Here is a 204,642-nt window from a genome sequence, read left to right as displayed (position 1 = left end):
CACAAAAAAGAAGAAAACGCAAAAAACTACAAACTTATGCCACAAAAAATAAAACGTATCCAAAACAATAATTAAAATCTACAAAAAGTCCATAAATTCTCCAACTCAAATATTTTTAGGTTATGGATATGGCGAAAAACCAAAAACCAATTGGTTGGCTATGTTATGGTTAATGACATCAACTTCGCAGTTCGTCCTAAAGTTATTGGATACACGGGTTGTGAACTCCAGTAAGTTAGACACAGTGGACTTACCCCTGCAAAAGCCATGTCGCGAAAGGTCCACTGCTATAGATACTGTAAAGGCGAGTTGCTTTGTGACAATGGATTCAAATAGTTTTGGAATATTACAAAGTTTGGTTATTCCTGTATAGTTTGTGACACAAGATCTACTCCCACTTTTATAAAGTGGTATTATAAATGACTCCTTCCACTTCTTAGGGAATATCCCTTGCCTCAAAGAGACATTAAATAAGTTGACGAAGGAATATAATGATTTTGGATTGGAGAGATCCGATGCTTAATCTTCATCATATAATTCTTATAGCATCTTATCTGTAGCCTGTTGTACTTAATGCGCAAGATGGAAAATGCAGCATAGTCACTATTAGAACCAGATAATTTGAAACGCTTGAAGAAGCGTTTTTTTTTTGTTTTTTTTTTTTTTTTTTTGATTATTAAGTTCTCTAGAGCTCCAAACAGTAGCTAAAGGTGCTGAAGAGGTTTTGGAAGAAGGCACACATTTGAGAAATATTGCATGTAAAACGTTGGTGAAATGGATGGAGCCGCTTCAATATCTTCGTCGTACTCAGGCCAAGTTATCTTAGATGCCGAATGTTTTGTAAATTGAACATTTTTTAATAGCCTCGCACGTATGCATGCGGTATAGGCACGTTGTGCAAGTGTAATTTTTGGAAAGATAATTAATTAAATACAGTCGGAAAAATAAACACAAATACGCCACGAAAATGTATAGAAGACATTTTATGCACAACTCACCCAAGAAAAACCAGCGACTACCTCTTAGAAAACATTGAGCAAAAGGCTTCGAGTAACGTGTCTTATCATATTATATTTATGCTCTTTGGTACAATATGTTTGCAATAAGTTTTGAATTCGAAATCGAAAAAAGGCAGCCAACAAAATGTTTGTGTTTGTAGCAGCCATGGTTCAAGTATATGGTTGACTCATCTCTACAGCAACAACACACATTTGTTCAGATTGTCAAAATCTGCGTGTTGATGTTAGGCGAATGGAATAGAGAGAAAATATAAAACTTTGGAATTTTTGTGGTTTGTGGGAAAATAATGCGCTAAATTAAATGGATTTACTAAAAAAAAACTTGAAGAGATGTGAAACTATTTTTTAATAAAAACGACGACAGTAAATAATTGTTAATGTGTTGGTTACATTTTGCTTTAAAGCAGTGGTCGGCGCGCCATAGCTCAATTGAGCCAAACTGGCTTCACACATATTCTTACTCTCCATCGTCAGTCGTTAGCGAGACTTTTTAATGTCCTGCACTGCTCCTTGATAAATCCCATCGATACGTATTTAATTACTTATACCTTGGCGTTATAGTTTAGCCGTAAAAGTGGCGCGAAAATTTTAACTTGCCTATTTATATAATAGGGGGACTCATGAAAGCATATAAACTTATAAGGTGTAAAATTATATCCATTTACACACGCTGTTATATGAACGCACCTAGTAATATTCTTGATAAACTTAATTGTTTATCACCTGTATTAAGGCCGAAAAAATTTTTTTTGATTGTTATACAAATTGAAAAATACCAAGATTAAGTGAAAAATCAAATCTGAAACGTCTTTACTAAGTTATACTTGAAAATGACTTGCTGATGTTGGAGATTTCTGATGAAAATGCCTGCTGTAATGTCTGCAAGGTTGCATTCCTTGAGTTTCCCGCGTTTACACAGTAGGGGGACTCATGATAGCATATAAACTTATAAGGTGTAAAATTATATCCATTTACACACGCTGTTATATGAACGCACCTAGTAATACTCTTGATAAACTTGATTGTTTATCAGCTGTATTATTGCCGAACAACATTTTTTGATTGTTATACAAATTAAAAAATGCCAAGACTAAGTGAAAAATCAAAACTAAAACGCCTGCTGTAATGTCTGCAAGGTTGCATTCCTTTGAGTTTACCGCGTTTACACAATGAAATGTGCGCGTAAATTTATACAAATTGTGTAAATGATTTTTCATACAAAATTTGACAGCTCGTGCGTAAACTAGATAAATTTCTACGTTTACACAATTTATAAGGCATTTATACGGTTACATGAGTCCCCCTAGTGAAAAATGCTCGTAAATTTATACAAATTGTGTAAATGATTTTTCATACAAAATTTGACAGCTCGTTTACGCACTAGATAAATGTATACATTTACACACTTTATAAGGCATTAATAAGGTTACATGAGTCCCCCTAATATGAAAGTATACTAAAGTATGTAAATAAAAGTAAAATATGTACAATTTTCATAATTTGTTTAAAGTTTTTTATTATCGGCAAATCAGGACATCAATTGTATTTTGACAATTCTAAAGCTCATATGGATTAATTGATATGGGTTATATTCATAGCTCCAATTTAGTAGGGGCGACATACTTAGTTGCTGCTTTTTTGGCAGATAGCCCAAAAGAAAGGGTGTGTTCGACAGCTGTTGATACAGCAGTGTTAAGCCCCCATTACTGATACTTAGCATAGACTTGACTTGACTTGGCGTAAACTTGGCAACTTAAGCCCCCATTACTGATACTTAGCATAGACTTGACTTGACTTGGCGTAAACTTGGCAACTTAGCCACGATTATACTCCACTTGGAGCATACAATCTGGCATCATAATCAGGTTTGAAATTTACTTTTAAATAAATGTCAATTTGTATGACAAAATGTCAAAATGACATGGAAACAAACAAATGGCATCTCAAAATGTAAACGTCACTTAGAACTTACATAGAAAATCAAAATTCAACAGACTTCTAAGTCAAGTTAAGTGTTGCTAAAGGCTCCATTCCTGATACTTAGCATAGACTTGACTTGGCTTGCGAACTGTCACTTACAGTTCTGTTAAATGAACATTGCATGTTACTGATTACTCAAAACTTAACTTGACTTAGAAGTCTGTTGAATTTTGATTTTCTATGAAGTTCTAAGTGACGTTTACATTTTGAGATGCCATTTGTTTGTTTCCATTTCATTTTGACATTTTGTCATACAAATTGACATTTATTTAAAAATAAATTTCAACGCTGATTATGATGCCAGATTTTATGCGCCAAGTGGAGTATAATCGTGGCTAAGTTGCCAAGTTTACGCCAAGTCAAGTCAAGTCTATGCTAAGTATCACTAATGGGGGCTTAAGTTTTGAGCAATCAGTAACATGCAATGTTCATTTAACAGAACTGTAAGTGACAGTTCTCAAGCCAAGTCAAGTCTATGCTAAGTATCAGTAATGGGCCCTTTACTTTTTGTGACAAACATCACGTTCTGTGGCTAAGTTTGAACAGCTGTGGCAACGTCACTCGTTCGTTGAATTAAATGTTGCCATCAACTATAGTTATATATATATATATCATGATTCAATCACAAGAGGTTTGCTCGACAGACAAATTTTTTGACGATTGCAGCCATTTTGCTCCCAAATCGAATTGACATCCGTTAACTGTGTTGTTTCTTTGCGATTTTTCGAAAAATTTTAGTAGTAGAAATAGGAAGCAATCAGTTTACAAATACCCGATAAGTACTAAATTGCATAATTCCTTAGAACATTTATTTTAATTGTATGATGAATTTATTAACTATGCCATGATCTATTAGTGTGGCTGAACATGGGTTTTATGAAAAGTACGGACACCAAAGAATCGCGCACTTCCATAAACCTGTGAACAAACGAAACCTAAAACACCTCAAAATTCATCGTTCAACCTCAAAAACTCGACTAGTAAATCGATTCACGTAAAAATGGCATTAGTAAATAATGAAGATGCCATAACGAAATGTACTCATTGAGCACGTTAACTTATTCATTTCGTATGTTCGAAACATTTGTCTCCATTTAAGAATTTGGGGAATCGGTTTATATTTTGAATATTATGTATATTCGGACCTCGTGAGGTAGTATCAAACGAACGTGTTCCGAGTATTCTAAATTAACGGTTTATCCGGAACACTTCCATGAATACTTGACGTAAAGGAGCTTTCCGAAATTTCAGAATAAAAAGGTGAATACTCCTTGTGTTGCAGGACCGCATAAAATCTGAATTCTTCTGTCATAGTCAAGACCGGAATATGAAGTTCTAAGACAATAAGCCATATTCTTTTATTTTTTTTTTGTTAGACCATGTCGGATGCCTTTTCAATATCATCCTATCTCAAAATATTTTTCAAAAACTTCCCATTTCATGATTTGTCACAAAAACGCCCTTTATTAGAATAGATTGAAGAACGCCTCAGAATGCTTTTCATTAACTCCCTCTTATGTCAAAATGCATTGAACTTGTGCTCATATAGGGAGTTTTCGAAACAAATTTTGATATATTGTATTTTTGAATAAAATTCTAAACCGACATAGCTTTTCTTCAATTCACGAAATATTTAGTAGAAAATTAATTTTTTCCTCCAAAACCTATTGGCATTTACAAATTTATTATCACTACTAATATACTACTTTGTAGTAACTACTAAAGGTACTTTTCTACTACAATTTTCGTTAAAGGGGATTTAATTATTACCCGGTTTCCTTACTTCGTAAAAGCAACTCGTCCAGATTTTTCAATTTGGGAGTGTCAAAGCTCTGCCGTCATTGAAGAACAAACCTCTAGTAATTGAATCATGTATATATATAGTTATATATATGTTATAACATATCAAAAGCGACAAAAAAACTTTCAATCCGCTATTGCAGCACATTATCTGCTTATGTATCATGTATCAGCAACATTCCATGAATTAAGTAGCACTTTAGCAATTTTTCTGTAATTATATCACAAAGCTGTAACTGACTAAAACCAAAGATTGATCGAAGAGTAAAGATGTTGCAGGCGCAAACTTCGGTGGAAAGCAGCGGAGCGTAACAAAATTCTGGTAGGTCACTTCCACCACACCACAAACTTTAACACAGTTTTAACATAATCTAAGCATACAAAATGCACTGATTGTAGTTTTTGAGTGTAAAAATGTAAATTCTGAACAGATTAGCTGAATAAAAAGTGTACAAATAATTGTTAAATAACAAATACAGGCTGTGGTAGTTTAACAAATTCTACTGTGGTAAGTGGTGAATGTGACCTACTAGAATTTTGTGAAGCTTGATTCACACTATTTTCGTCCCTGCAACATCTTTACTCTTCTATCAATATTTGCTATAGCCACATACCTAATTTTGACTATAAATATGCCTCATGGAGTTTATATGAGTACTAAGTACATTAGACACTTTGTATGTAAGAACAACTATCACTTTTAGTGTACAATCATACATATGTATCACATACAATTTGAGTATGTATTTAAGTAACTTTGTTTACGTATCTGATTTCGATTATTATTATTTTTCTATATTAATAAGTAAATAAGTTATTTTTTCACATACCATGAACATAATTTTGTAGGGTTTTTAAGTACTAAAACATTATTCATAAGTAAATATAATTAAATCCTTTTTGACAGCTCTCTCTATTTAATATTTAGTTTTTTTAATTTTTTTTTATTATTGATATAGTAATGCATACAAATGTTTGTATGTAGACGTGTTCTAAGTCGCTTGCGACAAGCTTAAACTAATGTAGTTTTTCTCTAATTTTATGGTTTATTTATATTTTTATTTTTTATCAAACTAGCTCAATTTTCATGTTTTGATCCTCCTGTTTTGAACAACGCATGTTTGTTGTATAGTTTTTTATTTGGTCATCTCTCCTAATTTTTATATTTTTTAGTCTATGGTAATGCATCAATACGTTCCAACAACAAAAAGTTTGCTAGTTAAAGCTTTTTAAAAATAGCCAAACACTCTTTGCAGTGGTTTACATTGAATTAACGACTGGTAGAGGCTGTTCTTTAAATTATGAAATCCCTACAAGATTTTTAGAAAAAACAAAGTATGCTTTGAATTAACTGCTTTTGAATTGGCATTTCATGACATTTTTAAAAATGTTTTGGCTCAAGTCAAACCTTCAACAACCATGGCTCAATTATATGGTTGGCTCATCTCATCAGCTGATTTTATTTATTTCATTGCACGGCCGGTGGGATTGTCAAAAGGAGATGGCAAATTCAAAATGAAACCAACACATTGGCAACATTTTCTTACTCATACAAAAACTGCTAAGTTTTATGTTTCCATTCCATACCATTCGCACCAACACGCAGATTTTGACAATCTGAACTAACATATTTTGTTTTTGTACAGATGAGCCTACCATATAGTTGAACCATGTCAACAACGAGGAAAGTGAATACCAACTAAGAGCTACGTAAAAAATGTAACGGTATCATCCTATGAGACTCCCCGAAGAACGTTTATGCCCTTCAATAAAGGTGGCTTAGTGAGGACAAGCCAAGAAGTGGGCGCACTATTAACTCGTATTTAGGAAAAACCGAACCATGCCAAAATAACCAAAACCACATACGTGCAAGTCACACAAATCAAGCAGAGAAATAATGTTAAAAAATTAATTTTTAGATATGTAAACATTACACGTGAGAGAGGTTATTGATATGCAACATTTTTTTGAAAAAAATTCGACAAATTTATAATTTTTTTGGGCATAGTATCAGAAGATGGATGTTATCAAGTTTTATATCTAACTAGCTTTACCTGGCGTACGTTGTAACGCCCGAGATCGAATGAATGTTGCGTTATTTTTTCTATTTTGTTTGTGGATAATTTAGTTTATTGTTCTGTAAATTGAATTGAATTTTGTGCGCATATTTGGTGAGATTTTCGTTTAAAACATTTTATTATTAGTTACATACGTTCCATTGAGACTTGAGCGAGATACGGATAGAAATTTAACATGCAAATGCAACAACAACGTTGTGATCCTGATATTTATCTGGTTCAATTTCTGATCCGTATAGCAGTTCTGTTCCTTTCGTTTTCTGTAGTAGATTTTTTGACAGCTAACCACTTTTGAGTTGGTAGCACTCATGGCTCAACTATATGGTTGGCTCATCTCTACAGCAATAACATACCTTTTTCACATTGCCAAAATTAGCGTGATGGTGTTAGACGAATGGAATGGAAAGAAAACATAAAACTTAGCAGCATTTGTAAGTAGTAAGAAAATGTTGTAAATTCGTTGGTTTCTTTTTAAGTTTGCCATCTCCTTCTGACAATCCCTACTCCAGTGAAATGAAAAAAATAAAATCAGCTGGTGAGATGAGCCAACCATATAGTTGAGCCATTGTAGCACTGAACTAAATACGTGTACATTTGTGTATACATAAAAGATCTCGCCATATTTAAAAGCAAGAACACTGAAAGAGTAAACAACTTGAAGATGATGTAAGGAAAATAAACAGTTTGCTTACGTGCGAAACTAATTAAATGGTAATAATTCTATCAGTATCTTAAAATTTTGTGTACGTTTCTTCTTATTTTCTACAAAACAGATGTTTTATATTAGTGCTGCCAGCTCTCATAAAGTTGATCTAGATCGTTCCAATGAGATTTGAGCCAGAGCCAGAGCTCGATAAACCAATGGAACGGCCCTAATGTATCTTATTGTAATGCATGTGGGTACACAATATTTTTGGTTTTTTCCTTCGGTGCAAAGATAAACATATTTTTTGACGTTCCAACTCTAGAGCAAGCAACATATAGCTGGCCATGGGAAAAGCACGGACTCTCTAAATTGAATCCTGCAACAGTAGGAGATTGTCCTTGCGCTTTGTTGATTGTAATTGCAAAAGCAATGCGTACAGGAAACTGTAAGAGCTTAAAATTTAATGGAAAATCTGTAGCAATCATTGGGATCCGTGATATAAGCACATCTTCACCTTTGTTTTTACCGCTGATGATTGCTGCTTCGATTACATTCGGCATTAATTTCTAAACGAAAAGTCTGGTTCCATTGCAATTTTGGTGGGTCTAAATTCTGAAGAAGCATTTGTAGGGAAGGTGCCACGCCCCTTTTCCACATTTTACTAGAGGTGTTAGGACTTAAGGTCATATAGCTCCTTACCAATTTTCATTGTCGTACCATTACTACATCCAGAGATATGAAGTATGATATATTCCATTCGTATAGGAGGTGCAACGCCCTCTTTTTCCCAATTCCACATTTTCTTGGTTGTGTTAGGGATTGACCTCATATAACTCCTCACTGAATTTCAATGTTCTGGCATGTATACCTTCAGAGTTATGCAGTACCAAAAATTCCATTTGTACGGGAGGTGCCACGCCCCTTTTATATATAGAAATTATGTTAAGCCTAAAACCTTTGTGTTGATCGAGGGAACCTATAGCCGAAATTTGGTGATGAAGTGTGGGAAATACGCGAACACACACACACATAATTTGATTTTTATATATTAATTTGAATTTTTTCTAAAAAAATATTATAACTCAAGAATGGCTAAACCGATTTGGGATTTCAAAATCAACTAACCATCATCTCTCCTTCCTGTATCTTTCCTAAAAATTTCATGGCAATCTTTCTATCCGTTCTCGAGTTATGGAGTGACAATCAAAATGTACACTTCTTTTTATATATGTAGATAAAGAAAGTGAGTCTTTAACTTCAATAACATTAAAACCATTAAACCCTACTAAATAGCCAGGACGTTATGATGTCGCTTTTACTCAGTTTGTTCGGTTTGTTGAGGTATAAAAAGCGCTAACGTAAATATCCTGTTAAATTGCAAATCAGATGAATGAAATGAAACTGCTTCACTCAAAAAGAAGATCGAAAACTGCAATTTTGTTATGTTATTTGTTTTCCCTTGCAAGGCCCTACTTACTTTGGATGCAGTCTCTAAAGCACTACATTCGAAAGCCACCGATTTTTCAAATGCCTTAAAACTAGGGCTGTGAACTGCATCCGGATTTTTCAACTATCCGGATAAACCGGATATTCGAATAACCGGATAGCTAAGGAAAAAATCGGGCTATCCGGGTTCATAAATGGGAAATCCGGATATCAGCTGTTCGGCTATCCGGATACTTAAACGGAAAATCCGGATATCCGTATGTCCGGATACTGGAATATATAAGTTGAATATCTAAATATCAGAATTGAACGAAGCAAACATCGAAAAATTATTCACAAAATATGTTTGTAGATTATTAAATTAACGTCAAAAGTTAAAAAGCTACAATTTTACAAACAAGTGAAAATAAGAACAGTGCCATTTGTTTATATTGTGAAAAAACGCTGTTAATTGATTTAAATGCCCTACGAATTTATTGTTATTAATGTTAAATAAACATATATGCGGATAGTCCCAGCCCTACTTACAACGTTTGAAATTTTGCTTAGAAGGATTGGAAAGGTATCGACATAAATTTGAAAATTTAAAAATGGAAGCGAGTAGTGTTCCAGAAAAATGGTCCATCACCCCTGATCCACTCGCCAGAGGATGTAAATGCATTCAGGTTTCCGCATTGGGCTAGCATGGTCTACAGACCATTCTCTCTTGCCTAAGAGAGTAGGCCTATGGCCATTATGATATGGTCGCATCAAAAGAATTCGCCACGGGCCCAGATGGTATAGTTACGCCACTGGTCTGGGGAGAACATTTCTGGTTCGGGAAAACCATTCAGATAGAAAAGTTTGGCAGAAAGGTTCTGATTTGGAAAGTTATTTGTGAATGCGGACATAAATCACCGGCGTTTTTACGATATGGAACAATCAACACAGAAATTTACGTGAACGTGAACCAATTAAGCGATATTTGGCTCTGTTGAAAGCAATACTTTTAAAAATAGGGAAAACAACAAAACCCGTTACAGGAGTAAAAAGATAGTGGCGAACAGTATTGCTAATAGTGGACAAAACCATTGTACAAAACTTTATGTCTGGTTTCTCTAAAAAAATTTAAATAAATTGATAAAATTTGTTTACCTGCCATTGATATAAATATGTATGTATTTCCATGTTAATAAGAACACAAGCACAAACAACTTACATACCGCAATACAGTGGGCAGTAGAAAAAGACGCTAACAGTTAGTCTGTCTGAAAGAAGAGCTAACCCCTAATACCACTTCGAAGATATTTAGGCGATAAGAATGGATATCATCACAAATACCGAGGAAATTAGATTTCTTTGAAAACATGGACGTATAAACATATGAGGCAATGATGCAGCAGACATTGCAGGCAAGTTGGTTACCAAGTCAGTTACATCTAACAGTACAATTGAAAAAAAAACAGATATACGCCGCCTTGTTCTACATTAAATAATCAAGATATTATAGAAAATTGCCGAAACTACAACCATCCTTACTACAAAGCAATTAACCAAGATGGAAAAAGCAAATGGAAATATATTTCCGCAACGATTTGATCATTAACAATCATACATCAACATCTTCTCTCCGGAGACCCAACGTCTACTTGCACATTCTACCAAGCTACTTTTACTTTGAGATATATCTTATCTGACCACCCGTTTTACCCGCAACTAGGAATCTCTATTTCAAGGAAAATTGGATAAGCTTGATACCCATTTCACACATGGGCTTAATGATATAATAAGTAAAGTTTTCTATATTTTAGCCCATATTGAATCTGGTTTATGTAGGCAAAAATCTAGTCGGTGTTGCTAATATAACAAATGACAATGAAAATAAATTATTTGAAATAATTTACGAAAAAATACCATATTTTGCTAGGAACAAACAACATCTAGGAATAGTTGCGCATATTTTTATTTAGTTTTGCCTTTAAAGTTATATATATTTTTGTACATAGCGTAAAATATTTTTGGGGTTGCTGACGTATGTTCGTTAATTAAGCAAGTGGCCCTGTGTGAAAAGCAAAAATTAATTAGGGGCATTCTCTCCGTCTAGAATCCAAAGAAACGTAGAAAGTTTTCCATTTTACTATCAGAAGTTTTCTACACACCAAAACGAGTTTCATTTGTGAAACATTTTGTACGGTTCTGCTTTTTCTATGTTTACTCAAACTGATGTATATTTCAAGTAAAAATTTTTAAATGAGACTGAAATTTCAATTAAAAAAACAAAAGTTTTATGTCCGCGGCAGTTTTTAAATGCACTATGCATTTTATATTTCCCTTTTGCGCTATATGCAGGATCAGATGGAAAGGATATTAGTTATGAAAGTGGTGCGTTCTCTGAGTGCTGTATATCAAGAAAACATGGAATATTTTCTACTTTTACTTTACTATAATTTAATTTACCACCAATTTATAATTTTATCGGAAACATCAACGACCTTATTTAGTAATTTATTTACTATGGCGCATAGTCATAGTCAAAATACAGTTATTTTCTAATTTCGCTTAATTTGAAATATAGAGCCGCCAAAAAAGCTTACAAATTAATTCATTTAATTATGTGAATATATCATAATAATAGTAATGATAATATTTAAATACTTCCGCTCATTGTTACACCTACCCTATTTTTACAATATTAAACCTTTAAGGCGTGGTTTTTTTAAGTACTACGTATATGTGACCCGGCCTATGAAAAGGTGGCTTATGACTCAAAAAAGAAATTGCGACAAACAGCTGTTAACAGCTGTTTTAGTCATAAGCCACCTTTTCATATTATATTAAAAATATCAACGAAACATAATAAATTTGGCCGAATTTGGAGGATCCTTACTACAAAATTACCCCATTCGCTACCACAAACACAAATGTTTAATGGGCACACACCGCCTTTAGTAATAAAGGTCAAAAATTAATTGAAATATTTAACAAGTTGGTGAGGTACTCAGTATTGAAGAAAATTTACAAATGCTTTATGCTGCCAAAAGATATGAACACACTTAAATTACTATGTGAGATTAAGTTATGTGTTTCTATTGTTTTCTAGATTGCATTTTTTTTAAATTAATTCCATTAAAATTTGCAATAGATCGCATATCTTATAAGTTCTTATATAAATAAATTTATTAAACTATGGATGGCTTAAAACTGTTCAAGCAGGCTTATGAAGATAATAGCTGTGTTTCTTTTGACATGTATATACATATGCACTTAAACTTTATATGGACTGCTAAGTGCATAACTTTATCTACACTTATGAAGTTGTAGCGCAGAAAATTAGTACTGCTTAATTACAGAATGCATTATACTCAGTTGCAACTGAAATGAGTCTCTCCGTTTTGTATCTATTCTTGATTTCTATCATCGATGTGGAAGTAGTGTGTCCACGATTCATCGCAACCGATTCTGCTATAGGTTATACACTATGACCAACCCAGATTCGTGTCTCCGATATTAACCACAACCCGCTTTGTAGCGAGTTATTTAACCACTGCTGCGAGGCTTCAATAATTGCCGCTAGATGGGTCTCCTAAACATTGTCTGATTGATGATAAGCGTTTTTTATACCCCAGATGTATATATATGTAAAAGAAACATGGCTAATTAAATTTTTTTTATTGAAGACGCAAATGTAGGCTGGACACATGGCGACAAAATATTATTCTCTTAGTTGTATGTGTTTAGTGTAGTAGCAATAAAAATATTTAATATTTTACAAGCACATAGAAAATAAAAACAAATTTCATAATGTCGCTCAATAATTTTTAAAATAAACAAAAATTGATAGTATAAACACATATGTATGTATGTGGGAACATGGATATGTACATACATGCATATGTATATATGTTTGTTGACTTAGTATGAAATAGAAAATGCACTATCTTTGTAATAAGTGTGCCTGTGATTGACGATTTGTGTGGGTAAATAACAGGGATGCACCTTAACGTTAAGCTAATCGTTTATCAAAAAATTTCCACCGTTTCCGTTGAAACACTTCGAAATATTATCGATAAAGAAATTATCAAAATAAATTGTATCTCGTTTTTAACCGAAACGAAAAGCTTTCGTTAACGGTAAAAACGTTAACAAAAACGTGATACTTAAAGTTTGAATTGTGCTGGCAATGCTATAGCCATGGTGAAGCCGTAAGGTGCTAACAGCGAGCGAACATACACGCACAAACTCCATGTAATTTGTTTGTGTAATTCGTTGGTGGTAATGTCAAAATACTCTGAGAAATGTTCGTACTGTCAAAATTCATGAGAAAAGTTGCAATTAGCTTGGCTAATGCCTTCACCTTTAATGACTTCGCCATCAATCAGCTTTGCCAGCATAGTTTGAAATTAATAATCAACATAAACGATTTGATTTCGTTTTGATATGGCAGAAAACGAAGCAAAATCACTTCGTTAATTTGACGTTCTTAACGTTAATAAACGAAACGAAATGACTTTGTTTCGTTTATTAACGTTAATTATCGTAACGAAATGATATCGGTTCGTTGGTTAAGCATGCCTGGTAAATAATTTCCAAAACTGGGTATTTAACAAGAGGTTTTTAATTTGCCGAGAGAGACGGGCATGGTGTATATGGTTTAAGTTCTAGCGCAATATTAAAGCATCTTTCACGCTGAAGTAATAACTATCCGTTCTGGCAAATTACCAAAATTTATTTTTGTTTTTTTATATTCTCTGATATATATTAACTGGGCCCGTGACTGAAAACCATTTTCACTCAAGCGATAACTATTTATCTAACGGATATTATTTGTCGCTAGTCAACAAATGTCATTAATCCATGAAATGGTGGACAGAGCTTTTGAGATTTTAATAATGATCGACCACGGATCTTGAAACGTGATACGGGCCCTAATTTTATAAATATGCTGTTTCGCAATTGATACTGAAATAGAAGAGACACATATCTAGTCAATTTAAGAGCATGACAACAACAATAATATAAAAAGATTATTTAACAGCGGCAGAGCTGGGTAGTAATGATTAATTTAGGTAATCAATACCCGTAAATTCCCCATTACATGTACTTGAGGAAAGTAATCAATTCCTTTCCTCCACAGCAAAGGAATTGATTACATTTCAATTCCTCAAAAACAAAAAAAAAAAACGCAAAGGTAATTTCGTTTTTTGACGCTCAAGTACAAAAATTTTTTTGTTTGTAATTGAGACAAAAAATACTTTGTTCAAATGTAATTTCTGCCCAAGTACTTTCGAAAGGTATTGCAAATGTAGTTGAAAATTTTCCAATTACATTACAACGAATGGAAAAAATACTTTCGAATTTCCCATTCCTGAAAGGAATTGCAAAAGTAATTGAAAAATTCTTAGTCTAAAAAATATTTTTGCGATTCAAGCGGTGATTTTTGGAGGCCTTAGTAACTTTTTGGACCATAAGAAAATGTTTTTAAAACAAAAGCACTGCCTTCAATCATTTGGAATTCATTTCTTCTCGCCATATATGTGGAAGGTTATGATAAGCTTGTATCATCGTAGTTTATATTTGCTGTTGAGTGGCCGGCCAATTGCTATGTACGTGGCTAGCAACGTTTCTTCATCTTTTCCCCAAGTGCTACTGACAAGCGACTTGAGTATTTTGTTGCGGATTTGTACTTTAGATACAACTTCGATGGCAAACGTCTTGAAGGTCAGAGTGTGATCGAATGTTACTCCTAAGATATTTTAATGGCTGATAATCGGTAGCGCAACACCATCGACGTGAAGGTCCAATATTCCACGTCGTAAAACAGTGACCGTAGATTTGGCCGGCTAGGTTCAAACAATTTTCAGTTTATCTTTTTATACAAAGGGGAAAGGGGGAATCTTCTATATCTTGGAGTATAGTACCGTGGTTAACTGTGTCAAAAGCTTTTGACAGTGCTGGTAGTGCTATGTATTTTGCGGAAGCCATGCTGATGAGTGGCCAGGCGAAGATTCACACTAAACTGACGGAGCAGGAAGGTTTCCAATGTCTTCGCTACTCGCGAACGGAGTGATACCGGTCGTTATAACTCACCTTCGTTAGCCGGTTGCCCAGGCTTGAAAACGTGCGTCAGGTAGCTTTCTCCCTCAGCGCCAAGATGTTTTAGCATTGGCATGACTACTCCATTTTGACCTATTGATTTAGAAGGTTTGGCTTTTTTCATGGCTTCTTCAACCTCTGTGGGGTATGGTAACGGGTCACACGTCGTGTTTGTGTCTATGTTCCCCTCATCCGGGGAATTAAAAATTTCGGGCATTAAAAATTGCCGGAAAACCCCGCTCACGCATGTCTTCGAGTCACCAGAGTTGTATCGCCAAAGGCGATGGATAAATTACACAGGCCGACAAAATTTAACCAACATCCAGACCCAGATACCGGACTATATATTTTCGAATGTTTGTGATGCGCTGAATCCAAATCTGCCCTCAGAATTGCTCTATCAGCGGTTTTGAAGTCTTGTAGATGTATTCTTTCACCAAAATTAAAGGATGGCATCTTTAAATACAAGTCTTCTTCTTTCAAATTGCGTTAAGTTTGCTCAAATATTTTTTCGCTGAGATATCGCATTTTGAAATTTTGTGGTGTGGTAGGGGTGGTTTCTAGGGGTTAGACAATTTTAGGTTAGGATATCTCGAAAACCAGAGCTGATAGAGAAATTTTGAGGCCAGCTTTCGATTCATAGCACCAAATTCCTTCGAAAATATATAGTCCGGTTTCTGGGTCTGAGATGCTGTCGGCCTGTGTTATCATTGTGTTTTTTTGGGTTAGATAAGGACTTTACAGAATCTTTTAATTAATTTTTAAACATATATCAGGCGCTGAGCCTGGTGATATTGCAGCATAATGGAAATCAATGTATAGATCCCAATGTCCAATCCTGTGTCGGTATATTCGGATTCTGATTCTGCAGAAGTCGCAGTGTATCCTTCGACTTCATCACGCATGGTATACATACTTTATCTTTTGGTACCGTGGGGATTTGCGCTTTATCCACCACCTCGAACTTCGCGTTCGTACCTTGGCTCTGGAGGTTTGGAACCACTTCCTCCAACCACAGCAAGCTCGAGGATGCTATTATCTTCACACCAAGGCCTTGCGTGGTTGTTCCCGTATCATATTAAGCATTAAGTAAATAAGCTCCCTTTCAGCAGTCATCTGTCCCAAAGGGTTCCTACGATCAACCAGCGCCAAAGTCAGTGACTACCTTGCCACATCATTCATCTTCTCGGGAAAAGCCGGAGTCTTAGCCTTTTCTCCCTTTAGCTTATCTCCTACTTCCCTAGTTGACACTTCGCCACTTTTGATGTCCTTCCTTTGACTTGCAGCTTTCGGGGTAGTTGCTATCTCGCTATTGGGGCCACCTGTCCCACAGCTTTAGGCCTACTTATCTTGTCTATGCGGCTGCCCTGCCTCGCGGCTCTGGGACTGGGTCCTTTCAGAGTCTTGAAAGCATACATTTCGCCTTCCGCCGAAAGTTGCCTCTTCATTCTGTCATTCGACCTTTCTTCCTACTTGTACTGGTTGCAGTGCCGAGAGTTTCTCGCAACAAACCTTTTTAACTGCCTTCGACCTACTTCTACCGCTTCTGTTGGCTCGACCACTGCTCCCAGGCGTTGGACAATTCTTAGTGCTGATCGGTAATGCGACAGGGCTCTCTTACTTCCTCTGCCCAGTACCCTTCTCCACTCTTCTACTCCGTTTTCAGTTGTATGCTTTTCCAATACGGAGTTCATTGAATCAGCACTACTCTCGCTCCCCGGGTCCGACGCATCGCTTAATGCGTTTTTGTCGTTTTTGGCTAGGGACTCGGCCCTCCCATTATAACCGTCCTTATTAGAATTAGATAATGAGTCGTTCATCTTCGTCGTATGACCACCTGCCCGACAGGGCGGGCTCGCGGTTCAGTATTATGTACGGGGAAAGAACCGGCCTCCACTGCAGTAATGCCAACAATACTTCCCGAGTGGTCCGGTATCGGGAAGGCTTCGTTCGAATTTATTCCCTGGCTGCAAATCGTCCAATAGGAACGGTCCGAATAGCACCGTGAGTTAGGGGCTTGGCAGTTCTTGGTCACCGACATTCCGCCGCGCTCCTATGAGGCGAAACAGCGTATATGCCAGTCCTAAACCGGCCAGCACCTCACACAAACGACCAGGTGCCTACCTTAGTGAGGGATATTAGAAGCATACTTCCGAACCCTTTTCCCATATAAAGCCAGGTAATTCATGCGAAAAATTTACAATTTCATCAACACAAATTGTTTTTTATTGGAATACATTCTACATCTATGCCGGAATCCTTTTTTCTATATTGCATTTGTGAAATATGTAACAACCAAAGAAAACACATTTTAAATAATTAATGGTGTTTACGTTATGCCAGCTGAATGTATCAAAGAAAATTAAAAAGTATGCTGCTTTCCTATAGCTACCACCCTTTGATAGCGGAGGAAGGAAAGGAAATGCCCTTACTTAGCTGTAAACTTTAAGAGGATAATGATGTTATATTCATTGGTGTTTCCAAATGCTTTCAGTAACCTCTCACAAAAAAATCTAATGAAATAATGAAAAGTGTGACCCGAAAAGTCACCCACATCAACCGGAGTAAGTTCCTCTACACAAACTAACTTGTAGTTTTTCAATTACTTTCGCAATTCCTTTGAGGAATGGAATGGGAAATTCGAAAGTACTTTTTCCATTCCTTGTAATGTAATTGGAAAGTTTTTAATTACATTTGCAATTCCTTTCGAAAGTACTGGGGCAGAAATTACATTTGAGCAAAGTATTTTTTTTCAATTACAAACAAAAAATTGTTTGTACTTGAGCCTCAAAAAACGAAATTACTTTTGGTATTTTTTTTTTTTTTGAGGAATTGAAATGTAATCAATTCTTTTGCTGTTGAGGAAAGGAATTGGTTACTTTTTCCAATTACTGAGGAATGTAATGGGTAATGTAATGGAATTGAATTTACCCAGCTCTGAACAGCGGGTTAGGAAGGCTCGTTAACTACAGAACTAAGTTCGTATATTAGTAACAGCGACGTTAACAAATAAAATGAGAAAAATTTTCAATGGAGAAAATAATTGTTTCCTAATTGAATTCTTATACTGCTCAACGGGTTTCTGATGTGACTGATTTTGATATACTTTTGTTGACTCTTTAAACTCGACTTAAAAAGAGCCCAACAATATACAAATACACTGTAAAAGTACTATGTTGAAAAAACATTGCAATAAACATAACTTTAATGCTAAATAAAAACAAACTCCAGTTAAAACACCCGTTATATGCGATTTCACAGACGCTGGCTTCTGATTATTCAGATTAGCTTGAATTTATGTAGATAAGACGAAGCATCGATAGAAATACTAAATTTTTTGTTGTATTATTTAAAGGAGTTAGCGTAATTGTTGTGCTTTTGTATGACATTCTAAATCTGAAGCGCATCATGAAACAGCAGTTAAAGATACAAACTATTGAAGGTAGCCTGCTCGAGTTTGGCGGTGAGTATCTCAAAAAAGAGCAAATTTTGTGTAAGTAGTTTAAACTAGTTCGCTAAATTTTCAATAAATATCTTATTTCAACGAAATGAATTGCAAAAATGCGCATATAAATCGTCAGATGGATGGACGGCTCTAGTTATAATTAAAATTGTTGTTATGTTTACTTAGTAATAAACAAACTTCCAACATCCGGCAAAGGAAGGACAATATCTATACGTAAGCAGCCTATGAGGTATATTTAAAAACCGCTAAAGATAATTGAAACACAGCTATAAACAAGCCTGTAAGCGAAAAAATCAAATGTTCCTTGTATGCATTTTAAGTTCGCTTTAAATGTCAATATACTCTCAATAACTTAAAAACGTGGATGAATTTTAAAGCATGCTCAGATAGTAATATATTAATCTGAAAAAGTTAATCTACTGGAATACATATGTACATACATAAGCCAAATCGCTGCAATTTCTTAAATCAATAATGGGTTACTTTTTTTTGACATCCCTGCATAGACAATTTTAACGGTGATAAGCAACAATAAAATTTGTCCTGAGTTAAGTGTTTCTTATAAATTTGTTTGCGGCTATGTCTCAATTTTATGTTTTGGTTTTAATCTAATACATCATTGATTAACTAGTTTTGTTCTTGCATTTCAACTTTGTAGAATAGCAAATATTTAAATATCTAAATTAAGTCACAATTTCACAAATAAATATCTAAATTTTGTAGATTTAAGAAAACCCTAAATATTCACATTCAAGCCTTGCGAATAGTTTTGTTGTTGTTTCAAATATTTTTCACATGACTGTAAGAAATTTTTGCACATCACTGTTCAATTTGTTCGAGCTGTTCATTCATTGACGTATGCATTTTACGTTTATGCCAACGGACGCTAGCAAATTGTGCAAATCGTTGACCACAAATGTCGCATTTATATTTTTTCACAGGCAAATGCAATTCGGTGTGTTTCTTCAAATTGGCAAATGTTGTGTAAGATTTACCACACACATCACAAGCATGTTTGCGGATATTTAAATGGCCATTCATGTGATCCGTATAGCGATTACGTTCGTAGAAAGCCTTATCACAGATAGGACAAAGGAAATTGGATTGTTTGAGGTGGCCACGTCGGTGAGTGTCGTAAAAAGACCAAGTTTTGAAGGATTTTCCACAGATATCACATATATAGGGACGTTCACCTGGATGGGAGATATGCAATTTTTGGAAGAGGATTTATTAAATTCAAATGTTTTATTACTATTAAGGCTTGTTTTTTCAGTGGTAGTTTAAACTTCTACAGGATTAAGCTTTGGTCAGCTTTAACTAGAGTTTAAACTCGTACCGAAAAACTGCTACTAACTGCACCCGAATTCCAACATTCGCTAACGCTAAAAGTTTATCGCTAAAATTATCTAACACCACGTTTACACATGCCTTAAGCTACAACAAATCGTCAATAGATAATCTACTAGATTATTTATTAAATTTTGATGAGCTCGAGGCAGTTTAAAAAATTGAGACACAGTTTTTACTAGATTATTTTCTGTAAAATGTTTACGTTTCTCTTTTGTTTTGTGCTTCCAATTAGAGATTACACTCTAGAAGTGGAACTTTTTCTATGAAAACAAATCCGTCTCTCTAAAATTTGTTCATAATTACCAAATATCGAGGGGACAAATGTGTATGGTGAACTTAGTTATATGATTAACGATTAGGAGCGAAGTGTGAAAATAAAGGTAATCTCGTTTAATGTAAACTAGGTCTAAAACAGTAACAAGTGCGCAGAAAAGTATGTAGTACATATCATATGGTCGCAAGGAATAACAGCCTAACTCTTTGCTTAAATAGTACTTTGGCCACATGGTACTAAATATTGCACGCTTTTCTGTGCCCTTGATACTGTTGTAGATATTTTTGGCTATGGAGTTTTAGTGTTAGCGATTGTTGGAATTCCGGGGCTGGTATGTACATGCATAAGCATATTAATATATTCATGTGTATTGGAACGATTTTCCGTCGTCCCTTGAACGAAAATCGAGACTGATGATGGCGCAATGCCGAAACAGGTTTGCCACCAAACCAAATTTGAAAAAGGATGACGAAAAATCGTTCCAATATGCATCAATTATCCAACCTGTAGGAAAATTTACTCAACCAAGCGAATCATATTAGTATACTTAAGATCTGCATAAAAAAATTATAATAAGGGCTACCTGATCATTGAGAAAACTGTATTTAAGACAGTTTTCTCAATAATCATCGTTAAAAACAAAATTGTGAGAATGTTATTGATATAAAAAAAAATATCAAAAAGAAATTTTGCTTCGTTGTTATCAAAAACGAAATCAAAACAATTGTGTTTTACCTACACCCATATTCTGGCGCTTGGTGGCTGAAATTGTGAAAAAAACGTTTTATTTAAATAACACAAGTATCTGTATAAGGTATAAATATGTACTAGTATCGCCTGTGGTCGAAATTCGACCAACTTGTATTTTTTTTTTCAACTCAGTCTCTGCACCAAGTATTGGAAATATAGCAAACTGGTCTAACTTACTTAAATTTTTCATTAAAATTTTGAATTTGATCTAAGACGTTGTACTTTTTGATTGTATTTTCTTAAATTTTCTACAAACTTTTCAAATGTAATTATAACGTTTTGGTACGGAGCTCCTTAAACAAAAATATAAAAATTATGTAAAATCAAATGAAATTGACATAGAATTATGGTGAAATTACTTGAAGTTGAATTGAAAAAATAGGTTTTTACACACCACCCGGAAGGTCCCCGTTGGCGCGCTACCGAAGTTAGTTTTGGGTGCTCGGTTCCCCTGTAGGCCTATATCACCCATATACATATATCGCCCATTTACTTCAATAGTGTCATAATTTTAGTTAAAAGCGAAGAAATGGGCTAAAGGAATTTAGCCTATTTCACGTCACCCGTTAGGTATGCAATTGACACTTTACCGAGTTTAATTTCGTATAAATACATATTGTCACGGATATTAGCATCACTAAATTATCCCATCACTAAGGCGATGCTAAGGCCATGCCAAGCAGTATTTACGTTAATAATTAAATCAAGTATACACATATATAAGGCAGCCCAGAGAGATGTCACACACAGATGCATTTACTTATATGCCTATGTGCGCGCGAGAGACTGTAAACTACAAACATTCACATCAATAATTCAATCTTTATGTATCTACATAAACGAATAAATAATTGCGTCTACACATATGTACGTATACGAGCAGCGGAGCGGCAATGCACAAACACATGCATATATCTTATCTGAGTTGTCACAAGAGAGAGCAATAATTTGTGCACGTAGTTGTGGCTGGCGATTTTGTAGCCGAAACTAGTAAGTTCTGGAAATCGAAGAGCCTAGAAGTATGCAGCGTAAACTATAAAAGCGGGGCAAGCGAGTAAGAAGTAATTCAGTTTGATTTGAGTTGTCAAGCAGTTACGACTAAGACGATATCTAGCGAGCAATAGCAGTATTATTTTGAATAGTGGAGTTTCATTTGAGCTATCAGTTTGGTTATTAAGCAATTCGTTGCACAGTTTGAGTGTTATTGTGAAGTATTTTAATAAAGGCCATTTTTCCATTATTCAATATTGGAGTTATTTATTCAACAGTTTAGTGATTCGAACTTAGCAGAGGATTGCAAATAAGAGGATTTACAAGCAAATTCGTTACAATTGGTGTCAGAAGAGGAATTGTTGAATAAATTCCAGAGGACAACAAGGACATGGCAAAATTCAGTGAATTGAAGATCCAGCAACTGAAGAAGGAGTTGGACAGCCGTGGATTGAATACAACCGGCAATAAACTCGAACTTCAGGCACGACTACGAGAGGCAATGGAATTAGAGGGAATTAACGTGGAAGAGTATGTCTTTCATCTTGATGGCGAGGAGACAACAAAAATTGAAGAGAAAAACGAAACATCGCAGACAGTTACCAGCACAGACTTGAACATGATATTGGCTGCAATATCTGCACAAACATCGACAGTAGCATCAATGTCGTCGCAATTGGCATCCCAACTGGAAGCGCAGGAAACACGCATAACATCGAAGATTGAAGCACAAGAAACGCGTATGTCAGAAATGTCGACACAGATTACATCCAAGGTGGAAACACAGCTCGAAGAACAGAAGACATATATGGCATCCCAACTGGAAGAGCAGAAGACATATATGGCATCCCAACTGGAATCACAGGAGGCACGTATTTCAGAAGTGTCATCTCAATTGGAAGATCAAAAGACATATATGGCATCTCAATTGGAAGCGCAAGAGGCACGTATATCTGAAATGTCGGCAGAAATTTTGGAACAGGTATCATCAAAACTGGAAGCGCAGGATGCAAAAATGGCTCAATTTCAGGCAGAAGTAGATGAATTAAAAGGTCGTATGGAGCAGTTGCAACTTAATCGGCCGGCTGCTTCAGCGAGTAATACGAAGGTAAAAACACCATCATTTGACGGTTCTGTTCCTTTCCAGGTCTTCAAGCTACAGTTTGAGAAGACCGCAGCAGTGAACAACTGGAATGCGGAAGAAAAAGTTGCTGCACTGTTCGTGGCATTGAAGGGGCCAGCAGCGGAAATCCTACAGACGATTCCCGAAGGAGAGCGGAACAATTATGAAGCATTGATGGCTGCTGTAGAACGACGTTATGGAAGCGAGCATAGAAAACAGATATTCCAAATTGAGTTGCAAAACCGCTACCAAAAAGCAAATGAGACATTGCAGGAGTTTGCTTCAGATGTTGAAAGGTTGGCTCATCCCGCAAATGCGGACGCACCCGTGGAATACACCGAGAGGGTAAAAATCCAGAGTTTTATAAATGGCATACGAGACGTGGAAACGAAGCGAGCTACATACGCAAACCCAAAACTGACATTTGCTGAAACGGTATCACATGCATTGACTCAGGAAACGGCCTCACTATTGAGTAAACCACCATACAAAGCTCATCGTGTGGAAGTGGACAGACCAGATTGGGTAGACACAATTTTGGAAGCACTGAAGGGATCACAACAGAAAAATGCCGGAGTTATTAAATGTTTCAAGTGCGGCAACCCAGGTCATATTGCACGACATTGCAGTAGCAATTCCAATAGTTCCAACAATGTGGGTGGCCGTAAACGCAGAGCTGAAGGAGACGAGCAAATCTCCAAATCCACTCAATCGTTAAACTAAAGCGAGTCAGCCGCAAGGGGCGACAGCTGGCTCCCTCAATTGAATGCCCCATAATCTCTATCTCGCAAATTGGAAGAAGGTCAAGCAATCTTACTGTCGGAGGACATGTGGATGGAAAGGAACGTTTACTGACTGTAGATACGGGTGCATCTCATTCCATCATTCGAGCGGATTTAGTCAACAAGAAGATAACACCATTGCATGGAGCAAGATTGCGTACAGCCACTGCAGAAGACAGCACGGTTCTAGGAGAAGTATCATGTGAAGTCGCAATTGGGAACGTCACGGTAGTACACAATTTTATAGTGGCAGAGATTGTTGATGAAATCATAATTGGAGTGGACTTCTTAATCGACCAGGGCATCAAGATCGACATGCAAAGCAAGACGATGCGATATAAGAACATGGATGTACCACTTAATTTCGGCTACGAGAGAGGCTACAGCAGTAAACGAGTGCTGGTGGAAGAGAGTCAGCGAATACCACCAAAATCCGAAGCAGTCATCTGGGCAAAGGTTGATGGAGATTGTGGGACAAACAAATTGTGGGTTGTCGAAGCAGCAAACAAATCAGCACTGAACATACTTGTAGGAAAAACCCTGGCTATGACAAAAATAGATGGACGTGTTCCGGTAAGAGTACTCAATGAGTTCAATTCACCACTCAAACTGACTAAAGGAGCTATTTTGGGAAGATGCCAAGAGGCTGAAGTAGTTATTAACTGTGAACAGCTCCAGGAACACGTTTCAGCTAGTAATACTAATCTTTCAAATGACATCACGGCATGGACGCAGGGGCTAGAGGAAGCATATCAGAGTAAGGCAAAACAACTGCTCCTAAAGTACGCGAACATATTTGACCAGGATGGTTCTAAACCAGGCCGCACCAACGTTGTGAAACATCAAATTGACACTGGAGATGCGAGGCCGATCCGTCAAGCTCCACGTAGTGTTCCACTGGCGAAGCGGCAAGTTGTGAGTCAAATTATACAAGAAATGAGCGACAGCGGCGTCATCGAACCATCAGCTAGTCCCTGGAGCTCACCGGTAGTACTTGTAAAGAAGAAGGATGGAAAAATGAGGTTTTGCGTGGACTACCGGAAGTTGAATGACGTTACGAAAAAGGATAGCTACCCATTGCCAAGAATTGACGACACTCTGGACTCGCTCTCTGGTACGAAATGGTTTTCCACACTGGACTTGAAAAGCGGCTACTGGCAAGTGGAGGTAAAGGAGGAAGACAAAGAGAAAACAGCCTTCAGCGTCGGAGATGGTCTTTGGCAATTTACAGTAATGCCCTTTGGACTATGTAATGCACCAGCTACTTTCGAGAGACTCATGGATCAGGTATTGAAAGGACTACATTGGAAAACATCCTTGGTGTACCTGGACGACATCATCGTATTGGGCAAGAATTTCGATGAACATCTTAAGAACTTGGAGGAAGTTTTCCAAAGAATAGCTGGCGCTGGTCTGAAGTTAAGTCCCAAAAAGTGTGTGCTGTTTAAAAAGGAAGTAAATTATTTGGGTCACAAGGTAACGACAGAGGGCATCTGCACTGCGAACGAAAAGATAGAGGCTGTAAAGGATTGGCCAAGACCACAGAACCTACATGAATTAAGAAGTTTCCTTGGGCTGTGCATATATTACCGCCGATTTGTACAAAATTTTTCCAGCGTAGCCCATAGCCTCCATGAGCTTACAAGAAAAAATAAAGCTTTTGAATGGAAGGAGCAAGAGGTGGCTTTCCAAACATTGAAGGAGCGTTTGTGCACTGCCCCAATGTTAGCATATCCGATTCCAGGAGCAACATTTATTCTAGATACAGATGCGAGTGGATATGCTATAGGAGGCGTTTTATCACAACTGGTCGATGGACAGGAGAAGGTAGTTGCATATTACAGCCGTTCGATTGGAAAACCAGAGAGGAACTACTGCGTTACGCGGAGAGAGCTGTTGGCATTGGTAGAGTGCGTTAAACATTTTCACAAATACCTCTACGGCCAGCGATTCCGTGTCAGGACAGATCACGCAGCTTTAAAATGGCTACTGCAGTTCCGTAATCCGGAAGGACAATTGGCACGGTGCATCGAGCGACTACAAAGCTATGACTTTTCCATTGAGCATCGAAAAGGTAGTACCCATGGAAATGCCGATGCATTGTCACGAAGACCATGTAGTTTGGAATGCAAGCAATGTTCAAAAGCCGAGGCTAAAGAAGACATTATAGATGTCCGGCTAATGACTATAACATGTACAGATGAATGGGACAAGGAACAGCTAAGAAAGTGCCAGCTAGAAGATGCAGATCTGTCACGTGTTATGCAAGGGCTCGAACGAAATGAAAGACCAAACAGAGAAGAGATATCAGCAGAGAGTCCCATTGCGAAGTCATATTGGGCACAGTGGAACAGTTTAGAATTGATATCCGGTTGCCTTCATCGAGTATGGGAGAGTGAGGATGGTAAATACAAGAATAAACTGATAGTTGTTCCCAGAAAGAGGATTCCTGATGTGCTCAGCGAGCTGCATAATGGTCCAAGCGGAGGTCATCTTGGAATCACGAAGACGCTCGAGAAGATTAAACAGAGATTCTATTGGGTTGGTTGCCGTCAGTCGGTCACTGATTGGATTGCGTACTGCGAGGTTTGCAGCAGAGCGAAAGGGCCCAGAACACGAAGTCATGGCCAGATGAAGCAATATAACTCAGGTGCGCCATTTGAAAGAATCGCTATGGATGTCGCCGGTTCATTTCCTACTAGCAACGACGGAAACAAATATGTACTGGTAGTTATGGATTATTTCAGCAAATGGCCAGAGGTATACCCAATCCCAAATCAAGAAGCGGAAACGGTAGCAGAAGTGTTTATAAACAATTGGGTTGCAAGGTATGGTGTACCAATGGAGTTACATTCTGACCAAGGCAGGAATTTCGAATCAGCTGTGTTCCAGAAAATGTGTTAGTCATTGGGCATTCGAAAAACAAGGACAACTGCATTGCATCCTCAATCCGATGGTATGGTAGAACGATTCAATAGAACATTGGAGGAGCACTTAAGGAAAGTAGTGGACAAGTACCATAAAGAATGGGATACCCGCATACCATTATTCTTGATGGCTTACCGATCAGCAGTGCATGAGACAACGGGCCAAACCCCTGCAAAAGTAATTTTTGGCAATGACCTTAGACTGCCAGCTGATTTGAAGTTTGGGATAGATGCCAATGCGGAGAGAAATGTTAGGAAATCCACTAGTGATTTGGAAGAAGAGCTAAGAGAGATACATGATCTGATAAGGCAACGAACAAAGATTATGAGTGACAAGATGAAAGCCAGATATGATAAAGCAATTAATTCAGAAGGTTTTCAGGAAGGAGATTTGGTGCTGTTATACAACCCACAACGTAAAAAAGGTTTGTCCCCGAAATTGCAGTGTAATTGGGAAGGCCCATACAAAGTTGTAAAACGGATCAACGATGTAGTGTACCGCATACAAACCATCGGTAAACCACGAACCAAAATGAAGGTGGTTCATTTGGAAAGGCTAGCAACGTTTCGATCGAGAGATTTGTCTGATCGGGACGATCAGACTTAGGTGGAGGGCAGTGTCACGGATATTAGCATCACTAAATTATCCCATCACTAAGGCGATGCTAAGGCCATGCCAAGCAGTATTTACGTTAATAATTAAATCAAGTATACACATATATAAGGCAGCCCAGAGAGATGTCACACACAGATGCATTTACTTATATGCCTATGTGCGCGCGAGAGACTGTAAACTACAAACATTCACATCAATAATTCAATCTTTATGTATCTACATAAACGAATAAATAATTGCGTCTACACATATGTACGTATACGAGCAGCGGAGCGGCAATGCACAAACACATGCATATATCTTATCTGAGTTGTCACAAGAGAGAGCAATAATTTGTGCACGTAGTTGTGGCTGGCGATTTTGTAGCCGAAACAACTAGTAAGTTCTGGAAATCGAAGAGCCTAGAAGTATGCAGCGTAAACTATAAAAGCGGGGCAAGCGAGTAAGAAGTAATTCAGTTTGATTTGAGTTGTCAAGCAGTTACGACTAAGACGATATCTAGCGAGCAATAGCAGTATTATTTTGAATAGTGGAGTTTCATTTGAGCTATCAGTTTGGTTATTAAGCAATTCGTTGCACAGTTTGAGTGTTATTGTGAAGTATTTTAATAAAGGCCATTTTTCCATTATTCAATATTGGAGTTATTTATTCAACAGTTTAGCGATACGAACCTAGCAAAAGGGCAAATAAGAGGAATTTGCAGCAAATACGTTACAATATGTAGTATGTAAGTGTGACGCAAAACGAAAATTTCGAGTAGAATAGAGGATACCTTCATAAAAAATAAAATAAAAATATAAAAAAATTATGTGATGAGAAAGAAGGCAGAGTTTACTAAAAAAATGTTTAATTAAAGAAAAAAAAAATTACTAAAATTGCGAAAAAATTAAGTGAAGTGAACAAACTGTTCCATATAAAAACGCTATAAGTGCACTTGGGCTTTTTTCCGGGTTTTAATGTGATCATTGTGGAAATTTGAAGATTCGAATATTCGGATATTTAATGTTGGGATTCCCATTGAGAAGTATGTACGTAATTAATTTGTATTAAATTTTTAAACGCTCCATTTCATGAATATATATGACCATATCTACCATAAAATACCGTCTGTGAACGTCTGTGATATACTACTAAGATATAACAAAGCAGAATAAATTAGAAAGAAAAGAAAAGCAAACAAAAATAAAATAATTATTTACTCAAACATATTTACTAAAATGAAATTAATTTCATAACTTTAAGCGTGTAACGTAACGTTACAATAACGTAACTCCCCCTGTATTTCCTTATTCACCTAAACCTGAACCTCCCTGTACTTATTTTGCTATAGCATAGCCAACAACCACTTCTTTTATAGCATATTCAACAACCAACTAAATTGCGAACCAATGAAAATCACAATAATGGTGCGTTGAATTCTCAACCAGTTTGCGTCACCACCCATATAAACACTGAATTTGCATTTTCGCAATTCAGTCCTCGCAGGTGAGCCAGCGGGAGTGGATGTCTTTTTAAAGACATATTTTTCCCTCCTGCTAGCTGGCTGAGTGGAAGGGGCGCCGTCATGGCGCGAGTCACCATTCACTTAGGTAAGGACGACGGGGAGGATGCCTTGTGCTACTTTGCCCCCCGCGCCCTCCTAGGTGTTGAGTGGCCCGACGCCCTCATGGCCATTTAACCCCTCCCCCTCAGTTCTAGCTTAGGCTGGCTGAGTGGAAGGGGCGCTGTCATGGCGCGGGTCACCCTTCACTTAGGTAAGGACGACGGGGAGGATGCCTTGTGCTACTTTGCCCCCCGCGCCCTCCTAGGTATTGAGCGGCCCGATGCCTTCATGACATTTCACCCCTTCCCCTCAGCTCTGGTTTCGGCCGTGAGCCGATGCGTGCGCACAGGGGCTACCGCTGTGCCGTTAAGGTGCACTTCCCCTCCGCCCACGGGTCGACCCACGGTGTATCGGCTGGTACAACCCCGCCCCCCTTACGCACCTTCTACTAGTGTGCAAGTAGGGAGGCGGGGGTGTCCAGCGGTGAAACCAGCACTAACGAGTCCTCGCAGTCTCTTCCTGACTGACCCCGCGACTACCACAGCTGCCGAAGAAGAGCGACTAGAGATCCCGTTGCAGCCGACCGACCAATATCAGCCCGTTGGTACGCCTATCCGACCCCGCCCGGAACACGCAGCCGCTGTCCAGGTAAACCCCGTCGCCGGCCTATTTTCTCTCTCTCTCTCTGCCCTGGTACGCGATCCGTAGCCCACCGCCGCTGCCGTCGCACCGTCACCCCTCTGGTGCCACCGCTGCTACGACGACCGTTGGCCGTTTGCCATCCTACCGCCGTTAAGCCGCTGTATCCGTCCCGCCGCTGCTACGACGACCGTTGGCCGTTCGCCATCCTACCGCCGTTAAGCCGCTGCATCCGTCACGCCGCTGCTACGACGACCGTTGGCTGTTCGCCATCCTACCGCCGTTAAGCCGCTGCATCACCGTCCATCCAGTTCGCTGGTGCCGTCACTTCGTCTATACCGCTACACCCATCCGTCCGCTAATACTGTCCGCCGTCCAGCCACTGCGCTCATACTAATGTACCAATCCGTCCGCTAATACTGTCCGCCGTCCGGCCGCCGCACTGATCCCGCCGCTGCTCCCGGACAACCGTACCATCCCGCCCGCTACTGCACCGCCGCTAAACCACCGTACCGACCCCTCCGCTACTACTACGCCTATTAGCCACCGCCTCCATCTTTGCACGGAAAGCTGCTGTCCGCCTAATATCCCCAGCCGTGTGTGCGTGCGTTCGTAACACATAAATATCGTGTATTTATTCAGTAGGGGTTTGTGGGACCTTTACTCGACTCTGGATTGACTGAGTGTTACCCCAGCCTTAGACAAAACCCACCTCATAAGCGACATAAACAAATTAAGGTTATGGGATCTAAGCATCCGATTAATGGATATATAATCCAACAAAGCCTAATATACAACGTGAAATTTTCCGATTCAGTCAAGTTGCATTTAAATAATAATAAACTAACTTGAAATAAAAGAATATATAATAAAATAAAATCAGAAATAAAATAAATTAGCATGAAAGACAATATAAAAAATTGTATGTTATATTTTTGTAACCGTTTTTTTTTTTTTTTTGTTCAGTATAAGACGTACTTTATCTAAAATGAGGATTAAATCTGCAAATGCAAAAACATTTTCGGGCAAATTTGCCATTAATTGTTATAAATAAATTTAGTTAGTTTCAACAAAAGTTAACTCATTATTTGTGATTTCATGTTTTTTTTTGAAAACAACTAAAGTAAAAAACAAAGAATTTGTTGAATAAAGACCTATGTATTTATGTGTAAGTGAAATTTGCAAAATGGGCCGGTCAAAAATTAATTCTATTTAAGATTTTTTGGTACGCTACAAATTATTTTGGAACAACTTTCTAGGATTTTGGTAGAGGCTATTATAGGTAAGTGGCAACAATGGGAAACTATGTTTTAATCTTTCACTGTCTAGCGCGACCGCTTATGTGGGTTTCTGTCTTAGAGCACTTGCATAATTGGTCCACAGATGGAGCGCTTTTGTGCAAGAAAGTAAATATCGATATTTGGAGAAATTGTTGCATTTACAAAAAACTTTTTCTATTAATTATAAACAAATAGAGTAATATTTGTTAACAAAAATAGGCCCATGCACTGCAGCTGATCCATACGAATCGATTCATATAACTTTTATATGATTTTACGTATGCTAACTATGCGAAACCGCCTGTCAATTGATTGAATGGACATTTTGTTAGCGTATTAATATATAGATAGTAAGTTCAGCAACGTTTTAGCGGCGGCCACCGTGGTGTGATGGTAGCGTGCTCCGCCTATCACACCGTATGCCCTGGGTTCAACTCCCGGGCAAAGCAACATCAAAATTTTTAGAAATAAGGTTTTTCAATTAGAGGAAAATTTTTCTAAGCGGGGTCGCCCCTCGGCAGTGTTTGGCAAGCGCTCCGGGTGTATTTCTGCCATGAAAAGCTGTCAGTGAAAACTCATCTGCCTTGCAGATGCCGTTCGGAGTCGGCATAAAGCATGTAGGTCCCGTCCGGCCAATTTGTAGGGAAAATCAAGAGGAGCACGACGCAAATTGGAAGAGAAGCTCGCCCTTAGATCTCTTCGGAGGTTATCGCGCCTTACATTTATTTTTTTTTAAGTTCAGCAAATCTTCCTGCAATTTAGCATACAGCCGATCCATCTAGTAACGCCTCGATGTACTTTAATGCAATAAAGACCATCCATCATCGCCAGTTTAAATATTTATGTGCATTGTTGAAAGCACCTTTAATGTCTAACTTATCTTCGAAGGCTTTCTCCACGTTTATAACCACCCTTTGCAGAGCCGTGTCTACCGACTTGCCTCTGCATATTGTGTTGTGGATAATAGTTTTTTATCCATGTTGAACTTCTTATAAACATCAAGAATGGAGTACATGATTTACACTCATATCCCGGCCCTGAGTGACTGACAATTTTTATAAAAAATGGCAACTGTTCCTATAATGGTTAATGTTTCAATGAAAGACAAACAATAACAATTCGTCGCTGCGCTAACGAAATACATAACTGTTTTTCTTCAATTTTTTTTTGTATTGCATATTTTATTATCACTATATAGAGCCCACATTTCTGCATATGCCTTTTTTTTATATCTCTTTTGGTTTAGAAGTGATCGAAAACAGCTATGTGCTCACAGTACTAGAAGTACTCTGAAAAACGGTTATCTACTTACTCACTAGCTTATAATTTTTTTTAATCGCTGGCGAAAGTGCTTTGATTTAAATGTAAAAAATAATTACGAACCACCTCGCTTCCCAAGGCAGCCGGTTCTATGAAACGGAGCGACTCGGGGTTTTTCCCGACCAAGGGCTGTTATTTCAGTGTAACCCCATTCGCGCCATACTGCCAGGCCACAAACCCAACTACACCGGGTACCCAAATGCTTTCCCAGGGACGTCCAGTCCCAGGGCCACAACAGCAATTGCGTCCTGGCCTCCCTCAACTCAGACGTAGTCACCTATCACTTATCACTTACCCCCAGAGTGACGACGTCTCCCCCGTTGCACATCAGAATTCTGCAGTTAAACTGTTATGGGTTAACTGGGAAGATCACGGAGACAGTTGATTTCATGAAGCGGCATAACATCCGCATTGCAGCGATCCAAGAGACCAAACACACAGCAAGATCTGCTCTGCAGACCAGCTCTGGACATAACGTCCACAGAAAAGATCGCAAGAGCGGAAATGCAGGCGGTCTCGCGTTTATCACCCACCATACAGTGCAATATAATCTATTTGATCCCGGCATCGGCATTACGCTACCGACTGTCTTACACCATAAAATCTTGGGTGTGACCTTCGATCAGGATCTAAATTTTGGATTGTACCGAAAATTCAGAATAAAATCCTCAAATCTTTTTACATCAGCACTTGGGGTTAAAACAAAGAAACGCTCATTACTACTTAGGAAGCAATTGGCCGCCCGATGGCATGCTGCGCGTCTCCGATATGGTCCCACAGCCTAAAGGTTACTCACTGGAAGAAAATACAGGCCTGCCAAAATACTGCCCTCAGACCGCTACGGGCGGGCTGTCTTCTTATGTCCCCAGAACACAACGTACACAATGAGGCGAGAGTACTCCCCATTAGGGAGAGAAATGAAATGCTAAACAAACCGTTTCTGTTGAATACCCAGAAACCTGGGCATCCTAACAGATATCTGATTGATGAAGCTACACCTCCCAGGGGCTTAAGGGGTAATCGCCATAAGCATTATGAGGAGTAACAGCAAAAATTGCATGCATTTCCCTACCGCCAAAAGAAAATTTGAATCATGTTTGAAATCAGCTATGTGCTATAAAACGGCGCAAATATTTATCACGCCGTAATGGGTTAAAAAACATGATTTTTTCCTTCACACATCAATAACGTACTTTCCATAAAATATATCAAAAATACGACTTTTTCAAAATTTTGCAAGTGGACACCAGAAATAAGTTTTTTTGATCTCCTGAAAAGTTGATGAAAAACACATAACTGTTTTTGTGAGCGCAGCGACGAATTGTCAGTCAACGAGCGCAAGAATATGGGTGTTAGTCTTATGCGCCCGTCAAAAATTATTTCAAGCCGTTTCATTTGTAGCATGACAGGAAATTTACCATCTGGGCCAAGAAACCTTTAGTCCCGATGTGAGCTATGGCTCCTGGATCAGCGCCAATATGAGCTTAGAAGGAAACATCTGTGTGGATCCCGGCAAATATTGAGAGCATTACCAATTACATACATTTCTCCGCAAAGAAGTGCGAGAAATAATATTCGTACCCTCTTAACAAAATCTATCCAATCTAGTTGAACTTTAAATCTTTTGATACAAACAAAAACTCATTTCAACTTACCTGTATGACTTCGCAAATGAATTGCAACCTCTGTAGACGTGGCAAATTTTTTATCACACACAGCACAAGAATACGGAAAATCGCCCTTGTGTCGTCGTATGTGAATCGTGAGATTGCCCGGTATTTGAAAACCTTTACCACAAAGTGTACAAATAAAAGGCTGCATGCCATCATGCCCAGACTTATGAATCTTATACTGATCGGAGGTTTTTATTAAATCTTTACAAACATCACAACGAAATGGACCCAAATTTGTTTCAAGAAATTCCATGAGCTTTGTTTGTACAATTAACGATGGTGTCGGTGGTGATGTCTTGACAACGTCGAACGCTTCTGTCAGACGTTTATTCTTCTCTGATGAAAATTCTTTACGTAACTCATATAAGGTTTTCTGCAGTTCTTCAAGTGTACCATTGATGCCCAGCATAAGATTAACTTCCTCTAACATTTGATTAAGTTCCTCATTGCGATAGGTGGTTGAACGATAATCGGGGTGATCTACATCCCAAAGGGCTGAGTAACTTTTGTAGATTTCAATAAACGTTAGATGATCATCGGTGCTTTTGAAGTTTATAGATTTAGCTTTTAAATACCGAGTGTTTGGTTTACAAGCGATAACACCTTTGCGCTGAAATACATAATGGATAAAACAAAGCGGAAGAGAGCAAGAGAAAAACGAAAATTTATCAGTTTTTTTAAGAAAAAAATTAGGAGCTTAGTTACTTACCTTTTTAAGCCTATCAAGCAATTGATCTTCAAATATCTTATGCAGGAACTCCATTTGTTCGAAACACCATAACTTAGGCGCATACAGTCCTTTCTGTTCGTGAGCGATACTCAATTCACGCCGATAGCGTGTACGTAACTTTTGTATCTCCGTGAAGCATTCATCCGCTGACATGTTTACGCTCTTCTCTAGAAGCAATTCAGCTGAAATATCACGCATCAGATCATTTTTATTACATTGCAAATAATCAGGATGTTGTGGATTCCAGAGAGCCTCTTGTCGCCTAAAAGCATCCAATAGACAAGTAAGTACATCATGGTTATGCAGGGAACGTGTTGTTTCAGCCCAATCTTTTAAAGTATTTTCAGTTACCGATGAACTATCTACGCGATTCTACAACGAGAAGGAATGTTGAGTGCTGAGAGTGAGAGAGGCGCTAAAATTGACGAGGGATGGTAATATTGTGTACTTTCAACTTCTACAATAACAAGTACCTTAGTTTGACGCGTCGCACGCTTATTCTCAATGATATCGCGCAGAAATTCCATTTTATCGAAATATTTAAAACGTGTCTTATATTTTCCTTTACGTTGACGTGCTTTGGTCAATTCGAGTCGATAGCGTGTACGTAAACTTTTAATGATAGCATAGATCTCCGCACCATCCAATGAGTAATTCATATCACGTAATAGTGGTCGCGATAGTTCTTCGAACATCTTACGATTGGCATTGTATTTGTATTGTGGATGATTTGGATTCCAGAGCTTCTCAAAGTTTTTATAAGTCTCTAATAGGTAAAATATGACCTCAGTACTGTGCTCATTTTCATTCAGCAAGGGCTAAAAAAAACAGAGCGCTATTAAAATAATATGAAAATGGTTCCTGTCTATATCCTGGGTACCTTTTCGCCGACTTGCGGCTTTAATATACAAATCGGCAGTGGTATTAAGTCTTTGCGTTGTTCTCGCTTGTCATGTAGGCTTGGGGAATCATTTTCAGGACACTATAAGAATTTGAGATGAGAAACATCACTTTAATAAATCCCGTTAATATTGTTCTTTGGTATATACTTGAGGTACGGACACGGCAGACGTTACCCTACACTGCCACTTCGGCCGCTAAAGCTGAGATGAACAGTAATATGTATGTTATGTTATCGAACAAAGGGGTGTAAGGTTTAACTCTAGCCAACTTTAACTATAGTTTAAACTCGCACTGAAAATTCAGGCCTAAAATAAATTTGAAAAAATAAATACGTGGCGCGATTAACCTCCGAAGTGATTTTAAGCCGAGCTTCTCTTCCAATTTTCGTCGTGCTTCTTTTAATTTTTCCCACGAATGGGCGGGTCTATATGTTTTATGCCGAGAAGCTTATCATAGCAGAAATATGCTCGTAGTGCTTGCGAGGGGCTACCCCACTTAGACACTTTTTTCTAAGGGAAAGAAATTGTATGGTAAGCGGAGCACGCCACCATCACACCGCAAAGAGGATGTCAAAAATACCAAACCAGATAGTACCATTTTTTTTTGGCAAAACTGGTTTACAGGTATGGTGTTTTCAAAATCGCGATCTGATGAATTGTTGGCGTTGAAAGGAAATAGATCTCAGTTTTTCATAGAAATAATATTAATCAACAAGCTTTTACAAACACTACGTAAGTTCTGCCTACTCCAAACGGCAAAGAGATATTTAGAGAGGGATAAAAAGTACAAGCAAAGAGTCAGTGCATGTGCTGCTTGTCAACCACGTCACTTTTGGCGGCCATAATTTCGTTTATTTGGGAGCCACCATTAACACAATGCTACTTTGGAAGGAGTAACCAATTGAAAGGTACAGTACTGTGTGGGCAAATGAAGCTCATGTTCACTAATCGTACCCGTCCTGCTATGCAGTGCAGAAGCATGAACCATGACAACAGATGAGACGGCTCTGCGAGTGTTCGAGAGAAAAGTTCTTCGAAGGATTTATAGACCATGGAAGTGCGGCCACAGTCGGTAGCGTAATGTCATCGACGTCAATATCCAATAGTACTGGAATTCGCTTCGCCGACTTCTTTTACATCAAACTCAATATTAAAGACCTTTCTTTCAAAAGTCAAAAGTATTTGCCCTCCTTTACTCTATTTTCATTTTATATTGCCGGGATCTGGAAAACGTCAGAGAAAACGCAACCAATGTATACATACTTACTTACTATCCAAGTTGTGGGTGTTTGGTTTTACAATAAATTAATTGTGTGAAGGCAATAATTAAATGATGTTATTATAAGTGTTAGCACCCTTATCGTTTGATATTTGGCTTTCATAAAGTGGTTCTAATCTATGAGGTACGTACAAATTAATAAATACCCATCGCAAGGGACCAATAAAAGTTCGAACAGCATTAGAAAAAATATCTAAAATACTGTTGTATGTTCTTGTTTGCTAAAGCAGAGTGTGACTTATATAGCCACAGCCCGATACAATTTTGAGAGCATGTCTATTGCCGGGATACATTACTTTCAGCGGAATGCAAAATTTCGGAAACGGGAAAGGGATATCCTCGTTATATTATTGATCAGTTAACTACACACCATTGTACCAATTATAACGCCAGTTGAAAAAGTTAAAAACACAAGACAATGCGAATAGTTTTAACCTATAAATGGCCTTAAGACCATAGAAAAACAAGTAAGGGTGCCTAAGTTCGGGTGTAGCCGACCAATATATACTCAGTGTAAGCTTAAATTGTACAGTTCATTTCAGATAAATTGCTTTTCTACTTAACACGTGACACAACCCTTTAAAAAAAATGTCTCCCGATTTCCTCTTACAACCAAACCTGGTAAGTGATATAAGATATAGCTTATTATTCTAGTCTACGTTCCTTTGAACTTTTTTTTATATAAAAGTAGGTGTGGTCTTTAACCGATCTCGTCCATTTTTCTACAAATATTTCCTGCTACAAGAAAAATATGTTTACCCAATCTTATCACGATCCGGTAATTTTTCTTCGAGTTATGGATCCCGAAACATAGAAAACTGCTTAGTTATAAACAGGGCGGTGCCACTCCCATTTTCAAGAATTTTAATTTTTTCCTATTTCTTATTGTAATTCCACTTGGAAAAAGAAATATAATTCATATTTCATTGCAAAAATATAGCTTATTTTTTTCGTCCACAACCCCTTTAAGAATCTTTATATATAAAAGTGGGCGTGGTCCTTAACCGATTTCGTTAATTTTTCTTCGAAGCATTCCTTATAGTTAAGACAAGCTCTCTTCTGAATTTTGTTTAACGGTTTTTGATTTATGATTAATAATATTTGTAAAATTGATTTTATCATAAGTGAGCGTGCCACGCCCATTTCAAAAATGTTTTCAAATTTTTATCCAGTCTCAATATTAGTTAGTCCACACAACAAATTTCAACATTCTAAAAATAAATAAATGTAAGGCGCGATAACCTCCGAAGAGATCTGAGGCCGAGCCTCTCTTCCAATTTGCGTTGCTCCTCTTGATTTTCCATACAAATTGGCCGGACGGGACCTACATGATTTTGTGCCGACTCCGAACGGCATTTGCAAGGCAGATGAGTTTTCACTGAGAGCTTTTCATGGCAGAAATACACCCGGAGCGCTTGCCAAACACTGCCCCGCTTAGAAAAATTTTTCTTCTAATTGAAAAACCTTATTTCTAAAATTTTTGATGTTGCCTTGTCCGGGGTTTGAACCCAGGGCATCCGGTGTGGTAGGCGGAGCACGCTACCATCACACCACGGTGGCCGCCAACAACATTCTAGGTGTATTATTTATTAAAAAATCCGGTTTGGTTGTTTTCCAAAATGTTATACATATATATAAAAAGTGGGCGTGGTTATCATCCGATTCCACTCATTTTCAATATCATCTATTCTGGGTCCAGATAAGCTCATATACCGAATTTTGTGAAGATATCTCAATATTTGCTCAAGTTATCGTGTTAACGGGTGGACAGACGAACGGACGGTCGGACATGGCTTAATCAAATTTTTTTCCGATACTGAAGAAGTCTATATCTATCTCGATTCCTTTATACCTGTACAACCAACCGTTATGTTACCAAAGTTAATATACTCTGTGTGCAAAGCACGCTGAGTATAATTACTGGAAATTATTGTGAAAAAACCGTTACAGAATTATATAGAAGACATCTGTTTATTCTCAAAATATCAGTCAGAAAGTCAAAAATTATGTTGTTTAACACACGCGATACTATTAATATACGGATGAACAATAAAAACATTGAGAACGTGCCAAAAATAAAATATGTGGACCTAATAATGATCATATACACTACATTTGTAAAAATTGGTAAGAAAATTGCTTTCTTTAAGAGAATTTGCAATCTTCTAATATATAAAATTCTTCTGTCACGGTGTTAGAGGCTTAACTCCTCCGAAACGGCTCAAAATTTTGTGAGCATGTTGGGTAGGTCTGAGAATCGGCCAACGTCTACCTTTTTTTCGCTACGTGTCTAGGGTCTTGAGATCAAAACGTGGACCCGGGTACCTCTAGAATGTGTTTATACAATATGGATATCAAATGAAAGCTGTTGATGAGTGCTAAAGTACAGGATAATTTTCATACAACTTGGAGGCTGGGGTCTCGAGATATAGCCCAAAACGTGGACCCGGGTACCCCTAGAATGTGTTTGTTTATTCATTATTTTCTTATAATAGTTAACAATTTTCATAAAAATAATAACAATAAGAAAATAGTTAATGGCATTAAATGTTGATTTTAATAACAGTGGAAATGTCATATCCTTCATTTTTTTAATAGATGCTTGTGGGGCGCATACTGATAATACAAGAACATATATGTATATAAAAAAGAACAAACCAAAGAAAAGGGAAATATCTTTAAGTGAGCTTAATATAACTGTTGAATATAAAAAAACTGGAGGTGCAAAGTAAATACTTTCATATAATTAGTTATTACCAGTGATAGGATTTATAGGCGCTAAAACCTGAGAAATAGGCAAATTTAGTTTTAAAAAAAGGCAAAGACAGAACTAAATGTCCTCTCAACATCTACAGATACCAATGGCGCCCAATTCAAAACCTCAACTTCATTTATAGCTATATTTTCTGGTAATTCCACAAACTTTTCACCATTCACAATTGCGGCAACTTTTTTTTATAACTTGCAGGCCTTGATTCGATTGGAATACTATATAAAATTTTTCCAATATAATTTTAGCTACTGGTCCCTTGGCCTGTTTTAAATTGTTTTCTATGTTGTTGAGAATTGCCAATGGATTGCTAATAGGTTCACCTATGTAAATACAAATCAATAAATTAGAAACTTTATATATACGAGTAAACACAGGTATAATAATAACACAATACCTCTTTTCTGGAGCATTATGAAAGTATTTCCCTCGCTTAATAGGAAACCAAAATTTGACTGGATATAAGGCAACTCCTCTCGGATGCCCTTATTTGCAAACAATTTTTTGGCAAAAATAATGCAGGCCGCATCGTCATCAAGACCTTCAACTATTTCTTTGATCTCGTTGAAGTTTTTTGCAAAATAAGATGCTGCCTCAAGCCAAGTTCCCCAGCGCGTTAAAACATATGAAATGTTATGGTCTACGGTTACGGTCCACTTGGGAGCGTGTTCGCGCGAACACACCTAGTGACTGGCGATGGGACGAAAGTTGCGATACAAAAGTATCGAAAACAAGAAAAAAACAGACCGGCGATCACTAGCGAAAAATTGCCATGAGTTTCCGGCATGAAAAAGCAAGAAGAAGTCTGAAAAATTTTGAGAAACCACAACGAGCGAAAATTGCCATGAGTTTCCGGCAAGAAGAAAAAAGGAAGAAGAATTGTGATTTTACTGCAGCTAAATTTGTGGCAGCCCGGCGATAAAAAAAAAGGATCGTGTAACATCTGTTGGCACAACTTCAACAGCAAGGCACCAACTGCTTTATTAGCACTATTGCTACATCAACTGCACATCCCCACGTATATTTAACTAATCGCCAAACACCCTAGCCGGCTGTGCACGTATTCAAGCGAGCATTGTGGAAGAAACAAAAGACTGCAACGAGGAATTGCAGGCCGATTCCTTAGCCCAACTACTAGAAGAACAAACAGGTGGTAGTAAACCTTATCACGGTGGTGTCGTGTTGCCGCAAGCTCAACGTATATAATATCCAGTGAAGTAGGTCGGCGTTTCACAGTCACACTTAGTGAGGAAAGTTCTAGTGATTCCGATTCGTATTCGGACGGCACTAAACTAATTGTTGATGAGAACCATTGGTATCCGAGAATAAACCCCTTTCTCTACGTTTACGAGGCACACTACCACCTTTGGAAAAAGCGTCCGACACCAATTCCGCCTCCAGGGCCAGCAGTACGCTGCCGCGTAATACAATTAACGCCAAAATTACTAAGTCATCCAGATCGTAAAGGTCAGCACGAAGCTTTACCGCCACCAGGTTCATTCGATTACCTCGGACCAGAGCGCAACAACCACCAACAGTACCAACACCAACCTGCAACGACAACGACAACGGCAGAGCCAACACCAATGGCCTGCAACCCGACTTGGGTGAGTTCGTTCCAAAAAAAAAAAAATAAAGAAAATAAAAAATTTTGATTTGAATGAAAAAGCAGAAAAAATGGCGCTTGGAACGCCAAGCTAAAGTTGTATTTAAAATTAGTTTTTAAATTTACATATATAAAATTGGTTTCTCCGTTCATATTTATTTCATTAAATACACTACATACATACTACATGCAAACATACTAGGTTGGAGTGGGAAGAAAAAAAAAAATACACATAAATGATTTCCACTATTTAAGTTTAGCTTGTATTAATTATTTAACCAAAATAATTATTACATGAACACTTATGTTTTGCAACTTGACAAGATATTAAAGAATGCAACAACAGTTTAATATACAAAATTATTTACACATTTTAAAGGTTTGTTCACAAATAAACAGGCAGTTTTGTCTCAGTCAGGTTAAGCAGCAATTACCTGTTAAAACGCTCAAAACTAATTCAAACATACTCCGTTTATTTGAGAATGCATCTTATATACATTATATTGAACAAAACTCTTTAAATATAACTAAAAATGTATTCAGCAATTTACGAGTATAATTCAATTTACATAATATATACCTAAACATTAGCTTTACAAAAAGGGCATACATCTTTTTTTTTATCATTTTAATAATATATTTTGTCGCTTTAAAATGTTTGAAGTTGGCTCTATAAATTTTATTGATAATAAGCCGTCTTTATCACGTGAAACGTTTTAGCGATTCATTTTTGGAGCTCAACCATAAATTTAATGAAAATTTTGTTTGCGACAGCAGCCATTCGTCGATTATGCACGAATTGGCAAAAGGATTTCAATTTAATTTTTTTTCTTATATCATACAAATGCAATATATATATATATATATATATATATATACATATGAATCCCTATTGCGGGCAATATCCTTCGAGCAACAAGACGAAAGTAATACTATTTTCACACAGACGGCTTATTGAATAATAAAGGCAGTTTTCTACATTAAGACGCTTATTGAGCTCAATCTTCCCTACAAAATTCGAATATATAATTATTTCATTAGTAGCTAATCGAATGCCTAATGAAGTCAAAAGCATAATGCAACTCTGTTGGCCGCGTTCCGCTTCTTAGTTTTTGGTGTGTTCAGTGCTTAAAAATGTCATTTGTCAAAGTAAATGTCATTGTCTGCATGGCGGAACGATACAAGGTGGCCGCATCGAACAGCTGATTATAACCTTTTTTATTTGATTTGATACATCAACTACCGGCGCAGTACGATTTTGACATTTGTCCATCGAATTTACAAGTACATGGAATTTTGTTTGTTTGTAGGTATGTCACCATGCTGCCACCTTGTATCGTTCCACCATGATTGTCTGTCATATAGCATTGTCATTTTATTCTCTTGATATTTCATCCTTCATACTAATCGAGCAGTTACTTCTGTGTGAAAGCAAAAAATTTACGATTTCATTAGAAGGTGAAATGAGATCATTAAGTTTCTGTGTGAAAACAGTATAATATACGTGCACGTAATACATATTGCTATCGCAATTTCATCTTTATTGCTTTTGTAAACACTCTTCTTAGTACATATTAGGTATTATTATCATTATACTATGCGCATTAGCATTATACCAATTTGGTATTATGTTACACTCAAAAATAAGTTCTACTATAACAGCATAATAATTTTTGTAAGTGGAAAAAAAAGCAGATAATAAGTGATTATCGTAACAATGTACTTTAAGGGCAACCCCTTATGATAATAACCAAGACAGAACTTTATATATATTTTTTGTTAACAAAATATAAGCAAATTAATTTGAATACCTTTGTTGTTAGAGAGTATAGTTTATATTAGAAATTTAGCTAGTAATCCAATGATTTTTCAAAGAAAAGGTTTAACAACAGTATATTAATAATGAATTTTGAATAAATTTTGTAATTTAAAATGAGAATGCTGCCTATCGCAATCATTTAGAAGGCACGTAGGGTTAGCAGGTAAGGGGCCACCGGAATTTTAGGTGCGTCGGTGGCCATGGATTTTGAGGGTGGGCATAGCACCGGGCGTCGAATGCATCTTATATACATTATATTGAACAAACTCTTTAAATATAACTAAAAATGTATTCAGCAATTTACGAGTATAATTCAATTTACATAATACCTACCTAAACATTAGCTTTACAAAAAGGGCATACATCTTTTTTTTATCATTTTAATAATATATTTTGTCGCTACAAAATGTTTGAAGTTGGCTCTATAAATTTTATTGATAGTAAGCCGTCTTTATCACGTGAAACGATTTAGCGATTCATTTTTTGAGCTCAACCATAAATTTAAAGAAAATTTTTTTTGCGACAGCAGCCATTCGTCGATTATGCACGAATTGGCAAAAGGATTTCAATTTAATTTTTTTTCTTATATCATACAAATGCAATATATATATATATATAAGTTAATGATCATTGTTGGCTTCTTGGCTATATTAAAGAAATAGGCACCTACTGTAACTGTTCTTACTCATTAAATTGTAAATCAGTATGCAATGAATTTTGTATGTTTTGAAAGACTTGAACTGAATTTGAAGTTGAAAAGTTAAGCTCGATCGTGCAAGATCGTTTAATAAAAAATAAGTTTTTATTTTAAAAAATATTTTTTTTTTTTATTTGGCGCCCAACGTGGGGCTGCCATAAATTTAAGCCAATATAAAAGGATCATAGATCCTTGGCGAACTGGCAGCTAAACACCTCAATAAACGATTCCCGTAAGGAAGAGGAATTTTAAAATTACCAACTAAAGATTAATTCTTCAATCAACAATTCCTATAAGGAAAAAGAATTTTTAACTCATCAACTAAAGCTAATCAGCTCAACAAAGGATTCTCATAAGGAGGAGGAATTTTTTTAACATACATACCAACAATTTTCAAATTTTATAATTACATTGAAAATATAAAATTTTTCAACAATCAAAAAAAAAAAACATCAATCTAAACGTTATTTGTCTTCATCTTTCGAATATTAAAAGTTATTAACAACAAGAAACTTCACATTAATTTACATTATCTGGTTTAAACAATTTTATTTATTCAGAAAAAATTTTCTACAACAATCAGCATTAACATTAATAAAGGAGCCAACAATTTTCAATATTCAAAGTTTCCATTGATCAACATTTTACGAATCATATCTTCAGCAATTAAATTACTAACAAAAAGGGTCAAAATCTTAACATTCATCAATCAACGTTTGGCTTTAGTAATCAGAAAATTTTGATATAGAGGGTCAAAAGAATTCAACATCCTAAATATGTTTCATTGATAAAATATTTTGAAAATCGTTAAGAATCATGCTTTCCAAGTACATCCAATTTTATTAGTTAGTAAAAAGCAGCAAACTGTAAGTAATCAAAATTGATTGACTTTTTTTAAGTTTAATATAAAACTGCAAAAGATTGCAAGTGAATTTGTTGCGTAAATTTTTGGAAGTATTTGTCTGTGCTCCATTTTATTAATCTTGTCTCAAGTGGTTTGTTTAAAAGTTGATAAAATGAGTGTCTCGAGAGAACAGGTTTTGGAAATTTTCCAATCAAGTTATGAGAGAAATAGGCAGGAGTTCGCTGCACAATTAGAAGCAAGCGATCAAGCTAGAAGAGAATTAGAAATTCAAGTAAATAGTTTAACGTCTGCTTTAGGTCGTTTAGAACTTTCAAATTTTGAATCTTATTTACCCGTTGCAATAGACCTTTTAATAGACTCTGGAAATTGTAGTATGAATTTAATAAAGTCCTTGCCAGAGTTTAATGGCGATCCTTCCTCTTATCCAGCATGGCGCTCTTCTGCAAATTTTGCTATAAAATACTACAATGAGGGTTCTGAAAAATATTACGTTGCCAAGGATATTCTAAGAAACAAAATTACAGGCTCTGCAAATTCAACCCTTTCTTCCTTTAACACTGTTTTAAATTTTAAAGCAATTATTGCCAGGCTTGATCAGACGTATGCTGATAAACGTCCAATTTATGTATGTGTTAGAAAATGAGTTGAGTATTCTTAGGCAAGGTGATTTACAAATTAAAGATTATTATGATGAAGTTGAGAAGCATTTGACACTCATAATTAATAAGCAAATTATGACATATAGTGGTGATGAAGGTATAGATACGTTAAATGAGCGTGCTAGGGAAAACGCTTTGCGTGTTTACATTTCTGGGCTTAGGCGACCACTTTGTGACATTCTTTTTTCTTCGCGACCAAAGGACCTTCCAACAGCATTAGCTGTTGCACAAGAACTAGAGATAAATCATAAACGTTATGATTTTGCTCATACTTTTGCCATGGGTAATTTGGTTAAACCAAATAGATCTCGGCTAGTGGAAGCTCCATATAAAAATTTTCAAAACAAATCGTCAAATTCAAATGTTATTAGTAAACCCATTCCAATGGAAGTTGATCCTGGATCATCATTTTACCGTCGTCAAACTTCTTTTAGCAGTTCTAGACCCAAACAAACCAATATTAATCATTTTAATAAAAATGAGGCTAACAATACTCAACCACCACAGTTGTCTTATCCACCGGAAGTTATTAAGCGACATAGAGATTCATCTAGCTCACTTCAGAAACCACAACCTAAAAATCAAAGAGTTAATTGTATGCCAGTAGAAAATGATATAGTTTATGAGGAGTCAAGTTGTGACGAATATGAAACTGAAGATCGATTTTATGATAATAAAGAAAAAGGGAAATTTAATGAGGAAATAAATTTTTTAAACTGAAGTCGCTCCTGCCATTTATTACAAAAAAAACGGTGAATGGTCAGGAGCTACGTTTTTTAATAGATACTGGTACATCAAAAAATTATGTAAAAGACCTTCCTTACCTTAAAGGAATTAAATTTTTGGAAAAGCTTTTCAAATTAAAATCAATTAATGGGTGTAATTTAATAAATAAGAAATGTTTAATTAATGTTTTAAACCATACTTCGATATTTTATTTGTTGGAAAGTCTAACCACTTTTGATGGTATTATTGGTTATGATTTTTTAAATGAAATATATTCAAGAGTCGATATAGAAGCTGGATATTTATACTACAGAAGTGGTAAAATAGAGCTTCAGCATCTACATTGTAATCAAGTTAATCTTATTTCTCTTGCGGATGAATCTGTTCCCTTTAATGTTTGTAGTCAATTTCGTGAAATTATAAATAATAATTTAAACGCTTTTGCACATCCAAATCGGGCCCTGCCTTACAATACGAATGTGGAAGCTACAATACGTACTTCTACTGATGAACCTATCTTTAGTCGAAGTTATCCTTACCCAATATCAGCCGCAAAATTTATTAATCAGGAAATAAGTGATCTTTTAAAGGATGGCATTATAAGAAAATCGTGCTCTCTATATAATTCACCAATTCATGTTGTGACAAAAAAAGGTGTGGATGAAGAAGGGAAGCAGAAGCTTAGGATGGTTATTGATTTTCGAAAACTAAATGAGAAAACAATTGCTGTTAGATATCCGATACCTGATATTTCGGTAATTTTATCTAATTTGGGAAAATCACGCTTCTTTACAACACTTGATTTAAAATCCGGCTTTCATCAAATAATTTTGCGAGAAAAGGATAGAGAAAAAAAACGGATTTTAGTGTCAATCCAAGTAATTTTCAGCGTGCTATCGATGATGTTTTGCGGGAGGAGATAGGAAAAACTTGTCACGTTTACATTGACGATATAATAATTTTTTCAAAAGATGAAGATTCCCATATAAAAGATATTGAGAAAATACTTAAAATGTTAGGAAATAGTGGAATGAGAGTCTCTATAGAAAAATCCCGTTTTTTTAAAACAAATGTTGAGTTTTTAGGGTTTTTAGTTTCACAACATGGTATTCAGACCTGTCCAGATAAAGTACGCGATATTATAAATTATAAAGTTCCAGAAACATTACGTGGCTTGCGTTCTTTTCTCGGCTTAGCGGGTTATTATAGGAGATTTGTTAGAGACTATGCTGAAATTGTTAAGCCATTAACGAAATATTTGAGGGGAGAAAATGGACATGTTGATGCAAAAAGATCCAAGAATATTGAATTGAAATTGGATTTTGAAGCTACCTCTGCCTTTGAAAAATTAAAAAAAATAATGGCAACCGAGGACGTTCTTCTACAGTATCCATATTTCAGCAAACCATTTGAGCTGACAACTGATGCATCATCGAACGCTCTGGGAGCGGTTTTGTCACAAAATAATCGACCTATAACAATGATATCTCGAACACTTTCGTCTACGGAACAAAATTATGCAACGAATGAGCGTGAAATGTTAGCGATTGTCTGGGCACTTAGAACGCTTCGTCATTACCTTTATGGTGTTAAAAATATAAAAATTTTTACCGACCATCAGCCTCTCATATTTTCAATATCAGAAAAAAATCCTAACTCAAAAATGAAGAGGTGGCGTGCATTTGTAGAGGAGTTTTTTCCAAATTTTCACTACAAACCAGGGAAAGAAAATAAAGTTGCTGATGCTCTTTCGCGACAGTTCATTCATAATCATAGTACCTCCGATAATACAGCACACAGTGAAGATTCTTTAGGTGATGTTATTAGAAGTGTTAAATCCCCTGTAAACCAATTTAAGAACCAATTGATATTGTCAAGAGGGCCTTCGTTAACAAAGACAACAAAGATTTTTTTTAAAAACTATTTTCGGCATACTATTTGTTATGATACAATTAAAAATTTAGTTCGATGTTTAAAAGATATTGTTAATCCAAGTGTTACTAATGCCATTCACTGTGATTTAGACATTTTAGCAGAAATTCAAAATTATATTATTACCTCCTTTCCAGGAATTAAATTTCGACATACTGAATCAATTGTGATTGATTTGACAAACAGAAATGACCAACTTGAAACTGTTACTACTGAACACAATCGTGCTCACCGTTGTTTGATAGAGAATTTCAAACAAATTTCTAGTGAATATTTTTTTCCAGATATTAAGAAAGATTTAGAGACAATTATAGAAAATTGCAAAATTTGCTTAGAAAATAAATATCAGCGTAAACCGGCTAATTTAGAAATTGGTAAAACACCGGTACCTAATTATCCAGGAGAAATTTTACATCTTGATATTTTCATGACAAATAGGCAGTATTTTCTAACATGTATAGATAAATTTTCAAAGTTTGCCCTTGTTAAACCGATTGCATCCCGATCTATATTGGATGTAAAAAATGCATTGATTGAAATGTTATTGGTATTTGACGGTACAAAGACAATTGTTTAGGACAATGAAAAGTCATTTCCGTCGAATGTAATTAAAAATTTATTGAGAGATAATTTTTCAGTAGATCAATTTTTTATTCCTACTTTGCATAGTGAATCTAACGGTCAAGTTGAGAGATTTCATTCAACACTAATGGAAGTATCGCGATGTGTCAAGGAACAACAAAAATTGACTGATACTATTGATATCATATTGCTTGCGACTAATAAATACAACAATAGTATTCATTCTACAGTAAATGCTAAACCAATTCAAATACTTCATAACGGCTTAGATGAAGAACTGAGTAAGGTTCGAGAACGGTTGTTAAAGGCTCAGGAAATAAACTTAAGAAGGGTTAATTGCAATAGGAAGATGAAAAGCTATGCACCTGGAGATATTGTTTTTGTTAAAAGAAACAAGCGACTTGGGAATAAGTTTGATAAAATTTTTCTTGAGAAGGTTGTTGAAAGGGATCTTGGTACAACAGTGTTAATTGATGAAAAAAAATTCATAAAAGCAATCTTCGGTAAATTTTAGTTGGAAAATGTTGTTAAACTTTTAAATGATCAATTTTGGTTATTGTTTTATTTGCTAACAATGTTGTTTGAGTTAATGATGTTTGAAACTATATGTTTGAATTACTGTTCCTTCATCCATAATTGGCTTAACCGGTTAAGAGGCTTATTTTTTCTTGATGTAAATAACAGAGATATAGCCAAGATATCCGATATTATTTTTTTTAAATGATTTTGAAAGAAGTTTGAAATTTATAGTATCTAAACGAGGACGCTATAGATTTGAAGGGGAGTAGTTAATGATCATTGTTGGCTTCTTGGCTATATTAAAGAAATAGGCACCTACTGTAACTGTTCTTACTCATTAAATTGTAAATCAGTATGCAATGAATTTTGTATGTTTTGAAAGACTTGAACTGAATTTGAAGTTGAAAAGTTAAGCTCGATCGTGCAAGATCGTTTAATAAAAAATAAGTTTTTATTTTAAAAAATATTTTTTTTTTTTATTTTATATATATATATATATACATATGAATACCTATTGCGGGTAATATCCTTCGAACAACAAGACGAAAGTAATATAACAGCATAATAATTTTTGTAAGTGGAAAAAAAAGCAGATAATAAGTGATTATCGTAACAATGTACTTTAAGGGCAACCCCTTATGATAATAACCAAAACAGAACTTTATATATATTTTTTGTTAACAAATATAAGCAAATTAATTTGAATACCTTTGTTGTTAGAGAGTATAGTTTATATTAGAAATTTAGCTAGTAATCCAATGATTTTTCAAAGAAAAGGTTTAACAACAGTATATTAATAATGAATTTTGAATAAATTTTGTAATTTAAAATGAGAATGCTGGCTATCGCAATCATTTAGAAGGCACGTAGGGTTAGCAGGTAAGGGGCCACCGGAATTTTAGGTGCGTCGGTGGCCATGGATTTTGAGGGTGGGCATAGCACCGGGCGTCGCAACACCACCCGCGGCGCCCCTCTATATATTCGGCCCTTTTCCCTTTCTTTTACTTTTCAGCTTTTTTTTGTTCTTTTGAATTTCAGCTTTAGTAACCGGACATGTCCGCTTCGGTAAATTTTTTTGCGTTAGATTTTTTTTTTAAGTTTAAATTTTTTGAATGTTAACGGTCTGTCCGTGACATCCGGTTCGGCCGGATGTTGTTTTAGTTTGAATTTATAAGCGTTTTGAGTCGGTCTCTGTGCTTCTGTCGGGTTTTTTTTTTTAATTTGACAGCAGCTAGTTTGATAGGCATGATATGACCTTTTTTTCTGTTTATGGCACAGGAACAGTAAGGTTGGCAAGGACCCGCCCCAGCCGACAATGACTAGCCACTGTGCACCACCACATTATGCCGACCGCCTTCCTTACTGCTTCCACCAAAGATGCGTAACCATAACAGAAAGCAACATTTTTTTAATCACAATATATGCATATATATTTTAAATACATAATTCATTCGATAACTTACCAGTTCAAACCAAAAAAACTCGCAATAGTAAAAATTATGGCTTTTTGTTCAAATTTTCATCAAACGATTTTCCTTCCACATGAACTACATACTCTGCGTTTGGTTATGTACATACATATTCACAATAAGGGGAATCCCTCAATATTGCAATCAGTGTTGCCGAGGGGACTCAAAAAGGTTTTTAATGATTTGTGAATCTTCGGAGTTTTTTAAAATTTGGGGAATATTTTGAATAAGGGGTCCTAAAAATCACAAAATTATCGTCCGCAACTCTAGGAAACTCTTAGTTTATAAAATATAAGCTTTTTAATTTCCAAATTTTGTAAAATTTCAACTTAAGTCCTGCACATAAAATTGGGGTCGCACATGTCGATAGCGGTATCAAAAGACGCGTATTTGCGTCAAGATTCTGAATCCGAAAGCAAAAACTATATTTTTTATCTCGTTTAAAAGTTATTCGCGGAAAACCCGTCGACACTATTGTCGGTTTTTTCGTTGTTGCAATTAAACAAACGAAAACAAATGAAGGTGGTGAATAGTGTTGCCAGCTCCGCAACAATATCTTTTTATCTTGGTAGAACATTATAAGGTGGTGGCACGTCGACATAAATGCAAACAAACATACACTATCAATGTATTTTGTTTTGTAATTCTCTGAATAATTTGAAATTAATGTATTCAATTGGAATAAGTGCAGAATGCATACATTTGTCAAAAAAAATAAATAAAAATAAAAAATCGGACTTTATAGATATTTTTATGCTGATTCCAACGGTAATTCTGCGTAGAACAGCTTTCTGCATAGGCGGCCTTCAGCCGCGCTTATAAACAATAACCCTGGGCTACGCCATGCCAAGTCCGGGTGTGTGGTATAACCGTGGCTACCGTGATGTCCTTCTGCGTATTACACCCTTCTGCGCAGCACCCCAAATAGTATTAGACTACAAATTATTAAAAGTGTTTTACAAAAACAAAACACATTAGCTGTGTTTTTTTTACTTCTATATACGTTTACGCTTAAACTTTATATTGTAACGAATTTGCTTGCAAATCCTCTTATTTGCAATCCTCTGCTAAGTTCGAATCACTAAACTGTTGAATAAATAACTCCAATATTGAATAATGGAAAAATGGCCTTTATTAAAGTACTTCACAATAACACTTATACTTTGCTACTCGCTGGCTTAATAACCAAACTGACTGATAACTCAAATGAAACTCTACTATTGGCCGCCAGATCGCGTGCTTAATCAAACTGATTGATAGCTCAACTCAAACTGAATTACTTCTTACTCGCCTGCCCCGCTTTTATAGTTTACGCTGCATATTTCTAGGCTCTTCCATTTCCAGAACTTACCAACTATATTCGTGTGTGTATAGTTCTCATATAGTTTCTACTTGTTTACAATTGTCTACTTTTTAGCGCTTCTCAGATGTACATATGTGAGTTTGTAGTTTACAGTCTCCCGCACACACATAAGCGTATAAGTAAATTCATCTGTGTGTGACATCTCATCTCTCGCTGCCTTGTATGTAAATGTTGCTCGTCGGAATGTGTACATATGTGTAGACGCAATTATTGATTCGTTTATGTAGATACATAATGATTGAATTATTGATGTGAATTCACGTCACTGCTTAGCATCGGCCTGGAGATGGCAGCACTCCTTAGTTTTGCTAATATTCGTAACACTGCCCCCCACCTAAGTCTGATCGTCCCGATCAGACAAATCTCCCAATCTAAACGCCGCTAGCAAATGTACCACCCTTCTAATCCGTGGTTTCCCAGTGGTTTGTATGCGGTAGATGGTATCACTGATCTTCTTCACAACTTTGTACGGGCCTTCCCAACTGCACCGTAATTTGGCTGGAACACCTTTCCGCCGGTGAGGGTTGTTTAACAGTACCAAATCTCCCGCCAAGAAACCTTCCGAATCAAAGTTCTTGTCATGCCAGTGTTTCATCTTACTGCTCGTTACCCTGGGCCGTTCCTTCACACTCTGTTGTTTGGTCAATGAACCACTTCGTAGAGCTTGCGCTGGACGGATTTGCTTTGCATAATCGGTATCATTCCGACGTTTCCCAACAAAAGTGCGCGCTGGCTTGAAACCATCCTTGCATTCTTTCTGAAAAATTCTTTCAGTCATTTTAGTGCGTCCATTAGGGTTTGTTGATGCCGGTCTTTTCCTCGCAGGTACTTTTAATTTCGCTTTATTTGGCACATTCGATCCATCAACCTTTGCTCGATCTACTTTCCTTGACTTTCGTGGGCTCTGTCGAATCTCCTCCACCAGCACTCGCTTACTGCTGAACCCTTTTTCCAAACTGAAGTTAAGTGGCACATCTTGGTTCTCATAATGCATCACCCTTCTCTGCATATCGATCTTGATGTCATGGTCAACCAAGAAATCCACTCCCAATATAACTTCATCAACAATCTCCGCCACAACAAATTTGTGTAGAACCATGACCTTCCCAATCAATACTTCACATATCACTTCTCCCTGAACTTGGTTATACTCGCCAGTGACCGTACGCAACTTTGCTCCAGGTAACGGTTTTACTCTCCTGTTGACCAAGTCAGATCGGATCAAGGAATGAGATGCGCCCGTATCTACAGTCAGTATTCGTTCGTTGCCATCCACATTCCCTCTGACGGTAAGACTGCTCGATTTTCTACCAATTTGCGACACAGATATCACATGGCATTCAATAGCCGGATCTAGCTCTCTACCTCTTACTCGCTCTTGCTCATCTCCTCCAGCTTTGCGTTTACGCCCACCCACATTGTTGGAACTATTAAGGCCAAGATCGCAATGACGTGCAATGTGACCGGACTTCCCGCATTTGAAGCATTTGATAACTTTTTCACTCCGCTTTTGCGATCCTTTCAGCGCCTCCAATATTGCGTCTACCCACTCTGGCCTTTCTACTTCCACACGGCGTGCTTTGAAAACTGGCTTACACAGAAGCGACGCTGTTTCTTGAATCAGGGCTTGTGACACCGTTTCTGCGAATGTTGGCTTTGGGTTTGCGTATGTAGCCCGCTTCGTTTCCACATCTCGTATGCCATTTATGAAGCTTTGGATTTTTACCCTTTCAGTGTATTCCACGGGTGCGTCTGCATTCGCTAAATGTGCTAGCCTTTCAATATCCGACGCAAACTCTTGCAATGTTTCACCAGGCCTCTGGAAGCGGTTCAGCAACTCCATTTGGTATATCTGTCTCCTATGCTCAATTCCGTATCGTCTCTCTAGAGCGTCCATCAATGCTTCATAACAGTTCCGTTCGCCCTCTGGAATGGTTTGTAAAATCTCAGCTGCAGGCCCTTTCAACGCCATGAACAATGCAGCAACTTTATCTTCCACATTCCAATTGTTCACTGCTGCGGTCTTCTCAAACTGTAGCTTGAAGACCTGGAAAGGAACAGAACCGTCAAAAGATGGAGTTTTTACCTTTGTATTACTCGCTGAAGCAGCCGGCCGATTAAGTTGCAATTCCTGTATACGACCTCTCAACGCATCCAACTCTGCCTCGAATTTTTCTTCAAACTGCATTATTTTTTCGTCCATGCGCGCTTCGAGTTTTGATGATATACGCGCCTCTTGTGCTTCTAGTTGTACTGTTATGCGTGTCTCTTGTTCTTTCAGTTGGGTTGCCATATATGTCTTTTGTTCTTCCAGCTGTGATGACATATTTGTGGATATTTGTGATGACATTTCTGTTATACGTGCCTCTTGTGCTTCCATCTTGGATGTTAAAAGTGTCTCCTGCGATTCTAGTTGTGATGCCATATATGTCTTCTGTTCTTCCATCTTGGATGTTATACGGTTCTCCTGCGATTCCATATATGTCTGCTGTTCTGCCAGTTGAGATGACACTGTCGATGTTTGAGCAGATATTGCAGCTAAAATCATGGTCAAGTCTGTACTGGTAACCGTCTGCGATGTTTCGTTCTTCTCTTCAATTTTTGTTGTCTCCTCGCCATCAAGATGAAAGACATGCTCTTCCACATCAATTCCTTCTGCTTCCATTGCTTCTCGTAGCCGTGCCTGAAGTTCGATCTTATTGCCGGTTGTATTTAATCCACGGTTCTCCAACTCCTTTTTCAGTTGCTGGATCTTCAATTCACTGAACTTTGCCATGTACAAGTTGAATTCCCAATCTTCGGAATTTATTCAACAATTCCTCTTCTGACACCAATTGTAACGAATTTGCTTGCAAATCCTCTTATTTGCAATCCTCTGCTAAGTTCGAATCACTAAACTGTTGAATAAATAACTCCAATATTGAATAATGGAAAAATTGCCTTTATTAAAGTACTTCACAATAGGGGGACTCATGATAGCATATAAACTTATAAGGTGTAAAATTATATCCATTTACACACGCGGTTATATGAACGCACCTAGTAATACTCTTGATAAACTTGATTGTTTTTCAGCTGTATTATTTCCAAAAAAATTTTTTTGATTGTTATACACATTAAAAAATACCAAGATTAAGTGAAAAATCAAAACTAAAACGCCTTTACTTGCTGATGTTGGATATTTTTGATGAAAATGCCGTCTGTAATGTCTGCAAGGTTGCATTCCTTTGAGTTTACCGCGTTTACACAATGAAATGTGCGCGTAAATTTATACAAATTGTGTAAATGATTTTTCATACAAAATTTGACAGCTCGTGCGTAAACTAGATAAATTTATACGTTTACACACTTTATAAGGCATTTATACGGTTACATGAGTCCCCCTAATAACACTTATACTTTGCTACTCGCTGGCTTAATAACCAAACTGACTGATAACTCAAATGAAACTCTACTATTGGCCGCCAGATCGCGTGCTTAATCAAACTGATTGATAGCTCAACTCAAACTGAATTACTTCTTACTCGCCTGCCCCGCGTTTATAGTTTACGCTGCATACTTCTAGGCTCTTCCATTTCCAGAACTTACCAACTATATTCGTGTGTGTATAGTTCTCATATAGTTTCTACTTGTTTACAATTGTCTACTTTTTAGCGGTTCTCAGATGTACATATGTGAGTTTGTAGTTTACAGTCTCCCGCACACACATAAGCGTATAAGTAAATTCATCTGTGTGTGACATCTCATCTCTCGCTGCCTTGTATGTAAATGTTGCTCGTCGGAATGTGTACATATGTGTAGACGCAATTATTGATTCGTTTATGTAGATACATAATGATTGAATTATTGATGTGAATGCACGTCACTGCTTAGCATCGGCCTGGAGATGGCAGCACTCCTTAGTTTTGCTAATATTCGTAACAATATGGACTGCTAAGCGACAAACTTCAAATACACCTCTGAAATTGCAGCGCATAAAATTTGTCCTACTAAATTTCAATACGCATTATACTCAGATGTAACTGAAATATGTGTCTTTGTTTCACCCTCTACACTAATTCTATGTGTGTCCACAATTCATCGCAACTGAAGCTATATGTTATACCCTATGGCCATCAGAGGGTTGTGTCTCCGCTATTCGGTACACCCTGTGCTATAGCTGTAGTTATTTAACCACTGCCGCTAGATGGGTCTCCTAAGCATTATCTAAGCGAGGATAGGCTTTTTTTCACGCGCAAACGTAAACGTATACGAGTGTGAAAAAAACACTGCTAGTGATAGTAGCCGGGTTTTTTCACACGCGTATATCCGTTTTCGCTTAAACTTTATATGGACTGCTAAGCGGCAAATTTTAAATACACCTCTGAAATTGCTGCGCATAAATTTTGTCCTACTAAATTTCAATACGCATTATACTCAGATGTAACTGAAATATGTGTCTTTGTTTCACCCTCTACACTAATTCTATGTATTCTATGTGTGTCCACAATTCATCGCAACTGATTCAGCTATATGTTATACCCTATGGCCATCAGAGCGTTGTGTCTCCGCTTTTCGGTACACCCTGTTGCTGTAGCTAGTTGTTTAACCACAGCCGCTAGATGGGTCTCCTAAGCATTATCTAATCGAGAATAGGCGTTTTTTTTTTCACGCGCAAACGAAACGTATACGCGTGTAAAAAAAACACGGCTAGTGTATGTTTGTTTGCATTTATGTCCACGTGCCACCACCTTATAATGTTCTACCAATATAAAAAGATATTGTTGCGGACCTGGCAACACTATTCACCACCTTCATTTGTTTTCGTTTGTTTAATTGCAACAACGAAAAAAGCGACAATAGTACCGACGGGTTTTCCGCGAATAACTTTTAAACGAGATAAAAATATACAGCCCAATTCTGCATTTCGACTTGGATTGGAATTTTTTCGATTTGGCAATTTTGGTATTCTGTGTTCCAATCTCTTTCGATCCAACTTCGAATCATTCGATTTTGCGTATTCTGCATTTCGATCGTAGTTCCGTTTTTCTAAGTTGCAAATTAGTTGGCGGAAAAATATTCTATTTTTATTTTTTTATTAATTTATAACAGAATTTTAACAAAAATGTAAGTAAAACTTGTTAAGAAACGTAGAAGGCTTTATGATGATTGCTTTTTATATGTTTCCAGGTCAAAAACAACATGTCGATGTCGAAGTCCTTGGACGTATTTGCCCCGCAAAAGTATCTAACACATACTTAAAAGCATCCTTGTTAAGTCGAAAGTTTTTTTGAACCTAAATAAGAAAATAAGTCATTAAACTTTACCACTTTTGAGTTAAATTTCTTACAATTCGTCACTCATCTCAAATGGATTACACAAATCTCGCAATATTTGCCTTTCCATTCCCGCCTGGCAATTTTCGTATGCGTTGCTTTCCAACTCCATAAATAATTCCGCGGCTATTGATTCCATTATAATAGACAGCTATAAGCCACCGTGGTGTGATGGTAGCGTGCTCCGCCTATCACACCGTATGCCCTGGGTTCAACTCCCGGGCAAACCAACATCAAAATTTTAGAAATAAGATTTTTCAATTAGAAGAAAATTTTTCTAAGCGGGGTCGCCCCTCGGCAGTGTCTGGCAAGCGCTCCGGTTGTATTTCTGCCATGAAAAGCTCTCAGTGAAAACTCATCTGCCTTGCAGATGCCGTTCGGAGTCGGCATAAAACATGTAGGTCCCGTCCGGCCAATTTGTAGGGAAAAATCAAGAGGAGCACGACGCAAATTGGAAGAGAAGCTCGGCCTTAGATCTCTTCGGAGGTTATCGCGCCTTACATTTATTTTTTTTTTTTTATAATTTGTGTCTGTTCGTTGGGTCCAGTTATATGCCAAAGCAAGCTGCCGGCGTAGAGGAAGGTGAAGCGAAAACGTAAACAATCCTTGCGGAAAGAATAAATAAACCTTTATAAAGTATTTTAGGCCAGTGCAATGAAATTAGCATCCTTAAAATTCAGAAAATGTCAACTATATTCGTGCAGGAATCCGTTTTAACAAAACTTGGTGGCCACGGCAGGGAATTGGCCAAAAGAACGACAAAAACACACTTACAATTATGAAAGCAGTTCACTCAAAAAAATATAACACTGCGGAAATATATTCTATTGCTTCTTTTATACAAAATGGCGTGGATAATAAAATATAAACGTTTTTCAGTGTTTTTTACAAATTTTCTTAAATTTATTTTGTTCCAATGTTCACACATTCCGTACAAACAGCTGATTTCGAAAAATCATTTGCTCTTCCTCTTCTCTTTACGATTCCGTCGTAATGCAGAATACCAAACTTCGATTAAAGCGGAGCGTAGAACGGGAACGTAATCGAAATGCAGAATAGGGGTGATAGTTTCTGCTTTCAGATTCTGGATCTTGACGCAAATACGCGTCTTTTGATACCGCTATCGACATGTGCGACCCGATTTTTAAGTGCAGGACTTAAGTTGAAATTTTACTAAATTTGGAAATTAAAAAGCTTATATTTCATAAACTAAGAGTTTCCTAGAGTTGCGGATGATAATTTTGTGATTTTTAGGACCCCCTCTATCCCTACAAATCAACAAAAGTTTGAAAATCGTGGCACCTTATATAAAATCCAACCCTAAAATTTTGCTGATTTATGAACCGCGTAAAAGCGAAATTGTGTAAAACAAGTACCGTGTAAATCGGGGGATAGGTGTATTTACAACTTACAGGTTGAGGAGGTATAGGGAGGTCCGGTTGCTTTTCTTTAAAAAAAAAAACGAATTCTTGAGGGGCTTTTTGAAAATGCTTTTTTATATTAGCGATTAAGGAGTCAACGTTTGCGTATAGGCTTCGAAGTTTTTCGCATATCCTGTGAACTCCGTGAGCAATACATGTAATATGGATTAATCGTGGGTAAAATAATTGAAACCCTACTACGCTTTTTTTCATATACGGTGCGGCATCTGTTACAAATATCAGCACTTTGTCTCGTTGAACTTCTTCTGGCCATAGAAGCTTCAAGGAATTATCAAAAAGCTTAGCAATTTCTGAGGCATTTACTTTTGGAACTACTTCGGAGGTTAGGAGATACCCTCGACCACCTTGATGCAAAGGACCAACAACAACAAGATTGCAGACATATCTGCCCACTTTGTCAGTAGACTCATCTATTGATACAAAAATACTGCTATCTCCAATAATCGACCGAATTTCTTCCAAAACATTTTCGTAAACTTCCTTTAAATAATGTTTTCGCATAGTTGATTGATCAGGAACCTTCTTCTGGGCATATTTTGCCATAAACGATTTGAATTCCGTATGGTTAGCTTTGAATAATGGTATATCGCAGGCTACCATCATTTTGATGATATCTCGGAAAAATTCGTTTGAATCCGGTGTATTTAAAAATGAGGTAACAGGTTGCACCTTCGTAGAAAGTTTCAATGCTACAGCTGTTTTGTGCTATTCCGTTTGTAGGTGTTGTTGAATGTGGTGTTTCTTCTCGTGATTTACTTTAATTCCACAGTAAACACAAATTAATATTTTTCCATCAGTCGTCAGTATATTTCACCCGAATTCTTTATATAACCGTTGATTTTTACGGGATTATAACAAATTGCTTTAGGCATTTTAAATGTTCGTAAAATACACACTCGACTTTGATATACACACACAAATTTGAAATTGCAAACAACAACCGACTTTTCATGTCGGTGTTCACTGCGACAAGGAATTCACAATCAGCTGATAAGATGAATTCTAGAGTTGGGTCGTTTCGTTCTGAACTTGTTCAATTGACCGGGTCTTTCAACTGAACAAGTGAACTAGATCTTCGATTTCGGTTCTATTTGTTCTTTTAGTTCATTTGTTCTTTTAGTTCGTTTTATCTAATGTTATTCTTTCTCTCATCTCGTTCGCGAACATACATACGTAAATTCATACATACATACGCAGAAATTCACAGTGAGCACGAATGTCGATGATTCCACTTACACTAAAGATATATATGTGTGGCCATCTTTGTGTGTGGCACTGCTACACCAATATATGTATGGACTATTTATGAACAACATGTTTTGTAAGAAACTAATTATTACATTTATTAAGCTTGAAAAGTTCATATTTACAATTTGTGTCTGTATTTCAATTTCCTGGATCTTCCGAAATTTGTAACTTTTTTTTAAGTTAATTATAGATATATATATTAACTTATTTATTCGTAACACATTTAAATATACCTACACAAAGCATTGCCGCATACACACACCTATCTATACTTGTTGGCTTTTTTCGCGGGTGCGAGGAGCAGTGATCAAATTTGCTTAAAAAAAAAGAACAGATGAACAAAAAGAACAACTTGTTCGTTCATCAGAAAAAGAACGAAAGATTCGAATCTCTGAAATGAACGAAAAAGCACAACTCTAATGAATTCCAGTGTTGTACAACATAAACTCGTGGTAATGAACAGATAGTGCCGTTTACACGTAGCAGACTTACTTTCAATACTTAAACAATGTAAAACTTCATATATGTAGATATAAATAGGCAAAAAAAGGCAAAATATTACAAAAAGGCAGAAAAAGGCAATATAGTCAAAAAAGGCACGAAAAAGGCAATTTAAAAATCATAGTTTTAATGTAGAAAGAGATAAAACGCGTGATTCTTTAATTTATTTATACATACGACGAAGCAGACAAAATAGGCAAATGCTTTAAAATCCTATCCCTGGTTATTACTATAATTTAAAGACAGGGAGAAATTACATTATAGGTCGCAGCAGAATTTCAATATCCTCATGATTGAAACCAAGAAGCCACTGCTGCACTTCCCTCAGGAACACAGTTTGCCTTCTAATCGTTTGTAACTCTGCAGATAGTTTATTAAATAATTTACATGATATTGTGGTGTAGAAGTTACGAAAAAGAGTGGTCCGAAAGCTAGGCACGGTTATGTGAGAAGACGATTTGCTTCTTAGACCGTAGCGATTGTACATAGGGCTTTGTGTATACCCGCTTCTATTAAAGACAATTTTTAAAACTTTAAAATAATATAAGTGACGTAAGGGTAGGATATTAAGTTTTCTGAAATGATCCATAGAGTGCGTTAGACGACCAGTCTTGCAAATTCTTCGAATAAGATACTTCTGAAGGACTAACAGAGACCTAATCTTAGTGCTGTAGGCACCACCCCAACAACTGACCCCGTATTGCAATTTTGAGTGGATTAATCCATGATACACCAATGTCAGTAATCTATTAGAGCATACTTTTCTTAAAGTATAGAAAGAACGTACGGCTGATAGCATATACAATATGGATATCAAATGAAAGCTGTTGATGAGTGCTATAGTACATACAACTGGGAGGCTAGGGTCTCGAGATATAGCCCAAAACGTGGACCCGGGTACCCCTAGAATGTGTTTATACAATATGGATATCAAATGAAAGCTGTTGATGAGTGCTATAGTACAGGATAATTTTTATGCCCCTGGGTGACTAGGGTCTCGAGATATAGGCCAAAACGTGGACCCGGGTACCCCTAGATATGGATAACAAATGAAAGATGTTGATGAGTGATTTAGTACAGGATAATTTTCATACAACTGGGAGGCTAGGGTCTCGAGATATAGCCCAAAACGTGGACCCGGGTACCCCTAGAATGTGTTTATACAATATGGATAACAAATTATTATTATTATTATATTTATTTATTACGGTCTTTAAGACCTAGTTGATGTTAAGTAAACATTTATTTCATTAAATATTAAGTGTTTTACAATATAAAAATAATTTTACTTTAAACTTATTAATATTTTCACAATCGAACTCTGTTCTTACTCTAGGCAGTCTTATATTATTGCAGTATCTAGTTCCATAACTATGGATCTCGTGATTATATAATATTTTATTGCTCAGGTAACTCGGTAGCATTCCTAATCTTCATGATGTATAAATTTCAAAGTGAAGTAACTTAGTGACTGTTTTATACTAAGCCAGTTTAACCGATTCAGCATTATAGTTTTTGATGTTCTTGGGGGACATTTTAATATAAATCGTATTGCCTTGTTTTGTTGTATTTGTAGTCTTTTAATTTGCATATCACTCGCTATCAGCAGAATTGTAGGACAGTATATAAAGTGCGGCTCAATAATTGAACGATACACCATTATTTTATGACGTTGACTAATATGTTTACATGTTCTGTACATGAATCCTATTTTCTGCGCAATTTTTCTTTCAAGATAATTTATATGTTCTCCAAAATTCAGGTTTTCATCAATTAAAACTCCTAAGTACTTCATTTCATTTACTCTTTGAATTAAGTTGTTTTTTATCTTCAGGATTATATTGTTTAAATCGTTATTACGTATGATGTTCTGGTTTTTGCAAAATACCATGAACTTAGTCTTATCTATATTTAACTTCAATTTTTTAAGGCACAACCAGTTGTATAGAGAGTAAAGATCTTCTTGTGCTTTCTGCATTGCACAGTCGGCATATTTCTCACTGATGGTGAGCAGTGCTTCATCCGCAAATAGACGTATATTGCAATATTTGAAGCATTTTTTTATATCATTAATGTACAATGTAAATAGTATCGGTGCAAGTACTGAACCTTGTGGCAATCCGATATCTACATCCACAACCGATGAGACTGCGTTTCCAATGACCGTCCTTTGCTTTCTGTCACTGAGATAACTTCGGAACCATTCCAAAGTCTTACCTCTGACACCAGTTTTGAACAAAACATTCAACAATTCCCGTCTATCAACTGTTTCAAAGGCCCGTTTCAAGCCTAAGAAGACAGACACCACAACTTTTTTTCTGATATATCTTCTTTCCATTCTGCAATAACCTTGTTAAATGCTGTTTTACAAGAATGGCTCTTCCTGAATCCAGACTGTTCTGGTATAATAACTTTGTGCTTTTCTAGGTATGCCACCAATTGATTATTTACCACCATTTCCATAATTTTCTCATCTTAGGGTAACGTATTGATTGGCCGTAACTCCTCCGGTTTCACTGTATTTTTTACTTTTTCCACAGGTACTATTGTTGAAACTTTCCAGCAGTTTGGAACAATGCCATTATATAGGGACTCATTTATTATGTCTTTGTAAAAGTTACCAATGTACATCATGGAATCCTTGAAGACACCCTCAGATAAAAGCTTTTCTCCGCCATATTTATTTTTAAAAGCTTTTGTGATATTCATTATATCATCTAACTCAATGTCAGTGAAAAGAAATGGTTCTATTGCGATCGAGCGATCAACGTTTAGTTCAGATGCAGTAGGCATTTCTTCGATACTGTCACTAATTTCGACTATGCTCTGTACAAAAAAATTGTTTAGGGCATTAGCTATATGATACTCATTATCGAGGCATTCGCCATGTATTACTATCTTAGTGATATGTTTTTTGTAATCTGTAAGCTCTGCAAGGTCTTTCAGACACTTCCACATCCGCTTCATGTTTCCGTTATTGCTGTGAACTCTGCCTTCCATATACATCTTCTTCTTATACATAATAGTACTTTTGTATATTTTCTTTAATACATTGTATTCATCCCAGTATCCTGTTTCTGTGGCAATATTATATAGCTCAATTTTTCTTTTATGGAGAGCTGTAAGCTCACGGTCATTACACTTATTTCTCAGTTGTATTTTTGTTCTCTTCACATATGTCAGTGCTTGCATTACTTCAGTAAGAATATTGTTCAGGGCTGTAGTTTTATTTTCTACTCCCGCATTACGCATAAAGCTAAAAAAGCATGTTCTTAGCTTATTTAAAAGGTTTTCGGAACTATAGTATTCCCATGAGGTAAAAGTGGAGTAGCTTCTCATTTTGCAAAACTTTGTTGTTGGCACTTTGAAATTAATTGTTTCATGATCCGAAATTCTATATTCATCTATATTTTCCGACCTAACTTGATCATTATTACTAAAGAGCAAGTCAATTTTGGTAGACGAGTTCTCTGTTGTTCTCGTATTGAAATTAATTCTTTGAATCATTGCCCTTTGTGAGAATAAACTTAATAGGTGTTTCGAGTATGTTGACGATACATTCATATTGATGTTAAAATCTCCAATTATGATATTATTGTCTGATTCCTTGAGGTTTTCAGTCAGGATTTCATCTAAAAACGTAATAAAGTCGACGTCACTGCTACTCGGTGAGTGATAAAGTACACCAATTTGCCATTTTAACGCACATTTTTTGATTTTTATAATAATGCACCATATATTCATGTTAATGGCTATATTGCAGACTACACTAAACTCTAAATTTTCATGAACATACATCAAAACACCACCCGTATGTCTACTATGGGAATCGGAACGAATACATTTGTATGTCGAAATGTTTAATTCGGTATCCATTATAAGATCAGTTGTGCATGTTTCTGCGCATAGTACAATGTTTGGTTTTCTTATTTCGACAAGCCTCTCCAGTTCACTTTTGTTTGCTGTTATACTACAAATATTGAGATATATACATTCTAAGCTATGCACCCCACTACTTCGATTTTTGTACTTTTTATGCATTGGTGCTAATAAACAATCTTTTTTTCCTTGCAGATAATTTTTGCTGATATACAGGACATGCTCTATCCATAGTATCATGGTTATCATCAAGCCCAAGATTCAGTTCATTATTTGCCCTCATACAGTTGATACATTTCCTGAGTGGTTCCTTTTCGCATTGCGTATGTTTGTGTTCACCCAGACATTTTGTGCACACTTCTCTTTCTTTACAGTCACTGGCCTTATGATGAAAGCCTTTGCATTTAAAACAACAAAGTACTTGGACTGCATCATACACTCTGCACCGTTCCCATCTTACATTTATCCTTTCTCCAGCTAGTATATTCGTGAAAGCTTCTACGTCCACTTCTAGTACTGCGTTGTAATACACATTCGAGCCCTTTTTCTTTTAATTACTGTTTACAAATGAAAGCTGTTGATGAGTGATTTAGTAGAGGATAATTTTCATACCCCTGGGTGACTAGGGTCTGGAGATATAGGCCAAACGTGGGCCCGTCAACGCCTAGAAAATGTTTTTAGATTGTGGGTATCAAATTGAAGCTGTTGATGAGTGCTTTAGTACAGGATAGTTTTGATACCTATTGGTACTAGGGCCTCGAGATATAGGCCAAAACGTGGATCAGGGAATGGAAGGTATTAAAGAGTATTTTAAAAGGGAGTGGGCCATAGTTCTATAGGTGGACGCCATTTCGGGATATCGCCATAAAGGTGGACCAGAGGTGACTCTAGAATGTGGTTGTGCGATATGGATAGGGAGTGGGCCTTAGTTCTATAGGTCGACGCCTTTTTGAGATATCGCCATAAAGGTGGACCAGGGGTGACTCTATAAAGTGTTTGTATGATAAGGGTATCAAATTAAAGGTATTACTGAGGGTTTTAAAAAGGAGTGGCCCTTAGTTGTATATGTGAAGGCGTTCTCAAGATATCGACCAAAATGTGGATCAGGGTGGCCCAGAACATCATCTGTCAGGTACCGCTAATTTATTTAGCGGACGCGTGTTTTGTATTTTGTTGCGCAACATGCGCACGGGCCCGGCTAGTATTATTAAATTTGTCTCTCTTTTTATCACACAAAAAACAAGGCTTCGACATTTTTATACTCAGTTGAGCAGAGCTCACAGAGTATATTAACTTTGATTGGATAAAGGTTGGTTGTACAGGTATAAAGGAATCGAGATAGATATAGACTTCCATATATCAAAATCATCAGTATCGAAAAAAAATTTGATTGAGCCATGTCCGTCCGTCCGTCCGTTAACACGATAACTTGAGTAAATTTTGAGGTATCTTGATGGAATTTGGTACGTAGGTTCCTGGGCACTCATCTAAGATCGTTATTTAAAATGAACAATATCTGAATATAACCACGCCCACTTTTTCGATATCGAAAATTTCGAAAAACCGCAAAAGTGCGATAATTCATTACCAAAGACGGATAAAGCGATGAAACTTGGTAGGTGAGTTGAACTTATGACGCAGAATAGAAAATTAGTGAAATTTTGGACAATAGCGTGGCACCGCCCACTTTTAAAAGAAGATAATTTAAAAGTTTTGCAAGCTGTAATTTGGCAGTCGTTGAAGATATAATGAAATTTGGCAGGAACATTACTACTATTACTATATGTATGCTCAATGAAAATTAGCAAAATTGGAGAACGACCGCGCCCATTTAAAAAAACAAATTTTTTTTAAAGTCAAATTTTAACAAAAAATTTAATATCTTTACAGTATATAAGTAAATTATGTCAACATTCAACTCCAGTAATGATATGGTGCAACAAAATACAAAAATAAAAGAAAATTTCAAAATGGGCGTGGCTCCGCCCTTTTTCATTCCATTTATCTAGGATACTTTTAATGCCATAAGTCGAACAAAAATTTACTAATCCTTGTGAAATTTGGACGATAACTGTTTTCTGTGAAAAAGGGCGAAATCGGTTGAAGCCACGCCCAGTTTTTATACACAGTCGACCGTCTGTCCTTCCACTCGGCCGTTAACACGATAACTTGAGCAAAAATCGATATATCTTTACTAAACTCAGTTCACGTACTGATCTGAACTCACTTTGTATTGGTATAAAAAATGGCGGAAATCTGACTATGACCACGCCCACTTTTTCGATATCGAAAATTACGAAAAATGAAAAAAATTCCATCATTTTATACCAAATACGAAAAAAGGGATAAAACATGGTAATTGGATTGGTTTATTGACGTAAAATATAACTTTAGAAAAAAACTTTGTAAAATGGGTGTGACACCTACCATATTAAGTAGAAGAAAATGAAAAATTTCTGCAGGGTGAAATCAAAAGCCCTTGGATATTGGCAGGAATATTATTCGTGGTATTACATATATAAATAAATTAGCGGTACCCGACAGATGATGTTCTGGGTCACCCCGGTCCACATTTTGGTCGATATCTCGAAAACGCCTTAACATATACAACTACCACCACTCCCTTTTAAAACCCTTTATTCCTTTAATTTCATACCCATATCGTAAAAACACATTCTAGAGTCACCCCTGGATCACCTATAGAACTAAGGCCCACTCCCTTTTAAAATATTCATCATCACCTTTCTGTTGATACCCATATTGTACAAACGCATTCTAGAGTCAACCCTGGTCCACCTTTATAACGATATCCCGAAAAGGCGTCCACCTATAGAACCAAGGCCCACTCCTTTTTAAAATACTCATTAACACCTTTCGTTTGATACCCACATCGTACAAACAAATTCTAGAGTCACCCCTGTGCCACCTTTATGGAGACGTCTCGAAAAGGCGTCCACCTATAGAACTAAGGCCCACTCCCTTTTAAAATACTCATTAACACCTTTCATTTGATACTCATATCGTACAAAAAAATTCTAGAGTCAGCCCTGGTCCACCTTTATGGTGATATCCCGAAATGGCGTCCACCTATAGAACTATGGCCCACTCCCTCTTTAAATCCATTTGATACACATGTCATACAAACACATTCCAGGGTTACCTTAGGTTCATTTTCCTACATGGTGATTTTCCCTTATTTTATTTCCATAGCTCTCAACTGAGTATGTAATGTTCGGCTACACCCGAACTTAGCCTTCCTTACTTGTTGATATGAAATTTACTTATAACAGCTGAAAATCTTACGACCGCTAGCTAGATTTGTTTTCAATTAATGCATTCGTGGCGCCTACGCCTATTTTGTAACTGTTAATTCTGTGCATGAGAAATTCGTAGTTGTCAGTTGGCATTATTTGCTTTTTTTTGTCGCTTTGTGGTCACTAAGGGCTCCTTCATTGTGAATGATAACTAAGTGTGATATCTTCTGCATAGACGTCAAAATTTCAAAGTGATTGGATCACCTGATTTGTAATTGCCTATCGCTGTCTCATTCTGTATCTCTTTCTATCGCCCACTGAAGATAGGCGCCGCCATATTGAACACCCTGTCAAAACGCTAAAAAGTAGCCATATCGAACATCCTGTCAGGCAGTTGACAGATAAGATATCACACTTAGTCATCATTCACAATGGGCTCCTTTACATACTGTAACGAATTTACTTGCAAATCCTCTTATTTGCCCTTTTGCTAAGTTCGTATTACTAAACTGTTGAATAAATAACTCCAATATTGTATAATGGAAAATGGCCTTTATTAAGTACTTCACATTAACACTTATACTTTGCTACTAACTGGCTTAATAACCAAACTGATTGAAAGCTCAAATGAAACTGAATTCTCGCCTCTACTGTTCTCGCATTATTATACTCTTTGATTTCCTAGTTGCATACTTCTAGGCTTTTCCATTCCAGAACTTACTAGTTGGTTTCTCAGCTACGACTACAGATTTATAATTTGTATAGCTTCTCTTACACCCCATGCGCTTGTATGTGTGAGCGACACTTCCACAATTATAATTGCCTACATTTAGGAGCATCTCAATAAGATGTCTGCATGTGTTTGGGCATCTCTTCTCCGCTGCGTGTACGTACATATGTGTAGACATAATGATTGAATTATTGATGTGCGTACAGTCACTGCTTAGCATCGGCTTAGAGATGGCAGTACGCCTTAGTGTTGCAAATATTCGTAACACTGCCCTCCACCTAAGTCTGATCGTCCCAATCAGACAAATCTCTCGATCTAACCGCTGCTAGCCTCTCCAAATGAACCACTCTCATTTTGGTTCGTGGTTTGCCAATGGTTTGTATGCGGTACACTACATCGTTGATCCGTTTTGCAACTTTGAATGGGCCTTCCCAGTTACACTGCAATTTCGGGGACAAACCTTTTTTTCGTTGTGGGTTGTATAGCAGCACCAAATCTCCTTCCTGAAACCCTTCCGAATTAATTGCTTTATCGTACCTCGCTTTCATCTTGTCACTCATAATCTTTGCTCGTTGCCTTACCAGATCGTGCATCTCTCTCAGCTCTTCTTCCAAGACACCAGTGGATTTCTTGACATTCCTCTCCGCATCGGCATCTATCCCATACTTCAAATCAGCTGGCAGTCGAAGATCATTGCCAAAAATTACCTTGGCGGGAGTTTGGCCCGTTGTGTCATGTACTGCCGATCGGTAGGTCATCAAGAATAATGATATGTGTGTATCCCAGTCCTTATGGTAATTGTCTACTTACTTACTTACTTACTTAATTGGCGCTTAACCGTCTAAACGGTACCTGCCACTATAAAATTGTGTAGTACCGTGACGTTCCCAATTGCTACTTCACATTCTACTTCTCCAATTACCTGGGTGTCCTCTCCCGTGGCTGTACGTAATCTTGCTCCAAGCGATGGTCTTATCTTCTTGTTGACTAAATCTGATCGAATGATGGAATGGGATGCACCCCTATCTACAGTCAGTAAACGTTCCTTTCCATCCACATGTCCTCCGACAGTAAGATTGCCTGACCTTCTTCCAATTTGCGAGATAGAGATTATGGGGCATTCAATTGAGGGAGCCAGCTGTCGCCCCTTGCGGCTGACTCGCTTTAGTTTAACGATTGAGTGGATTTGGAGACTTGCTCGTCTCCTTCAGATCTGCGTTTACGGCCACCCACATTGCTGGAATTGTTAGGATTGGTACTGCAATAACGTGCAATGTGCCCTGGCTTCCCACACTTAAAGCATTTGACGGCACCATCGTTTTTCTGCTGCGTTCCTTTTAATGCTTCCAATATTGTGTCTACCCAGTCTGGCCTTTCCACTTCCACGCGATGAGCTTTGTATGCGGGCTTACTCAAAAGTGACGCTGTTTCCTGAGTCAGTGCGTGGGATACCGTTCAGCAAATGTTAGTTTTGGATTCGCATATGTAGCCCGCTTCGTTTCCACATCTCGTATGCCATTTATGAAGCTCTGAATTTTTACCCTTTCAGTGTATTCAACGGGTGCGTCCGCATTTGCCAAATGAGCCAACCTTTCAACATCCGAAGCAAACTCTTGCAAAGTCTCATTAGCTTTTTGGTAACGGTTTTGCAATTCTATTTGAAATATCTGTTTCCTGTGTTCGCTTCCGTATCGCCGTTCTACAGCAGCCATCAATGCGTCATAACTGTTCCGTTCGTACTCTGGAATAGTCTGTAAGATTTCGGCAGCTGGTCCTTTCAATGCTACGAAGAGTGCGGCAAATTTATCTTCCACATTCCAGTTGTTCACTGCTGCGGTCTTCTCAAACTGTAGCTTAAAGACCTGGAAAGGAACAGAACCGTCAAAGGATGGTGTTTTTACCTTCGTATTGCTTGCTGAAATAACTGGGAGATTTAGTTGCAGCTCCTGTATACAACCTTTTAAAACATCTACCTCAGCCTCGATTTTGTTCTCAAACTGCATAATTTTTTCGTCCATACGGGCTTCTAGTTGTACAGAGATCTGCGATGATACCTGTGCTGAAATTCGTCCCGACATTTCGGATATACGTGCCTCCTGTGCTTCAATCCTGGATGCTATTTGTGACGACATTTCGGATATACGTGCCTCCTGTGTTTCAATCCTGGATGTTATATGTGACGACATTTCGGATATACGTGTCTCCTGTGATTCCATCTGTGATGACATATACGTTTTCTGTTCTTCTAGTTGAGATGACATATACGTTTTCTGTTCTTCTAGTTGAGATGACATTGTCGATATTTGAGCAGATATTGCAGCCAAAATCATGTTCAAGTCTGTGCTCGTAACTGTCTGCGATGTTTCGTTTTTCTCTTCAATTTTTGTTGTTGTCTCGTCCCCATCAGGATAAAAGACATACTCGTCCACATCAATTCCTTCTGCTTCCATTGCCTATCGTAGCCGTGCCTGAAGTTCGAGTTTAACGCCGCTTGTATTCAATCCACGGCTCTCCAACTCGTTCTTCAGTTGCTGGATCTTCAATTCACTGAACTTTGCCATGTCCTTGTTGTCCTCTTGAATTTATTCAACAATTCCTCTTCTGACACCAATTGTAACGAATTTACTTGCAAATCCTCTTATTTGCCCTTTTGCTAAGTTCGTATCACTAAACTGTTGAATAAATGACTCCAATATTGTATAATGGAAAATGGCCTTTATTAAAGTACTTCACAATAACACTTATACTTCCTACTAGCTGGCTTAATAACCAAACTGATTGAAAGCGCAAATGAAACTGAATTCTCGCCTCTACTGTTCTCGCATTTTTATACTCTTTGATTTCCTAGTTGCATACTTCTAGGCTTTTCCATTCCAGAACTTACTAGTTGGTTTCTCAGCTACGACTACAGATGTATAATTTGTATAGCTTCACACCCCATGCGCTTGTATGTGTGAGCGACACTTCCACAATTATAATTGCCTACATTTAAGCGCCAAATACACGACACGAACATTTCCGCGAACACTCCGCAATCTTGTTCGCAGCTTTGGCCATACACCATACGAACTTTTGGCCGAACGTTAGTTCTCTTTCAGACAGCGATGAATATGGACAAGAATTGTGCTGCAGCAATATTGCTCGCTGTGGCAATTAAGCGTAAAAAAAAGAGAGAAGATCGCAAAAAAAGAATTTGGTGCAAAGAATGGTTTAAAAAACGAGCAGTTCTTGGACAAAGTGAGCTTATTAAAGAACTGGAATTCACGTCACAAAATGATTTTAAAAATTACGTTCGTATGAGCAAGGCAACATTTGACCAACTTTTACAAACAATTTTTTAATTTTTCGATTAAAGTCGCATAATCATTATTCTTTTTAATTCTATTACAATAATCTTTACTTTTTACTTTCCACAATGATGGCAAAGATTTATACATTTCAATAAATTAACTCAGAAATTTTTTATTGTCTATTTTACTTTTCCGCGCACGTCTGTTCCGTTCAGAAATTACTACGATTATGAGCTATTTCGCCATACACGCACGAACAGTTCGCGCAAATGTTCGCCAAAAATTATTTAGATTTTTGGCGAACATTTGCGCGAACTGGCAAACACCACCATACACGACAGAAAAGGTCGCAGAAACATGACATAACGGGAATGTTGGCGGAAATGTTCGTGTCGTGTATTTGGCGATTTAGGAGCATATCAATAAGATGTCTGCATGTGTTTGGGCATCTCATCTCCGCTGCGTGTACGTACATATGTGTAGACATAATGATTGAATTATTGATGTGCGCACAGTCACTGCTTAGCATCGGCTTAGAGATGGCAGTACGCCTTAGTGTTGCAAATATTCGTAACAATACGTATATCTGCGCACTCAGCACAAATCGATAATGCTATTTTGCGGAGTTCTTAAAACAATAAAAATTTTATAATACTAATGGAAAACAAAAGCTTACTTTTTCATTTGGAGAACGAAATAGCCTAACGTACAATATTGATAGAAGCAAGACGGCTTGTTGAAATATACACATATTTAAGCCCCTTTTTTACAAAAATTTAACGACAGCGTTGAGATTTTGTCTCCTTCTCTCGTTGTATATCTGTACTGTAATGTTTGACAGGTTGCACAGTTCAGTAGTAGTGATATAGAAGTATTACATATATGATGGCTTCCGACTTATTTTTCTAAGAATAGCCGCTGTAAGGGAATCCATATTTTATAAGGGACTCAAGCTATTTAATATGCTTCCACATGAGGTTCATTTCTTTAAACGGAAATATATTAAATTAATTAAAAGTAATATTCTTTAATTATATAAATTTTTAATAGTAATAAATCAAACTACTACTACTACTATTTGCTGGATGCTAAAGTGAAGAAAAATTACTTTGGAGCTAAGACTAACAAACTATAAATTGTGGGGGTGTACTCGCTCTTTAATTTAGACCCTGATCGTAGGCGAACTGTTTAACTTACGGAAAACCGGAGCCATATATGCAATTTTCGGGCCAAACAACCTTGAATAACAGTTCCAATTTGGTATTAAAAAATATCAACGAATGTACATGGAGCATTCCACGGTTCGTACGAGGCAAATCCTATGCGTTTTTACAGGTTCGACTTTAACTAACAAACTATAACTTTTTCATACAAACCATTTAATGCATTAATATTGCATGGTACATATTTAAATGAAAATAGAACAACTCGTCATAACATCCGTGATCATACTAAATACTTGCTTCATAGCAATTCATTAAAGATACATAGAGATTTGTTTGCTATTGTAAAGGCCAAGCAGCGATATCTATTTTTGAAAAAGTAGGTTTATTATAGGCAGTGTTGTTAAACTAAAGCCAAGAAATTAACAAATTGAACCAGACTTCTATCTGGATTTATCTGGCTCAAATCGTTGTTGTTGCATTAATATGCAAAATTATTTATCTGGCTAAGGATCTTTGCGACGGAATGATTGCTATTGAAAATTGATAATTAGAACAATTCGAAAATCGGCGAAAGTTTCGATTTTCCATGGAATGCTCGCCATCAGTGGTGGCTTAAAAGGGGGAGGAGGAGGGAGGGGTTGAACCCTCCTCCCCGTGGAGATGTTGATAGAAAGTACCAAAGTTAAATTGACGGTGTTACCGGTAAAACTTAAATAAATTAACATATGCAGTTTATTAAGAATATCAGCACTGGCCGATTTTGGCTACTAACCAATTTTCATGTCGTAAAAAAGGTACGAAAAATACTTTAAATTTGCTTCAGCTTGTAAAATGGGCATCTCGAGGTTGACAATTACAAAATTGAAGAAGATGGTGTAGATGTGAGGTATTTTTCGTACTTTTTTACGATATGAAAATTGGTTCGTAGCCAAAATTGGTCAGTAAAATATGGTTGTATATTCAAGCTTTAAACACATACAGCATTAAGAAACAAATTTTTCCTATAACTATTTCCCAACAATCGCCTAGGCTTTTTGAAAAACTTCTAGTACTTCGTTTACAGAAAGTGGTATATCAATATGGATATTCAATGAAGCGAGTCCATTCAAACGTTCTTGACTGATTGTACTCCGCAAGTATGATTTTAACCTTTTGAGGGCAGAAAATGTGCGTTCTGGTGTTGCTGTCGAAACTGGTAGATCGGCTAATATATGCAATATCTTATTTACATGTTCGAAATCATTTGGATTCACCATTTGAAAAAATAAGAAATATGGCATACAAATTTTGTAGGTAATCATCAAAATTGTACCCACCTCAAGTGCATCAAACACGTTTTTAAAATTCTGACCATCGACTCGCCTTCTCCACATTTTGACTTCCATAGCAAACTAAGTTTTGGAACAATTTCCAACACTTTCATAAAATTCATGCAGTTTATTGCATTTTTCAGCGTTGTATTCATTTTTGGGGAACAAAACGCCGAAATTTTCGAAAATTGATTGGTGTTTCATGTAACGGCTCTGGATATGAGTTATGAACGCATCAAGGAATGGAATATAGAATGCGTTTCTATAATAATCTTCGACGCTCTCAGTATCAACGTTGCATATATTTAATGGTGTTTACTGATGCGTGGTTTCTTGTGTAGCGCAACTCTCTCAAGGGGTTGCCAGCGCATTATATAGCTTCTTCAACCCAATTGTGAACCTCACCTACCCGTGGCGAAACCTGTTTCATTAACAGCCGAGGCTCTGGCGACCCCCAACTCCTGATGGATCTAGGGGGGTGGGAGGGCGGTATGGCCTAGAAGGTTTCATGTGGTCATAACAAATGGTTTCCCGAGATGGTCGAGCTGGTACCTTCATTGTGCTTGTTACCGGAACGTAGCGGATCTGCATCCGGCAAAGGACCATCAACATCGATAACACTCCCCAAGGCCTTCGGGGAGTGTCCTTATCGGTTCAACAACAACAGCAACCTTTGGAATTGCACGCTAGAAGTAGCAGCATGAAACTGAGAGGCTTGTGCTGAAGTTTTGTCATTTTTCCCTTCTACTATCTCTTCAAAGGCTTCGAATATTGCTGGCTGAAGTTCGATGTAAGTGGATACCGCTTCATGACATTAGCCCATCTTGTTGGGTAGACGCTTTGCAATTTTTTTCTTCGACTTTCTTTTTATACCCAGCTGTACTTGTACACAGGGTATTATAACTTTGATTGGGTAACGGTTGGTTGTACAGGTATAAAGAAATCGAGATAGATATAGACTTCCATATATCGAAATCATCAGTATCGAAAAAAAATTTGATTGACCCATGTCCGTCCGTCTGTCCGTTAACACAATAACTTGAGTAAATATTGAGATATCTTCACCAAATTTGGTACACGAGCTTATCTGGACCCAGAATAGATTGGTATTGAAAATGAGCGAAATCGGATCATAACCACGCCCACTGTTTATACATATATATAACATTGAAAAGACAAAAAACCTGATTATTTAGTAAATAATACACCTAGAATGTTGAAATTTGGCGTGTGGACTGGTATTGAGACTCTTGATAAAAATTTGAAAACATTCTTTAAAATTGGTGTAGCACCGCCCACTTGTGATAAAATCAATTTTACAAATATTATTAATCATAAATCAAAAATCGTTAAACCTATCGTCACAAAATTCGGCAGAGAGGTTGCCTTTACTATAAGGAATACTTTGAAGAAAAATTAACAAAATCGGTTAAGGACCACGCCCACTTTTATATAAAATATTTTTAAAAGGGTCCTGGACGAATAAAATTAGCTATATCTTTGCCAAAAAGAGCTTTATATCAATGGTATTTCATTTCCCAAGTGGATTTATAACAATAAATAAGAAAAACTTCAAATTTAAAAAAATGGGCGTGGTGCCGCTCTTTTTATGACTAAGCAATTTTCTATGTTTCGGGAGCCATAACTCGAAGAAAAATTAGTTCAGAATAGAACCATATGTATATGTATATCGTATGTAATGTTCGGTTTCACCCGAACTTAGACTTCCTTACCTGTTGTATAATCGAAATTTTTTCTGGAGAACGTTTTGCCTTTTTGGCCATCGGTAAAAATCAAAATAAATGCACCCTGCCTACATTATGTTACAATCAAATATACGACATACATATGTACAAGTCTGTTTATATGAACGCATAGCTTCGGAGCTTTAAAAAATTGTGTAAACAAACCATTTAGAATCGCAATTTTAAAAACGAGACAGCAAATATTACAAAAAGGACATTAATTTAGTTGTAATTAAAAAATATTGCTTGAATGGTTTGGTGGAGGTGACTTAAATGGAAATAAAATCATGTTTGTATGTTTATTTATTTTGATTGATGTTTGCACTTTTAAACTTTTTGCCACAGTATGTAGGTAATTAGCTCCGTTGTCTTAGTCTTATTTAGGCCAATAGTTTAAAGGGATGGGGCTGTATTTGTAGGACAGCAGCTGGAGTTGCACTACGAAGGGTTGGGATAAGTTAGGTTGTCTGCCTTTTCACTTTAGAAGACGCACTTAAACCTCTTGACCAGTTAAAATGTCATTAGTTTGAAAGATCCGGTCCGATCTTCTCCCCCATCGGGTTAGGGGGCTTAGAATATATCCATGGAAGGTATGCCTGTCGTAAGTGGCAATACCAAATTTATTCAAGGAATTGTTATGTAGCGCAACCTTTTCAAGGGGTTGCCAGCACCATATATAGGTTCCCAAACCCAATTGTAAACCTCACCTACCAGTGCGAATCCTGTTTCTTTAACAGTGGAAGCGGTGGCAGGGTGGGTTGGCCTTGAAGCTTTCATGTGGTCATACTAAATCGTTCCCGAGATGTTCCGTAGTACCCTAATAGTGGTTCTAACCGGAACATACCGGATCTGTACCAGCAAAGGACGATCAACATCGATAACACTCCCCAAGGCCTTCGGGGAGTGCCCTTATCGCTACAACAACATGTCCGGTCTTCTAATTTTACTTAGAGGCACATAAAATTGAGGCCTAGATATACATACATATATACACTCAGAGAAAAAATCCTTCTAAAACGAACGAAACAAGTTCAAAATTAAGAACATTCGTTGAAAAAAGTCTGTTAAGTACGTTTTTTCGTAACTCGTGACCGATGGGCTTGTTTTAAGAACGGTTTTTCCAAGACCACCGTTCGTATTTTATGACCAGTTTGGCATTGATGTGTGAACCTTCAGTGCTCATTTCAGGCACTACTTGGGCTTGATGATCTTTCGTTCTCACGCTTTGAGAACGATTTGTGGTTGATTTAACATTTTTCAAGAACGGTTTGTGCTTTATCTTTGTGGGTGGCGAGGGGGGGCAAATTTTTCCAATTAGTACCTATTTATTTATTTTTTTATTAATAATTTTTTGTCATTAATAAAAATATTAATAACAAAAAAATATTATTAAAGTCCAAAAATTAAAAAACGCATAATATGCATTTTTTATGGCTTTCTCTTATTGAGAAATTCTTCTTTTTATTGATGTAATCTGAATATATACTTAAAACATTTCATAACAAGTTTGAAAGTTACCTGTGATATGTGAATAGAACTGAACGAAAAATATGAGTCAAAAAAATATAACATAAAAAAATCGTTTTAAAAACTTCAGAGTTTGACGGTGTACGAACTAGCGCCACACAATCGCAATCGCAACATCATAGCCGCTGGGCCACTACGAATGCTTGGTAGCTTGTGCCAAATATTGTATTTAACATTGTAGGGCACACGAATTGTACCGTTTCTTTTTTCTTGGGCTTAATTTAAGAACATCGTTCTCATTAATAGAACATTTGTTCATATTTTAAGACCAGCCGTTCTCTTTTCAAGAAAATGGTGTCAGTTCAAGAACAAGGTTGTTGTTTTAAGAACAGATCGTTCGTTTTTCAAGAACAAAAAAGTAAGAACATGAAAAATTTGAATTGAGTCCGGTGGTGCTGGATTTTAGAACGGCGTTTTTCTCTGAGTGTATAAAAGAAACATTGAATCCAAGAATAGATGTCGTGTTCTGGAGTGGGCAGAGCCGTGAGATAGAAGGTGTTCAACAATCTTAATTTTATTCTCATCCCTGCAGTTGTGGCACGAATCATTTGTAGGGCTGGCTGATGTCACCGTTCAACAAGAAACCGATCCAAAAAGCAAAACCTCAAGATCATTGCACCTCGCGACATCTATTACGGTGGGAGAGAAATAGCGTCGCCAAGTAATTGATGCAAATCCCCCAAATATAGTGTATGACACATCTGAAGTGTCTATCTGATCTTCTAGACTTAATCGTTTATTGATTATTGATTAGGAAGTACCGATGATCTAATATTAATTTATTATTATTATTATTATTTAAGAAATAGACTCATTTTGTATTTATATATGTATGTAAGTACATATGTATGTGGAGAGCTAAGCTTTTCATTGACTTTTAACATGCATTTTGATCATATCGTCATGTACATACATACATAAAATCAACAAACAAACAACATCTTTTTCTGGGAAGCGAACGTTTTGCCCCAATTTCAATGAAAACTTTTATTCTTATACTCAATTAAAACACTTAACATCACCAACAACAACTTCGCATATTTTATTGGTCGGCAAGTGAATGCACTCGTTGTTAGTTAACTTTAAACGAATTGTTGTTAACTAATCAATTGGCATGTACAAACAATTTTATATTTATCTATGTAATTACATATATAAAATGTGATACAAAGTGAGGTTCTTCAACATGTTACAAAGGGTAGGAAAAGACGCCGTCTTTGCCTCTTAAGTCGCGAAATTCGTTTTACTTCTTTAACGACATTCAGCGTCGCTATATAATAACAATTATTTACCGATATTCGTTTATATAGGTCAGCTGTTGTCCCTAGGTTAGGTTGAACTGGCCGGTCCGCGAGTACCTCACATAGACTGAATGAGTCCGTAGTGTTACCAGAAGTTTGATTAACGACCAAACTGGAAAACCCACACTAAAAAGGCCAATATTACAAAATAAATCCACCCTCTTGGCAAATACTATAAGCTTTCTAGGACCTATGGTACGAGCAACTTCTGGAACTGATAGCTATATCACTCCGAATAGCCGGAGTCTTAGCCTTGCAAGCGCCTGGCACGAGCACAAAATATGCTCGATCGTTTCCTCCTCCAACCGGCACTTCCTACATCTGCTATCATTGACTAGGCAGTGACGCCAGTCACAATACCCGCCATGAGCCTACAGTTCTTTCTTTCTAGCGAGAAGAGTAACTTGGTTGTAAGACCTACACATGATTAACACTTTACAGCACCACGCTTGGGTCCACGCCTTACCCACTTGGTCAATCATGTGCAACTATCGTTTTCTCTTAACCTCGCCCAATTTAATTTGGACGTCTACGAAGCAAGCATCGAGGGATGCGCCTTTTTTAGCTAGCTCATCCGCTTTTTCACTCCCATCTATTCCCATCATATCCTGATTATTTTCAGAGACTGCTTACAATCTAATATGCTTTTAAATGTTGTGCTATGGGATATTATTCCCTTAATTGCTGCTTGGCTGTCAATATAAAAGTTGACGCGTTTGCAGTTTAAGCTATTCCGTCCAGTGTTTCTACTGCTTTGTTTACGGCTACTACTTCCGCCTGAAAAATAAACAGTGATCTGTTAGCTTGTAGGATAAGTTCTTTCCGGATCAGCACAGTACACCGCAGACCTTACTCCTTACATTACTTTGGAACCATCGATGTACACGTGTATCGCGTCGTCTGCAATTGGGCATGCTTGCGCCAACCATCCACCTCTATTGTGGCTCTAAGAGCCCCTTCTACGCGCAGGTACGGAATTAGGTAGACTGTTCGTCCAGTAATTGATGACGCTAGCACAAAAAGGAAATGTCTTACTTACTTACTTATGTGGCGCTTAACCGTTTAGATAATTTTGGCCTTCTAATAAAGCGCGCCAGTTGCTTCTCTTTTTGCCTCCTGGTCCAAATTGAGATTCGAAGATATGCTACATCGTCCTCCACTTGCTCCTTACAATCTTCTAGGATGTATCATTTAAATCCATTTGCCGAATATGGTCTAGCCAATGCAGGCACTGGGTTTTGGATTTGTGAATTCAGTCGGCGTGCAACTGTCTCACCCTGCACGTTTCCATTTGTCGTTATGCACAGTTGCATTTTTGAATGCCCTTTTTTCTGCATTTTACACCCAATAGAGTTGTGCATTTAATTTATTTATTAAACTTGGCGTACATTAGTAATTCGCGTCGGGAATCAGCTAGCTGACATATATGTATATGTAGGTACATACTAGAGGTTTACGCCGTTCGCTTAATCGGCGGCGGCGTCGTAGGCTCTATTATATACCGGCGGCGGCGGCGTGGTCGACGCGCTGACAAAGTGATCGGCATAAACCTCTGAATTGAATGGCTGGACTTCAGAGTATCACATTGTCCACAACTAATGAATATGGAAACATACTGCTGACGTCAATGGTATGTTTGACGATCTGGAACAATATCATTAACTTGCGGATGAGTATCTGGGTGGCTTGTAAAGCGAAAATTAAAAAAAAATAATATTTGGAAAGGTTTTATTTATATGTATTTATGGAAATCGACGTTTTGGCCATTTGAAAGATCCGCGGTTTTTGCCTCAAAATCTCGCGTATCGTTCAGAAAATTTCGGGAGTAGCTCCTTGCGGAGAGGGAGAAATTCTTAAAATGGTCACACTTTTGTAGCGCAGTTTCACTGAAGGAGATGTTCTGGGCTAACTCTAATACCCGTCGTCGGCACGATTTCTTTAAGTCATTGGGGCTACATGCTGGTCACGCACAAAAGCAACTTACAAGTTTAACGATTAGCATCTATGCTGGTTTATTGCTGATCGCGCCAAAGGGCGCCTTCAGTTTTTTCGACTGTTTCTAGGAGCTACAATTCCCGACGTGCGAACAGTAGCAATCCCGACCACCAGTCGCTACCACGCATCCTGGCACAGAAGCCATATGACTGCGACTTCGAACTCATACCAGAGACAATTTTAAGATAGAAATGTTGCAGGGACGAAAAATAGTGTGAAGCAAGCTTCACAAAATTCTAGTAGGTCACATTCACCACTTACCACAGCAAAATTTGTTAAACTACCACTGTCTGTATTTATTACTAGCTTTACCCGGCGTACGTTGTAACCAAAGAGGATAGAAATAATAAGAGACGTCAATTCATACTTTTTGTGAATTTTATTTGTAATGTCCCATTTGAGGGGTAATTTTAAATTGCTTCATGAGGCATTTTAGATTGTTTTAAGGGATCATATTAATTAAACAATTCATCCTCTTTCCAACAATCACAATATATATTAATATAAACTTCTTAAAAATGTGTAGAAGGTAATTTTCTAATACCCGCCAATTACAAAAGAAAATCGAACTGACGTCTTTTATGATTTCTATCATCTTTGTTGTAACGCCCAAGATCGAATGAATGTTGCGTCGGGTACCCTGCTAGTACTATAATAAATCTCTAGAAAATCGTGTCTGTACATCCAAGATTTCTAAAAAAAATGAGTGTACTTGACGTTTGGAATGTCGTAGAATCCATCGGCACCACTTTTTTCTGTTTGTCTGTTTGTCTGTATGATATCGATAATCCCGGAAACTAACAAATGGATTTATATGAGACTTTCACAGATGAATAGCCTGTAATTCAGAAGGGAATCTAGAACTTATTTCATTAAAATCGCGTGAGAAACAAAAAAGATACAGTTCTTTAAGCTATAATTAAGCTACTTTTAAGGATCTTTTTTTTTTAAAAACGAAGGAAAATGCACTTAGTTTCCAAACAAATATCAAAGAATGCCTTTGCAAAGTTTTTTTCAGCTTGATATAAATTAAAAATCAAATTCATGAATAGATACAGTGGCGTACCAAAAAAATTATTTCTCGCTGCCATATTACGATAATCGGTTAAAATGAGGTCACCTAAAACCTCTAAATATGCGTACAATATGGGCATCAAACAATAGAGGAAGATCAAAGGTTTCATTTGAATTTTGTGATATTTCGATAAATTAATCGATAACTGAGTTATCGGTCAAAATGTATTTGCTCCAAAATCTTTAAATTTACCTACAATATGAAATACTTTTAGCTAAGATTTTAAACCTTTTACACGCGTTAATCAGGGACTCAAACCTTTTGATGCAATTCGGTTTATCTATTCGCTGACAGGTGGCGCAAAGTTTTCGTGTGTACTGCGATGCTTTGGTAGGTGTGCGATTGGTTGTCGTACACATACACTAAATAAAATTAAAAAAAAATAAGGGCCACTTTAATATAAATACGCATTCCGAACAACGTCGGGTACCCTGCTAGTACTATAACAAATCTCTAGAAAATCGTGTCTGTACATCAAAGATTTCTAAAAAAAATGAGTGTACTTGACGTTTGGAATGTCGTAGAATCCATCGGCACCACTTTTTTCTGTTTGTCTGTTTTTCGGTTTGTCTGTTTGTCTGTATGATATCGATAATCTCGGAAACTAACAAATGGATTTATATGAGACTTTCACAGATGGATAGCCTGTAATCCAGAAGGGAATCTAGAACTTATTTCATTAAAATCGCGTGAGAAACAAAAAAGATATAGTTGTTTAAGCTATAATTAAGCTACTTTTAAGGATTTTTTTTTGAAAAACGAAGGAAAATGCACTTAGTTTCCAAACAAATATCAAAGAATGCCTTTGCAAAATTTTTTTTTCAATTTCATATAAATTAAAAATCAAATTCATGAATAGATAGAGTGGCGTACCAAAAAAAATTATTTCACGCTGCCATATTACGATAATAGGTTAAAATGAGGTTACCTAAAACCTCTAAATATGCGTACAATATGGGCATTAAACAATAGAGGAAGATCACAGGTTTCATTTGAATTTTGTGATATTTAGATAAGTTAATCGATAACTGAGTTATCGGTCAAAATGTATTTGCTCCAAAATCTATAAATTTACCTACAATCTATCTATCTATCTTCTATCTATATATACTATAATAAATCTCTAGAAAATCGTGTCTGTACATCCAAGATTTCTAAAAAAAAAAGTGTACTTGACGTTTGGAATGTCGTAGAATCCATCGGCACCACTTTTTTTCTGTTTATCTGTTTGTCGGTTTGTCTGTTTGTCTGTATGATATCGATAATCTCGGAAACTAACAAATGGATTTATATGAGACTTTCACAGATGGATAGCCTGTAATCCAGAAGGGAATCTGGAACTTATTTCATTAAAATCGCGTGAGAAACAAAAAAGATATAGTTGTTTAAGCTATAATTAAGCTACTTTTAAGGATTTTTTTTTTTTGAAAAACGAAGGAAAATACACTTGGTTTCCAAACAAATATCAAAGAATGCCTTTGCAAAGTTTTTTTTCAGCTTGATATAAATTAAAAATCAAATTCATGGATACAGTGTCGTACCAAAAAAAATTATTTCTCGCTGCCATATTACGATAATCGGTTAAAATGAGGTCACCTAAAACCTCTAAATATGCGTACAATATGGGCATCAAACAATAGAGGAAGGTCACAGGTTTCATTTGAATTTTATGATATTTTGATAAATTAATCGATAACTGAGTTATCGGTCAAAATGTATTTGCCCCAAAATCTTTAAATTTACCTACAATATGAAATACTTTTAGCTAAGATTTTAAACCTTTTACACGCGTAATCAGGGACTCAAACCTTTTGGTGCAATTCGGTTTATCTATTCGCTGACAGGTGGCGCAAAGGTTTCGTGTGTACTGCGATGCTTTGGTAGGTGTGCGATTGGTTGTCGTACACATACACTAAATAAAATTAAAAAAAAAAATAAGGACCACTTTAATATAAATACGCATCCCGAACAAAGTCGGGTACCCTGCTAGTATGAAATAAATCTGACAATGTGAATTGAAAAATTTATGTATGTTATGTTATTTTTTTTACTGGATTGAGTTTATTTTTTAGGGGGGACCCGTAAACGCGAACTGTCCCAGTGGCCCGGCTCGGTTCTCTGCGGCCCTAGAAACAGCTGTTAAAGATAAACTATGCATTTCTTCAGGTAAATTATGTAAAAAATTGTGTTAAAGTTTTTGGTGTGGTGGAAGTGACCTACTAGAATTTTGTGAAGCTCCGCTGCTTTCCATTGAAGTTCGCGCATGCAACATCTTTATTCTCATTCAATCTTCGCCATACCTTCGTTGACGTCACTTTCCTAGAAGCTCTAGGTGTAGCTCCGCAGACTTTCTGACGGATGCCTTTGTCGCGCTATGCTTCCGAGCTACACCAAAAAACACCATGAAACGTTAGGGTGTAACTATTCGGCCAAGGATGCCGCACTTGAAACCATAAGCGGTCTAAGTGGATATTAGCCGTGTTTTTTAACACGCGCGTATAAGTTTCGTTTGCGCGTGTAAAAAAACGCCTATCCTCGCTTAGATAATGCTTATGAGACCCATCTAGTGGCTGTGGTTAAACAACTAGCTACAGCAAAAGGGTGTACCGAAAAGCGGAGACGCAACGCTCTGATGGTCATAGGGTATAACATATAGCTGAATCAGTTGAATGTGGACACACATAGAATACATAGAATTAGTGTAGAGGGTGAAACAAAGACACATATTTTAGTTACATCTGAGTATAATGCGTATTGAAATTTAGTAGGACAAAATTTATGCGCAGCAATTTCAGAGGTGTATTTATAGTTTGTCGCTTAGCAGTCAATATAAAGTTTAAGCGTAAACGGATATACGCGTGTTAAAAAACACGGCTATTATTGCGTAACTCATGGGTGAAAATCGTATAATCCTTGGCGCATCTACATAATTTAAACTTTACAAGGACCGTCGATAAAAGTTTTAAAATGTAGACCAAAATTTGCAGACGTTTGTGTTCGATACATTTACTTCAGTAGTCTTTGTTTCCGGCCTTATGATATAACAGCTCATTATGGATGACCGCCTTCAGTTTTGAGACTAGTTCGACTATCCCCTACGTTAGGCTAGTAGAACACCCGGTCATTTGTTCGACTGAAAGCTTTGAGTGTTCTTGCGAAGGGCAAAGCCTAACCTGGTTAAAAAAATGTGCCTACGTACTCACATTTGTAACAGGAGCCATCACGTGTTGTCAAATTGGGAGACTTGGGTGTTGAAGGATGAAGTGTGAAAAGCAAAATTAACATCTCAGACGCTATTTAATAGTTCAGCAAATAAAGTGATTTTTCAAACCCTTCTCATGCGTGTTTAAGATATATGCAACTTAAGTATGAGCTGAGAATCATTTCAAAGGAAAATTTAAACCACTGGAGCCTAATAAAGGATTTTGCATCACTGATTTCGCTTTTTCTTTCAGCCAATCGGGATATAAAATTCGGCACCTTTTTCGGGTAACTTGCTTTTTTTTATCAACTTGAGGACAATTTGAAAATATGTTCGACTTGGGACATTTTATTTAAATTCATTGTTCTTTATTAATTTTTGAAAAAATTATGCGAAGTGAGCATTTAAATTTATTATATAACTTTTCTTTAAGTGTTTTGTTTTAATAAATTGGTGAATTCGGTGATGCGAAGTCCGTGTTAAGCTGGCATTGAAAGCGCCTGTTTTCTCAAATAACTTTTGAACGGTTAGAAAGTGTTTAATTTCGCAATTGGATTTTTATAACTGGCAGTGATGCGCATCCCTTGATACCCCTTTCGACCATATCGGACCAATTTTCGAGATGAACAATAAATTGCGGAGACAGTCTTAAAAGAGTAGAAAATACAGTAACGCGCCGCCGCAACGCCGGTATTTTTGACATTCGGCGGCGGCGTGCGATAAACGTCGCAAATCAACGGCGGCGGTGGCGTTTATCGGCGGCGTATATCTCTAGTACATACATCTTAGAGATTCACAAAACCGAATAACTGGTTTGAAACTGAGTTACCCAGAAGACCCCAAGAACAGTTTAAGAAGAATAGAATATAAGTACAATTTTATAATCAGGCTTAACCCCCAAAATAATATCAAAAAATCGCTCTTCACACAAAGGGTTTAACGAAATGGTAGAGCGAGCGCAGAAAGCAACCACTGCGATGTTCTTATGTATGTAAGAGAGCAATTGGCGTATATGGGGTTATAGATAGATAGATATTTTAACGTTTACTGACCACTGGAATTTTGCCAAATACAGGGGTTTGCTGGGAATCGATCTTGAGAGAACCGGTTCTGAAAATAACAGGAGCTACATAACACTATAACATATCTATAAACATATTAATGTTACTAAGTTATAGCAAACAATAACAAGGTGAAAGAAATAAAAAAAGTAAAATGTATTGTAAAAAAATTGAATGTTTGGCAATGGCTATCCTAGGAAAATGAGGGGATCTCAACCAGAGGATTATACAGAATTCCAGGATCACATATGCGATTAGCTGACGCAAAAGCTTGCAAAAATGTTCGAAAAAGATGAGAGGTGCTCCAATTATGGACTTTGACAACTTAAGGGCTAATTAATGGTGACTTATAACCATATAACCATAACCAGATAAAATAGCTCATCGAACCTACCTTATGGAAATCAATGTAATCGATTAATGGTGCCACACCATAACGCTAACGCCCTAACCATAAGCCAACCAATTGGTTTTTGGTTTCTCGCCATATCCATAACCCAAAAATATTTGAGTTGGTGAATTTACTAACTTTTTGTAGATTGTATTCATTGTTTTTGATATGTTATGACTAAGAGACTTTTTTTTTGGAATATGTTTGCAATTTTTTGCGTTTTCTTAATTTTCATAAAATTTTCACGATTTTTAGTTTAGGGCACCATTAATCGATCACATTGGAGATGGTTATGGATATGGGTATGGTTACGACTATGGCGTTAGGGTTAAGGAGGTTTAATTGGCCCTTTACCCCGGTAAGAACAATACTTTTGCTTTTAATAAAATGCCATCAGCCCCTTTTCCGAAGCCTGAAGGTGGAGTTTTTCGATTTTTATACCAAAGAGTATCTATCTGCCGGCCACCGTGGTGTGATGGTAGCGTGCTCCGCTTACCACACCGTATGCCCTGGGTTCAAACCCCGGGCAAAGCAACATCAAAATTTTAGAAATAAGGTTTTCCAATTAGAAGAAAATTTTTCCAAGCGGGGTCGCCCCTCGGCAGTGTCTGGCAAGCGCTCCGGGTGTATTTCTGCCATGAAAAGCTCTCAGTGAAAACTAATCTGCCTTGCAGATGCCGTTCGGAGTCGGCATAAAACATGTAGGTCGCGTCCGGCCAATTTGTAGGGAAAATCAAGAGGAGCACGACGCAAATTGGAAGAGAAGCTCGGCCTTAGATCTCTTCGGAGGTTATCGCGCCTTACATTTAGTTATTTTATCTATATTAATCTTGTCCGCATAACGGTAACTTGTAACTTCATAAACTAATAGAGATTTTCATAAAATTTTCACGATTTTTAGTTTAGGGCACCATTAATCGATCACATTGGAGATGGCTATGGATATGGGTATGGTTACGACTATGGCGTTAGGGTTAAGGAGGTTTAATTGGCCCTTTACCCCGGTAAGAACAATACTTTTGCTTTTAATAAAATGCCATCAGCCCCTTTTCCGAAGCCTGAAGGTGGAGTTTTTCGATTTTTATACCAAAGAGTATCTATCTGCCGGCCACCGTGGTGTGATGGTAGCGTGCTCCGCCTACCACACCGTATGCCCTGGGTTCAAACCCCGGGCAAAGCAACATCAAAATTTTAGAAATAAGGTTTTTCAATTAGAAGAAAATTTTTCCAAGCGGGGTCGCCCCTCGGCAGTGTCTGGCAAGCGCTCCGGGTGTATTTCTGCCATGAAAAGCTCTCAGTGAAAACTCATCTGCCTTGCAGATGCCGTTCGGAGTCGGCATAAAACATGTAGGTCGCGCCCGGCCAATTTGTAGGGAAAATCAAGAGGAGCACGACGCAAATTGGAAGAGAAACTCGGCCTTAGATCTCTTCGGAGGTTATCGCGCCTTACATTTAGTTATTTTATCTATATTAATCTTGTCCGCATAACGGTAACTTGTAACCTCATAAACTAATAGAGATACATAAATGTGCATTTATGTTTATCAAAATGATCAGAATGAAAAACGAAATTCATTTATCCATTCTCGTCCGTCCTTCTGACTGCGAACACGATAACTTGAGTAAATTATGAGATATCTTATTTATGTAATAGTCAGCCCTATTCTTGAATCCATCGTATACTCGCTTTTCGTAAATTCTACGAAAGTACGTTTACTGAATCCATCGTAAGTTCGAAATTCGTAGAAAGCCTTCACTGAACACACTCGAACTGTGAAATCGTAGAGAGTTTCGTACAAATTTTCTACGACGCGTATCAGTTTGCGGGAAAAAGTAAAATCATTAAAAATTCAGAATAAAAAGGGATATTAAACAAATAAAATATAAGTATATTATTAAAAGTTATATGTATACTAATTTAATTACAATCTATTGTTATAAAAGGTCAAAAATTGTCACAACTCGCCAACAATGTTCCTGCTTACTTGACCTATTGCAGCAGCACCCTGTAATGGCGCTAGGCTTCACAAAGTGCCCAACGGAGGAGGTTAACAAATTTTTGGAAAACATTGCAAATAGTATTGCGCCACCAACAAAAGATGCAACTATCTGGAAAAAAGTAATACTTTTGTAATACGTAAGCATATCGGCAACATAGCTTCACAGATTTGGAAGAAGGCTTAAAAGAATTAAATTAAAATTAAATTACTAAAATATTTATTTTAACTTTTAAGGGTCTTATAATAATGACAATTATTGCAAAAACTATAAAACATGATTACACCCTGAAACCTATATTTTTTATAGAACGCCCTTTTTACGCTACGTTTCTCTTCGTTGGTCATATCTAAGTATATCAATTGTGGACATAGCCGCGTTTGGAAAATTAGTAAGGCATCTTTCAAAACTTTGGAAAATGTTGTCTGACACATCGGAAAGTCAAAATTTTTTCCAACTCCGTGCTGATAGCTACCTTCCGCAAAAAAAAAAAAAAGTTTTACCGATGCTAAGCGAATTATAGGACTCATTGAACATGACCCACCGAACGGTGTACTTCCTTCATTTATAACACCGAGCACGTAGGTAAACGCAGCCTTATTTAGGCGGACAGTTTTTATAAAACACAATTTTTTAAAACCTTTATAAGTTCACTAAAACAGGGATCCTTTCACATACATAAAATAAAAAAATAAATGTAAGGCGCGATAACCTCCGAAGAGATCTAAGGCCGAGCTTCTCTTCCAATTTGCGTCGTGCTCCTCTTGATTTTCCCTACAAATTGGCCGGACGGGACCTACATGTTTTATGCCGACTCCGAACGGCATCTGCAAAGCAGATGAGTTTTCACTGAGAGCTTTTCATGGCAGAAATACACCCGGAGTGCTTGCCAAACACTGCCGAGGGGCGACCCCGCTTAGAAAAATTTTCTTCTAATTGAAAAATCTTATACATACATAGCCTCTTCTAATTTCAAGACTCCTCGCAATTTTTAAATCACGCCTTTCTTGCTCATTTTCTTCTAACAAAGCTGCAAATAATATGGAATCCATTTTAAGCACTAAACTTTTTTTTAAATGATATAATGCAATTTTAAACCAAAATTTACATTGAAATTTTTTATTTATAATCGCTCAGCTGACTTCGAATAACCAAAATTTGACATTATATGTTGGCAGCACTTTTTTCGGTTTCACATTAGTTCAGTGATAGCAAATTCTTCGTATTCGTAGCGGAGGGTTGTATTCGTAGATTTTCTACGATGGATTCAAGAATAGGGCTGAGTATGTGAGTTTTTTGGTACTCAAATCCCATCGCCATTTAATATGAGCGAAGTCGAGTGATAACCCCGGCCGCTTTTTATGTATATAAAATTTTGGTAAATGCGATTATTCAGTAAATATTGCAGCTACAATAACCAAAATTCGTAAGTTGGTTGAAAAGCGGCCACTAAATTAAATTAAAAAAAAATTTTAAATGGTGCGTGGCACCGCTCACTTCTGACAGAATAAATTTTTCAAATATTATTGGTCATAAATCAACCTTTAAGTTGGGTTTAAATACGTTGAAGATGTACGTATGAGAAGGATTTGAAAAATCCCTTGGCTTTATATTCAAACCTGTTGCTTATTTTCGAAACTATAAAATAGCGTCTGAAATGTTAATTTCGATCACTTGATGATTACCAAAACCTAAGTTTCCCGGTCTGGCATTTCGTTAAGTAGGCTGCCCTATACCCTATACCCAACTAGTGACATGGAGTGAATCGTCATAATTATTGCCAATCGAAATAAATAAAAATACAAGGCGCAATAACCTCCGAAGAATTGGGGGGACGGGACCTATGTACATGTTTTACGCCGACTCCGAGCGGCATCTGCAAGGCAGATGTATTTTCACTGAAAAGCTTTTCATGGCAGAAAAATCCTTGGACCGTTTGCTAAATCACTGCCAAGGGGCGGCCCCGGTTTTCTTATTGAAAAACCTTGTTGCTAATTTCTTAATGTTGCTTCCTCCGGGAATTTAACCCAGGATTTTCGGTGTGGTAGGCGGAGCATGCAAGTGTGAATATGTACACTCAAAGAAAAATTCGTTCTAAAACGAACGAAACACGTTCACAATTAAGAACATTCGTTGACAAAAGTCTGTTAAGTACGTTTTTTCTTAACTCGTGACCGATGGGATTGTTTTAAGAACGGTGTTTCCAAGCACACCGTTCGTATTTTGTGACCAGTTTGGTATTGATGTGTGAACCTTCTGTGCTCATTTCAAGCACTATTTGGGCTTGATTTAAGATTTTCCGTTCTCACGCTTCGAGAACAATTTGTGGTCGATTTAACACTTTTCGGTCTCAATTCTAGAACCGTTTGGGCTTGACCTTTGGGTAGAGTGGGGAAGACAATTTTTTCAAGTAGTACCCATTCATTTATTTTTTTATTAATAAATAATTTGTTGTCATTAATAAAAAATATTAACAACAAAACAAATTATTAATTAAATTCCAAAAGGTTTGAAAAAACGCATAATATGTATTTTTTCTATATTTCTCTTATTGAGAAATTTTTCTTATTTGATAACGTAATTTGAATATATATTTAAAAAAATTCATAACAAGGTTGAGAATTTCCTGTGCATATGTGAATGGAGCTGAACGAACTATAAGTTCGCGTGAGCATATAATCTTTTCTTAAATAAGTTATTATCACAATTCTTAATATTTTCAGGTAATTCGTTGAAGCATTTTAACCCTTTGTAAAAAATACTATTTTTTCAGACTCCGTTTTGTAATAAGGTAATTTAAAATCATTTCTCTGCCTCGTATTTCTGTCATGAACCTCGTAGTTAAATTTAATACTTGTTTTTAGATAATCAGGCAAATTTTCAGTTTTTATGTTGTATATAAACTTCATACTGCGGAAAAATATTTGCTGTTTTACGCTCATCCAATTCAAACTTTGTAGCATATCTTTAATGGGGTATCAAAAAGTTTACCTAATATAAATCGCATAGCTTTATTCTGCATTTTTTGTAGTTTATCGATTTGCGAATCCTTCAAGATAAAGAAAATAGTAGAACAATATATGAAGTATGGCTCAATTATGGACCTATATACTTTTGCTTTATAATAACTACTCAAGTTTTTACAGGTTCTTTGTATGAAATATACTTTTTTCGCTATTTTACCTGTTATATAATCAACATGGCCATCAAATTTTAGTTTACAATCTATTTGAATGCCGAGATATTTAATCGTCTGCACCTTTTCAATTTTAGTATTATTTATTTTAATAGTTTCAAAATGAGCAATATTCTTCCTTGTTATTACCATATATTTAGTTCTTCCAATATTAATTTCTGTTATAGTCTGTTATCACACAGCCAAATATAGAGAGCATTTAAATCACTTTGCAGTTTTTCTCTTATTTCATGTTCATTCCTACCATTTATGCAAATTAGTGCATCATCCGCAAATAGTTTTATGGTACTGAATTTCAATATAGACTTCTTATCATTAATATAAATGTTAAAAAAAAATTGGAGGTAGCACATAGCCTTGGGGGAAACCAATCTTAACGTCAACTTCGTCCGACAATGCTGAACCAATTATTGTTCTTTGCTTACGATTTGTTAAGAAATTATCAAACCAATCTAATTCAATGGCCCTGATGAATAAAAAAAAAGCAATTGCTTTTTTTGACCTTTTCCTTAAATTTCAATGAATAAAAATCCAAGCAATTGCTTTTTTTATAAGCATTTGCTATTTCTAAAAGCAACTGCTATTTTCATTCAGGATTTGCTTATTTCTATAAGCAATTCCTGAATTCCGAATGAATAAATGAAGCATTCGCTATTTTTAGGTAGCATTTGCTTACGATTTTTCAAGGCTGCTCTACCCCATGCTAAATTTTTTGTAATTTAGTTTTTATTCCATTTTCCTTCGCGCAACATTTAACTATGGCGCAGTTTTTGACTATTCGTAAAAGAAAACACTATAATGTGCGAAGGCAATGTAATAATGAAGACTTTCGGAAGCTATATCGATTCAATCGTGAGAACGTAAAGTGGTTGAGCACCTATTTTTTGGACGAAACTTGCGAAAAACGAGGAGGTGCGTTATCAGCATTTGAAAAGATGAAGATCTTCCTGCGCACAATTTCCGATCCGGGCTATAAAAATAGCGTAGCAGAAGAGGTTGGAGCTCATCAAACTACAGTATCCAAATATTTTAATTTAGTAATGAGTGAAGTTTTAAAGAAGACACATGTGTGAATTAAATTTCCAAAGTCTGGCGGGGAAATGATTGCTGCAAAAAATTGTATCGGAGTGATAGGCTGCACACATGTTCGAGTTCCGAAATCACAAGCTTTTGGTAACGAGTACGTCAACAGAAAGGGCTTTACTAGCATAAACGTGCAGGCAACTTGTATTGAAAAAGAAATATTTACAAGTGTAGATTGTCAGTGGCCAGCCTCCGTACATGACAGCAGGATTTTTAAAAATTTGGACATTTATGATGTTCTTCAAAACTCATCAGAAAACGTGCTACTTCTTGGAGATGATGGTTATGGTATATCTCCCTTTTTGATGACACCTTGGAGGAATTCAATAACTCTTCAACAGCGGCACTACAATAAAGTATTTTGCAGAGAACGAGTTGTAATTGAACGATGTTTTGGACAATTGAATGCAAGGTTTCCGATTTTACAATACAAAGTTCGCAGTAAGATTGAAAAAACCCCTTCAATTATAATTTGTTGCATTGTTTTGCACAATATTGCAAAGTTTTTAAAAGATGAACCCTCTGAACTGCCGCAAGAGCCCCACTACTTCGAACAGGTTCCATCCGAACCTATGAATAACAACGTGATGAGGCAATTGGGCCTGCAAAAGCGAGAACTTTTAACGCAGCAACTTTGTGATGGAATTTGAAATATTTACTAATATTTAATAATTGTTTGGGCTACAAAACAGTATACCAAAAATGTTAAATAAAAATTAATATAAATATATTAAATAAATAATTTAACAAATATAACTAAATAAACTTTTATTCATATTTTCAACATATATATATGTGTTGCTTCAAGTAAAAGCTTAAACTTTGTAGAAAAAGCAGCGGTGCCTAAAATTCTTATTCATATAATAATTAGCAATTGCTTATTAGTTCAAGCAATAGCCTTTTCAGCAATTGCTTTTGCTAATAAGCAATTGCTTATTTTTTATTCATCAGGCCCAATATCTTTAATACCAATGCTTGATAATTTTTCTAATAATATTTTCTGATCAATAGTTTCAAAGGCTCCTTTGAGATCAATAAAAACTGCAATGATCGACTTTTTGTTATTAAGTTCTTCTTTCCATTCAGCTATAACCATGTTTAAAACTATTTCGCAAGAATGATTCTGTCGAAATCCTGACTGTTGTGGTATAAGTATCTTATTATTTTCTAGATATTGAACTAATTGATTTTTAAACACTGGCCAAAGTATTTATTGGTCTCAGCTGTCTGCTTTAATAGTATTTCCAATTATATGGGACTATAGTCGAGGTTTTCCAAATGGTTGGAAATATGCCACTGCTTAAACTTTCATTTATAATTTGACCATAGAAAAAACCTAAATATGGTATTACATCTTTCACAACACCATCTGATAACAATTTTTTCCCACCTCTTTTGGTTTCAAACGAAAGGTATTTCACTCCGCATTACAATAGGGACATTTTTGAGTAGGGTTGCCATTTAGGGTTGCCACCTATTCGAAACAAAAAAAATGCATGGGATATGCCGATATGGGTATAGAACGAAAGGTATTTCACCCCGCATTACTATAAGGACATGTTTGAGTAGGGTTGCCATTTAGGGTTGCCACCTATTCGAAATAAAAAAAATTGCATGATATGCCAATATGGGTATCAAACGAAAGGTGTTTCACTCCGCATTACAATAGGGACATTTTTGAGTAGGGTTGCCATTTTGGGTTGCCACCTATTCCAAATTAAAAAAAATGCATGAGATATGCCGATATGGATATCAAACAAAAGGCATTTCACTCCGCATTACAAAATGGACATTTTTGAGTGGGGTTGCCATTTATGGTTGGCACCTATTCGAAATTAAAAAAAAATTGCATGAGATATGCCAATATGGGTATAAAATGAAAGGTGTTTCACTCCGCATTACAATAGGGACATTTTTGAGTAGGGTTGCCATTTATGGTTGCCACCTATTCGAAACAAAAAAAATGCATGGGATATGCCGATATGGGTATAGAACGAAAGGTATTTCACCCCGCATTACTATACGGACATGTTTGAGTAGGGTTGCCATTTAGGGTTGCCACCTATTCGAAATAAAAAAAATTGCATGAGATATGCCAATATGGGTATCAAACGAAAGGTATTTCACTCCGCATAACAATAGGGACATTTTTGAGTAGGGTTGCCATTTTGGGTTGCCACCTATTCCAAATTTAAAAAAATGCATGAGATAAGCCGATATGGATATCAAACAAAAGGCATTTCACTCCGCATTACAAAATGGACATTTTTGAGTGGGGTTGCCATTTATGGTTGGCACCTATTCGAAATTAAAAAAAAATTGCATGAGATATGCCAATATGGGTATAAAATGAAAGGTGTTTCACTCCGCATTACAATAGGGACATTTTTGAGTAGGGTTGCCATTTAGGGTTGCCACCTATTCGAAATTAAAAAAAATTTGCATGAGATATGCCAATATGGGTATCAAACGAAAGGTATTTCACTCCGCATTACAATAGGGACATTTTTGAGTAGGGTTGCCATTTAGGGTTGGGGTAGTTAGACGAAATAGTACTCTACTTACTCATATTCTATTAAAGCTTTAAAGGAGAACATTAACAATTGTTTTTGTTTTTATCGGCCTATTGATAAATCATTCAAGGTTCGAATCGAGCTCAAAGCCAGAACAATAATTTTTTTCTAATGATAATTATTGTTATTTTTTAATTTTTCTAAATTAGAAAAATTGTATTTTGTTTTTGGAATAATAAGTAGAAAATTGTTCAGACAACCTGCCATAGCTGCGCAGATAGATCCATTTCGAAGGGTGCTAAGCCTTCATCATCAGTACGCTTTAGGCATGCTACGCTAACCATTTAGCTATACAGCGGTGGTTTGTTTGACTGGCAAATTTGCTACTTCTATTCCTTTTTACCAACTATATTTATTCAGTGTTGCGCCATCTGGTGCGAATCACTGATAATGCTGAATTTTTGTTTATTGTCAATTACTTTGTTTGACATTCCCAAGTGCTCATGGTTTATTAACAATTGTTTTTGTTTTTATCGGCCTATTGATAAATCATTCAAGGTTCGAATCGAGCTCAAGGTCAGAACAATAATTTTTTTCTAATGATAATTATTGTTATTTTTTAATTTTTCTAAATTTGAAAAATTGTATTTTGTTTTTGGAATAGTAAGTACAAAATTTTTCAGACAACCTGCCATAGCTGTGCAGATAGATCCATTTCGAAGGGTGCTAAGCCTTCATCATCAGTATGCTTTAGGCATGCTGCGCTAACCATTTAGCTATACAGCGGTGGTTTGTTTGACTGGCAAATTTAGAAAAATTAAAAAATAACAATAATTATCATTAGAAAAAATTATTGTTCTGGCTTTGAGGCTTTGGCTCGAGGAGAACATAAAAGTTAAAAATCTTCATAAAAAAATCTTACACATGATTCGACTTAATTTTTTTAATTTCACACACGTTAATAAAATTTAAATGCAATATGAAGGCACCGGTAAATGTATAAAATTGTGAGACTTTCATAGTGTACTAGCAGACCCGGCACACGTTGTTCTGCCCTAAATTTGGTCTATCTGCATACATTTTAATAAGCTTTTCCGTCTAACTCTGCCCTCGCACTCTACACTTTTTCCTAATCTTTGTATTCACTCCCCCCTCCGTATTTTTCGCTTCATCTTCGTCTCATTCTATCTTTTCTCAGTCTCCTTCTCTCTTTTCTCTCAAGTTTTTCTCATTCTTCTTCATATCTTATTGCCAGTCCCAGAGGGTGGTATGTATTTTGTTCCAGTCCCATTCCGAGTCTCAGTTCCAGTCCCACTCCGAGTCTCAGCCTCAGTCTCAGCCCCAGTCCGTCTCTGGTCTACTTCCCGGAATAAAGCATCGTAAATACTAATATAGGCAAATTTATATACCGAATTTCAGGCAAATCGAATAGGGCGTATGTAAATAGGTATGTGGGTATTATTAATTAATGTCTTTATTTCGGCTTCGCATGCATATTTACCAGTTTTGCCAGGTTGATGCGACTAAATCGAATATCACAATAAATATTACTTTAAAGCTCTCAGCAACAGCTTTCATTTGATATCCATAATACACACACATCCTAGTGTTACCCTGATCAACGTTTTGGCCTATATCTCGAGACCCTAGTCACCAAGAGGTATAAAAACTACTCTGTACTAAAGCATACAGAAACACCTTCAATTTGATACCCATAACGTAAAAACACATTCTAGGTGTATCCGGGTCTACGTTTTGGCCTATATCTCGAAACCAAAGTCACCCAGCGGCATAAAACATACTCTGTACTAAAGCACACATCAACAGCTTCAATTTGATATCCATAATGTAAAAACACATCCTAGTGTTACCCTGATTCACGTTTTGGCCTATATCTCGAGACCCTAGTCCCCAATAGGTATGAAAACTAACCTGTATTAAAACATACAGCAACAGCTTCAATTTGATACCCATAATGTTAAAACACATTCTAGGTGTATCCGGGTCCACGTTTTGGCCTATATGTCGAAACCCTAGTCACCCAGGGGTATGAAAATTATCCTCTACTAAAGCACTCATCAACAGCTATCTCGAGACCCAGTGTGTCTCTTTGCTATAAACCTCACGGAGCCCGAGACCTTTCCAACGAATGCAAAACCGTGGAAATCGGCTGGTGCGTTCTGGAGTTATAGCGTCAGGAAGGAAAACCCGACTTATTTTTATATTATAGAAGATATGTACATATAAAAAAAGTAGAGTTTGATTAATGATGACATGTAGAACAAAGTATGTTATGCGGCATACTCGAAGATTGCCAAGCAAAACTCGGTCTCCCAGGTACTAGATCATTAATAGCGTCCGTAAATCGTCTTGGGCGTGAACAGCAAGGAGCCATAAAGAAATCGCGTCGACGACGGAGGTAGCCCAGAACATTTCCTTTAGTAAAAATACGCTTTGCAGGAGACATACGGACAAAAGTTTGACCACTTTAAGTATTTGTATTTTTTTCGGCAAACCGAGCGACAGTCCCTCCGCAAGGAGCTACTACTTGGATGACGTTTTTTGAACGATCCGCGAGAAATTAAGCCGCTTTATAATAAAATATCAGCCATTGGTCCTGACAATAGCCCCAAATCACTCCAGTATATAGAACCGGTTGCCGCGAGAGGTCCGAAATAGCCAAAACGTCGATTTTCATAAATACATATGAACAAAACCTTTCCTAAATATTACTTTTTTAAATAAGAAAATCAGGTTATTTATAGTAAATCCGACGGCCCGCCGCCGCCGCCGATAAAGTGATCGCCGTAAGCCTCTAATCCACACATATATGTATATACAATTCAAATTATGTATGTTTGTAGATATAGATCGGATTGCGTCCTAAACGGATCGACCGATCTCAACTAAATTTAAAACATCTATTACAAACCTTCCAAGGATGGTCATGGACTAAAAATAGTTTCGATATATAAAAGGAGCGCGGCACCGCTCATACAAATGGAGTCTTTGATACTTCATAACTCTGGAAGTATTCATGCTAAAATATTGAAAATTGGTATGGGGACAATCCCCAACACCACCTGGAAAATGTGGGTGAGGAAGAATTGGGCGTGGATGTAGTAATGGCAGAATAATGGAAAATTGTAAGGAGCTATATGACGTAAAGTCCTAACAGCTCAAGCAAAATACGGAATTGGGGAAAAGGAGGCGTGGCACCTTCCCTACAAATGGGATTTTTCAGAACTATGGCTGCCGCACAAACTTAGGTTATTTTAAAAAACCTAGATATCATCGAAAAATCTTTTAATTTTGGTTCCAAATAATATTACAAAAAATATCTTATATCCTATGGTTTTCAGCAATACCTGAGTTCGCAAATACACAACCTTAAAAGAAATTAAAATTAAAGAAAGTGTATAACAATCATTTGAAGACTTCCCGTATGATACATATATACAATTCATGAAACTCTTCTATCTGATCCTGATGACAAGTACAAATGCTACATTACATTCAAACACATCATCAGTAATCCATAATAATCATTGGCCATAATCTTGAGCTGAGTAAAATTAACTGAACTTTAAAATTTATAAATAGGGTTCAGAAAAGCTTGTAATTTGTTTGCTTATTTCATAGCTCACACATATGCTTATGTCTGTCCTTAAGCAATTAACGCTTCTTGATTCATTGCATTCGAAAATAAAGCGACGATTGTGGGTCGTAGAGATATTACGTCGAATATATATATACATATGTCTATATGACTTCAATATTCAGACCGCATTTATGGCATTCCGTCATGCATGATGGGTTGTTACATGGGTGGGCCAAAACACATGTGTAGATTGTATACATTAGCGTTTTCTTTTCTAAAAATAAATGTCACCCGGTAGGTTCTTCACAGCTCTCTCGCAAGTCTGAGTTTTTATCACAAAATATTTCTCACCAAATATAACATAAATATAGTTTAAAAAAACTAAAAAACACAGCGTAGGACAGAGGTTCGTGTCTCCGCTATTAAGCACAACTCGTTCTGTATCGAGTCATTTAACCACTGCCTTCTTCTATAATTGCCGCTAGATGAGCCTCTTTGCGTGCCTAGCCTAGAGAGTTACAAACATACAAGTGAACCTAATAAAAGCGTGTTAAAAAAATTTATATAGTGACGAATATTAACATCACTACGCTGTTAGTAAATAATCACAACAACAAATACAGTAAGCAAACAAACTTATGTACATGCACACACATAATTAGCAGTTCGAAGTGAAGAGATATCTCACACACATACAAGTAGTCAACAGCCGAAGTTGTTACTCACACATGCACACGCATATAGTTAACTAACCAAGTATGCGATACAACAGTTCAAGAAGGGGAAACGTCTAGACCTTAGGAGAAATATGCGGACGAGGCGACCGAGAGTATAAAAGCAGCGCAAGCTGAGGAATGACGAATCAGTTTTGATTTAAACACGCTTTTGTGAAGTACGTGATATTGAAGTATAATTGTACTACTCCCAAAGTAGACTAAATAAAAACCATATTGCAATACTGAATATTGGAGTTATTTACTCGACAGTTCAGCGATACGAACGTTAGCAGAAGGTGCAAAATAAGCGGAATTTCCCAAAACTCGTTACAATATCATAACCTACGAATTCAGCCATTTTGCAGAGCGCTAGGTGACCTTGTTCAAAAGTTAGAACGAAAAAGTGTTACATTAGGATACAATTTTTTCATGAAAAGAAATCGCAATAAGATACCAATAGTGCTCGAGAGGTGAATTAGTGCACAAGGTTGAAACAAGAAGACTGAAAAAAGCTTGGGCTCTTAGTATTACATTTAACATCAGTAACTGAAAACCATTTCCAGTCAAACGATAACTATGCAACTGTCAAACTCTTTTTAAAAAATATTATAAGCTATGGATCTAACGAGTACTTTTTGTCGTTAGCTTCCATATGTAAGTCATTAATCCGATCCACCATTTCAGAGCTATTGTAATTTAAAAATTGAATTTCGATCACGGATCGTAAAACGTAATACGGGCCCAGATTGGTTATATTAGGAACTTTAATATAGAAATCTACTACCACCGGTGGCTCTGCTTTAACTGCTTAGTGAATTAAATGTTTTTTTATAGAATTATTGATTATTCTGTTATTGATCGAATCACTGGGCTGTCGAATAAATAACTCAAATAGACAGTATAGCAAAATGTTCTTTATTGACAACACTACTTTGTTGGTGATACTTCACAATCAAATTAATCGCGCTTTTCACCTTTAGCGTGTTAAAATCAAACTGAGTGATTGTTCCTCAGGTTGGCTGATTTTATACTCTCAGTTGTCTTGTTCACCTATTTCTCCTGGGGTCTAGACTTTTCACGAACAGCCTTCTCGAACAGTTGCTTGTTTATTTCTCATTTCTTTACTCATATGCACACTGGTCTTCTTGTCATATGCATGTATATGTGTTAGTAATAACTTCTGCGCTTTCAGCTGATGTTTACATGTATATGTAATAACGTCTGAGCTCTTATGCACTCTCAATTTTGTCTTCTATACATACCATGGCGGTACGATACAAGGTGGCAGCATCGGACAGCTGATTATAACTGATTATAACCTTTTTTATTTCATTTGATACATCAACTTCCGGCGCAGTACGATTTTGACATTTGTCCATCGAATTTACAAAAACAAAGTACATGGAATTTTTACTTATGTTTGTAGATATGTCACCACGCTACCACCTTGTATCGTTCCGCCATGATACATACCCAGCGGAGCAAATGCTCGCAAATGATACCCCATATGACCGATTTACGATATTTAACCAGATAAAACTCTCTCAAACGCATATGAAAATGATAACAAAATGGTTCATATGTCGTTCAGTTTGTGGCAGTAAAAGTATTGTTTACGATAGTCGCAAAAAATAATGCTAGCGAGTCTTAAGCAATATTTTCTTCTTGATACTGTGCATCGTTCTTCGCACCCTCTTGATATACGGCAAATATCGCTCTTTGTTCGCGTATGAGCTTGTCTACAAGTTTTTTTGCGATAAAAATAAAATCTCTATCTTCCTTTGAGCTATCCTGTGAGCTCACTTCTGATCATATTGCGAGTCTCGCAATCTATTCGAACTTGGTTCGCTGGGATGCGCTGTTGTGAATTTATTTACTAGCAGCATAATGACTTATCGAAACTGTTAATATTCGCCACAATATATTTGATGTGTCCGAAATATGGGTTCAGTTTACTTTTAACGCCCACCTTACTCTATATTACATTCCGTTGCTACATACATATATAGATTTGTCTTGGTTACACTCACTCAGGCTTTATCCCGTTTTCTTTCGTGCTCAAAACATTGAAAATGAAAGTGACTAATTTTCTTTTCCTCACAATCTGTGCAGACTTTTTTCGAAAAATCAGCATTCGAAGCTGAGATGCAAATCAACTGAAACTACGCTTCAAAACCTGGACACTTACTCTGTAGCGCTGAAAGCTTTCTAATCGCAATTCCTTTCAAATCGCTTACAGAATAAGGCCACTAGTTTCTGGTGTTCCGTCTAAAGCCTTTATAGATATTGAAGGCCTTTTCAACTAAGGACGCATTATATTGAAGTGGGAAAAATCATTTAAAAAGTTATTTTCCTTATAATTTAAGAATACTCATTTTATTTGGCTGTTGGCTCAACTCGCCATTCCTTTATTTAGTTGGAGTTTTAGATTTATTAAGGAGAAACAGTGATTAATTTGGTCAGGCAAAGTCGCCCGTTAGCAATCGACTTTTTTCTAAAAAATTAGTTACAATGCTCAAGTTTTCATTAAGCTAATTGATCTTTATAGTTGTTTTAAATCGAGCATATACATTACCTGGGTCGATTTGTATGGACGAAAGTAAACCGATATCGCGCCATCGATTTTTTGATAGGATTTGGGCTCAGGATAAAAAGTTCCACTACGCATACCCAAAAAAATCATTTTCGAGCCTGCGAAAAAAATGGTGAAAGGGTCAATTTTTCGACCAAAACACTCCATGACTTAAAAAGTTTTACGCCGTCGGCATACATTAAAATTTTAGAATATTTTATAGTTGTGGAAACATCGTTTATAAAGATCAAAAACAGAATAGGACCGAGATGGCTGCCCTGAGACACACCGGAGGGAACATCGATGACATTCGAACAAATGTTTTTAAAATGACTCTTTGAGTTCTAACGCAAAGATAGGAGAAGATCCAGCGAGTTAGGCCAGGTTGAAAACAAAGCAATTCGAGTTTATAAACAAGTAATGAGTGGCGTACTTTGTCGAATGCTTTGCTGAAATCAGTGTATATAACGTCGGTATGATGATTGTTTCTAAACCCATTAAAGACGTGAGTTGTAAATTCAAGCAAATTGGTTGTGATTGATTTGGCTCTACAAAAGCCATGCTGAGAACTATCTATCAATGTAGAAATCGAAAATGTAAGGTGATTAGTAACGATTGCTTCGAAAAGCTTAGGGATAGCGGAGAGCTTTGCTATTCCATGATAGTTTTCAATAGACGACTTGCTTCCTTTTTTATGGAGTGGGTATTAGAAAAGATTCCTTTCAAGCCGTCGGGAAAATGCCATTTTTTAAGAGAGGTTAAACAGATCAGTAAGGGGCTGGTAAATGTATTCCGCACATTTTTTAAGAAAACATGTTGGGATCAAATCGGGACCGTATTTGAAGGATCCTTTTAGGGTCTTTAGATGTAGTAGAACATTTTCAGGCAACAAATGTGGGGCATATTGTGAGTTACTAGAATGGAGCTCATACGGATAATTTGTAGGTGATGAATCAACCACAGCAGAGTAATTAGAGAGAAAGAATTGAGCGAAGAAGTTTGCAATCTCCTGATCGTCGCTGGAAATGCTATTTCTAAACTGCATGGCAGAAGGAAACCCGTTAGTTCTGCGTTTAGAATTTACCAAATCATAAAAAGACTTCGGGTTGCAAATAATGTTTCTTTTAATTTTACATATATAAGCTTTATAACACTTTTTATTAAGTTCAAAATACTTATGACGGAAAATAGCGTACTGTGCATAATCAGAATGTTCGGTTCTCTTATATAATTTGAATAAACGTGATTTCTTATTTTTTAAAGCTTTTAAATCTTTAGTAAACCAGGCTTGCACTGGTTTAATGTACGAGCTGACGCTTTCGATATTTTTTTTTTCGCAGGCTAGAAAATTATTTTGTTGGGTATGCGTAGTGGAACTTTTTTTCCTGAGACCAAATCCTACCGAAAAATCGATGGCGCGATATCGGTTAATAAATCGACCCAGTCTAATATATTGTCACGGATATTAGCATCACTAAATTATCCCATCACTAAGGCGATGCTAAGGCCATGGCAAGCAGTATTTACGTTAATAATTAAATCAAGTATACACATATATAAGGCAGCCCAGAGAGATGTCACACACAGATGCATTTACTTATATGCCTATGTGCGCAAACTACAAACATTCACATCAATAATTCAATCTTTATGTATCTACATAAACGAATAAATAATTGCGTCTACACATATGTACGTATACGAGCAGCGGAGCGGCAATGCACAAACACGTGCATATATCTTATCTGAGTTGTCACAAGAGAGAGCAATAATTTGTGCACGTAGTCGTGGCTGGCGATTTTGTAGCCGAAACAACTAGTAAGTTCTGGAAATCGAAGAGCCTAGAAGTATGCAGCGTAAACTATAAAAGCGGGGCAAGCGAGTAAGAAGTAATTCAGTTTGAGTTGAGCTATCAATCAGTTTGATTAAGCGCGCGATCTGGCGGCCAATAGTAGAGTTTCATTTGAGTTATCAATCAGTTTGGTTATTAAGCCAGCGAGTAGCAAAGTATAAGTGTTATTGTGAAGTACTTAATAAAGGCCATTTTTCCATCATTCAATATTGGAGTTGTTTATTCAACAGTTTAGTGATTCGAACTTAGCAGAGGATTGCAAATAAGAGGATTTGCAGCAACTTCGTTACAATTGGTGTCAGAAGAGGAATTGTTGAATAAATTCCAAAGGACAACAAGGACATGGCAAAGTTCAGTGAATTGAAGATCCAGCAACTAAAGAAGGAGTTGGAGACCCGTGGATTGAATACAAGCGGCGTTAAACTTGAACTTCAGGCACGGCTACGAGAGGCAATGGAAGCAGAAGGAATTGATGTGGAAGAGCATGTCTTTCATCTTGATGGCTAGGAGACAACAAAAATTGAAGAGAAAAACGAAACATCGCAAACGGTTACCAGCACAGACTTGAACGTGATATTGGCTGCAATATCTGCACAAACAACAGTAACATCGAAAATTGAAGCACAAGAAACGCGAATGTCAGAAATGTCGACACAGATTACATCCAAGATGGAAACGCAATTGGAAGAACAGAAGACATATATGGCATCCCAACTGGAATCGCAGGAGACACGCATAACATCAAAGATGGAAGAACAGAAGACATATATGGCATCCCAACTGGAATCGCAGGAGACACGCATAACATCAAAGATGGAAGAAGAAGAAGAGCGCTTATCATTACAGGTGGCACAAATGTCTTCACAGTTAGAAGCACAGGAAGCAAGGGTAACATCAAAGCTGGAAGCGCAGGATGCAAAAATCGCTCAATTTCAGGCAGAAGTCGATGATTTGAAGGGTCGTATGGAGCAGTTACAATTAAATCCTCCAGCAGTTTCAGCGAGTAATCCAAAGGTAAAAACACCATCCTTTGACGGTTCTGTTCCTTTCCAGGTCTTTAAGCTACAGTTTGAGAAGACCGCAGCAGTGAACAACTGGAATGTGGAAGATAAAGTTGCCGCGCTCTTCGTAGCATTGAAAGGACCAGCTGCCGAAATCTTACAGACTATTCCAGAGTACGAACGGAACAGTTATGACGCATTGATGGCTGATGTAGAACGGCGATACGGAAGCGAACACAGGAAACAGATATTTCAAAAAGAATTGCAAAACCGCTACCAAAAAGCTAACGAGACTTTGCAGGAGTTTGCTTCTGACATTGAAAGATTGGCTCATCTTGCAAATGCGGATGCACCCGTGGAATACACGGAAAGAGTGAAGATTCAGAGCTTTATAAATGGCATACGGGACGTCGAAACGAAGCGAGCCACATACGCGAACCCAAAGCAAACATTTTCTGAAACGGTATCCCATGCATTGACTCAGGAAACGGCGTCATTATTGAGTAAACCAGCATACAAAGCTCATCGTGTGGAAGTAGAAAGGCCAGAGTGGGTAGATACAATTTTGGAAGCTCTGAAGGGATCACAACAGAAAAATGCCGGAGTTATGAAATGTTTCAAGTGCGGTAACCCAGGTCACATTGCACGTCATTGCAGTAGCAATTCCAATAGTTCCAACAATGTGGGTGGCGAGCAAATCTCCAAATCCACTCAATCGTTAAACTAAAGCGAGTCAGCAGCAAGGGGCGACAGCTGAATCCCTCAATTGAATGCCCCATAATCTCTATCTCACAAATTGGAAGAAGGTCGAGCAATCTTACTGTCGGAGGACATGTGGATGGAAAGGAACGTTTACTGACTGTAGATACGGGTGCATCTCATTCCATCATTCGAGCGGATTTAGTCAACAAGAAGATAAGACCATTGCATGGAGCAATATTGCGTACAGCCACTGGAGAAGACACCCAGGTAATTGGAGAAGCAGAATGTGAAGTAGCAATTGGGAACATCACGGTACTACACAATTTTATAGTGGCAGGTATTGTTGATGAAATCATAATTGGAGTGGACTTCTTAATCAACCAAGGCATCAAAATCGATATGCAAAGCAAGACGATGCGATATAAGAACATGGATGTGCCACTTAATTTCGGCTACGAGAGAGGCTACAGCAGTAAACGAGTGCTGGTGGAAGAGAGTCAGCGAATACCACCAAAATCCGAAGCAGTCATCTGGGCAAAGGTTGATGGAGATTGTGGGACAAACAAACTGTGGGTTGTCGAAGCAGCAAACAAATCAGCACTGAACATACTTGTAGGAAAAACCCTGGCTATGACAAAACAAGATGGACGTGTTCCAGTAAGAGTACTCAATGAGTTCAATTCACCACTCAAACTGACTAAAGGAGCTATTTTGGGAAGATGCCAAGAGGCTGAAGTAGTTATTAACTGTGAACAGCTCCAGGAACACGTTTCAGCTAGTAATACTAATCTTTCAAATGTCATCACGGCATGGACGCAGGGGCTAGAGGAAGCATATCAGAGTAAGGCAAAACAACTGCTCCTAAAGTACGCGAACATATTTGACCAGGATGGTTCTAAACCAGGCCGCACCAACGTTGTGAAACATCAAATTGACACTGGAGATGCGAGGCCGATCCGTCAAGCTCCACGTAGTGTTCCACTGGCGAAGCGGCAAGTTGTGAGTCAAATTATACAAGAAATGAGCGACAGCGGCGTCATCGAACCATCAGCTAGTCCCTGGAGCTCACCGGTAGTACTTGTAAAGAAGAAGGATGGAAAAATGAGGGTTTGCGTGGACTACCGGAAGTTGAATGACGTTACGAAAAGGGATAGCTACCCATTGCCAAGAATTGACGACACTCTGGACTCGCTTTCTGCTACGAAATGGTTTTCCACACTGGACTTGAAAAGCGGCTACTGGCAAGTGGAGGTAAAGGAGGAAGACAAAGAGAAAACAGCCTTCAGCGTCGGAGATGGTCTTTGGCAATTTACAGTAATGCCCTTTGGACTATGTAATGCACCAGCTACTTTCGAGAGACTCATGGATCAGGTATTGAAAGGACTATATTGGAAAACATGCTTGGTGTACCTGGACGACATCATCGTATTGGGCAAGAATTTCGATGAACATCTTAAGAGCTTGGAGGAAGTTTTCCAAAGAATAGCTGGCGCTGGTCTGAAGTTAAGTCCCAAAAAGTGTGCGCTGTTTAAAAAGGAAGTAAATTATTTGGGTCACAAGGTAACGACAGAGGGCATCTGCACTGCGAACGAAAAGATAGAGGCTGTAAAGGATTGGCCAAGACCCCAGAACCTACATGAATTAAGAAGTTTCCTTGGGCTGTGCACATATTACCGCCGATTTGTACAAAATTTTTCCAGCGTAGCCCATAGCCTCCATGAGCTTACAAGAAAAAATAAAGCTTTTGAATGGAAGAAGGAGCAAGTGGCTTTCCAAACATTGAAGGAGCGTTTGTGCACTGCCCCAATGTTAGCATATCCGATTCCAGGAGCAACATTTATTCTAGATACAGATGCGAGTGGATATGCTATAGGAGGCGTTTTATCACAACTGGTCGATGGACAGGAGAAGGTAGTTGCATATTACAGCCGTTCGATTGGAAAACCAGAGAGGAACTACTGCGTTACGCGGAGAGAGCTGTTGGCATTGGTAGAGTGCGTTAAACATTTTCACAAATACCTCTACGGCCAGCGATTCCGTGTCAGGACAGATCACGCAGCTTTAAAATGGCTACTGCAGTTCCGTAATCCGGAAGGACAATTGGCACGGTGGATCGAGCGACTACAAAGCTATGACTTTTCCATTGAGCATCGAAAAGGTAGTACCCATGGAAATGCCGATGCAATGTCACGAAGACCATGTAGTTTGGAATGCAAGCACTGTTCAAAAGCCGAGGCTAAAGAAGACATTATAGATGTCCGGCTAATGACTATAACATGTACAGATGAATGGGACAAGGAACAGCTAAGAAAGTGCCAGCTAGAAGATGCACATCTGTCACGTGTTATGCAAGGGCTCGAACGAAATGAAAGACCAAACAGAGAAGAGATGTCAGCAGAGAGTCCCATTGCGAAGTCATATTGGGCACAGTGGAACAGTTTGGAATTGATATCCGGTTGCCTTCATCGAGTATGGGAGAGTGAGGATGGTAAATACAAGAATAAACTGATAGTTGTTCCCAGAAAGAGGATTCCTGATGTGCTCAGCGAGCTGCATAATGGTCCAAGCGGAGGTCATCTTGGAATCACGAAGACACTCGAGAAGATTAAACAGAGATTCTATTGGGTTGGTTGCCGTCAGTCGGTCACTGAGTGGATTGCGAACTGCGAGGTTTGCAGCAGAGCGAAAGGGCCCAGAACACGAAGTCATGGCCAGATGAAGCAATATAACTCAGGTGCGCCATTTGAAAGGATCGCTATGGATGTCGCCGGTCCATTTCCTACTAGCAACGGCGGAAACAAATATGTACTGGTAGTTATGGATTATTTCAGCAAATGGCCAGAGGTATACCCAATCCCAAATCAAGAAGCGGAAACGGTAGCAGAAGTGTTTATAAACAATTGGGTTGCAAGGTATGGTGTACCAATGGAGTTACATTCTGACCAAGGCAGGAATTTCGAATCAGCTGTGTTCCAGGAAATGTGTAAGTCATTGGGCATTCGAAAAACACGGACAACTGCATTGCATCCTCAATCCGATGGTATGGTAGAACGATTCAATAGAACATTGGAGGAGCACTTAAGGAAAGTAGTGGACAAGTACCATAAAGAATGGGATACCCGCATACCATTATTCTTGATGGCTTACCGATCAGCAGTGCATGAGACAACGGGCCAAACCCCTGCAAAAGTAATTTTTGCCAATGACCTTAGACTGCCAGCTGATTTGAAGTTTGGGATAGATGTCAATGCGGAGAGAAATGTCAGGAAATCCACTAGTGATTTGGAAGAAGGGCTAAGAGAAATACATGATCTGATAAGGCAACGAACAAAGATTATGAGTGACAAGATGAAAGCCAGATATGATAAAGCAATTAATTCAGAAGGTTTTCAGGAAGGAGATTTGGTGCTGTTATACAACCCACAACGTAAAAAAGGTTTGTCCCCGAAATTGCAGTGTAATTGGGAAGGCCCATACAAAGTTGTAAAACGGATCAACGATGTAGTGTACCGCATACAAACCATCGGTAAACCACGAACCAAAATGAAGGTGGTCCATTTGGAAAGGCTAGCAACGTTTAGATCGAGAGATTTGTCTGATCGGGACGATCAAACTTAGGTGGAGGGCAGTGTCACGGATATTAGCATCACTAAATTATCCCATCACTAAGGCGATGCTAAGGCCATGGCAAGCAGTATTTACGTTAATAATTAAATCAAGTATACACATATATAAGGAAGCCCAGAGAGATGTCACACACAGATGCATTTACTTATATGCCTATGTGCGCAAACTACAAACATTCACATCAATAATTCAATCTTTATGTATCTACATAAACGAATAAATAATTGCGTCTACACATATGTACGTATACGAGCAGCGGAGCGGCAATGCACAAACACGTGCATATATCTTATCTGAGTTGTCACAAGAGAGAGCAATAATTTGTGCACGTAGTTGTGGCTGGCGATTTTGTAGCCGAAACAACTAGTAAGTTCTGGAAATCGAAGAGCCTAGAAGTATGCAGCGTAAACTATAAAAGCGGGGCAAGCGAGTAAGAAGTAATTCAGTTTGAGTTGAGCTATCAATCAGTTTGATTAAGCACGCGATCTGGCGGCCAATAATAGAGTTTCATTTGAGTTATCAATCAGTTTGGTTATTAAGCCAGCGAGTAGCAAAGTATAAGTGTTATTGTGAAGTACTTAATAAAGGCCATTTTTCCATCATTCAATATTGGAGTTGTTTATTCAACAGTTTAGTGATTCGAACTTAGCAGAGGATTGCAAATAAGAGGATTTGCAGAAACTTCGTTACAATATGTACATAGTATATTCTCGCAAGAAATAAGGACGGGACTGTCTTCGGCTGTACCGAGGACTTCATGCCCTTCATGAATGGAGCTAAACAATGTGATGACATTTAAAAATTTATGAAATCTGAACAATAAGTTGTATTATATATACATATACGAGCCGGACCCGTGCTCATCCTGTGCAACCAATGTATCAACAGAAATCAGCTGTTCTATCAATCAATTAAAATTTACAGTTTGCGCTGCCATCTAGCGTATGGTAGCAACTGCCGGTAATGCAGTGCAAACATTCACAATAGTTCCATAGTACAAATAGATTTCTTTGTGTGCTCACAATCGTTTATTTTTAACAAATTATTTTAATAAAATATAGCTAAACTAAAGCACTACGGCCAAAATTGCCCAAAGCTCGCTAATAGCCCGAATCTCTATCTTTAAAATCAAAACTTTATTTATAGATTTGGATTCCGAATAATTGCGAAAAAGGGACCCGTTTATAAAAACAGCAATTAGAAATAATATATATGATGATTACGTATACAACCGGTCTTGAGGATTTTTCCATACAACAAGCTATGCGTCAAATGTGTTCATCCTGTAAGATTTCAAGCTAAATAAAATGATAAAGAAATTACAAAAACCCTCAAATACGAAAAATCAGTGTATGGAAGATATACTCGTATGCTTTAGAGGTCCGCTATGGTCGGTTCCGACCAAAGATTTATCGGACACCTAAATTATGCCCTCCACCAAGATATCTCAACTGAAGCGAGACATTTTTTCCATCAGAGCGGGAGCCCCGGGTAGATCGCCTAGACACATACAACAAGGTACACCTTATAAAGAACTTTAACTTAGAGTTTCGGTGGAAAATGTATCTAGTCCGAACGCAATGACAATATGTCGAATCACTATTGCAGACTACATCCCTTTGAACTACACCCAAGCGCTAGTTTATACAGTCGAGAATTCATTCTAGTAAACTTTCTCAAGTAAACTTTAAGGTTTATCTGTCTGATTAAAAAGACAGATCAATTTTAAAGATCAAATGAGAAAACGGCCATAAATCCCTTAAAGTTCGAATAACCGAAAACCATCAAGATCAGTAAAGCATTCAAATCCATCAGACCAGAGAGTATACCTGTCCTTCAACCGCTGCCTTTTGTTCTTTAAATAGCTCGGGGGTCTTGTTTTACGGCTCTGTGTCCTCATAATTGCTGTACAATGTGAAACACTTTTCTATAGAGCCCTTTAAGTCCATCTGCAAATAGATGCCTCATTTGCGTAAAATTTCTCCAGTATAGCCGCATTAGTCATCATCCGGTGGCAAAGATCCTGAGCCAAATAAATAATTTTGCATGTAAATGCAACGACAACGATGAACCAGATAAATCCACAGGTTCCGAAGTTTGGTTCAATTGAACCAGATAATTATTTAATTTCTTGTCTTTGGTTTGGCAGCACTACCTATTATAAACCCTACTTTTTCAGAAATAGATGTCGCTGGTTAGCTTTTGGCCTTAAGTTTTAAATGAAGCACAATAGCGAAATCTGCCTATCACAGCTGATGTGTACAAAAATATCCGAAACCCTGCTTTTCAAGTCTCCCAATGATCCAGAGCATTCCCGTGGGAATTGAGGGTGATACGGAGCTAGAAAACTCACTGGATGATGGCTATTGTTAACGTTAGTTTAAGTGATAAAGGTCAACTCCATACTTCACGGAATATTTTCGTTTCGCTATCTAAATAAGTATGTATCCATCACGTTTCCTAAACACTATAATCACATAATCAACACAAAATGCAACGAAAACAAGAACAACAACAAAAAGTTCGAGCAGAAGCAGGACTAAATGTTCAATCCAGATTCCGATGAAAAAACTGTAACTTTTTTACCGAAATTCGTCATCGCTATATGAGTCGTTTATTTTGAAAGTGGTTTAAGTTCATTTTTTCTTATTTGAGATATTTAAGGGTTTGTGTTTGATTTATTTCAAAAATATTGTTAAGTGGTATTAATTTTTTTTATGGCTTTGTGACCTTAAACATGTTAGAATATATAACGTAATATGTTTTGTTAACTTTACTATAAAAATAAGCTTTGTTTCAGAACCTAAAATGGGCTTAAATCACTTTCAAAATTAATAAAATGACTTTTTTGTTTGTAAAAAGGAATAAGTCCACTTATTTTTAAGAAATTAAATAATAGAAACTGTAAATATTTTATGTTTGATGTAGATGAATATAATAGCTTTAAAATAAATAGGGAATCTTTTAATTTAGATACATATTTAAATAAATATTAAATCGCTTATTAAAAAATAATTTTTACATTAATTTATTTATTACGGATAATATTAAAGATTTTGCCGAATTATTTCTCTTCATTTAGATTATGTGTTAGGTTGTTAAAATATTCATGGTGCATAAGCGGTATATACCTTAGTAACTCTATCATTATACTTAAGAGTTGAAATGGTGTTAATTTTATTTTGTTGAAGTTCCTTGGTCTTCCCCGACAAGGTAATAAATCAAGTATTTGGAACTCTATCCACTTCCATAGATTCTTTGTAAAACACTTCAAAGGGTTCAATTTTTATAAATCGCGTCCAACATACCTTTAGCCAATTTACAAGTTCGCCACTAGTGTTTTTTAATCTTTTATGAATTGCTTCTTCCAGAGGTTTTGTAGAAAAAAATAATAAATTTGAATTAAATATTAAATAATAAATTTTATTTCAGTGGACTTAAACCGGTTTCAAAATAATTTTTTTTTTGGATTTTGTTAGCTAACTAATTTTCAAGTCCCCAAAATCATAGCTATTTTAATGATACTAGACTTAAATTGATTATAAAAAAAACTATATAGGATTGTGATTATTGGTATCAATAACTCCTTTTTTTTAAATGGACTTAAACCACTTTCAAAATAAACTACTCATATGAAGAATCAATAAATATACCGATTTCTATTTCTAATAACAAATTTTTATTGATATTCGTTAATCTATGATCAGCTATTGTCGCTAAATAATAGCAGAACATTTCATTATTTTAGCGACATTTGCTGCGAAGCCATTTTTCTTCCATTTGAACTCATAAAATTGTCACCACACAGCGCAGTCGGTATCGCAAGTGGAAATCGTTAGTTAAAATTTAGACAATTCGCATCGTTAAAAGTTAGAGAATCCGCCTACAGAAAAGGCTTTCAAATTGTTCAAAATGAATGCCCTGTTACAGAAATCGAAAGTCCGTGCTCTGAAATAGGGCAAAGCATACTTCAAATAAGTTCTCAACAAGGGCGCTTTTCAAAAATTTGCTAAAAATTTAAAGCAAATCTTATGGCGCGGGTGTTGAGGCCGATGATTCAATTGTCGTCGGCATACGCCAGTAACTGCACGCTCTTATAAGATATCATTCCGGAACGGTTAAGCTCTGTAGCTTGTGAAATTTTCTCCAGCATCAAATTAAACAATCGCACCCTGTCCTAAATCATGTTTTGAATAGCTCGGAAAATGCCTTCTTTATTTTGCTTAGCTGGTGTTGTTGCTTCAGATCATTTTTAACAGCCGTATAAGTTTTGCAGGAAACAAAATTCGTACCTGTTTCCAATATCGCTCCAAAAATTTCAGGAGTCTTCTGGTTACGGATAACAACGTTACGAGTAAAATAGGTGGTAGTGACTTTTTACCACGCAATTTGAACGTGTTTGCTAAATAATTGTTTGAACAAAAATAAACAAGAAAATAGTTTATCCATATTAATGTGCAATACTTTTTTACATAAAATTTCATTTTATTTTCAATTTTTTTTTTTTTGACGGCATAACTGTGCAGGCCAAAATCGCTGTAACATGAGATGGTAACGATATTCGGTCAGTAATATATGTCTTTGATCCCGGAATACGGGGAATCCTACGAACATCTCTATCACTTAATCATATATGTACATATAAACATTTACTACTTGGCATCAATATTACAGAACAGGTTTGCTTTTTATCACTCTTCATTGATAGGAAGGCACTTTTATCGATTAAAAACGTATGTTACATAGTACATTATAAAGGTTGAACGGTATATATAATAAACCTAAGTAAATTGTTTTTGCAAAATTGTCTTCGTTTGAATCCGAAGTTTAACGCTATATATGTACACTAGCCTTTACCCGCGGCCCCGTCCGCAAGGAGAAAATTAAATATATGGGATATTCACGTTAGCCTGCTTATCAAGTTATCTGTTTAAAAAGATGTTTCTGTCCAATACATTTTATTTTCGTAATTGAGTAAAAAAAGAACTAAATGAGCTGATAACCTGACAGGATCCCCAAATGATCCCGAAATTATCCAGAAAAATCCACGAAATGACACCGACGCTATCGCGGACAGATCCCGAAAACCATTTAGAAATGCCACGGAAGGGTCTCCAAAAGTTCCCGGAATAGTCCCAAAAAACCCGAAATGACAACGACACGATTCTAGACTTATCCAGAGAACCACAAAGAAATGATGCCTGAAGGGTACCAAAATGATCCCGAAATAGTCCCGAAAAGTTCCGAAATGACCCTGACGGGCTCCCGGACGGTTCTCAAAAACCATCCAGAAAATATCCAGGAGGGTCCTTAGGGGATCCACGACGGATCGCGAAAACCATACAGAAATGATTCCGGAAGGGTCCCAAAATGATCCCGTATTAGTCCCGAAAAAGTCCTGAAATGACCCCGACGGGATCCCAGACGGATTCTGAAAACTATCCAGAAATGATGCCGGAAAGGTCCTCAAATGATCCCCTAATAGTCCCGAAATGACCCTGACGGGATCTCGAACGGACTCCTAAATGACCCTGACGGGATCCCGGACAGATCTCGAAATCCATCCAGAAATGATCTTGGAAACCCAAAATAATCCCGAAACAATATCTGAAAAGTCCAGAAATTACCCCGACGGGATCCCTCACGGATCCCAAAAACTATCCAGAAATGATGCCGGAATGTCCTCAAATGATCCCCTAATAGTTCCGAAATGACCGAAAACCATCCAGAAATTATGCCGGAAGGGACCCCAAATGATCCCGAATACCATACAGAAATGATGCCGGAAAATACCCCAAATGATCCCCAAATAGTCCCAAAAAAGTTCCGAAATGACTCGGAAGGGATCCCGGACGGATCCCGAAAACCATCCAGAAATTATGCCGAAAGGGTCCCCTAATGATCCGATAGCAGTCGATAAAAAGTCCCGAAATAACCCCAACGGGATCCCGGACGGATCCTCAAAATCATATAGAAATGATGCCGGAAGGTACCCCATATGATCCCGAAATAGTCCCGAAATGACCCTGGCAGGATCCCGTACGGATCCCGAAAACCATCCAGAAATGATGCCGAAAGGCTCCCCTAATTAGCCCGTATTAGTCCCGAAAAAGTCCCGAAATGACCCCGACGGGATTCCTGACGGATCCCGAAAAGCATCCAGAAATAATGCCGAAAAGATCCGCAAATCATCCCGTATTAGTCAAGAAAAAGTCCTGAATTGACCCCGTCGGGATCCCGGATGGATCCCCAAAACTATCCAGAAATGATGCCGGAAGGTATCCCGAAATAGTCCCGAAATGACCCTGACGGGATCGCGGCCGGATCCCTAAAACCATCTAGAAATGGTGCCGGAAGGTACCTCAAATGATCCCGAAATAGTACCGAAATGACCCCGACGGGATCCCGGACGGACCCCGAAAACCATCTAGAAATGATGCCGGAAGGTACCCCAAATGATCCCGAAATAGTCCCGAAATGACCCCGACGGGATACCGGACGGATCCCGAAAACCATCCAGAAATGATGCCGAAAGCGTCCCCAAATGATCCCATATTCGTCGAGAAAAATTCCCGAAATGACCCCGACGGAATCCCGGACGGATCCTCAAAACCATATAGAAATGATGCCCGAAGGTACCCAAAGGATCCCGAAATAGTTCCGTAATGAACCTGACGGGATCCCGGACGGATCCCGAAAACCATCTAGAAATGGTGCCGGAAGGTACCCCAAATGATCCCGAAATAGTCCCGAAATGACCCCGACGGGATCCCGGATGGATCCCGAAAACCATCCAGAAATGATGCCGAAAGCGTCCCCAAATGATCCCGTATTAGTCGAGAAAAAGTCCCGAAATGACCCCGACTGGTTCCCGGACGGATCCCGAAAAGCATCCAGATATGATGCCTAAAGGGTCCCCAAATGATCCCGTATAAGTCGAGAAAAAGTCCCGAAATGACCAAGACGGGATCCCGGACGGATCCCGAAAACCATCCAGAAATGATGCCGAAAGCGTCCCCAAATGATCCCGTATTAGTCGAGAAAAAGTCCCGAAATGACCCCGACGGGTTCCCGGACGGATCCCGAAAAGCATCCAGATATGATGCCGAAAGGGTCGCCAAATGATCCCGTATTAGTCGAGAAAAAGTCCCGAAATAACCCCGACGGGATCCCGAACGGATCCTCAAAATCATATAGAAATGATGCCGGAAGGTACCCCAAATGATCCCAGAATAGTCCCGAAATGACCCTGATTGGATCCTGGACGGATCCCGAAAACCATCTAGCAATGATGCCGGAAGGTACCTCAAATGAACCCGTATTAGTCGAGAAAAAGTCCCAAAATTACCCTGAAGGGATCCCGAACGGATCCCGAAAACCATACAGAAATGATGCCGAAAAGGTCCCCAAATGATCCCGTATAAGTCGAGAAAAAGTCCCGAAATGACCAAGACGGGATCCCGGACGGATCCCGAAAACCATCCAGAAACGATGCCGAAATCGTCCCCAAATGATCCCGTATTAGTCGAGGAAAAAGTCCCGATATGACCCCGACGGGATCCCGGACGGATCCCGAAAACCATCCAGAAATGATGCCGAAAGCGTCCCCAAATGATCCCGTATTAGTCGAGAAAAAGTCCCGAAATGACCCCGACGGGTTCCGGACGGATCCCGAAAACCATCGAGAAATGATGCCGAAAGGGTCCCCAAATGATCCCGTATAAGTCGAGAAAAAGTCCCGAAATGACCAAGACGGGATCGCGGACGGATCCCTAAAACCATCTAGCAATGATGCCGGAAGCTACCCCAAATGATCCCGTATTAGTCGAGAAAAAGTCCAGAAATGACCCCGACGGGATCACTGATGGATCCCGAAAACCATCTAGAAATGATGCCGGAAGGTACCTCAAAGGAACCCGTATTAGTCGAGAAAAAGTCCCAAAATGACCCTTAAGGGATCCCAACGGATCCCGAAAACCACACAGAAATGATGCCGAAAAGGTTCCCAAATGATCCCGTATTAGTCGAGAAAAAGTCCCGAAATGACCCCGACGGGATCCCGGACGGATCCCGAAAACCATCGAGAAATGATGCCGAAAGGGTCCCCAAATGATCCCGTATTAGTCGAGAAAGGGCCCCGAAATGACCCTGACGGGATCCGGACGGAACCCGAAAACCATCCAGAAATGATGCCGAAAGGGTCCTCAAATGATCCCGTATCAGTCGAGAAAAAGTCCAGAAATGACCCCGACGGGACCCGGACGGATCCCGAAAACCATTCAGAAATGATGCCGAAAGGCTCCCCAAATGATCCCGTCTTAGTCGAGAAAAAGTTCCGAAATGACCCCGACGGGATCCCGGACGGATCCCGAAAACCGTCCAGAAATGATGCCGGAAGGGTCCCCAATTGATCGCGAGATAGTCCCGAAATGATCCCGGAATAGTCCCGAAAACTATACACAAATGATCCCGGAAGGGTCCCAAAATTATCCCGAAATAGTACCGAAAAAGTCCCGAAATGACCGCGCCGTGATCCCGGACGGATCCCGAAAACCATCCAAAAATGATCCCGGAAGGGTCTCGATATGACCCCAACGGGATTACAAATAAGACGAAGCTAATTGTAGAACCATTTTAATAAGGCAACAGGCGCGTTGGAGCGAATGAAGAGTTACAAAGAAACATACAGGTAAAGCTAATAAAAGCGTGCTAAAAAAAACAACTGAAGGAGGGCGGATGGCGGGAGGAGGAGAGTACCACTGATCGTTTTTCCAAAATTGTTTAGATCTCGATCTGTATGAGCAGATACCAAAAATTATTGATTTTAGGACAAAATTTACATTGAGTTATAACAATTTATAGATTTTGCACGAGAGGGGAAAGGAGGGGGGGGGGGGGGGTGTATCACTGCTCACTTTGTAAGCCCTCGACTTATTTCTCCCATTGAGTTTGTAATATTGGTGAAGGTCAGTATACGTAAAGTTATAATGTGTAAAAATTGTTAAAAAGTAATTATTCGAATGGGTCGTGGGACCCCCTTTCCATGTTCGAAAAAAATTTCGCCAGTAGCCTATTGTCTGTCCCAAATTTCATCAAAATCCGTGAAGCCGTTCTGGCGTGATTCAGTCGCAAAGAGAAAAAAATATAATAATTAAATTATAACTGTTCCTAGGGGGCGGAGACCACGCCCCTTTTGAAAAATATATAGCTAGTAGATCCTTCTAGACTATTGGCTATATGCATGCCAAATTTCATATAAATCCGTGTAGCCGTTCTTGCGTGATTGAGTCACAAAGACAAACGTCTGGACAAACATCCAAACATCCAAACATCTAAACATCCAAACATCCAAACTTTGCCATTTATAATATATACTAGCCTTTACCCGCGGCCCCGTCCGCAAGGAGAAAATAAAATATATGTATGTGCTATTCACGTTAGCCTGTTTATCAAGTTGTCTGTTTAAAAATTTTTTCTGTCAATGTATTTTATTTTTTAATACAGTAAAAAAAAAGAACTAACTGAGCTGATGGGCACGCTTACATGAATAGTACAATACACTTTTTTCGAATTAAAAAAAATACATTTTGTTTCTAAGTTAAATTAATTGATATGACAGGGGTGAAAGAATTACTACTCATAGAACAAAGGAGTGAAACTAGAATTAGCTAAAACCAAAAAGAAGTTTTTAAATAAAACCAGTGTTGCTTTTTCGGGTATTTAGTTGGTTAAAATATTACAAAAATTTTAATTATAGATGTAATAGTTCGTTACAGGATTCATTTAAAAATAGAACGAAAAAGCTGTGATATATTAAAGATAAAACATACCGAATTTTAATTACGAATAATTTGCCGTAAATCCACGGCCATGTGTGCTGAATTACCGGTTTCGAAGAGACCTAAAATGATCCCGGAAGTGTCCCTAAATGACACCAAATAGTCACGAAATGATGCCGACGGGATCCTGGACAAATCTCGAAAACTATCCAGAAATGATGCCGGAAGGGTCCCAAAATAATCCCGAAGTAGTCACGAAAAGTCCCGAAATGACCCTGACGGGATCCCGGACGGATCCCGAAAACCATCCAGATTTGATTCCTGAACGGTCCGTAAATGATCCCGATATAGTCCGAAAAAGTCCCGAAAAAACTCTGACGGGATCCCGGACAAATCCCGAAAATCGCCCAGAAATTATCCCGGAGGAGTCCCAAAATGATTCCGAAATTGTAGTCACGAAAAAGGCCCGAAATGACCCTGACGGGATCCCGAAAACCATCCAGAAATGACTCTGGAGGGATCCCCAAATGATCCCGGAAAAGTCCACAAACCATCCAGAATTGATCTCTGAAGGTTCCGCAAATGATCCCGAAATAGTCCCGAAAGTCACGAAAAACTCAGACCCATCCCGAAAATCATGAAGAAATTATCCTGGAAGGGTCCCAAAATTACCCCGAAATAACTCCGACGGGATCCCGGACAGATCCCGAAAATCATCCAGAACTGAGCTCTGAAACGTCCGCAAATAATCCAGAAATAGTCCGGAAAAAGTCCCGAAAAAACTCCGTCGGGATCCCGGACAGATCCCGAAAATCCCCCAGAAATTTTGCCGGAGGGGTCCCAAAATGATTCCGAAATAGTCCCGAAAAAGTCCCGAAATGACCTTGAGGGGATCTCAGACCGATACCGAAAACCATCCAGAATTGATATCTAAAGGGTCCGCAATTTATCCCAGATAAAGTCGCGAAAAAACTACGAAGGGATCCCGAACAGATCCCGAAAATCATAGAGAAATTATCCCGGAAGGGTCCCAAAATGATCCCGAAATAGTCCCGAAAAGGCGCGAAATAACCCTGACGGGATCCCGGACGGATCCCGAAAACCACCCAGAAATGATCTTTAAGGGCAACTGACCCCGAAATAGTCGTGAAAGTCCCGAAATTACCCCGACGGGATCCCGAAAACATCCAGAAATTATCCCTGAAGGATCCCCAAATGATCCAAGAACAGTCTCGAAATTCGCTGACATTTTTCCGAAAAAGTAAAAAAATAAACCCGACGGGATCTCGGACGGATCCCGAAAACGATCCAGAAATGATGCCGGAAGGGACCCCAAATGATCCCGAAAAATTCCCGAAATTCCCCCGATGGGATCCCGGACGGATCCCGGATCATCCAGAAATGATGCCTGTTGGTACCCCAAAATGATCCCGAAATAGGCCAGAAATGACCCCGTCGGGATCCGGACGGATCCCCAAAAGTATACAGAAATGATGCTGGAAGGTGAAATTATCCCCTTAAAGAAAGATGAAAAATAAAATGATCCCCTTATAGTTCCGAAATGATCCTGACGGGATTCCCGACGGATCCCGGAAACTATCCAGAAATGATGCCGGAAAGGTTCCCAAGTTATCCCCAAATAGTCCCGAAATTACCCTGACGGTATCCCGGACGGATCACGAAAACTATCCGGAAATGATGGCGAAAGGGTCCCCAAATGATCCCGCATTAGTCGCGGGTTCCGAAATGACCCTGACGGGATCCCCGAAGGATCCCGGAAACTATCCAGAAATGATGCCGGAAAGGTTCCCAAGTTATCCCCAAATAGTCCCGAAATTACCCTGACGATATCCCGGACGGATACCAAAAACCATCTAGAAAAGTGGCCGGAGGATACCCCAAATGATCCCGAAAAAGTCCTGAAATGATCCAGACGGGATCCCGGACGAATCCCGAAAACTATCCATCTAGGTACCCCAAATGATCCCGAAATAGTCCCGAAATGATCCCGGACGGATCCCGAAAACCAACCAGAAATGATGCCGGTAGGTACCCCAAATGGTCCCGATATGACCCCGTCGGGATCCCGAACGGATCCCTAAAACTATCCAGAAATGATGCCGGAAAGGTCCCCAAATAACCCCCTAATAGTCCCGAAATTACGCCGACGGAATCCCGGACGGATCCGGAAACTATCCAGAAATGATGCCGGAGGAGACCCCAAATGATCCCGCTAAAGTCCCAAAATGACCCCGACAGGATCCCGGACGGATCCCGTAAACCATCCAGAAATGATGCCGGTAGGTACCCCAAATGGTCCCGATATGACCCCGTCGGGATCCCGAACGGATCCCTAAAACTATCCAGAAATGATGCCGAAAGGGTCCCCAAATGATCCTGTATTAGTCGAGAAAAAGTTCCGAAATGACTCCGACGTGATCCCGGACGGATCCCGAAAACCATCTAGATATGATGCCGGAAGAGACCCCAAATGATCTCGCAAAAGTCCCAAAAAGACCCCGACAGGATCCCGGACGGATCTCGTAAACCATCCAGAAATGATGCCGGAAGAGACCCCAAATGATCCCGCAAAAGTCCCAAAATGACCCCGACAGGATCCCGGACGGATCCCGAAAACCATCCAGAAATGATGCCGGGAGAGACTCCAAATGATCCCGCAAAAGTCCCAAAATGACCCCGACAGGATCCCGGACGGATCCCGTAAGCCATCCAGAAATAATGCCGGAGGAGACCCCAAATGATCCCGCTAAAGTCCCAAAATGACCCCGACAGGGTCCCGGACGGATCCCGAAAACCATACAGAAATGATGCCGGAAGAGACCCCAAATGATCTCGCAAAAGTCCCAAAATGACCCCGACAGGATCCCGGACGGATCTCGTAAACCATCCAGAAATGATGCTGGAAGAGACCCCAAATGATCCCGCAAAAGTCCCAAAATTACCCCGACAGGATCCCGGACGGATCCCGAAAACCATCCAGAAATGATGCCGGGAGAGACCCCAAATGATCCCGCAAAAGTCCCAAAATGAGCCCGACAGGATCCCGGACGGATCCCGAAAACCATCCAGAAATGATGCCGGAATGGACCCCAACTGGTCCCAAAATGACACCGACGGGATCCCGGACGGATACCGAAAACCATCCAGAAATGATGCCGGCAGGTACCCCAAATTATCCCGAAATGACCCTGACGGGATCGCGGACGGATTCCGAAAACCATCCAGAAATGATGCCGATAGGGTCCCCAAATGATCCTGTATTAGTCGAGAAAAAATTCCGAAATGACTCCGACGGGATCCCGGACGGATCCCGAAAATCATCTAGAATTGATACCGGAAGGTACCCCAAATGATGCCGAAATAGTCCCGAAATGACATCGACGGGATCCCGGACGGATCCCGAAAACCATCCAGAAATGATGCCGGAGGAGAACCCAAATGATCCCGCTAAAGTCCCAAAATGACCCCGACAGGGTCCCGGACGGATCCCGTAAACCATCCAGAAATGATGCCGGAAGAGACCCCAAATGATCCCGCAAAAGTCCCAAAATGACCCCGACAGGATCCCGGACGGATCCCGTAAACCATCCAGAAATGATGTCGGAAGAGACCCCAAATGATCCCGCAAAAGTCCCAAAATGACCCCGACAGGATCCCGGACGGATCCCGAAAACCATCCAGAAATGATGCCGGGAGAGACCCCAAATGATCCCGCAAAAGTCCCAAAATGACCCCGACAGGATCCCGGACGGATCCCGTAAGCCATCCAGAAATGATGCCGGAGGAGACCCCAAATGATCCCGCTAAAGTCCCAAAATGACCCCGACAGGGTCCCGGACGGATCCCGTAAACCATCCAGAAATGATGCCGGAAGAGACCCCAAATGATCCCGCAAAAGTCCCAAAATGACCCCGACAGGATCCCGGACGGATCCCGTAAACCATCCAGAAATGATGCCGGAAGAGACCCCAAATGATCCCGCAAAAGTCCCAAAATGACCCCGACAGGATCCCGGACGGATCCCGTAAACCATTCAGAAATGATGCCGGAAGAGACCCCAAATGATCCCGCAAAAGTCCCAAAATGACCCCGACAGGATCCCGGACGGATCCCGTAAACCATCCAGAAATGATGCCGGAGGAGACCCCAAATGATCCCGCAAAAGTCTCAAAATGACCCGACAGGATCCCGGACGGATCCCGAACACCATCCAGAAATGATGCTGGAAGAGACCCCAAATGATCCCGCAAAAGTCCCAAAATGACCCCGACAGGATCCCGGACGGATCCCGTAAACCATCCAGAAATGATGCCGGAAGAGACCCCAAATGATCCCGCAAAAGTCCCAAAATGACGCCGACGGGATCCCGTAAACCATCCAGAAATGATGCCGAAAGGTTCCCCAAATGATCCTGTATTAGTCGAGAAAAAGTTCCGAAATGACCCCGACGGGATCCCGTATGGATCCCGAAAACCATCTAGAAATGATGCCGGAAGATACCCCAAATGATGCCGTAATAGTCCCGAAATGACATCGACGGGATCCCGGACGGATCCCGAAAACCATCCAGAAATGATGCCGGAAGAGACCCCAAATGATCCCGCAAAAGTCCCAAAATGACCCCGACAGGATCCCGGACGGATCCCGAAAACCATCCAGAAATGATGCCGGAATGGACCCCAAATGGTCCCGAAATGACACCGACGGGATCCCGGACGGATCCCGAAAACCATCCAGAAAAGATGCCGGAAGAGACCCGAAATGATCCCGCAAAAGCCCCAAAATGAACCCGACAGGATCCCGGACGGAGCCCGAAAACCATCCAGAAATGATGCCGGAATGGACCCCAAATGGTCCCGAAATGACACCGACGGGATCCCGGACGGATCCCGTAAACCATCCAGAAATGATGCCGGAAGATACCCCTAATGATCCCGAAATAGCCCCGAAATTGTCCCGACGGGATCCCGGACGGATCCCTAAAACCATCCAGGAATGATTACGGAAAGGACCCAAACTGACCCCGAAAAAGTCCCGTAATGATCCCGGAAACCATCAAGAATTTATCTCTCGAAGGTACGCAAATGATCCCGAAAGTACCCCGACGGGATCCCGGACGGATCCCGAAAACCATCCAGAAATGATGCCGGAAGGGTCCCCAAATGATCGCGAAATAGTCCCGAAATGATTCCGGAATAGTCCCGAAAATGTCCCAAAATAACCCCGACGGGATCCCGGACGGATCCCGAAAACTATACAGAAATGATCCCGGAAGGGTCCCAAAATGATCCCGAAATAGTCCCGAAAAAGTCCCGAAATTACCCCGGCGTAATCCCGGACCGATCCCGAAAACCATCCAGAAATGATCCCAGAGGGTCTCGATATGACCCTTACGGGATTACAAATAAGGTGAAGCTAATTATAAATAAATAAAAATAAATGTAAGGCGCGATAACCTCCGAAGAGATCTAAGGCCGAGCTTCTCTTCCAATTTGCGTCGTGCTCCTCTTGCTTTTCCCTACAAATTGGCCGGACGGGACCTACATGTTTTATGCCGACTCCGAACGGCATCTGCAAGGCAGATGAGTTTTCACTGAGAGCTTTTCATGGCAGAAATACACCCGGAGCGCTTGCCAAACACTGCCGAGGGGCGACCCCGTTAGAAAAATTTTCTTCTAATTGAAAAACCTTATTTCTAAAATTTTGATGTTGCTTTGCCCGGGGTGTGAACCCAGGGCATACGGTGTGGTAGGCGGAGCACGCTACCATCACACCACGGTGGCCGCCATTATAAAACCATGTTAATAAGGCAGCAGGCGCATTGGAGCGAATAAAAAGATACATAGAAACATACAGGTAAAGCTAATAAAAGCGTGCTAATAAAAACAATTGATGGAGGGCGGATGGCGGGAGTAGAGGAGAGGACCACTGATCGTTCCTCCAAAATTGTCTAGATCTCGTTCTGTATGTACCAGATACCAAAAACTATTGATTTAGGAGAAAATTTATATTGAGTTATAACAATTTATAGATTTTACACCAGAGGGGGAGATAAAAGGGGGGGGGGGGGGGGGCGGGCGGGCGGACGGTGTCACTGCTTACTTTGTAAGCCCTCGACTTATTTGACCCCTTGAGTCTGTGATATTGGTGAAGGCCAGTATACGTAAAGTTATAATGTGTAAAAATTATGAAAAATAATTTCTCGAAGGGGTCGTGGGACCCCCACCCCTCTTTCCATGTTCGAAAAAAATTTCGCTAGTAGACTACTGTCTGTGTCCCAAATTTCATCAAAATCCGTGTAGCCATTCTGGCGCGATTCAGTCGCAAAAACGAAAAAATATAATAATTAAATTATAACTGTTCCTAGGGAGCGGGGACCACGCCCCATTTGAAAAATATATAGCTAGTAGATCCTTCTAGACTATTGGCTATATGTGTGCAAAATTTCACCCAAATCGGTCCAGCCGTTCTTGCGTTATTGAGTCACAAAGACAAACGTCTGGACAAACATCCAAACATCCAAACATCCAAACATCTTAACATCCAAACATCCAAACATCTTAACATCCAAACTTTCCCATTTATAATATATACTAGCCTTTACCCGCGGCCCCGTCCGCAAGGAGAAAATAAAATATATGTGCTATTCACGTTAGCCTGTTTATCAAGTTGTCTGTTTAAAAATTGTTTCTGTCAATGTATTTTATTTTTTAATACAGTAAAAAAAAAGAACTAACTGAGCTGATGGGCACGCTTACATGAATAGTACAATACACTTTTTTCGAATTAAAAAAAATTCATTTTGTTTCTAAGTTATATTAATTGATATGACAGGGGTGAAAGAATTACTACTCATAGAACAAAGGAGTGAAACTACAATTAGCTAAAACCAAAAAGAAGTTTTTAAATAAAAGCAGTGTTGCTTTTTCGGGTATTTAGTTGGTTAAAATATTACAAAAATTTTAATTATAGTTGTAATAGTTTGTTACAGGATTCATTTAAAAATAGAACGAAAAAGCTGTGATATATTAAAGATAAAACATACCGAATTTTAATTACAAATAATTTGCCGTAAATCCACGGCCATGTGTGCTGAATTACCGGTTTCGAAGAGACCTAAAATGATCCCGGAAGTGTCCCTAAATGACACCAAATAGTCACGAAATGATGCCGACGGGATCCTGGACAAATATCGAAAACTATCCAGAAATGATGCCGGAAGGGTCCCAAAATAATCCCGAAGTAGTCACGAAAAGTCCCGAAATGACCCTGACGGGATCCCGGACAGATCCCGAAAACCATCCAGATTTGATTCCTGAACGGTCCGCAAATGATCCCGATATAGTCCGAAAAAGTCCCGAAAAAACTCTGACGGGATCCCGGACAAATCCCGAAAATCGCCCAGAAATTATCCCGGAGGAGTCCCAAAATGATTCCGAAATAGTAGTCACGGAAAAGGCAAGAAATGACCCTGACGGGATCCCGAAAACCATCCAGAAATGACTCTGGAGGGATCCCCAAATGATCCCGGAAAAGTCCACAAACCATCCAGATTTGATCTCTGAAGGTTCCGCAAATGATCCCGAAATAGTCCCGAAAGTCACGAAAAACTCAGACCCATCCCGAAAATTATGAAGAAATTATCCCGGAAGGGTCCCAAAATGATCCCGAAATAGTCCCGAAAAGGCGCGAAATAACCCTGACGGGATCCCGGGCGGATCCCGAAAACCACCCAGAAATGATCTTTAAGGGCAACTGACCCCGAAATAGTCGTGAAAGTCCCGAAATTACCCCGACGGGATCCCGAAAACCATCCAGAAATTATCCCTGAAGGATCCCCAAATGATCCAAGAACAGTCTCGAAATTCGCTGACATTTTCCCGAAAAAGTAAAAAAATAAACCCGACGGGATCTCGGACGGATCCCGAAAACGATCCAGAAATGATGCCGGAAGGGACCCCAAATGATCCCGAAAAATTCCCGAAATTCCCCCGATGGGATCCCGGACGGATCCCGGATCATCCAGAAATGATGCCGGTTGGTACCCCAAAATGATCCCGAAATAGGCCAGAAATGACCCCGTCGGGATCCCGGACGGATTCCCAAAAGTATACAGAAATGATGCTGGAAGGTGAAATGATCCCCTTAAAGAAAGATGAAAAATAAAATGATCCCCTTATAGTTCCGAAATGATCCTGACGGGATTCCCGACGGATCCCGGAAACTATCCAGAAATGATGCCGGAAAGGTTCCCAAGTTATCCCCAAATAGTCCCGAAATTACCCTGACGGTATCCCGGACGGATCACGAAAACCATCCGGAAATGATGGCGAAAGGGTCCCCAAATGATCCCGCATTAGTCGCGGGTTCCGAAATGACCCAGACGGGATCCCCGAAGGATCCCGGAAACTATCCAGAAATGATGCCGGAAAGGTTCCCAAGTTATCCCCAAATAGTCCCGAAATTACCCTGACGGTATCCCGGACGGATACCAAAAACCATCTAGAAAAGTGGCCGGAGGATACCACAAATGATCCCGAAAAAGTCCTGAAATGATCCAGACGGGATCCCGGACGAATCCCGAAAACTATCCATCTAGGTACCCCAAATGATCCCGAAATAGTCCCGAAATTACCCCGCCGGGATCCCGGGCGGATCCCGAAAAAGTCCTGAAATGACCCCGACGGGATCCCGTACGGATCCCGAAAATCATCCAGAAATGATGAAGGTAGGTACCCAAATGATCCCGAAATAGTCCCGAAATGATCCCGGACGGATCCCGAAAACCAACCAGAAATGATGCCGGTAGGTACCCCAAATGGTATCGATATGACCCCGTCGGGATCCCGAACGGATCCCTAAAACTATCCAGAAATGATGCCGGAAAGGTCCCCAAATAACCCCCTAATAGTCCCGAAATTACGCCGACGGAATCCCGGACGGATCCGGAAACTATCCAGAAATGATGCCGGAGGAGACCCCAAATGATCCCGCTAAAGTCCCAAAATGACCCCGACAGGATCCCGGACGGATCCCGTAAACCATCCAGAAATGATGCCGGTAGGTACCCCAAATGGTCCCGATATGACCCCGTCGGGATCCCGAACGGATCCCTAAAACTATCCAGAAATGATGCCGAAAGGGTCCCCAAATGATCCTGTATTAGTCGAGAAAAAGTTCCGAAATGTCTCCGACGTGATCCCGGACGGATCCCGAAAACCATCTAGAAATGATGCCGGAAGAGACCCCAAATGATCCCGCAAAAGTCCCAAAATGACCCCAACAGGATCCCGGACGGATCCCGAAAACCATACAGAAATGATGCCGGAAGAGACCCCAAATGATCCCGCAAAAGTCTCAAAATGACCCCGATAGGATCCCGGACGGATCCTGTAAACCATCCAGAAATGATGCCCGAAGAGACCCCAAATGATCCCGCAAAAGTCCCAAAATGACCCCGACAGGATCACGGACGGATCCCGAAAACCATCCAGAAATGATGCCGGGAGAGACCCCAAATGATCCCGCAAAAGTCCCAAAATGACCCCGACAGGATCCCGGACGGATCCCGTAAGCCATCCAGAAATGATGCCGGAGGAGACCCCAAATGATCCCGCTAAAGTCCCAAAATGACCCCGACAGGGTCCCGGACGGATCCCGAAAACCATACAGAAATGATGCCGGAAGAGACCCCAAATGATCTCGCAAAAGTCCCAAAATGACCCCGACAAGATCCCGGACGGATCTCGTAAACCATCCAGAAATGATGCCGGAAGAGACCCCAAATGATCCCGCAAAAGTCCCAAAATGACCCCGACAGGATCCCGGACGGATCCCGAAAACCATCCAGAAATGATGCCGGAATGGACCCCAAATGGTCCCAAAATGACACCGACGGGATCCCGGACGGATACCGAAAACCATCCAGAAATGATGCCGGCAGGTACCCCAAATTATCCCGAAATAGTCCCGAAATGACCCTGCGGGATCGCGGACGGATTCCGAAAACCATCCAGAAATGATGCCGATAGGGTCCCCAAATGATCCTGTATTAGTCGAGAAAAAATTCCGAAATGACTCCGACGGGATCCCGGACGGATCCCGAAAACCATCTAGAATTGATACCGGAAGGTACCCCAAATGATGCCGAAATAGTCCCGAAATGACCCCGACAGGATCCCGGACGGATCCCGTAAACCATCCAGAAATGATGTCGGAAGAGACCCCAAATGATCCCGCAAAAGTCCCAAAATGACCCCGACAGGATCCCGGACGGATCCCGAAAACCATCCAGAAATGATGCCGGGAGAGACCCCAAATGATCCAGCAAAAGTCCCAAAATGACCCCGACAGGATCCCGGACGGATCCCGTAAGCCATCCAGAAATGATGCCGGAGGAGACCCCAAATGATCCCGCTAAAGTCCCAAAATGACCCCGACAGGGTCCCGGACGGATCCCGTAAACCATCCAGAAATGATGCCGGAAGAGACCCCAAATGATCCCGCAAAAGTCCCAAAATGACCCCGACAGGATCCCGGACGGATCCCGTAAACCATCCAGAAATGATGCCGGAAGAGACCCCAAATGATCCCGCAAAAGTCCCAAAACGACCCTGACAGGATCCCGGACGGATCTCGGACGGATCCCGTAAACCATCCAGAAATGATGCCGGAAGAGACCCCAAATGATCCCGCAAAAGTCCCAAAATGACCCCGACAGGATCCCGGACGGATCCCGTAAACCATCCAGAAATGATGCAGGAGGAGACCCCAAATGATCCCGCAAAAGTCTCAAAATGACCCCGACAGGATCCCGGACGGATCCCGAACACCATCCAGAAATGATGCTGGAAGAGACCCCAAATGATCCCGCAAAAGTCCCAAAATGACCCCAACAGGATCCCGGACGGATCCCGTAAACCATCCAGAAATGATGCCGGAAGAGACCCCAAATGATCCCGCAAAAGTCCCAAAATGACGCCGACGGGATCCCGGACGGATCCCGTAAACCATCCAGAAATGATGCCGAAAGGTTCCCCAAATGATCCTGTATTAGTCGAGAAAAAGTTCCGAAATGACCCCGACGGGATCCCGGATGGATCCCGAAAACCATCTAGAAATGATGCCGGAGGTACCCCAAATGATGCCGCAATAGTCCCGAAATGACATCGACGGGATCCCGGACGGATCCCGAAAACCATCCAGAAATGATGCCGGAAGAGACCCCAAATGATCCCGCAAAAGTCCCAAAATAACCCCGACAGGATCCCGGACGGATCCCGAAAACCATCCAGAAATGATGCCGGAATGGACCCCAAATGGTCCCGAAATGACACCGACGGGATCCCGGACGGATCCCGAAAACCATCCAGAAATGATGCCGGAAGAGACCCCAAATGATCCCGCAAAAGTCCCAAAATGACCCCGACAGGATCCCGGACGGATCCCGAAAACCATCCAGAAATGATGCCGGAATGGACCCCAAATGGTCCCGAAATGACACCGGCGGGATCCCGGACGGATCCCGTAAACCATCCAGAAATGATGCCGGAAGATACCCCTAATGATCCCGAAATAGCCCCGAAATTGTCCCGACGGGATCCCGGACGGATCCCTAAAACCATCCAGGAATGATTACGGAAAGGACCCAAACTGACCCCGAAAAAGTCCCGTAATGATCCCGGAAACCATCAAGAATTTATCTCTCGAAGGTACGCAAATGATCCCGAAAGTACCCCGACGGGATCCCGGACGGATACCGAAAACCATCCAGAAATGATGCCGGAAGGGTCCCCAAATGATCGCGAAATAGCCCCGAAATGATTCCGGAATATTCCCGAAAATGTCCCAAAATAACCCCGACGGGATCCCGGACGGATCCCGAAAACTATACAGAAATGATCCCGGAAGGGTCCCAAAATGATCCCGAAATAGTCCCGAAAAAGTCCCGAAATTACCCCGGCGTAATCCCGGACCGATCCCGAAAACCATCCAGAAATGATCCCGGAGGGTCTCGATATGACCCTTACGGGATTACAAATAAGGTGAAGCTAATTATAAAACCATGTTAATAAGGCAGCAGGCGCATTGGAGCGAATAAAAAGTTACATAGAAACATACAGGTAAAGCTAATAAAAGCGTGCTAATAAAAACAATTGATGGAGGGCGGATGGCGGGAGTAGAGGAGAGGACCACTGATCGTTCCTCCAAAATTGTCTAGATCTCGTTCTGTATGTACCAGATACCAAAAACTATTGATTTAGGAGAAAATTTATATTGAGTTATAACAATTTATAGATTTTACGCCAGAGGGGGGATAAAAGGGGAAGCGGGCGGGCGGAGGGTGTCACTGCTTACTTTATAAGCCCTCGACTTATTTGACCCCTTGAGTCTGTGATATTGGTGAAGGCCAGTATACGTAAAGTTATAATGTGTAAAAATTATGAAAAATAATTTCTCGAAGGGGTCGTGGGACCCCCACCCCTCTATCCATGTTCGAAAAAAATTTCGCTAGTAGACTACTGTCTGTGTCCCAAATTTCATCAAAATCCGTGTAGCCATTCTGGCGTGATTCAGTCGCAAAGGCGAAAAAATATAATAATTAAATTATAACTGTTCCTAGGGGGCGGGGACCACGCCCCGTTTGAAAAATATATAGCTAGTAGATCCTTCTAGACTATTGGCTATATGTGTGCAAAATTTCACCCAAATCGGTCCAGCCGTTCTTGCGTTATTGAGTCACAAAGACAAACGTCTGGACAAACATCCAAACATCCAAACATCCAAACATCCAAACATCCAAACATCTTAACATCCAAACATCCAAACATCTTAACATCCAAACTTTCCCATTTATAATATATATTAGATTAGAATTAGAATAGATATTAGATTAGATATATCGGGGTTGTGCTATGACCCAATTACTGTCGTTTACTGTCGGGAACGGTTTTCGGCGCCACGTACTAAAAAGGTATCAGCAGACCGAGTGTAACTCATCTATGAAAATTTTCACTGCAATACTCCATCTAAGGCTGGGCGGGATGGCCGAGAAGGTTTAATATGCTCATATTAATCGTTCCAGAGATAGTCGGGCTATACCTTAATGGTGCTTTGTTACCGGAACGTACCGAATCTATATCCGGCAGAGGGCTATCAATATCGATAACACTCCCCAAAGCCTTCGGTGAGTGTCTTTCTCGTTAATACAACAATAAAAACAACAACAACAAGATCTAAGGCTGCTTAGGGTCGGCATACAAATTTATAGAAAAATATTAAAAGCACCATACTACAAAAAGTTGAGCTGCGCCGAGGTGCAATTCCATTCTCCCGCGGCATCACTATATATTTGTTTCACCATGGCGGTTTTGAATAGGTCCTCAATCTCTTTAGTGGGCAGAACTTATTGAGCAAATTGTTTTCTAGCTTGGTCACGATGTTATTGGATTAATCCAACTTTTCTACAGTGGTAAATTCCTTGCCAAGCTTTTGTATCTAAAACTTGCTGGAGTTTGGTCTATCAAGGACCCTCCAGTCAAGCCTTAATACATCATACTCAAAGCTCAATTGGATAATGACAACATCGCTAAATTTGGGACCAACCTATGTCGAAATATTAACTCTTGATCTATTTTAAAACTACTTTGAAGTATGAAAACCAAACACGGACTGAAGTTTATCTCCGCCTACCCATGCATTGTGGTGCGCATTCGCAATGACGGTCCTTCGATTGCGTTTTTATCCATCCACCAGTTTTTGAACTATTCTGGTAGGGCATCTACATTTTGAGCCAGGATAAGTAAGGGCCTGTCAATAGCCGCTATCGATAAGTACTCAGAGATGATTGCAGCTTTCGCCTTACTCTCCCAATTCGCATAGTAAACGCCGAACCCACCCGCTGAGCTCAGAAACATTTCCTTCAGCTGCGGCCTATGACTCCCGAATCAACGCCACGTCAAATGGACCGCTTTCAAGAGATATGAGAAATTCGCTTGTTGGCACTTTACTGTGTTGAATGCTTTTATAGCAACCGTATCGTTATTGAGCCGTTTGTCTTCCTCCTATACCTTCGTCCTTACATCTACATCTTCTTCTTGCACCTTGATTGAAGGTTCTCGAAGTCTCCTGCTAGATTGGTATGATTGTTGTCCTTGGGAACTCTCTTTCTGACGCCTCCCTCCCGTTACCATATTCCCAAGCTTCGTGTACGAAGTCCTTCCCAATGTCTGTGCTTTCGGGCTCTGAAGGAGTATCGCCTATCCTACCTATGATACTTGGCAAACACCCATTCAAAAACTAGATTTTTTTTTTAACTTAATAAAAGCTCCTTATGGTATTGATGGTAACAGCTGATGGACAGAAAATTACATATGTATGTACTGCTTTAGCGCAGACAAAAGAAAAAAATTTTGTTTTCAATGCCAGAATGACGTCATGCATTAAGTTCGTGGTAAATATCAAGTCATATATTATGTCACTGCGAACTCAAATTCAATGTTAAGGAAAATGGTGGGCGGCAAATGCGTGCTATGTATGAACCGTGGGTGATTAGAGGTGAAAGTCAATATGAATGTGTTAAATTTTTAATGAAGAACGATGTTGCTGCTATTAAATATGACCATGAACAAGTGGATGGATATCAAAATGTAGTTGAAAATAAAGTAGTTTGTTACTGCAAGTAAGTATGGGTATATTTAATAGGAATGATTGCATTGCACTTAGTGTCTGTCGTGTAGTTTGGTTTTTTACTACCTTCTGAACTTCTTTATGATAAGCAAAAGCGGTTACGAACAAGAAAGCTGAAATGAAGTCGAAAGTAAATAGAACTTGTTATTTATTTATTCAAGGAATTTTTTATTGAAACTGCTTGCAAACCGGAAATTTAAGAATTATTTCAGTCTGCTAGGGATCATGTTTGGTTACTTGTTCAAGAATACTGATAAGTGGATATTCTGCACAGGACATAAAGTTAAAGGGGTTGTGTAGGGCAACCTTTTCAGGTTGCCAGCGCAGTATACAGCTTCTCCAAACCCAATTGTCAACCTCACCTATCCGTGGCGAATAATTACCAGCCGAGGCTCTGGCGATCCCAAACTCCTCATGGATCTAGAGGGTGGGAGGGTGTTATGGCCTACAAGGTCGCATGTGGTCATAACAAATCGTTCCCGAGATGGTCGGGCTTGGTACCGGATCTGCATCCGGCAAAGGACCATCAACTCGGTAACACTCCCCAAGGCCTTCGGGGAGTATCCTTATCGCTACAAAAACAACAACAACAACAACATAGAGTCAACTGATCTTATGACCACTTGAAATAGCCATAAGTTTAGTTGAAACTTTGCACACGTATCACACACCCATGACAATGTATGTAATTATTTAATGGTATAACGTAAGGTCAGCGGAAACGGTCAGTTAACCTGATCCCCACTGACATAAAGCAGAGCCAGGTGCAATTATTTAACTTGAGTCGTGTCCTTTGAAATTGTCTTCATGACAAAAGGTCAATTGAAATGGATGAAATATAAATAATTTTAGTTCAATATATGTTCGAATATCCGGCGGGTGACCGGTGGTGTGTTGATAGCGCGCTCTGTCTACCACACCGACGGGGTCGCCCCTCGGCAGTGGTTAAGCAAGCACTCTGAGTGTTTCTGCCGTTAAAAGCTTCTCAATGAATGTAATATGCTTGCATGTGCCCCTGAGTCGGCATAAAGCATGTAGAAGGGTCCGGACAAGCCAATTTAAAAGAGTTCGACGCGAATTGGAAGAGAAGCTCGGCCTAAATCTCCTCGGAGGTAAATCGCCCCAGCTATTTATCAATTTATTTTTTTTTTATGATAACATTTTTAAAGCAATTTAAATATTTGCCAAAAAGTACCATTGCTCATTGCCGTGCCATAACAACAGGTATACTTAACGTTAAACTGAATGCATAACGCCAATTTTGAAATTCTCATTTGAAAGTTCGGCATGGACATATACAAAAAAGTAGTTAAGTGATTGCTTTGAAAAAATCGTTTACTGGTCTTAAGAATGTGGGCTCATAAATCCATTAGCAATGTAATTAAGAGGAGACTAACCTCAAGTGTTTCTGAATTCCTGCAGGGGTTGTATATTTTTCATATTTATAAATATTTTTTGTGTAAACATAAGTTGATATATCTTTAGCTACACAATCATACAATAAACTTTGCTTATCGATAAAAAAATTCGTTTACTCCGAACATAATGAATATTTATCTAAAGCAATAAATGCGACAGCACGCATTCCACATAGCATAGCATTGGATAGCATAAAAGTATTTACTTGTTTTACTTCAATTGCATTAATTATCGTTGGTAATTATCGAGCGGTGAATGAATTCACCAAATAAAATGGTTATGGCTAGGGCGTTATGGTATGGCACCATTGACTAACAACATTCATTTCCATACGGTTGTTGGATCAGCTGTTTTATATGGATATGGTTATGTCAGCCTTGTTATTGCTTTAAGGGCCAATTAAACTTCCTTAACCCTAACGCCATAGTCGTAACCATACCCATATCCATAACAATCTCCAATGTGATCGATTAATGGTGCCTTAACCTAAAAATCTTGAAAATTTCATAAAAATGATGAAAACGCAAAGAATTACAAACATATTCCACAAAAAATAAGTCTCTTAGTCAAAACGTATCCAAAACAATAAATAAAATCTACAAAAAGTTAATAAATTCTCCAACTCAAATATTTTTAGGTTATGGATATAGCGAAAAACCAAAAACCAATTGGTTTGCTATGGTATGGTTATGACTTTAGCGTTATGGTATGACACCATTAATCGATTACATTGATTTCCATAAGGTTGGTTCGATCAGCTGTTTTATCTGGTTATGGATAAGTCACCATTAATTGGCCCTTTAATTTGTACTCCGCCGTGATCTCATGGAATATCGACAGCGGGAGAAGTGTTGCATTTCAGCCAAGCTCAAAAAAAAATATATTGGCAGTTAAAAAGTATGGATTACAATTAAACGGACGGCTGTTGAACGGCATTTATATTAAGAGTGTATAAAAGCGAAAGTTATAAATATATCTGTAAAAGTTCGGTAAAGGAAAAAGTGGGACATATCGTTCGTATGTGCACTTATTGCGTTTCGGTACGGAACTCCTCATTTGTGTGCCGCCCAAAATGTCAATTTGTCCTTAAGTAACAAAGTACAATAAATTTATTCTTGAACATGATAATGAAAATCTTTAGAAAATAGCAGGCGAAACGGGCATACTTCGGGAATATTTGTGAACTCAGAAACAATTCCGGATCAATTCGATACTATTTCGATTAAATTTTGGGCAAATTTCAGGACCCCTTCTGGATTATTTTCGGAATCAGTTCGATGCTAGTTCGGGACGAATTTGGAACAATTTTAGGTTGTCCAAGGTAAAGCTCTAAACCAAATTTCACAAGATATTAAGGAAAATCGTTCCGATATACCCTGCAACCATCGACTACCAACACCAACACAAAAAATCGAAAGAAATTTATAGATGCATGAACTTCTTATTTAACCTTTCCTGTATTTTCAGGGCGTTTTGACAACATTTCTTCAAGAAACGAAGCATCCAACTACCGATGGGTGACATATAATAGTGATAGGCAGGGGCGGGAACTGTTATTCCTTTTATAATATAATTCCTTGCAAAACTATTAATTTTGGACTTTTAATATATTTGGATCAAGATAAAAATTATTTTCCGATTTGTATTACCTGAGTCCAATAGAACTAGTTAAACTCGGACTTTTAAAAATAAAAGTCCGGGAATAAAAAAACTTTTTATTTCGTATAAGCCGTTTCTTTGTTATCAAGCCGGACTTTAATTTTGGCCTTAACAAACAAAAATCCGGATTTAACTTTTATTTCCGGACTTTTATTTTTAAAAGTCCGTGTTTAACTAGTTCTATCGGGCTCAAAAAATAAAAATACAGATTTTACTTTTATATGTAGCCTTTTATGGAAAAAGTTCGAAAAATAACAAGTAAGGAAGGCTAAGTTCGGGTGTAACCGAACATTACATACTCAGCTTAGACCTTTGGAGACAAAATAAGGGATGTCACCAAGTAGGAAAATTAACCTAGGGTAACCCTGGAATGTCTTTGTATGACATGGGTATCAAATGGTAGGTATTAAAGAGTATTTTAAAAGGGAGTAGGCCATAGTTCTATAGGTGGACGCCATTTCGGGATATCGCCATAAAGGTGGACCAGGGGTGACTCTAGAATGCGTTTATACGATATGGGTATCAAATGAAATGTGGTAATGAGTATTTTAAAAGGCAGTGGGCCATAGTTCTATAGGTGGACGCCTTTTCGAGATATCGCCATAAAGGTGCACCAGGGGTGACTCTATGATGTGTTTGTACGATATGGGTATCAAATTAAAGGTATTAATGAGGGTTTTATAAGGGAGTGGCCCTTAGTTGTATATGTGAAGGCGTTTTCGAGATATCGACCAAAATGTGTACCAGGGTGACCCAGAACATCATCTGTCGGGTAGCGCTACGAACAGTATCCCTGTCAAGATGCTTTTGATTTCGCCCTGCAGAACTTTTTCATTTTCTTCTACTTAATATGGTGGGTGTCACACCCATTTTACAAAGTTTTTTCTAAAGTTATATTTTGCGTCAATAAACTAATCCAAATACCATGTTTCATCCCTTTTTTCGTATTTGGTATAGAATTTTGGCATTTTGTCGTTTTTCGTAATTTTCGATATCGAAAAAGTGGTCGTGGTCATAGTCGGATTTCGGTCATTTTTTATACCAAGATAAAGTGAGTTCAGATAAGTACGTGAACTAAGTTTAGTAAGGATATATCGATTTTTGCTCAAGTTACCGTGTTAACGGCAGAGCGGAAGGACAGACGGTCGACTGTGTATAAAAACTGGACGTGGCTTCAACCGATTTCGCCCATTTTCACAAAAAAACAGTTATCGTCAGAGAATCTATGCCCCTACCAAATTTCACAAGGATTGATAAATTTTTGTTCGACTTATGGCATTAATAGGATTCTAGACAAATTAAATGAAAAAGGGCGGAGCCACGCCCATTTTGAAATTTTCTTTTATTTTGGTATTTTGTTGCACCATATCATTACTGGAGTTAAATGTTGACTAAATTTACTTATATACTGTAAAGATATTCAATTTTTTGTTAAAATTTGACTTAAAAAAAATTTTTTTAAAGTGGGCGTGTTCGACATCCGATTTTGCTCATTTTTATTTAGCATACATATAGTAATAGGAGTAATGTTCCTGCCAAATTTCATCATGATATCTTTAACGACTGCCAAATTACAGCTTGCAAAACTTTTAAATTACCTTCTTTTAAAAGTGGGCGGTGCAACGCCCATTGTCCAAAATTTTATTAATTTTATATTCTTCGTCATAAGGTCAACCCACCTACCAAGTTTCGTCGCTTTATCCATCTTTGGTAATGAATTATCGCACTTTTTCTGTTTTTCGAAATTTTCGATATCGAAAAAGTGGGCGTGGTTATAGTCCGATTTCGTTTATTTTAAATAGCGATCTGGGATGAGTGCCCAGTAACCTACATACCAAATTTCATCAAGATATCTCAAAATTTACTCAAGTTATCGTGTTAACGGACATACGGACGAACGGACATGGCTAAATGAATTTCTTTTTTCGCCCAGATCATTTTGATATATAGAAGTCTATATCTATCTCGATTAGTTTATGCCGTTACGGATTACCGTTATGCGAACAAAATTAATATACTCTGTTAGCTCTGCTCAGCTGAGTATAAAAAGGATGCATGATTCGACATGATATTGCAATAGGGATACCTGAGAAATCAAACATTTTCACCTAGAACAATTTTTTTACCCGCACTTTTTCGACTCCGAAAAAAAAATAATTATTTTCCGTCCCTGGTAATAGGCCTGCCTTTGTAAGATTAAATTTATTTTTTTCGAAAATGTCGTCGAACACTACTTTGATATTATAGCAGGAGCAGCTCTTCCGTTCGCATCATTCGTAGAATTCACATCGTACTGATTCTCCGTCGGCACGAAGCCGCAAAAGAAGCGAGATATTTGAAAATATTGCCTTTATGCAGTTCATGGCGAAGTGAACACAGAGCTGTCGACGTATTCTCACTCCTACCACGCATACTATTTGAAAATACTATCAAAGTATTGGGATGTAATGGAGAAGAGGGAGCATCAGGGGCTACTCTGTCATAATGTTAAAGGCAGTGTCTGTTCGCCATGAGCTGCAATTGCAAGCGGGAGTCTATCTTGGCTCAAGCGTCTCACTATATATACAAACATGTGTGTTACTATCTATTAATCCCCAGCCCGGGTTATACGTTGAGCTTAGAACCTGCGACTTAAAATCACTTCAATGAAAAATATTAGCGAGGCTTAGATGACAACTCTGTCTACAATGTCACGCTGGGTACAAACGCGCTATAGTAATGTGAAGAAGAAAGAAGCGTTAGGCCGCACGGTCCCGTGCTTGAGCTTCGAAAAGGTTCTGGGGGCCATACTTGAAACATCCTATACACGTGTATAGCGATGGCTCCAAATCAACGGAAGGGGTCGGGTCTGCTGTTTGCTGAATCGATCCAGAAATAAGAAGATCCTATAGGCTGCAAGATTACTGCAGCGTCCATCAGGCGCAAACTATATTTGTGAAAAAAGCAGCAGAAATTCTGGAGGAAGCGTGCTTAGGCTGCAGTCGCGTCAATGTATGTATATATTGGTAGTCAGGCGGAGATTAAGGCAATAATCTCACACAGTACTTCATCAAGAAGTGTCCTGGAATGCAAAGAAGCCGGTCCATACATCTGTACTAGGTTCCCTGTCATAAAGGGATAAAAGGTAAAGAAAAGGTTATGAGTTCGATGGCAAACGTCCCAATCCGTTTGGGAGAAATCAAAAGAAGACAGGAACTGCATATATCTTCCACCAAGCAGGAAAGGCGTGAACAAAAGCGCGGAGCTGCAAAACTTCTAAGATCATGTGCAAAGCCTATGATATTACACTCACAAAGTGGCTCATGTCTCTGAAGGGAGAAGACTTACTAATGGGCTTACTAACTGGACACTGCCTTTTGGCGTCACATGCTTATAAGTTAGGCCACGTCAGTAACAGCAGATGTAGAAAGTGCGAACTGCAGGGAGAAACGGTTGGGAACGTTGTATAAGTGTCCTGCACTAACCAGGTCAAAGCTACAGCTATCAGGGGCGGCAGAGTTGCTAGGTCTCGGGGCAGTAATAAAGCTAGGTCCTAGAAAACGTAAAGTATCGCCAAGAGGACGGACTTATTATGTAACATAAGTCCTGGCCCCTTCTTACGTATGGTATTCAAACAAATTATGGTAACACTAGGGACACATTCATTCTATACGGAGTCTTATCGACCGGCCAGTTCAACTTAACCTAGGCGGAAAAATGTGAGTGTGATGAGCATCAGATGGTGGCTGATAGAAATAATTCTCAAAAATTCTGCCTGATAATCCGGTGGATTATGGAAGGTTTCAATCCCAGCGCAAGTCTCTAAAACCTACAGCATCGAGGACAGCACATTACCTCTTTATCAATGTTGCCGAAATATTTACACTCAAGTCTTAAATCCTACTAAACTGTTTGGTTCTGATAAATGAGACGATGCACGCACTCTAATTTACGGACATACATGCCCCGCTAAAAACGAGAGTGCTCCATAAATAGTGTAAGGAATATTCCTTAAGGAGTATAGAAGTGCTCGTAAACTAATCTTAATTCATATAAAATATGTGGTCCAATTAACATTACTCCTACTCTCACTTTGTTTGTGAGTACTCCATGGAAATATGTACTCTCACGTAACATTCAAAAACACTACTTTCATAGTAGTACTCCATGAAGCACTCACAAAAGATAATATACCGCTCTATGGAGTATATGCGGGACAATTCTCTTCAAGCTTCAAAATTACTTGCGAAAGTACTCCTTGGAATACCTACGGAAGATGACTTTTAAAACCACCATAGAGGAGAAACCACCCAAAATAAAACAGAAAATTTATAATTAATGGTGAGTAGATTGCACGTATTTTTATGGAGAACGGCAGATTGAGCGACACTGGCACCATCTGATAAGAAAAAGTAGCCAAATGCCAACTTTTGTTGCAAGCAAAGCATAAGAATTCGACAATTGCTTTGGCTAAGGGTGCTTTCATACTTTGCTACTGAAATTATTTTTCCCACTCGTTGGTAGTTTTCTAACATTTTTCATAGTTAAAATCTGCAATTTTTCAAATTCGCGAAATAAACTTCAGTTGCCAAGTCTGAAATTTCCTTATATTTACAAACGCAACATCTTGGGGGATTGTGGCGATGTTACTGAAAAACTGCTTTTGTGATAGGGTTTTAAGGCACGAACAATGATCGGCCGATAGTGGTCCGCTAACGCATTGCAGAGGAGTGCTTTGAGGGTACTCCAACATGGAAAAAATGAAACACACAATCCAAAATTTTTTGCAGGGTAAGTACATCATTTCATTCAAAAGTTATCTTATTTGTACAACTGTGTGTTCATGGTATGCTATGCATTTATCCGTAAATATGTAGCACCATAAATGTGCCACAATTTCTGTTTGATGAAGTAATACAAAAATGTAGTTGATTACACTGTGAAAAAATGTTACGATATTTGTCCAGGGTGGAAAGAAGCCTACTCGGAATGACAGACATAGAGCTTTTTCAAAAAATTTTATTTTTTCCTCTTATTGACCAAATATGTATCTAATAAATTAAATCGTAAAACCATTTCAAACCTTTATCTAATTTTAATTAGAAAAAAATTACAAATTTCCTCGTTTATATATACATAAACATATATCTATTAAAACTATTGTACTTATTGTTAATAAATGCAATAATTTTTTTCAGTTGTATAAGCTAGGTTCTTATAGTCGTAATAAATAAATAAAATAAATAAATATTTAGAAAAACCGCAGCAGTCAAAAACTTAGTAGTTTAACAAATGGTAAAAAAAATTTTTGACATAACTTTTATACAATGGGGGTTTATTTTTTTACAATGGGTGTTGGCTAATATTTAAGTTAGTAATTAGTTGCATGACCCTTATTTGTAGAATCAGAGCACAGCAACGTGGAATTGAGTCAAACAATTTTTAGCATCTTTCAACCGATATCGATTCCCATGCTCTTTTTACAGCTTCCCATAGTTGCGTACTCGATGTTGGCTTGCGTTGGGCTACTGCGTCCTTGACATCAACCCGCAAATTTTCAATGGGGTTTATGTCTGGTGACTGTGGCGGCCATTCCATCATGTTGATCAGTCTTTCCTCAAAACATCCTTTAGTTGCTTTGCTCGTACGCTTCGGGGCCATGTATTGCTGGAACGTCCAAACAAGTGGCATTTCGTCTTTGGCAGCATGATGTCTTTGAATATATTGTTACGAATTTACTGTAAGTCTGCTTATTTGCAACCTTCTACTAACGTTCGAATCACTAAACTGTTGAATAAATAACTCCACTATTCAATAATGCAAAATGGCCTTTATTAAAGTACTTCACAATAACACATACTTCGCAACTGATAGCTTGCTTAAATCAAACTGATTGCTGATTGCTCAGATTGCGCTCTTTTATACTCTTCGATTTCCTCGTTCCATACTTCGAGCCGTTTCCAGAATTTACTTAGTTACTGCTATAAAATTATAACTACAGACACACGTGTATAGCTTCTCATATGCGCGTGTATATGTATGTGAGTGACCCTTCCACAGACAATTGCCTACTTTTGGAGCATCTCAGATAAGATATATGCATGTGTTTGTGCGTCTCTTCTCCGCTGCGTGTACGTACATATGTGTAGACATAATGATTGATTCGTTTATGTAGATACAGGTGACTGCCTGCTTTATTGTTGTTGTGGTTTCATTTGCTTAGCATCAAATTAGTGATGTGAGTATCACTTAGTGTCACTAATATTCGTCACAATATCAACATATGAAGAGCCAGTTATAATTTCCTTAACCCTCGCCTAGCCAAGAAAAGCTTGCCCGGACAACAATGCTGGACGAATTTTGTTGAACACTTCGGATGTTATTCGGTGTTAGGTTGCCGTCTTACTTATTGACATGATCCCTTTCTACCATAAATGGCCAATTTAAATGTTATTTGGCAATTCGAAGTCTCTCTTGCACATGCGTTATAGTCATTAACGGTACTTTTTTGGACTGTGGGCACCCAGTCACGCAATCGCTAACGTCTCAACTGCTTTGGGTATCTGATGACGGACTTAACTTGCTTTACCAACATTGTTGGCTGCCTTCCACGCTTTTTGACACTTGGTTGGAAACCAAAGGCATTACGCCCCACTGTTGGAGCGCAACTAATGATATTTCGCACTTCCATCTAAGTTTTGCCATCAGCAATCAATTTTTTTATTAGGAAGAGCGGCTCGGTGTGCAATTCTTCTTTCTCGACATTACTGAACAAAGAACAATAAGAATTTGATCTTTAGCTATAGAATATAAATTAAATTAACTAATCTCGAAGTTTCTTTTGAATTTTTCACAAAGATAGTCGCGTTAATATTAGCTTTTTACACACTTTTTCACACACTACTAAAATGTTGACTGACTAAAAAGCAGTTGCAACTAAAATTTCATATAAACTTAACAAAACCAACAAGTCAATCGGATCAAGTGATTGCATGTATGCATACAATGTATTTTACAGTGGATACCGAAAAATCATTACGATAAAAAAATACTTTGCCCAATAAATGAAATGAGCCATAAGCACTACTACAATTTTGACCGCATCTGTAAATATATTGCCTAAGGATATAGTTCGTGGATACGAAAGCCAAGCCGATTACAAGGTATTAATAAAGTGACCTCGCTTAAATTTTTATTTATAGTAACATCTATCTCTTCTAGCAATTTTTATTCAATACATACATACATATGTACCTCCTTATCAACATTGTAAAAAATATCTGTGGCTTCCCGGCCTAACCGGAAATGTCACTCTTTTCTCGAAATTAAGTTAGTGTGCTATTCGATATCTGTAAATGTTAATATTCTCTGAAAATATTAATTTACACTGTAATATTCAACATACAGTTCATAATATCGACATTTCTTAATGAAATAACTGCATTTCTGCCGGCATAGCCGAACTACTCAGCGTTTTCCAGGCATACATTTATAAAGAAGTAAAAAAAAATGTTTAATATTTTAGCTTTGGCAACCAAAACAATGATATTATACAAGAAAATGTGATTAAAGTTTGCAACTTTTGAAAAACTTTAAAAACTCAAAAACAGCTGTAAGTAGAGCTTACGATTTCTTCTCAAACACCAGCCAGATTTTCGAGACCCGAGATATCGAGAACTCGACTTATCGCGAGATTCTCGTGTCTCGAAGTACTCGTAAATCTCGCGAGCTTCTCGACATTCTTACTTAATCACTGTATGGACAGTATTTATACACTTGTTTTTTTTTTACTTGTGACTTTTTTGTTGATTATATTGCTTCCAATGACACTTAACTCAAAAACATCAAGAACACGGCTTCTCGCGAGATTCTCGAATATCGAATTACTCGTAAGGCTCGCGAGATTCTCGAATTACTCGTTATACTCGCGATCTTCTCGACTTTCAATTCAGTCGCTGCATTGGCAATATTCTATACATTTCGGGGTTTTTTACTTGTGGTTTTGCGGATATTTTGGCCTGTGCTCCAGAAGAAATCGTAAGCCCTATATAAAACAGCCAATGAATCGATTAAGTTGAATGTCGAGAAGCTCGCGAGCCTTACGAGTAATTCGAGATTCGAGAATCTCGCGAGAAGGCGAGACTCGCGAGAATACTCTTCTCGAACATGTTCGAGAAATCGTAGGCTCTAGCTGTAAGTGACTTTTTAGGTTATGCCGGGAAGAAGAAACAGACATATACATATGGGGTATTCCATCCCATTTCGACCAATTTTGAACCCGACCCCTTTAGAATTGGCTGAAAGTTTTTCTTCTTTTTCTAGCTTACGAAAGACGTTTTTCAGAATTTTTCAAATTTTTTCATCCAACTAAAAAAAAGTTATGAATTTCTAAAAAAACAACGTTTTTGTTTTCAAAATGCTATAACTTTTTCAAAAATTTACCGTTTGGGATCTTTTGTTTTTTTAAATATGTTTTTAGTAATTTTTCAGTTTTTCGAGATTTTTCGAATTTCGCCATTTTTTTTTTCTCATAAAAAACTTCAATCAATTCTGCAATCATCCCCACTAATCCCGGAGTGGGCCGATTATTATTATTATTTTTTTTATTTAATTGGAAAAAAAACTTTAAAAAAAAAGATCCCGAACGGTCAATTTTTGAAAAAGTTATAGCATTTTGAAAACAAAAACGGTGTCCAACTCAAAATAAGTTATGAATTTAAAAAAAAAACGGTGTTTTTTTAAAAATTCATAACTTTTTTTGAGTTGGATGAAAAAATTTGAAAAAATTCTGAAAAACGTCTTTCGTAAGCTAGAAAAAGAAGAAAGACTTTCAGCCAATTCTAAAGGGGTCGGGTTCAAAATTGGTCGAAATGGGATGGAATACCCCATATATTGATGTAATACAAAGCTGAAGGATTATAGGCCATGTGGCTGTGAATAAATAAATAAATTTAATAAATACATACATATGTATGTATTTCTAATATGCAGACATGGGGCGGTTATAATATTTTTTATGTAGAGATTTGAACGAAACCGGCCGAAAATACGATTTTCAGGAATACATTTCGTATGTCGATGCCTGCGCCCTCTTGTGAGTGATCTGATCACTCAACGGTGTGCAATATACATCGGAAATGAGGTCTCAAGACCCTAGGATTAGTGGTTTAAAGATGAAATCAGTTCTATGCAGTGGTTTCTGAGTGATGCAAGCACGCCTGTTTGTGCAGACAAAGATTCTAAAATATGGTGATATGTATGACCCTAAGATACTTGCACAGCCCTTTGAAAAGGACAAATTTTGGAATTTAACATGCATTTCTATAAAAGTTTTACCATCATTTAGTGGTTGTTTGCTAGCCCTTGAAATGCTTTTCTTGTATTCCCCCCTTCTTATCAAATTCATGTGGTGATTGCAAAATGTGCTGTTGGTTCTAAACCTATGTACATACATATATGCTGGAATAACCAGCGATTTAATTACATTTAAATGAAATTCCACAAACATTCTAGGTACTATTAAGAATGTTTCGAAAGAAACTGAATACACACTGAAAACAAAATAAAATAAATGAAAGCGATTATGTAAATATCAGATACAAAAACCGGCCTTGCACTTCGCACCTCTCTTGTGCTACATCAGTCGTTTTTACATTTGCAATTCGTTTCAAACTTTACACACAACTTTTATAATGCCAAAAGCTTTAAACGACAAATCAACCCCGATTACCCTCTCGCTCCTAACAACTTGTTCTACGGTCCGCCAGAACACCTTGCGAATCATCCATCTATCGTATATCGCATTAAGCCATTTGAATTTAAAAAAAGATGATAAATTTATAAGACTTTTTTATACAAATGCATAAACCAAAAAACAAACAAAATTTTCCAAAAGAGAGGTCTTCATGAATTTTCAGTCTTAAAATTGTTATAAGAGAAAACTTAGGCTTTCGATCTCAACCAGCGTTGCCGTTTTAAATGTTCTAAATTACCCAAAAACCAAATTAAAATCCCCCCACAGTAAATTTGCAAATACCAGGAAAATTTTCCAGAAATAAAATTAATATTTTTGTCATTCAGTTATAATTAATTTGAACTTTTAGCTTCACTTTAACACAATGTTCAAAGGTATACCTGTCAATTAAAGCTGATTTGGAGCTAGTTTATTTATTTAGACAAGGAGCCTTCCTTTCCTTTTGTTCTCACTCGTTTGCATTATTTAAATATACATAACATGATTAATACAATATCTTGCATATTTCATTCATAAAGTGTTTAGATAATAAAATAATGAGTACTTACTTCGAAAAATGTATCGCACACCTGGATCAACGATAGGACCAAAAAAAAAGCTGAAGGCGTCTTCCAGTTATTATGAATTCTTTTCTCAGTTAGAGAGCTTTTAATAATCTGATGAATGATAAATATGAATCTGTCAAGCTTTTCATAAAAAAAAAATGATAACACATTATGAATTTAATAAGCACCTACAGCCTATGTTTTACGTATTGCCTCAATGCTAATCACCATTTCAGTGTTATTGCAGTTTAAAAAATTTAATTCGATCACGTATCGCATAACAAGAAAAGGGCCCTGAAAAATGTCTTTAAATTGAGGAAAATTTCAATGTAATGAATGTATTCTTATTTTTGTAAAAAATATTGTGACGAATACTAGCAACACAAGGGGTACTATCATCTCTAAGCCGATACTAAGCAGTGACTCGTATGCACATCAGCAAATCAATCATTATGTCTACCCATATGTCCATACGAGCAGCAGAGAAGAGATGCACAAACACATGCATACAACTTATCTGAGATGCTCCCAAAAGTAGGCAATTATCTGTGGAAGTGTCACGCACATATACACGAGCATATGAGAAGCTACACACGTGCATCTGTAGTTATAATTTTATAGCACTAACTAAGTAAATTCTGGAAGCGCCTAGAAATATGCGAACGAGAAATCACAGAGTATAAAAGGCAGCAACAGTAGAGGCACGACAATCAGTTTGATTTAAGCAAGGAATCAGTTACGAAGTATAAGTGTTATTTTCAATTAGTCTAATAAAGACCATTTTTGCATTATTCAATATTGGAGTTATTTATTCAACAGTTTAGTGATTCGAACGTTAGCAGAAGATTTGAAATAAGAGGAATTGCAATAAATTCGTTACAATATAATAATAAAGTTGCGGACCTCGACTAAAAATCCACGGCCGTGACAGTTGCACAATTAAATTTTTTATTTTTTTTGATTCAATTTTCTCCATTTTTAAGAGACTTATTCCTAAAACCAAGGAAAAAAATATCCTAATTTTTTAGCAAATTACCTGACTAGATTAAGGGAAGCTCTTCTATTGCACAAAAATAATTCAATTCTTTAGATTCTTCAATTAGCTCCCTATGGGAAATCGCATTAGAGTTTATTGTAATCAATTAGTAAAAAATAAAACATAAAAGGTAAATGACATAAGTGCTACTTGGAAACTTCGTTGATATTTTGTCCTTTTGTTGACTTAAAAACAGATCAACCTCCATTTTTGAAAACTAAATGTTTCAAGCAATATAAGCGTTCAAATTAATTTAGCGCAATTGCATTGATACCATGCCCATGGCATTTCCTTCAATTTATCAGCGCACAAATATTATCTGCAATAGCAAGCCCTTAGAAGTGCTGCAAACTACTGCAAAAGTGAAATTAATAAATGTATTTGAGAACTTTTATGAAGAAACCGTTATTGCTCATAGATAATTATTAAAATGAAATACCCCAAATCATAGTTACCCACAAAACGGCAACGCTGATTTCAACGGAATCTCACAAAATTTTTTTGTATGAATCTTTTCTTTGACTTACATATATACATATGTGCATTGTGTTGCGAATGTGAATTTGAACGAAATCGGAATGATATTCTAAATATTTTGATCTATAACTATTAACCAAAGTTATTTAGTTCTCAGCGAAACCGAGCGTGATGTTTTTAATATAGAGTTAGTGTGCTGACCCACCGGACCGAAATCTCCAGTTTCAAGAACAAGCCACTTGAGTATAATTCTATCATGAAAATCTTCATCTGAATTTGCAGAAGTTTCTCAGATCAAAATCAAATAGACCTGCAACTTTGTAGGAAAAGTTGAGAAGCAATACACTCAAATTTCTAAGAGAGGCGCGGCTTTTATATGCGAGTACAAACACGCTTATCCTCGCTTAGATAATGCTTAGGAGACCCACCTAGCGGCAACTAGCTAAAAAACCGAAAAGCGCAGACACAAACCTCTGGTGGCCACAGTAATATTATACATAGCTGAATCGGATGCGATGCATAGTGGACACACACCATTTGTAGAGGTGATACATAGAATTAGAAGAATAAAGTTTAACGCTTAGCAGTCCATATAAAATTTAAGCGTAAACATAGATAGATTTAAAAAAAACACAGCTATTATCGATCTCAGCGCCACCTAGCGCCAATTTTTCCTTTCAATGACTTTTACTTATTCGTAGTTTACTGGAACATATATGCGAATTTTCTTAATATTTTGACCATTGTGAATGAGACTGTGATATCTTATCTGTCAACTGCCTGACAGGATGTTCAATATGGCTACTTTTTACCGTTTTCACAGGGTGTTCAATATGGTGGCGCCTATCTTCAGCGGGTGAAAGAAAGAGATACAGAATGAGAGAGCGGTAGTCAATTACAAATCAGGTGATCCAATCACTTTGGAATTTTGACATCTATGCAGAAGATATCACACTTAGTTTCATTCACAATGATTTTGACTTCGCCAGTAGCTAGTGCCAATAGCTGTGTTTTTTTTTACTTCTATATACGTTTACGCTTAAACTTTATATAGACTGCTAAGCGACAAACTTTAAATACACCTCTGACATTGCTGCGCATAAAATTTGTTCAACTAAATTTCAATACGCATTATACTCAGATGTAACTGAAATATGTGTCTTTGTTTCACCCTCTACACTAATTCTATGTATTCTATGCGTGTCCACTATTAATCGCAACTGATTCAGCTATATGTTATACCCTATGGCCATCAGAGGGTTGTGTCTCCGCTTTTCGGTACACCCTGTGCTGTAGCTGTAGTTATTTAACCACTGTCGCTAGATGGGTCTCCTAAGCATTATCTAAGCGTGGATAAGCGTTTTTTTACGCGCAAACGTAAACGTATACGCGTGGGAAAAAAAACACGGCTAATGTACCGTTTCCTTTTCGCGTGGAAATATATGTACCAAGCATAAACCCATTCGGTACGCATCAGCTCGCAATTTTTACCTTTGTATAGCAATGTCATCGGGTTTTGATTTATGTTATATGTTTATGATCGCCAATACATTGGTAAATCAATTTAGTAGCCCTGACAAATACGAGCTCGACATTATATAAACGTTGTAAAAAACTTGTATCATCAACACCGCACTTTGAAGCCAACACAAGTGCAACTAAATACCCTTTACCTATCACCTCTTGTTGATTTTTTTTTTTTTGCTTTTGACCATTTCTAGCACTCACCTCCGATGTATCTGTTGAACATCGCCAACCTTGCGCCATTTCAAATGGATCAACAACGGGTTCTTCTTCAATAACACCGTCCGACTTTGCACTTTCCATTATATACACTAAATCTAATTTTTCTTGTGGCACTTCCGGTTCATTTTGTTCGACACTCCCTTGGTTTATATGCACATAATGTACCATATCTATATCCACACTCATCAAACTATCATCACCACCCTCCACAACTACACCAACACCACCATCTACAGTGAGTGTGTCCTCCATTTCGAATCCATTTACTATCTTTGACTCGAGGTTTTGCATTGTTGATCTACAATCTTGACCATTTTGAAATGTTGGCGATGTCCATGGTGATGGCGTGGGTGCGGGTGTTGGTGGAGTTGTTATTGTCGTAATAGTTGTTTTGAAATATTCAGAAGTCCCTTTGGGCGGGCATGACGACACTTCATTCCAACTACATACTTTCGGCGGCTTATCTGCGATTTTAACATTTTCTAAAGCTGTGTGGCGGCGGCATGACCGCCGCAATTGCGCCTGTTGTTTAACAGGCATTGTTTCGAAGGTTTTATAAGTAAAAGCGTCATTAGTAAATGAGTCGATTGCACTGCCGGTGGCTACGTAATTGCAGTTATGGTTAAAAAGCGCATCGGATTCAAAACCATCAATGCATTCTACATCGACTTCAAAGTCTTCGGTAGGGTCTTTGTTTGTATTTGATATGGTATCGGGAGCAATCGTCGTAGAAGACAACTTAAATATATCAGTGGCAGCGCCCAAAGAAAAGCTTTCCATTTCAGTTGGTGTTTGCGTGCTTTGCTCACATTTTTCGCCCTTCAACGTTTGCGATTGTTGCTCGTCATACAGCGCGCTAACGCGTTCCGCATGCACCTCACGCATATGTTCAACAAAGACATCGAATTGTAAACAAATTCCAGGACAAAAATGACAATTCATGCCATAGGTTTTCGCGTCGGGTGACACTGTGATTTCGCCACATTTTCGAAAACAAGCAAAATCTCCCAATTGCCAGTTATTCGTGACTTGCTGAGCGGTGCCTATAGAAGGCGACGCAGCAATACTCATTTTTTGGCCAAAAACGTTTAGGTGGCGCGCGCTGGTCACAAGACGTAAGCGTAACAAAGCAGGAGGTAAATTATGCACACGCGAATGCAAATACATACAGTCGAACGAGTACGGCGGATGATTGTTAAATAGCGCATTGATAGAATGTTTTCAAAGCAAAAAGTAGCGGCGACTTCCGATAAGCACGAATACAAACGTACACGTTTGCACACGCACACACAGCCACATACACCGGAAGAAGCACCTCAAATAAACTCTAACGCATTTACGCATATACATACACCCCCCGAGCCATTGTTTTATACGTTTTTCTTATACATTTTTAGTTAATTAACACTTATGCGCCCACGTTTTCACCCGTTTCGACCATCACTTCACATAAATTAAACACAAGAGCGTTTTATAATTCTTCAAAAAAAAAAAAAATAATAAAAAAACACACACACAAAAAGTAGTAAATTCGAAATGTCAAAAAGTGTATGGCGTGCGCCCCACTACGCCAAACAACCGCGCTTTCAATGCTACTCGTTCCACTGTCGGCCGTAAACTAGTTCCAGCTGATGGCCGCAACTTCGTTATAGTACCGACTACGTACTTTTAAATTTATCAAAATCGTAAACGTTTTCAGCGCATAGTTGCGCGTCACTACCACAAGCGCACGCTACGATCTCATCGTTGTAGTTGCTATATTTACAGTTATGCAAAGCTTTTGGGGGGCTGCAGGGTAGCTACATACTGAATACCCTATACTTTCCATATAACAACCATGAGCAACAATATTAAGGGGTGTTTGAGAAGGAAGTTGAGCATGCCCTGCAGTTAAGTCAACTAGTCGTAAACAATGCCATAACTAGTATGAAGTCAAGCAGCCCTTTTTTGGCATCTACTACAGTGATCATGTTAAGTTCAGCTTTCTGTTGATGAACAGATGGTCCCATATTACTAGGGCCACGAATGCAAGCAGTATATACAAGGTAAGCCCATAAGGCATGGGTATAAATTTTGAGTTGGGGCAATGTATAAGGGTAACATTATTTAATGGTAATTTCCGATCAGTTTTGTTAATTTATATGTAGTTTTTCAGCTTTACTGATCTATTAGGGTCAAGTGCAAATAAAATGTGATTTATTCCACCATTTAGCCCAACGTTTCCATAATTATCCTTATCTTCTTCAGGGGCGGTCTATATTTGTTTATAACAAAATACAAAAGACAAAAACAACATTAGAAATAAAATTACACGATCTAAATTATATAGTTTCAAACAAAGTTTTGCACAATTATAAATTTGAATTTTACATGAAATATTACTTCAGAAACAATTATTTATATTCACTCACATTGGTATTTAAAAAACGATTTTATTATTACTTTACAAAAAAATTAAATGCTACCATCACTATATGGTAAACTTGTCAAACTAAAACTAATTATCTGTGTCATAGGCATAATAAGTAAGCCGCGGCTATGTCTTGTGTATCTTCTTTCTTGTTCATTGTCTTTTCTCTGTTTTGCATTATTCTTAGGCTCTCGAGCGTGTACCTTGTTCTTTCTCTCGTCTCTTTGTCTATTATTTTTGTTGTTGTGAAATCTACTGTGTGTTTGTTGTTTACCGCGTGCTGTGATAACGCCGTGCCGTGTTTTTCTTTGTTGAGATCGGCTTGGTGCTCTGCAAGTTGTGTGTTTAGCGCCCTCTTCGTAGTGGCAATATATATTTTGTTGCAATGTTCAGTTTCATTTCCTTTGCACTTTATTTGGTATACCACGTTACTTTGTTGTTGTATGTCGATCGGGCTTTTTGTTTTTGTAAAGAATGTTGATAGAGTGTGGTCAGATTTGTAAGCCAGTGTTACTTTTGGGTTTTTTGTTATGTGTTGTGCTAGATTTTCTGAGAGCCTGGGAATATAGGTCGTACTAAAATATTGTTTTGGCTCATTCGGCGACTCTTTCGTTGTGGTTTGTGTGGAAATATTTATTAATTCTTGTTGTTTACGGTCAATTAGATTACATATTAATTTATTGGGATAATTGTTACTTCTTAGCGTCATTTTGATTTGTTCTATATTAGCGTTATGAAAACATTGATTGCTGATGGTCAGTACTTTATGTATAAAATTTTTGGCGGTATTTAATTTATACTTAAAGGGTTGTGATGAAAAGAAATTTATTAGGCGACCAGACGATGTAGGTTTTGTGTACGAGTCAAGTATAATTTTATTTTTAGCTCTATATGCGGGTGTCTAAGAAGGGGATGTTGTTGTTTTTTTCCATTTCAATGGTAAATTGCAGTCTATTGTGGTATTTGTTCAGTGTACTTAAGATAATTTCGGTGTCGCTTCGTTTTATTATTGCAAGTACGTCGTCTACGTATTTGACAAGAAATTTGATACCAGTGTTTTGTTGTTGGTTCAGCTCAGAGTACATATTAGGGGGAATCATGAAAGCATATAAACTTATAAGGTGTAAAATTATATCCATTTACACACGCTGTTATATGAACGCACCTAGTAATACTCTTGATAAACTTGATTGTTTATCAGCTGTATTATTGCCGAACAAAATTTTTTTGATGTTATACAGATTAAAAATTGCCAAGATTAAGTGAAAAATAAAAACTAAAACGCATTTACTTGCTGATGTTGGAGATTTTTGATGAAAATGCCTGCTGTAATGTCTGCAAGGTTGCATTCCTTTGAGTTTACCGCGTTACAGAATGAAATGTGCGCGTAAATTTATACAAACTGTGTAAATGATTTTTCATACAAAATTTGACAGCTCGTTTACGCACTAGATAAATTTATACGTTTACACACTTTATAAGGCATTTATACGGTTACATGAGTCCCCCTATTGTGTATAAGGTCGTCCATCACAATGTCCGCTATGGTGGGGGAAAGTGGGTTACCCATCGGCATTCCAAATGTTTGTTGGTAAATATTGTTATTGTACATGAAATAGTTATTTTCTTTTAAGCAGAACTCTAATATGGTTAAAAATTTGTTTTTCGGTATGTTTGTGTGTTGTTGGACTTTTTCCCATTTTTTTATGACTATCTTTATTGCTAAAGCCGTTGGTGAAGAGCGAGACGACATCGAACGATACTAACACATCATCATTGCATACATTTACATCAGCTAATCTATTTTTCAAGTCAAATGAATTTTTTATGTTGTAGTCTTCTGATATTAGTGGCGTCAAGATTTTTCCTAAATATATGGACAATTCATAACATGGAACATTTATAGAAGACGAAATTGGACGTAAGGGGCATTCGGGTTTGTGGATTTTGGGTAAACCATAAAGTCTCGGTGCGGTTGCTGCCGAGCTTGCGAGCTGTTGTTTTTCTCTGTAGTTTATGTGCTTTCCTTTGTATAATTCGTTCACAATGTTATTGTTTTTCTTTTGCAGTTTTGTTGTGGGATCAACTCTGACGACTTTGTATGTGTTCTTGTCGCCTAGTAGTTGGTTCATTTTCTCCATATAGTCTGTCTTGTATAGCGCAACAGTTCTATTTCCTTTATCCGCATCCGTAATAACTATGTTGTCTCTGTGTGAATGTAAAAATGTTCTAGTTTTGTTGTATGTCTCTATGATAAATTTTTCGGCTGAATTTTGTTTTATATTACTTTTGAACTGTAAGATTCTGTGGCTAACTTGGCTTCTCGCGACTTCTTTATCTTTTTCGTTATCTATAGTTTGAATTACTTGTTCTATTTCTGCAATTGTATGTATGGGTGAAAAATTAGTATTTGCACTTTTTTTGCACTTGACCCTAATAGATCAGTAAAGCTGAAAAACTACATATAACATTATTTGGTTTAAAGCATACCAAGGCGACGGAACTTTTCCTAGCAGTCCATACAAAGATATAGGACTTGGTGCCAGTGTAGTTGTATCGTACTGTGACATCTTAACTCAAAGGCAACCCGATATTATTCACCGGCGGTATTTTGACAATTTGTTCACCTCAATTCGCTTATTAGTAGAATTGGAAAGTCGCAATATAAAAGGGTCTGGAACGATTCGTCATAATCGATTAGCAAACTATCCTCTACCAAAGAAAACTGAACTGCGGAAAAAGAGGTAGACTACCGTAAAATTCGTGCCAACAATATAAGTAAGTAAGTTGTTGGAAAGACAGCAACTCCATTTGCGTTGCTTCGAATATTCATCCTGTTCAACGGTCCAAAGAATTTACCCGTTGGTCTCAAATGATAAGAAGCATTTAAAAGTTCAGCAACAACGGCTTATCCACCAGTACAATCGCTTCCTGGGGGCGTCGATCGAGCAGATGAAAATATTAGCCTATACCGTGTTCCATTCGAGGAAATATAGGGTACTTCCCTATTTTTACTCATTGCATTGATCTTGTCAAACGCAACCACTGTCATAAGAAGACCACTACTTGCTGCAATAAATGTATCGCTACACACAAAATGTAATGAGTACAATAGAAAAAAACATAATTTTTTTTCGAATTTAAAATTACTACTTTTTCTGTGTATGTGCTGAGCGTACTACACGTATTACACCCTCCAAAGTCGTTTTTTAAGTTACCTTAATTTTTATGTTAAAAGAACGGTATTAAAAAAACTTGTGGAAGTTGCTCTACCGGAGGTCCGTCGGCATATCTGGGTTAAATGGCCAATTGAGCTTATGACTAATTCAATGGTCATAAGGTTAACTGAACTTGTCTCCGTTGACTTTATGTCGCCCTACCATTAAATTATTGCATCGTCATCGGTCCTTGATACGTCTACAAAGCTTCAATTGAATCAAACTTCTGGAAGTTGGTGAACAGTATGCTCAAAGATTCCGTTACATACATACATACATATGTACATACAACCCAAGCTAATAAAAGCTTGGTAAAACGGAATAAAATGCAAAATATTGCACAAGTAATAAATTGACTTAAATATTTATAGGCTATTGATATGGCAAAAAACAAATTAGTTGGCTATGGTATGTCACCAATAATCGATTGAACCGATTTCGGTGTGGTTGGTTTAGATCAGCTGTTTTACATGGATATAGCATAGAGTACTGTTTATTCGTTGCCCACTCTCTTTAAAATTCGGTTTCTTATGTGAAAATACCCGTAAGACATGGATACAGGCGAAGTTTCTCAAAGTAAATTACATTTATGGTTTTAAGCCCCTGCATTTACCACGTACTTATGTATCTACATTTTTTGTATGCTCTATGTATCTATGTTTTTCAGTTAGTATTCTTCGCTTTCCCAAAAATGTCTCAATTGAAGATAGGCGGTTCGTTAGAGCGGGACGAAGCATGTCACGGCCTTAAGAAAGACATTCCCCAAACAGCGCGTCGAAAATCTTATTGGGCGTAATCTGTGCGGCTTCTGACCAGCTGCTAGGTTTATATTCGTGTCTGGATTAAATGCGCCTGCAAATTGTAAATGTCAGAGCCCTGCACTACCAAACGGGATTTAAAACACTGTAACGATTTACTGCAATTCCGCTTATTTGCAACCTTGTAATAACGTTCGTATCACTAAACTGTTGAATAAATAACTACAATATTCAATAATGCAAACTGGCCTTTATTAAAGTACTTCACAATAACACTGATACTTCACAACCAATAGCTTGCTTAAATCGAACTGATTGTCGCGCCGCCACTGTCGCTGCTTTTATACTGTGCGATTTCTCGTTTGCATACTCCTAGGCTCTTCCAGAATTTACTTAGTTACTGCTATATAATTATAACTACAGATGCACGTGTATAGGTTCTCATATGCGCGTGTATTTGTGAGCGACACTTCCACAATTATAATTGCATACTTTTGGGAGCATCTCAGATAAGGTATCTGCATGTGTTTGTGCGTCTTTTCTCCGCTGCGTGTACGTACATATGTATAGACATAATGATTGATCTATTGATGTGCATACAAGTCACTGCTTCGCATCGGCTTAGAGATGATAGTATCCCTTAGTGTTGCTAATATTCGTCACAATACGAACTCTAAATCGAATGACTAATTTAACTCAATGGGCCAAATAAAAATAATAAAAAAAAAAACTGAACACTATAGTACTTACTCTGCAAATTTTTTCAGTAAAAGTTGATCCAAGGCTTAACCTTTTGAGACTAGTTCGACTTCCCTAAAAAATTGTAATTGTAAACTAGTATATTTCGGACCAATTGGAAAAATGACAACAGTGTACTTGTACATAGGTATTCGTGTGTGTTTTTTGGCGGCAGTAGAAAGCGCACAGCAACGCATAGAGCGCGGATTGAGCACAAACAAATGATTGGAAAGTAGGTAAAGTGGCATTACCAATTGATGGAAAATAAGGCTGTTGATTTTATTTTGTTGCGCCTTTCAAAGTATGAGGATCTCTTTTGAAAAGCCTACGCATTAATGCTGCTCGACAAATTGCACCTAAGCTTTTATTAATACATACTTGTAAGGTACCAAAAAGTATGTATGTATCTACATAGTTGTTTATCAACTCTACTCATCATCACAAAATATGATATTTGCTGGCACGTAAGAAAGAAACATGAGACCGAACGGCTGGGTGTAAGGAGACTGGCTGATAGGAATAATGCCCATCCTACCAGAAAATCCGACTGTTCCTATAACGAACTTAGAACGGCTAAAAAATAACCAAGCACCCGTTAACGTCGGAATACAAGCCGTACATTAATATATGGTAGAGCATGCCTCCAAATTAGAAATAAGGTATTCTCTGACCGATCCAAAAAGGACCACCCGGAAAACAAAAGCATTTACCGCGGAATCGGCCCGCTTAATATCGCATAAAAACTATAAAGGGGAGCACTTCTCCGCGCTGTTGTTGATGTTGTTGTAGGGATAAAAACCCTCCCCGAAGACTTTGGGGAAAGTTATCGATGTTGATTGTCCTATGCCGGATATAGATCCCGTAATTTCTGGTAACAAGCAACATTAAGGTACAAGCCCGACCATCTCGAGAACGATTTAATATGACCACATTGAACCTCGACTGCTAAAGAAACAGGATTCGCTACGGGTAGGTGAGGTTGACAATTGCTATAAATTGCGCTACACAGTCCCTTGAATAACTTGGGTATTTTAGTCGCCTCCTACGACAGGCGTACTTATGTATATATATTCTAAGCTCGGTAACCCGCTGGGAGGACGTCTACGTGATCTTAGACCCAAGCGAGGCTTCAGATAATGCCATCCCTTTAAGTGATTCTTCAACCGGATGCTTTAGAAGACACTTCTAGCGATAGATCTGAGCCGCGATGGTACAGTGCTCGCGTGTCATCCGGCTTGCAAACAATTCGACATCGGTTCGCTTTGTAACCCTCTCGTCACATCTTTTTTGATGTACGGTGCATTCCAGAAAAATTTCTACGGAAATTTGACGTTCCTTCCCGGACATGAGCATAGTGGAAAGAACAAAATCCAACAAGCTTCTTTGCAAATGAAAAAGACGCTCTTTCACTGAACTTATTTATATCAACACCCATATTATTCTACTCATATCTCTTGGAACTTCCAACAATATTCAATTATCATCAAACAGGAATGATTGGCACGCAGCACCGTTTACCAAAGCTAGAAGGAAATATCTTTTAATAGAACTCAAGACTGGATCTTATCTAAATCTTAGTCGTAAATATTGATTGATTGATAATAAAGAAACTAGAAATATAATGAAGCGTTAAATAAAAGAGTTATTGCAAGCTGTTGAAGCGCGCTATGCAGAGAGAATAGCATCGCTTAGGGCAACGCAAATAGCTAGTGAAATTAAGATAGCAGCTGTTAATAAGAGCATTGCAGAATTCCCTCTTAAGTTTAAAGATCAATCAGAAGTTATGTGTCTAGAGCTTGAAAGTAATAAAAAAGAGAGTGTGAAAATATGCGATGAAGTTAAGGCAATCGTAAATAAAAAAGATGGTGTTGAGAAAGAATCATATGCAGAGAAACTAAAGAAAAATATGAGTTGTGCACAAGTGATTCTGAAACCAAAAAGAAACCAAGAGTGAAAAAACGAAAATTGATGTTAAGGCATCTGTTAACCCAGCAGTCCTAAAAGTGAAAATAAATGGAATTAAGAAAATAAAACAATGGGGCTATTGCAATTAATTGTATAAATAGTGATGACAGAGGCATTTTAGCAGACGAAATCAAGGGCAAGCTTAGTGATAATTATGACGTTGTTCTTCCAGGTATGCGTTATCCTAAAATTCTAGTATTCTTTCAAGAATCCTCGTTCGTTTAATGCGTATGTTGATATTGATGGAGATGCTTTCGAGAGCGTTATGAAAATAAAAAGATTGAATACTGAATGGGACCGGTGTATTGTTGATGAAAGCTTAGATGTCTTGAGATGTTACAAGTGTTGGGTTTTAACCACAAAGCATCCATGTGCAGAGGAACCCAGCAAATATGTCCAAAATGTAGCGCAGCAGGCCATAATTACAAGGAGTGCCAAAATACTGTCTTTAAGTGTATAAACTGCATAAAAGCGAAAGCAAGCCTTAACTTAACTAATACAAATATTGATCACGATACTAGAGACGCGTGTTGTTATGTATTGCAGAGTTAACTGAAAGTTGAAGCTGAGAGAACGTTATATTAGCAATCAGAGCATAACATTAGGTGTGCTTATTTTAATATCTGCGGATTATGTTCGAATTATGCTCAACTAGAGATATTCTCCGCGCATCAACGTTATAACAAAGACAGTGAAATAAGTCTGAGCGATTATTCTATTATTAGATGTGATAGCGAATCAAGGCATACAGGTGGAGTTTTGATCTACGTAAAGAATAGATGGAGTGTGGAGTCTATTGGGCTAGTCGCTCGTGAGAAAATGTTTTGGTGGATAAAGGTACATATTAGTCAAAATAATAGAAAGTTGTGTATTACTACGGTCTATAAATCACCTAACAGACGGTTTTCACCGGAAGCTGCACTTTGCGATTTCATTAAGACTGAAATAGAAAAGTTATCGAACATGACTGATGTGCTAGTGATTGGTGACTTTAATATTAATTGGCTGGAGAATTCTTCATATAAGAGGCAACTAAAGCAAGTATTCGAAGATAACGCGTTTAAGCAAATAGTTACGGACCCGACGGGAATTTCTGCTACATCAATGTTGTTACAAATGCGCTCATAGCAAAAGCAGAAATTCTAACTGAACATAAAATAAGTGATCACAAAACGATTTGTATAGAAATTGGTAGCAACAATAACCAGCATAAAAAGGAGGATAAAATTGTATCACTAAAAATAATAAGATTTAGTAGGAGAATAATTGCTAACGTCTTCAGCCAGGATAACGTAAACGACATTCATTCGTACGATAACTTCGAGCAAAAGGCAAAAATGTTTAGTGAACACATTAAAGATGCGTTGCATAAAATGTCAAAAAATAAAATCTTAAAGAGTAACGAAATCAGATGTGAATGGTTTAACACATCATTACGTTAAGTGAAATACAAGAAAATTAATTGCTATAAACGCCCTGTATGGACAAAGAATCCGTCTGATTGAGCTGAATATAAAAAAGTAAGGAACGAATACTCATTAAAATTGAATAGAGAGAAAAATAAATATATTGAGAAAAAAATTGAGCAGTGCAAAGATCAAAAGTCAATGTGGCAAAAAATAAAAAAATAATTGAAAAAAGATTATAAAGAAATACAAAAAGTAAACTTTAGTGGAACAATAGTAACTGAAAAGTACGAGATAGCGAATCAACTTAACATTTTTTTTTTGTGGACAGCATTAAAGCTATTAATGAATCTATACCTGCAATGCCTTTTGTAAATTGGGCACAAACACCAAATGAAAGTTTCAGTTTCCAATTCCGAAAAATAACGTTAAGTGAGCTCAAAAGTTATATTAAAAGTATGAATAAAAAGAAAGATTTTAATGGTCTCTCAGCGCCTATACTATTGCAGGCGTTTGAATATGTAGGACCAATAATGGTTGCCCTGATTAATGAATCATTCACGAAAGGCATTTTCTCAGAAAATTGGAAAGAATCCAGAGTTGTTCCAATAGAGAAAGTAAAGAACGCGATCAAGCCAGAAGATCTTCGACCAATTAACACATTGATAGTGGAAAGTAGAATCATTGAAACAATTGTTCATGAGCAACTGGTGCAATATTTTGAAAGAAACGAGTTATTCTCCGAATATCAATCTGGGTTCAGAAAAAAACATAGCTGTGAATCACTCATATATTTAGTGATTAGCAGATGGAAGACACATGTTGATAGAAAAAAAAACAATAGCAGCAGTATTTCTCGATTTTCAAAGAGCGTTTGAAACCTTAGATAGAGGAATATTAGTAAAAAAAACTGCAACAATACGGAATATCAGGGCCGGAGCTTCAATGGTTTGAAAGTTATTTGACTGGCAGATATCAACGGACTAAGGTGGTAGAATGTGTATCCGACACTATTTCGGTGAACCTTGGTGTGCCACAAGGCTCTACATTAGGTGCATTATTATTTATAATTTACGTTAACGATATCGAAAAAGTCTTGCAGAATTCAAATGTATGTTTGTTCGCTGATGATACGTTATTATATATATCAGCTAATTCAGGTGATGAATGTATATATAAACTTAATGCAGACATTATCAGAGTTGAAAGTTATTTAAAAATGAATAAACTAAAACTTAATGTAAAGAAGACAAAAGGGATGTTGATCAATGGTAGATCCAACAAAAATATTTCTATAAATTGTGAATATATAGAGAGAGTAGACCAAATTAAGTATCTAGGAGTTATTATTGATGACAAACTTAAGTTTATTCTGCATATAGATTATGTTTGCAAAAAAATAGCTAAAAAGATTAATTTCGTTAAAAGAATACGGAAACAAGTTTCAACTATGTGTAATAATATTTACAACACGATCGTTAAACCACATTTTGAATATTGTTCCACTATCCTTTTCTTAAGCACAATGTCAAGTATAGATAGAATGCAAAAACTCCAAAATAAAGCTATGAGATCTATTCTTAAATGTAGTGTAATGACATCGATTTCAACGCTTCTTGAAATGGATGTCTGTAAATCTGCGTGTTATATTTAAAGCGTTATGCTTTATGTTTAAAATTAAATATAATATTTTACCAAGATATTTAACGTCCGAGATATGCTATGTGGCTGATATACAACCATATCCCCTTAGGAACAATATTGATTTTAGAAGACCACCTCTAATGTCAACTGCGGCACAAAATAGTTTGTTTTATAAAGGAGCTAGCTTATTTAATTCATTGCCGATGGAAATAAAGTCTGAATCTAATATGTACATATTTAAGAGAAAAGTGATTGATTTTGTTAAAGTTAATTATGATTAAGATTTGAAATGTAATAATGAATTACTACATATAAATTATAATTTAAAAAGTAGCTAAATTCCTAAATAAATAAGCTCTACTAATATTACTACTAATTAAACAGTGGTTTAGAATTGTTTGTGAAGTCAGTGTTTTATAGTTTTCGCATGCAGATCGTACTGTAATATACATATACTCATGGAAAAAATCACTGGGACACGGCCTTTTTGCAGTTTTCACCTGGTTTTGCTAAGAAAAATAATTTTTATTGCACTTACTGCCTTTTTAGAATTTTAATGCCAATAAATTTCTACGATTAAAATGTGCTCATTAACTAAATAAATACTTATTTAAAATTCACAATAAAAAATAAAACATAATAAAACAAGGTCCTAAATTCGAAATTTAGCTAAAAAATTCTAAATTTCCCAAATAAAAATTCGATTTTCTGCGATTTTACTTTTTCAAATTTACTGCATTTTTGCTATGGACGAGAAGTAGAAGGAAAGACAATTTCTTTAAATTATTTGTGGCTCCTTGCTGGTCACGCATAAAGGCGCCTTACGGTTGCTATTAATGGCCTTTTAATACTCATGGCTCTCGTGACATAGTTTTAACAATTAACCCCCCAACGTTGGCCTATTGTTGATCGCAGCAAAGTGCGGCTCTAGTTTTTTAGGCGTTTTTAAGAGCTATAATTCCCGATGTGGGAACAGTAGTAATCCTGTACACCACCAGTCACTACTACGCCTCATGGCCCTCACACCACATGCCAGCACAGAAGTTATAGACTGCGACTTCGAACTCGTACCTTCGTCGAGTTCACTTTTCTAGAAGCTCTTGGTGTAACACCGAATACTTTCTAACTGATTTTATTTGCCCCGCTATATTGCCGAGGTGGTGTGATGGTAGCGTGCTCCGCCTACCACACCGAAGATTGTGGGCTCACGAGCCGGGCAAATCAGAAGCCGTTCGGAGTCGGCATAAAACAATTTGTAGGAAAAATTAAAAGGAGCACGACGCAAATTGGCATAAAATTTCCTCGGAGGTTATCGCCCCTTACATTTATTTATTTATGCTGCCGAGCACTACCAGAGAAACACCTTAAAATATTAGGGAGTAACTATTCGGCCAAGGACGCCGCCCTCGAAATCATAAGCAGTCCAAGTGGATATTATTGCGTAACTTATAAGTGAAAATAGTATAATCCTACATAATAAATTTTACAAAGTCCATGGATATTTTTTTTAAATGTAGACCAAAATTTGTTAAACCAAAACGATATTTAAGAATGAAAGTCGACCGGTATTAATTTAAAAGATATTAATGTTAGGCTCGGTCCAAACTGTTGTTTTCATTCCTTTTGATACAAGAATTCATTGTAAATAACTGAGTAGCTTCAGTTTTCAGCCTAGTTCGAGTGTCCACTACGTTAGGGTAGTAGAACACCCGGTCATTTGTTCGACTGTCTGGAAAAAGCTTTGAGTGTTCTTACGAAGGACAAAGCCTAACCTGGTTAAACAAAATGTGCCTACGTACTCACATTTGTAACAGGAGCCATCACGTGTTGGTCATATTTAAACATGGTTAGGCTATATCCAATGTGATTCACTCCAAGGGACTAATTGGGGATAGGGCCGCCAACTTTAGGAAATGTCAAACTGGGAGACTTGGGTGTTGAATGACGAAGCGTGAAAATCAAAATTAACATTTCAGATGCTATTTTATTGTTAAGCAAATAAAGTGATTTTTCAAACCCTCTCATACGTGCATATATCATCAACTTAAGTATGAGCTGAGAATCATTTCAAAGGAGGACGTCGTCGCGTCAAGTTCGTTTTTCTCCACAACTCAACCGCGTGCTGTAAAAGGACGCTATTCATGTGGTTGAGTATAAAATGGCGGATAGTGCGGGAATCCAAATGACAAGAATTTAATTAAAAACTTTTGAAAAACAAAAGATTATCGTACTTGGAGTAAACCATTAAATCGGAATATATCTAAATATATAATATCCTCAATTACGCAGAAACCTACGGACATGGTTCTGGCCTTAGTGTATTACCTGTGTGTTGGTGGAGCAACTGTACAGCAATCTAAAGAAAGCAAACTTCTGAGAAAGATCTCACAAAATAAGAATTAGTTATGGCGTTATAGCTTCTAAGTAAGCCGGGCCAAGGTAGTCTTTCGTTCAAATAAATGAATGGAAGCAACTTAAAACTACAAACAAACAAAGGAGTATTTAAACCCCTGGAACTAACTAAAAGATTTTGCATCCTTGATTTCGCTTATTATTCCATCCAATCGGGGTATAGAATTTTTTTAAAAATCGGCACCTTTTTCGGGCAACTTGTTTTTTTAACAACTTCAGGACAATTTGAAAACATATTCGACTTGGGTCATTTTATTTGAACTCGTTGTTCTTTACTAATTTTTCCAAAAAATTATGCAAGGTAGGTAGGTAGGTTGAACTGGCCGGTCCATGAGGACCTCACATAGACTGATTGAGTCCGTAGTGTGACCAGAAGTTTGTTTTAACGACCAAACTGAAAAACCCTATCAAAAACCAGGACTTATAATATAACTCCGTCCTCTTGGCAAATACTAGAAGCTTCCTAGGACTTAAGCCACTTGCTGCTTCTAGATCTGACAACTGTATCACTCCTAATAGCTGGAGTCTTAGCCTGGCAAATGCAGGGCACGAGCACAGAACGTGCTCGATCGTTTCCTCCTCCAACCCGCACTTCCTACATCTGCTATCGCTGACCAAGCCTAGTTTAAAGGCATGTGACGCCAGCAGGCAGTGTCCAGTCAGAATACCCGTCATGAGTCTACAGTCCTCTCTTTTTAATGATAGGAGCAACTGTGTTAGTCTAAGGTTGTAAGACCTACACATAATCTTCGACACTTTACAGTCCCGCGCTTGAACCCACGCCTTTCCCGCTTGGTCGATCATGTGCACCTCTCGACTTCGCTTAATCTCGCCCAATCAAATTGGGACATCTACGGAGCAAGCTTCAAGGGATGCGCCCTTTTTAGCTAGTTCGTCCGCTTTTTCATTCCCATCTATTCCCATATGCCCTGGGACACAATATAGATGTATGCTTCTCCCTGTCCCGATTCTCTCCAGAGACTGCTTACACTCTAACACGCATTTAGTTGCTGTGCTATGCGAGATTATTGCCTTAATTGCTGCTTGACTGTCAATATGAAAGTTAACACGGTTGCAGCTTAAGCTATTCTCTTCCAGGGTTTCTACTGCTTTGGTTACGACTAATATTTCCGCTTGGAAAACGCTACAGTAATCCGGCAGCCTGTAGGATCTGCTTGAGCTTCCATGACAGCTTACTATCTAGGATGATTCCTAAATATTTTGTGCAAGGTTTCTCCTGTAAGGGCACCCCTCCTAACTTAGGCCTGGTCCAATTTGGGACCTTGTACCTCTTTGTAAACAAGACCATATCCGTCTTCTCCGCATTGACTTTCAATCCGACATTAGATGCCCAGGTATGAATATCGCGAAGCGCCCGATCCATCAAAGAACTAATCGTTGGAAGGCACTTTCCACTTATGACAATTGCAACGTCATCTGCGTAAGCCGTAAGTTTTACGGGTCCCTCATCGAATTGCCTGAGCAGTTGGTTGATGACCAGCGTCCACAGCAGAGGTGATAGCACCCCTCCCTGCGGCGTGCCCCTGTCCACTGATTTCGTGGCCTCGTACAATCCCCATTGTGATGTAATCTTTCTGCAATTTAACATGCAGCCGATCCATCTGATTAAGGCCGGATGTACTTTAATGTAATTAAGACCATCCATAATCGCCCATTTTGCAACATTATTGAAAGCCCCGGCAATGTCCAAGAAGACTCCTAGAGCATACTCCTTATATTCCAGGGATTTCTCTATGCTTATTACCACCCTATGCAATGAGGTGTCTACCGACTTGCCTTTGGTGTACGCATGCTGTGTTGTGGAGAGCAGCTTTTCATCAACGTTGGACTTTATGTACACATCTATCAGCCTCTCAAAGGTTTTGAGCATAAATGATGTTAAGCTAATGGGTCTATAGTCTTTGGGATACACGTGACCGATCTTCCCCGCCTTTGGTAGAAAAGTTACACGAGCAGTTCTCCAAGAGTGCGGTACATGATTCAGTCGTATGCACCCATCGAATATTATTTTAAGCCATTCCACGACCGTCCTACTTGAGACTTGTAGCATGGCCGGGAATATACCATCTGGGCCCGGCGATTTAAACTTAGAAAACGTCTTCACTGCCCACTCGATCTTGGTATCGGTCACCAAGCCCGGCACTACTAGCTCCGTGATCGAAGTGTGAGTGATGTCTGCTGGCTCCTCTAAACCGTCACCCGATGGGAAATGCGTATCGAGAAGCACCTCAAGGGATTCCTCACTATTACGTGACCATTCCCCGTTCTCTTTCTTTATTAGTCCCTGGACTATGTTTCCCTTTGCTAGGACTTTTTTCAACCGTGCTGTTTCGCTGGAGCACTCTATGTCCGTACAGAAACTTTTCCATGAGTTTCTCTTCGCCCTGGTAATTTCCACAGTAGATCCCTGTACTCGTGCCGACACGCTTCGCTTTCCGCGGTCTTTGCGAGCTTAAACATTTCTTTTACCTGTCTTCTTAGAAGACTCAGCTCATTGCTTCACCATGGCGGCTTTGCTTTTCCTCTGAATCTTCTTAGAGGGCAAGCTTTGTTATACGCAGTCATAAGCGTCCTTGTTAGGAATTCATTCGACTCCTCCAGTTCTTCTACATTAGCAACCTCTTTGGGTTGTCCCAGTTTTGTTTCTACATGTTTCTGGAATTTAGTCCAGTTCGTTGACCTAGGGTTTCTTAAGGTTCCTCCTTTCTCTACCCTCTTTAGGGGGATGTTGAAGCTGATATACGCATGGCCGGAGAATGATGGTCTATCAAGAACCATCCAATCATACCTTGATATATCACGCTCGGAGCTCAATGTAATATCCAGAACATTGCTGGATGTTGGACCAATGTATTTAGGGACATTTCCCCTGTTGGCTATCAGCAAATTGGTTTGCAGGATGTAACAAAACAGAGATTCGCCTCTCTCGTTCGTATCTGCTCTTCCCCACGCATTGTGGTGCGCATTTGCATCTGCGCCTATGACCAACCGCCTTTTGCGCCCTTCCTCCTGTACTAGCCTTTTGCACTCCATCGGTGGGACCTCCGCAGCATGGGCCATGTAGCAGGACGCCAGGATAAATGCCTGCTTATTCTTTTGCTCAACGGCCACCGCTACGAGATCCTCAGTGGTGTAATTAGGCAGCATATATGAATGCAGCTGTTTCCTTACCATTACTACAGCTCGCACCCGTCCTTCCGTTTGCGCGTAGTAAACGCCAAACCCGCGCGCGCTAAGTCCAGAAACCTTTCCTCCCGATGAGAGCCACGGCTCCTGGATCAGCGCCACGTCAAACGAACCCTCCTCAAGGGTTAGGAGGAGTTCGCTCGACACCACTTTACTGTGTTGGAGGTTTATCTGTAGGACTCGCAGCACCATTGGGCTGTTTGTCCCCCTCCAGCACCTTCGTCTTGACGTCGTCGTCCTCCCCTTGCCCTTTTGGTTTAGAGTATTCGAGGCCCCCTTCAGCCTCTCGTGACTGTTGTGCAGGGTGTTCCTCTGTGCGAGTCACAGCACCATTTAGCGGTTGGTCCTCTTCTAGCACGTTCGTGGTGGCGTCGGGGACCTCCACCTGTCTTTTTTCCCTTAGGCTTTTGAGGTCCTTTTCGACTTCGCCCACCTCTAGCGTGTTAGGGTTTTTATCCTCGGGACTTCTTTTCCTGAGTCGCATGTAAATTTTGCCAGTGCCAAAGGCCATTTTACCACGCTGCGTGTACAAAATATCCTCCGCCTGCTTGTTTATTTGGAAGAGGAACTGGAGAGTGGTACAAACTCCTTGTTAATTGGGGATTTTAACATTAACATGAATGTTAATACCGCAACGAGTTCTAAGCTCAATGAGATATTTTCACGTAGCGCGATGAGGCAAATGGTGAATTTCAATACAAGGATTTCTGAGAGGTCCCAAACGAGAATAGATCTATTATATGCAAATGCTGATGTACTGTCCTGTACTAATCTTGAAAATCACAGAATTTCTGATCACGAAACCATTTCATTTGCTTTCAAAGTGTGTAATTCAAATCCTCTGCGGAGAATGATACCCACAATGTGTTGGAAGAATTATTCTGCTGATAACCTCATTTACTTATTAAGAAACTATGATTTCAGCTTATTAAAAAATATGCATCTCAATGACTCGGTTGAATATATAAATACCTGCTTATCACACTGCATGGGTTTATTAACATCAGAACAAGACAGGATAGTGAGGTTGAGAAATAAGTGGTACGATCATGAACTGACCGAAATTAACAAATTAAAAATCCAATTGCACTCACAAGCCAGAAGATCTGGTGAATTTTCGGAATACAATACGGTTGCGAAGTATTATAAGAAACTAATCAAAATTAAAAAAATTAAGTATATGGAGAAAAATATTGCCTTAAATTCTTCTGATATGAAATTAATGTGGAAACACCTCAAGCAAGCAGTAAACTTAACTGAGGTGCGTGACAATATCCTGACAGTGATTGTAAATGGTATAAGATATGAAACACCCGAGGATATAGCTCAAGCATTGAATTCCTTCTTTGTTGATAGTATTGGTGACCTAAATCGAGAAATCGAAACTGAGGATAGTGGCGACAGTGTGCAATACACGGTTAGCACATGTCTGAAATTCCAAGAAGTTACGGTTGATGATGTCATATTGGTAGCTAAAAGGTTAAAAAATAAAATCGGAGGAACAAATTTACTATCAGAAGGAGTAATTAAGGATTCGGTGTCATACATGGGACATTTCTATGCGGATATCATAAATAAATCATTAGTAGAGTTAATAGTGCCTGACGCATGGAAAATATCAACAATAGTGCCAATAAAGAAGGTAAAAAATTCATTAAAGGCAGAAGATCTGAGACCGATCAACACGTTGCCGAATATCGAAAAAATTCTAGAAACAGTAGTAAAAGATCAGCTCATAAGTTACTTGCAAATAAATAAAATACTAATTAAAGAACAATCCGGTTTCAGAGAAGGCCACTCTTGTGAAACGGCTTTAAATTATGTAATATCGAGTTGGAAAGAAGAACTAAATCAAAAGAAAAGTATACTTGCGGTTTTTATCGACTTGAAGAGAGCATTTGAAACTATAGACAGAAATATAATGATTGAAAAATTAGAAAAAATTGGAATTAGGGGCAACGAGCTGCAGTGGTTTCAGAGCTTTTTAGGTAACCGAAGACAAAAAACAGCCATTGAGTCGGTTGTCTCGGAAGAGGTATTGACAGGAATTGGATTGCCACAAGGATCGGTTTTGGCACCGGTCCTATTTAACATATATATAAATGATATATCTTCGGCGCTAAAACATAGTAAAATAAGGCTGTTTGCGGATGACGCACTGCTCGAAGTAAGTGAACTTGATATCATGTTAGCTAGGAGCAAAATGCAGGAAGACTTGAACACCCTATACAGGTGGCTTTGTAACAATAAGCTTAAACTTAATGTTAATAAAACCCATTTTATGGTCATATCTAGAGCGATGAATAAGGAATCTTGTAATATCGAGCTAAAAATAATGAACTCAAACATTAACGAAGTTAAAACTTTCAAGTACTTAGGGGTTCAGATTGATAATAAATTAAAATTTAATGACCATATTGATTATATAGTTGCCAAAATAGGCAAGAAAATTGGTTTTTGGAAAAGGTCATGCAAATTTATCAGTAGAAAATACAAACTGAAAGTGTATAAATCCATCATAGAGCCGCATTTCATATATTGTCCCACAATATTCTTTATGGCCAATGTAACTTAGGTAGATAAGCTACAAGTTATGCAAAATAAAGCTATGAGATTTATATTAAACATGAGGTATGATACTCCCATTAATAACATGATAGAAGCACTAAACTGGTTGAGTATAAAACAGCTCATATTCTACCACAGTATGAAATTTGTATTTAATATTAAGCACGGTAAATTACCAACATACCTCAGCGAAAAGCTTAGATATGTAAATGATGCACATTCATACGTAATCAGAGAAAACAATAATTTTAGATTACCTCTTTTCAAAACAGAAGTGGACAAGCAAAATATATTTTATAAGGGCCTGAAATATTTCAATGAACTTCCTAATTACAAAAAAAGTAGTAATAACTTCAATACCTTTAAAAAAAGTTTATTGGAACATTGTAAAACCCTTCCAATAAGATAAAGTTTTTTTTTTTTTCTTTTATTTTTTACATGACATACCGATACTGGAGCGCGAAAAGGGAATGGTAATACTGGTAGCAGCAAAATACAATGCACCCGGCCCTAAGGAAAAGAAAATCAGTCGCCACCTGTAACTCCAGACAGTTCCAACAACAAATTTCGCTGGAATTCGGTATTTTCAGCCTATATTTACTGTTCCTGATCGGGATCACTCGCATTCCGACAGCATTAATATAACAATAAAATTATATGATGTGTAACCAAAATAAGGTCAAACAAAAGTTGGAGCAGGGGGATTGGAAACACGTCCTTTTCAACCTCCCAATATATTTTGAGATGTGCTGATCGGAATCTTCATGCGTTCCGACAGCGTCTTTACTAAACAAAGTTGAGGGGTGATTGGGTACACTTCAATTTCCAACATCCAAAGACATGTTTAGCTGTGTTGATCGGAGACCAATACATTCCGACAGCTTAAAATACAAATATAATTGAAAAATATAAGTTCCAAATTTTGTTGCCTTAAGCTGGGAGCCCTGGAGGATTGGAAACGCGTCCTTTCCAACCTTCCTTAAATGACTGGCTCCCAGACTCGTCCGTTTGTTACGCCTGTAAATATGCTGATCGGAATCACATGGCATTCCAACAGCATATTCAATAGAAATAAATGATATAATAATGAATTGTACTTAGTAGTTTAAGTTTTAGGCCTAAACAGCCGTAATAATAAATAAATTAAATTAAATTAAATTAAATTAAAAAGATGTAGAACTGACCATCCTCGGTAGGCCGAGATACAGTAAGTACCTTCCAATCCTGTGTCGGTATGTTCGGATTCTGATTCTGCAGAAGTCGCAGTGTATCCTCCGACTTCATCACGCATGGTATCCATACCTTAACTTTTGGTACCGTGGGGATTTGCGCTTTATCCACCACCTCAAACCGCGCGTTCGTGCCTTGCCTTTGGAGGTTTGGAACCACTTCCTCCAGCCACCGCAAGCTCGCGATGTTGTCGCACGCTATCATATTCACACCATTATACCATCCCCCCGAATCAAAGGTTGGAAGGGGCTTACTTGGTTGTTCCCGCATCATCTTAAGCATTAAGCTAATCAGCTCCCTTTCCACAGATCTCCACCTTTCAGTAGTCATTTGTCCGAAAGGACTGCTACGATCAACCAGCGCCACAGTCAGTGACTGCTTTGCCACATCACTCATCTTCTCGGGAAAAGCAGGAGTCTTAGTGTTATCTCCCTTTGGCACCTCCGAGAAAGCCGGAGTCTTAGCGTTAACTCCCTTTAGCGCCTCCGAGAAAGCCGGAGTCTTAGCGTTATCTCCCTTTGGCTTATCTCCTACTTCCTTAATTGGAACTTTCCTCTGACTCGCAGCTTTCGAAGTAGTTGCTACCTCGCTATTGGAGCCCATCTGTCTTACAGCTTTGGGCCTACTTGTCTTGTCTATGCGACTGCCCTGCCTCGCGGCCCTAGGACTGGGTCCTTTCTGCCTCTTGAAAGCAGGCTTGTCGCCTTCCGCCGAACGTTGCCTCTTCGTTCTGCCATTCGACGCTTCTTCCTCCTCGTACCGGTCGCAGAACCGAGGGTTTCTCGCAGCAAACCTTTTGAACTGCCTTCGACCTACTTCTACCGCTTCATGGGCCCATTCCAAGCGCTCGATCTCCACTTCTGTTGGGTCGACCATTGCTCCCAAGCGTTGTACAATTCTTAGTGCTGCACGGTACTGCGAGAGAGCTCTTTTACTTCCTCTGCTCCGTACCCTTCTCCACTCTTCTACTCCGTTTTCATTTGTGTGCTTCTCCAACACGGAGTTCATTGAATCAGACTACTCTCGCTCCCCGAGTCCGACGCATCGCTTAATTCGTATTTGTCGTCCTTGGATTGCGACTCAGTCCTCCTCTTTACATCGTCCTTATTACAGTCAGGTAATGAATCGTTCATCTTGGTCGTACGACCACCTGCCCGACAAGGCGGGCTCAGCGGTCCAGTATTATATACGGGGAAAGAACCGTCCACCACAGGAGCGCGCCTTACTGTGGTAAGGCCATTAATACTTCCCGAGGTGGCCCGGTATCGGGAAGGCTCCGTGCGAATACAGCCGAATTCATCCCCTGGCTGCAAATCGTCCAATAGGCACGGTCCGCATAACACGCTGGATTAGGGGTTGGCAGTTCTTGGTCACCGACATCCCGCCGCCCTCGTATGAGGCGAAACGGCGTAGATGTCAGTCCTAAACAGCTCCGCCTCATAGTCGGGCGCTATGGAGTTCGTCTAAGCCCTCACACCAACGACAAGATGCCTACCCTAGTGAGTGATCATTTAAATTTTTTATATAACGTTTCTTTTGGTGCTATGTTTTAATAACTAGGTGAATTGGGTGATGCAAAATCCGTGTTAAGCTGGCATTGAAAGCGCCTGTTTTTTTAAATAACTTTTAAACAGTTATAAAGAGTTAAATTTCGCACCTAGTTTCTTATAACTGACAGTGATACGCATCCCTTGATACCCCTTTCGACCACATCGGACCAATTTTCGACATGAACAATAAATGGTCTAGACCAGGGATGAGCCTATTTTCGGCTCCTGAATCAGTTTCAGTGCCAGCGAGTGCTAGGTAAGACGTTTGTGTGTTTTGGGGTGTTAGGGGAAAAAAAAATACATTGGAAATATTGTACGCTTCGTCTCAAACGATATTCATCGCAAGAAGCATTGTAAACTTTACCAAGTAGCGCAACTAACAGCTGATCGCTCAAAATTTGCACACACACACAAACATTACTAAAGGCCGAATTAATGGTGACTTATAACCATAAAGCCATAACCAGATAAAACAGCTGATCGAACATACCTTATGGAAATCAATGTAATCGATTAATGGTGCCATACCATAACTCTAACTCGATTACTTTGATTTCCTTAAGGTAGGTTCGATCAGCTGTTTTATCTGGTTATGGCTTTATAAGTCGCCATTAATTCGGCCTTAATGGCCATATTACGGAAATCTTAGGGAAATTGAAGTTAAATTTTTAAACAGACATAAATTTTATAATTTTGGAATATATAGCATCTAAGACACCTTAATTGCAGTAATTGAAAGAAAATGTTTGCTTATATTCAAGTATTTAATTATTTTTCTAAATTTATCTTTAATATTGATGCAATGATTGATCCAATGCAACTCTGCTCTTCCTGCTGTTCTTGATTCCACTCCATTCGAGTGCCTCTTTCACTGAATTCGAGTGCCTTCCACTCTATTCGCAACATAACCTCAATTTAAGCTGCCAAACTATATAGCAGGCATGCCTAACGAACGAAACGATATCATTTCGTTACGATAATCAACGCTAATAAACGAAACGAAGTGACTTAAGATCGTCAAATTAACGTTAATTTGACGTTCTTAACGTTAATAAACGAAACGAAATGACTTCGTTTCGTTTATTAACGTTGATTATCGTAACGAAATGATATCGTTTCGTTCGTTAAGCATGCCTGCTATATAGTAAACGATGGCAACAAGGTTGCGGACATTGTAAATTTTACCAAGTAGCGCAACTAACAGTTGATCGGTGAAAATTCGCACATTCACACGCACAGTTCTCGACTCAGTTTCAAAAAAAAACTTTAGATTATTTAATTCAAATTTTAAAGTGAGATAATCCTTACAAATTTATGTATACAGAATATATGGCGTTTTTGTTGTTATTGAAACAATAGTTTTATTTATATTAAAGCTTTTATCATTTTTTTTTAACTTTGAAACATCTCCGAACACCATTCCTTCATTATATGACATTCGACTTCCTAGTCCACTGCCTTCCACTCTATTCGCAAGTTTGGCAACTTAAACAGAGGTTATGTTGCGAATAGAGTGGAAAGCAGTGGACTAGGCAGTCGAATGTCATAAAATGAAGGAATGGTGTTCGGAGTTTTTTCAAAATTAAAAAAAAAAATGATAAAAGCTTTAATAAAAATAAAACTACTGTTTTAATAACAACAAACACGCCTTATATATTCTATGTACATAAACTCGTAAAGATTATCTCACTTTAAAATTTGAGTTAAATAATCTAAAGTTTTGTTTTGAAACTGAGTCGAGAACTGTTCGTGTGAGTGTGCGAATTTTCACCGATCAGCTGTTAGTTGCGCTACTTAGTAAAATTTACAATGCTCCAAACTATATAGTAAACAATGGTTGCGGAAACACTAAAAAACTAAATGAAAATATTCTCTCTCAACCTCGAAAACCAATTGCCAAACTGTGTTGCAATAGTACGAAAACAAAAACATAAATTTTTGGCAAGAAATACGAAAAACAGAATAACCATAGACTGAAGCAGCGTTGACAGATTGACGACGCCGTCGTCATTTTGACGATTTTCAAATAGAATGACGCTTGGACGATTTTGTAATGAAAAATGACGATTTAAGCCTGCCTTCTATGTAATATTTATTTTAACCCTTTCGGGACGGAACTCTACGCGCAGTGGAATATTTCGTTAAATGCAAAGCAACAGTTGTTCGGTCACCAAATAAAGTTTCTGCGGTGTCAAAGGGGGCGTGAGATAAGAGGCTGACTCGGGGGGTGGTGGTAAACCATTGTACCATCCGGGATGTTATGTGGTACATATGCGTACCAACCGTCCTACAAAACATACTAAACCATATTTTCTCTTACAAGAATATAACGAAAAAATTCATATTTTTTACATGTAAATAAATCACAAATTTTGCAATTTTACAGAGATCCAAACAATTGGTAATCAAATAAATAAATTTCAATTCAAATTATTATACTAATTTCAAAAATTATGTGTGAAATGATGCAAAGCAAAGCTTACACAAGGGAACTTGGCACTCCTTACATATTGTTTTTGTCCGTGTTTGCTTTTTTTGTTTGCTGCAACTAGTACAACGGCGTCGAGTTTCACATTCAATATGTAGATGTTTGTGTCCTGTAACGCGACGTACTGGTCCTGGGCATACCGTTCTGGCAACAGCTGTGACTTTGGAGCCTTCTTTTATGAGTGCCTCTGCCAAGGTCACCAAAAATGATTTGAAAGGCATTTTTCCTCTTCTAAGTTCATTTTAAATGAACCAAGCGTTTACGGCTGCCATCATAAGAAAGCGGTAAAAAACCTTCTTCCACCATTTATCCGACTTCCGATCATACTCGTACAGTCCACTCATTTGATCGGCTAAATCAACACCTCCCATAACTTGACGGTAAAACTGAATTACGTTTGGACATGGCACTTGGATTTTTTCCCCTGTCTTTAATGTTTTTGTAACAAATGTCATGCCTGGTTCATGGCAATTACTTATTACCAAAACCTCCTTCGTGTCTTGCCATTTTACGCATAAAAGACCAGACGATGTACTTTTGAATTCTGCCTCTCCTCGCTGAAGTTTCTTACTCGCAAACTCGGGAACGTTCTTCCTGTTACGCATTATAGTGCCAACGGCTGCATAAGGTAAAGTATTTAACAGATTAACTGATGTAAAAAAGCGATCGAAACACAAAGTAACATCGTTTTCTGAGATTGAACTGACGAGTTTATTTACTACCCTTTCTCCAAGGGTTCCCGAGCATTCTTCAAGGTCTTTTCCACAATAAATATTGAAATCGTATGCATAACCTGTTACAGCGTCACACCGAAGCCACATTTTTATACCTCTTTTTACCGGTTTTAGGGGCATGTATTGCTTTAACGAACTGCGGCCCTTGAATTTCGTCATCGACTCGTCTATACTTTGGAAACTGCTGTCTTGTCTACACTTTTGGAAAGTTTTTTTCAGACATTCGACCAAATCATCTAGGTAATAAGTCTTACTACAGTCTAATGGTTTTTCCGGGCTTGTGAAGTACATCTTAGAAGCGATAAATAAGAATCGATCCCTAGCCATTGCATCTTGAATAGATTTGTTACCAAGAGATTTATGAAGCGACCAATAATCTTTCACGCATGGAAGTCGATTGTAGCACATAATGAACATGCACCCCACAATTACTTTTATTTCGCCAGCATCAGTTCTAGTCAGTTTTTGTTTTTTTCTTGCTGATTGCTCACTTTCTAATATCTATATACGCTCATTCGTGCACTGAGCTATGTAAATATAAACCGATTTCGGAATAAGTTTTTGGAAAATCTCTCCAATACTTGCTGTGCGAGGAATATCTGATGAAATTTTGCAATTACGTGAAGTGCTTGCAGTTCGCTTAGGAAGAAAATGTTCCGGAGAGTTCCAGTCAAAATGTGCATTGTTTTGTTGGTCAGAGTCCAGTGTGTTTGTATCGAGGTCATTTATGTCCCCTATATTCTCGATTATGTTGTCATCATTTAAGTCTTCCACACTGGAAGATCTTGACTTATAATTCTCGCTTGGAACAAAGTTATCGGAGCTTCCACAAGAAAAGTCTTCCAAATCGCTGGAACTTGTAGCTTCCTCCTCCAACAACTTACGTATATCCTCCGCATTCATAATACTCACCAAATCCTGTGTGGAGTCAATTAAAAAATAAAATGCATTCAATGGACTATTGGTACTAATATGTACCACTGAAAAAGACTACTGGTACACACATGTACCATCTGTTGAATTTCCACTAAAAATCTACTTTTAATGGCATTTTCTTACCGGTTTTACTTGAAATATGTTGTATTAACGTTAGTTCCCTAAAATATGTTGTTATCTGCCAATAAATCACTATAAATGTAAAGGAATCCTTCAAAAAACGTCCACGTGCTGCACTTTTCGACCACTCTCAACAGAAAAAACACAAATCTGAGAATAACGGGAACGTAAAACTGTACTCTAAAGGCACGTACGAATTGCGAAAGTATCAACAGACAGCGTGGTACATTTCTAAATCCAATTGAATGAAAATTAAACATTTTAGAGATGTTTAAACTTTGGTGGTACACATAGGTACCAGCCGTACCGAAAGGGTTAAATATTCAAAAACCAAGAAATTACATATATTTAAATTTGAGATACAAGCTTTATTGAACATTGTGTACCTTATACTAAAATATCCTAGCTTTTGCTGCAGACGGAGCCAATAACATGACCGGCTCGAAGCATTCGGTCGGCCGAATTTTTGAAAAAGAAATCAATATCAACCTAATTTCAATACTAAACATTATTTTATAAATTTTTTATTTCAATTTTTTTGTATTTTAAGAAAATATATGCTTGGTTACAAAATTTACACAATTGTAAGTAAATTATTTGTTCACTGCCAATTCACAATAGAGCATCAGCTGTTTCGAAGTGAACTTTTGTTCGCCCGAAATTGCCGATAGGCGGAAAAAGTTCACCCGAATAAAAGAAGTGAAAGCGAACACTTTTCCGCGTGAACTTCGCGATAAGGGTGAATATAACTTGTTACTCAAAAGTGCTGAAAATAGTAATTTTTAGCTTACAGTGAATCATTTAGCTTCAAAGGGTTAGAACTGTCCCTTAATTGCCTCCGAATCACTTTCACATTTATATTCTCCTCGCGCCCAATTAATACCAACCTAAGTGCAATACTTAACATAATTTTATACATTTCTTATTTCTATTTTTGTTGTATTTTAAGGAAATATATGCTTCTTTTCCGCGTGAACTTCGCGATAAGGGTGATTGTGAAGGACTCTCAAAGTAGTAAAGACCATTTTGCATTACTGAATATTGGAGTTATTAGACGTGTTTTTTTACACGCGTAAAACACGCTCAACCTCGCTTAGATAATGCTTAGGAGACTCATCTAGCGGCAGTGGTTAAAAACTAGCTACAGAGGTGTACCTAAAATCGGAGACACAAACCTCTGGTGCCCAAAATGTGTAACATATAGCTGAATCGGTTGCGATGAATAGTGGATACACACAATTTTTAGAGGTGAAACATAAAATTAGTGTTGAGGTGAAACATAGACACATATTTCAGCTACATCTGAGTATAATGCGTATTGAGATTTGGTAGGACAAATTTTATGCGCCGCAATTTCAGAGGTGTATTTAAAGTTTGACGCTTAGCAGTCCATATAAAATTTAAGCGTAAACGTCTATAGATGTAAAAAAACACAGCTATTTATTCGACAATTTAGCGATTCGAACGTTAGCAGAAGGTTTCAAAAAAACGGAATTTGCCTAAATTCGTTACAATAATGAAGGGCACGTTATATATTGATTGTGTGTTATGTAAGGGCGTTGCAAGCACATGACAAGCGTTTGCGTTGAGTAGCATTTTATCAAATGAAGACATAATACGACACAGGTCAGGTAAGGTTGAACTGGGTGATCCGTGAGGACCTCACATCGACTAATTGAGTCCATAGTGTTACCAAAACTTTGCTCTACGAGCAAACTGAAAAATGTGGATCGGACATGTGTGAACTAGCGACAAATGATACTCGTTAGATGCATAACTTATTATAATTTTCAGAAAATGTTTGACAGTTGCATAGTTTTAGTTTGAGTAAAAATGGGTTTCAGTTATTTATCGTAAAATGTTATACGGGCCCTGATAGGTGTGTCACTTTTATCAGCTGGAGTTGTTGTGGATGGATGCGGGACGTTGCAGTAACAAGCACCTCTAAGGTACTCGCCCGACCATCTCGGGAACGATTAAGTATAACCACAGAAACCTTCTTGACCTTACCGCCCTCCCATCCCCTAGTCCATGAGGAACTAGGGGTCGCCAGAGCCTCGGATGCTAAAGGAGATTATTCGCCAATTGGGTTGGAGAAGTTTAAAGTCCCGCTGACAACCCCTTGAATCAATTTGATATTTAAGTCCCCTCTTACGACAGACATACCCCCCGCTAGAACACTCTAAGCCCCCTAACTCGCTGGGATATCCCCAATCTTTCTAGTCTCTTCACCTCGGGCATTACCGACAAAATCTTTGTTTGCCGGCAGCACTTGGGGAGAAGATAAAGAAACGTTGCTAACCACATACAAAGCAATTGTCCGTCACTAGTCACAATTGCTACAAGTCACTTGTTTGGTTGCCTTGTCTTAAAAACACATACTGGAAAAGGCTGCAGGCCTGTCAAAATGCTGCAATCCGAACTGCCATGAGATGTCTCCTTATGACCCTTAAACACCACCTATATAGTGAGTTAAAAGAGCTTAACTGTGGAACCTACGCCTTTAACGCCAGTCCACCTATGGTTCGCCCCTGTTAAAACTGTCAGTTTCCTTGGACTTTGATGACAATTTGTGAGTTTTCGCACCCATTAACTCAACGCACCCATTAACTCAACGCACTCTTAACTCAACAGCAACAACTAGGCTTTGAAAGATTTAGGTGGTGTTTTCAAGGCTCCCATTAAGCTAAGCATTGATGGCCTGCATACCCACCCTAGTTTAATGAGGTGCGTAGTTTTTTTTTTTTTTTGTGTTTAGAATGATGCCTAGGTATCCGATTCGGGACCTTATACCTCGTAAACAATACTGCTTCGATGGTCTATCCGAAATTAGATGCCCAAATATGTGTATTCCGAATCGCCCGATCCATATACGACCTAATTGTTGGTCCTTAGGCTAGCGTTCGCGGCAGTGATGATAAAATCTGGTCTCACACATCCCTATTGCGAAGTAACCTCCTTCAATTTAGCACGGGACCGATACAATAAGTTAAAGTTGGATATACTTCAATGTATTAAAAACCATTCATGATCCCCCGTTTTGAGGAAAGCCCAGGCAATTCCTAAAACTGCCCAGGTATACTCCTTATCTTCCAAGGCTTTCTCCATGTCATCATGTTGATCATCGTATTCGGGTACATATTTCTCGCTATTGAAGTAAGAGTCCAGAACATAGGTCGACTGCTAATACGCATCAACAAATAATGGTGGGGCTGTTAAACGACGCACATTTATCTAGACTAAAATAACCGAAGTCGGAAAAAAAAATTGTATCTGTCCGGATTTGTATGTGGTTGTTGCAATGTTTAAAATAAGTGATGTACAAACGGATTTTGAATGGATTTAATTTTGATCCCACACAATTGATAGACCAGCCCGGGTAATTTTTCATAACCGCGGCCGAAGGCCCCGGACGCAGGAGTGTTCTGCGCCAAAAAGTTAAGTCTTGGACGAGTTTCAGCAGTCGACCGCTGCTCTAGACTTTTACCCGTATTAGCATTCGACCCTTTCCTTCCACGTAGGGAGTTAATAACACGATGGTATCCGATGCTGATTTCCGTTGTGTTTCGACCCTCTTTGGATCAAATATATCGCATTTATTCAAAGAATCTACAAATGTTTTTTTAAAATTCTACAACCCATCAAATTGAGTTTGAAAGTAGCAGCACTGTTGTTCTATTTCCATCGTTCCCCTAAACAGCGACCATCAACATACAACCCTAACTATTCTTTACACATGGGAAATTTGAGTTGCTTAACCAATTTTCGATCTTGGACGGAATTATGCAGAATATAAACAAATTACTACGCATTACACCATGGGCTGGAAACAGCAACTGTCGCGCCATTTGTACAACAAGTCCAGTGCAGGGCAAACGTAATTTTCGCAAATTTCTAGTGTATAACAAGCGAGGAACACGCATCGTAAAGTTAGCCCAAAGAACTCTACCCAACCCACCGGTGTCAATTGATAAAAGGGGCGTTAAAGACACTGGCTATACAACACGTGATGGTAAATATGTTGAGGTACCAGAACGCATTCCTGAACTGATTGTTCCCGATTTAACTGATTGCAAATTGAAACCGTATGTCTCATACAAAGCTCCCGATGTTGTACAATCAGAATTCACTAGTCTGGACTTATTCAACGCAGTATATTCGAAGAAGATCGTTGAAGATTTTAAAGAGAAAAAATTGAATGAAGATGGAACATCCATTAATCCCTCAAGTGAAGAGACGCTGACTGCTGATGAGGCATTGTTGCGGGCACGCAAAACCGGCTCAGATTTATTTTAAAGTTTCACCTACTCTAAGTTATTCTTTTCTAAAAAGTTGTGCACGTATATTACCTACTCCTGGTAGTATCTTTGTCTGTAGTTATATAATTTGCGCAACCACTTTTCGGCCTTAAGTTCAGTATCGCCTATGAACTGTAAAATATAATGTATTAATAAAATTAAAATAAAAAAAAAATGTATGTATGTACATTTGGATGAAATATATTCTCGTCTAAAGCATTATCGTTTGATATCTCTGTGGGTTTCGGTAACTTTACTGTTTCCGATTCTAGGTCAATTATTACTTTTTTGGGCAGAGTTTTCTTTTCGGGAGCTTCTCTATCCCGCGTACTAAAGAATGCCTTCGGTTGAAAGGTTTCCTCTTCAATAGCATCCAAAGCTTTCCGTACTTGCGCATCAATAGCCTCTACTCCCTTAAGTGTGGCAACAGCTAGTGCAGCTGAAGCTTTTGCCCGCGTGTTCTCCTCCGAGCTGGGAGTTCGCGTGGTTCTTGCTTGTGAACGTGATTTGTAGGAACTTCGACTGCTGCGGCTAACCACAGAATAATTAGATGTAGATGTTGAGGTGCTGCTTGTGCTGCTCCTGCTAGGACTACGCCTGCAATATTTCTTGTTTTTTTGCAACTTTTTGCTTTTCCTCGAACGGCTGCTTCGGGATGGTGATCGGGATTTTGAACGTTTGCGTGAATAATGGCGCTCTCTATCACGCTCCCTATCTCGATCGCGTACACGTTCACGGTCCCTTTCACGTTCTCGCTCACGTTCCCGATCTTTTTCCCGTTCACGTTCTCGATCTCGTACACGTTCCCGCGCTCTATCTCGGTCACGATCCCGATCCTTATCCCTTCCACGATCCCGATCACGTTCTAGACGAGATGAATTTGATTCCCGTTCGGGCATTTTTCGAGGTTTAACCAGATATTCTGCGTTCAATTCTTGACAAATTCTATTCTACATAAAGCAAATAAAATAGTTGTACATATGCAAGAATACTAAAAACGTTAAAAGTGTTAAAAACAAAAGGGGAACTGGTACCAAAGAACACAGAGTGGCTGGAAAGCATTGAATTGGATATTTGAACAAATACCAAGAGACGTCAGTTTGCTACTCGGTGAAATAAAAAAAATGGCAGCATTTTTATTCGCTGAAAGCAAATGTTCTCGGTAGGGTATCGGAAATTCTCTTGCCCACGTATTCGTAAATTGTGCGGCGAAAGAGAAATAAGTTGAGTGACAGTTGAGTGAAGCAGCAAGCTGAAATAGAAGACAAAAAGAAGAAAAGTGTCAAAATTGTGAAGAATAAGCAAACAAAAGTTTGCAAATTGTGAAATTTTTTGTGAAAATTGTGATAAATCAATTAATATTAGTGTGAAGTGTAAAAAATGTTTAATTTGTGCAGAAGATAATAAAGTGGAGTGTTTAAAAAAGGGTAAATCCATAAGGAAAACCATAACATTGTGTTGTGAAGTGTGTGTGTATGTCTGCTCAAAGATACGAAAATTTTGCAGACATCAAAATGTTGTGAAAATATTAAAAAAAATAAATAAATATAATTCTAAAGTGAATCAAATGCCAACAAATATTTATTGCGTTCAGAATTACATGAAATGTAGTGCTTAAAAAAGTGCAAAAGCCACAAGTAAAGCCAACACATTGTTCTGTGCAGTATGTGTGGATGTCTGCAAAAGGAAAAAAGTTCACAGACAAGTAAAAATATTTTTAAAAACGTGAAAATTTAATAAATATAAGTGTAAATGGTAACAGAATAGAATTGTTTGGTGTAGCTGGTAAAATGTAGGGATTACAAATAGTGTGAAAGCTACAAAGAAGACCAAAACATTGTGTTGTCGAGAAAGTATGTGGGTTGTCTGCTCCAATTGGAAAAATTGTTAAATAAATTGTGTGTGCTCTGTGATAAGGAAAATTGTTGTTTGTGATAAAGAATTTAACAAAACTGATATATTTGCTAAACATATATTGGATTTGTGTTTATAAAATCAATCCAATTATGTATAGATGCATATGTGTTTTGTTTACATCATAAAGAAAAAAGTTTTTGAGTGAGAGGATTGCGCCAATGGATTTAACTGTTACACCAAAAGGAGACAAAATTACAGTTAATCTTCTCGTGCAATTGCGCCAAAATGGGGCAAAAACTTCATTATCAAAAAGATTTTGGCGTGATAGCAAGCTTTTTGATATTTTGCGAAATAATTCAGCAACTAATTTACCAAATTCTTTGCATAAAAACAAAAAACAGGTTTTTTTCAAAACCATATTCAATAAATAATAAAAATTAAATTAAATAATCAATTAAAATAATGCCTGCTTTCCGGAAGTGTGGTGTTATCGGGTGCGGTAACAACTCGCGTTCGAAAACTAATTTATCATTTTTCTCCATTCCATCGAATCCTGAGCTCTCCTCTAAATGGAAGGAGAACCTCAGGATTCAGGAATTCACAAAGTCGCGAAGCTACGTGTGCGCACTGCACTTTCTTCCCAATATAATAGCCTGAAGGACAATGCCGTGCCAACGTTGAGATTGGGTAAGTATAACTTTTTTTAAGTGAAATTTGTGTAAATTTAAAATGAGTTTAGAATTAGTGTGCATGTGTTAAACCCCGTCGGCAAAACATTGTTGGTTGATATTTAGGAAAATTCAAATAAGGGTGTAAAGTGGGCTTGCCGAAGGGTATTTACATAAGTGTGTAGGTACACATTATATTTGCGTATGCGTGTGCGTGTGTATGATATGTCTTTTGCATAGCACAGTGTATTTGCTTAGGGAACCTGTGTTGTAGAAAATTGTTAAGGTATACCACACCTGTGTATAATGTTAATAAACGTGTGCTTGCTTTAGAGTATGTATTAGGGATGGGAAGCTCCAATTACATCCCAATTTATAGGTATCGGCGGGGTGATTTTCAATCCATGTAGTTGTATGTATGTATATGTATGTGAAGATGAGTGACTGTATGAGGTGCGGCTTATTAGTTTAAGGTCCTGGGTAGTCTTTAATATTCTTTTCGGTTCTGACGTGATTATTATATAGTGCAATAGAGGGTGGTTTGCATATCTACATCATGTGTTTGTAGGTATGCACATTTGTTTGCACATACTCAGTGCTAGTGATATTCTAATCTGCTGTGATGGTAAAAACTGAAATTAGGGCGGCCCAAATGAATTAATTTTTTTTGTCGGTAACATATGTGTTTTTTTGTGTGTAGCGTAGTTTATATTGATTGTATATACATACATAAATGTATCGTTAGCTTAATTCACAAAGGCCTCAACCATTCGAATTTTCGGAACTGGCTTTTTCAAAAATTTTAAAATTATATAACAAATTACACTTCCAGGAAAAATTTTAAAGTGTTAAAACCACAGTACACATATATTTAAATATGTTGGTTAGGCCCTTTGTGAATTAACCTTACGATATGTATTTGTAGATAAATTTTTTAATTTCAAATATGTATGTTCATATTGTGCCATATGTTTAAAAGTAGTTAAGTCTATTTTTGGTAGTACTCACTTGAAAATTATAGTGAAATTTCTAGTGGTTTTGTTTTTTTGAAAACAGCTTTTACTAGTTTTATGTATATGGCCTATTGTGCGTTTAGTTTGGTTATTGTGAAATTCAAAGAGGTTAAAATTTTTCAAACGTATTTTTTTAAGGCTACGAGGGGGAGCCAGTTCATACGTTTTCGGAGAGCCCAAAGATGTCACGCGTATGCTGCGTGTCGGTTTGCACACCAACAGAGGGTGTCGTTTTACATGCGTTCCCTAGAGTAGAAGAAGATAGAAATGCTTGGGTTTTGGCATGCAACTTGTCAATTGAGGAAGTAGAAGGGAAATTGCTTTTTATTTGTGGCAACCACTTTGTGGCGGAAGCCAAAATCGGTAGGAAAATTAAAAATGACTGTGTCCCAACAATTTTCGAAACCTCAAAGGTTGGTGGGGAAGAAGTAGAAATTATGTCCCCAGAACACCATCTGCATAATGAGGCGAGAATACTCCCCATCAGGGAGAGAAATGAGATGCTGACCAAACAGTTTCTGTTGAATACCCAGAAACCTGGGCATACCAACAGACATCTGATTGACGAACCAGCACCGCCTAGAGGCCTAAGGAGTCATCTCCGTAAGCAGTTTGAGGAAATACGGCACCTGAGAACCCAGCCGCATGAAGCGAAAAAACACAAGCAGGTCCTTGGTGAACTCCATAGACAGGCGTCGGACCTTTATGCCGGGAATTGCCCGGTGAATCCAGTACTTGAAGAAAAATATCCAGAAATCGCGGAAGAGGAACGCATACTCCTCAGGGAAACGCGTGTCACTCTTGCTCAACTTCGTTCTGGATACTGTAACAGGTTAAACTCTTACCTATCCAGAATCAACCCCGACATACAAAATGTATGCCCCGCTTGCAATGTGTCCCCACATGACACCAACCATCTCTTTAATTGTAATGTGGAACCAACGCCTCTAACACCCCTTTCCTTATGGTCCACCCCTGTTGAAACGGCAAGTTTCCTTGGACTCCCGTTAGAGGATATTGAAAAGGTAATCGAAAATTTGAAGGTCATGATTACCTCAATGCCAAGCACCCATCGCATATGTCAAATCATGTGGGATGAAGTGAGCATCAAAAAGGACTTGACATACAACAATAAAATTGATGTCATAGATGGTTATGTTGACAGTGGCAATGGCTGTCGTGATAAACTGATTGGTGATAAATGCCTGTTTTTATGATTAAGGGAATATGCAGCAGTTGGAAGTATGTATTATCCTATTATATAGCGAGAAATGGAGTATCAGCGGAGGATATTTTAAGGCTCTTATGGAAGAACGTAGATGTAGCGCACGAAATAGGACTCGACGTTAAGGTAGCTTTGTGCGACCAAGGATCACAAAACGTAAAAGCTTTCAACATCCTTATCATAATCGCTTCCAACACTTCGATAACATATAATAGAAAGGACATCCATTTTATGTTTGACTACTGCCATCTTATTAAGAATGTTAGGAATCAGTTTGTAGGTAAATTTACTATTGAGACGCGAGATGGACCTGTGAATAAGGGGGTAGTTAGGAAATTGTATGAGGTAGACAGGGACAATGAAAATTTTAAAATATGCCCAAAGCTCACTAAGACCCACATAGATCCGAATAATTTTGAAAAAATGAGTGTTTCGCGTGCTACGCAGCTGTTGAGCTATTCAGTTTATGCTGGGCTCAAAATGATGGAGGATTTACATCTATTTGGGTCCGATCTATTCATTTTGAGATCAGTAAAGCCAACTCAAATTTTTATAAAGAGAATGAACGATTTATTCGATGAACTTGACTCGAAAAATTTATCACACAAAAATCCCTTGAAGACCCTTAAATTTAAAAATAACAACAACGTTTTATGCGTCAAAGGATTAATCTTAACGATTACATCAATGATTAATTTGTCAGAGGACTTATTTATGGAATATCGAGAGTTGGACTTTGTTATGCTTGGTAAGATGAACCAAGATGCCTTGGAGAACTTTTTTTTATAAAATACGGGCAAGCCAAGGCATCAATATGCATCCATCAGCCAACGAAATGCAGTACATCGTTGCCCGATTGATGTCGATGAAGATTTTGCGACATCATTTCGAGGCTAAAGGCAGCAACTGTGCGGATGATGACGACATCTTCCTAGACTGGAACCATTCCACAGATGTTGAGATAGCTGCACCCGCTGAGGAAGTGGACGCAAAAGAATGTTCGTTCGCAAAAAGCCTTGATGGCATTCTTCATGAAATAGCGAAGGAGAATATGGAGGAGGAGGTTCCACAAACGATTAACGCCTCTAAGGAGCAGTTTAAATTCGTTCAACATGACCACACGTACTGCAGTAAGCCGGAAATGGACTCAATAGAAGACATTGACTTCATGGAGGAGGCCCGACCACAAGGAGCCAATGCGGAAGTCCAAGAGGAGGGTAGTGCCGATGAGACCCTCTTGGGAGGCGCTGATCCAAAGAAGGTTATACGACCTGAAATAGAAGTAGCACGGGTTGCTCAACGCGCAGCGGAGATACAGGTACAGAGGTATTATAGCGGCTACTCCCTTTATCAAACATCACAAAAGAAGGTGAAATGTGATAAATGCGAGGATATTATGCGCAAGTCTACGGTGGAAGAAAGAAATAGCTCGGAAGCCCTGATACGTGCCAAGAATTACAAGCCTTACGAAGATTTAAGACTTGTAAATCCTTCCGACTATTTTTTTCAAATAAGCGCAGATCATATGAGGTGGTACATTGATACATATATTCCGTGTCTGCGCACACGAGCCTTCACCGAAGAAAACGATCATCGAGTATATTAAGCAGAAGTCTGACGAATCGTACCCGGAGTGGTTCACCGGTGAATGCACGGAGCATCGTTTAAAATTGTTGGACTTCATGGTAACTGTCCTGCTGTACAAAAATGCTAAGTGGGTAGCAAGAGCAGAGGAACAAGAGCAAAGGCGTCGACGACTTATTGCGAAATTGCAAAAGTTAAATGCGGAAAAAGAAAAAAATTTAAAAATAGCGAAGGCCGCCGAGAGTAGGGAAAAGGCTTGTCATCTACCTCCTAAAAAAACTCAAAAACGGAAAGGGGGTAAGAAATCGGTGCATTCTGCTAGGATAGGAGAGTTAAAGAAATTAAAAAAGCGAAAGGAGGGAAGAAATTTGTTGATTCCTCTAGGAGAATAGGACCCAAGGGAAAGTGGTTCTAGCAAATAAAAAGATGAAAGTCCTATTGCACAAATTGGCAAGTTGGCTCAAAACCTTACATTTCTGCGACTCTGTGGCTAAGTGATGCGAGAGGTAATAGATAATGTTTAAGCTTTATAAACAAACACAAATTTGCATATGCTAATAATTTTTCTCCAGTTCTTTTCTTTTCAGCCTGTAGCTAGTTGTTTGTTACTAAATCACGATTACCCCTTCAAAGTTGCATCCGAGCCTAGTATTTGGAAACATTCAGGGCCTTTTCTAAATGTTACCATGAGGAAAAGCACCCTAATATGTTATAAAATATTACAAAATAAAATAATATATCCAAATACAGGTGAAACATATATATTTAAACTTAACCGGTTAAATTGTGAGAGAAACTGTCACTACGTGTAGTGTCAATTTGGTAATTCTGATGCAAATATTCAGTGCAAAAGTATGCAAACAAAAATTAACTACATTATTCTTTTTTCGTTTCAGGTTTTCTTTTTAATCATTTGCTACTCTGAGCTAGTGTACAGTAAACTGAGCTCCCAGTCTGCTCATAAAATTGATGTAGCATTTAATCATGTTACACGTTATGCATTCGGCTTAGCCAGATTTGATCATATATCCAGCTGGAGAGCGCGTCTACTGGGCTGGGAAATCTTCGAATATCTGAAAGCTAGGAACAGCATTTTCCTTTGTCAACTTATCATGTATAAGGAGCCTAGTTACCTATATGATAAGCTAATATTCCCCAGGTCTGCTCGAATCAACGAGCTAATAGTACCAACTTATAACTATCTAACATCTGGACGGCTATTCTTTGTCAATGCCATTCGCCTATGGAACTCTATTCCAGTATCCGTACGTAGTAGTCTAAATAAAAGCAACTTTAAAAATGTTCTTTATGCTCATTTTAGTTGAAACCATTATACTTCTTGAGTTTTCGCCATCAATATGTATGAGTGTATACAATGTTTTGTTATTGAATTTAATTATTTGCTTATTTTAGATACTAGTAAATTACGATAATTCTCTATTTTTGATGTGATTATTTAACCTACATAACCCTCTGTTATGAATTTTGTTCTTTTTTACATTGCCATTTATCTTTTTGTTGTACTATAAAAGATCCTAGATCTTATTGTACTAATACTATTTTTGCAATAAATGATGATGATGAAATTGCAGAAAGTAGTTGTTGCTACGTAAATGTTTGTTGTAATTTAAATGAATCTATTAAAATTAAAACCAAATTAAATATAGGTACTTATGTACCTACCTAACTTTTATTTCTTCGTTTCAGGTTTTCTCTTTAATTTCAGGTAGTAGTTGTTGTTATGTATAAATACCTACTTGTTGTAATTTAAGCAAAACTATGTAACCATAATACCTATTTCTTTTAATTTAATTATACTGATTTCAAAACTTTAAACCTACTGCTTGTTATTTATTTAGTTATATGTAAGTATCTACAACACATATCCCTAAACAAACTAAAATGCATTCCTATCCTACTTGTCCAAATTGCATTGATACAACACCTTCGTTAGTTTAATCAAACAAATGTGAGTACATTCACACGCCCTATACATATAAATATGTGTGCGCATACGCGCAACATTCATAACAAAACCTAACTTCCATATTTTCACAAAAATTATTTGCTGAAGAGTTGTGATGAAATGTCACAACAACGCTTTTGTACATAAATCTGAATTTCTTACAACTTCCCATTCATATATTGCTTCCTCTTCATTTCCCATTCATAAAAATGCTTCTTCTTCATGTTGTCCGACTTTGTGAAAAAATTTGGCAACTTAGCATTTTTACAAAATCATCAAAAGACACAATTTTGTGATTTTATAAATTCCAGCTTCGATTCATATTAAGGGTTTTAATGCTCTCGCGCATGCCGCTGAAACATATTTTTCATGCATAAATATCATAGAGTTATATCTCTTTACAGAATGGACAATTTCAATTTAAAAATTAAAAGAAAAATAAAGAGTTATTTCCGAATAAATACACAGTAACTTCTATCAAAAAAATTCAAAAGTTTTTTTAATTTGTATAAAAATTATCATAAAAAATTTTCAAGGATTCTGATTTGATCAGTTCATGCAAATTGACATCATTTTTTTTTTTTTCAATCATGAAAAGCCCCATTAAGTTCTGCCGAAAAATAGTTTGCGCCGTCGACCAGCTATCATTTTAGCAACTGTGTTGCAGTTCTTACACAAAAGTTGCTGTTTTAGCCTTTTCTGGCACCAACGTACACTGACACTTCGTATTGAAAATTCTGAATTATTAAACCTTTAGCAATAATTTGTTCGAATTTTTCCAGATTGGTTCTAATTTATGTGAAATAGTTTTGCCAATATATTGTAACGAATTCACTTGCAAATCCTCTTATTTGCAATCCTCTGCTAAGTTCGAATCACTAAACTGTTGAATAAATAACTCCAATATTGAATGATGGAAAAATGGCCTTTATTAAAGTACTTCACAATAACACTTATACTTTGCTACTCGCTGGCTTAATAACCAAACTGATTAATAACTCAAATGAAACTACTATTGGCCGCCAGATCGCGTGCTTAAGCAAACTGATTGATAGCTCAACTCAAACTGAATTACTTCTTACTAGCCTGCCCCGCTTTTATAGTTTACGCTGCATACTTCTAGGCTCTTCGATTTCCAGAACTTACTAGTTTGTTTCGGCTACAAAATCGCCAGCCACAACTACGTGCACAAATTATTGCTCTCTCTTGTGACAACTCAGATAAGATATATACATGTGTTTGTGCATTGCCGCTCCGCTGCTCGTATACGTACATATGTGTAGACGCAATTATTTATTCGTTTATGTAGATACATAATGATTGAATTATTGATGTGAATGTTTGTAGTTTACAGTCTCTCGAGTACACATAGGCGTATAAGTAAATGCATCTGTGTGTGACATCTCTCTGGGCTGCCTTATATATGTGTATACTTGATTTGATTATTGACGTAAATACTGCTTGGCATGGCCTTAGCATCGCCTTAGTGATGGATGCTAATATCCGTGACACTGCCCTCCACCTATGTAAGTCTGATCGTCCCGATCAGACAAATCTCTCGATCAAAACGCTGCTAGCATCGCCAAATGTACCACTCTTCTACTCCGTGGTTTCTCAATGCTTTGTATGCGGTAGATGGTATCACTGATCTTCTTCACAACCTTGTACGGGCCTTCCCAACTGCACCGAAATTTGGATGGAACACCATTCCGCCGGTGAGGGTTGTATAACAGTACCAAATCTCCCGCCAAGAAACCTTTCGAATTATTGTTCTCATGGTACCTGTGTTTCATCGTACCACTCAATACCTTGGTTCGTTACTTCACACTCTGTTGTTTGGCCAAGGAACTACTTCGTAGAGCTTGCTCTTGACGGATTGGCTTCGCATAATCAGTATCGTTCCCACATTTCACAACAGTAGTGCGCTCTGGCTTGAAACTACCCTCGCATTCTTTCTCGGAAATTCGTTGCCACGTTTTTCTGCGTCGTTTAGGTTTTTTCAATGCCAGTGTTTCTCTCGCAGGTACTTTTGATTTTGATTTATTTGGCCCATTCGATCTATCAACCTTTGCCTTTGACTTTCGTGGTCTTCGTCGAGTTTTTTCCACCAGTACCCGATTACTGCTGAACCCTTTTTCCAAACTAAAGTTAAGTGGTATGTCCTGGTTCTTATAGCGCATAATTTTCCTCCGCATATCGATCCTGACGTCATGGTCAACCAAGAAGTCCACTCCCAATATGACTTCATCAACGATCTCCGCCACAACGAATTTGTGTAGAACCATGACTTTTCCAATTAATACCTGACATACCACTTCGCTTTGGACTTCATTATTCTCGCCTGTGACCGTACGCAACCTTGCTCCAGGTAATGACTTTACTCTCCTGTAGACCAAATCAGATCGAATCAAGGGATGAGATGCCACCGTATCTACAGTCAGTACACGCTCTTTACCATCCACATTCCCTCTGATGGTAAGACTGCTTGATTTCCTTCCAATCTCTGACACAGATATCACAGGACATTCAATAGCCGGGGCAAGTTTTCGTCCTTTACATCCGAAACGCTCTTGCTCATTTCCGCCAGCTTTGCGTTTACGGCCACCCACATTGTTGGAACTATTAGGACCAAGGTCGCAATGACGTGCAATGTGACCTGGGTTGCCGCACTTGCAACATTTAATAACTCCGGCATTTTTCTGTTGTGATCCCTTCAGTGCTTCCAAAATCGTGTCTACCCAGTCTGGCCTTTCTATTTCCACACGGCGTGCTTTGAAAACTGGCTTACACAGAAGCGACGCTGTTTCCTGAATCAGAGCATGTGACACCGTTTCTGCGAATGTTGGCTTTGGGTTTGCGTATGTAGCTCGCTTTGTTTCGACGTCCCGTATGCCATTTATAAAGCTCTGAGTCTTTACCCTTTCAGTGTATTCCACGGGTGTGTCCACATTCGCTAAATGTGCTAGCCTTTCAATATCCGACGCAAACTCTTGCAATGTTTCACCAGGCCTCTGGAAGCGGTTCAGCAACTCCATTCGGTATATCTGTCTCCTATGCTCAGTTCCGTATCGTCTCTCTAGAGCAGCCATCAATGCTTCATAATTGTTCCGCTCTCCTTCGGGAATCGTCTGTAGGATTTCCGCTGCTGGCCCCTTCAATGCCACGAACAATGCAGCAACTTTATCTTCCGCATTCCAGTTGTTCACTGTTGCGGTCTTCTCAAATTGTAGCTTAAAGACCTGGAAAGGAACAGAACCGTCAAAGGATGGTGTTTTTACCTTTGGATTACTCGTTGAAACTGCTGGGCGATTTAGTTGCAACTGCTCGATACGTCCTCTCAAAGCATCCACCTCGGCCTCGATTTTTTCTTCAAACTGTAAAATTTTTGTATCTTGCGCCTCCAACTTCGAGGAAATACGTTCTTCTTCCTCTTCAAGTTGAGCAGAGATCTGCGATGATATCTGTGCTGAAATTCTGAATTCTTGTGCTTCAATCTTTGATGTTATACGTTTCTCTTGGGCTTCAATCTTCGCTGTTATACGGTTCTCCAGCTGAGTTTCCATCTTGGATGTAATCTGTGTCGACATTTCTGACATACGCGTTTCTTGTGCTTCAATCTTCAATGTTATGCGTGTCTCCTGCGATTCCAGTTGAGATGACATTTGTGACGACATTTCTGACATACGCGTTTCTTGTGCTTCAATCTTCGATGTTATGCGTGTCTCCTGCGATTCCAGTTGAGATGACATTTGTGACGACATTTCTGAAATGCGTGCCTCCTGTGCTTCCATCTTGGATGTTACTGTCGATGTTTGAGCAGTTATTGCAGCCAATATCATGTTCAAGTCTGTGCTCGTAACTGTCTGGGATGTTTCGTTTTTCTCTTCAATTTTTGTTGTTGTCTCGTCCCCATCAGGATAAAAGACAAACTCGTCCACATCAATTCCTTGCGATTCCATTACCTCTCGTAGCCGTGCTTGAAGTTCGATCTTATTGCCAGTTGTATTTAACCCAAGGTTCTCGAACTTCTTTTTCAGTTGCTGGATCTTCAATTCACTGAACTTTGCCATGTCCTTGTTGTCTTCTGGAATTTATTCAACAATTCCTCTTCTGACACCAATTGTAACGAATTCACTTGCAAATCCTCTTACATATTTGCAATCCTCTGCTAAGTTCGAATCACTAAACTGTTGAATAAATAACTCCAATATTGAATGATGGAAAAATGGCCTTTATTAAAGTACTTCACAATAACACTTATACTTTGCTACTCGCTGGCTTAATAACCAAACTGATTAATAACTCAAATGAAACTCTACTATTGGCCGCCAGATCGCGTGCTTAAGCAAACTGATTGATAGCTCAACTCAAACTGAATTACTTCTTACTCGCCTGCCCCGCTTTTATAGTTTACGCTGCATACTTCTAGGCTCTTCGATTTCCAGAACTTACTAGTTTGTTTCGGCTACAAAATCGCCAGCCACAACTAGGTGCCCAAATTATTGCTCTCTCTTGTGACAACCAATAAAGAGAGTGAAGTTTTTATATTAAATCGATTTGCAAGGTGCCCCTTTAATACAAATTTATTGTAAACGAACCCTGGGCACGGCGAGTATACCGCAGCAAATATCAAAGAAGCAACGGGGCACGAAAAAGCTTCGTTACAATTGGCGCCCGAGCAGGGACCCTGCAAATCGTACAACGTCAGAAGGAGCAGAACCAGATTAATACCACGTGGTTAGACAACATTTCAAAGGAGCAGCTGATATCCATCACACAGGAATTGGGTATTGAGCAGACAGGTACCACCCGAGAAATCCGAAAGCGCATAGCAGCACTGGCCTCAAAGGCAAATACCGACTCGGAAATCCACGAAAAATGTTTATCCCTACAAGCCATCTACAAGGAAACTACGCACATAAGCGACGTAAATGAGGTTAAGACACCGACTCCATCGAACGGAGGAGGCACACCGAAGGTCGCCGTTACAACAGTAGAACAAACTCAATTCGCGTTTCCTCCCAGGAGTACAGTACCCACACAACAGTACTTACCATCAGGAATAGCGGTACCACCCGACGGTACATCTCAGGCACCTCCCAGGAGTACAGTACCCACACAACAGTACTTACCATTAGGAATAGCGGTACCACCCAACGGTACATCTCAGGCACCTCCCAGGAGTACAGTACCCACACAACAGCACGTACCATCAGAAGTTATGGCATCATCAACCGGCACATCTCAACCCACGCAACCGTACTTACCAGCGGGAATGACGGCACCAGCCATGAACTATACATGCCAGGTAACTCAAGCACCGACCGTGGTGTTCGCGCCCATCATCGACCAGGTAAGAAAGTGGTCCGTAAAGTATGAAGGTGGACGGGACCCGTTAGCGTTCATCGAACGGTTAGAGGAGTTAGCCGAAGTATACGCGCTAAACGTGGACCTCCTGCCAAAAACCATGCCCGAGCTACTAGGGGGCGCCGCGCTACAATGGTACCGCAATAACAATGCGCACTGGGGAGAGTGGACAAACTTCAAAAAGGATTTTTTACGTTTCTTCCTGCCAGTCAGGTATTTCGAACTTCTCGAGGACGACATACGCCAACGAAGGCAGCATAACAAGGAAAAGTACAAGGATTACGTGCTAGCTATACAGAGCTTGATGAGACACGCAGGGTACACCAGCGAACAGCGGCTGGAATGAATCTTCCGTAACAGCCACCCCGATTACCAACTTTACATCCGTCGGAGGGACTTCACTAATCTCGCACCGCGAAGTTACGCGACACATCGCCAGTGACACAACCCGGGTGTCACCATCAAAACCTGAAACACAACCACCACCACCACCGAACCTAACGAACCGCGCCTCCAAGCAATCAGAGATACGACCCCAACGACGTATGCAGGAGATGCGGCGAACGAGGACATGACACCAATAGGTGCCGAAACCCACAGAAAATTTTTTGCTGGAAATGTGGCCGCAACGACATACGAACCATCGAATGCTGCCGCCGCCGTCAGGGAAACGACAGAGGGCTCCACGAAGAAGAAGGCCCCGTGAGCCCGAGGGACCTACCGCCGAAACGGCAGTAACAATGTACCAAGAGCATGGTCGCCTCTACGCCGTAGCCAAGCTCGGCGCGGAATCAGCCGAGGCAGTCATCGACACAGGGGCATCAAGAAGTTTCGTCTCGAGCAGCTTAGCAGAACGTGTGGTAAACTCGGGAAGCGGAGAAATGGTGAGAGTGGCCACCAAAATAACGATGGCAGACGGGACTAGCACTACCATCTTCGACGCCATAAGGACTGAGGTACGCCTCGGAGAAGCGTCACTCCACACAGTTTTACACGTCATGCCCGGAGCGATCGACGACATCATACTGGGCCTAGATACGCTAGGAAGCATGGGAGCCACCATATCATGTGGCGAAGGCCACCTCGTGCTAACCAGACCCCTTGCCCGGCACACACCGAATCCGGGAGCCGCGCCAGAAACTATTCAGAGAACAACACCAGCAAGAACGAATATCGCCAGGTACGACAGCCCTGGGACTATTCCAAGTTCAATATCATCAAGAAAGGATATCGTAAGGTACGACAGCCCTGGGACTATTCAAAGTACACCATCAGCCAGAACGGATATCGCCAGGTACGACAGCCCTCGGACTATTCAAAATTCAACATCATCAAGAACGGATATCGCCAGGTACGACAGCCCTGGGACTATTCAAAGTACACCATCAGCCAGAACGGATATCGCCAGGTACGACAGCCCTGGGACTATTCAAAATTCAACATCATCAAGAACGGATAACGCCGGGTACGACACCCCTGGAGCCCCATCTGGAACCATTCAGAGTATAACGGCACCGAGCAGCAGTAACTTCAAACACGACGGCATTTTGCAAAACAACGACGACGACATACAAGAAAAAGCGGAACGAGTGCGCGGTTTTCTAGCAAAGGAACTCCGAAAATTCGAGAGCATGAGTGGAGTGACGACAATAGCCGAGCACAGGATTATCCTGACGGACGACCGCCCTATCAAGCAACGTTACTTCCCACGCAACCCAGCTATGCAGACCATCATCAACAACGAAATTGACGAATTACTTCAGAAAGGATGCATCGAGCCATCCTGTAGCCCACACAGCGCACCAATCGTACTAGCCAAGAAGAAAAACGGGAAGTGGAGGTTATGCGTGGACTATCGGTAGCTTAACGCCCGATCCGTACCCGGCGCGTACCCCTTACCCAGAATACAACATATATTGGACAAGCTACGACGGGCGAAGTATATCAGCAGTTTGGATTTGAAAAATGGCTACTGGCAAATACCACTGGAGCCCCAGAGCCGTCCCTACACAGCTTTCACGGTACCGGGACGCAGGTTATTCCAGTGGCGCGTTTTGCCGTTCGGCCTACACTCCGCACCTGCAACGTTTCAAAGAGCACTAGATCAGGTTATTGGACCGGAGATGGAACCCTACGCTTTCGCTTACCTCGATGACATAATCATCATAGGATCCACCTTGGAGGAGCACATTCGCAACCTGAAAGAAGTGATGCTACGACTACAGCGCGCCAACCCCAGAATAAACCCGGAGAAATGCGAGTTTTTCAAGAAAGGAATTCGATACCTAGGACACGTAGTAAGCGACAGGGGAATTCACACCGACCCCGAGAAAGTTGCAGCCATCAAAGACCTGAAACCACCAACGAACGCGAAAGAGGTGCGTCAATATCTCGGTATAGCATCTGGGTACCGACGATTCGTGCCCGACTTCGCGACGATCAGCCAGCCACTCACAACCCTGCTGAAAAAGGGCAAACACTTTGAGGTCTTGAAGCAAAAACTAACGGAAGCACCGATACTTGCCTGTTCGGACTTCACCAAGACCTTCACCTTGCAAACGGACGCAAGCAATTTCGGGCTAGGCGCCGTATTGACACAGGATTTGGAAGGCGGGGAACGCGTGATCGCCTACGCCAGCAGGAAACTCAACAAGGCGGAAACCAATTACTCGCCTACCGAGAAGGAATGCCTCGCGATCGTCTGGGGAATACGCAAGATGAGGCCATACTTGGAAGGGTACCGATTCAGGGTAATCAAGGACCATATGTCTCTAAAGTGGCTAAACTCCATCGAAAGCCACTCCGGCCGTATAGCACGATGGGCCTTGGAACTTCAGCAGCACACCTTCGACATAGAGTACAGGAAAGGAAAGCTGAACCTGGTAGCGGATGCACTATTACGACAGCCACTGGAGACCCTACGACTGGCAACGACAACAGAGCGACCATGCAAGTGGTGGCACAAGCGCGTGAATGAAGTGCGCACTAACCCCGAGAAATATTCTGACTACATGATACAAGATGGACAACTGTACCGCCATATTCCCTGCCGGTCACAAGATGAGGAAGCGGTACCTTGGAAACTTTGTGTACCCACACCACTGCGACAGCGAGTATTAGAAGAAATTCACAATATACCAAGCGCTGGACACATGGGCATCCGCCGGACAGTAGCGCGGATTGCCAACCGGTACTACTGGCCCGGCATGTTTCGGGACATCAGTCGATACGTACGACAGTGCGAGTCTTACCAGAAGTACAAGGAAACACAGCAAAAGCCGGCCGGAAAAATGCTCACACAAGTGGCCCAAGAACCATTCGCCACGGTATGCGTCGATTTCGTTGGACCACTCCCACGATCCACACACGGGAACACGATGCTACTAGTATTTTTCGACCGCTTCAGCAAATGGGTGGAACTGGTCCCCATGAGGCGTGCGACAGCAGAAGGCCTACGCTGTGCGTTCAGAGAACGCATCCTCGCAAGATTTGGTGCTCCTGTAAGATGACCATCGTGGTCATCTTTATTCTTGCGTCGTAGTTGACGCAGGTTATCGCCCAAACGCTTTAACGCAACTTAAGTAAGGCACACAATATAAATTGCGTAGACTTCTCGCACGCACACCGCTTTCAATACCAAAACAAGAAACTGATGAACTTTACTCTTTAAATATAGTCTTTTTAAAATTTTATTTGTTGAATATAAAATGTTCACAAACTTAGAAATTTAATATATATGTGAGCTGCTGAAAACTTTTGCTTCTTGACGAGTTGAATGCGCGAAAATAATTGGCGTCATTCAAAGTGACGTTTATGAAGGTAACCCTCATTGTGAGTGATTGGTGTGGTCAAAAAATTGACGTGGTTAATATTTAATGATTGATGTTATGGTCACTCAACACTTATCATAAGGGTTGCCTTACATCATCCCCCTTTGGAAAAGAAGAATTGGCCAAATTCTTCTGTCCCAAACGTGATGTATTTTATCTTAATAAAAGTTTAAGACTGTTAAACTAAATTTAAATCTACATCTATGTTTAGATCTAAATTAAAAATGAAATTCTAAAGTCTAATTCTAAAGTAGGACTTAAATTTAATTTTTATAATTAAAAACAATTTTTTTGTGTTTTAATTCTACTGTATGAATTAAGTTCTTAATTTTTAATGATTGTTTAAATTTATTTGATTTCATTGTCTTTTTTTCAGGTTTGGAAGAAAAACATTTTATTCCTAATTTAACAATAGAGATTAACTTTAAATAATCTTGAATTTAAAATTTAATTTAATTAATTTTTCTTATTCTATTTTTATGTACTATTTTTTTCTTTTTCGTTTCGTCATCAATTAACGTGACGTTTACGCCGTCAATACCTATTACGGTATACGGACCAATATAGATACTACTATGCTTGTCGCGGGGTTCTTTTTCAAGCAATACCTTGTCAAATACCTTGACAGATATTGGTTGTGAACTTTTGTTATATCCGGTTTGATTTTTTAATTTGTGTTCTGTAACTGTTTTATTCGCTAATTCGTGAGTTTTTTGAAAACGAAATTTAACTTCTTTCGAATAGTTTGCTATGTTATAAATCGGGTCTATTTTATCGGTTTGCAGTTCTTTTGGTAAATTAGCTGTTTTGCCAAAGACTAATTCATATGGTGAGAATTTATTATCGAATACTGTGTTTGTTGTTGTGTTGTGAAGAAAAGTAAAATATTTCAAGTAAACATCCCAGTCGGAAAAATTGGGATTTAGAAAAGATCTTAAATATTCATTGAAAACTCTGTGATTTCGCTCTACTGTGCCAAGAGTTTCATGATGGTACGCTGTGGAAAATTTATGTTCTATTTTTAATAATTTTGTTAACTCTGAAAAAATTTCATTTTTGTATTCGGTACCTAAATCAGTTTTAATTGTTTTCATAATGCCATATATTAGTATGAAATTTTCGAAAATAGCTGATGCGACCGTTTTTGCACTTTTGTCAGGTATCGCAATCGTTACTAAGTATTTGCTGAGATCGCATATAATGGTGACAGCGAACTTGTTACCATTATCGGATTGAGGTAGAGGTCCTATAGTGTCAATGACAACAATGTCGAATGGCTTACATGGTGTTTCGGTTAGGACTAAATTTTCTTTTGTTTTTGGCTTAACCTTATTCAAAAGACATTTTTCGCAGTTTTTAACAAATTTCGCTATATCGCGCGTCATGCCTTTCCAATAATATTTGGTTCTGAGTTTTGCATAAACTTTTTTGCTACCGAAATGTCCTCCTAAAATTGGGTCGGTATGGTAAATTGTTATTAATTGTTGTTTTTTGTCTTCGTCTGTCACAGTTTCTACGGGTTCGGTTAGGACGATTTCTAGATGTTTTAAAATTTTATTCCCAATGGTTTTCAGATCTGATATCGAAAAATATTTAAAAAGATTATCATTTTTTTGCAATTCAATTATATTAATATTGCGCTTGCCAGCTTCTTTTTGTAGCTTCAAAAGTAATTCATCTAAATGTATTATTTTGTTAGCACACGCAACCTTAATTAACTCAATCTTTTTGTGTTTTAAATGCGCATTTAATTCAAAATTCGTAATTTTACCACTTTTATCATAACTTATTTGGGATTTTACTCTGGGTATTTTCTTTGAAAATTTGTTTGAAAAATTATCATAAACTTGTAATTTTATGTTTTCTTTTACTTTTTCTTCTTTGAGTATTTCTTGTTGCATTAATTGTGCTTGTTTTGTCTGTGATCTTGTCTGTACTGCTAAAATTGATGTTCCTGAATTTTTTATTTCTTCTATTGTGATGCGAGAGAGTGCATCTGCTCCTACGTTCGTTTTACCTTTTATGTATTCAATAGTGAAGTTGTACTCTGCCAGTTCAAGTCTGATACGTGAAAGTTTTGAAGAGGGATCTTTCATATTGAACAAGTAAACTAATGGACGATGATCGGACTTGACTGTAAAGTGTGTGCCATATACGTATGGTCTGAACTGTTTTATTGCAAAAAATATAGCTAAAAGCTCTAACTCAATTATTGATTTCTTTTGTTCTGAATTATTAAATGATTTGGACGCGAAACAAATTGGTAAGTCAATGCCATCTTTATTTTGACTTAAAATGGCACCACAACCAATTTTTGAAGCGTCGACAGTAATTATAAATTCCTTTTTGAAGTCTGGGTATTGGAGAATTTGAGGAGAGATTAAAGATTTTCGAAGTTTTTCAAATGCTATATCACATGATTGATCCCATTTAAATTCCACTCTTTTCCTGCTAAGTTTATTTAAAGGTGCTGCTATGGAAGCAAAATTTGGTATAAACCTTCTGTAATAATTGGCGAATGCCACGAATCGTCTTACTGCATCTTTATCGCAAGGTTTCGGATATTTTTTTATTGCAATTATTTTGGAATCGTCTGGAAGTAGACCTTTTGACGAACATTTGTGTCCTAGGAAAGTGACTTCTGAACGCATGAAGTTGCATTTTTCGGGATTGAGACGCAAATTAAATTTTTTGCATGTTTGAAAGACTTGTTCTAAATTTTTAAGATGGTGAGCTTCGCTGCACCCAATGACTATAAGATCATCGACATATAAAAAGGCTTGGTTTGGAGAAATTCCTGAAAAGGCAATTGACATCATTCTTGAGAATGAATTCGGAGCTACGTTTAAACCAAATGGTAAAACTTTCCATCGAAAAGCACCACGATCAGTGCTGAATGAAGTGATGTCTCTAGAATCTTTATTTAATGGGATTTGGTGAAAACCTGAATACAGATCCAATGTAGAAAAATATTTGGCTCTGCCTAGATTATCAAGAATATCGTCTATTCGTGCAAGTGGGAATTTGTCTGCTATCAATTTTTTGTTTACGGCTCTAAAGTCAACACACATCCTGTAGGATTTCTGTCCATTTGGATTTTTCTTTGGCACAAGTATCAATGGACTATTATAGTTGGAATAGCTGTGTTCTATAAGATCGTTTTGCAATAAATTATCAACTTGTTTATTAATTTCCTCTCTCTGACAATATGGTAAACGGTAGTTTTTTATGTAAACAGGATTTGTATCTGTCAATCGTAATTTCTGTTCATAAAAGTTGTTAAGTGTCATACGATCGGTCTTTAGTGCAAACACGTCATTATATTTTAGACATAAATCGAGAAGTTTTGGTTTGGCATAATTTGGCATTTGTTTTTCTAAAATTGATTTTAATTCCTCTGACCTTTTCGAATCTTTTGAAAGATCATTGATTTTATACACGTTATAGTTGGTGATTTCATCCGTAACTATGTTACAATTTCTTACGTATTTTACCTCGTCAGTGACGTTTAATACCTTTATTATCGGATTGTTAGTGTCAACAATACACTTTGCGGTGAACACACCACTACAAATTTCCTGTGCGTCTATAAAAACTGGATGTTTAGATTTTTTCAGCTTAAATAAGCGATAAACTTCGCATCTAGGAGGAATTATCAATGTATTATCGGTTGTATTATGTAAAATTGAAATTTTATGAATATTTTTGCCAATGCCAATTGTTATGCTCTCGTTTGCATAGTCTATGATGCAATTGTATTTTTTCAAAAAGTCTTTGCCTAAAATACCATCTGACGGTATGTTGAATTTGTCATCTACTACATTTAAAGTATGTGGAATTGAAAAATTTGAATAAAAAAGTTCTGTTTTAATGGTACCCAATGTTGAAACTGTATCTGTAGTAACACCCGTTATATTTATAATATTGTTGTAATTTATAGAAACATTTTGTTTTAAACTTGAAAGTTTTATAATTGATATATCAGCCTGTGTATCTACTAAGAAAGTGCATGTTTTAAAAGAGTCATTGCAATTCAGTTCGATAAAATCTGAGTAGTTCAGGTTTAAACAATAAATTGATTTATTTTGAAAAACGTTATTTAATTCAGATTCTGGTCCCCCAGTGTTCGCTCCTGAGGGCCGTTGGCGTTTAAAGTGCGTACACTAGCGTTATTTGTAGTATTTGAACGTCGGTTGTTGTTGTTACTGTTGTTATTGCTGTTGTTTCTGTTTACGGGCCTGCTATTATTTCGAAAATTATCATTATTTCGCGAGCCATAATTATTGTTGTTATTATGCCTATAATTGCTATTGTTGTTTCTGTTAAAGTTGTTGTTGTACCTCGAAAAGTTGTTCCTATTATATTGATTTGACCTGAAGTTACCTCGAAAACTATTATTTTGCCTGTTATAACGTGATCTAAACGCTAGTACCTGCCTTTCACTTGTTTGGTTATTTTGTTCTACGATCATTTTCGCAACTACATCCTTAGAGTCAGTAAACGTAGTTGACGCTAAAATTGATTTTACTAGGTCTGAGCGAGTGTTAAGCCGACAAACGTTGACGGTTTGTTCGACTGCCATTTCGTGCGCTTTTTCCTGAGTCATTCCTTCTATAACTAATGATCGTTCTAAAGCATCGGAGAGTTCCTCAACACGTTTAGCGAATTCAGTATGATTATTATTAAAAACTTTTAACGATGCAATTTTTCCTGCAACAACTTTTGAGTTGTCAGGTTTTATTCTACCTTTTAATGCATCTTTTATTTGTTGAATTGTTGTTACTTCATTTGGAATTGCCTCACGCGCTTTCCCTTCTAACTTGGATTTTATAAACGAAATGAAAGTATTTGTCAAATTTTCTTCCATCAAATCTTCTATCAAAACTATTTTATCTATAAAGGATGCAAGTGAAAGCGGATCGCCGCTGTAGTTTTCTCTAATTATGGATGCACACATAGTAATAAAAGTTTTCTTTTGCTCTGAAGTCGCCATTGTTGGTTGTTCTTCGCTAATTGTGTCTAAATTATTATTGTGGAGTGAATTGGAAAATCCAGGGAAATCCTCAAGAAAAGATACGTGACTTTTTTTAATAATACTAGCTTTGTAAGCTGAAGTTGTCGATGCGTCGGATAATTCTTCCTCAGTGTCAAAATCAGAACTTGGTTCGCTTTCTTGTATTAATTCAGAAAGATCTTTGGGTATTTTTATATTGCAGTTAATTCTAGAAAAACATTTAGTGAGTTGTTCTCTGCACTTTGACAAACTTTCGATTATTGAACTAGGTTTATCTCGATTTTCAAAATATGAATTTACTTGTATTATGATTTGGTTATAGCTTTTAATTAAAGCATCTTCATATTC

At 38.4% G+C, this 204,642-nt stretch overlaps 4 protein-coding genes across 5 annotated transcripts; 2 read left to right on the top strand and 2 right to left on the bottom strand.

Moving 5' to 3' along the window:
- Nucleotides 1-18,709: 18,709 nt before the first annotated feature.
- rgr (regular) lies at nucleotides 18,710-151,795 on the bottom strand. Of its 2 annotated transcripts, XM_067770292.1 has the most exons (6): nucleotides 150,071-151,795; nucleotides 35,385-35,486; nucleotides 34,978-35,322; nucleotides 34,484-34,876; nucleotides 33,757-34,384; nucleotides 18,710-19,700 (listed from the first exon to the last, which is right to left on the bottom strand). In XM_067770292.1, the coding sequence occupies exons 1-6, from the start codon at nucleotides 151,253-151,255 to the stop codon at nucleotides 19,327-19,329; spliced, it is 3,027 nt and encodes a 1,008-aa protein (XP_067626393.1). In that variant the 5' UTR covers nucleotides 151,256-151,795; the 3' UTR covers nucleotides 18,710-19,326. The 2 variants fall into 2 exon arrangements, with proteins under 2 accessions (XP_067626393.1, XP_067626394.1); XM_067770293.1 differs by lacking the exon at nucleotides 35,385-35,486.
- Nucleotides 151,796-181,186: 29,391 nt separating this feature from the next.
- Nucleotides 181,187-181,974, top strand: mRpL41 (mitochondrial ribosomal protein L41). The gene has a single exon (XM_067770287.1). The coding sequence runs from the start codon at nucleotides 181,256-181,258 to the stop codon at nucleotides 181,766-181,768; it is 513 nt and encodes a 170-aa protein (XP_067626388.1). The 5' UTR covers nucleotides 181,187-181,255; the 3' UTR covers nucleotides 181,769-181,974.
- On the bottom strand, nucleotides 181,199-182,786 carry LOC137243083 (serine/threonine-protein kinase fray2). The gene is made up of 2 exons (XM_067770286.1): nucleotides 181,959-182,786; nucleotides 181,199-181,902 (listed from the first exon to the last, which is right to left on the bottom strand). Exons 1-2 carry the CDS (start codon nucleotides 182,667-182,669, stop codon nucleotides 181,822-181,824), a joined length of 792 nt encoding a protein of 263 aa, XP_067626387.1. The 5' UTR covers nucleotides 182,670-182,786; the 3' UTR covers nucleotides 181,199-181,821.
- A 3,442-nt stretch (nucleotides 182,787-186,228) lies between these two features.
- LOC137246183 (uncharacterized) lies at nucleotides 186,229-189,667 on the top strand. The gene is made up of 2 exons (XM_067777264.1): nucleotides 186,229-188,623; nucleotides 188,690-189,667. Exon 1 carries the CDS (start codon nucleotides 187,297-187,299, stop codon nucleotides 188,137-188,139), a length of 843 nt encoding a protein of 280 aa, XP_067633365.1. The 5' UTR covers nucleotides 186,229-187,296; the 3' UTR covers nucleotides 188,140-188,623; nucleotides 188,690-189,667.
- The last annotated feature ends 14,975 nt before the right edge of the window (nucleotides 189,668-204,642 follow it).

This window comes from Eurosta solidaginis, chromosome 3 (genome assembly GCF_040869045.1).
Source record: "Eurosta solidaginis isolate ZX-2024a chromosome 3, ASM4086904v1, whole genome shotgun sequence".
Taxonomy (NCBI): Eukaryota; Metazoa; Arthropoda; class Insecta; order Diptera; family Tephritidae; genus Eurosta; species Eurosta solidaginis.
This window is presented reverse-complemented; position numbering and strand designations above follow the sequence as displayed.

Coding starts and splice junctions, on each gene's coding strand:
- rgr (XM_067770292.1), bottom strand. CDS start 151,255: ATGTATTTGCATTCGCGTGTGCATAATTTACCTCCTGCTTTGTTACGC. Junction 35,323..35,384: donor AGCCGCAAGTCGGCGAAAAG/GTACCCAGGATA, acceptor TGTTTTTTTTAG/CCCTTGCTGAATGAAAATGA. Junction 34,877..34,977: donor GTGCGACGCGTCAAACTAAG/GTACTTGTTATT, acceptor TTCTCGTTGTAG/AATCGCGTAGATAGTTCATC.
- LOC137246183 (XM_067777264.1), top strand. CDS start 187,297: ATGCCTTGGAGAACTTTTTTTTATAAAATACGGGCAAGCCAAGGCATC.
- mRpL41 (XM_067770287.1), top strand. CDS start 181,256: ATGCAGAATATAAACAAATTACTACGCATTACACCATGGGCTGGAAAC.
- LOC137243083 (XM_067770286.1), bottom strand. CDS start 182,669: ATGCCCGAACGGGAATCAAATTCATCTCGTCTAGAACGTGATCGGGAT. Junction 181,903..181,958: donor AGAATATATTTCATCCAAAT/GTACATACATAC, acceptor TATATTTTACAG/TTCATAGGCGATACTGAACT.